Source organism: Typopeltis vanoorti, chromosome 15 (genome assembly GCF_054136105.1).
Source record: "Typopeltis vanoorti isolate ZY-2024b chromosome 15, IOZ_Tvanoo_1.0, whole genome shotgun sequence".
In the NCBI taxonomy this organism is placed as follows: domain Eukaryota; kingdom Metazoa; phylum Arthropoda; class Arachnida; order Uropygi; family Thelyphonidae; genus Typopeltis; species Typopeltis vanoorti.
In genome coordinates this window covers 83,441,443-83,666,213 of record NC_143563.1, presented here as the reverse complement: position 1 = coordinate 83,666,213, position 224,771 = coordinate 83,441,443, and the positions used below count along the sequence as shown (strand labels likewise).

At 37.0% G+C, this 224,771-nt stretch overlaps 1 protein-coding gene across 1 annotated transcript; it reads right to left on the bottom strand.

Annotated features, from left to right (window-relative positions):
• Positions 1-4,987: 4,987 nt before the first annotated feature.
• LOC150098938 (uncharacterized) lies at positions 4,988-210,442 on the bottom strand. The gene is made up of 15 exons (XM_090405465.1): positions 210,312-210,442; positions 205,392-205,486; positions 187,407-187,616; positions 177,956-178,240; positions 156,550-156,746; positions 144,043-144,192; positions 103,656-103,770; positions 101,571-101,719; positions 94,961-95,062; positions 68,272-68,349; positions 54,797-54,935; positions 46,547-46,662; positions 25,162-25,338; positions 9,362-9,476; positions 4,988-5,303 (listed from the first exon to the last, which is right to left on the bottom strand). Exons 1-15 carry the CDS (start codon positions 210,323-210,325, stop codon positions 5,176-5,178), a joined length of 2,070 nt encoding a protein of 689 aa, XP_090261591.1. The 5' UTR covers positions 210,326-210,442; the 3' UTR covers positions 4,988-5,175.
• Between the last annotated feature and the right edge of the window lie 14,329 nt (positions 210,443-224,771).

The following is a 224,771-nucleotide window of genomic DNA, read 5'->3' as shown; positions in this document are numbered from 1 at the left end:
GTGAGTGTATTCCCATAAGCTCTCTGGTCAACTTATTTTTATGAAACTTTCATAGTTTCTACATTCAGCTTTGAAATAATGCTGGATCTAATATCCACTTTACTTATATAACAATGCTAATGTATGCTTGATATGCTGCAAATTACTTGGGCAATATCTACTGATGTATGAATACAAACATGTGAATTCTCATCCACATGAGCTATGAGATGAAATCATTTTCATTGTAATATTTTGAAATAAAACTATTGCTTGGTATGTGAATTTTTCAAAAGTAATGACTAGGAGAAATTATTTTAATACAGCAGTTAATACAAATGATATTTATACTTTAAACTAATATTTTAAAAAAAAAAACTTATGGAAGTAAAACTTGAACATTTTATTGTGCAAGAAGCTTCTGGGAGATTTGCATGACTCCAGTTATAGCTGTTGGTTATAGATGTGATGTCAGTATGGCGATTCAGCAGCAAAAAGCATATTTTGTTTCAGGGTATCATGAATCCATATATCATCATTCTTTGGAGAGGTTTTGAAATGAGTATTGTCATTACTGCTAGACCTATTTATTCATGGTACAAACAGTTTTCAGAATAACATTGCTTATGCAAAGATATGAAAGTTTTGGATGGTCTTTAGTAAGAGAACAGAATGTGGACAGTTTATCGTACATTTCTCAGAATGTTCTGAAGAGACAAGCACAGGTTATATGGTGTGGTTGAGGGGAAGAGAGTTTGAGATCAAGGTGTCACTGTGAAAGTTGTACAAATGTGTGGTGAAGATGGGATAAGGAGTAGATTCTTTTTCATGGAAAAATATTTTTTCAGTCATCTCTAGAGAATTGAACTCATTGTAGGAGGCCTATTCTAATTCTAGCTTCCATAAATGAGTTGCCCCAGTCCTGAAAATACTTCAGGTCCAAACTTTGTTTGCTTACACTTGGATAAAGGATTAAACCAAGTATATAATTTCTTGGTATCCTAAATTTACAGCATAACCAAGTGGAAAAACTTCCAACTAGTCATTCTCCATTCTAAGCAAAAGAATCTAGTCTGCACACACCCTTCTAATCACATTCTTACACAACTTTCAGGCATGATCCCTAATTCTCCCTTTAATCATGTATTGAAAAATTTCTTTTGTGTTAGTCTTATAGAATCCATTTGATGACTTAAATTTTTGTCAATCTGTTCTTAGGAAGCATTTCACAGACCTGACAACATCTTGGGCACTTGAGAGGTATTTAGCTTAGTAATATAATGCTCTTGCTCAGATGTTACCTTGTAAAATGTAACTAGATTACTAAGATCTCCCTGTAATAAATCTATACTCTCTCTCCAAGTTCTTACATTGTTTGCTGTCTGTCACATCCTGAATTCTTGCTAAAACTGTTGGAAGTTTTTTTCTACTTGGTTAGACTATAATAAATTTAGTTTAATCCTTTATCCAAGTGTAAGCAAACAAAGTTTGCACCTGAAGTATCTACAGGACTGAGGCAACTCATGGTAAAGGTAGACCAAGCTCTCATCACTCTGAGCATACAATGCATCTGAAGGCTTTCCCAAAGCATACAAAATTCTTCACAATGAACAGCTTTGCAACCTTCAGTTTTGCCATTTTGAAGAAAATCTGGTTGAATGATGAACACTGACAAAGAAAAGCCTGTTGTTCATCACTATACAGAGCTTGAAATGGATATTGTTATGAATCTTGAAAATGAAATAGATGTATATGAAACTTGCCATTGACAAGATAATTGAGTTGAAGGGTGATTTTATAAAAAGACTAGAGCAATGCACTTTTGAGATGTAGAGTGCTGCTGATGACAGCACGGGAATTAAGTCCACATAAGGTAGACATGAAAGGGGGGATAGGGTGGCAATGATTATGAGGTAGTGTGGTGTAATGTGGAGGTTGACAGAAAGACATATTTAGTTGGATGTTGCTATAGGCCTGGGAATGTGGAAGGTGGTGATGAAGAAATGTATAAACAACTTGGATTAGTGAACAAAGGAAGGGTAATTATTATGGGTGATTTTAATTATGGTGGTATAGACTGGAATGAAGAGATATTATTTGGGAATAAGCAAAATGAATTTCTCGAGTTCTCGAGAGATAACTATATCAGACAGCACGTAAAGAAGGGCATGCGAGGATCAGGAGTTCTAGATCTCATCGTTTCATCAGAGGATGTAATTGTTGGGGGAGGGTTCACACTTTCCTCCAGTTGGTGAAAGTGATCATGAAGTAATCAACTGTGTGTGGCTAGTTATATGCAGACTTTTGTGAGGAAAGGATATATGTGGAAAATTAAGGCTGGTGATTATGACAAGCTTAGGAGACAGTTTGGAACTATAACATGGAACAAGGAGTTGAGCAGTAAAGAAATAAATGCTCCATAGGAACTCGCAAAGAAATACATAACAGCATCAATGTGCAAATGTATTCCGAAGGCCAAAATGCCGAATAAGATAGGTGTAAAATGGATAAATGTGGATAAAAGCTTAAGCATGAAATCTGGAAAAACGAAGTACTTTGGAGGAAGTACAAGATAAATAATGGTAATAATCAGTCACATGAAGAGTATAAAGAACAAGCCAGGAGAGTGACTCAGTAAGGAAAACATAAGTGGAATAATGAGGAAACTAAGTGTAGAGGACAAAGGAGGGGTTGGCTTAATTGCGAGTAAGCAGAACCTTGATGTCAATAAGGCAACATGATTTAATGACATATCACCTTGCATCTTAAGGGGATGTTCCAGGGAATTGGCATGCCTGTTTAATAAGAGTCTTACAACAGCACAGGATCCAAGGGAGTGGAAGGAGGGTAAATTATTTTCACTGCATAAAGGTGGTGTTAAGACTGCAGCTTCAAATTATAGGCCGATCTGTATATTTAGAGTTGTGGTGATGGTACTGGAGAGATTGGTGAGAAGTAGGGTACAGAAATGGGTTGATAACAGTAGTATTTTCTGCAGTTATCAGCATGGGTTTGTTAATAGGAGATCATGTTGCTCTAACTGACTTATGTACTATAACAAGGTGATAAATGCCTTAGACAGAGGAGATGCATATACAGTTGTGTACTTAGATTTTGCAAAGGCTTTTGATAGATTGCCACACATCAAGCTCTTAAATAAATTGAAACAGATGGGATTGGATAACAGACTTCTGAGTTGGAGCAGTGACTGGCTGTCAGATAGATATCAGAAAGTTGTGTATGGGGGTGTGGTATCCTGAAAGAGAAAGGTCACTAGCAGTGTACCGCTAGGGTCAGTTTTGGGTTCATTGTCGTTCAATTTGTATGCTAATGATACTTTGTTGGGTTTAACTAGTGATATCCAGCTGTTTGCAGATGATGCAAAGTTGGGTCGAGCAATGCAGAGTGAAGCAGATGTTATGGCCTTACAAGCAGATGTAAGGCCATAACATCCAGTGCGAGGAGAATGATAGAGTGCATGAATAGGCAGGTAAGTGAAACTGTCAATTCAATGCTGCAAAGTGTAAGGTTTTGATATTTGGTAAGCAACAATGGGATGCAAAGTATACACTTTGTGGGGAAACTAATGAAGTAGAGGAGATGAGAGATCTAGGAGTGATGGTGGACAAGGACCTAAAATTCACAGGCCACATTGTACAAGTTGTGAAGACATCACATTGGATAATGGCAATGATGCAAAGGACCCTGGCATGCAGAAATAGAGAGGTTATGATGTCATTGTATAAGGCCTTGATCAGGCCTCATATTGATTATTGTCAATAGATATGGTCACCAGGATATGCTGGAAAGGGACCAAAGAAGATTTACAACGCTGGTCAGTGGTCTTTGGAATGTGGAGTATGTGGAAAAAATTGAGAGAATGTAAGTTGCAGAGCCTTGTGAATATGATTGAGACATATAAGCTAGTCAGGGGTTGTTATTAGTCGACATGGAAGAGATTTTTTCATAAAATGGGAGAGGGGAGTAGAACAAGAGGCTATTGCTGGAAACTGTATAAGGAGGGTGTGAACAGAGGAGTGCGGAGTAGGTTCTTTGCATGGAGAGTGATTGGTGAGTGGGCATTGCTTGAGTGTTGTGTAGACATATTGAATCAGTTTAAAGCACAGTTGAATGAGCATTGTGTGCAGTAGTGTGTATTTACTGTACTCCCATGATGAGTCTCTGACTCCATGGAGATCAAATGTTAATAATGAATTTTCATTTGATGTACAGGGAGTGATCAAAACACATCAAACAATTTCACTTGGATGAAGTGTTTAAAAATATAACCAAGAAAAATGTATGTCAAAGAGCAGTAGGCCAATAACGGATTATTTTGTGTCTTCGACTTCAAATACTGTGGATGGTTTTGCCTGCAACATTGCAGATATCCATGATAAAGACAGTAATTCTGACTGTCCCCAATTTCTAGGTCTTTCTGATTAGCTGTACAATCTAAGTAAAATTCAAAATTTTCACCATTTTTGGGAATAGTACTATTGCAACATTAAGTACAGCAATTAATAAACTTGTTTTCACCAGGATTATTTATAAAAACAGGTATTAAATTTGCATTTAATACCTGTTTTTATAAATAATCCTGTTCCATCAATATTAATAAACTTTTATATAACATTTATACTAATGTATTTCATTTAATTCACATTTGATATTTGGTTAATTTAAGTTGTTAGCAGTGAATGGCACTTAAAAGACATGAGAAATGTTTAATTAGTGAATCAGAGGTATACTGATTAATTATTTTGTGACCTTTGTCAGATTAGCTGTTTTGCCACACCAACAAAGCTCTGGAACCAAGGGTGCCAGAAAATTTGGTAGTGTACCTGATGTATGCTAACATTATTCATCAATTCCATTTTGTGATAGCAGTGTGGAGTATCTTTACTTCATATTAAAAAAAAAAAAAAGCCCATGGTGTTTATTGGTTATGATGCAGTTAGGATACTGTAGCAAAAGGAAATATCTGCCTTTCAGACTATTAAAAACCAAGGTATTAAAATATAATTTATTGAAAATGTATTACATGGTAAAATATAATGATATATTTTACCATGAAATATAATGAAATAATAGGTTGTTCAAGCACTTTTTGATATAAAATACAAAAAAAATGTAACAACTTATAATTTAGAAACAAACTAGATTTATAATAACATTTCATTAGCGTAGGTCCTATCATTTTAGGGGAAAACTGTTTGATGAATCTTTTCCAGCTTGAAAACGACGTATATAAAAATACATCAATCCAATTCCAATACCAATACCAACAAACAACATGATAATGGCTACGAGTGCCATAATGCCTGTTTAAGAAAAAAAAAACAAATTAAACACAAATATTTAAAATTTATCCAAAAAATGAATATTTACATCGTATTACATTTAATCATAAAATTTCTAAATTGTGTAATTTTCAAACCTTCTTATTTAAAGAAAATTAAAAAAAGGAGTGAGATTTCCCCCAGTAGTCGTTCTGGAAATTTCTCATGGAATACCTTGGAAAGATTTCCACCTTACCCAGCATGTTTTTGTCGCTTTAGAGATATGATGCTTTCTCTTGGTACACACTTTTTTTTTCTTTTTTTTTTTCTTTTTTTTAATTAAGATAACAGATATTTTTTGACTATTCCAAAACACATTCTAAACTGTTTGCTAAACATTGTTGTGGTGCAATAGCCAGGTGCCTGATGTCAAAAACTAGTGGAAAGAATTGCCTAGATATGTCAACCTGCTTTTCATATTTTCAGTTGGATCTTTCAAGGATTTGATTTTGAGTATTTTCCAATTGTTTTATAAAAACTAAATAATATAGTTTATTAAATCTTTTTAAACTCTAATAATAATTCAACAAGAAATTAATTTAGCCCATATGCACATAATAGTTTCTTCATGAAGTCATTTAATTATTTATGCTTTTTCATATAATAAAAACAGCTGACTTAATCTTAAGTTGCCCTGAATGTCTATTACAATGAAATGCATGCTATGGTAAGCATATTTTGCCTTCCATTATGAAATATCAAAGAGAATTACTAGTTGCTCATTTTTAGTTTTTTATCAGGCCCATCATCAACAGAAAGTTAAAGTTATCTGATGGTTCTGAAGGTTGTTCTCCCATAGATGAATCCTGTTGTATTTCACCTTTTCTGATATGTTGGAAACTGGAAGAAAAGCTTAGGATTTTATTTATTATTTTTTAATGACTCCAATTCACAAAAAATTGGAAGGTTTCAATGGTTACAGTAACTGCAGTAGGCTAAGATTTTTGTTTATTTTTTTACATAATTCGGAAACTCTGCTCTAGAGACCAAACATGAATCCTTAATCCACTTCATGCCTCCATTAAGTGCGGCAATGGTTTCACACCAGCTGATAAAATTAAGTTCTCACCTGCAGTCATTCAAACATTCTTACCTATGGTTGGATTTGAACCCACAATGTGGTGGTTGGAAAATAAATATGCTGACAGTTTGTATTTGATTAGCCCATATTCAAATTACTTTTCAATTTCTCTCTCGCTCTCATTCTTTCTAAAATAATAGAAAAAAAGGTGCTAACAGTCAACTTCTATGCTACCTTGCAACCGCAATTCATAAATGATTGCAGTATGATTTTTTCCATGCAAACTGCTATCCATAGGAAAATAGCAGGAAAAAAGTAAGAAATATCAGGTGGTTGCTCTTAATCTGCTCTGTCTTCTAACTTCTCCACTAGGTTGCCAGCTTCTTCTCTAGTCACAAATTATATGATTGTGAATGAATTTTTATCCTGAAGTTTTGCATCTTATGTCAGATTAACATAAAGTTCCAATCTTTATATATAGGTGTGTGTGTGTGTGTGTGTGTGTGTGTGTGTGTGATATATTTTATATTCATATACAATTAAATATTGAATAGATAAAGTGAATGGGCACATAGTAAGGATGACAGTTCAATGTTGCAAAATGTAAGGTTTTAAAATTTGGGAAACAAACATGGAATGCAGAATTTACGCTTGGTGGGGATATATTGTTGGAGGTGGAGGAAATAAGAGATCTTGGAGTGATAATAAATAAAGAACTAAAATTTAGAGGGCAACACAACGAATTCTGAGAATAATGCAGAGGAAACTGACTTGTAGAAGTAAGGAGATTCTTGTCTGATTAGGCTGCACATGGACTACTGTGCACAGATTTGGTCACCTAGTTTTCAAAAGGAGGAAGAGATGTTGGAAAGGGTCCAGAGGCAACTGACTAATGTAGTTTCTGATCTCTGGAATGTCAAATATGAGGAAAGGTTGAGAAGAGGCAATCTACAGAGTCTAGTGGATAGGAGGAAGCAGGGTGATATGATAGCCCTACAAGTTAATAAGGGATTGTTATAGGACCAATTGTTATTAATCTCTCCAACACCTTGACTGCAACACCTATGGAATGCTTCTTATGAGAATAGATTAAAGGTCTGCAGCCTTTAAAAACTGAAAGGTGAATAAGAGGAGACATGATAGAATGTTATTTAAAAGGGTTTTTATAGGATTGACAGGGAAGACTATTTTCAGTACGTGGCAGGATGAGAATAGATTAAAGGTCTGCTGCAGTCTTTAAAAACTAGCTAATAGATGAATAAGAGGAGACATGAGAGAAGAATATGTTATTAAAGGAGTTTTATAGGATTGATAGTGATGACTATTTTCATTGCATTGCAGGAAGAAAGAGGAGAAATGTTGGAGAGGAGGATCTAGGAGCAATTAACCAAAATCATTTCTGATCTCAGAAATGCTGAATATGAAGAAAGGTTGAGACAATGCAATTTTCAGAGTTTAGTGAATACGAGGAAGAGGAGTTGATATGATAGACTTACAAGTTGGTAAGGAGACTGTTATAGGATTAACATTGAAGAGGTTGTTCATAAAATGGTGGGAGACTGGGGAGAATATGTGGTCTTCCCTGGAAGCTGTATAAGGAGGATGTGAGCAGGGGAGTGAGAAGCAGGTTTTTTTTTTTTTGCATGGAGAGTTGTGAATAACTGGAATGCATTGCCTGAGAGAGTGGTGTCTGCAAAGAATCTGAATGTGTTTAAGGCATAGTGTGATGAGCTGTGTGTATGACAAAAGGGGCCTTCTAGATGATTCTGTGATTCATGGGATCTTAGGATAATAATAATAAATTTTTTTTTTTTAAGTATGGAAACTTGCATTTATTAATATATTAATCTCTAACATAGTTTGCTTATTTCAAGTGCATACTTCCTGCACATTCTTCCTTTAAACATATTCAATAATAAAACTTTTCTTCTTGGCTTTCAAATATACCTTAACAACATCTTCTCACTCTCTCTCAATTCCCTGACACACAAAGGTCTTCAGCAAATACTGCGATCATCTCCTTATCATTAATGATAAGAGATGAAAAGTTTACATGATTACTAATTTCTTATCAACAATTTTTATCCAAGACTTAAATCTTATAGTTTGGTTTTCTAAAACACTTCTAACTTCATCAGCCCCCCCCCCCCCCTAGATCTTATACTTGTCTTCCTCTAGGTCTTTTTTTGCTACCATTATTATTATTATTACGTTACACCTTCAGGGGGTCCAAGGACTCATTGTGGGAGGGCACACTACTCTACTTCACTAACTACATCTCATCCTCTCCACTACTATTTAATTCTCCAACTGTGACAATCGATGCCACCTATCACCCATCATCACCAATATTTTTTTGCCTGTAAATTGCATGTGTTCTGAAGGCCGATTTGTCTGTATGCAGGATGAAAAACCTGCTACCACCATATGAGATCGGCTAACTCGCCTTCAATTGAAAAAGCTCATAAGGATTCCGCTCATCACGATGAGAATCAAACCCGGGTCTTTTCCAATTGAAGGGTGCAATGTTCCGCTGTTCTTTCAATTGCGCTACGGCGGCTTGCTGCCTTTTGCAACCTTACTTTTTGCTACCATCCTAGTATTAGACGCCTGTTTTTCTAATTTTTCCTCTTCCATTCTGTTTAAATAACCAAACTAACTGAGATCAGCTCTACTCACATGTTCCTGAATAGTAACAGTGTCAAGTTCCTCCCTGCTATTTGCATTTTTTATATGTTTGGCTAATGATGCTATCTGTTCACTCCCAATTTTCTCAGAACTTTCATATCTGTGGTATCTAGTTATGTTTTATTTCTAATCAAATTCACTGATTCATAAATTAAAAATTATTTAGCACTGTTGTGTATACAGCTACTTTAACATTTTAATGAATTTTTCTCTTAGTCCATTTAAATTTATTCAATAATCTCCCTTATTATGCAACCTCTCAAGTGTTATAATGGCCTTATTAATATGCTCTGAATTTCAAGTAAATACAGTTGAAGTCTGATTGTCTTACCTGGTGAATGGCGAAGAGGTTCTGACTTTTGTGTATCTGCAAAATAGGAAGGGGCGTCTTTAACTATTTTCCTTAAACTAACGAAACTGTATGGTACTGCAGTAATCTGAAAGGGCTGGGGAGAAAAATGCACATTATTGTTATCACACTAACCAAGTTACAAAATCATAACAGACAAACATAAAATGTTGAGTTTCTTAGTAACATTCTTGTATAGTAACACCATTCATTATCAAAATAATCATCCTCTAGACATAACTGTTTATCTTAACTTTATAATTAGTAGTTCAACAGAAACTCTTTTATACCAAACTTCATTATGTTTCATCCATTGAGAATGGAATTAGGATTATCATTTCAAGTTGTTTGCCAATAAGAATGGTTGGAGTAACATCTGGTGAGTAGTATGGAAGAGAAAATGCAAAAGCAAAAATGGAACATATGTGAGAAAAGACTGAATTAGTGAAAGATTGTTAATTAGGCTAATTGGTAATTAGCCTAATTGATCTCTTCTGATTGAGTTGTGTATTTCTAGGAAACTCTTAGGAGCTTACTCCAAATGTGAGAACAGTATTGTGGTTATACAGATCATCATCATCAAATTCCTGATATATACCCTCAAAGGGTGTACAGGATATGATAGTACTACATGAAAAATTTACATCATTACTAACTTCCTATCTACAATTTTCCTCCAAATCAGTCTGTTAAATGTCAAGACTCCACTATTATCAGGTCTTATATTTCTGTCTTCTAAGGCACTTTTTACTGATTTAATCCACCTATATCTTGGTCTAACTCTGGGTCTTTTTCCTGCCAACCTGCTAGAAAACACTTCATTTGCTAATCTTTTCTCTCCCATTCTGTTGTAAAATCATGTATTCAAGGAACTTTATTCAAAAACCTCTTGTATACAGATTTTACTAGTAATCAAAATTCAATAAAAATACTTGTGGGTAAATAGAGAAATTTTCATTTTTTTATTTAGAAATAATATTTTCTGTATATTACTGAATATTGTCACCTCAAAAGGTTTTGTAAAAGAACAAAGGAAAATAAGTATAAGATAAATTGTCTAAAGAATCCTCTTAGTCACCAGTAATTTCAGACAGATTAAGGTATTAACAAATGACCTAGGGAAACTGCAACCTCGAGAGGCAACAGTGCACGGGGGTTTCCCGTCTGAACGCAACAACCGAGGGTGGCGGGTGCAGACCACCGAAGTACCAAGGGGCGATGACATAAGCGAACCACAAGGTCATCGGAGCCAGATAAATAGAGGATTGCGATGGCAAGAAGGGGGTTCAGTGCGCCGATTCAGTTTGGTTCCTGGCAGAGCAGTTCGTGGAGTTTGAGTTCATCTCGTCCCGTTCCCGGGTCAGCGAGAAGTTTCGAGGTCACATGGGGTTCCGACCTAAACTTACGGGTTACAGAAGTTGACGAGGTCCTGGAGTCGAGAGGTACGATGATACAACATATGTTACGGCAGCAGAGCTTTGATAACATCTTGGGAAATGATTTGTAATCCAGACAGCAGATGCCAGAAGAGAGACATAACTAAGTTAAGTTGTCTTAGAAGAAATTAGATAGTATTTTCATGCCACCAAATTCCTGATGTTCAGAGGAGATCTCACAAATCCCAGTGAAGGTACCTGAGTGCAGTGCTAAAGTCAGATGGTAATGGAAGGAAGTGATTTCGGGGATCATTCAGAAGAGACCAGACATCTGTTCAAAGTAAGATCTTTCCTTTGTTTAGCTAGAAATAAGAAGATCGTGACGGTGATTTAATTAAGGGACTTGTTTTATAGTGATACTTGAGGACTTTAGGCCTTATGCTGATATTTGAAGTATTTTGTTATATGTGAGAGAAGGTCTGGCTAAAATTGAAGGTGAAACATGTATTTAATGTTATAGCTATTGCCTGAACCTGCAGAATTCTATGTAAAAATTGATCTGAGTAACCAAGTTTAATGAGAGAAAATTAGACATGTGGTCTTACTAGAATTGATTATGATAAGCAACTAAATTGTAAACGTAGTCATTAGTTGTGATTTGAAGCATAGAAGCTAATTTACTTAGTACTTAAAATTGACAATTTATTTAACATGCTAAATAAATTGTTTTCTTGTTTAAATAACTTGCCTGATTTCTATTTCCAATGCACTACTCATTAATTCGAATCTGTGAGCCTTAAGGTAGATGTTGTCATGACTGCATAACAGAAAATTTAAGTTGCTAGATTTACTTAGAATTAAGAGAGAAACGTTCCGTGTGGTTTACTGTGTGTTATTTTTCGGAGGGAGATTCAACTCCCACCCACGAATTTGGTGTCACAGCTAGAAACTAAATAAATTTTCCAAATTCAGTTAAGAATAAACACCAGTGGGTCAGACAAAGAGATTGTCTCTAGTCTGAGGTGATTTCTTTGTTCTGTAAGTTTTACACACGAGCTTTATATTATTTGCGGCCATAAGTCAGAAATATAGTAAAGGTCAAGAAGAAAGGTTTAAACAAGATAACTATAGTTTTTACAAAGGCACAGAAGATGAGATATATTTGAAGATTTGATAAAATATTTAAAATAACTACAATTTAACACTGTTTAAGTGACCATACCACCTGAGATAAGCTCTACTAATGCATTCCTGTATGCTGACAATATCAAGTTCTTTCCTAATATCTTTGTTTTTAATATGATATTGCCATTGATGCCATCTATTCATGCCCCTAATCTTTCTCAGGACTCTCATATCTGCAGTCTCTAGTCAAGTGTATTACTTCTAACCCAGCTCTCAGATCCATAAGTTAAAATTGGTTTAAACACTGTCTTGTATACAGCTAATTTAGTGTTTTGGCTAATTTCTCTCTTATTCCATATAAATTAATTCAGTTGACTTCCTACCATACCAGCTTTGTTGATTCTGTTGTCTATTTCCATATTTAACTTGCCATCTTAACTAAAAATCGTATCTAAGTAGCTGAAATTTTTACTTGTTCCATAAATTCTCCATTCACAATGCAGTTGATATTTTCATTGTCTTTTTAATGCTGACATTCATGCCATATCTATTACAGCAGTTATTCAATTTAGTCATAGAAACTTGCAGACATGAGCGGATTTATTTAGAAGTATAACATCATTAGCAAAAGCAAAGAGCTGAGATTAACATCTCCAATTTTGATATCAGGTTAATACCACTTTCCTTCATAATGTGATCCATATAGATAATAAATAACAGAGGGGATAATGTACATCCTTGTCTCACACGAGATGTAACATTAAACCATCTTCCTGCTTCCTTCAATTCTAACTGCTGACTTACAACTCAAATAAAAACTAAGTATTGCTTGATATAATGCCCCATTAACACCATATAATTGTTTAAATTAAGGGGATAAAAATCCCTTATTTTTTTTTTTTTTTTTTACAGCCAGTATGTGAAACTCTGAGATCGAAAACTACGATCTCAGAGTTTCATGCCAAAGAACTATCGGCGAATCCAAGTGTAAGTGAACACCTGGTAGTACAACACCAAGGCAACTCGAAGCAAAGGTGGAGCAAGATCCTTCACTATCCTTGATATAAGGGATTTTTATCCCCTTAATTTAATCAACTTCACCAGAAAAAATAGCCGTTTGGCTTTTTACCATATAAATGTAGCGTTTGGAATAGCTTCTCTCTTGGCACCTTGTCATATGCCTTTTTCAGATCTACAAAACATAAATACAGATCTTTTGTTATATTCCCATGATTTCTCAACTATCTGTTGTAAAGTGAAAATCTGATCCCTCTATTTTGCCTGAATCCAGCTTGTTATTCACCAAGCCTCCTCAACTGTTTTTCAAGTATACTTGCATATATCTTACCAGGAACACTCAGTAATGAAATGCCTCTGTAATTCTCACATTCAGTTTTATTTCTCTTTGTAAATATGGATACTATGAGAGCACTGCTCCAATCATCTGGAATTCGTCCCTCTGTCCAGGCCTTCTGGACTATGCAGCGCTGTACAACTTTTATACCTCCATACTTGAGCATTTCTGGTTGAATATCATCTACTCGTGCTGCCTTTCTGCATTTCAGGCTTTTGATGGCTTTTTCTACCTCAAGTATGGATATGTATTCCTGACTGCATGCCTGGACAATGTTTTTTACCACTGTGCTGTTATCACTGCTTGTTTCATTCAGCAGTTTTTCGAAGTAGTTACTCCATACTTCAAGGATATCTTTTTCTCTGTTTTTATGTCACCTTTATCATCTCTAATTCCTTTTAGAGAACTCTTTCCTCCATTTCTGAGCTTCTTCAACAACCTCCAGAATATCTTGCTACCTTCTTGATATTTATTTTCTATGTTCTTGCCAAAGTCCTCCCATGACTTTTATTTAGCCAGTTTTACAGTGTTTAGCTTTCTTACATTTGTCTCTGTATTCTCTAAGAGCACAAGCTGACTTATTTGCCAGGAACTTTTGATATGCTTTCTTCTTTTCATTCACTGCCTCTTTAACTTCCTGTGTCCACCATGGAATTCTGATTTTTCTATGCATGTGGTGAGGTTGCACACAACCTCACCACATGCCTCTCTGGCTGAAACAGTGAGTGTTTTCTTAAGGGCTTGCCACTGAATCTCCAAAGTCTGTTGGAAGTTTATTTTTCACTTAGTTAGATTATAATAAATTTAGTTTAATCCTTTATCCAAGTGTAAACAAATAAAGTTTGCTCCTGAAAATATCTTCAGGACTGAGGTAAGTTAGTGCAACTCCGAGCAAAGGTGGACCAAGATCTCATCACTCCTTGTCTCAGTATCTCCCATAATGCAAAGCACATCTCCCTGCGGACATGTATACTGCTATGTATTAAGGGAAGGTCCACTACCCAGACCGGTTTCAACCTTTATTGAGGTCTCGTCAGTTGGAGGCAGACCCAAACTTGGAGTTACTAAGGGAGAAGCAATAGGAGAGGTCATATTTACCTATAGGAGTTGCCAACAGGTGTACCACCTTATTATTGAATTACTCTGGATTTAGAGAAAGATGTTGTATGTTTCACTTGGTTAGACTATAATAAATTTAGTTTAATCCTTTATCCAAGTGTAAGCAAACAAAGTTTGCGCCTGAAAATATCTTCAGGACGGAGGTAATGTAGTTCAACTCCACTACATTACCTCAGTGCAACACCAGGCAACTCTGAGCAAAGGTGGACCAAGCTCTCATTTTGGGAAACAGGTGTTTGGGAGATACTGAGACAAGGAGTGATGAGAGCTCGGTCCACCTTTGCTCGGAGTTTCCTGGTGTTGTACTACCTTACCTCAGTCCTGAAGATATTTTCAGGTTCAAACTTTGTTTGCTTACACTTGGATAAAGGATTAAACTAAATTTATTATAGTCTAACCAAATGAAAAATAAACTTTCCACATCTTCTGCGATGTCTGCCAGAGTGTTGAAACGGTGGGACATTTTTTTTACTTGTGCTCCCCCGTCCGACGTATCCAGCAGCGACTAAGCACAGTACTGGGAATCCAGCTGCTTACGCTAGAGGAGGTCTTGTACCTGTAATTTCCCCCACCAGTCAAGAAAATTCAGAAATTTACAATTTTCCTCATCAATGTAATCAAGTATCACATCTGGAAATTGCAGAAAAAGTCCCAAATCAGCGATGAAAACGGAATACAAGCCAGAATCTTCAGCGGGATCTATTTCTACCTTCCTAGGTTTTTCATACAAGAAAGGCATATACTAGGGAATGGGAGGTTTGTTAAATAAATGGCGCAAATCTCCTATCCTCTGTGTCCTGAGACAGGGCCTAATCAAACCGTGTCTCTTCCTTTAAAAAGTAACATTTGCTTTTCTTCTTCTTTCTTCACGGGTTCTTACAGTTCATATAGGAGGGGACAGATCTGAGAACCCGGGCTGCGAAGGCTTACAGTGAGGCGGTGCTGCTCCTTGGGAGCGGCATCTCTCGGGCCAGATTCTTTCCCCAAATCTTGTTTTTCCCCGTAGTGTAAGGTTGGCCAATTCTTTACTCCTTCTTTAAAAAAAAAAACTGCTCATAACTTTCATGCTCTAATTCACACAGTAATACTTTCATTCCTGCAGTAATTTTACCTTTTGACTCCTGTAGTAAAGTGTTCTTTTTTTTCTTTTTTCTGGAGGAAAAAAAAAAAAAAAGCTCGAGTTTTATACTAAAACAGGTGTTAGGAGATGACCTCCACAGACACCTGGTTAGTTAAATTGTTAATTTAAAATTATTTTACGAGCGCAAATAAGATAAGTTTATTTTTTAGTTTTTTTTTTTAAAGAACAAGTGCAAGGAGATGGTCACGGACTTTTTAGCCACAACCTCTGGGTTATACAGCTAAACAGATTGACTTAGGCCTCTTTACTACCTCCTACAATCATACTCTACCTTTCATTCTCTTCCCCTCTTACTGTTTGCCGACTCTCGGCAATCTTTATAATCCAAAGGCCGATGATGAAAGACATGAACTTCCATTCTACCTCAATAAAGGTTGAAGCCGGTCTGGATAGTGGCCCTTCCTTTAATACATAGCAGTATACATGTCTGCAAGGAGATATGCTTTTCATTATGGGAGATACTGAGACAAGGAGTGATGAGAGCTCGCTCCACCTTTGCTCGGAGTTGCCTGGTGTTGCACTACCTTACCTCAGTCCTGAAGATATTTTCAGGTGCAAACTTTGTTTGCTTACACTTGGATAAAGGATTAAACTAAATTTATTATAGTCTAACCAAGTGAAAAATAAACTTCCAACATATTTCTCTAAATCCAGAGTAATTCAATAATAAGGTGGTACACCTGTTGGCAACTCCTATAGGTAAATATGACCTCACCTATTGCTTCTGCCTTAGTATCTCCACGTTTGGGTCTGCTCCCACTGACAAGACCTCAATAAAGGTTGAAACCGGTCTGGGTAATGGCCCTTCCCTTAATACATGTATACTGCAAGGAGATGTGCTTTGCATTATGGGAGATACTGAGACAAGGAGTGATGAGAGCTTGGTCTACATTTGCTCAGGGTTGCCTGGTGTTGCACTACCTTACCTCAGTCCTGAAGATATTTTCAGGTGCAAACTTTGTTTACTTATACTTGGATAAAGAATTAAACTAAATTTATTATACTTCAAAGTTTGGTTCCTGGTCTCAAACTCATTCATTTTTTCTTGAATAATATTTGTGTATTTAAGTCTACAGTTTACATCTGAGAGCTGCTCAACTTTTATTCTCTTTAAAACTTTCTTGCATGTTCTTCTTTTCAATATGAAATTCAATTTTATCCTGCTCAAGACTAAATGGTGATCATTTCCAATTTGAAATCCTCTGTGCATGCTGGTGTCCTGCACCAGAGGGAAAACATCATTGGCAAAACCATTCACTGGTTCCCTGGCAAAAACAATGGGGGCCTTGTTTATCTGAGCGATACCCCAGCCAGCATGAAATTCTGTCGTGTTGTACCATCATTTGAAATTTTGGTTTAAGCCAATAAGAATATAATTTGGTTGGCTAAATCCCAAATTGCCAGCCCATCCTCGTCCGTTCAGTATCCAGATAGGTGCATCACGTGAAGGTGAGGATTCGACATTAGGTCAGAAGCCCTGGTCGGTTCTCCGCATTCCTTTGAAGGCTATGCTGAGGTCTCCTCTCAGTTATACAGCTTTGACCCTTAAGAACCCCGGTTATTATACAGATTTATGATTTCTATTTTGTTGATATTGATCCTACAAGAGAAATCACAAGAGACCTCTCATTGTAGGATCAATAGTGCCATGTAGGAACAACCTGTTAATGAAGAAATCTATTAACAGCTTTCTTGAAAAAAAAAAGCTGGATTATATTCATAAAAAAAAACAGCATGGGAAGGCTGTTCTAAAGAACAGAATTGGATAAATGAAGATATGTTGATTTCATATACTTTAAGTTGAACTATACTTATACATGGATGATGACTAACTGCTATGTGTGTGCTCTTACACAATTAGAGAAAAGCAGGGGAATAGTAATGGCCATATTGGGTGAGCAGCATCATGAAAATGATAATGCAACAAAAGCCCCTGTGAGAAAGTGGCTGGAGGGAGCATGTAGAAAGAGATGTCAACTTATTAGGCAGCTTCACCTTTTTTTTTGTGTAAAATTCCAACTTACCTTATTATTCTAAGTATTCTAAAGTAACTTGGATTTGAGATTTATAAAGTGTTATGAGTTGAGCAAAGACATGATGTGTTTTGAGTAAAAAAGAATAAGTTTTTTGGAGGCTATGGATGTAATATTTATGCCCAGATATGGATGCTACATGTGAAAGTAAGTCCAAGGAGGGAAAACAGATCTTGACTGGAAATCAGAACATTATCAAAGTGAGAGGAAGTGAAGTAGGATCTTGATTCTGGGAAATAAGAGAGCAGCTGTGTTGATAACTTGAAATAAAGTGGATTATCTAGAGCCCAGTGTTTAAGATACTAATTACGAAATATGTTGAAGCTTGAATTATTTGAATACCACAAGGTTTTTTGAATGATGAAGTGATGAAGATGGATATAGAGTACTGTCATAAGCAAAATTATGAATAGGATTTGAAATTAGAGAAAACATTATTGATGTTTAAGAGGATGAATGTAGTCTTGAGTACAGAACAATGGCATACTCCACTCTGTGTGCCCTGAGGTACCATCCCTGTGACACACAGTGAATGACCAGAAAGGTGTGTGTGTGGGGGGGACTCAATCCTATCACTAAGGGCAGGAGGGATGACATAGGATGATGGTAGCTTTTTGAAAGGACCTTGAAGACAGACATGATAAAATGCCTTGGGTCCAAAGGTGGGTTAGGTTAGTGAAAATGTCTGCTGTTGAAAGACAAATTGGCAATGCATGTGATGTTGGTTTGGGTACTGTTAATGTGATTTTAAATAGGTTTGGGGAGACAGGTACCTTTTTTTTTCTCCTGGCAAAAAAAGAAAAATACACTTACTCAAGATCATTTACTAGTTAAGAAAAGCAAAATGAATACAAGATTGTCTGCTGTAGACTAAAATAGAGACTTGGAAGCTAGTGGAATTAATGTTTCAACATGACAGCCCATCAAAGATTGTTGGAAACAAAGAGTACTTCCCATGGACCAAAAAAGAAACATTTGATGAAGACTATGCAGAAAAAGATGCTCCAGTGGGCAAAAGTGTACAAAGATTGGATTAATGAGAAGTGGAAGGTCCTATTCTTAGATGAAGCCATTTCTTTGTCCAAGGAGAGTGGAAAAGTCTTCTCAGTGGATGAGAAGACCTCCTGCCCACAATTTCAACAAGCTCATAAACACTGAGCTAAAAAGGTGTTCTGGGGTCGATACATATGATGATCCGGGATCATTTGTGAATGTTGACAGTATGATGAAAAGTGACCAATACATAAAAATAATTGGAGAAAAGAGTGGTCCCATAGATCCAGAAAGACAAAGAACTCATCTTCCAATGGGATCTCATTCCATGCCACACTTCAAAAAAAGTGAAAGAGTTCCTCAAAAATCACAACATCCAATTGCTTCAGTGGACAGGTAACTCTATTGACATTAACCCAATAGAAAATTTGTGGGCCATAATGAAAAGAGACTTGAAAAATTAAATTGAGATACAATGGATAATATAATTCATTATAAAAGTGTGGTTTTGAGATGCAGAAATAAGAAAAGTGTGTTCTATGTTGGTAGAATCCATGCCTAAGAATTAATGAACTTATTAGGAACAGAGAAGCACCAATAATTTATTAGGTAGAGTTTGAGTTTAATTTTTGTACTTATTGTATTGCAAAATTTGCTGGTCTGGTTGGCCGAGCGGTTAGAGTATCTGCTCTCCAGCCAAAAGGCTGCAGGTTCGAATCCCGATGTGGGCATGGATGTTTGTGATTGTCTATGGAAATACTAGTAATGGTGGCAGGTGATAGATGGCATTGGTATAGTTGTGATTCATTATAGTTTGGTGGATTGAGTGGTGAAGACAGATGAGTCTTTGGACTCCCTGGAGGTGCCACATAATAATAATAATTAAAATTTTTCTTTAAAATGTGAGTGTTTGGATTAATTCATTTGCTACTGTATGTGAAAAGTGTATTATAGGTTAGAGCAATTAGAAATGGGTGCTAGAGTAAGGACTGTAGTAGAAGAGCTTAGGCAAGAGTTAATGAAAAGTGAAATGAAACATCAAGCAGATGAGACTTAAACACCTAAAGAGATTGACTCTTTCCTGATCATTCACATCAGCAAAGGTTAATTGTATATCATTAAATGGGAACTTGATCATTAGAGGTGTTGTGAATAATGAAGTACACAAAACATATTTTCCTGGTGGAACAATGAAACAAACAACTGATGCTTTGCAAAGAAGGAAAGAATGGGCATCATAATTAGTGGTAGTTGTGGGCACAAATGATTTAGTTGGTGAAAAAAAATGTTGATAGAGACTTGAAGTTATTGCAGAAGATAAAGGATAACATACTGTTGTTGGAAAAGTTGTTAACGTGTTCCCCATATATGACAATAGTGAATTTAGAAGGAGAGCAGAGATAATGAATAGCAAGATGGGAAAGTTGTGTGAAGCAAAAGGGGGGGGGGGGGGTTCAGTTTGTGAATCTGTGGAGTGAATTTGAAGGAAAGTTGGAATGGTTTAAAGTTGATGGATTGCATTTGAATGGGTTTGGTGTTGGGCATTTAGAAAGGCTATTGTTTGCTTGAGAAGGTACAGAATCAAGAGGTTAATGTAGATAATGATCTATGGGGTACACGTAAAACAAGATAGCACATATAAACGGATTGTATGACAGGAGAAAGATGGATACAAGGTTCAAGATGTGGCTGTAGCAGCACAAGGTGATGAAATGGGTATGAATGATAATCAGAGTCAGAATCAGGGAAATGGGTTGGTCAGACCAAACAAAGAGAGTTGTGGTATAGTATCGAATAGAGAATGTTGGTGCAGTAGAATAGCCTCAAAGACAAAGGGATTGTTACGTTTGTATGCAAATTATTATTATCTGAGCCCTCCATGGAGTCAAGGACTCATCAAGGGAGGCTATAAATCATCCAACCCAGCTATCATACCTTCCCTTAAATTCATTCACACTAGATGCACTCACTACCCCTAAGGGCAAATTATTCCACTCATTCACTGCTCTCTGGGAGAGAAACAATGCTATTACCCCTTTCTGGACTGTGAACAAACTTAACTTCATGTATGTCCCTGTGTTCTCTCACCACCTTCCATGTAACAAAAATTTTCATCAGTTGATATCCTATAACACCCATTCAAAAGTTTATAGACTATCATATCATCCCTCTATCTCCTGTTAACCAGACTCTGCAATCCACATAATCAGTCCGTCCTCATAATCTGGATATAATTGTAACTGTTCTTTGCACCCTTTCCACAGCTTCTTTATCCCCTTGGAACCCAGGAGACCAAATCTGTGCACAATAATCCAGGTGTGGTCTTAGCAAAGCCTTATAAAGAAGCAAAATGACTTCCTTATCCTTACGTGTCAGGGTTCGCTTCAACATCACAATTATCCTCTGAGTTGTATTTGCAAGTTTTGCTATGTGACCTTTGTACTTTAAATTCCTATCCACCATTAAGCCAAGATCCCTTGCCTCTTCAGTTTCTCGTAGCAACCCCCTAATATAATATGCTGCTGGAGCTCTACTTATGCCAAAGTGCATAATTTTATACTTACTAACATTAAACTGACAGCCATTTTCGTTTGCCTAAATTTCCAGTCTATTCAAATTATTTTGTAATTGCTGAATATCAGTAGCATCCATGATTGCCCTGCCTATCTTTGCATCATTGGCAAGCAATTGCACATCTGATGTTAGATCCTGCTTGATGTCAATGTATTGATTGAACAATAATGGCCCAAGGACTGAACCACCGATCACCTTAAATCTGGCAGATTCATACCCACTATATACTACTTTTTGATATCTGCCTGTCAACTATCCCCTGATCCAAGTCAAGAGTTCATATTCCAATCCCATATTCTCCAGTTTATGCAACAGCCTTTCGTATTGTACCCTATCAAATACCTTAGAAAAATCCAACATTATCATAGTGTATCCATTCCTTTTATCCAACTTGACCATAACATTGTTATAAAATATGATCAAATTGCTAAAACATGATCTTCTTTTAGTAAACCCATGCTGTTCCTTGCAGAGTATAACATGTTTGTTTACCCATTTCTGTATGCGAGTTCTTACCAACTTCTCTAAAATCTTCATTACCACACCAGAGATGCTGATAGGTTGGTAGTTAGACACATCAGTTTTCACACCACCCTTATACAATGGAACTACATACATTCCTGTGGTATTATTTCTAAGCTGACTCAAGTTATACAAACATATGAAAGGCATAGCCCATTCAGCTGAACATTCCTTTAGCAAACAGGCTGATATTCCATCTGTCCCTATAGACAAATTCTTATCCAGGTTATGCAATGGCTCTTCAACCTCATTTTCATGAAACTCTTAACTCTTCATTCACTGTAGCAGTAGCACTGTGCACCATGTTATATACACCTGGTTGATATATCTTGGCAAAGTGAGCATTCATTAACTGAACAATCGCATTAGCTTCAGACACTTGAGTACTATCTGCATTCAATAGTTATTCTTCCACATTCATTTTTTCTGTTGCTTGCGACATAATGATAAAATTCTTTTGAATTGCCTTTAGCTTGCATGGCCAACTTCTTTTCATACTCCAATTTAACTTTCCTCACTATACTTGTTACTTTTCTGGCCTGAGCTTATATATATATATCATAACTCCTCATACTCTTATTCTCATGATATTCTTTCCACATCATCTTCTTCTTGTAGATCTATTGCTTAATAAGGTTGTAGTTTATTTTCACTCCCAACCTATTTATTCTTCAAACACTAAGGATACTGCTTTATTTGAGCACTTTTTCAAAGATTCCCATGCATTGCTGACATTTTTCCCTTTCAGAAACTGATACCATGGGACCAAAGATAGTATTCAGTATTCTCCCAAGTTGATCATAATTTCCAGCTTTGTAGTTCAGCATGTAACCTGTTTTAGTCGGAGCATCAATGTAGTTAGATACTGCCCAAGAAAATACAACATGATCACTGTCACCAATTAGTAGTAAAATAGCCATATTCTTGACAGAGACGCCTTCTGATGCGATGAGCAAATCCAACACTCTTTGACCTAAAGTTCTGTCTTTCACATGCTGCTTGAGAAAGCTGTCTTGAAACAATTCAATAAATCCCTCTTCTTTCTTATCATGAGATTTATCTTCTACCCAATCAATATTTGGAAAATTAAAGTCATGATGATCATTCATTTGGTACCCATAAGGCTAAATTGGCAATTCATTTCTTTGTCCCCTGCAACTGAGCCGCCCAGGTCTGTAGCAACGTCCCCACCACATATTTCATTCTGTTAACCTCCACTTCATACCAGAGAGACTCAAACTCACTGTTACATGGACATTGTGACCATCATTGTTTTCTTGTGTTTCTATCCTAATTGGACTTAAGTTATCTGATATCATTAGTAGCACTCCTCCTCTCCTATCATCTCTTCTGTCATATCCCCATTACACTTGATCCGACTTAATCAGATATGGTAAGATAGCCAGGTTTCACTAATGCCAACAATCTTAAGCCATGTCGTATTCAATAAAGCAATGAACTCAACCTCTTTGTTTCTAATGCTTCTGGCATGTGTAGAGAAATAATAAATTATCACCTATTCTATTCTTATAATTAGATATGCAATCTATTTGGTCTTGTTCTAGAATTTTCTCCTTTCCCTCCCCTGACATACTTGAAAGGTCCGAATCCAAAGCATATTTTTTCATCCCTTTGCCACATATGTAACAATGTTCAAAGACATTCATATCTTTATCACGTTTACATACCGTAGCTAAATTTTCACACACATTTTTACTATCCTCCCTTGATGATCTAGTTTCCTTGACTCTTCTGCAGAAGGGGTACAGTAAGTTGAACTTCCTTACACTTTTGTGGGAGAGACTCCTTCCGAACACTAATCCTTCTCTCCTCACCATCACCTCAAGCTTGCCATGTAAAAGATCAAGATACATGTTTAATGCATGTTAATTATATGCATATAAACATTTCTAAACCTTTTAGTGATGCTAAACAAGGGTCAAATGTAATTTGCTACTATTAGCAGCAAATGGAAAATTGTATATCTTCACTGCAAAAGGTGTTTCAACAGGAATTGCAGATGATAGAGGTCATGAAAAAAAGTATAGAGAGAGAGATAGAGAGAGAAAAAAAAAATTAGAATGCTAAGAAACTAGCATTCTAATTTAGTGTGGGGCTTTTTGCACCTAACTATTTTATATGCAACTTTGTAAGAATCTAGTAAAGCTTTTTTAAAACATTTCAGTTTGGCAGCGAACACTTCTTGAGGTTTGTTAATATACTACTTATAAAGTTTCCAAATGTCTTTTAAGCTTATTCAGTTTGATGCTACCAGCTGCCAGATTTCCAAACAAATTTTTAAAAATAAAAAATTTAAAAAAAAAATAAATAAAAATGTCTTCATTTACTGCACAAATTGTTGAATCTTATCGGCCTATCAAAAACATTCAAGATTTCATTACAAGAAGTCTCGAAAAAAATAATGCCACCAATCGACTTCTCACTGTTGTCTTGCTGTTTCAAGCCCTATTTATACTCACAGAAACATTTCCAGAAAATTCGAGACTTCTTGTGATGAAATCATTAATGTTTTTGAAAGGCCGATAAGATTCAACTGTTTGTGTAGTCATGCCAGATCTATATAATTTTCGGAAGATTTGATGATGTATTTAAATTTATATGAATATTTAAAAATTTTAATTAATTCCTAGTTTTTTTTGTTTTGCTAACTTTTATGGGTTTTGTCAGTATCACAACACAAGAATTGCAAGGGGAGAAGGTGGGGGGGGGCACCACAAAAACTAATATTAAAAAATGGGGCACACATGAAAGGAGGTTGAGAAACACTGCTGTAGCTAAATGGAAATGGATAGGGTAGCCAACCAATACAGATAACAAACCAAAGCTGTGTCATCTGTGAAAATACCCTAACTTCATTAGGGTATTTCATCCTTGGAAAGCAAGTTTTATTTTTAGAGGGATAAGGAGGATTGGGTCTGCGCGGTTAGCCTAGTGGCTGTGCGCTTCGATTCCCATCGGAGATGTGAGGAGCTTAAGGATCTTCATCAGCCATAGCCAAGTTAGCCGGCCTTGGGTGTGGACAGTAGGGTTTTTTCCCCCAGTTTATCCTGGGTTTTTTTTTTCATCCTGCAAACAGGCAAACCAGACATGTGAACACACAGGATACAGACATAGCATGGCAAGGAAGGCAACAGGAAACCACCTTATTCATAGTCACTTCCCTAGTATGGTAGCATAGCTGCCCCTGGATGAAAGGAAATCATTCCATTCCAAGGAGGATTGAAGAATTAGAACTGAATGAAGAAGATGTAACATCTGCAATTTAATATTCGAGGTGTTGCCAATAAGGCAGTGGGAGATTTTTTTTTTACATCTTTTAAAAAAGACAAAAACACTTCTCACTTTCACAAGAAAGTGAGAAGTGTTTTTGTATGGGGAGTGGTAGACCCATAGAATGTGTATTGTCTGAGAGTGTGGTAAAAGAGTAGACACTTTCTAACTAAACCTTCTGTAATGAGTCTCATGACTATATGAAACTTTTGAACAATAATAATATATTTAAATTTTTCATAGTACTATCTTACCTCGGATGATTTTGTAGATACAGAAACATAAAAGTTGCCAGCATTTACTGATGTTGCAATTTTTTTTACAGCTTCACTCAGCTTATCCCCTATTTCAGGTGTTGGAAGTGAACTGTCGATATGCATACGCTCCAATAAGACAAAGTGCAAGATTAAATAGCCATTGATTGGATTAACCTAAAATTTAATGAATAGTTAAATATTATTGAATTATTATTTTTAGCATAAACATATTTTTATTTATTTTAATCCTGAACATAAAATGTTATAACTGTTGATAAAAAAAAAATATTAGTTATTTATTCTCATTTTTATGAAGAAATTATATAGTATACAGAAATAATTCACACTTTATAATAGAATGACAGCAGAATTAGATAATTCTGCTGTCATGATACAATGGACTTTTCAAAGAGGAATTTTAAGGGGAATATTCAATTGTTTGTTAATGATGTAAAATGAGAGAGGGCAATAGTTGATAAAGGTGATATAGACATCCTGCAGAGTGATTTAAATAAATTGGTTGCATTGACAAAATATAATGGTTACCAATTTAATGTTACAGATGGTAAGGTTATGTACTTGGGGTTGTAAAGATTACATACTTTGTATCATATCGATGGTATTAGATTGCAGAAAGATGACGAGGCTAAGGCCTTCGGTAAAGTGGTGGACAGAATCGAAAATGGTGGAAGAGTTAAAATTCAGAGATCAATCATGTTGCAAAGGTTGGCAAAATGGCTCACAGGATTATTTGAATGAATGTTGAAGAACATACAAGAGATTAGGGATGTTATTATCCCTGGATTTCTTGGGAATGAGGAGGTGGTGGAGAGGATTCAGAGATGAGTAGCCAAACTAGTGCCAGTTCCTGTGGAATGCTTCTTATGAGGATATGTGTGTGTGGAATTGCAAAGTTTAGTTAACATGAAGAAAAGAGAGGACACGACAAGTTGAGAGAACTAGGGGTTCATCCCTGAAAGCCTTGTAAGAATGGTTAGTGTAACGTGTGGACTAGATTTTTTTTTCCCTTGGAGAGTGATGAATGACTTGAATGGATTGCCAGAGGTAGTTGCAAGTGCCTTGACAGTCAATAAGGAGAGGTATGATAGATACTGTATGAATAATGGTTAGTGTGGGTCTTTCACGATGAGTCTTCTGACTTCATGGAAATACCCGTATAATAATGATTATGAAAAGCTGCACTTTTGATGGAGACAGTGATCCCAACATTTTATTTTATGTGGTAGTTATTTAATGAGCCTTTTTTGTGAGAGTATTACATATGGTTAAAGTGATTTTGTGCAAATCCCAGAGGAAGGAGGAATACCACAGAGAAGGGAATGAAATGGAAGTGCAGGTGTTATGTTAATAACATTAAGGATAGATGATATACTGATGTATATTATTAAGGAAGATGCAAAGGCGTATACTGTATTATTTAACTGTAGTACTGGTGGCTCCAGGATGAAGCTTCTTAATCAACTAGCATATACTACTGAAATAGTGCCACCTGATTATCATTTGTTTCAAATGATATTGCATTTTTTTTGTAGAAAGTACTCACTAATGTCAAGAACCAGGTGTAATATCACAGAAAGATTAAACTCTAGGACATAACTTTTATATTTTGTTGAAAAAAGTTTTTGAATTGTGAAAATACATGAAAAAATCTACATGTACATGCAAAGACAAGTGACACCCTTGAAAAGAAAAAAACATCTTGGAATTTCCTAGCAAGTGAATCAACATGTATCAAAAAAAAAAAATAGTGAAACATGTATGTAAGATGTGTAGAAGTGGGTAAACAAGTCATAAAAGACCGTGGGAAAAATATATAAGAAAAATATCAAGAATGTGGTAAAGTGTTCCGGAGTCTATTCAGAAAGCTCAGAAATGGAGGGAAGAGTACAGTAAATGGAACCATACGATAAAGACGACATAAGAATTGAAGACAGATATTTTTGATGTCTGGAGTAATTATTTTGAGATTTAAATGAAACCAGCAATGACAGAACATTGGTAAAAATATGCAATAGAAATGCAATCAGGAGTACATGTTAATACTTGAAGTAGAAAAAGCCATCAGAAACATGGAAGGGAACCTAGAATTATATACATTGTACAGTAGACACACCATAAAAATCAGAAAGCCTTGTTCAGAAGGTTGAATTCCAGATGATTACAGTAACGATTATAGTATTTCTAATTACTATTAACATTTGATCTCCAGAGAGTCAAGGGAGAGTCATCGTGGGAGGTACACACTATTGCACACAATGCTCATCCAATGTGTTTACACTCACAACACACCTTAAGCAATGCATTCCACTCACCAACCACTCTCCATGCAAAGAACCTGCTCCACACTCCTGCTCACACCCTCCTTATACAGTTTCAAGCAATGGCCTCTTGTTCTACCCCCATCTCCGATTCTATGAAAAATCTCTTCCACGTCGACCAGATAACAACCGCTGACTAGCTTATATGTCTCAATCATATCCTCCCTCTTCCTCCTATTCATGAGGCACTGCAACTTACGTTCTCTCAATTTGTCCACATTCCAAAGACCACCTTTGTAAATCTTCTTTGGACCCTTTCCAACATATCCTGGTCACCATTGAAACCCAGTGACCATATCTGTGCACAATAATCCATATGAGGCCTGATCAAGGCCTTATACAATGACATCATAACCTCTCTATTTCTGCATGCCAGGATCCTTTGCATCATTGTCATTATCCAATCTGACGTCATCACAACTTGTGCAATGTGGCCCCTGAATTTCAGGTCCTTGTCGACCATCACTCCTAGATCTTTCATCTCCAAGAATACACTTGGTAGATTTCCCCACCAAGTGTATTCTTTGCATCCCATGGTTGCTTACCAAATCTGAAACCCTACACTTTGCAACATTGAACTAAACCACTTATCTGCCCATTCATGCAATCTATTCAAGTCCTCCTGTAAAGCCACAATATCTGCTTGACTCTGCATTGCTCTTCCCAGTTTTGCATCATCTGCAAAGAGCTGCAAATCACTAGTTAAACCCATCCCACCAATATCATTAACATAAAAATTGAACAATAATGGTCCCAAAACTGACCTCTGCAGTACATCACTAATGACACCCCCCATATACAATTTCTGATACTTATCTGACAGCCAATCACTGCTCCAACTCAGAAGTCTGTTATCCAATCCCATCTGTTCCAATTTAAGAGCTTATTGTGTGGCAGTCTATCAAAAACCTTTGCAAAATCTAAGTACACCACTGTATATGCATCTCTCCCTATCCAAGGTATTTGTCATCTTGTTATAGTACATCAGTTAGTGAAACATGATCTTGCCTTAACACAGCCATGCTGATAACCACAGAGGAAACTGCTGTTATCAACCCATTTCTGTATCCTACTTCTCGCCAATCTCTCAAGTACCTTCAAATTATAGGCCAGTTTGTATATCACCTAGACAGACCATCCTATAATTTGATGCCTCAGCCTTATCACTACTTTTATGCAATTGAACAATTTTACCCTTCTTCCACTCTCTTGGAACCTTTTAGTAAAAGTCTTACTGTTGTAAGACTTTTAAACAGGCATTCCAATGGTACTGCCAATTGCCTGGAACATTCCATTAAGATGCACGGTGATATGTCATCAAATCCTGTTGCCTTATTGACATCAATGTTATTTATTTCCTCAAATACCTCCTGCTCACTCACAATTAAGCCTTGTTCTATTATGTCCTCTACACTTAATTTCCTCATTATTCCACTCCGATCAGGATGAAACATCCTTATAAATTGATCACTGATATACCTCAACAATTTCTTCTGCAGCAGTTACCATTCTACCAGTTTCATCCATTAACATCATCTTACCATGATTATTCTTCCTTCTACTTGCCACATATCTAAAACAAACTGTCTAGGTTACTTAAATATAAAGAGCCAATAGGCTTCATTTCGGTGATATAAACATTATTCAAATTAAGGGGATATTGAATCCCACATTGTTTTAAAACCGAATAAGAAACTCAAAGATTGGAATCAGAGAGTTTCATGCCAATGCAAGTAGTTGCCTGAGATTGTACTACGTACTAGGACTACTTGCATTAGCTCACGCTAGTAACCGCCGATACTTTTATAGTTTACTATATTCAGCATGAAACTCTCTGAATTCCAATCTTTGAGTTTCTTATTTGGTTTTAAAACAATGTGGGATTTAATATCCCCTTAATTTGAATAATGTTTATATCACTGAAATGAAGCCTATTGGCTCTTTATATTTAAGTAACTTAATGGTTGCACCTGTTTGACAACTCGTATAGCAGAGTATATAAGTTCTTTTCACTATACTATTTGGTCTAGCTACTCACTGATAAAGCCTCAAAAAAGGCTGAAACCGGTCTGGGTAGTGACCTCCCACCATAATGTAATAACAGCATACATTTCCTATGAAATGTGTTTTTACATTATGGAAAATACCAAGATTAGTGATCAGAACTTTCCCCACCTTTGCAACGAGTTGCCTGAGATTGTACTATGTACTAGAACTACTTGCATTAGCTCACACTAGTAACCGCCAGTACTTTTATAGTTTACTGTATTCGGCATGAAACTCTGATTCAAATCTTTGAGTTTCTTATTCGGTTTTAAAACAATGTGGGATTTAATATCCCCTTAATTTGAAACTGTCTAGGATTTTTTCTTTGCCTGATTTGTCAATTTCTGCTCATAGTCTACTTTTGTTTTCCTTACTGAGGAAAACAAAAGTAGATTAAGTCTTGTTCTTTATAATCTTCATGTACTTCCTCGTACTTTCTTTTTCCAGATTTCATGCTTAAGCTCCACATTCATCCTTTTTAACCTACCTTATTCAGCATTTTGGCCTTCAGAATACATTCACACAATGTGGGATTTATGCTGTTATGTATTTTTTTTGTCAGCTACCATGCAGCATTTATTTCCTTACTCCTTAGCTTCTGATAATCACAATTATGAGATTTTGTATACCGGAAAAGGCATATGACAAGGTGCTTAAATTCTAAAACTACAATTATATGGTGTAAATTGAACATTATGCAAATATATAGCCTATACTTAAGTTTCAGTTAGAATTGCATTACAAATCAGTTTCACTTTAGCCACATCATCAAGATATTATAATTATTGTTAGAATCCGACCTCGATGGTCAGACTCATCGTGGGAGGAACACACTATTGCACACAATGCTCATCCAACCATACCTTAAAATGATTCAATGTGTCTACATTCACAACACACTCAAACAATGCATTACACTCACCAACTACTCTCCGTGCAAAGAACCTGCTCCTCACACCCTCTTTACGGTGTTTTTAACAATGGCTTCTTGTTCTGCCCGGCCCTCCCATTTTATCTTTTCCATGTCAACCTGATAATAATCCCTGACTAGCTTATATGTCTCAACCTTCTCTCCTCTTCCTCCTTTGCAATTGACATTATCTCAATCTATCCTCATACTCCACATTCCAAAGAAGACCACTGCCAATAACCTTTGTTAATCCTCTCTGGATCCTTTCAAACATATCCTCATCACTATGAAAACCCGGCAACTAGATCTGTGCACAATAATCCATGAGGCCTGATCAAGGCCTTATACAATGGCATCATAACCTCTTTATTTCTGCACATCAGGGTCCTGCATATCATTGCCATTATCCTATGTGACATCTTTGTCAGTTGTGCAATGTGGCCCGTGAATTTCAGGTACTTGTCCACCATCACTCCTAGATTTCGCATCTTCTCTACTTCCATTAAAGTTTCCCAACCAAGTGTATACTTTGCATCCCATCATTGCTTACCAAATTACAAAACCTTACATTTTGCAACATTGAATTGACAGTTCCACTTACCTGCCCATTGATGCAATCTATTCAAGTCCTCCTGCAATGAAATAACATCTACTTGAATTTCTCTCCCCAGTTTTGCATCATCTGTTGCATATCGCTAGTTAAATCCATCCCAATATCAGTAACATACAAATTGAACAACAATGGTCTGAAAACTGACTTCTGCAGTACATCACTAGTAACCTTCCTCTTTTAGAATATTGCAACCCCATATACAATTTCTGATACCTATCTGATAGCCAGTCACTGCTCCAACTCAGAAGTCTGTTATCCAATCCCATCTTTTTCAATTCATTTAAGAGCTTGTTGTGTGGCAGTCTATCAAAAGCTTTTGCAAAATCCAGGTACACCATTGCATATGTATCTCCCCTGTCCAAGATATTATTTTTACCCCAAGACTTCATGGAGTCAAAGACTCATCTGGGAGGTCCTTTTATCTCACACACACACAGCTCATCATACTGTGCCTTGAACACATTCAAACTCCTTGCAGACGCCACACTCTCAGGCAAGGCATTCCAATCATTTACAACTCTGCACGAAAAAAACCTGCCTCTCACTCCCCTACTCACACCCTCTTTATACTGTTTCCAGGGATGACTTCTGGTTCTCCCCCGATCTCCCATCGTTTTCTGTAGAACTTCTTCAGCATTGATCCTATAACAACTCCTTACACTTGTAGGTTGGTAAGGTGTTGTTATATCTCTGACATATCTCCCCTCTTCCGCCTGTTCACCAGACTCTGCAAATTACATCTTCTCAATCTTTCCTCATACTCGACATTCAATAGGTCAGAAACATCTCTTCATCCTACTGAAAACCAAGTGAACAAATCTGGGCACAATATTCCATGTGTGGCTTAATCAAAGTATACAATGGAATAAGAATCTCCCTACTTCTACACGTCAGTGTCCTTCACATTATTCTCAGAAGCCTTTGTGTTGTGTTCACAGTTTTGGCTGTGTGTCCCCTAAATTTCAGATCCTTGTCCTCACCTCAGATCTGTTATTTCTTCCACCTCCAACAATATATCCTCACCAAGCTTATATTCTGCATCCCATCTTTGTTTTCCAAATTTTAAAACCTTACATTTTGCAACATTGAACTCGCATCCCCATTTCCATGCCCAATCACTCAATTTATTCAAGTCTTCTTGTTAGGCCACAACATCTTCACTACTCTTCATGGTTCGTCCCAACTTTGCATCATCTGCAAACAATTGACTATCTCCATCCAAATCTTCGCCTATATCATTATTATACAAGTTAAACAGTAATGGACCCAAAACAGACCCCTGAGACACTCTACTAGTGACATTCCTTTTTCTGGATATCGCTCCTCCCCCCATACACAACTTGTTGATACCTATCAGATAGCCAGTCTCCAATCTAATGCACTAATGTAATATCCAACCCATCTGCTCTAGTTTGACTATCAATTTATCATCAGGTACTCTATCAAAAGCCGTTGTGAAATCTAAGTATATTACTGTGTATCCTTCTTCTCTATCCAAGGAAACAGTCACTTTATTGTAATAAGTAAGTAGATTACTAAAACATGACCTCCCTTTAGCAAATCCATGCTGTCCATCAAAGATAATACCATTGTTGTCAACCCAACTCTGGATCCTAGTTCTCATAAGCTTCTCCAACAACTTAACCACAACACCTGACACACAGATAGCCCTATAGTTTGATGCTCGAGTTCGATCACCTCCTTTATGAAGTGTCACAGTCTTAACCTCCTTCCACTCCTTAGGGACTTTACCGAGTGCAAGACTCATATTAAAAAAATATGTCAAGACAGGTGTCGACTCCATGGCACATTCCTTCAGAATACGTGGTGATATATTATCAAGTCCCACAGCCTTATTAACATCTAGTTTTCTCAACTGCCCATACACCTCTTGCTCACTTACAGTCAGTCTCTCCTCCCCATCATCTACTGCTCTCAATCTCTCCATGTAGTCACATTCACAAGATTGAAAGACCTTTATGAACTGCTCATTAAGTATCTCCACCACACATTCTACAGCTGCTGTCTTTATACCATTTTCTCCGATCATTGTCATCCTTCCATAATCATTCTTTCTTTTGCTGGCTACATATCAAAAGAACTCCTAAGGATTCTTTTTGGCTTCATTAGCTAACTGCTGTTCACACCTCTCTCTAGCTACCCTCACCAACCAAGTCACCCTCCTTGGCTGGTCTTTGTAGACATCATGGAATTGGTTATTTCCACTTCTCTTATGCTTCCTCCACAATGCCCTCTTTCTCTGTATAGCATGCTTAATCTCTTTATTCATCCATCTCACACCTACCTTATTTAACCTTCTCACTCTTGGAATACACTTAGACATTGCATCTACTAGATAGTTTTTGAAAATTCCCCAAGCTGTATTGATCTCTTTTCCAGCTAACTCCTCATTCCATGCTACACCTGCAAGCTGTTTCCTGAGCTCTTCATAATCACTCTCCTTGTAGTTCCACATATACTCTTTTCTCACAGAGGTCCTCAACTGCTGGCAACCACCCAGGTAATCACTTTATGATCACTCTCACCAATTGGTGGTGATTTGACACCTCATTTATAATTACATCCTCTGATGAGATGACCAAATCCAAGACCCTCAATCCTTGCATGCCCTCTGTTACATACTGTTTGAGGTAGTTATCCCTCAAAAACTCAAACTCATTTTCTTTACTTCCAGTTGCTATCTCATGATTGTAGTCTATATTGCCATAATTAAAATCGGCCATAATGATCACCCTTTTCTTATTTGCCTGGCTAATTTAATTACACATTTCATTATTACCACCATCCACATTACCTGGTCTATAACAACATCCAACCAATTATTTGATTCCATTCACCTCTATCTCACACCATACTGCCTCAAAACCACTGGAACTCCTTCACTATCATCAATAGCACTTCCCCTGTCTTTTTGCCCCTTCTATCCTCACAAAAGACATCATACCCTCCCATCTCTTCCTGTCAGGATGTCGTCCTCTTCCAACCATGTCTCACTTATTCCAACAATCTTTGGGTGAACAGATGCAATTAATGCAACCATTTAATCTGCCTTGTTTTTTATGCTTCTAGTATTTGTATACAAACACAACAGCTCATTTCTGGATCTACAGCTAGTTCCACTGATACCACTCACTCGATGTGATCTCTCCATGCTCGACTGGGGCCATTTCCCTTTCTTCTTATTCATTTTAAAACCCTTTTCAATTCCAACCGTTTCCTCTTGATCTCAGGTCATCCCATTTCTTTCCTGTCTACAAATTCTCTCACCTCCTCTCAGAGCATCCACCTTTCTCATGCTGTGTACCCCTGTCCACTCTGAGCCTCCCTGTTTCCCTGCTCCTCTTGAACACCCATTCTCTCATTTTATATACTCATACCACTCACTTCCTCATTCATAACCACCTCTTCAATCTCTCCTGCTCTTCCACATCACTTCCTGCTTGATCTGATTCATTCTCTCTCACTCTACTCATGTCTCTGACACCATAACCACTCAAATGCAGTCCATTGCTCCCATACAGTTCACTTCTTCCTTCAAATTCATTCCACACATTAACAAACTGTACTCCTGTCTCCTCACACATTTCATCCAGCATATCATTCATAATCCTTGCTCTCTGCTTCATCTCACCATATTTGTCACCTTCTTATAGTACATAATTTTGTAAAACATGATCTCCCTTTAAGAAATCCATGCTGATAACCACAGAGAATATCACTGTTATTAACCCATTTCTGTATCTTACTTCTCTCCAGTACCTTCACCACAACTCCAGATATAGAGATGGGCCTATAATTCGAAGTTGCAGCCTTATCACCACTTTTATGCAGTGTAACCTGTTTACTCTTCTTCCAATCCCTTGGAAATATAGATTGACTATAATGGAGTCATGATAAATAAGATTGATTTAGAAGAAAATTATTGAAAGAAAGCGAGTAATAATGCTAACGTGAATCATGTAGTACTGTTGTATCCCTTGAGTAAATATCAGGAATTTGATGATGACAATGGCTTCTGCGGTTTAGTTTACCATCATTTTTTTTCCTTATTGATATTTACATATTCAAGTTATTGTACATATGCTGTAATATAAATAAATGCCTTTGGAAGTAATTTTCATTATGTGCAATTAACACTGAATCAAATGTTTTAAACATATTTATTCCATTTAATGTTTTTTTTTGAAAATTCTGTTATATTTGGTCCAATCCTACTTCTTTTACCTCACCTCTTTTGCACTCAAATGGTTTGTTACATCAATATTTGCAGAAAAAGCCATTTTTCTAGGCCTCTTCCTTTAATTCTTGCATTGATGATCTTAGTAAATTTCTTACTGCCATTCAAAACATGCAACCTTTAGTGCAGACTGATCTTCTTTTCTTGGAAAGACATCAGATGCATTTTGTCCAAAATTTTGGATGTGAAAAGTGTATCCTGGTCCTGAAAGCATTTCGTTCATTTGTTAAAAAAAAAAAATCTACACTTCATGTTGATGCCTGATTTATATTGTATTTTCTCTCATATTCACTGTTATCTATTCTGTAGAATAGAGTTAACCTGAAAATGAGGTCATATTCACATTCTTAAGAAAGGCAATAAATCCTTAACCATTGCATTGTCATCCAGTTTCTCTCACTTCAAGTTTTTTCAGAAGTAATAGAGGAAACTATTCTACTACTTGCAAAACCTTCAACTAATAGACATTTGCCAGAATGGATTTTGCCACTGTTGAATGATGGAATCTTCTTGCTTATGTCTCCACCTTTTGCCAGAATGGTATAGAATAGTTTGGGGAATCTCAAGTAGTTTGCTCTTGGTATCACTAAGGCATTTACAGAAGGTTGACAGAAGGGGATATAACAACAGAAATAGAAGTCGCTGGGTATAGCATTTTTCGTCAGGATAGGAGGGGAAAGCGTGGTACTGCTTATGATAAGTGATGACCTATGTCCTCTAAGAGTGGAGAATTTGGAAGGAAGTGAGACAAATGAATTAGAGAGTGTATGGTGTGAGGTAGAGGTAGGCAAGACAGGATATTTAGTGGGGTGTTGCTACAGACCCAGGAGCACAGAGGATGGTGACCAGGAGATGATTAGACAGCTAAGTTTGGCAAGTACAAGAAGAATGATTGTTATGGGAGATTTTAACTACAGTAGTATAGATTGGAGAGAGGAAGATGCGTGTAGCAATAGGGGAATGGAATTTCTAGAATTCTTGAGGGACAAATGTCTTAGGCAACATGTAACAGAGGGAACAAGAGGTTCAAAAGTTTTGGATTTGGTTATAGCATCAGAACAGTTGATAATAACTGAGTTGACATCTCTCCCACCAGTTGGAGAGAGTGACCATATGGTTTTGACTTGGAAAATGAATAGACATGCAGGAGTATCAAAGAGACGGGAACTTATGTGGAATTATAAGGCAGGTGATTATAATAGTCTTAGACGTCAACTTCGTGAAGTTTCATGGAGGGAGGAATTGGAAGGCCAGGATATCATTAGTGTGTGGGAAATTGTGAAAGAATATTTGTTATCAGCAATGGTAAGTTGTATACCACGAGTGAAGAAGAGGATGCAATTTGGAGTAAAGTGGATGACAAACAATATTAAACAGGAATTGCATGCGAAAAAGAGGCTATGAAAAAGATATAAAGAGACAGGTGAAGAGAAGATGCATGAGGAATATAAGACACAGGTCAGAAGAGTGACTAGTGTGGTAAAGAAAGCGAAACTGGAATATGAGAGGTGATTGGCCCTAAGATCCAAAGAAAATCCTAGGGAATTTTTTAGCTATGTGGCCAGTAGGAGGAGAAATGACTGTGGAAGAATGATATTGTGGGATAAAAATGGGAATAGAGTGCAGAGGACATAGTGGAATTGTTCAATGAATGCTTTATTGGAGTATTTCATCCTAGAGGAGTCAGTTTTAATGCTAGAGGGATAAGGCTGGTTCGAGGTCTGGAGGTACAGGAGGCGAGTGTGTTTCAGATACTGAGTACTCTGGATGCCAGTAAAGCTGTGGGACCGGATGGTATTTCACCACGAGTTTTGAGAGAATGTGCTAGGGAATTGACAGTGCCTTTAACGTGGCTTTTCAGTGAAAGTCTGGCTTCGGCAAAGGTGCCCAGGGAATGGAAGGAAGGTAAGATAGTGCCATTGCATAAGGGTGGTAACAGACTGGAAGTGTCTAATTATAGGCCAGTCTGTGTGTAATCAGTAGTTGTTAAGATCTTGGAGAAAGTAGTGAAGAACCATATAAAGCATTGGGCAGATGAGGGTAATGTTATCTGTGAGAGTCAACATGGATTTGTGAAAGGATGCTCTTGTTTTAGCAATATGCTAGCCTTTTATAATAAAGTTACAAGAACATTAGATGAGGGAAAGGCATATACTGCAATTTTCTTAGACTTGGCGAAGGCATTTGACAGGGTGCCACATGATAAGCTGATATTTAAGTTGCAGCACATGGGTCTGGATGTCAGATTGGTCAACTGGATTCAGGATTGGCTGTCTGATAGGTATCAAAGAGTTGTGTATGGTGGAGCAGTTTCCAGGAGGCAGAGGGTTACAAGTGGAGTCCCACAGGGGTCAGTACTAGGACCTATATTGTTTAACCTTTATATCAATGACATAGCCAGTGGATTTCAGGGGGATATTCAGTTGTTTGCAGATGATGCGAAGCTGGGAAGGATTATTAGTAATAGTGCAGATGCGGTAGCCCTGCAAGTGGATTTAAATAAGCTAGATAGATGGGCAAATGAATGGGGGCATCAGTTTAATGCAGCAAAATGTAAGGTCTTGAGGTTTGGGAAACATCGATGGGATGCTGCATACTCTATGGGAGGAGTTATACTGGAGGAAGTAGGGGAGACAAGAGATCTGGGGTTGATGATTGATAGAAACCTGAAGTTTAAGGACATATTGCAAAGGTGGTGAAGGTAACACAGAGGATTGCTGCTATTATGAGAAGGACACTGACCTGCAGAGATAAGAGGGTTATCATGCCGTTGTATAAGTCTCTGATCAGACCACACTTGGACTATTGTTCTCAGATTTGGTCCCCAGGATTTGAAGGGGATAAATCGACTGTGGAAAGGATACAAAGACGGATGACAAAGACAGTTTCAGGACTGTACAAGGATAGTTATGAGGATCGGCTGAGAGAATGTGGACTGCAGAGTTTGGTGGATAGAAGGAGAGGTGATATGATTGAGACTTTTAAACTGTTGAGAGGTGGTTACAGGGTTGACACTGGGGAGTTCTTTCGCTTGGTTGAACAGCAGGAAGGAGTGATGACAAGAGGCCATCCCTGGAAGTTACGAAAGGAAACTGTGAGCAAGAGGGTAAGGAGTGGTTTCTTTGTGTGGCGGGTGGTTGAGCCGTGGAATGCATTGCCTGATGGAGTGGTGGGAGCGAGAACGGTCAATGAGTTTAAAGAGTGGTATGATAGACTGTGCTTCTCAGTGGGGGACCTCCCCTCGATGAGTCTTGACAGACTTTGTCTTAGGAAGGACCTCCCTCGATGAGTCTTTTGACTCCATGGAGGCCTGAATAATAATAATAATAATAATAAAATCCCATATAATGGGATTTTATATAAGAGAACCAATTTATTTAACCAAGAAATTATATTCTTCGTTTCATTCTTTATCCAAGTGTAAGCAAATAAAATTTGCACACGAAGTAACTTCATGACAGGGCAACTCATATATAGAGGCTAGTGATTTCACATCAGTTGCCTTTAGTATTTTTTCATCTTGTCATCTTTAATTCATAATATAACCAAGTAGAAAAACTTTCAACAATCCAGAGTATCTTTGTAATAAGGCATGACACCTTTTGGGTACTTGTATATGAAAATATGACTTCTGCATTACTTCAACATTGGTATCACTCCTGGGTCTGGGTCCCACTGATGAAACCACAAACTTTGAAAGTGCCCTTCCATTATGCATGTCTTTAAGGATATGTGCATTACATTATGGAATACTAAGGCAACTGATGAGAAGTCATTAGCCTCTATATACAAGTTGCCCTGTCATGAAGTTTACTTCCTATGAAAACTTTGTTTGCTTACACTTGGGCAATGGATGAAACCAAGAATATAATTTCTTGGCATCTTTAATTTATAATATAACCAAGTGGAAAAACTTTGAACAAAATCAGTATCTCAGGAGTGGTGGTGCTGGAAAATTTTGTCAAAAAGAGAATTCAGGAATGGATGAATAAGAATATGATGCTCTTTGAGGGGCAACATGGCTTTTTATAATAGGGCAAAGCTGAGTTGGATAAAGGAAATAGCTACACAATGATTCTGCTGGATGTAGATAAGAGAGTGGCTGCTGGACAGATATCAAAAAGTGATATATGGAGGAGCAGAATCCAGGAGAAAGCAGATGACTAGTATTGTGCCACAAGGCTCTGTGCTAGGACCAAAACTGTTTAATTTGTACATAAATGATATAGGAAATAATCTGAAAGGAAATACTGAGTTGTTTGTTAATTATTATTATTATTATTACGGGCAACTCCAGGGAGTCATTAGACTCATCGAGGGAGGCCCCAAATCATTTTCATCACAACTATTCGACATTCATACAGTATCTATCATACCTTGCCTTAAACTCATTCACTGTCACAGCATCCACCACAGACTCAGGGAGCGCATTCCACTCATTCACTACTCTAAAAGTAAAGAACCCAGCTCTAACACCTTTACTAACCACACTTTTGCCCAGTTTCCATGGATGTCCCCTAGTCCTCCCACAACCAGCCCTGTTCTCAAAAATATCTTCTGAATTAATTTTATAGAAACCCTTCAGTAATTTGAATGGCTCAATCATATCTCCCCTCCTCCGCCTATCAACCAATTTTTGCAACCCACAAATCCTCAACCTGTTCTCATAAGGTTCATTCCACAGACCTGCTATCATCTTGGTCACTCGCCTCTGGATCCTCTCCACCTCCTCCCCATCAAGAAGAAACCTAGGTGACCAAATCTGAGCACAGTAGTCGAGATGAGGTCTTATCAAGGCTCGATACAGAGGAACAATAACCTGCTTGTCTCTGCTTGTCAACGTATTCTTCAGCAACCAAGTGATTTGATGAGCTGATTTGGCCACTTTTGCAATGTGTCCCCTAAATTTTAATTCCTTATCCACCAACACTCCTAAATCTCGTGCCTCATCAATTTCCTGGAGCACGGTTCCACCAATGCAGTAAACTGCCTCCAATCTTTTCACCCCAAAATGCATAACCTTACATTTTGCCACATTAAATTGACATCCATTCTCCCTAGCCCAGACCTCCAATCTATCCAAATCATCCTGCAAAATTTTGACGTCATCTGCATTCACTATTGCCCTACCCAACTTTGCATCATCCGCAAACAAATGAACTGTTCCTCTCAGATCCTTTCCTATATCATTTATGAACAAATTAAACAGCAGTGGTCCAAGAACAGATCCTTGTGGTACACCACTAGTCACAGGCCGTCTTGTGGACTCTACTCCTGAGTAAACCACTCTCTGATATCTCTCCGTCAACCACCCTCCTATCCATCTCACCAACCCTATGTCCATTCCCATATGCTGCAATTTACTGATTAGAATTCCATGTGGTATCCTGTCAAAGGCCTTAGCAAGGTCCAGCAGAATCACTGTAAACCCATTACCCTTATTCAGTTCAGCCGTCACTGTGTTATAATACGTGAGCAAGTTACTGAGGCATGACCTACCCTTCACAAAACCATGCTGTCCCCGATACAGTATCCCATTTTCTTCTATCCAATCTTGTATTTTCCTCTTGACTATTTTCTCTAAGACCTTGATAATGATTCCTGTTACGCTGACAATTCTTTGGCCGCTTCACGTACGACACGAGCTGGTATACCATCCAATCCCACAGATGTATTGACATTGAGGTTCTGTAATAGACTAGTTACCTCTACCTCATTCATCACAATTCCAGTATAAGCTGTTGGTTCTTCCATTTCCGCAAAGTCACCACCTGGATGATATACTCTTGCAAAGTGCTCGCTCAGTAATTCCACAACATCGACTGATTCAGTTACCTCCCTACCCTCAGCATTTTTTAAGATCATTCTACCATGAGCATTTTTCCTTTTACTTGCAACATATTGAAAAAACTGTTTGGGGTTCTCTTTAGCCTGCATGGCCAATTTCCTTTCGTAATCTGCTTTTGCTTTTCTTACCACCCTTGTTACCATCCTGGCCTGAGCTTTATACTGTTCATGCACCTGATGGTCACCCTTCTCCTTAAATTCCCTCCACAATTGTTTCTTTTTTTGCAGCTCAAGCTTAATAGTGTTATTCATCCATTTAATCCCTACCTGATTTATTATTCGGACTCTTGGTATACAGTCAACCATTGCCTCCTGCAAACAGTTCTTAACCACCTCCCATGCACTATCAACATCCAGCCCTTGCAGTTTTACATGCCATGGCATTGAGCCAAGCACACACCTAAGCTTGTCATACTTACCAGCCTGGTAATTCCACATGTACCCTGTCTTAATTGTAAATTCGACTCCTTTAGCCACCTCCCAAGTCATGACCTTATGGTCACTCTCACCAATTGGTGGCAACATGGTCATGTTCGTTACAGCTACATTCTCAGTTGCAATTACTAGGTCCAGCACTCTCTGCCCCCTGGTATTTTCCAATACATGTTGCCGTAGATAGTTGTCTCTTAATAACTGCATAAAATCCAATTCCTTCCTCCCATGTGCCCTCTCCTCTTTCCAGTCAATGTTACCATAATTGAAATCACCCATAATAATTACCCTCCTTCCACTCATTTCTTCTATTTGCTTATGCATACTATTCCCACCATCCACTTCATCACCCGGTCTATAGCAGCACCCAATTGTATATTTTGTTCTGCTAGATTGTATCTCACACCAAACAGCCTCAAATGTGCTTTTTTCCCCATCCTGCAGTTCAACTTCTATACTCCTTGGCTGAAGCTCATCAGCTATCATCAATAACACTCCTCCCCCCTTTTTATTAACCCTGTCACTCCTGAACACGCTATACCCATCGCATTCAATCCCACTAGCTTTATCATCTTCTGTCAGCCATGTTTCACTAATACCGACAACCTGTGGCCTGGAAGTGCCAACCATAGCCAAAAACTCTTCCTTCTTGTTCCTAATACTCCTGGCATTAGTGTACATGAATCGCAGAAGCCCATTTGTCCCATCCCTACTTTGATTCCTTATACTAACTATCCCATTCTGATTTGTTGTCTGTCGTACTCGCCCGGGCATAATATACTCATTCATACACTTAACTGCCCCCCCCTAAAGTCTGCATATCTACCCCCCCCCCCCCTCTTAATAAATCTAGTTTCCCTGAGTCTGTACATCCACTTCCACATCATTCATCAACACTCTTTCAAGTCTCCGTACACCAACTCCATTCAAATGTAACTCATCCATCTTATATAAGTCCTTTCGCCCATCGAACTCATTCCACACATCCACAAATTCCACACCACTCTCCATGCATAACCCACGCATAAAGTCATTGGCAATTATGGCCCTCCTAAACACTTCGCTGTCATACCGCGGTAAGATACTCACCATCCTAACTCTCTCACTCTTCTCTTTTGCTACCTCAAACAACTCCCTCACATCCTCTATCATTTCCATTTTGTCCTCTTTCAAATCATTCGTTCCTGCCACTATTATCATCTCTTTCACCCTCTGTTTTTGCAGTCGAATAGATTCGCTGACGTCCTTTATGTTCGCACCCGGCTGGTACGACTTCGTTAAACTCTCAATTATTACGCCTCTTAATAGCGAATCCCCATACAGCACTCGCTCCTTCATTTTATTGACGTTTACGAACATTCTATTATTTGCCATCACAGACTTCCGCCGGTTATTTGTCGGTACGTTCAACACACATTTTTGCATACGCTCCAGTTGTCTTTTGGCTCTGTGTATCGCGCCATTTAAACGGGCAATTTCGCTACTCGCATTTATCTCACCATTTTCATTATCGATCAAATCATCCATTCTTTCGGTGTTTCTACCTTCATTTACACTTTCAGCGACACTCTCACACATATCTGGCACTACCACGCAATTCTCTAGTACACCGCCATTTTCTACATTCTGACTACCGTTAACGATATCAGTCTCGATACACGAAACACGCTTGAAGTCCTCATTCTCTTTACACTTTCTACACATATTAACTCCACTATCACTTTCTAACCAGACTCCTACCGCTCTTCGCAGGGCATACATCTTGTTAATGATGCAAAATTAGGTAGAGTAATAGTTAATCAGGACAATGTGGAGAATTTGCAGGATGATTTAAATAGACACAGTATTGGCAGAAGATAATGGGTGTCAGTTTAATGTAGCAAAATGTAAAGTTATGAAATTTGAGATAAATAGGTTACAAGTTGTGTACCACATTGATGGAACTGTACTCAGGAAAATAGACAAAGCTAGGGATTTAGGGGTAGTGGTAGACAGACAGTTGAGGTTTAAAGAGCATATTGCTAAGGTTGCTCATAAGATTACTTGAGCTATTGAAGAACACACTAACAAATGGAGATAAGGAAGTTGACATCTCTCTAAGGCCTTGATATGTCCACATATCTGTGCTCAAGTCTGGTCTCCTGGATTTCTTGGGGATAAGGATGTAATGTATAGGATCCAGAGGCAAGTGATGAAGATGGTGAGTGGACTGTGGAATGCTCCTTATGAGGATAGATTGAGTGTTTGTGGGTTTCAGAAATTGACTGATAGGTGAAAAAGAGAGTGATATTACAAAAAGATTTAAGTTACTTAAATGATTTTATAGCATTGATGTGGGGAGGCGAGTGTTTCATCACTTGACTGGAGGGGGCATAACAAGAGGTCAAACATGGAAGTTGAGTGGGAGTGTGGTTAGTAGAAGTATGAGTACTAGATTTTTGCTTGGAGAATGAATGGAATAGATTACTAGAATCAACTGTAAGCACTCTCTCTGTTAATAGGTTCAAAAAGAGGTGGGAGAGATATTGTGCAGATAGTTTGGGTGTTCTGCAATGATTCTTTGGACTCCATGGAGGTACTTGTACAAGAATAACAATCAAAGCCTTCTGGGTGACAACTTGAAAGGTGGGAAAAGTTATGCTGAAAGGGATTTGATGTTTCAGCAGGTAAAGGTTAATAGTACTGTTGTGAAAGTAGTTGGTCTTATCCAAATATAAAAATAATGAGTTCGTGTATTAAGGCTGAAATGCTGGGAGAAACTCATTAAAAGTTTTTAATGGAGTGAAACAGCACTAGGAAAGGATTAAAAATAATATTTAATTCTTCCAATTTTTCAATAATATTTCAAGATCCTAGTTTACACGTTTGTTCACATGCATCACTTAAGTTTTGTGCTGTCTTTGTGTGTGTGTTACAAGTCTCATATTGTATTGATGATATATCTATAACTGATACAATATTGGAAGAATTAAATACTATTTTTAATCCTTTCTACTTTTAAAGATGAAAAGTCAGTTCAGAGATGAACTCTATAAAGTGACTGAGATGTGCTAAGCAAAAGATGTGCAGTTTTTGGAGGGAATATAAAGGGAAGTTGGAATGGCTTTAAAGAGTTGGACTGCATGTGAATGGATTTCATGTTGGACATTTAGTGATTAATGTTGTGTGAGAGAGGAATTCACAGAGCAGAATAAAGTGATATATAACTGTTTTTTGAAATTGTTATTTTAGCCTTTTTTTAGTACAGTATTCTTATACTCTCTTCTTGTAATAATTCCACTTTATATTTATTCCTTATTTTTCACTTTATTTATATATTGTTAAACCAAAAATTTCTTGTCAAGTATGTGATTGCTTCCTGTTTCTGTGGATGTCAGATCTCTAATAACCACTACTTCATCTGGTTTTATTATTCTACATGTAACTGTATAATTTATTATTACCATCAGACTTCTATTAAGTCAAGACTCATTGTTGGAGGACCCACTGCCAAGTGCCTTAAATTCATTCACTATCTATGTATTTTCCACTCTTAGTTAATAACACACCCTAATCATCCATTCCATGGGGGAAAAAACCTCTTTGCTCACACCCTTCTTATCCAGCTGTCACAGATGCTCTCTTGTTCTTCCCATCTCCTCCCATTCTTAAAAACCCTTATTTTCGTTAATTTGGTAATAATCCCTTATCAACTTATATTTCTCATTCATATTCTCCCTTATCTTCTCCTATCCACTAGACTCTGCAAATTGCATTTTGTTCTCATACTCGGTTGTCTCTTGCGGTTTCTTCTCATCCTTCTGAAAAATCAGAAACCAAGTCTGTATATCGTTATCCATATTTAGCCTGATCAAGGTCTTACTTCTACACATCGATATCTATCTTCTGCATTATTGCCATAATCTGTTGTGCTGTCTTCACAATTTTAGCATTGTCTTCTTTCCTGTAAATTTTAGGCCCTTATCTCTAAGGTATTCCCACCAACTGTATACTCTGCATCCTTGCTTCCAAATTTTAAAATTCACACTTTGCAACAGTGAACTGATAATCCTACTTACTTGTGTGTGCTTACCCACTCTGTTTGCCTTCTTGTAAAGCCACATCTGCTCAACTTTGCATAATCTTTAAACAACTGCATGATCCCTTTCAATTCTCTTCCAATATCACTGATATACAAGTTAAACAGCACCAGTCCTTAACCAGACACCCAGAGCACACCACCACTACTGACTTTCCACTTTTGGGATATTTCTCCCCCTTCCCATACCCAATGTGCTGATACTTATTATTATTCAGGCCTCCATGGAGTCGAGAGACTCATCGCAGGAGGTCCTTCCTAAGAAACACAAAGTCTATCATACCACTCCTTGAACTCATTGACCATTCTTGCTCTCACCACTCTATCAGGCAATGCATTCCATGGTTCAACCAAAGAAACCGCCAAGTGAAAGAACTCCCCAGTGTCCACCCTGTAACTGCCTCTCAACAGTTTAAAAGTCTCGATCATATCACCTCTCCTTCTTCTATCCGCCAAACTCTGCGGTCCACATTCCCTCAGCTGATCCTCATAATTAACATTGTACAGTCCTGAAACCATCTTTGTTATTCGCCTCTGCACCCTCTCCAAAGTTAATTTATCCCCTTCAAATCCTGGAGACCAAATTTGAGAACAATAGTCTAAGTGTGGTCTGATCAGGTATCAGGCAGCTAATCCTGCCCTATCCATTCCAGTTTCATTACCAACTTGGAGGAGAATGTTTTCTCCATGAATCTTTCATTTTCTAATTATAGATGGCAGCAGACAGTTAAACTGATTTAGTAAATGATACACAGTATAATTTTGTAAGAAAAAACATCACAGTTCATGTATATTTTGCATCACAACAACATAAGTTTCATCTAAAAGAATGATTTATAATAATGGATATTGTGCTTACTGTCACTTTATGAACTCTAAGAGGTGATATCAAATTTCCTGTTGCGGTAAGAGTTTTTTGTACAGAATCAAGAAATGCTTGCCTGTTGTTCATAACTGTTCTTATTCCTCCAGAAGCTGTAATAAAACATAAAGGGTGGAACATAATTCATAACCATTAGCACCACAATGCATATTCTGAAGAGCTTCACAAAATTTATTATACTTTGCATCATCAAATAATATTAATCTAAGGTTACTTAAACTGTTAAAATGGAACATTATCTTTTAATAAGGTATATAGCACACACCAATGAAATACTGACTTTATAAAAATGGTCATTTTCCTTTAGGAAAATAAGTTTAAGCTACATCTTAATTTACTGTAAAATAAACCAAAATCATGAATCATCATAAAAAAACTTTATTTGGCAATAATGTCTGATGTGATATCAATATTGTGAAAAGTGGATACAATGTCAAGTATGGTGTTCAAATTAGACAAATAACTTTGTTAACTTTGCTGAGATTTAGTTTTCAGTAGTATATCAGAAATGCTTTCAACTTTTTCAGGATTTATTTTTTCCTTCCCCTTTCCTATCACAAGGTATGAGAACTTTATACGCATTCTTCATACACTTGATATGAAGGTCGAAACGTCAAGTGTTGATTTTGGTTTATATTAAACTAAAGTTTTATTCAAACACGATAGTTGTCTCAATAATTTTCCAAAATGTATTCTGATCACCATGTAAGTCTAAAAGAAAAGATTCATACACTCTCACTCATTATATGAGTCTTTTTTGAAAAAAAAATTGTGATATTCAAATTGTACATAAATACATCATTTTAATTCATAAATTAATATTTCTGGCCTGGTTGACTAAATGCATGGCATACCTGCTGTCTAATGTTTGTAAAGCCTGCTTTGGATGAGCTTGCATAGCTCCTTGAGTTTATAAGACTTTACTTTTATAAAAAAAAAAATTATTGCGAGTTGGATTTCACACTTTCCTCCAGTTGATGAGAGTGATCATGAAGTGATCACCTGGGTTGTGGCTAGCCATATGTGGACTTCTGTGAGGAAAGAATATATATGGAATTATAAGGCTGGTGATTATGACAGGATTAGGAGAGAGCTTAGAGCTATAACATGGAACAAGGAGTTGAGATGTAAGGAAATAAATGCTGCATGGGAACTAACAAAGAAATGCATAACAGCATCAATGTGCAAATGTATTCTGAAGGCCAAAAGGCTGAATAAGGTAGGTGTAAAATGGATAAATGTGGAGCTTAAGCATGGAGTCTGGTAAAAGAAAGTACTTTGGAGGAAGTACAAGATGAATAATGGTAATAATCAGTCACATGAAAAGTACACGTAACAAGCCAGGAGAGTGACTCAGTAAGGAAAACAAAAGTAGACTATGAGCAGAAATTGACAAATCAGACAAAGAAAAACCTAGAGTTTTTTTTAGATATGTGGCAAGTAGAAAGAAGAATGATCATAGTGAGATGATGTTAATGGATGAAAATGGTAGAATGGTAACTGCTACAGAAGACATTGTTGAGATATTTCAGTGATCAAATTTATAAGGGTGTGTCATCCTGATCAGAGTGGAATAATGAGGAAATTAAGTGTGGAGGACATAGGAGAGGATGGCTTAATTGTGAGTGAGCAGGAGATATTTGATGAAATAAATAACCTTGATGTCAATAAGGCAATAGGATTTGATGACATATCACCATGCATCTTAAGGAAATGTTCCAGGGAATTGGCAGTAGCATTGGCATGCTTGTTTAAGAAAAGTCTTACAACAGTACAGGTTCCAAGGGAGTGGAACGAAGGTAAAAACTGTTCCACTGCATAAAGGTGGTGATAAGGCTGCAGCTTCAAATTATAGGCAAATCTGTATATATGGAGTTGTGAAGATACTAGAGAGATTGGTGAGAAGTAGTATACAGAAATGAGTTGATAATAGCAGTATTTTCTGTTGTTATCAGCATGGGTTTGATAAAGGGAGATTACATTTTGCTAACTTGTGTACTATAACAAGGTGACAAATACCTTGGACAGGGGAAGATGCATATACAGTGGTCTACTTAGATTTTGCGAAAGCTTTTGACAAGCTCCCACATAACAGTAGGAGCCTGTCAAAATGTCAAATGTGGGATTCGATAACAGACCAGTCACTGAGTTGGATCAGTGACTGGTGGTGTACCACAGGGGTCAGTTTTGGGACCATTGTTGTTCAATTTCTATATTAATGATCTTGGGATGGGTTTAACTAGTGATATGCGGCTGTTTACAGAGGATGCAAAATTGGGGGGAGCAATGCAGTGTCAAGTGGATGTTATGGCCTTACAAGCAGATGTAAGGCCATAACATCAGTGTGAAGAGATGAGAGACTGATAGATTGCATGAATGGGCAGGTAAGTGGAACTATCAGTTCAATATTGCAAAGTGTAAGGTTTGAGATTTGGTAAGCAATGATGGGATGCAAAATGCACACTTGGTGGGGAAACTTTAAAGGAAGCAGAGGAGATGAGTAATAATAATATTAATTCCCAATTTCATATACTGTTTTGTACCCTTCTTTTGAAGAGTTTAAATATAACTTATTATTTTTAATATCTGACCTCCATGGAGCCAAAGAACCCATTGTGGAAGGTCTATACTTTCATGCCAAAAAATCACCGAGCCACGCCCTTGAACCCATTCACAGTTTCCACACCCACAACATTTTCAGGTAATGCATTCTACTCACCAACCGCTTTCCTGATCACACCCTTCTTATACAGCTTTAATCGATGCCTCTGGTTCTACCCTCACCTCCCTCTACGAAATATCTTCTCCACATTAATCTGGCAACAACCCCTTACCATCTTATGTCAATCATATCATCTCTTCTTCTTTCGCAAAGCTTTGTTAGTCACATTTTCTCATAAGAAATATTTGCCGTATACAAGCTACCAGGAATGAAATCAGTAGTTGTGTAACGACGGATGTGTGTGATGGCATGTTATTATTGTCATATGGGCACCTCCATGGAGTCCGAAGACTCATTGCAGGAGACCCAATAATAATCTATCATACCTCTTCTAGAACTCATTAACAGACAAAGTACTAACAACCGACTCTGGCAACTCATTCACAACTCTCCCAGCAAAAAATCTAGTCCTCACACCCCTATTAATCACACCTTTAGTCAACTTCCAGGGATGACCTCTTGTTCTGGTCCCACTAGCTAAGTACTGAAACATTTCCTCTGCATCAATCCTATAAAACCCTTTAAGCAACTTAAAACTTTATATCATATCCCTTCTTTTTCTTCTATCAACTAACTTCTGAAATCCACACACCCTCAATCTATCTCCAGAGGGAACATTCCATAGGCCATCTTGGTCACTCAGCGCTAAATCCTCTCCACTGCTTCCTCATCCCCAAGAAACCCAGAGGATCAAACTTGAGCATAGTAATCCAGATGTGGGCATATCAAGGCCTTATAAAGAAGAATAACAACTTCCTTACCTCTACTTATTAATGTGTTCTTCAATAAAATATGCTTGTGTATATATACTTGGAAAGAATTATTACTGACAATTACTGGAAATGATGTGCATGATATCCAAAGTCTAGATGTGTGAGAGTTTTGATGAATGATGACCAAACTTGATGACAGATGATACCGTGGTTTTTATTATGGTGGGTTGGCATGTATAGCAATTCTGAAGCTTCCATGAATCTTCTACCAAAGCAGCTCTATATGGCATTTCTAATTTTTGCTATACACATTTAAGAGATGGAAAAGAACAGAAAACGTAAATCTGTCATAGTATAGGATAATAATCCAAAGACAGATTTATGTTTTCTGTTCTTTTCTATCTCTTGAATGTGTTCTAACATGGATCTCTCTCTTACTCGTTTATCTTACTTAGCATATGTTTACAAACAAGGTTATGAAACCCTCTCTTCATTTTTTTTTTAAGGGATGGATGAGGTGATTAAGGTGAAGGCCAAAATCTTGATTTTTGCATTGGGGAGATATGAAGACTACTTTTATGTTATGTTTAAGCATTTTAAAGACTTATTGTGGGAGATCAACACTAGTGAACACAAAGTCTATCATACCACTCCTTAAAATTATCTACAGTCTGCACATTCACCATCTTCTCAGGCAATGCATTTCATGCAAAATATACATAACACATATACATACATACACAGAAATACAAAGTTTATCTTTTTGCTGTCGAAAGTTCTGGTTCTTCTGAAATTCTTGATTTTTTAGTAATGATGTCGTCTAGTGTCATTTGTCATTTTCTCTCATTAAGCAATTGTCGGTAGCAAGAGATCACATCCAAAACACCTAGTCTTGTTTTGTACTTCGCTACAAATTGATCAATGATTTTGGTTATCGTCACCATACTTTTACTGAGGAAATCTGTAGCAAGTCCTTTGGGTTCTTCGTTTTCAGAATCACTATTTTCAGGTTCTGCATGAATTCCTTGTTGAATTGTGCCTCTGAATCTTAACACTCGCTTTTGTTCATGTGATATAAATGTGTGCTTTGGCATTCTCTTCCAGAAAAGTCTCATTCCATCAACATTGAAAACTAGTTCGGGAGGATAATTTCCTCTTTCAATTATGGCTCATAAAGTTGATGGAAAGGCTGAAGGAGCTTCAGTATCTGCACTTGTCACTTCTCCAGTGATTCGAATATTGTAGAGGGTGCTTCTTTTTTTAAATCTGTTGAACCAACCTCTGCTAGCTGCAAAGTTTTTGCTTGTATCCTCCCTTTGTTTTTGAATATGATTAAAAATATTTCTGGCCTTTGCCATGGTTATTGCCTGACTTAATGGCATGGTGCATTCAGTTTCATGATTCAATTCAAATAGAAAGACGTTTCTCTTCTTCTAAAACATTGCTTCTGGATCAGATTAATTTGTTGCAGAAGATGTGATTGCTGAATACTTAATTTTGTCCTTGTTTTTTGAAATTGTTCATATAGTAGAAGTAGACAAATTTAAAGCAGCTCCAATGTCAACGTGACATTCACCTTTTTCTAATCACCTCAGCACCTGCTTGTTCATATCAATTTTGTTTTTTTATCATCTCTACATCCACTAATTTTGAATAATTTAAAAAATGAAAGTAATGATTAATTTTTAATGAACAAATAGAATTTTTGTTGATTTCAGTGCATAAATAATGTTTTACGCAGCACTCCAAATCATATTGATAGCATGGACACTGTTTCACTGCCAATGAACAGGGGAAAACAAATACACAAGACAAGCAGAGGTTTAGGGGAATTGCAGTGCTATGACGAATCATCACCTTTTGCTGACTGCCAATGAACAGGGAAAACAAATGCACAGGACAAGCAGAGGTTTAGGGGAATTACCATGCTATGACGAATCGTCACCCTTTGCTGATTGGTTTGAGAATAATTGTATTATATACGAATCAAGGGAAATACAGCAATAAATCGAATCAGTGTACATTTAGCACTTTTTTTAAGGCTTCGAGTAGAACTGCATTGTATTGAATCGTGGAATATTTAGCGCTTTTTTAGGGTTTGGAAAAAAAAAAACGCATTATATTGAATCAGGGCATTAAACGGGATCTTACTTATATAAATATGTGTAAATGTAATGTAAAAAAACAACATAAGTAGAACAGAAATTGGGAAACAGTAATATTACATTAGAATTTATCAAAATTTCATTGTACTTGTACATACAATATAGTGAAACGAAAGCATGTAACCTCTATATATGTACTTGTGCTCTCATCAGTACTCATGTAGAGTCTCCATAGATCATTTGGTATAGACAAAAGCCCTTTGGTCGGAAAGACCTAGGTTCAATTCCCATCCAAGACGTGAAGAACCTTTATCTGGCTTCTTTTGACTAAAGGAGAGGGATATGATTGAGACTAAGTTGGTAAGGGTTTTTATCGGTTTAATATGAAAGATTCTTCATAGATGGAGAGAGGCAGAACAAGAGGCTATCCTTTGAAACCGTATAAGCATGGTGAGGAGCAGGTTATTTGCATATAGTGTGGCTGGTGCATAGAATGCATTGCCTAAGAGAGTACAGTGATTGTGGAAATGTTGAATGATTTTAATTGATTTGATGAACTTTGTAAGAGTGGAAACAAAGTTTTTTGCCTCTATCGAGGTCTGATGCTAAGAATAAAAAATAATGTTTTGTTCAAGTCAGTTTGGCCTTTTTTATATAAATAATAATCACTGTCCAGCCAAATGTGAGCACAGTAGTCCAAATGAAAGCATATCAAGGCCCAATTTCAACATGTCTTTCACAGTATCAAAGTATCTTTTCCACCTTTGCAGTCCCCTGAACTTTGTATCCAACTATTACTTTTAGATCCCTAACTTCAGCACTTTCTTGCAGTACTATTACTACTACTAATAATATCATCGGAGACTCCAAGGGGAGGTCATCCTGTCATGTGTTTCCCAAGCATCGAGAGGAAAATCTAGCTCTCACCTCTTAACTACACATAAACTTAAGTTCCATAGATGTACCCGATTTCATCTACTGATTTCCTAGACTGCAGACCAGTGTTTGCAGTCTACATTCCATAACCATCTTTGTAGCACTCCTTTGCACCATTTCTACAGCTTTGTTATTATTATTAACACCAGATCTCCATGGAGTCAAAAGATTCATTGTGGGAGGTACACACTGTTACACACAAAGCCCATCAAACTGTGCTTAACTCATTCAATGTATCTGCATTGACCACAATGTCAAGTAATGCATTTTACTCACCAACCACTCTCCATGCAAAGCCTCCTCCTTATGTATCTACTTACTCCCTCCTTATACAACTTCTGCTGATGTCACTATGTTCTACCCCTTCTCCCATTCTATACAAAAATTTTTCCACATCAACTCAGCAACAACCCATTACTAACTTAAATGTCTCAATCATATTCCCTCTTATTCTATTCACAAAGCTTTGCAAACTGCATTCCCTAATCTGTCTTCATACCCCACATCCCGAAGACCAGTTACCACCTTAGACAGTCTTTTCTGAACCCTCTCCAACATATTCTCATCACATGAAAACCAGGGGACCAAATCTGTGCTCAATAATCTATGTGAGGCCTGATGAAGACTTTATACAACAGAACCAAAATATCTTTATTTGTGCATGTTAAGGTAATCTGTATCATTGCCATAATTTGATGTGATGACAACTTCATAACTTGTGCAATGTGACCTCTGACCTTCAGATCCTTGTCCACCACCACCACCACCACTCCAAGGTCTCTTGTCTCCTCAACTTCATCCAAAATTTCCCCATAAACTGTATGCTTCGAATACCATTGTTGCCTATCAAATTTCAGAATGTTACACTTTGCAACATTGAACTGACAGTTCTACACTGTTACTCACTCATACAATCTGTTCAAGTCCTCCTGAAAGGCCATATCTGCTTGATATGGTTTTACAGGAGGACTTGAGGAGAGTTATTCCTCATCACTCTCCTCAGTTTTGTGTAATCTGCAAACAGTTTTATACCACCAGTTGAACCCATCCCAATATCGTTAATATACAAATTAAATAGCAATGATCCCAAAACAAACTACTAGTGTATACCACTAGTGACTTTCCTTTCTGGGAAAACTGTGTCTGGAAAGTTCTGATAAACACCTGGAACAAAAATTAATTAATTTTGTGTCTTCTTATATACCCTAAAAGAAAAAGAACGAATTATTACAATTTGATGAAACATGACGACTAAATGGTTTTAAGATATAGTGGTTATATCAGTTGCTTTAATATAATTTTTGTTCTAGGTGTTTATCAGAACTTTCCAGATGACCCTTGTAAATAAACAAGTAAAACATGACCTCCATTTAACAAATCCATACTGTTATCAACTGAATTCTGTATTCTAGCTCTTGTCAATCTCTTCAGCACCTTGATCACAACTCCAAACACACTGATAGGCTTATAAATTAAAGCCCTAGTCTTATGCATACAGTTTTTTCAAGAAAAGAACAGTATGAACTGCTAATGTTTTGTGTTTGCATTTTATCACAATTTTCATGAGATGTTAATGGAGATAGATTAATTTAAAACTTCTTATAAGAATAAAAACAATTTTAGACAATTTGAGCAGTTCATCATTTAAGCAGTTATAACTACAAAAACAATGTTGTAGTTATAACTGCTTAAATGATGAACTGAGTCATTACTGTATAACAATAATGCTGAGATTTAAATTTATTCTTACCATCCAGCTGCATTGTAAAATATTCATGAGTGTATTTGTCTAAACAAGCAGATAAGTCATAAGATGATAAAGAAGGCTGACGAGCTTTGAATTTGAAGAAATCCATTTGTGTTACAGTTTCATTGAGTACATTGCCTTCCTGTTGGGGAAAGGAGAAAAAATAAAGTAAGTAGGTCTTCAAGTAAAAAAAAAAAAAAATTAAGAATTTCCAATATGCTAAATATTTCTATTTTTATAAGCTACCCAAAGACTTCCATGTAAACATTACACTCATCATGGAATATCCATCTTTTAAGTATTGACATGCTCTATCATACAACATCTTATACTCACTTGCTGTCTTTTAATTCACCCACTAATTTCCATGTAAAAATTCTTCTCCTCGCTCCATTGTTCATTTCCTTGTTCTCTTCTACCTTTCATAAATAATTTTTTTCCTATGCTTTATTAATATAAGATCCACATACCAATTTAAATGTCTCCATCATATTGCCTTTTCTCCTCTCTCCAGACATTCCATCTGTTCATACTAATTTCTAACATTATCTTAGCCAAAACTTGGAAACGGATGGCCAAATCTGCACTGATTTATGGATGTGATCTGAAGGGGGGGGGGTCAATATACTAGAATACAGTAAAACAGTATTGCACTTCTGCACTCCAAGTAGAAAACCTTGTACTAATGGTTAATTGCTATCTTCTATCAAATTGATCTTGTTATCATTAACAAATAAGTTACGCAAGACGAGAATCCTGTTGCATACCACTTATTTTTCTTGACCGAAAAACTGTTCTATTATGCATACACGCCTTGTCGATATTCATCAACTCTAATTTCCTCTTGAACAGTGCCATGAATTTCCCACAAACATTTTAGAATTTATTTAAATTTGTCCATCACCCCCATGGTTTTGAGAGCATATGGCACGGGGTGGAGGTGGACAGGATAGGATATTTAGTAGAGTGTGGCTACATTGTAAAATATTCATGAGTGTATTTGTCTAAACAAGCAGATAAATCATAAGATGATAAAGAAGGCTGACAAGCTTTGAATTTGAAGAAACCCATTTGTGTTACAGTTTCATTGAGCACATTGTCTTCCTGTGGGGGGAAAGGAGAAAAAATAAAGTGGGTCTTCGAAGTAAAAAAAAAAAAATTAAGAATTTCCAATATGCTGAGTATTTCTATTTTTATATGCTACCAATAGCCTTCCATGTAAACATTAGACTCATCATGGGATATCAATGATGAGTCAGAATATGCCAGAGAGCACAGAGGGCAAAGAGCAGAAGATGATTAGACAGTTTAATTTACGGCTGTAAAAAGAATGATCGTAATAGAAGATTTCAACTATAACAGTATAAATCGAGAAGATGAAACTGTATGTCATAGTAAAGGAATGGAATTTCTGGAAATTCCATTCTCTGGATGTCAATGGAAATTCTTGAGGAACAAATCTCTTTATAATAAATTTAGTTTAATCCTTTATCCCAGTGTGAGCAAACAAAGTTTGCGCCTGAAAGTATCTTCAGGACTGGGGTAAGGTGGTACAACACCAGGCGACTCCTTGCAAAGGTGGAGCAAGCTACCAACACTCCTATCTCAGTATCTCCCATAATGCAAAACACATCTCCTTGCAGATATGTCTAATGTTATGCATTAAGGGAAGGGCCACTACCCAGACTAGTTTTGACCTTTATTGAGGTCTCTCTGCCACCTTACCCCAGTCCTAATTTATTTTTCACTTGGTTAGAATATAATAAATTTAGTTTAATCCTTTATCCAAGTGTGAGCAAACAAAGTTTGTGCCTAAAAGTATCTTCAGGACTTGGGTAAGGTAATACAACACCTTTCAGGCACAAACTTTGTTTGCTCACACTTGGATAAAGAATTAAACTAAATTTATTATATTCTAACCAAGTGAAAAATAAACTTTCAACATCTTCCTCTAAATCCAGAGTAATTTATTAAAAAAGGTGGCACACCAATTGGCAACTCCTATAGGTAGAGATGACTTGCTAATGTTTCTGACTGGTATCTCCACTTGGGCCTGGCTCCCACTGAAGAGACATCAATAAAGGTTGAAACTAGTCTGGGTAGTGGCCCTTCCCTTAATGCATAACATTAGACATATCTGCAAGGAGATGTGTTTTGCATTATGGGAGATACTGAGATAGGAGTGTTGGTAGCTTGCTTCACCTTTGCAAGGAGTCGCCCTGGTGTTGTACCACCTTACCCCAGTCCTGAAGATACTTTCAGGTGCAAACTTTGTTTGCTCACACTTGAATAAAGGATTAAACTAAATTTATTATATTCTAACCAAGTGAAAAATAAACTTTCAACGAACAAATCTCTTAGGCAACATATAGTAGGAGCACGAGGTTCAAGAGTCTGGATTTGGTCATAGCATAAGAGGTTCTGATTGTAACTGAGATAGCATCCCTGCCCTCTGGTTGGAGAGAGAGAGAGTGACCATGTAAGTTTGAATTGGAGAATAAATAGATATGCAGGAGTATTCAAAGAGAAAGTAATTTATGTGGAATTATAAGGCAAGTGATTACAATAATCTTAGAAATCAGCTGTGCATGGGAATGAGTGAAGAAATGTTTATTAGTAGCAATGGCAAGTTGTATACCTCAAGTCAAAAAGAGAACACAATTTGGTGTAAAGTGGATGACAAACAATATCAAATGGGCACTGTAAGTGAAAAAGAAGTTACAGAAGTGATGTAAGGAGAGAGGTAGAGAGCAGATGACACAGGCAGGGAAAGCGACTACTATGGTAAGCAAGACAAAACTTGAATATGAGAAGAGGAATGATTGTGGAAGAATGATGTTGTTAGACAAAGATGGGAGTAGAATGACCAATGCAGTGGACATACTGAAGAATGTTTAATGATCACTTTATCAAGTTATTTTGTGTTGGAGAAGTGAGTTTTAATATTAAAGAGATGGGGAGGGGTATCGATGTGTAGAAGTGCAAAAGAAGCATGTGTTTTATTGAGTGCTCTGGATGTCAATAAAGCAATGGGACTAGATGATATTTGCCATGGCTTTTGAGGAAAAGAGCAAAAGAACTGATAGCTCCAATGACTTGACTTTTCACTGAAAGTGTAGCTACAGGAAAGGTGGCCAAAGAATGGAAGGAAGGTAAGATAATCCACTGCATAAGAGTTGTAGTAGAATGGAAGTGTCAGTATAGACCAACATAGACTATACACAGTTTGTATTTCATCAGTAGTACTGGGCAGATGAGGATAATGTTATCTGTGAGTCAGCATGGCTTTATTAAGGGGCCTTGTGTTTTAATAATCTGATTGCCTTTTATAATCAAGTAGCAAGAGTAGTTAATGAGGGTAAAGGCCTGTAGTATCATTTTTATTTATTTATTATTATTTTTTTTACGAAGGCATTTGATAGAGTGCTGCTTGATAAGCTGATATTTAAGTTACAGCACTTAGGTTTAGATGTCAGGTCAGGAAAAATGGATTGTGGATTGGCTGTCTGATAGATATCAAAGAATTGTATATGAGGGAATAGTATCAAGGAAGCTGAGGGTTACAAATGGGGGTCTCACAGGGACCTGTGTTATTTAACTTTTATATCAATGACATTATCACTGGATTTCAATGGGATATTGAGTTGTTTGCAGATGGTGTGAAATTGGGAAGGGTTATTAGTAATAGTGCCAATGTGGTAGCCCTTCATGAGGATTTGTATAAGCCAGACAGATCAGCAAATGAATTGGGGTAACAGTTTAATTCAACTAAATGTAAAGTCTTGAAGTTTGGGATACATCAATGGGAGACTGCATACTCTGTTAGAGAAGTGGGGGAGGAAAGGAACCTTGGGATGATAATTGATAGAAAATTGAAGTTCAGGGGACATATTGCAGAAGTGTTGAAGGTGAATACTGAGGATGCTGACCAACAGAGAGAGAGAAGAATTCATTCCATTTTATAAAGCCCTAATCAGACCACACCTGGTCTGATTAGGGCTTTATTACCCCAGGATTTGAATGGGTTAAATTAACCTTGCCAAGAGTATAGAGGCAGATAACACAAATGATATCAGGATTGTACAATTTTAGTTATGAGAACAGAATGAGAGAATGTCAACTGCAAAGTTTGGTAAATACGAAAGGTGATATGATTGAGACATTTAAACTGTTGAGAATTAGTTACAGAATTGACACTGGGTAGTTTTGCATAATACAACTAGGGGTGGGAGCAAGAACAAGAGGCCATCCTCTTGTAAAGGAAGTCATGAACAAGAGAGTGAGAAGTGGTTTCTTTTTGTGGAGGGTAGTCGAACTATGAAATGCTTTGCCTGATAGCACGGTGAAAGCCTGAACAATGAATGAGTTTAAGTAGTGGTATGATAGACTGTGTTGTGTAGAATGGGCCTCCCACCATGAGTCTTGCAACTCCATGGAGTTCCTGAATAATAATAATAAGAAGAAGAAGAGGCATCTTCTTTCATCTTACACCTCATCATCTTATTCCCGATATATATTCCCTCAGGGTGTCATTTATTTATAATAAGTGTGATTCAACCTTGGTATCACTCCTGGGTCTGGCTCCCACTGATGAGAATTTAATAAAGGTTGAAACCAACCTGGATAGTGGGCCTTCCCAAAATATTATACAACCAAATGGATGTGTGCTTTGCATTATGGGATACTAAGGCAATTATTGTAAAGTTACTGGTATTTATATACAAGTAGCCCAGTTGTGAAGATATTTCATGTGCATTGTTTGCTTATACTTGGATCAAAGATTAAATCAAAAATATAATTTCTTGGAATCTTTAATTTATAATTTAACCAAGTGAAAAAAACTTTTAGCATCTCTACTATTATACCTGTCTGCAGTTTTTTATGCTGTCAGTGCTAGTTCCTCGAACTATTGTTGCTTTTATCTTTTTTAGCACTTCTTGTAACTTTTTTTCTTTAAAATATATTTTTCACTTTATTTTTGGAAAGTATTTGTTGCACATAACTTAACTTTATTTTTTTCCTTTCATCCACTAGTTTCCAAGTTTCCAATGATAACCATTCTTCTTTCTTTTATCATTATTATTATGTGATACCTCCAAGGAGTCCAATGACTCATTGTTGCAGGAGGGTACTCTGCTACACATGTCGCAGTCTTTCCTACTACTTAATTCTCTGAATATACACAATGACACTACTACTACCACAATCAATACCATCACAAGTATTTTTTGTCTGTAACTTGTATGCGTTCTCATTTCTGATGTGTCTATACAATGGATAAAAAACCCAAATTTCCAGGAGAAAAAAACCATGCTACCTCTGTGGGAGAATGGCAAACTTGTCTTCAATTGAAAATTCCCATATAAAGATTGCTCTTATCACAACGAGAATCAAAGTCAGGTTCTTTTCCAATCAATGGGTGCAATGTTAGGTTGTTCTTCCAGTTGCATTATGGAGGTGTTTTTCTTTTAGCATATACTAAAACACATGCAGCTGTACCATTAAGGACTTTTACTTTTTTTTCCATTTCTCTTCCTATTCTCTTCTCCATTAAAATTACTATCTATATCTCTCCTTAACTTTATTTTAAACTCCTTACAAACTTCAGCATTTTGTAATTAGCAATATCAAATTTCTATCTTTTAACTGTTTTTTTTTTTTTTTTTTTTTTCCTGGGGATTATTTTAAATAAATATATTATATATATATATAACTGCATAGATCCAATTATCAGGTGATGATCTGAACCAGTATCAGCACTTCTTTTGTTTTGGACATCTGATATTTTCCTGCACTTTTGGCTGATGGCTATATGATCGATTTGATTCTGTGTTTTGCCATCTGGTGACACCCAAGTTACTTGATATATTTTCTTATACTAGAAGACTGTGCTATCTATTATTAAATTGTATTTGCTATACAGCTGCACCAATAATTCACCATTTACATTTTTCTCTCTCTCAAACCATGCTTAGCCATTACATTCTCTAGCCTCTCATTATTTGTACCAACTTTAGCATTGAATCACCCACAAGAAGTATGCTACCCCTTACCAGGTATCATCATGAGGTCTTATCAAGTCGACTATAAAGCTTTTCTTTTCTTTTTCTTCAAAGGATGCATTCTCATTCATTCTGTAATATAGCTTAAATAAAAACGGTCCATTTAATCTTGTAGGTCGAAAACTTTGTTTTTAAGGTATTTTGTAATCTTATAACTTATTTCTCCACTAGTTTAATCTTTAATATTCCAATCTTTAAATTTTGTTAAAGCAGTATTGGTCCATTTAGAGGAAATTAACTTTTTTTTTTTTTTTTTTTTAATCTTTACAAACAGTGTGGGCCTTGATTTTGTAAGTCCTTGTATATAATCTTTTATCTGATTCTTTTGAGCTTGGCAAGTGCTAGGATAATGATGTTATGGGAGATTTTAACTACAGCTGTATAAGCTGGGAAGAGGAAAATGCAAGTAGTAAGAAGGGGATAGAATTTCTGGAATTTTTGAGGGACAAATGTCTTTGGCAGCATGTAATAGAGGGAACAAAAGGTTCAAGAGTTTTGGATTTGATCATAACATCAGAAGAGCTGATAATAAGTGAGATGACATCTCTCCCACCAGTTGGAGAAAGTAACCATGTGGTTTTGACTTGGAAGAGGAACAGACATGCAGGTGTATCAAAGAAAAGGGAACGTATGTGGAATTATAAGGCAGGTGATTATAATAGTCTTAGGTATCAACTAGGGGCAGAATTGGAAGGCCACGATAACATTAGTGCTTGGGAAATTGTGAAAGGTTATTTGTTAACAGCAATAGTATACTGTATTCCACGGGAATACAGTATACTATTTCCGTATACTGTATTCCCGTGGTGTCCGCTTCTTATGTATACCGTATACGTAAGAAGCGGACACAATTTGGTCTAAAGTGGATGACAAACGATATCAAACAGGAACTGCAGTAGTTGAAAAAGGGATTATGGAAGAGATATAAGGAGAAGAGTGGAGGATAGATACACAAAGAATATAAGACACAGGTGAGGAGAGTGACCAGAATAGTGAGGAAGGCAAAACTGGAATATGAGAAGAAATTGGCACTAAGATCCAAAGAAAATCCTAGGGAATTTTTTAGCTATGTGGTCAGTAGGAGGAGAAACAATTGTGGAAGAATGACATTGCAGGATAAAAATGGGAATAGAGTGACTGATACAGAGGACATAGTGGAGTTGTTCAATGAGCACTTTATTGAAGTATTTCATCCTGGAGGAGGTTTTCATACTAGAGGGATAGGGCAGGTTCAGGATTTAGAGGTGCAAAAGGATAGTGTGTTCCAAATATTGAGTACTCTGGAAACCAGTAAAGCTGTTGAACTGGATGGTATTTCACCACTGGTTTTGAGAGAATGTGCTAAAGAACTGACAGCTCCGTTGACCTGGATTTTCAATAAAAGTTCAGCTGAGGAAAAGGACTTCTTTTTAAAAAACCCAGGGAATGGAAGAAGATAAGATAGTGCTATTGCATAAGGGTGGTAGCAGACTGGAAGTGTCTAATTATAGGCCTGTTTGTGTGTCATCAGTAGTTAAGGTCTTGGAGAAATTAGTGAGGGACTATATACAGCGTTGGGCAGATGAAGGTAATGTTATCTGTGAGAATCAAACATGGATTTGTTAATGGGCACTCTTGCTTTAGTAATATGGTTGCCTTTTATAATAAAGTGATAAGAACAGTTGATGAGGGAAAGGCATATACTGCCATTTTTTGGATTTTGCAAAAATGTTTGACAGGGTGCCATATGATAAGCTGATATTTAAGTTGCAGCATATCGGTTTAAATGTCAGGTTAGTCAAATGGATTCAGGATTGGCTGACTGATAGGTATCAGAGAGTTGTGTATGGTGGGGCAATATCAAGGAAGCAGAAGGTTACAAGTAGGGATTCCACAGGGCTCAGTACTGGGACCTGTATTGTTCAACCTTTATATCAATGATATTGTCAATGGATTGCAAGGGGACATTCAGTTGTTTGCAGATGATGTGAAGCTGGGAAGGGTTATCAGTAATAGTGCAGATGTGGCAGCCCTGCAAGAGGATTTGAATAAAGTAGACAGATGGGCAAATGAATGGCGGTGTCAGTTTATTGCAGCAGAATGTAAGGTCTTGAGGTTTGGGAAACATCAATGGGATGCTGCATACTCTATGGGACGAGTTATATTGGAGGAAGTAGGGGAGACAAGAGATCTGGGGGTGATGATTGATAGAAAACTGAAATTCAGGGAGCATATTGCAAAGGTGGTGAGGGTAACTCAGAGCATTGCTGCAATACTGAGAAAGATGTTGACCTGCACAGAGTAAAAGAGTTATGATTCTATTGTATAAGACCCTGTTCAGACCACACTTAGACTACTGTTCTCAGATTTGATCTGGTGTGAAAGTGGTACTGCTTACCATCGTGAGAATGTTCTCAAAAGAGATAGATCCAGCAGTGCTGGGTTATGGTATGGGAAGACAGTATGCTTAATGGATGCACCAAGCTACAAGTGCTGGAAAAAGGGACTATGAATGGTAAACGATACTGCAAGAAAATTCTTCAATGTCATGCTTGATTGTTCGGTGGTGCTATAGGCAAAGAATTCATTTTTATGGATGACAGTGCCACACTGCATTGTACATGAGTAGTACAGATACTTCTGGAGACTGAGGATATTAATTGAATCAAGTGGCCAGCATTCTCCCAAGATCTCAACCCCATAAAACGTTCGGGATGCATTGCTGCTCAGATTTCCTCTGCTGAAAACAAACAAGGCCTTATATTTTCTCTGAAAGAGGAGTGGACCAATTTGTTTCAAGAACTCCTGTATCACTTGGTGTTAAGCATGGTACAATGTTGTGAAAGCTGCATTGTAGTTCATGATGGACATATTCCATACTGATATCTCTCCACACAGTTTTCTGTAAGTACTATATGTTAATTTCTTAACTATGTCCTTAGGAAATTTATAACTTTTGCCAAAAACATATTGCAATTTAATTGTCTGAAATTTATAGCAGATTTTTTGTGTAATGTCCTTTATTCGTATGCTGGCAATAAATAAAAATGTAGTTTTGGACACTAGTGTACGTTCCAATTGATATGTAGTTGGGAAGAAAACTATTATTAATAGTTATTCAGTTATTATGACTTGCTCATATTTTCAGTAAAGAAATGGCCATTCTAGATTCCAGTTCAAGCAACATAAGTTCTATTAAGAATTTCAGTACTTTGAATAAGTGCTCAAGTTTAAAACAGTATCATTGACCAGATGATTAGCAGACGGTCAAAAAACTTTGTCATTGACTGTGTCTACTCTGTTCTAAGTAGGACTAGACTTGTGGCATTTCTTACTATGAGAGTACTGTAAGAATGAAGTTTTTGAAGTCTCTTCTCAACAGAACATCCTGCTTATCCAAAGTGTTAAGAGATGGCAATCCTAAGGAGCTTGACAAAGTCATGTGAGATCTGTCCTTGGTTTCATAGTTGATTGACTGGAAAGAGGGTTACATAAGAGGTTCTGAGATGCCAGTAATAATGTAAGAAATTGGAACTCTAATTTCACTTTTCCTAGAAATAGGCTTGTGTATGTATGTGTTGTTGGTAAGTTGGATCCTATTTGGAGTGAAACCATTTTGCTGTATAATTATTTTGATGGCATCAGTTCCAGTTTTAGGTTATCAGAAATGGAATAGATAATGTGTGTTCTATTGAATAGTTTTGATAATGCCAGTTTCTTGAGATGAATGCTGAATTCTATTATACATAATGTCCTATGAAGATAGGTTTGCAATATTCTAAACTTGTTAGGATCTAGTTTTGGACACAAGATACCAATGGGTTAATGTACTCTCTATAAAGAGTACATTAACCCATTGGTATCTTCCAGCTTTTATGGATACAACACCACTGAAAACATGCTCTATGATGAGCTTTGAATAAAAGAATGCACTGTTACATCTCTGTATTTCTGTTTCCTTATTAGAGTACATATTTAAGTATGATTCAAATTGATCCAGTCTTCTCTATATCCTTCTACCTTAATATATAACCCGGTTTGGCTCCTAGGGATATTTCCTCTTCAGAAACTGGAAAATTTATATTTTAACTGCACCAGCTTCCTATAACAAGAATATAATTCAGGCTCAGGGAAATATTCCTAGGTTTTAGGCATGTACGTTAATCTAGAATTCACATGCAAGTATATAGATCTCGATACCTTGCAGTCGTGTCCTAAGATCTAATCTCAACTGTATAATTATCTAAACTCCTTCCTGCTATTTGGTTCTATTTTCACAAGTAGTAGTTTGATACCTCGAATTCAGGCAAGACTCAGGTTCAAGTAACAGAACATGTTTATTAATGCTAAAAGACAGGTATTAATTCTTGTGTTAAGTGTTATCAAAACTCTGAATTGCTAGCTAAGTGAATGTCTTATGCTAAGCTATACAAACTGTTCAATACTAATCTAACCTTCTTACATAAACTGACATGCAAAATCATGTAATACAAATGGATAATTAAACAATGTCACACTCAAGTCGAGTTCCTTCATTCAAATTTATTTTAAATAGATATTTCACAACTCATTTCTCTCAATTAAATTTACTCAATTAACAGAGGGTTTCACTACTTCAATCATATACAAGTTAGAGATTTATCCTATACCATTCTTTGTCTAATAGAATTGGCTGTATTAATTACTCTATCCTGTCAAAGTTCTCTAAAATGTCCTCAGTCTTGCTTTATCAAGACACAAATTCTACCTTCAAACAATCTCAAGATATAAAACAAAAGAATCTTTACTTTACCAAGCCCCTCCGAAGGTCTATTAGCTGCCACGTGTTGCTCGGTTCATCCTTCGTCTTGGCTGGTTCTGGGTCAGGTCTCGTGACTGAGTTGTTCTGTTCTTTGCTACTGGACACAAATCTGGAAATCGCTGGAACTACGAGCCTTCTCTGCTTGCTTGGGTGGTCATTCAGTGTTTGGCACCATTCTGCATGAGCTGTTGATTCTCGTATAGGTCTCCACAGAATACCTCTCAGTGCAAGTCATGAATATGGCCGGCTGTCTGTCGACATAGTACCCTGGCTTGTCCTATCTCCAATCACTCGTCAAGAGTCCTCAATCTCCAAAATCCCAGAAGAAACAGAAAAAAGCCTAGAGCTTGGCACGTATTGCTTTAAATATTCTTTCTCAGCACCCTCTTTTTCTGTATTGTTTTTTTTTTTTTTTTGCATGATCCATAACTTACATTGCCCTTAGGTTGATCCCTTGCTTTCCCTCCTTGCCATTAGGTGTTGTTTTTGAGGAAAGGTGCTTACGTCAGCCTTCCCCGTAAGCTGCAGCCTTCGGCATTACGACAGGCACTTGCGGCTTAGATGTGACCGTTGATCCTATTAGTCATTTCTTACCTGGTGACTTAAGATTTTTTTGATAGCTTAATAATACATAAATTAAGCCATTATTCCTTTACATGAATTGCTAATTCTGACACAATTATTGATTTTAGCTTTTCGTGTGACAATAAATAATTCCAATACATTTACTGATATACACTTTCACATACAACAACTTAGGTGTTTCTCACCTTCCGCTGGTAAGCAGGTATTATGCAAATTTCTTTGTTATTTTGTAAAGCGTACATGTTAGATCCTGAATGAATAACTTGTCAAGAAGTTCTCCATTCAATATCTAACAGCACACCACAGGCCTTTGGCATATATGCCTACTGGTCATAGATGTCTTGCCACAGTTTGTTGAGATATCTGTGCACCTGTGATTAAATGGAGCCGACTTGCAAGGTGATGTGCCATGGCGTGTGTGTTCATTATGTTTTGATGTTATAACCAAATATCTGTCTTCATGCTCCATGGTAGAGTGAGAGCAATCTCTTATCAAACATCTGGACACATTCCATTAGTTTGAAACACTGTCCAGAGACTAGATACAATGCTACGTGAGATTCCAAACTCTCTGGAAATGTCAGTAATTCTACAATCTTCAAGCTTTCCAATAATTCTTCCCTGTGTGAAATCATCTAGATGATGTCTTTGAGACATTATGAGACATCTAAGTTTGCAACTTTATTCTTTGATGAAAAGAGCTTCCTTCACACACAATTTGCTCAGCACAGACTTTTGCCTTTTATCCTGTTGAATGCTACCATGTGATCCCTTTTGCATGCGATTTGGAAATTTGAATATGTACCTGCTTTATAGTCGAAATAGTCAGTTTTACAAATTGCCACAAGCTGATTCATCTGAATTTGCACTTGTAATCTTCAGAAATAGCATTCATCCTTAGGTTTTGGACACCAGTGTAAAATCTTTAGCATCTCTACTACTTCACTTATGAAATCCTCAGTGAATGTTGAACATGAACTGTAAATTTCAGATTGAAATATTTGTATATTATACATTATTAATAAACCTTTTTGTACTTACATTTCTAAGTGTGTTGAATGTCATTCTTTACATGAAAGTATCTCAGAATATACTGTCAATATGTTGCTGGGATCCTCGAAGAAGATCCCAACAACATACTCTGACATTAAAAGTGGCATTCTAACTGTTGCTTTTAACCCAGTTTCTGGTTTATGGTATGACTTTGTTCCAACCATGTGGTCTGGGAAGTGTTTGCATTAAGTTTCAATTCAAACCACTAGGCTGGAACTGCTAAATTTCATTCATGTCATTCAACTAGATGATGTCCAATTTTGAAAATTTAAATTTCATAATTTTTATTTCTATCATATACATATTGGATTCATATATAAAAATGTATTTAATAATTAAAAAATGAAATATTATTATAACTTCTGACAAATTGCCTTTGCATGAACAGGGGGGGTATGTACCAGTGTTTCTAAAATTTTCAAAGGGTACATGGGTACTGAAAGTTTGGAAAATACTGCATTAATGTGTATAAAATCATATATATATATTTCTTAACCTTAGGGCCCCTAATGCACTCAGATATATTTATAATTCACGACATCATAGCAGTATTTTGTTCCAAATGTCAGTATGCATTCGTAGGTATAAAATGATAGCTACTCTGAATTAATTTTTTTTTAGTCATATACAAATGATGCTATAAGGATACCATAAATTTCGCTAAATTATATACTGTCCAAAACAATTGGGGGATATTCTTGTTGCTATTCCTGTTAAAATTATTTCACTCTAAAATGTATAATAGATATCAATTATTTAAACAATATCTCATCAATTACACCCTATCCATAAGTAAGAAATATTTATTCATGTATAAAGTACCCAATAGTTATAATTATTTGCAGAAATTTATAATTATCCAACAGAATTAGATTTATTTTTTACTGTGATATTCGTTAATTTAATAACAGACATGATTAGATACAATGAATCTCTCTCTCTCACTCATTCTAGAATTTCTGAATTAAATAGTGTTGATAAAAGAAGAAATAACTTACACTAAAAGACTCAGTAGTAGTTACTCTTATAGGCACACGATATTCTTCATCTTCATCAGCATCTGAATGCCAACTTTCCTATAAGAAATAATTGTGAAGCATTAGAAGTTATTATTATCCTAAGACCCCATGGAGTCAAAAACTCATCTGGTCCTTTTTGTCATACATACAGCTCATTATACCATACCTTAAACACATTCAAATTCTCTGCAGACACCACATTCCAATCATTCATAACTCTCAATGCAAAAAAAACTTGCTTCTCACTCCCTTGCTCACACCCTCCTTATAGAGTTTCCAGGGATGACCTCTTCTTGTTCCCCAATCTCTCAGCACTTTATGAAAAACCTCTTCAACATTAATCCTATAACTAACAACCCTCTCACTAATTTGTATGTCTCTATCATATTACCCTCTTTCTCCTATCCACTAGACTCTACAAATTGCATCGTCTCAACCTTGCTTCATATTTAACATTCCAGAAATCAGAAACTATTTTGATCAATTGCTTATGGGCTGTTTTGAACATCTCTTTATCCTTTTGAAAACCAGTTGACCAAAGCTGTGCACAATAGTCCATATGTGGCCTAATCAGAGTCTTATACAATGTAACGAGAATCTCATTACTTCTACAAGTCAGTTTCCTTGAAATCATTGCCAGAATTCGTTGTGTTGTCCTTACAATTTTGACAATATATCCTCTAAATTTCAGATCCTTACCACTATCACTCCAAGAGCTCTTATTTCCTCCACTTCCAAACAAGAGGAAGATGTATTAAGATGGATGTTGCTATAGGCCTGGGAATGTGGAGGGTGGTGATGAAGAAATATAAACAATCTTGGATCAGTGAACGAAGAAAGGGTAATTATTATGGATGATTTTAATTATGGTGGTATACATTGGAATGAAGAGATAGCATTTGGGAATAAGGAAAATGAATTTCTTCAGTTCTTGAGAGAACTATCTCAGGCAGCATATAAAGGAGGGTTCAGGATCTCATCATTTCATCAGTGAATGTAATTGTGAGAGGGGTTTAACACTTTCCTCCAGTTGGTGAAAGTGATCACCTGTATTGTGGCTACTCATATACAGATTTTTGTGAGGAAAGGATATATATGGAATTATAAGGCTAGTGATTATGACAAGCTTAAGAGATAGCTTGGAGCTATAACATTATTATTATTATTTGACCTCCATGGAGTCAGACTCATCATGAGAGATACACGCTATTGCACACAATGCTCATCCAACAGTGCTATAAACTGATTCAATGTGTCTTCATCCACTACACACTCAGGCAATGCATTTCACTCACTAACCACTCTCCATGCAAAAGAACCTACTCCACACTCCTCTGCTCACATCCTCCTTATGCAGTTTCCAGCGATGGCCTAGTTCTACCCCCCCCTCCCATTCTACGAAAAATCTCTTCCATGTTGACCCAATAACAATCCCTGACTAGCTTATGTCTCAATCATATCCCCCTGCTCTTCCTCCTATTCACGAGGCTCTGCAACTTGCATACTCTCAATCTGTCCTCGTACTCCACATTCCAAAGACCACTGACCAACTTTGTGAATCTTCCATTGGACCCTTTTCCAAAATATCCTCATCACCATGAAAACCTGGTGACCAAATTTGTGCACAATAATCCATATGAGGCCTGATCAAGGCCTTATACAATGACATCGTAACTGTTTTATTTCTGCACGTCAGGGTTCTGCATATCATTGCCATTATCCGATGTGACACGTCCACAATTTATGCAAGGCCATCCCTGAATTTCAGGTCGTTGTTCAGCATCACTCCTAGATCTCTCATCTCTTCTATTTCCTTTAAAGTTTCCCCACCAAGTGTATTTATTTTTTCTTTGCATCTCATCATTGCTTACCAAATCTCAAAACTGTATGCGTTGCAATATTGAACTGATAGTTCCACTTACCTGCCCATTCATGCAATCTATTCAAGTCCTCTTATAAGGCCATAACATCTGCTTGACTCTGAATTGCTTTACCCAGTTTTGCATCATCTGCAAACAGCTGCATATCACTAGTTAAATCCATCCCAATATCATTAACATACAAATTGAAAAACAATGGCCCCAAAATTGACCCCTGCAGTACACCACTAGTGACCTTTTTCTTTTGGGATATCATACCCCCATATACAACTTTCAGATACTTTTCTGACAGTCAGTCACTGATCCAACTCAAAAGACTGTTATCCAATTCCATCTATTTCAATTTATTTAACAGCTTGTCATGTGGCAATCTGTCAAAAGCCTTTGCAAAATCTAAGTACACCACTGTATATGCATCTCCCCTGTCCAAGGTATTTGTCAGTTTGTTACAGTACATAAGTAATTTAGTGAAGCATGATCTCCCCTTAACACACCTATGCTGATAACCACAGAGAATGCTACTGTAATCAGCCCATTTCTGTATCCTACTTCTCACTAATCTCTCCAGTAACTTCATCACAACTCCAGATATACAGACCAGCCTATAATTTGAAGCTACAGTCTTATCACCACCTTTATGCAGTCAAAATAATTTACCCTCCTTCCACTCCCGTGGATCCTGTGCTGTTGTAAGACTTTTATTAAACAGGCATGCCAATTGTACTGCCACTTCCCATGAACATTCACTTAATGTGTGGTGATAAGTTATTGAATCCTATCACGTTATTGACATCAAGTTTATTTATTTCCTCAAATACCTCCTGCTCACTCACAATTAAGCCATGTTCTATTATGTCCTCTATACTTATGTTGCTTATGATTCCACCCTGATCAGGATGAAACACCCTTATAAATTGATCACTGAATACGTGAACAATGTCATCTGTACCAGTCACCATTCTACCACTTTCATCCATTAACTTCATCGTACCATGCTCATTCTTCCTTCTACTTTGCACATATCTAAAAAAAAACTCATTCTCTAGGGTTTTTCTTTGCCTGATTTTCCAATTTCTGCCCAATTTTCCAATGTCATACTTTACTCTTGTTTTCCTAAATGAGTCACTCTCCTGGCTTATTCTTTATACTCTTCATGTGACTGATTATTACCATTATTCATGTTGTACTTCTTCCAAAGTACTTTCTTTTTTCTAGATTTCATGCTTAAGCTCCACATTCATCCATTTTACACCTACCTTAATCAGCATTTCAGCCTTCAGAATACATTCACACATTGATGCTATATATTTCTTTGTCAATTGCCATGCAGCATTTATTTCCTTACCGTTCAACTTCTCGTTCCACATGTTATAGCTCCAAGCTCTCTCCAAAGCTTGTTGTACTCACCAGCCTTATATATATATATATATATATATATATATATATATATATATATATATATATATATAGATGATACTTCATGATCACTTTCACCAACTGTGGAAAATCTCACAATTACATCCTCTGATAAAATGATCAGATCTAAAACTCTCAAACTTCACAGCATGTAAAGGAGAACTGAGTGTTCTCCTTTACATGCTGCCTGAAATAGTTAATTTTCAAGCACTTGAAAAATTCATTTTCCTTATTCCCAAAGGCTAACTCTTCATTCCAATCTGTACCACCATAATTAAAATCACCTATAATAATTACTCTTTTTTTTGCTCACTAATCCAAGTTGTTTATGCATTTCTTCATCACCCACCATCCACATTCCCAGTCCTAGAGCAACATCCAACTAAATGTGTTTTCCCTCCCAACCTCCACGTTACACCAGGCCGCTCCATAACCATTGCCACTATTTAACTCTTTCATGTCTACCTTGTGTGGACTTAATTACCTTGCTATCATCAGCAGCACTCCCTTCCCTCTTGCCCTTTCTATCTTCACAAAAAATATTGTATACTTCCATTTCTATTCTCATTACAATGTCATCTTCATTCAACCATATTTCACTTATTCCAATGATTTTGGGATAAACAAACACAATCACTGAAACTATTTCATCCCTCTTATTTCTGATAAGTCAGGGATTTGTAAACGAACACAACAGTTCATTTTTAGGTCTATAACCAGCCCTATCCACTTACCACATATATATCTGCTCAGTCTCAAATTCCCCACCCACATCGCAATATACTCCGAGAACTTCATACACACATTTGCTGCCACTTTCAACATCCTCTCTCCCTATGCCATGTCTCCCTGTCCATCCGAGGCCCCTCCCTTCCCTGTTCCTCTTGTATTCCCGTTCTCTCTCCTTCTCTCACTACTACTACTGTTTCTACTGCCAGGCACTTCTGTATCTTCAGTACCACTCTTCTGATTTTTCCCTTCATCTCTTTCTTCTGATCTCTTGCACACATCACACTGTACTTCCACAGACTGCATTTTCATCCAGCAACACTTTCTGCAGCACACCCATTCCAAAGCCATTCAAATGCAACCCATCATGCCTATATAATTTCATTCTTCACTCAAACACAAGCCATACATCCACAAATTGCACTCCCTTCTCCTCACACAGCTCCACTAGCATACCATATGATTTTGGCACTCCGTCGCAGCTCATCATCGTCATACCTTGGCAACACACTGACAACCTTTCCCACTATACTGTTATCTTTCACACTTCTCAATAGTCTCCTGATATTTGTCCTCACATTCTTCCTATGTCCACTTAGATCATTCTTCCCCACAATCGACTAACACTCTTGCTCGTTTCTTCTTCATGTCCAATACCTTAATTATCCTACTCATTCTCCCAACTGGATAGCAGACCTTATGGACTCTCTCAGTAATTAGTCCTCTAATTATGGAGTCTCCATATACTGCTATCCTTGAATCACTCATCACCTCTTTTACTCTTTTATTTCTTTCATTCTGTTCTCTTGCACACGTTCATTAGTTAGTTTCCACTACACAACATCACTTCACATATTCATCATTTCATTTTTAATAACTGTTTCATTAAATTTTGCATTCCTACAATTCCATTCTCTATCACTCCCACAATCTCACTACCTCTCATTCTGCCACACCTTACTTCTGTTTCCTCAGTCATACTTTCTTTCATTCCCTTATCAGTAACTTTTGCTTCATCTTTGCATTCTTTTGCTTCCTCAGTTTCTCTTCGGTTTTTTGTAACTTTCGTAACTTTTTCAATAACTTTCACTTCTACGTCCTTGCATTCTTTCAATCCCTCAGTGTCTTTAGCTTTCGTTCAATTTCCATTTCTTTCAGGTACACCATCTTCTATCTTTTCAGTCAGTTTCGCATTCTTCACATCATGGTCCAACAATATATTGCACTTCCGACAAATCCATACTTTCTCTTGTCTCTCATTCATTCTCTCTCTCTCTCCACAAACGTGGAATGAGGAATTGAGCAGTAAGGAAATAAATGCTGCTTGGGAACTGACAAAGAAATACATAACATGAATGTATTCTGAAGACCAAAAAGCTGAATAAGGTAGATGTAAAATGAATGAGTGTGGAGCTTAAGCATGAAATCTGGAAAAAGAAATATAATCGTATTCCCCTCTCTTCCTCCTTTTCACAAAGCTTTTCAAATGGCATCCCCTCAATCTGTGCTGATATCCCAAAGACTACTCAGTCTTTTTTGGACCCTTCCCAATATATCCTCATCACTGTGAAAACCAGGGGACCAAATCTGTGCACAATAATCTGTATGAAGCCCTGATCAAGGCCTTATACAATGGAAGCAGAACCCGTTTATTTCTACAAGTTAAAGTCCTCTGCATCATTGCCATAATCTGATGTGATGTCTTCACAAGTTGTGTAATGTGACCTCTGAACTTCACATCCTTGTTGACCACCATTCAAAGGTCTTTTATCTACTGAACATCCTCCAAAATTTCCCCATCAAGTGTATACTTTTGCATCTCATTGTTGCCTACCAAATTTCAGGACTTTCAACTTTGCAGCACTGGACAGTTCCTTACTGTTGCCCACTCATACAATATATTTAAGTTCGCCTGTAAGGAAACAATATCTGCTTGATTTTGCATCATCTGAAAACAGTTATATATCACCAGTTAAACTTATCCCAATATCATTAATATACAAATTAAATAAGAATGGTTCCCAAAACTGAACTCTGCATACACCACTAATGACTTTCCTCTTCTGGGATATTGCAGCCCCATACACAACTTACTGACATCTCTCCAGGTCAGTAATCTATCATCCAATCCCATCTACTTCAGTTAAGTGGCCAACTTGTGGAGTAGCAATCTATCAAAAGGCTTTGCAAAATCTTAAGTATACCACTGTATACACATCTCCCTTGTCCAATACATTTGTCACCTTATTACAGTAAATAAGCAAGTTTGTAAAACACTACCTCCCTTTAACACACCCATGCTGACAAGCACAAAGAATATCACTGTTATTAACCCACTTTTGTATCTCATATCTCACCAACCACTCTTATAATACCTTCACTATAACTTGTGATATACAGATCAGCATATAATTTGTTGTCTTAGCCTTATCACCACCTTTGTGAAGTGGAACAGTATAGTGGGTAAGTGGAGAAGGGAATTCCAAGTATAATGAGGAGGTTCTCTCTCTTAGGGATTAGTCCAAAAGGAATGCCTCCAAGATCTCACTTTCCAAAAGCTTTTAATTTTATCTCTTCTGCATTAGTAGAGTTAATCCACTGATCTTGCTAAATTTTTCCAAAATACCGAAAAAAGATATATATATATATATATATATATATATATGGAATCATTTTCCTTCAAAGTGCCCACTACATGATTGGCATATGCTAATACCTTATTTTCCTTTTTGTGGTTGAAGGAACTGTTATTCTTTGCACAGAATGCGTGTTGTCGACTTCCTGTAGGAAAGGTTCAAGAACCAATGCAAACAGCAGTGGACTGAGAGGGCAACCTTGCTTGACTCCTTTTCAAATTTTGATCAGGTCTGACAGGAACCCATTAACTAGGTGATGGATAGTTGAATTGGTATATGTTCCTTTGATAATAGCTATCAGCTTTTTACCTACACCAATTTGCTGGAGGATGTGGAACAGAAAGTGATGCTGAACATTAACAAATGCTTGAGTAAGGTCTACCGAACACTGCCATCCACTGATTTTTCGTATTAACTAAACATATTAGATTACGTAGCAGAAACAGATGCTTAGCGTGGAATTCCATTTTCATTCCCCATACAACTATGCACTTTTAATTATGTATCTCATTCCCACTTTGAGCTGGTTATTGATAATGTTGAAAAATATCTTATTATGAGTATTAGATATAAAACCTCTCTTTCATCTGTGGTTCCTATTTCACATCATTTGCCATCCACTTTATGCCAAACTATATTCTCTTTCAACTTACCATTTCTGCTAATAAATATTTCTTCACTAGTTACCATGCACTGCTTATATCTCTATTTCTCTCTTCCAATTCTTCCATCCACGAATTGCTTGAGCTGATTTCCAAGGTTATTATAATCATCTGCCATATAATTCCACATAAATGCCTTTCTCAAAGATACTTCTGCATGTCTTTTCATTCCCCAAATCAAGACTACATGGTCCCTATCTCTAACTTGGCACAGGCTTGACATCTCAGTTACAATCAGATCTATTGATGCTATAACATTGTTTCGCATTGTTAACGTTGTTGATGCTAAAACAATTTTTGTTTTAGCATCAATTAATTTGAGCCTCAGGACTGGGTCAGTCCCAAGGGGGTGGAAAGAGGGGAAAATAGTTCCACTGCACAAAGGTGGTTCCAAGGCTGCTGTTGAACATTACCAGCCAATCAGCATAACAGGAATCATTATCAAGGTCTTAGAGAAAATAGTCAAGAGGAAAATACAAGATTGGATAGAAGAAAATGGGATACTGTATCGGGGACAGCATGGTTTTGTGAAGGGTAGGTTATGCCTCAGTAACTTGCTCACGTATTATAACACAGTGACAGCTGAACTGGATAAGGGTAATGGGTTTACAGTGATTCTACTGGACCTTGCTAAGGCCTTTGACAGGATACCACATGGAATTCTAATCAGTAAATTGCAGCATATGGGAATTGACATAGGGTTGGTGAGATGGATAGAAGGGTGGTTGATGGAGAGATATCAGAGAGGGGTTTACTCAGGAGTAGAGTCCACAAGACGGCCTGTGACTAGTGGTGTGCCACAAGGATCTGTTCTTGGAACACTGCTGTTTAATTTGTTCATAAATGATATAGGAAAGGATCTGAGAGGAACAGTTCATTTGTTTGTGGATGATGCGAAGTTGGGTAGGGCAATAGTGAATGCAGATGACGTCAAAATTTTGCAGGATGATTTGGATAGATTGCAGGTCTGGGGTAGGGAGAATGGATGTCAATTTAATGTGGCAAAATGTAAGGTTATGCATTTTGGGGTGAAAAGATTGGAGGCAGTTTACTGCATTGGTGGAACCGTGCTCCAGGAAATTGATGAGGCACGAGATTTAGGAGTGTTGGTGGATAAGGAATTGAAATTTAGGGGACACATTGCAAAAGTGGTCAAATCAGCTCATCAAATCACTTGGTTGCTGAAGAATACGTTGACAAGCAGAGACAAGCAGGTTATTGTTCCTCTGTATCGAGCCTTGATAAGACCCCATCTAGACTACTGTGCTCAGATTTGGTCACCTAGGTTTCTTCTTGATGGGGAGGAGGTGGAGAGGATCCAGAGGCGAGTGACCAAGATGATAGCAGGTCTGTGGAATGAATCGTATGAGAACAGGTTGAGGATTTGTGGGTTGCAAAAATTGGTTGATAGGCAGAGGAGGGGAGATATGATTGAGCCATTCAAATTACTGAAGGGTTTCTATAAAATTAATTCAGAAGATATTTTTGAGAACAGGGCTGGTTGTGGGAGGACTAGGGGACATCCATGGAAACTGGGCAAAAGTGTGGTTAGTAAAGGTGTTAGAGCTTGGTTCTTTACTTTTAGAGTAGTGAATGAGTGGAATGCGCTCCCTGAGTCTGTGGTGGATGCTGTGACAGTGAATGAGTTTAAGGCAAGGTATGATAGATACTGTATGAATGTCGAATAGTTGGGATGAATATGATTTAGGGCCTCTCTCGATGAGTCTAATGACTCCCTGGAGTTGCCCGTAATAATAGTAATAAACATAATCCAAAACTCTTCACCTCATGTTGCTTCTAGTACATATTACCAAGACATCTGTCCCTCAAGAATTCCAGAAATTGAACTCTCTTACTAATAGATGATGTTTCCCCTTCCCAATTTATACTGTTGTTGTTAAAATCTTTCATAACAATCATTCTTTTTGCACTTGCCAAGCTCAACTGCCTAAACATCTCTTGCTCTTCACTCTCTGTGCTACCTGGCTTTAGCAACATCCCACTAAATATCCTATCCTGCCTACCTTCACACCACATCACATGCTCTAAAAACCAGTAGCTAGATTTCCCTCCAAATCTCCCACTCTGCATTTGTCTTTCCTACCAAAATATGCTGCATCCTGATATTTCTATTGCTGTCAGTATATCGTTTTTCATAGACCATATTTCACTGATTTCAGTAATCTTTAGGCAGGCTGAGGCTATCAAAGCCATCATCCGAGGCTACCAATTCATCTCCTTTATTCATGATGTCCCTGGCCTTTATATAAAGAAGCATTAGTATATTGCCAGTGTTTCTAAACCTATTATTATTACTCCCTCAGACTCCACTGGAGTTTGTATTACATCTTACATCCCCCCTTCTTCTAAGAGGTCATATCCTTGCTACCATCCACCCTGAGAACTAATTTTCCTGTACCAACATTCTTGCTTCCCAGCGAACAACATTCTCTCTGGATGTCTATGTCCTTTCTTATTCAAATGCAGTGAATCTCTCACAAACAGCATTTCTTCTATCTTGAAATGCACTCAAGGCATGCATAATCCAAACCTCTCATACTGCTATCATGCTCTTGTCTTCAGCTCTGCATTATTATATCTGAGCAACATGCTCACTATCTTCCTTCTCACAGTTTTCTACTCTACAGCCTCGAGCATAAACCTCGGATCTCTCACCATCTGATCCATGCTACAATAGTTCTGACAACAGTTTTTCAGAAAATTGTCAAATTCTGACAATAGTTATTGACAACAGACAATAGTTTCTTGCTAACTTTCCTATTATGGTCAAATTGGGTGATCTGCCAACATCCATCTTGAAGAACATAAGCATATATCTGCCACCAGAATTATGGTTACTCAGGTACAACTGACCACACCTTTTGGCACCTTACACAGAACCAAACTGGGGGAGGGGGTATTTGCTGTAACAATGATTTGTTGCAGCAAATACTAACCAAATTTTCCAAAACATTTGGAAATTTTTTGGAAAACAGTAATGCTTAGGTCTTCTGCCCACATGTGAAGGTCCTCAGTGCCCGTGGAACACATCCCAGTAGGATTTTACGTTTACAGTTGTTTGTGTGTAATGTTGCAGTTCTTATATTGTATTCCTTATTGTCTCCATTACTTCATGCATTGCAATGGGAAATACATGCATACATACATATTACGAACAAATGGAACTCAGTCTCTTGTCATGTGTGGCCTCAACAGTTTCTCCTGAGAATCTCAATACTCAGGCTTTATCCAGGCATAATACTGTCGGATAATTGATAGCAAGATTAAGTTAGCAGGACAGGAGGCCTTCTGATTCATTATCATCATTATTCAGGTCTCCATGAAGTCAAGAGACTCATCATGGGAGGTCCTTCATAGGAAACACAAAGTTTATTGTCAGTTTTTTCCCACATGGTTAGACTATAATAAATTTAGTTTAATCCTCTACCCGAGTGTAAGCAACTGAAGTATCTTCAGGACTGAGGCAACTCGTGGTAAAGGTGGACTAAGCTCTCATCACTTGTCTTAGTATCTCCCATAATGCAAAGTACATCTCCTTATGGACATGTATAACACTATGCATTAAGGGAAGAACTACCTGGGAACTACCCAGACTAGTTTCGACCTTTATTGAGGTCTCGTCAGTGGCAGCCAGACCCAGAGGTTGTGATACTAAGGTTGAAGTCATATATATAGTAATGGAGAAGTCATATTTACCTATACGAGTTGCCAAAAAATGTCTCACCTTATTATCAAATTACTCTGGATTAGAGAAAGATGTTGGAATTCCCTCCCCCCCACCTGGTTAGACTATAATGAATTTAGTTTAATCCTTTATCCAAGTGTAAGCAAACAAAGTTTGCAGCTGAAGTATCTTCAGGACAAGGTAAATATGACTTCTTCCACCTTAGTATCACCACCTATGGATCTGGCTCCCACTGACGAAGACTCAATAAAGGTTGAAACGGGTCTGGTTAGTGGCCCTTCCCTTAATGCATAGCATTATACATGTCTGCAAGGAGATGTGCTTTGCATTATGGGAGATACTAAGACAAGTGATGAGAGCTTAGTAGACCTTTACCATGAGTTGCCTCAATCCTAAAGATACTTCAGGTGCAAACTTTGTTTGCTTACGCTTGGATAAAGCATTAAACTAAATTTATTATAGTCTAACCAAGTGTGTGTGTGGGGGGGGGACTTCCAACATCTTTCTCTAATCCAGAGTAATTTAATAACAAGGTGAGACAACTGTTGGCAACTCATATAGGTGAATATGACTTCTCCATTACTTTGCCCCTTAGTATCACCACCTCTGTGTCTGGCTCCCGCTGACAAGACCTCAATAAAGGTTGAAACCGGTCTGGGTAGTGGCCCTTCCCTTATGCATAGCATTATACATGTCTACAAGGAGATGTGTTTTGCATTATGGAAGATACTAAGACAGGTGATGATTAAACTAAAGGATTTAACAAAGGATTAAACTAAATTTATAACACAAAGTTTATCATACAATAAATACAAAATGTTATATTCAGGCAATGACATTCAAGGAAAAGAAGGCGTAGCCATAGTATTCAACACAAAATACGAGGCTAATCTTCTTGAATGGCAGTCAGTCTCAAGTAGAGTAATGTAGGCAAATATGAGAATGGGGAACTGGACAATGAGACTTATTTGTGCCTATGGTCCCACAGAAGGTTCTACTAAGGTAGAAGTGGAGGAATATTTTGAGGCTTTAGAAAAAGCAACTGACACAATGAAAAAGGAAAAGTTGATCCTTGTTGGCAATATAAATAGCAGATTAGGAAATGATTGTGAGACATACAAAAATATTTTGGGAAAATTTGGAGAAAAGAGCAAAGCTAATAATAATGGCAAATATCTGTTGGATTTCTGCTCAGGACATGGACTGGTTATTACTAACACCATGTTCCAACATAAAAATGTGCACAAATTCACATGGAGAGAAGAGGCTAGGAATAAGAAAAGTCTCATTGACTATGTTATTGTTGACAGTGATGTTTTCTCCCTGGTGCAGGACACCAGAGTGTACAGAGGATTTGAAATTGGAAGTGATCACTATTTAGTCTTGAGCAGGATAAAATTGAATTTCATATTGAAAAGAATAACATGTAAGAAAGTTTTAAAGCGAATAAAAGTTGAGAAGCTCACAGATGTGAACTGTAGACTAAAATACAGAAAGATTATTGAAAAGAAAATGAAAGAGTTTGAGAACAGGAATCAAACTTTGGAGATTCAGTGGCAAACTCTGAAGAAAACATTGATTCTGCCAGAGAGGCATGTGGTGAGGTTGTGTGCAAGGATAAAAAAATCAGAACTCCCTGGTGGACACAGGAAGTTAAAGAGGCAGTGAAGAAAAAGAGGAAAGCATATCAAAAGTTCCTGGCAAATAAGTCAGCTTTTACTCTTACAGAATACAGAGACAAATGTAAGAAAGCTAAACAGTGTGTAAAACTAGCTAAACAAAAATCATGGGAGGACTTTGGCAAGAATATAGAAAATAAATATCAAGAAGGTGGCAAAATATTCTGGAGGTTGTTGAAGAAGCTTAGGAATGGAGGAAAGAGTGCTGTAAAAGGAGTTAGAGATGATAAAGGTGACATGAAAACAGGAGAAAAAGATATCCTTGAAGTATGGAGTAATTATTTCGAAAAATTGCTAAATGAAACAAGCAGTGATAGCACAGTGGTAAAAAAAAACACTCAACAGGCATACAGTCAGGAATATATATTTATACCTGAAGTATAAAAAGCCATCAAAGGCTTAAAATGTGGAAAGGCAGCAAGAGTAGATGATATTCGACCAGAAATGCTGAAGTATGGTGGTATAAAAGTCTTACAGTGACTGCACTGCATAGTTCAGAAGGCCTGGACAGAGGGACAAATTCCCGATGATTGGAGTAGAGCTCTCATAGCACCCATATATAAAAAGGGAAATAAAATTGAATGTGAGAATTACAGAGGTATTTCCCTACTGAGTGTTCCTGGTAAGATTTATGCAAGTATACTTGAGAAACGGTTGAGAAGAATTGTGGAAGAAAAGCTTGGTGAAGAACAAGCTGGATTCAGGCCAAATAGGCTGTCAGGATCAGATCTTCACATTACGACAAATAGTTGAGAAAACATGGGAATATAACAAAGATCTGTATTTAAGTTTTGTTGATTTGGAAAAGGCATATGACAAGGTGCCAAGAGAGAAGCTATTCAATACGCTGCAGTTATATGGTGTCAATGGGGGCATTATATCAAGCAATACTTAGTCTTTATTTGAGTTGTAAGTCAGCAGTTAGAATTGAAGGAAGTACAGGAAGATGGTTTAATGTTAAATCTGGTGTGAGACAAGGATGTATATTATCCCCTCTGTTATTCATTATCTATATGGATCACATTATGAAGGAATGTGGTATTAAACCTGATATCAAAATTGGAGATGTTAATGTCAGCTCTTGGCTTTATGCGGATGATGTTATACTTCTAAATAAATCCACTACAAGTTTGCAAGATTGTCTGACTAAATTGAATAGCTGTTGTAATAGATATTATATGAAGGTCAGCAATAAAAAGACAAAGACAATGAAAATAGGCAGAATCATTGAAAATGTCAACTGTGTTGTGAATGGAGAACCTGTGTAACAAGTAAAACATTTCAGCTACTTAGGCACGATTTTTACTGATGATGGTAAATTAAATATAGAAATAGACAACAGAATCAGCAAAGCTGGTATGGTGGGAAGTCAATTGAATAAATTCATATGGAATAAGAAAGAAATTAGTCGGAACACTAAATTAGCTGTATACAAGACAGTGTTCAAACCAGTTTTAACTTATGGATCTGAGAACTGGGTAAGAAGTAAAACACTTGACCAATGACTAGAGACCGCAGATATGAGATTCCTGAGAAAGATTAGAGGCGTGAACAGATGGCATCAATGGCAATATCATATTAAAAACGAGGATATTAGGAAAGAACTTGACATTGTCAGCATCCAGGAATGCATTAGCAGAGCTAATCTCAGGTGGTATGGTCACTTAAATAGAATGGGAGAGGAAAGATTAGCAAAACAAGTGTTCTCTGCCAGGTTGGCAGGTAAACGACCCAGAGGAAGACCAAGATATCGGTGGATTGATACGGTACAAAGTGCCTTAGAAGATAAAAATATAAGATCTGATAATGTTGGAGTCTTGACAAGTAACAGAGTGATTTGGATGACAATTGTAGATAGGAAGTTAGTAATGATGTAATTTTTTCATGTAGTACTGTCATATCCTGTACACCCCTTGAGGGTACATGGCAGGAATTGGAAGATGATGATGATGAAGTTTATCATACCACTCCTTGAACTCATTGACGATTTTTGCTCTCTCCACTCTATCACACGATGCATTTCATGGTTTAACCATCCTCCATGCAAAGAAACCACTACTCATCCTCTTGCTTACAGCTTCCTTTTATAACTTCCAGGTATGGCCCCTTGTCATCGCTATTTCCCACTGTTCCATCAAGTGAAAAAACTCCCCATTGTCTATCCTGTAATAGCCTCTCAACAGTTCAAAAGTTTCGATCATATCACCTCTCCTTCTATTCACCAAACTCTGCAGTCCACATTCCCTCAGCCAACCCTCATAATTAACATTTGTACAGTCCTGAAGCCACCTTTGTTATCCACCTCTGTATCCATTCCACAGTTAATTTATCCCCTTCAAATCCTGGGGACCAAATTTCAGAACAATAGTCTAAGTGTGGTCTAATCAGGGTCTTATACAACGAAATGATAACTCTTATCTCTGCAGGTCAGCATCCTTTTCAGTATTGCTGCAATCCTCTGGGTTACCTTCACCATCTTTGCAATATGCTCCCTGAATTTCAGTTACCTATTAATCACCACACTCAGATCTCTTGTTTCCCCCTATTTCCTCCAGTACAGCTCCTCCAATTGAGTATGCAGCCTCTCATCGATGTATCCCAAACTTCAAGACTATTTTTTGCTGCATTAAACTGACATCCCTCTTCATTTGCCCATCTGTCTACTTTATTCAAATCCTCTTGCAGAGCTTCCACATCTACACTATTACTAATTACCCTTCCCAGCTTCACATCATCTGCAAACAACTGACTATCCCCTTACAATCCATTGACAATGTCATTAATATAAAGGTTAAACAATACAGGTGCCAGCACTAAGCCCTGTGGGATCCTACTTGTAATCTTCTGCCTTCTTGATATTGTCCCACCATTGGCTGTCTGATAGGTATCAGAGAGTTAATCCTAAATCCAGGTGACTAACCTGAAATCTAGCTGCAACTTAAATATCAGCTTATCATGTGGCACTCTGTCAAATGCCTTTGCAAAATCCAAAAAAATCTCAGTATATGCCTTTCCCTCATCAACTGCTCTTATCACTTTATTATAAAAGGTAATCATATTACTAAAGCAAGAGTGCCCCTTAACAAATCCATGTTGATTATCACAGATAACATTGCCCTCATCTGCCCAACACTCTATATGGTCCCCCACTAATTTTTCCAAGACCTTAACAACTACTAATGAAACACAAACTGGCCTATAATTAGACACTTCCAGTCTGCTACTGCACTTATGTAATGGCACATCTTACCTTCTATCCATTCCTTGGGTACCCTTCCTGTAGCTAGATTTTCATTGAAAAACCAGGTGCTAAAGAATTGACAGTTCAATGGAGCTGTCAGTTCTTTAGCACATTCTCTCAAAATCCATGGTGAAATACCATCTAGTCCCACAGCTTTACTGACATCCAGAGAACTCGGTATTTGGAACACACTCTCCTCTTGCACCTCTAAAACCTCGAACCTGCCCTATCCCTCTAGTATAAAAACCTACCTCTCCAGGATGAAATACTCCAATAAAGTGTTCATTGAAGAATTCCACTATGTCCTCTGCATCAGTCATTCTATTCCCATTTTTATCCCACAATATCATTCTTCCACAACTCCTTCATTTCTCCTCCTACTGGTACAATTGCTAAAAAATTCCCTAGGATTATCTTTGGATCTTAGTGTCAGTCTCTTCTCATATTCCAGTAAACAGCAATCTTTTGCCTTCCTCGCCATACTAGTCACTCTCCTGGCCTGAGTCTTATGTTCTTTATGCATCTGCTCTCCACCTCTCTAATTATATCTCTTCCATAATCTCTCTTTCTCCTGCAGTTCCTGTTTGATATTGTTTGTCATCCACTTTACACCAAATTGTGTCTGTTTCTTCACTCGTGGAATACAGGTTAGTATTGCTGCTAACAAATATTCCTTCATCCTTTATTTTAAGCTTACACAGTGATCTGAATGAATTTTTTAAAATTATGGAGACAACTACCGTGTCTGAATAAAAACTTTAATTTAATATAACTAAAATCTACATTCGACGTTTCGACCTTTATGTCAAGGTCATCTTCTGGAGTATACAACTATACACAGAAAACAAGCTAATGCTTCAATCAAACCGGTTTGTTACAGACACTGACCAACCGCTGCAACAATTGTTGGCCTGACCTCTGGTGAAAAAAAAAAAAAAAAAAGTTATACAACAACGCTAGAGTCCTATTATTAGTGTTATTTGTTGGTTGTAGAAATACGTTGGGCACAACAACAAGTATCTATCTATATATATATATATATATATATTAACATCATGTACATTCCAGCCAGTTGGTATGGAATGGTTTCTAATACTAGCTGAAGATTGGCTAGAGTCCTAACTTATGCTGGATCTTATATATTAAGTAGGCTGAATGTGTGCCATCCCGATCCTTGGAATTCTCAGGTCATCTTTGTTGTTGATATTTGGGTGGTTTATCAGGATTTTGCAGGCTTCTTTAAATTTCCTTTTGTACCAGGTTTTTGTGCGGTGTAAAGAGCGGGTGCTTTTCCAGTTGATTTGGTGTAAGGTGCTGAGTGCGTGGTCTGAGAGGCCTGCTTCACCATAATGGTTATATTTAATGTGTCTAATGTGTTCTTTCTTGCGTATAGGGATTGTCCATCCTGTTTCACCATTTCACCTTGTTTCACATTCTACAAGTACTTGAAAGAATTACTGACAATTCGGCCAAATATACCCTGGAAAAGAATAAAGAAAAACTCAAGACCAAATTCCACGGTTTGAAACAACGGTAAAATATGGCGGCCAATCAGAAGATTTCCTCCCTGATAAACACCAACAATGAACAACAAACAAGGGAGACAAGGAGCAACCAACCACCAGCAAGCAGGAACCATGTGATCAACCTATCAAGCCACACCCTGAACAATGGTGAACTTACGCTACTGAATAAAGGACTTAACTATGCAATAGCACCTAAAAAGGTAAACAAAATTGGATTTTATCTACCACATTGAAAGAGGCATCAGGTCCCTACCTAACAATATAGCAGATAAAATACGACTGGAAACTAGTAATGTCCTGAACACTAAGAAAACCATACAGAACAATCTCACAAAAACAGAATTGGCAGCAATTAAGTCATTAAAAGCCAAAACATAATAACGAAAGCGGATAAAGGCAATGCCACTGTTGTCCTTGACAGGTCAACCTACGTACTTCAAATGAATCAACTAGTAGCCAATAACAACACATATAAAATGGTAAATTATAATAACCCAACAAAAAGGATATGGTAGGTCATTCCCCTTCCTACATAAAAAAACACACAACACTTTATAAAAAAAAATTAAAAACATAACATTCGACAAAGACTACTTATGAGTCAGTTTCGACGTTTCTGCCCTTTTCACTAATGTCCCCATCAATGACACAATTCTCCTACTACAGAATAAATTTCCACCTGACATTACGGCCCTCTTTGCCCACGTACTACAGTCCAGTTACTTCGTGTGGCAAAACAAATTTTACCTACAAAAAGAAAATACAGCCATGGTCTCACTACTATACCCCCCCAAATCACTAACTTCTACATGGAAACCTTTGAGCAAAGGGCTCTCGATTCCGGCATGCTAAGACCGACAGTCTGGCTTAGATATGTTGACGATGTGTCGCGATCTGGTCGCACGGGCAACAAATGCTAAACGCATTCCTTAGCCACCTGAACAAACAACACGAACACATACAATGTACCATCAAAATTCGCTCCTGTCCTAGACACACTAGTCACATGTCTTCCTTCAGGCAGTCTATCCTTCACAGTCTACCGAAAACTGACACACACTGGCCAATACATACATACCACCACCCATCACAAAAATATGGAGTCATTAACACCCTTAAAAACAGAGCTACAACAATTTGCTCTAACCAGCAAGCCCTGAAACAAGAACTAAAAATCATCAGCAACACATTCATAAATAATGGCTACAACAAAAATACTATTAATAAAATACTCCATAAAACAACAACAAAAACGAATCTAGATTACAGTAAAATCATAGCCATCCCATACATTAAAGGGTTATTGGAAAAAATCAACAGAATCCTACAACATTATAACCTCAATGCCACCTTTAAACCACTCACTAAACTTAAAACCATATTCAACTCTCCTCTAAGGATCCTCTCCTCCCATTAGCACATCCTGGAGTCTATTGCATCCGCTGCACCTGTAACTTACCGTACATTAGTGAAACAGGACAGACAATCCCTATACCCAAGAAAGAACACATTAGACACATTAAATATAACCATTATGGTGAAGCAGGCCTCTCAGACCACGCACTCAACACCTTACACCAAATCAACTGGAAAAGCACCTGCTCTTTACACCGCACAAAAACCTGGTACGCCTGCGAAATCCTGATAAACCACCCAAATATCAACAACAAAGATGGCATGAAAATTCCAAGGATCTGGATGGCACACATTCAGCCTACCTAATATATAAGATCCAGCATAAGTCAGAACTCTAGCCAATCTTCAGCTAATATTAGAAACCATTCCATACCAACTGGCTGGAATGTACATGATGTTAATATATGTATATAGATAGATACTTGTTGTTGTGCCCCATGTATTTCTACAACCAACCGATAACACTAATAATAGGACTCTAGCGTTGATGTATAACTTTTTTTTTTTTTTTTTTTTTACCAGAGGTCAGGCCAACAATTGTTGTACCGGTTGGTCAGTGTCTGTAACAAACCAGTTTGATTGAAGTGTAGCTTGTTTTCTGTGTATAGTTGTATGCTCCAGAAAATGACCTTGACATAAAGGTCGAAACGTCGAATGTAGATTTTAGTTATATTAAACTAAAGTTTTTATTCAGACACGATAGTTGTCTCCATAATTTTCAAAAATGCAAATATTCCTTCACAATTTCCCAAGCACTAATGATATCCTAGCATTCCAATTCTGCTGTACATGGAACTGCCCCAAGTTGATATTTAAGACTATTATAATCACATACCTTATAATTCCACATGTTCCCTTCTTTGAGACTGACTCCTGCATGTCTATTCATCTTCCAAGTCCAAACCACATGGTCTCTCTCCAACTGGGAGGAGAGATGTCATCTCACTTATTATTAACTCTTCTGATGCTATGACTAAATCCTTTATTCTGGATACTTCTGGCATTGGTATAAAGAATAAAAACATCACTGCTTCTATACCTATCATTATCCCCTCCAAACCCCACTGGACTTAGTATTACCAGATGTCGTCCCCTTCCCACAAGAGGCCACCCTTGCAACCATCAACCCTGGGAATTCTAGTTTCCCTGCATTGACACACCGACTCATTCCGAAAACAGCATTCTCTCCAGATGACTATGTCCTTCCTCATTCAAATGCAAGTGGTCTCTCACATACAGTTCCTTTCTGTCCTCAAATGCCACCAAGCATACACGTTCCAATCCTCTCTTCTGACACATTTTGGCTATTATGCTATTCATTATTAATGCTGTTCTTCTACTCAGCTCATCACTATCATACCTGGGCAACACACACAATCTTTCCTCTGTGTTTTCTTTTGTACACCCTCAAGCAAGAATGTCAGATCTCTTGCCACCCGATTTACCTTGCCTCTCAAGTCATTCATGCCCACCATCACAATCATCTCATCCAACCTTAATTGCAAAACTCTCTATCATTCCTCAAGGCAAACACTTCTCTGGCATTCTCTCTTGCACACCATGGATCATCAAGTCTCCATACATCACAGCAGCTCTTACCACTTTGTTCCTTGGTTGCTCACCTGCATCCCCTCACTCTCTCTCTTTCCCTCCGCTCTAACTCTTTTACTCTGTGTTCCCCTATTTACTTGCTGTCCTGGCATCACTTTATCCCTGGTTCCAGCACTCCCTTGCATTCTTCTCATTCCATCTCTCTGAGTGTTTCCATTCTCTCCTCTTCTGTCATTCCCATAACTCTCTCTCATTCCTTCTGTTCTACTGCTTTTATTCTCTCCTCTTCTATCATTCCCATACCTCTCTCTCTCTCTCCCTCTCTCTCTCTCATTCCCTCTCTTCTACTGCTCCTTTTCTCTACTCTTCTATCATTCCTATACCTTTCGCTCATGCCTACTCTGATTTGCCTTGCATTCATCTCTTCCATTCACATAATCTCATCTTTCATACTTCTAATCTGATTCCCGAGACATTCCACCTCCTCTTTCAGCTCATCTCTCTCTCTCTCTCTCTCTGCAAGTTAGCCACTCTTACTCGCCATTCATCCTCCCAATCAAGACCGACTTCGAAAACTTATACTCTGATTACTATCAGTTGGTTCATGAACTGTATAGTGGCTGATCTATGGAACCATTTCACTGCTGTGTCCAGACATAGCCTTGAATGAAGGGTATCACCACATTGCATGATGAATGCCACAGAACTCTGTACTTGGATAAGCTGCTGTTTGTTTTGTGTATTTAAATATTAGAGATGATTTGAGGAGGGATATTCGGTTTTTGATGATGATGCTTAACTGCACTATAAATCCTAATCAGCTATATTTAACAATATATGAAAATTGAACCAAACAATGTAACAATAGCATGAGAATTGTAGGCGAAAGTTAATAGTTTCCATTTCAGTATTGCAAAGTGTAAGGCTATGTATTCTTGAGTGAAGATATAAGCTATGCATTATGTTGATAGGCTAGTATTGGAAAAATTGATGAGGCTAGGGAATTTGTAACCAGATAGTTGGAGTGCATAGGATATATTGCAAAAGCATAAAAATAGCATGAAGGTTCTGTTTTTAAGGTTGACAAATACATTGACAAGTAGAGATAAAGAAGTTATTGTTATTCTTTGTAAGGCTTTCATACGACTGATACTATTTGATACTATTGTTACTGTGCTCAACTTTGGTCTCCTGGAATTTGTGAGGATGAGAAAATGGTGAGGGATTCACAGGTAGGTGACCAAGGTGGTTTGACAGGTCTCCTGTGGAATGATTCATATACGTACAGATTGCAGGTTGGTTGGTTGCCAAATTTAGCTGCTGTACAGAAAAGAGGAAATATGATTGAAATACAGTTACTGAGAAATTTATTGGATGAATGTAAAATAAATGAATAAATGGAATAAGAATAAGTGAGAAAATAATAGTTGATAGTGTGGAAGGCATGAGTGACTGTGAAAGTTTAGGAGATGGTTTTGTTTGGAAGAGTGAATTTAGATTAAGAGTGACTGATCTGCAGAGGGAGATAGATGAGTTAAAAGAGGAGGTGGAATGTCTTGTGAATGAGAGCAGAAGTATGAAAGATAAGATTAGGAGAATGGAAGAGCTAAATGCAAGCCGAATCAGAGTAGGGGAGAGAGAGAATTTTGGGAGTGTTAGAAAAGGAGAGAAAGGAAACAGTAGAAGAGAGGGAAGGAATGAGAGGTATGGAGGTGCTAGAAGGAGAGAATGGAAACAGTAAGAAAGATGGAATGAGAGAGAGGTATGGGAATGCTAGAAGAGGAGAGAATGGAAACAGTTGGAGAGAGGGGAATGAGAGAGAGGTATGGGAATGCTAGAAGAGGAGAGAATGGAAACAGTTGGAGAGAGGGGAATGAGAGAGAGGTATGGGAATGCTAGAAGAGGAGAGAATGGAAACAGTTGGCGAGAGGGGAATGAGAGAGAGGTATGGGAATGCTAGAAGAGGAGAGAATGGAAACAGTAGGAAAGAGAGGTATGGGAATGCTAGAAGAGAGAATAGCAGTAGAGGAGAGGGAATGAGAGAGACCTATGGGAATGAAAGAAGCGGAGAGAATGGAAACAACAGGAGAGAGGGAATGGTAAGAGGTGTAATGTATGGCGACTCAATGATTCGTGGAATATAGAATGCGTGACGAATGTTTGCCAGGAGGAATAGAAAGGGTGGCTATGGCAATTAAGAGAGGTGAAAGGGTGGATGATATGATTGTGATGGTAGGAATAAATGACTTGAGTGGTAATGTAAGTCGGGCAGCAAGAAATATGAGATTTTTGCTTGAGGCTGTATGGAAGAAGACAGAAAGAGGAAAAATAGTGTGCATGTTGCCTAGGTATGATAATGATGAGCTGAGCAGAAGAGCGGTGATATTGAATGGCATAAGAGCAAGAATGTGTGACAAGAGAGGACTGGCATATGTGGATGCTTGGAGTGCATTTGAGGAAAGAGAAGAATTGTATGTGAGAGACCGCTTACATTTGAATGAGGAAGGACGTAGGCATCTGGAGCGATTGCTGTTCTGAACGAGTCAGTGTGTCCCAGGGAGGATGATAGCAGGGGTGGCCTCTTGTGGGAATAGATACTTGGGAGAAGGGAAACGACATCAGGTAACACTGAGCCCAGTGGAGTCTAGAAGGAATAATGCTGGGTATAGAAACAATGGCATTTATATGCTTTATACTAATGTCAGGCGTATCCGGAATAAGGGAGAGGAATTGGTGGTGCAGATAGCATCAGCCTAGCCAAACGTTATTGGGATCACTGAGACATGGTTGACAGAAGGGGATATAATAACAGGAATAGAAGTCGCTGGGTACAGCATTTTTCGTCAGGATAGGAGGGGAAAGCATGGTGGTGGGGTACTGCTTATGATAAGTGATGACCTATGTCCTCTAAGAGTGGAGGCTTTGGAAGGAAGTGAGACAAATGATTTTGAGAGCATATGGTGTGAGGTAGAGGTAGGCAAGAGAGAATATTTAGTGGGGTGTTGCTACAGGCCCAGGAGCAGAGAGGATAGGGACCAGGAGATGTTTAGACAGTTAAGTTTGGCAAGTGCAAGAAGAATGATTGTTATGGGAGATTTTAACTACAGTAGTATAAATTGGAGAGAGGAAGATGCATGTAGCAATAGGGGAATGGAATTTCTAGAATTCTTGTGGGACAAATGTCTTAGGCAACATGTAACAGAGGGAACAAGAGGTTCAAGAGTTTTGGATTTGGTTATAGCATCAGAAGAGTTGATAATAACTGAGATGACATCTCTCCCACCAGTTGGAGAGAGTGATGTTAAAAGTTTATTTTTCACTTGGTTAGAATATAATAAATTTAGTTTAATCCTTTATCCAAGTGTGAGCAAACAAAGTTTGCGCTTGAAAGTATCTTCAAGACTGGGATAAGGTGGTACAACACCAGGCGACTCCTTGCAAAGGTGGAGCAAACTACTATCACTCCTATCTCAGTATCTCCCATAATGAAAAACACATCTCCTTGCGGATATGTCTAATGTTATGCATTATGGCTCTTCCCTTGATGAATAACATTAGACATATCTGCAAGGAGATGTGTTTTGCATTATGGAGATACTGAGATAGGAGTGATAGTAGTTTGCTCCACCTTTGCAAGGAGTCGCCCTGGTGTTGTACCACCTTACCCCAGTCCTGAGGATACTTTCAGGTGCAAACTTTGTTTGCTCACACTTGGATAAAGGATTAAACTAAATTTATTATATGGAGAGAGTGACCATATGGTTTTGACTTGGAAAATGAATAGACATGCAGGAGTATCAAAGAGACGGGAACTTATGTGGAATTATAAAGCAGGTGATTATAATAGTCTTAGATGTCAACTTCGGGAAGTTTCACGGAGGGAGGAATTGGAAGGCAGGGATATCATTAGTACATGAGAAATTGTGAAAGAATATTTGTTAGTAGCAATGGTAAGTTGTATACCACGAGTCAAGAAGAGAACACAATTTGGAGTAAAGTGGATGACAAACAATATTAAACAGGAATTGCATGCGAAAAAGAGGCTATGGAAGAGATATAAGGAGACAGGAGAAGAGAAGATGCATGAAAAATATAAGACACAGGCCAGAAGAGAGACTAGTGTGGTAAGGAAAGCGAAACTGGAATATGAGAGGAGATTGGCCCTAAGATCCAAAGAAAATCCTAGGGAATTTTTTAGCTATGTGGCCAGTAAGAGGAGAAATGACTGTGGAAGAATGATATTGTGGGATAAAAATGGGAATAGAGTGACTGATGCAGAGGACATAGTGGAATTGTTAAATGAACACTTGAACTTGGAGTATTTCATCCTAGAGGAGTCAGTTTTAATGCTAGAGGGATAGAGCTGGTTTGAAGTTTAGATGTACAGGAGAAGGGTGTGTTTCAGATACTGAGTACTCTGGATGCAGTAAAGCTTTGGGACTGGATGGTATTTCACCGCGAGTTTTGAGAGAATGTGCTAGGGAACTGACAGTGCCTTTAACCTGGCTCTTCAATGAAAGTCTGGTTGTGGGAAAGGTGCCCAGGGAATTGAAGGAAGGTAAGATAGTGCCATTGCATAAGGGTGGTAACAGACTGGAAGTGTCTAATTATAGGCCAGTTTGTGTGTCATCAGTAATTGTTGAGATCTTGGAGAAAGTAGTGAAGGACTATATACAGCATTGGGCAGATGAAGGTAATGTTATCTCTGAGAGTCAACATTGATTTTTGAAAGGGTGCTTTTGTTTTAGCAATATGCTAGCCGTTTATAATAAAGTTACATGAACATTAGATGAGGGAAAGTAATATACTGCAATTTTCTTAGACTTAGCAAAGGCATTTGACAGGGTGCCACACGATAAGCTGATATTTAAGTTGCAGAACATGGGTCTGGATGTCAGATTGATCAACTGGATTCAGAATTGACTGTCTGATAGGTATCAGAGGGTTGTAACAGTTTCAGGTTTGGTTGGAGCAGTTTCAAGGAGGCAGAGGGTTACAAGTGGGGTCACACAGGGCTCAGTACTAGGACCTATATTGTTTAACCTTTATATCAATGACATTGCCAGTGGACTGCAAGGAGATATTCAGTTGTTTGCAGATGATGCAAAGCTGGGAAGGATTATTAGTAATAGTGCAGATGTGGTAGCCCTGCAAGAGGATTTGAATAAGCTAGATAGACGGGAAAATGAATGGGGATGTCAGTTTATTGCAGCAGAATTTAAGATCTTGAAGTTTGGGAAATATCTATGGGATGCTGCATACTCTATGGGATGAGTTATATTGGAGGAAGTAAGGGAGACAGGAGATGTGGGGGTGATGATTGATAGAAACCTGAAATTTAGGGGACATATTGCAAAGGTGGTGAAGGTAACGTAGAGGATTGTGCAATTATGAGAAGGACACTGACCTACAGAGATAAAACAATTATCATTCTGTTGTATAAGTCTCTGATCAGACCACACATAGACCATTGTTCTCAGATTTGGTCCCCAGGATTTGAAGGGGATAAATCGACTGTGGAAAGGATACAAAGAATGATGACAAAGATGGTTTCAGGACTCTACAAGCATAGTTATGAGGATCGGCTGAGGGAATGTAGACTGCAGAGTTTGGTGGATAGAAGAAGGAGAATGATATGATTGAGACTTTTAAACTGTTGAGAGGTGGTAACAGGGCTGACGCTGGGGAGTTCTTTCTCTTGGTTGAATAGCGGGAAAGAATGATGACAAGAGGCCATCCCTGGAAGTTATGAAAGGAAACTGTGAGCAAGAGGGTGAGGAGTGGTTTCTTTGCGTAGAGGGTGGTTGAACCGTGGAATGCATTGCCGGATGAAGTGGTGAGAGCGAGAATGGTTAATGAGTTTAAGGAGTGGTATGATAGACTTTTATGTTTCTTAAGGGGGATCTCCCCCTGGATGAATCTTGACAGACTATGTTCTTTGGAAGCGACCTCCCACGATGAGTCTTTTGACTCCATGGAGGCCTGAATAATAATAATAATAATAAAGTTGTTGTAGTTAGTTGTGAGTGCAATGTCAGTGAATAGTTTTAAAAAGCATGACTGGCATTGTATAAAAGAAAGCAGTGGTTAGTTTTTTATTTATTTATTTTTTTTTATGATAAATCTTATGACTCCATTTGACATGCCTGAATTAGAGAATTACAAATAGTCATAACTTAAAAATAAATAACACACTACAAACATACTTAGAACAGTGATTACTTACAGTGGTAAAATATACTTCTTTGAGCTGATTAACTGTTTTATTACGTATGATGAAACTTCTCTGTTCACTCCATACATCACATAAAATGTCTCGGGCATAATACTGCAATTAGAAAAGGAAAGTACTGCACTTTTTTTTTTTTCATTTATTTAAATAGCTAATTACAATATGAGTAATTTGAAAGCTTCTTATTTATTGTAAAAATACATAAAAATTGCTGCTTATTAATTATATGTTAAGCTAGTCAAGCACAACCTGACTGGTCATTCAATTTTCGAGCAACAAACAAACCATGTCTGTTGTGACAAAAAGGAAGTTAAAATGTAAAACAGACATTTGCATTGGCCATAGCTCACCATAATAAATAGTACGTATATCAACCCCCATACATGACTGCTTGCAAAACCTATACACACCAAATGATTAAGATCATGTGTGGATAGTCAGAATGAATAGATTTTGACAAAAGTGAATGCTATTATCATTTATATAACATTTCTGTTACCGCTAAAGTGCGAAAACCGTTAATGTGCACATTACCTAGCTAATCTGCAGATTAACTGATTTGCTCCGTTAACGTGTGGAATCAAGAGTTTCCACATTTTACCTAGGTAATGTGCACATTAATGGCTTCCGTATCGTTAAAGTTCAAAAGTTTGTTTCTCTCATTTCCTTTCCCTACTCCTTCCCCCCTCTCCCTCCACTTTTAGTTTGGTTTTTTAATAAGTAAACATAATTTTATCATATGTTTTTTTTCTTAATTGTAATAATATTTTAAACCGTTTGATTCCTTGTATTATATTAATTGATTGATGATTGATTCTATCAACTAATTTGTTGATTGTTTGATTGTATTAACTTGATTCTGTAGATATCGAAAAATAAATAAATAACATTATGTTAATTTAAGCGTACAGAAACGTTGCTGTTGTTCCAGCAAAGATCTTATTTTCACTTTAACGAGTGCCTAGCAGGTAATGTGCAGATTACCTAGGTAATTTGAGAAATGAAACAATTTTCCGCACATTAACGGATCACCGTAGTTAATCTGCACTTTAGTGGTAACATATCAACTAAATTCAATTTTTGTACATATTGAGAATACTAGCTATCATTTCTATACTATCTCATCTTGAAAACACCTTTTATGGTACTTAGAAATTGCAATTTCATTCTTGTTTTCTAATATTCATTATGGAATCTAACAGATTGAAATTCTATTCTTAAGAGACACTTGTGACATTAAATTAGGAATCATAAACATGTTAACACAAGAATATTTTAATGTTTGCCAAATATTTCAGTCTGAAACTAACAGACTATCTTCAGTGGCTTGATAGGAACAGTTTTTACAAGGTGGAATACAAACAATTGATCATTCAAAAGTAGAACGAGCCACGTGATGTTACATTGCTAAGCATTAAAGAGAGGTAAATTTCATCATAGTAAGGAATAAATTATAGGTATTAATTCGCAAGGATATAAGTATTTATATCCTTGTGAATATAGTCATACCCCGACTTACGTGAATCCAGAGTTATGCGGCTTCATATATGTACGTATTCCCATCCCGCTTCATGCCTCACCACTAGTCGTATCTTTCCGGCACTGACCTCATTCGCCAGTGTTGCACATGCTGTGAACAAGCACTGACGTATTTTGTTCAATCTTCATTCATACATGATTTTTACAGTTTACAAACCTTGTGATTGTTTAATGTTATGTTCGTGATAAAAATTTTATCACAGTTCATTTATCCCCTTCAAATCCTGGGGACCAAATTTGAGAACAATACTCCAAGTGTGGTCTGATAAGGGCTTTATACAATGGAATGACAACTCTTATCTGTGCAGGTCAGCATCCTTCTTAGTATTGCAGCAATCCTCTGGGTTACCTACACCACCTCTGCAATATGTTCGCTGAATTTCAGGTTTCTATCAATCATCACTCCCAGATCTCTTGCCTCCCCTACTTCCTCCAGCAGCTCCTCCAACAGAATATGCAGTCTCCCATCACGAACTTCAAGACTTTACATTTTGCTGCATTAAACCAACATCCCCATTCATTTGCCCATCTGTCTAGTTTATTCAAATCCTCTTGCAGGGCTGCTGCATCTGCACTATTACTAATAATCCTTAATAACTTCACATCATCTGCAAACAACTGAAAATCCCCCTGCACTCCAATGACAATGTCATTGATATAAAGGTTAAATAATATAGATCCCAGTACTGGTTCCTGTGGGACCCCACTTGTAACCTTCTGCCTCTTTGATATTGCTCCACCATACACAACTCTCCAATACCTATCAGAAAGCCAATCCTGAATCCAGTTCACCAACCTAACATCCAAACCCATGTGTTGCAACTTAAATATCACCGTATCATGTGGCACCCTGTCAAATTCCTTTGCAAAATCTAAAAAAATGGCAGAATTTGCCTTTCCCTCATCAACTGCTCTTGTCATGTTGTTATAAAAAGCAATCATATTACTAAAGTAAGAGTGCCCCTTAACAAATCCATGTTGACTCTCACATATAACATTACTCTCATCTGCCCGTCACTGTATGTGGTGCCTCATTAAATTCTCTAAGATCTTAACTACTGATGAAACACAAACTGCTCTATAATTTGATACTTCCAATCTTCCCCTGCCCTGGCACTCCTTTGGTACCATTCCCATGGCTAGACTTTCATTGAAAATGTAGGTCGATGGAAATGTCAGTTCTTTAGCCCATTCTCTCAAAACTCATGGTGAAATTCCATTCAATGTTACTGCTTTATTGACATCCAGAGTACTCAGTATTTGAAACACACTCTCCTCTTACACTTATAAACCTCGAACCTGCCCTATCCCTCTAGTATTAAAACCTATTTCTCCAGGATAAAATACTCCAATAAAGTGTTCATTGAAAAACTCCATTATGTCCTTTACATCAGTCACTCTATTCTCTTTTTTATCCCACAATGTCATTCTTACACAGTCATTTCTCCTTCTAGTGGCCACATAGCTAAAAAAATTCCCTAGGATTTTCTTTGGATCTTGGTGCCAATCTCTTCTCGTATTCCAGTTTTGCCTTTCTTACCATACTAGTCTATAATAAATTTAGTTTAATCTTTTATTCAAGTGTAAGCAAACAGTTTGCGCCTGAAAATATCTTCAGGACTGGGGTAAGGTAGTGCAACACCAGGCAACTCTGAGCAAAGGTGGACCAAGCTCTCATCACTCCAACTTCCAACATCCAATATCATACTAGTCAATCTCCTGATCAGAGTCTTATATTCTTCATCTGTCTACTCTCCACCCCCCTTCTCTTTATATCTCTCTCTTCCATAACTGCTTTATTGCCCGCAGCTCCTGTTTGATATTGTTTGTCATCCACTTTACACCAAATTGTGTCCTCTTCTTCACTCATGGAATACAGCTTACTATTACTATTGCTGCTAACAAATATTCCTTCACAATTTCTCAAGTACTAATGATATCTTGTGCTTCTAATTTCTCCCTCCATGGAACTGCTCCAAGTTGATATCTAAGACTATTGTAATCACCCACCTTATAATTACACATACATTCCCTTCTTTTTGATATTCCGGCATGTCTATTCATCTTCCATGTGAAAATCACATGGTCACTCTCTCTCCAACTGGGGAACAGAGATGCCATCTCAGTTATAATCAGCTCTTCTGATGCTATGACCAAATCCAGATCTCTTGAACCTTGTGTTTCTTTTACTACACGTTGCCTAAGACATCTGTGCCTCAAGAATTCTAGAAATTCCATTCCCTTATTACTACATGCAGTTTCCTCTTCCCAATTCATACTGCTGTAGTTAATATCTCCCATAACAAACATTCTTCTTGCACTTGTCTAGCTTAACTGCCTAAACATCTCTAGCTACTCACCCTATGTATTCCTCGGCTTGTAGCAACACCCCACTAAATATCCTGTCTTGCCCACCTCTACCACCTCACACCATATGCTTTCAAAACCATTAGTGTAATTACCCTTCAAAGCCTCCACTCTGAAAGGACATAAGTCATCACTTATCATAAGCAGTACTCCACCACCATGTTTTCTCTTCCTATCTTGTCTAAAAATGCTATATCCTGCTACTTGTATTCCTGTTATTGTATCGTCTTTCATTAACCACATCACAAGAGATCCCAATAATCTTCAGACATGCTGATGCTATAAGTGCCACTAATTCATCTCCTTTATTCTGGATACTCCTGGCATTAGTATAAAGAATAAAAATATCACTGTTTCTATACCTCTCATTATCCTCTGCAGACTTCATTGGACTCAGCATTACCTGATATATTCTCCCAAGCACCTATTCCCACGAGGCCACCACTGCTACCATCCACCCTGATAATTCTGGTTTCCTTGCACTGACACACTGCCTCGTTCAGAGACCAGCAATCTCTTCAGATGCCTACATCTTTCCTTATTCAAATGCAAGTGGTCTCTCATATACAGTTCCTTTCTGTCCTCAAATTCCATCCAAGCCTCTCTTTTGACACATTCTGGCTATCATGTTATTCATTATTAATGCTCTTCTACTCAGCTCATCACTATCATACCTGGGCAACACACACTATCTTCTTTCTCAAAGTTTTCTTCTGTACAACCTCAAGCATCAATCTCAGATTTCTTCCCACCCGATTCACACTGCCTCTCAAGTCATTTGTGCTCACCATTACAATCATCTCTTCCACCCTTTCACTTCACTTAATTACCATAATCACACTTTCTATTGTCCCTCCAGGCATCCTATCTTACACATCATAGATCATCAAGTCTCCATACATTCCTTGATTGCTCACCTGCATCCTTCACTCTCTTTCCTCTAACACTTCATCTCTGTGTTCCCCTACTTACCTGCTGTCTTGGCATCTTTCTCTCCCTGGTTCCAGCACTTATTTTTTTCATTCCTTCTCTTGTACTATTTCTATTCTCTCCTCTTCTATCATTTCCATAACTCTCTCTCGCTCCTACTCTGATTTGCCTTGCATTCATCTTTTCCATGCACTTAATCTCACCTTTCACATTTCTCAATTCATTCCCAAGACATTCCTCTCCTATTTCAGCACCTCTATCTCTCTCTCCACAAGCTACCCACTCTTGCTCACCATTCATCCTTCCAACTAATAAGGCCATCTCTGAAAACTTCATAATGATTCAAAATTTCCACACTCCCCACTTTTATTCTTTCATTTATATTTTGCTCATTATCCTCACCCTCTATCACACTACTTGTCTCTCTAGTTTGATATTTTCCCACCTTCGACACAGTGCTGCCAAGGTGTGTTATGCTAATCTCCAACTCACAAAGTTCTTCCTATTTCTTACATTTTTCACATATATGTACTCTCCCATCTCTCACCTGCCACATATCCAACTGCCTGGATGCAAAAATACAAGCACTGCATACCACAAAATCCTGTAGTATGCTGTGCAAAATGTAGTCCTTAAATGGAGGAGAACTTGGTGACACATCATTTGTAATTTGACCTGTGGCTGCCATTATCATTCAAATAGTGTCGTACTAGGAACTACTAAAACTACACTAAATGCTCAACTATATTATACACTCTACTGAGCTATACTTACACGACACTATAAGTATAAACTATACTATACTACAGCGATATTAAATAATGAAACATCTTTTTCTTCTCTGCTACCACTGAACAAGTCTGACTCTGACCTTTCCCTCTTGGTAAGAATAAACTAAAAATAAATATAAATAACAACTAGACTCCAATAGCAACCCTAACAAAGGACACTTGTATCACTGAAAAAATGTAGCATAATTTGTGACAAAATCCCCACTATATATACTGATGAAAGACACTTTTTTTTTTTTTTTTTAGCACAGCTCAAATCTACTGCCCCTAAAATTATATTTAATATAATTTTTTGTATTTTTTATTTTATATAATTTGGAATTCTTAGTCTAGAGATCGAACATGGAACTTTTCAGGTATTCAAGGACTCTAATAAACCTTGAGCAACAAAATTATCTCCTACCTGAAGAATCAGAACCCACAAACCATTGATTGCAGAGCAAATATGTTAGCCACTCAGCCAACCAGGGTTGGTAATTCTGTCATTCTATAACCTATCCTCACACCTTAATTGTTTTCTCTCTATAAGTTTTCTTTTTTTCACTTTATTTACACCTTTGTGTTTGTCCATTCTCTTTCTTATTTTAACAGTTACTCCAAATATGCAACACTAAACCCATTTAAATGTAGCACATTATGCATATTAAGACATTCCAGTTTCCCTTCAAATTCACTTTGATCTGTTCTCAGCCATCATGATATCCTTTGTGCTTATCTCTTCAGTTCCTTATGGTCATTTCTAGTTGATATATTAATAATTTCCTATCTGCACCAGTATCCTTCACTTGTTGCAACAAGTTTCTGATATCCCCATTTGGGAATAAAGATCCAGTTTCCATTTTGATCTCATGCACCTTTTATTCTATGCCTTATGGTTTTTTCAGACAGTGGAATCTCCACAGAAAGCAATTTTTAATAAATGTTGATTCATTACTAGATTTTTTTTTTTTTTTTTAATTAAAAGAGTAACTACTTACTTTGCCTTTATATGATGCATTCCTACTAACAAAATCTAAGAGGTGTATTGGTTCAACCATTCTATCAGTACCAGGTATTACCATATCACTGTCACTCATGATAGTCTCTTGACTGCACTGTCCATTTGGCTTTATAACAAATTGAATACCTGTTTCAAATAAAGCCAATATCATAATTAAGATCTGCATATTTCATAAACTGTCTAAAACATTAAAACATAAAATAATAATTATAAACCATACAAAAAGGCCTCTAAAAATTATTATTATTATTGTACAGGCACCTTCACCAAAGACTCATTGCAGGAGAATCAAACATCCACACAATCTATCCTACCTCTCCTTGAACCTAGACACTTATTCTACTTATTCACAACTCTCCAAGCAAAATTCTAGTACTCACACCCATACTAACCACACTTTTATTCAACTTTCAGGGATGACCCTTTGTTCTGGTCCCTCTAGCCAAGTGCTGAAACATTTCCCCTACATCTATCCTATAAAACCCTTTAAGAAACTTAAATGTTTGTTTCTATCATATTCTTTCTCTTTCTCCTATCAACCAACTTCTGCAATTCAAACACATTCAATCTATCCTCATAGGGAACATTCCACAGACCACTCACCATCTTGGTTGCTCACCTCTGAATCTTCACCACCACTGCCTTGTCCGCAAGAAACCCAGGAGATGAGAACTGAACACGGTAATTTAGATGTGGATGTATCAAGGCCTTTTTGAGAGGAATAAGAGCTTCCTTATCTCTACATGTTAACGTGTTCTTCACTAGCCAAGTAATCTTGTGGGCTACCTTAGCAATATGTCCTCTTAATTTTAACTACCTCTCTCTCTCTCTACCATTACCCCTAAATCTTTCTTGGAGTAAGTTTCCATTAATGTGGTATACAGCTTGTAATCTTTTTATCCCAAAATGCATAACCTTACATTTCTTCACACTGAACTGTACCCATTATCTTTTGCCCATACTGACAGCCTATTTAAATCATCCTGCAAGTTCTCCACATTGCCTTGATTAACTATTACTCTACCTAATAATTAATCTACCTAATTTTGGATCATCAGCAAACAACTGAATATTTCCTTTCAGGTTATTTCCTATATCATTTATGTACAAATTAAACAGTAATGGTCCCAGCACTGAACCTTATGGCACACCACTAGTCACTTGTTTTTGCCTTGATTCTGCTTCTCCATATACCACTTGTTGATATCTGTCCAGCAGCCGCCCTCTTAACCAGTGTCCATCCAATTTCTTTTTAATTTGGGTAACAGATATTCTGTCAAATTGCTTTGCAAAATCCAGAAAAATCATCATGCAGCCATTTCCTTATCCAACTCAACTGTTACTCTATTATAAAAAGTTAGTAAATTACAAAAGCATGACCTGCCCTTCACAAAACCATGTTGCCCCTCATAGAGTATCATATTTTTTTTTTCATCCATTCTTGAATTCTCATTTTGACCAATTTTTCCAGTATTTTTACCACCCCATCTGAGATACTGATTGGTCTATAATTTGCTACTGCAGTCTTAGAACGTCTATTATGTAAGGGTATTATTTTGCCATCTTTCCACTGCCTTGGAACTGTACCAGAGCTGAGCCTTAAATTAAAGAGCCTAGGCAGAGGCATTGCCTCTGACTAGGCTCTTTAATTTGAAGAATAAATAATTCTTCAAATTATTTATTCCATTTTTGATTCACTCTGAAAACAAAATGAATAATTTAAAACTTACCTGAAGCTCTTACTAGGGAGATTTCTGTTCACTGTATAGAGTATTTAATACATTTTTAAAAATTAACCTGAGGATAACTGTAAAGAAATTTTAACTTATGATCTGTTTCATCAGAGTTTGTATTTGTGTTCTGCTATTCCGTTAACACATTTTATAGGGAGTAGGGAAGGCCAATTAGCCTCTTCTAACTTTTGGAAGCTGAAGAGCAGTCAAACTCCACTACAGTCAATCAGAGATAGTTGGCCCAAGGCTCTCATGTGTAACATTTTATATTTAGTCATAACTGCTATTTCACATATGAATATACTAGAAATTATATAGCTGTTATTTACCTGTATTAAAATCATAAACTGTTGATACTATCTGATCATCAGTGAGTTCAAAATCAAGTGCCACTTCAAGCGTCTCATCAGTACGGATAAGTTTTGTATCCTGATCATACCATATCTAGAAAACAATTATAATTCAAACTTAATTATGGCTTTTTATTAGTCATTAAACAACAATTAGAAAATGTTCATAATACATTATGGATCACCTAAATATCTAATAAAAAATAATTCATAAAGGGTTTGATGTTTATGATTTTATGTACTCTATTATAATCCTTTAATGCCATTTCATTTCCAAAAAATAGGATGGAATTCTTTACTCCTAACTTTTGGAAATAGGCAATCAGCTAGCTTTCACCCTTAGCCATCATGAGTGTTTACCTCTGCTGATAACTGGTAGACTTACGAGTGATGAGAAAATGAAAGAAGTGCAGTCACATTACTCTACTCTTTAATAGTAAAGTTTCCCCTATATATGGTATGTTACATGTGCAATAAATCATGTAACATACCATATATAGGGGAAACAGGATGCACAATTCCTATCAGACAAAAAGAACATAAACGACACATTAAATATAATAATTATTGTGAAGCTTGCCTTTCGGATCATGCCCTTGAATAACCTTACATAGAATTGACTGGTAAAGCACTAGTTGTCTACATCACACCAAAACATGGTATGAATGCAAATTTAAATTTAAACCTATGAGATTATTATCAACCACCCCAATCTGAACAATAATGATGGTCTAAAAATCCTAAACATATGGAAGGCACATATTCGACCAACAGAACCTTACTCTTTAAGAGTAACTATAAACAGGACTGTAGTTAATCCAGGATCCTAAATCAAAAATAACAATTATAATGCTAAAAATAGGACATCATTGTTATGAAAGAAACTATCTATAAGAAAGAATGCTTATTCATGTTATCATAAATAGAATTTAGCTTGATGTAGTTTCTAAATAATTTTTTTTTTTTCACTAGAGGTCATGTCAGTAGAATAACCTATGATCAAATCATTGTTTCTCTAACTTACTGTATGTAACGTAACTCAGCTTGTCCTGTATATTTGTATATGCTCCAGATGATGATCTTAATATGAAGATCGAAACGTCGGGAAATTAAAAGAGTTATTTATAACAGGGTTGTAAAGTCCATAATTTCTAATATGAATGATTTGTAAAATGTGGAATAATTTTATTTTTTTTTATTAATTTGACATTAATTTCTGTGGAGAGCCATAAACAAGAATGAAGATATATTATTGATATAAACCTGTTCTTCATGAAACAGTATTTTTCAAGCTAAAACGATATGATTGATATGATGATAGACCAAAAAAAAAAAATGCTTTTACATATGCATCAGGAATGTATTTCTAAACCTTAGTGAATATTTTAGATATGCATTAGAGCTGGCTGTTGTTATTATTATAATCTTAGGAATCTCCAAAGACTCATTATGGAAGGGAAGTAGTAGTCATTATATTCATGCCTGTCATACTTCCTCTTGAACTCATTCACTGATGAAGCACTTGCAACTGCCTCTAGCAACCCTTTCACCATCTCTGCAAACAATAATTCTAGTCCTGACAAATCCCTAACCACACGCTTACATAATTTCCAGGGGTTGACCCCTTATTCTCTCACTTCCTGCCATATGGTGGGAAAAAAAAAAATTTCTTCAGCATCAATCCCATAAAATCCTTTTAATAATTTATATGCTTCTATCATATCTTCTCTTTTATGCCTATGAAACCCTCTACAGAGCATTTCATAGACCTATCATAAGATCGGTCGTCGCTTAATTCTGGACCTCTTTATTGCTTTCTCATCCCCCAAGGAATCCAGTTGACCAGATATGACCAGCTCTACCGACAGTGCAAAACATGCATTTGCACGGGGCAGAAAATTGGCATAAACTATAACAAAAATAAGGGGGAAGGGGTGGCAAAATATGCTACTGCACAGGGTGGAAAAATTCCTAGGGGCAGCCCTGCATGCAGTAGTCCAGATGTGGCCATATTAAAGAGAACAATAACTTCCCTATACCTGCTTACCAATGTGTTCTTTGACATCCAAGCAACCTGATGCACTGTTTTGGCAACCTTTGCAATATGCCCTTCTAAACTTCAATACCCTTTTCACACTCACTCAGTCCCCAAATGGATGGACAATTTTTTGTAGTCCAGTTCCATCAATATAGTAAACAGCTTGTGATCTCTTCCCAAACTGCATTACCTTATACTTTGCCATATTAAACTAGTAGCTATTTTCCTTTGCCCATACTGCCAACTTATTTGTCATTCCTGCTGTACCTCTTCATCATCTTCGACTATTGCCCTTCCCATTTTTGCATTATCAGCAAACAACTAGATATTTCCCCTTCGTTCATTTCCTGTATCACTAATGTATATATTAAATAACAATGATCAAAATGCAGATCCCTATGGTACTAATCACTAGTCATCTCCTGGATTCAATTCCTCATTATACTACTTTTTTATCTGTCTGTCAGCATTTTTTTATCCATATCTCCAACTTCATATCTGACAGATTTCAATGTATCCTGTTGAATGCCTTTGCAAAGTCCACTATTATCACTATGTAACCATTTCTTTTATCCAATTAATCTGTCACTTTATTATAAAAAGTGATTACATATTTAAGTAAGACCCACCATTCCCAAAACCTTGCTACCTCCCATTGAGTATCATTTTCCTGTCCATCCATTCCTAAATTCTTCAATACCTTGATAGTCAATTCAAAATACTAATTTTACCTCTGTCTTGGATATATCCTTTATGCAGTAGAACTATTCTGTTCTCGTTGGAATTTTTTTCGCTTGGTTAGACTATAAATGATATATTTAGTTTAATCCTTTATCCAAGTGTAAGCAAACAAAGTTTGCACCTGAACTATCTTCAGGTGCAAAGGTGGTATAAGTTCTCATCACTTTCCTTAGTATCTCCCATAATGCAAAGCACATCTCCTTGCAGACATGTATAATGCTATGCATTAAGGGAAGGGCCACTACCCAGACCGGTTTTGACCTTTATTGAGGTCTCATCAGTGGGAGCCAGACCCAGTGGTGGTGATACCAAGGTGGAAGTAATGGAGAAGTCATATTTACCTATATGAGTTGCCAAAAGGTGTCACACCTTATTATTAAATTACTCTGGATAAAGAATTAAACTAAATATATACAATAATGTATATACTATTCTGTTCTCCTTCCTAATTAAATTACATATGACTTAAAACAGCTTGGTCAAGGAGCTACCAAATTCCCTGGGACATTCTTGTAATACATGGTGTGATATTTCATCTAATTCTATGGCTATATTTGCATTAAGATTCTGCAGTATCTTAAGCACCTCCAATTATTCTATTTCTATTCACACATCATTTGTATCTCTACATGGATGTATTCCATCCTTGCAAAATGATCGCTCAATAACTCTAGTATTTTTGTCTGCATCTGTTACTTTCATACCATTCGGCACTCCTTACACATAACAGTGCTTCATGGTATAAATAACACCAGATGAAAAAACAGTAATTAATTTATTGTTTTTTGGTACCATTGCTGTTTAATTTGTACATAAAAACGACACAGGAAATAACCTGAAACGAAATATTAGAGTAATTAGAATAATTAGAGCCATAACTACTACCGACTTCGCACACTCAATCAATGATCTGTATATCGTTCATAATATTCTACCATTTCAGAAACTATATCTCTATGGTTGTCTGTTATACGTAAAAAGAAACACGGAAAGTTTCTTAGTATATATATAATGTAGACTATGGATTGCGCTGAGGTCGAAACATGCTGGAAGTACCCAAGGCTAACAAAGAAATTTTTCATAAATCTTTCGAGTACATAGCAATGAGTAGCTATAATAAACTTCCAAATGAAATTAAATCTGTAACCTCAGAATATGTATTCAGAAAAAGAGTGAGAGACTACCTTATGGGATTAAACAATGTTGACAATTACTTTAAACGTATAGTATAAGGGATCATTATAACTTATGTATCATAACCAATTAAGGCATTGATTTACAAATTGGTTCATTTGTAAGTTTATTAATATATAATGAACATGTTGGTATTAAAATATCAACATGTACATTATTATAACTGGCAAGGGAGCTCTCTTAGATGAGGTCCCCAGACTCCCAGTGTCTGTTTTGAGCTAATTACTTTTATAGTAACCAGTATGGCTACGGCCCTTGGTTACACATATTTGCATTAACTAACTTACATTACTCTAAACCAGTTACTTATCATAACTCTGAAATCATTCAAAATATATTATATTCTACTTGCATATATGAGAAAACTTTTTATTAACCATAAGCAATTTGCAGAAATTGGTGGATAGAAGGAGGAGGAGGGGATATGATTGAGACATATAAGCTGTTGAGTGGTTATTACCAGATTAACGTCGGGGAGGTTTTGCACGGAATGGGTGAGGATAGCAGCAGAACAAGAGGTCATTCCTGGAAGCTGTATAAGGAGGGTGTGAGCAAGGGAGTGAGGAGCAGGTTTTTTGCATGGAGAGTGGTGAGTGATTGGAATGCTTTGCCCGAGAGTGTGGTGTGTGCAGAGACAGTGAATATATTTAAGGCACAGTATGATAAACTGTGTGTATAACAGTGGACCTCCCACGATGAGTCTTTGACTCCATGGAGGTTTTGTAATAATAATAATAATAAAATAATTGCCAAAATAAGTATTAGTAACAACAGAATATGATAGTAATACTTGAATTTTATTTTGTAGTATTGTACTGTGCATTGATTTGTAATGTGAAATATTGTCATAGTTATACAAGTTGAATAGTATAATATGTATAATTTGTATACATGATGTGAATAATCAGGTGTTAATAATAATATCAAAAAAAAAAAAAAAATATATATATATATTCAGTTGTTTGCTGATGATGCAAAATTAGGTAATAGTGAATCGAGGCAATGTGCAGAGCTTGCAGGACAATTAAAATAGGCTGCCAGGTGGGAAAAAGATAATGGGTATCAGTTTGATATGTAAAGTTATGTAAATGTAAAGTAATGTAAAGTAATGCATTTTGGGAAAAATATATTACAAGCCATGTATCATATTGATGGCAATGTACTCCAAGAAACAGATGAAGCTAGAGATTTAGAGGTGGTGGTAGACAGAGAGTTAAAGTTAGAGGACATATTTCTAAGGTATCCCATAAGATTACTTGGCTATTGAAGAACACATTAGCAAGTAGAGATAAGGAAGTTGTTATTCCTCTTTATAAGGCCTTGATACAATCACATCTGGATTACTATGCTCAAGTTGGTTTCTTGGGGATGAAGAAGCAGTGGAAAGGATTCAGAGGCAAGTGACCAAGATGGTAAGTAGCCCGTGGAATATTCTCTGAGGACAGAATTGAGAGTGTGTGGATTGCATTAGTTGGTTGATAGGAGAAAAAGAGGTGATATGATAGAAACATTTAAGTTGCTTAAAGGGTTTTATAGGGTTGATGTAGGGAAATGTTTCAGCACTTGGCTAGCAAGGGGTCATCCCTGGAAGTTGAATAAAGGTGTGGTATGGGTGTGAGGACTAAATTTTTTGCTTGGAGAGTTGTTAATGAGCGGAATGGGTTGCCAGAGTTAGTTGCGAGTGCTTTGTCTTTTAATGGGTTCAAGGAGAGGTATGATCAGTACCATCGACAGGGTGTAGCATAGAGGCAGCCTGCCTCACGCCTGCACCTCTTAAGGGTGCTCGTTCAGTCACATTGTGGTAGGTGTTGTATTAATGCAAACAGATATTTTACATCTGATGTAGATGCAATAGATTTATTTAAAGAATTAAAAATTCTCTCAAAAATAATACAAGAGAAAAGTGGTCCTCACCAAATTTTATCATATATACCAGGTGATTATAAAATAACATCAAGTGTTCAGAGCCCTCCGGCGAGTAATGTAGTGGACGAAGCACACCAATATTCGGTAGACGTACACAGTAGAACATGGGGATTTGATTTAATGAAAAAAAAAAAGGTACCAAAAGTTGCCAACAGGGGAAATTTTGGCGCTGCCAAATTAATTTTAGTAGATGTGACTAATGAATGACTAAATGGCAAATGAGAGACAGCACACATCAATTTCATGACGTTTATTGTTAATTACAAATGAGGTTCAATATGACCACCATTCTGATGTTCCAGGAACTGCATATGGCATTTTCCACAGTGGCTCACAGCATATTGGAATTGATTTGTCTCACGTGTAACGTTATTCAATCTTTCAAAGTTGGAATATCAGGTACATGTCCTTGATACACAATGCTTTTAAGAAAGTGCCACAGTCACAGGGATTGAGATTAGGCGATCTTGGTGGCCATGTCTTGGGAAATGCACGACTAATGATTCTTCTGTCAGAGAAATGTTGTCGCAAAACATGCTGTACCTGAAATCCGATGTGGGGCGGTGCACCATCCTTAATGAAGATGGTCAAATCGAGACATCCTCTTTGCTGCGGTTGTGGAACCATGAAGCTGTAGCATATTGGCATACCTGTTAGCATTGACGGAACATGTCACTGGTCCATTTTGGCGATTTTCCTTGTAAAAGTATGGACCGATCATAAAAGATGCCGTAAATCCGCACCACACTGTGACTTTGGGCAAGTGGATAGGCATCTGCAGACATGTGCGGATCAGTTGCAGCCCAAATGCGACAGTTGCGTGTGTTAATTTCGCCATTCAAATAAAAGTGCGCTTCGTCACTCCATAAAATCTGCCATGGCCATGCATCATCCATTTCCATGTGCACTAAGAATCTCAAAATAAGTCGATTCGTGTGGTCACATCACCAGGGCGCAATTCATGAACATGACTAATTTTATAGGGGTAATACTTGAGCATCTGATGTAGGATTTTTCACACCGCTATGCATGCAATATCCGTTTGCCTGGATATTGCTCATGCACTGCTGGTACCCTGCACATTCATCATCTCCTGTTCCATAATAGCAGTTGCAACTTGTTCAACTTGTTGGTGATTGATTGGTTTGCATCCCCTGCCTACCTGCACTGCTAGAGTTCCAGTAGTTTCAAATCGCCAAATCAGTTTTCGTAAGTTTGTTACAGTAATCAGTCCTTTTCGTAAATTTTTTATATGGCAAAAATCACAAAGATGAGCACTGGCATTATTGTTCTGCTAATAATAGAGTTGGACTAACAAAGCACACTCACGTAAGGTAAGAGGCATCGAAAAGCAGTTCATCTACGAATAATAAGAAATCGCACAGGCTTTCCTTTTATTGCATGATCGCTAACAAGAAACGCGATAATGCAAATTAATGCAGCTTATGCAGTAAACAGCGCCAAAATTTCCCCTGCTGGCGACTCTTGGTACTTTTTTCCCGTTAAATCGAATCCCCATGTTCCACTGTGTACGTCTACCGAATATTGGTGTTTCGTCCAATACATTACTCGCTAGAGGGCTCTGAACACTTGACGTTATTTTTATAATCACCCAGTGTGTGTGTGTGTGTGTGTGTATATTTATAACCAAAATTACTTACTATTATAATAATGGAATTAACTCATATAAATTATTTATTCGTAAAATTTTCACCTGAGTATCACAGGCATCATCAGTACAGGTACAAAGGCTAATTAAACGATAACTGTTATATTCACAAAACGTCACCTAAGTAGCTAAGGTTAAATTTCCTAAATTTTTTTTTTCTTTTCAATATATATAAATATGTATATGTGTTTGCAAGTTAAGAAAGATTATCTGATTTATAGAGTACTATCTCCCACAAGGGGGGAAAGACGTAGACAATCGGATCTGTTTAGGTTAGGGGAGTGAAGTAATGCTTCACATGTTTCTTTGTAAAGCCATTACATTAGGAACCAACTTTTGTGAATGACTTTTGTCTTGTTCCACTGAACTCTATGTCTGGTGTTCATGGCATGCTCTGCAAGTCCACACTGTTCAGGTTCGAGTTACTGGATATATGACTTGTGCTCTTCTAACTGGATCAGAGCAGATCTTCCTCTTTTTCCGAAATATGATAACACACAAGGGCAGGGAATCTGTTTAACACCTGGATAGCTGAGATATGGGAGCTTGTCATTTGGAGACATGAGGAATGTGGAGATTTTTCTGATGGGTCGAAAGGCCACACAAATATTTATTTGTTTTAACACTTTAGCTATGTGTTCGCTAATGCCTTGTACATAGGGGATAGGTATATGCATAGGTTCTTCTGTATTTGAAGAGGATGCTGGAGCACGACTACTTAAAGCTCTTTTTATGAAGGAATTCTTATAACCATTGGATATGAAGGAGGAATTAATATATTGTAATTCTTTTTGTAATAGTTCTGAAGAACAAAAGGAGTGGGTTCTATGAACGAATGTTTTTATGTTACCTGCCTTTTGACTGGGATGGTGATGTGATTCAACATGGATGTACTGGCCTGTATGAGTCTCCTTCCTATAGACTGTGAATTGTAGGTTACCATCTGGTTGGTGAAGAATTAAGAGGTCTAGAAAGGCTAACCTCTTATTTACTTCTACTTCTAGGGTGAACTGAATCCTTGGATGAAGTGTATTTATTTTCGAGCGAAACTGTTGTAATTCTTCCGAAGTGCCCTTCCATATGGCAAAATGTCGCCCACATATCTGAACCAAAGGTTAGGTCTGGGATGTTGTCAAAGATATGTTGTTCGAAGTACTCCATGAAGTAGTTGGCAATAGCAGGAGATATTGGATTACCCATTGCTGTTCCTTTGATTTATTGGTATAACTGGTTTTTGAAGGTAAAATAACCGGACTTTATTACAAATTCACATAATTTGACTATGTCTGGAGGAAATTCTTGGTGTAGTAATTCAATGCTGTCCACCAACGGAACATTCGTAAATAGCAAAACAACATCTAGACTAATCATAATCTCCGAATCGTCTAGATGCAGATTGGAAATTTTATTTCTGAAATCCATAGAATTTTTTTATATATGTAGCAGATCTTCTATTTGAAGAAGTGAGTAAATTTGACAGAAATTTTGTAAGTGGGACAACCTGTACAGCCTACAACAGGTCTTAATGGAATTCCTGGTTTATGTACTGTTGGAAGACCATATAATCTCGGTGGGCGCCCGAAGGAGGTCTTTAGTGTTCTCTTTTTATCTTCATCCCATATCGATATTTTTTCTATAAGAGCATTAAACCTTTTTATTTGAATACTAGTAGGATATGAAGTGAGGGGCATATATAAATCGAATTGTCACAGAATAACAGTGGCATTTTTCTCTCGTATTCTCTTCTGTCTTGAATGACTACTGCCTTCACTTTGTCAGCTTTTGTAATAATTAGGTTCTTGTTATTTTTTAGCAATTTCAGTGCTTTTTGTTCAGCATACAATAGGTTTGACCAAGGAGGCTTGGTGCTAAAAAGAATTTTTGCACACTCATATCTTGTCCTGTTGGCTGTTTTTTTGGGTAAGGATTGAATACCTCTGTCTATGCTATGGAAAAAATCTATTATCGGTACCTTATTTGGAGCAATGGCAAAATTATGACCTTTTGACAGAACAAAACGTTCGCTGTGTGTTAGCTGGCGGCCAGACACATAGATCACTACTCTGTCTGTATCACTGACAATATTGTTAGATTTGGGGTGGCTCACAGTGAATCAAACTTACATTTTAATCTATCACAGGAAGCATTAAAAACCTTTTGGTATGATGTCGATGAAATGCGTAAAATGGTGTTATAATTTTCCGTCTCTAATACTGGTTCTATAGCGTTCTTGATATCTACTATTTCTTTGTTCAAAAGGGCAAGAGATTTCTTTGCTTCTTGTAGCTGATAATTTAACAGTGACCTACTGGCCTTTAAATATGTGGACGACATTTTTACCATATGGAAGGGCATATCAGAAGAATTGCAACAGTTTCTCTCAAAAATAAATACACTTCATCCAAGGATTCAGTTCACCCTAGAAGTAGAAGTAAATAAGTAGTTAGCCTTTCTGACCTCTCAATTCTTCGCCAACCAGATGGTAACCTACAATTCACAGTCTATAGGAAGGAGACTCATACAGGCCAGTACATCCATGCTGAATCACATTACCATCCCATTCAAAAGGCAGGTACCATAAAAACACTAGTTCATAGAGCCCACTCCTTTTGTTCTTCAGAAAAACTATTACAAAAAGAATTATAATATATTAATTCCTCCTTCATATCCAATGGTTATAAGAATTCCTTCCTAAAAAGAGCTTTAAGTAGTCATGCTCCAGCATCTTCTTCAAATAGAGAAGAACCTATGCGTATACCTATCCCCTATGTACAAGGCATTAGTGAACACATAGCTAAAGTGTTAAAACAACTAAATATTTGTGTGGCCTTTTGCCCCATCGGAAAAATCTCCACATTCCTCATGTCTCCAAAGGACAAGCTCCTACATCAGTTAGGTTGCAGAAGCAATTCAAATTGCCAATGTAACGGAACTAATGTCAGTGGCATCCTTTTGATAGTGGAAAACAAGTAAGTTAATGGGGAGAAGTCAGGCTGAATGTGGTCATATAATGATGGCCTTTGGCAAAATGTACCATACTGATGAGAGCAGATGTAGTTTTTGGGTTCCCTTAAGGCAGATGTTAAAGATCCACCACTATGTAAGTAAGCTAGTTGCAGACATGAGGAATGTTATGCACTCTAAAATGTGTAGGAGGATGAAGCTAATTAAACTTTGGATTATTATTATTACATGGGTTACTCCATGGAGTCAAAACTCATGCTGCACTAATTTTATTCACACAATAAACGATACCTTAAACTGTCAGGGCACTCACAACTACCTGTAGCAATCAATTCCAGTCATTCAGCACTCTACAAACAGCAAATTTAGTCTGCTGTTTGCAGAGTGCTGAATGACTGGAATGTGTTCCCTAGGTTTTTCTCTACTTGTCATGATATTGAAAAATTTCTTTTGTATCATTCTTAAAGAACCCAATTAGTAACAAGTTTATCATGTTTCCTCTTTTTTGCCCATCAACTTGAACTTGATGGGACAACTCAAATACCTTCACTCAATCTACAGATTGAAGGTGTATGGGTTTCAGGTATAAGGATCCAGAGATGAATGACTGATCTGTCACCAGCTTGGCCACTAATCTCTGGATCCTCTCCACCTCCTCATCACCAAGAAAATCAGGTGACCAAATTCGTTGCAGTCATACCATAGCTTTATAATCTGCATAACTCTACTTGTCAGTGTGGTTATTTAACGTCTAAGTAATTCTTTGAGCTAATTTATGAACTTTTGCAATATGCCCTCCAAACTTCAACTTTCTGCTACAGTCACCCCCCCCCCAGTCCTTAGCCTCATTGATTTCCTACAATCCAGTACCATCAATGTAGTACATATGTAATGTTTTCATCCCAAAATGCATAACCTTAAAATATCCAACATTACATTGACAATTATTATCCTCTGCACACACCAATATATACAAATTATCCTGCAGGATGTATATATCATCTTGATCATCTCTCCAGTTTTGCATGTAAAATCGTACATATGTCTTAGATAAATATCTTCATTTTACAAATTTTTTGTTTGGTGAGAATTCTTTGTTTATATAAGAGTTACTTTTCTGTAATGTAAATTTTATTAAATATGATAATTTTACATTATCCAAAGTGTCATGTGATGTGGAAGTAATATGGTAGATCTGTGTAGTATTCTCAATATAAATCTTGAAAAATGAGTAAGCTTTAAAACTTGTAGTATAAGAGGGAGTTTTGCTTGTCAAAGGAGAGGGGAGATGAGAATGGGAGGACATGAAAAGAAAGGAAGGGACATTTGGAAAGACAGAAGTTTAGTCCTTACCGGAAAAAGATGGCAGTCAACGTGTTGGGGTGGGGGGAGACAGAGGTTCATCAGCAGTGATATTTGTTGATAGAATAGTTTTCAATAGAAGTGATCGTTGATAAGAAAAAGATGAGGAAAGAAGGTCCTTGTCAGAAAATATGAGTCGGCAAGAAAATAAAGCAGTCGGCAGTTAGTTACTCTCATGGCATTAAATTAAATGTCTGAGAACTTTCTTGAATCACCTTCCAAGAATAATTAACTGTGTCGTAAAGATATGCTAAAGTGATAAAGAGCATCCGTCATGAAGACTCAGGAAAGTGGAACTGCACTTGGACCAAAGTAATATGTTCTCATTTTTTCCCCAATAATATATTCTTATCAACTATGAGAAAGGTTACACTTATTGAGCTGAGTGTTAAACTTTATTGGTAGGATTATTTTGTATTTGTTGAATAGGATATGAGAAAGTATTGTTTGAATCCAATATTGTTAATTTAAATTTGATTATAAAAGGTTCTTTGTAATTAATAATCTCTTGTACATAGATTAATGGATAAAGTAAATATATTTTATTGAGCTTCATTAATTTGTGCAATGACATAGCTAAATTGGAATCAATGTACTATCCCAGGACACAAACCTGAATATTTTTTTCCAACAAAGGATAGAATTTAAATCAAATGTTATTTCAAGCTATGACTATATCTTTAATTATCAGTTAGAGATAAAAGGAGGTGAATAACACAAATATTTATTATAGTATAAAATTCTCACACTTGTAGTATAATTGGGCATTTTAAACATTAAAAAAATTTAAGGGGTGCTTAAGGGTCAAAGCTGTATAACTGAGAGGAGACCTCCACATAGCCTTTAAAGGAATGCGGAGAACCGACCAGGGCTTCTGACCTAATGTCCAATCCTCACCTTCTCGTGGTGCACCCTGTTGGGTATCTACTTTGATACTGAACGAACGAGGATGGGCTGGCAATTTGGGATTTAGCCGACCAAATTGTATTCTTATTGGTTAAACCAAAATAAAAAATGATGGTACAACATGACAAAATTTCATGCCGGCTGGGGCGTCGCCCGGTTAAACAAGGCCCCCGTTGTTTTTGCCAGGGAACCAGGGCGAACAGCGAAAAGTCAGCTACTGGAACAAATCTGAAAACAAACCCCAACTCAACATCACCAGAGTTAAAGATCGGTACTATCAACGTAAGAAGCCTGAATGGCAAAGAAATGGAGTTAGCTGAGGAATTAGATAAGTACCAGATCGACATAATAGGGGTGACTGAAACAAAAAAGACCAAAACTGGTGAGATCTTTCTGAGCAATAAATACAAAATGTTATATTCAGGCAATAACAATCAAGGAAAAGAAGGAGTAGCCATAGTATTCAACACAAAATACAAGGCTAATCTTCTTGAATGGCAGTCAGTCTCAAGTAGAGTAATGTGGGCAAATATCCGAATGGGGAACTGGACAATGAGACTTATTTGTGCCTATGGTCCCACAGAAGGCTCTACTAAGGTAGAAGTGGAGGAATTTTTTGAGGCTTTAGAAAAAGCAACTGACACAATGAAAAAGGAAAAGTTGGTCCTTGTTGGGGATCTAAATAGTAGAGTAGGAAATGATTGTGAGACATACAAAAATATTTTGGGAAAATTTGGAGAAAAGAGCAAAGCTAATAATAATGGCAAATATCTGTTGGATTTCTGCTCAGGACATGGACTGGTTATTACTAACACCATGTTCCAACATAAAAATGTGCACAAATTCACATGGAGAGAAGAGGCTAGGAATAAGAAAAGTCTCATTGACTATGTTATTGTTGATAGTGATGTTTTCTCCCTGGTGCAGGACACCAGAGTGTACAGAGGATTTGAAATTGGAAGTGATCACTATTTAGTCTTGAGCAGGATAAAATTGAATTTCATATTGAAAAGAATAACATGTAAGAAAGTTTTAAAGCGAATAAAAGTTGAGCAGCTCTCAGATGTGAACTGTAGAATAAAATACAGAAATATTATTGAAAAGAAAATGAAAGAGTTTGAGAACAGGAATCAAACCTTGGAGATTCAGTGGCAAACTCTGAAGGAAACATTGATTGATTCTGCCAGAGAGGCATGTGGTGAGGTTGTGTGCAAAGATAAAAAAATCAGAACTCCCTGGTGGACACAGGAAGTTAAAGAGGCAGTGAAGGAAAAGAAGAAAGCATATCAAAAGTTCCTGGCAAATAAGTCAGCTTTTACTCTTACAGAATACAGAGACAAATGTAAGAAAGCTAAACAGTGTGTAAAACTAGCTAAACAAAAGTCATGGGAGGACTTTGGCAAGAATATAGAAAATAAATATCAAGAAGGTGGCAAAATATTCTGGAGGTTGTTGAAGAAGCTTAGGAATGGAGGAAAGAGTGCTGTAAAAGGAATTAGAGATGATAAAGGTGAAATGAAAACAGGAGAAAAAGATATCCTTGAAGTATGGAGTAATTATTTTGAAAAACTGCTAAATGAAACAAGCAGTGATGACAGCACAGTGATAAAAAAACACTGACCAGGCATGCAGTCAGGAATACATATCCATACTTGAAGTAGAAAAAGCCATCAAAGGCTTGAAATGTGGAAAGGCAGCAGGAGTAGATGATATTCGACCAGAAATGCTGAAGTATGGTGGTATAAGAGTCTTACAGTGGCTGCACTGCATAGTTCAGAAAGCCTGGACAGAGGGACGAATTCCTGATGATTGGAGTAGAGCTCTCATAGTACCCATATATAAAAAGGGAAATAAAACTGAATGTGAGAATTACAGAGGTATTTCCCTACTGAGTGTTCCTGGCAAGATCTATGCAAGTATACTTGAGAAATGGTTGAGAAGAATTGTGGAAGAAAAGCTTGGTGAAGAACAAGCTGGATTCAGGCCAAATAGAGGCTGTCAGGATCAGATCTTCACTTTACGACAAATAGTCGAGAAAGCATGGGAATATAACAAAGATCTGTATTTAAGTTTTGTTGATTTGGAAAAGGCATATGACAAGGTGCCAAGAGAGAAGCTATTCAATACGCTGCAGTTATATGGTGTCAATGGGGCATTATATCAAGCAATACTTAGTCTGTATTTGAGTTGTGAGTCAGCAGTTAGAATTGAAGGAAGTACAGGAAGATGGTTTAATGTTAAATCTGGTGTGAGACAAGGATGTACATTATCCCCTCTGTTATTTATTATCTATATGGATCACATTATGAAGGAATGTGGTATTAAACCTGATATCAAAATTGGAGATGTTAATGTCAGCTCTTTGCTTTATGCGGATGATGTTATACTTCTAAATAAATCCGCTACAAGTCTGCAAGATTCTCTGACTAAATTGAATAGCTGTTGTAATAGATATGGTATGAAGGTTAGCAATAAAAAGACAAAGACAATGAAAATAGGCAGAATCATTGAAAATGTCAACTGTGTTGTGAATGGAGAACCTGTGGAACAAGTAAAACATTTTAGCTACTTGGGCACAATTTTTACTGAAGATGGTAAACTAAATATAGAAATAGACAACAGAATCAACAAAGCTGGTATCGTGGGAAGTCAACTGAATAAATTCATATGGAATAAGAAAGAAATTAGTCGGAACACTAAATTAGCTGTATACAAAACTGTGTTCAAACCAATTTTAACTTATGGATCTGAGAGCTGGGTCAGAAGTAAAACACTTGACCAAAGACTAGAGACCGCAGATATGAGAGTCCTGAGAAAGATTAGAGGCGTGAACAGATGGCATCAGTGGCAATATCATATTAAAAATGAGGATATTAGGAAAGAACTTGACATTGTCAGCATCCAGGAATGCGTTAGCAGAGCTAATCTCAGATGGTATGGTCACTTAAATAGAATGGGAGAGGAAAGATTAGCAAAACAAGTGTTCTCTGCCAGGTTGGCAGGAAAACGACCCAGAGGAAGACCAAGATATAGGTGGATTGATACGGTACAAAGTGCCTTAGACGATAGAAATATAAGATCTGATAATGTTGGAGTCTTGACAAGTAACAGACTGATTTGGAGGAAAATTGTAGATAGGAAGTTAGTAATGATGTAATTTTTTCATGTAGTACTGTCATATCCTGTACACCCCTTGAGGGTACATGGCAGGAATTTGATGATGATGATGATGAAAAAATTTAACAAAATGGCACAATTGAAATGATAAGATCTGATAGGATAGGTTTGGATTAGTTTCAGATAAAGTACTATAATAATATTATAACACTAAGCAAACAACTGAACATCCCCCTTAAATCATTCCATAATATTATTATTACTGCATGCACCTCCATAGAGTCCTAAAACTCATTGGAGTAGACCCAAACTATTCGTACATTATATATTGTATCTCTCCTTGAGAGGTGCAATAGATAATGTACACATCCTATAACCACTTCCCAAGCAAAACATCTAGTCCTTGCACTATTGTTAACCACTCTTACCCAATTTGCAGGGATAACTTCTTGTCCAAGTGCTGAAATATTTCTTCTGTATTAATCCTATAAAATTGTTTAAGTAATTTAAATGTTTCTATCAAATCCCTTTTTTTGTTGCCTATCAACCAAATTTTGCAACCCACAAAACTTCAATCTATCTTCCTAGGGAACATTCCACAGGCCACTCACCTCTGGATCCTCTCCGCCACTTCCTCATCCCCAAAAAACCCAGGGGATCAGACCAGAGCACAGTACTCCAGATGTTGATTGTCATCATCGTGTGTCATCTCCATCCAGGAGGTTGACTACGGGTGTAAGGATAATGCAGTGAGGACCCTATCTTTTCCACATTGCTCTAAGTATTCATGGCTGTAAATCCATGTGTGTTCAAAGGACCAGCTTTTCATCATCCTATAAAATTATAGACCAATCAGCTCAGGAGTAGTAGTAAAAGTATTAGAAAAGCTGGTCAAAAGGAATATTCAGGAATGGGCAGATAAGAATAGATACCAAAATATGGACAGATACCAAAAGGCTCTGTACTTAGACCACTACTATTTAATTTGTATGCAAATGATCATCATCATCAACTTTTCATCATCAGCAAACAACTGAATATCTATTTCAAATTACTTCCTATATCATTTGTATACAAATTAAATAGTAATGGTGCAAGTACAGAGCCTTTTGGTATCTGTCCATCAGCTATCCTTGTATGCATATCACCATTTTCATATCCATTACCATTCATTCCAGTTTGCATGTGGTATCCTTTTAAATGCCTTTGAATTCTGCAGTATCATCATATAGCCATTTTCTTGATCCAACTCAGCTGTCACTCTATTATAAAAGGTTAGTAAATTACTAAACCATAACTGACTCTTTACAAAACCACACTACCCTACATAGAGTCACATTCTTATCCACCCATTCCTGAATATTCCTTTTGACCAGCTTTTCTAATACTTTTACTTCCTGAGATACTGATTGGTCCATAATTTGCTACAGATCCTTCTTTATGTAAAGGAATTATTTTGCTATCCTTCCATCTTCTTGTGACTTTGCCAGAGCTGAGACTTAAATTAAAATCCTACTCTAAGGCATCACCAGTTTCCTTGCACATTCTCATAAAATGTGAGTTGGTGTCCCATATAATCCTGCATTTCGCATTGAGATTCTGCAATATTCCAAGTCCTTCCAATTCATCAACATCTGTCCCTGTCCCCTCTGACATAACAATATCCTCACTTGGATGGTATACACTTGAAAAGTCATCACTCAATACCTCAACTACTTTGTCTGCCCTGTCACTTTTCTACCATCAGCACTCATTAAAGTTATCCTTTCATAGTCATTCATCTTCCTACCCAGCCCATAATGAAAGAAATTGGGATTTCCTTTGGCCAGCATGTACAAATTACAAAGATACAAATTGAACAGTAGTAACTCTAGTACAGTGGCCTGAAGCACTGCATTAATCACTCTCATTCTCCTAGATTCTGCTCCACAATTCTACTCTATCCATGCCACTAGCTTCATCTCTATTCTCATTTGCTCAAAGTTATGCACTAGTTTTCATGTGTTGCCAGCAGTATCATGGCTGCACCTTGATACTTCTGAATTTTGCAAAGTCATTGACAGCATAAGTAAATAAAGAAAATGTAGCAATTTCCTAATCTAATTCTGCTATTACTCTATTATAAAATGTGAGTAAATTACTAAGGTAGCACCTATGTTTTATAAAGCTGTGCTATCCACCATGGAGAACCATAATCCTATTCACTCATTCCAACTTTAATTCTAACTTTAACCAACTACCAATACCTTAACCACTACTACTGAGATACTAATCTGTGTGTAATTTGATACTTTTGTTTTGGAGCCATCTTTATTTGATAGAACTATCTTACAATCTTTCAATTCCCTTGGAATTTTTCCAGAGCTGACTTGGATTAAACAGCTTGGCCAGGGGCACTCCCAGCTCTCATGGATATACGTGAAACACATGGGATGACATCATCCAATCCTAGTGCCATATTCACACTGATATTTGTCAGCATGCTGAGCCCTTTTTAATTTTCAACATCTGTCTGTCACATTGGCAATTTCAAAATATTCACTTGGATGATACACCCTCAAAGTGAACACTTAGTAACCCAACTATTTAAATCTTTAGAGGTACCCGTGGCATAATTAAAATTAATAACTTAACACGTATAAAACCAACAGTAATAACTTTAATGAATTAAAGGTACAAATATTTCATACTGAAAGTAACAGTGCATCATCAGTGTAGAACAAACAGTTAAAGGAATGGAATACAAAGTACAGAACAGTCAGTGGATTACCAATGAAAATTGTTTCCACATGCCAGAAAATTATTATTAAATAATTCTTAAAAACTATTTCACTGATGGTTGCATAAGATAAGAATCTCCCAAACTTTTGAGTGAGAGAGAGAGAGAGAGAAAGAGTCATTTCGATTCAAATTCGGCCAACGTAAAAGGACTTCGCAACTTTCTTTGAAAAGGCATTCATATTTAAACTTGCATCTGTGGAGAAGACAAGCTTTATCCCACTGGATATTATGTTTAGTGTCAATGCTATGTTGTGCTAGACCAGACTTATGAGGTTTCATGTATTCGATATAATACTGATGTTGCTTTATTCTTTTTTCCACAGAATGGCCTGTTTGTTCAATTGCATTCACACTGTCTGGTAAACACCAGCTAATGAAAGAGGTGCCAATTTGGCTTTTGTAGATGGCAACGAGTGAGAAATTTTGTTGATAGGAAAATATGTGGGAATAAGATGATACTTCTTCAAAATTCTGCCAATAGGTTCTGAGATGCCTGAAATATAAGGGATTGGAACTCTGCTGTCTGTTGAGGAATCCTGAGATGTTGGAACATGGAGGTCAGTTATCTGTTGGATTCGATTAGGGTTGTAATCATTAGATTCTATTAACTTTTTTATAGTGAAAAGTTCTTGTTGTAAGCTTAAGGGGGAGGATTACACTTTATGTGCTCTATTAATTAAAGATTTGATAACACCGATTTTTTGAGAGGTGTGATGAGCAGACTTTTGATGAATGTATCTGCCGGTGAAGGTAGATTTTCGATAGGCACTTGTTGACAAAATACCAGAGGATGTGCGTGTAAGGAAGATGTCCAAGACTGGTAGACTACCAGCCTTTTCTTTTTCCATGGTGAACTTGAATACATGGGTGAAGGCTATTTATCTGTTATAGGAATGTGGTAAGTTCATCTTCAGCATGTGGCCAAAGACATCATCGACATAATGAAGCCAAAGAGAGGGTTGGGGATGAATGGATGAGAACAAGATGTCATCCAGATGTTTCAAAAATTAGTTTGCCAAAGGTGGAGACAGAGAACTACCCATGGCAGTACCTTCAACTTGTTTGTAGATCTTATTTTTCCAGCTGAAATATCCTGAATGTATAACAAATTCAAAAATCTTTACAATATCCGGAGGGTAATCATCATATAGTAAGTTAATAGTGTCAGCTAATGGAATATTGGTAAAAAGGGAAACAATATCAAACTGATTAACAAGTCAGACTCTTTGATTTGAACATCCTTGATTTGTTGAAGAAAATGTATAGAATTTTTCATGAATGATCTAGAATGTCCAGTAAGAGCAGTTAATGAACATGACAAAAATTTAGCAATTCGATACGTGGGAGAGTCAATACAATTCATGATGGATCTTACTGGATAACCTTCTTTATGAATTTTTGGGAGGCCATATAAATGAGTTCTTCCAAAATCAGTGTGCAGTTTATCAATGGTGTTTTGATTCCAACTGATAACATCATCAAGCAACTTACTTAGTTGTTTAATTTGTGAATTTGTAGGATTATGATTGATTTCTTGATAGGTGGAGGTATCTTGCGAAAGGCAGGTTACTGTACTCTCATAATCAACTTTATCTATGACCACTACAGCTTTTCCTTTATCAGTTTTTGAAATAGATATTTCACTATTTTTTCTTAATGAAGCTAGAGCATGGATTTCAGCACTCGATACATTACATGGCGGTAATTTGCTTTTAAAAAGAGGGGGCTACAACTTCAAATTGTAGTTTATTAGCATCTTGGCAGAATTTTGAAGAAGTATCATCTTATTCCCACATATTTTCCTATCAACAAAATTTCTCACTCGTTGCCATCTACAAAAGCCAAATTGGCACCTCTTTCATTAGCTGGTGTTTACCAGACCGTGTGAATGCAATTGGACAAACAGGCCATTCTGTGGAAAAAAGAATGAAGGAACATCAGTATTACATTGAATACATGAAACCTCATAAGTCTGGTGTAGCACAACATAGCATTGACAATAAACATAATATCCAGTGGGATAAAGCCTGTCTTCTCCACAGATGCAAGTTTAAATATGAATGTCTTTTCAAAGAAAGTTGCGAAGCCCTTTTACATCAGCTGAATTTGAATCGAAATGATTCTCTTTCTCCCAAAAGTTTGGGAGATTCTTATCTTATGCAATCATCAATGAAATAGTTTTTAAGAATTATTTAATAATAATTTATTAATATTAATTTTCTGGCAAGGAACAGCAATTTTCATTGGTAATCCACTGACTGTTTTGTACTTTGTATTCCATTCCTTTAACTGTTTGTTCTACACTGATGATGTACTGTTGCTTTCACTATGAAATATTTGTACCTTTAATTCATTAAAGTTATTACTGTTGATTTTATACGTGTTAAATTATTAATATTAACCCAACTATTTCTTCTGCTTGTATCACTTTCCTGCAATAGGTGTCGATTAAAGATATTCTTAAATAATCATTTTTCCTCTTACTCAATCCATAAATCCAAACTAAAAAAAAATCTTTGATTTCCTTTTGCCTGTTAGCTAATTGCATCTTATAATCTGATTTAGGGGTGCTTAAGGGTCAAAGCTGTATAACTGAGAGGAGACCTCAACAGCCTTTAAAGGAATGCGGAGAACCGACCAGGGCTTCTGACCTAATATCCAATCCTCACCTTCTCGTGGTGCACCCTGTTGGGTATCTGCTTTGATACTGAACGAATGAGGATGGGCTGGCAATTTGGGATTTAGCTGACCAAATTGTATTCTTATTGTTTAAACCAAAATAAAAAATGATGGTACAACATGACAAAATTTCATGCTGGCTTGGGCATCGTCCGGTTAAACAAGGCCCCCGATGTTTTCGCCAGGGAACCAGGGCAAACAGCGAAAAGTCAGCTACTGGAACAAATCTGAAAACAAACCCCAACTCAACATCACTAGAGTTAAAGATCGGTACTATCAACGTAAGAAGCCTGAATGGCAAAGAAATGGAGCTAGCTGAGGAATTAGATAAGTACCAGATCGACATAATAGGGGTGACTGAAACAAAAAAGACCAAAACTGGTGAGATCTTTCTGAGCAATAAATACAAAATGTTATATTCAGGCAATGACAATCAAGGAAAAGAAGGGGTAGCCATAGGATTCAACACAAAATCCGAGGCTAATCTTCTTGATTGGCAGTCAGTCTCAAGTAGAGTAATGTGGGCAAATATGAGAATAGGAAACTGGACAATGAGACTTATTTGTGCCTATTGTCCCACAGAAGGTTCTACTAAGGTAGAAGTGGAGGAATTTTTTGATGCTTTAGAAAAAGCAACTGACACAATGAAAAAGGAAAAGTTGATTTTTGTTGGCGATATAAATAGCATATTAGGAAATGATTGTGAGACATACAAAAATATTTTGAGAAAATTTGGAGAAAAGAGCAAAGCTAATAATAATGGCAAATATCTGTTAGATTTCTGCTCAGGACATGGACTGGTTATTACTAACACCATGTTCCAACATAAAAATGTGCACAAATTCACATGGAGAGAAGAGGCTAGGAATAAGAAAAGTCTCATTGACTATGTTATTGTTGATAGTGATGTTTTCTCCCTGGTGCAGGACACCAGAGTGTACAGAGGATTTGAAATTGGAAGTGATCACTATTTAGTCTTGAGCAGGATAAAATTGAATTTCATATTGAAAAGAATAACATGTAAGAAAGTTTTAAAGTGAATAAAAGTTGAGCAGCTCTCAGATGTGAACTGTAGAGTAAAATACACAAAGATTATTGAAAAGAAAATGAAAGAGTTTGAGAACAGGAATCAAACCTTGGAGATTCAGTGGCAAACTCTGAAGAAAACATTGATTGATTCTGCCAAAGAGGCATGTGGTGAGGTTGTTTGCAAGAATAAAAAAATCAGAACTCCCTGGTGGACACAGGAAGTTAAAGAGGCAGTGAAGGAAAAGAAGAAAGCATATCAAAAGTTCCTGGCAAATAAGTCAGCTTTTACTCTTACAGAATACAGAGACAAATGTAAGAAAGCTAAACAGTGTGTAAAACTAGCTAAACAAAAGTCATGGGAGGACTTTGGCAAGAATATAGAAATTAAATATCAAGAAGGTGGCAAAATATTCTGGCGGTTGTTGAAGAAGCTTAGGAATGGAGGAAAGCGTGCTGTAAAAGGAGTTAGAGATGATAAAGGTGACATGAAAACAGGAGAAAAAGATATCCTTGAAGTATGGAGTAATTACTTTGAAAAACTGCTAAATGAAACAAGGCGTAAGGACAGCACAGTGGTAAAAAACACTGAAAAAACCAGGCATGCAGTCAGGAATACATATCCATACTTGAAGTAGAAAAAGCCATCAAAGGCTTGAAATGTGGAAAGGCAGCAGGAGTAGATGATATTCGACCAGAAATGCTGAAGTATGGTGGTATAAAAGTCTTACAGTGGCTGCACTGCATAGTTCAGAAAGCCTGGACAGAGGAACAAATTCCCGATGATTGGAGTAGAGTTCTCGTAGTACCCATATATAAAAAGGGAAATAAAACTGAATGTGAGAATTACAGAGGTATTTCCCTACTGAGTGTTCCTGGCAAGATCTATGCAAGTATACTTGAGAAACGGTTGAGAAGAATTGTGGAAGAAAAGCTTGGTGAAGAACAAGCTGGATTCAGGCCAAATAGAGGCTGTCAGGATCAGATCTTCACTTTACGACAAATAGTCGAGAAAGCATGGGAATATAATAAAGATCTGTATTTAAGTTTTGTCGATTTGGAAAAGGCATATGACAAGGTGCCATGAGAGAAGCCATTCATACGCTGCAGTTATATGGTGTCAATGGGGCATTATATCAAGCAATACTTAGTCTTTATTTGAGTTGCAAGTCAGCATTTAGAATTGACGGAAGTACAGGAAGATGGTTTAATGTTAAATCTGGTGTGAGACAAGAATTTACATTATCCCCTCTGTTATTCATTATCTATATGGATCACATTATGAAGGAAAGTGGTATTAATCCTGATATCAAAATTGGAGATGTTAATGTCTGCTCTTTGCTTTATGCGGATGATGTTATATTTCTAAATAAATCCACTACAAGTCTGCAAGATTCTCTGACTAAAATGAATAGCTGTTGTAATCGATATGGTATGAAGGTCAGCAATAAAAAGACAAAAGACAATGAAAATAGGCAGAATCATTGAAAATGTCAACTGTGTTGTGAATGGAGAACCTGTGTAACAAGTAAAACATTTCAGCTACTTAGGCACGATTTTTACTGAAGATGGTAAATTAAATATAGAAATAGACAACAGAATCAGCAAAGCTGGTATGGTGGGAAGTCAATTGAATAAATTGATATGGAATAAGAGAGAAATTAGTCGGAACACTAAATTAGCTGTATACAAGACAGTGTTCAAACCAGTTTTAACTTATGGATCTGAGAGCTGGGTCAGAAGTAAAACACTGGACCAAAGACTAAAGACTGCAGATATGAGAGTCCTGAGAAAGATTAGAGGCATGAACAGATGGCCTCAATGGCAATATCATATTAAAAACGAGGATATTAGGAAAGAACTTGACATTGTCAGCATCCAGGAATGCGTTTGCAGAGCTAATCTCAGGTTGTATGGTCACTTAAATAGAATGGGAGAGGAAAGATTAGCAAAACAAGTGTTCTCTGCCAGGTTGGCAGGAAAACGACCCAGAGGAAGACCAAGATATAGGTGGATTGATACGGTACAAAGTGTCTTAGACGATAGAAATATAAGATCTGATAATGTTGGAGTCTTGACAAGTAACAGACTGATTTGGAGGAAAATTGTAGTTAGGAAGTTAGTAATGATGTAATTTTTTCATGTAGTACTGTCATATTCTGTACACCCCTTGAGGGTACATGGCAGGAATTTGATGATGATGATAATCTGATTTAATCCTTATTATGCTAGTCACCTTTCTTGCCTGCACTTTATGTTGCTCCATGCTGATCACTTTTTTTTAAATATTTTGTCCACGGTATTCTCTTAATTTTGTAGTTACCTGTATACTGCTATTCATTCATTTTGTTGTTATTATTATTGCCACCTCCTCCATGGAATCAGAAGATTCCATGGAGGAGGTGGCGATACACAACATACATACTCTAGCAACATGCTGCATCACTCACTATTCTCCATTTAAAAAATCAACTCCACATCCTTCTTCATCACTCTTTTTATAATTCCTCTATATTAATCCAATAAAATCTCATCCCTAACTAAAACATTTCTATCATATCATTTCTTTTCCTCCTAACCACTAAACTCTTGTAATTTACATTCCTTTAACCTCTCTTCATGTCCAACTTTCCAGAGTCTGACACTTGTCTCTGGATCTTCTCCAATGTTCCCACATAATGATGAAAACTACATGACTAAATCTGACCAGTGCTTTATACAGGCACAACTAGCCCTACATGTCAGTGTAATTCTTATCATAACAGCAATATGATGTGCAGTCTTTGCAATGCTTTCAGTGTGTCCTCTAAACTCAGCCTTTATCAATCATTATCTGCAGATCTCAAATTTCATCCTTCCTGCAATATAGTTCCATCAATATAGTACATAGTCTTATGTATGTCTGCACTCTAAAATGCAACATCCTGGCACTTATTAATATTAAAAGTACAATCCTTCTCATTTTTCCAAGCTAAAATCTATTAAAATCTTCATCTATCTGTTCAATGGACATCAACAGATGCCATATGGTCACTAAGATTCTTATTGATGTGCCACTCCACTCCTTGCCATGTGGTCCTGTTGCATGCTCTTTTGGATGCTTCAACTCTCTGAAGAACAGTCACTCCACACACACACACACACACACACACACACACACACACACCATCCATCCATCCATCCATCCATCCATCCATCCATCCATATCATTGGCACTCTCTACCCCTTCCTCTTCTTTTTCCAGGAACTTTATCTTCTATTACTGTTCTGAGACATGCTCCTTCCATCCATTCAGTGTGTCCAAAATATTTCAACTTTCTTCTGTCAATATCCTTAAGCAGCCTTAAAGTTCTTCTGATCCTTTCTAGTACTCATCCATTTGTCAGTCTTTCAGTACATGATATTTTCAATAGCCTTCTGTAAGTCACTGTTGGAGACAACAACAGCTGCATCCAAAATCCTCAACTTTGTTTGCTGACTTCCTCAATTTTTTCTCCATTACGGCACACTTGTTTCTAAGAAGCTTCCATTTCAGTATTTCCTTTGAGAACCATAATCTTTGTCTTGCTAGGATTTATATCGATACCACCTATCCTAATTCCTGTCTTGAGCTCATCCAATGCTAATGCTACACAAATGATGTCTTCAGCACAGATACTAAATAAGTGAGGAGAAAATAGATATCTTTGTCTAACTCTTTCCAACCTGAATCCAATCAGTTAATCCAACACCTTCTTACCGTGGCTTTTTACTCCTTGTACAAGTTAGCTATTTGCCTGATAGTGTGTTGAGGGAAAACTCATTCTTTTCATTACTTCCCACAGTTTCACATGTACTGAACACAGCCAAAAGCTTTGTGTAGTCTATGAAACACATTACCATAGGGAATCTAAATTATTTATACTTTTCAATGATCTGTCTAATGCAAAGTATCTGATCTCTAGTGCCCTTACCTTTCCTAAAATCTGCTTGTTCTTCAGGCATCGCTGCCTCAACTTTGGACTCAGTCCTATTTAGAATGATCTTTAATAAAATCTTGCATGCATAAGATATTAAAGTAATAGTTTTATAGTTCTTGCAATCCTTAAAATCTCCCTTCTTATGTAGTGATACAAAAACCAACTTTTCCAGTCTTTAGGCCATGATCCAGTCTCCCATATCCTTGTAATCAATCTATGAAACATTATTGTCCCTCCATCTCCTATAGCAGTGGTTCTTAAACTTTTCCAAGTCATGGAACACTTTTGATCATCATCATCAAATTCCTGCCATGTACCCTCAAGGGGTGTACAGGATATGATAGTACTACATGAAAAAATTACATCATTACTAACTTCCTATCTACAATTTTCTTCCAAATCAGTCTGTTACTTGTCAAGACTCCAACATTACCAGATCTTATATTTCTATCATCTAAGACACTTTGTACCATATCAATCCACCTATATCTTGGTCTTCTCTGGGTCGTTTTCCTGCCAACCTGACAGAGAACACTTGTTTTGCTAATCTTTTCTCTCCCATTCTATTTAAGTGACCATACCACCTGAGATTAGCTCTGCTAACACATTCCTGGATGCTGACAATGTCAAGTTCTTTCCTAATATCCTCGTTTTTAATATGAAATTTCCATTGATGCCATCTGTTCACATCTCTAATCTTTCTCAGGACTCTCATATCTGCAGTTTCTATTCTTTGATCAAGTGTTTTACTTCTGACCCAGCTCTCAGATCCGTAAGTTAAAACTGGTTTGAACACTGTCTTGTATACAGCTAACTTAATGTTCCGACTAATTTCTCTCTTATTCCATATGAATTTATTCAATTGACTTCCCACCATACCAGCTTTGCTGATTCTGTTGTCTATTTCTATATTTAATTTACCATCTTCAGTAAAAATCGTGCCTAAGTAGCTGAAATGTTTTACTTGTTACACAGGTTCTCCATTCACAACACAGTTGACATTTTCAATGATTCTGCCTATTTTCATTGTCTTTGTCTTTTTATTGCTGACCTTCATACCATATCTATTACAACAGCTATTCAATTTAGTCAGAGAATCTTGCAGACTTGTAGTGGATTTATTCAGAAGTATAAAATCATCCGCACAAAGCAAAGAGCTGACATTAACATCTCCAATTCTGATATCAGGTTTAATACCACTTTCCTTCATAATGTGATCCATATAGATAATGAATAACAGAGGGGATAATGTAAATTCTTGTCTCACACCAGATTTAACATTAAACCATCTTCCTGTACTTCCGTCAATTCTAAATGCTGACTTGCAACTCAAATAAAGACTAAGTATTGCTTGATATAATGCCCCATTGACACCATATAACTGCAGCGTATGAATGGCTTCTCTCATGGCACCTTGTCATATGCCTTTTCCAAATTGACAAAACTTAAATACAGATCTTTGTTATATTCCCATGTTTTCTCGACTATTTGTCATAAAGTGAATATCTGGTCTTGACAGCCTCTTTTTGGCCTGAATCCAGCTTGTTCTTCACCAAGCTTTTCTTTCACAATTCTTCTCAACCGTTTCTCAAGTATACTTGCATAAATCTTGCCAGGAACACCCAGTAGGGAAATACCTCTGTAATTCTCACATTCAGTTTTATTTCCCTTTTTATATATGAGTACTATGAGAGCTCTACTCCAATCATCGGGAATTTGTTCCTCTGTCCAGGCTTTCTGAACTATGCAGTGCAGCCACTGTAAGACTTTTATACCACCATACTTCAGCATTTCTGGTCGAATATCATCTACTCCTGCTGCCTTTCCACATTTAAGCCTTTGATGGCTTTTTCTATTTCAAGTATGGATATGTATTCCTGACTACATGCCTGGTCAGTGTTTTTTACCACTGTGCTGTCCTCACGCCTTGTTTCATTTAGCAGTTTTTCAAAGTACAGGGTGTTCGGGATAAATTTGACAGTTTCGTAAGGAAAAAGAAAATCTTCTTTGTATCTATTAAATTTAATGAATTGACAAAAAAACATTACAGGCAGAGTTAATTACAATACTATCAACAAGATTTACTCAAAATAACCACCATTAGCATCGATCACAGCTTCAATTCTGCTTCGGAACCTCGAACAAGCTGATGCTACAGTCTCCCTGGGAAGGGCTGCAAAAACTGTTTTAATTTTATCCATTAACTGGGATTTTGTATTACTGGAAGTGCGATTGGTGTCTTTTTCAACTGTGCCCCATACAAAATAATCCATGGGGTTAAGGTCTGGGGAGTTTGGAGGCCAAACATTTGGACTGGTGAAGTCGTAGAAATTTTCAGACAACCATTTTTGACTTTTCCCAGAGGTGTGGCAAGGGGCCGAATCCTGCTGCCATACATACGGCCTACCATTGGCTACCCTTGTTATCCAGGGCTTGACTACAGTTAGCAATTCCACGAACAAAGCCCGAATTCCAATGCCAGGGTTCTTCAACACCTGTTCCTGCAGATTTGCGAGGAATTCTGCTGTACGAACGCAATCAGATCGTCTGCTAGGGATCTTTCTTCTTGCTACATCCTCGTAGTCACCATTGCAAGTCTCTAGTTCATGCCTGATTGTTTTTACTGTATTCAGGGAGCATTGGGCAGCAGTCGTAATATCCTTATTTTGATGGCGGGCACGAATCATCATGATACAAGTTATTCTCTTCCATGATTCAGGTGGGTTCCAGCTATCCATCCTTTCTGACATCTTGTATATGAATGAAGAAGGGTCCAAACTTTTAAATGAAGAGTAGTGTGTGTTAATACATGTAACTTACGGAAAAATATAATTAATTATAAATATGTCAAATTTATCCCGAACACCCTGTAATTACTCCATACTTCAAGGATATCTTTTTCTCCTGTTTTCATGTCACCTTTATCATCTCTAGCTCCTTTTACTGCCCTCTTTCCTCCATTCCTAAGCTTCTTCAACAACCTCCAGAATATTTTGCCACCTTCTTGATATTTATTTTCTATATTCTTGCCAAAGTCCTCCTATGACTTTTGTTTAGCTAGTTTTACACACTGTTTAGCTTTCTTACATTTGTCTCTGTATTCTGTAAGAGTAAAAGCTGACTTATTTGCCAGGAACGTTTGATATGCTTTCTTCTTTTCCTTCACTGCCTCTTTAACTTCCTGTGTCCACCAGGGAGTTCTGATTTTTTTATGCTTGCAAACAACCTCACCACATGCCTCTCTGGTAGAATCAATCAATGTTTTCTTCAGAGTTTGCCACTGAATCTCCAAGGTTTGATTCCTGTTCTCAAACTCTTTCATTTTCTTTTCAATAATCTTTGTGTATTTTAGTCTACAGTTCACATCTGAGAGCTGCTCAACTTTTATTCGCTTTAAAACTTTCTTACATGTTATTCTTTTCAATATGAAATTCAATTTTATCCTGCTCAAGACTAAATAGTGATCACTTCCAATTTCAAATCCTCTGTACACTCTGGTGTCCTGCACCAGGGAGAAAACATCACTATCAACAATAACATAGTCAATGAGACTTTTCTTATTCCTAGCCTCTTCTCTCCATGTGAATTTGTGCACATTTTTATGTTGGAACATGGTGTTAGTAATAACCAGTCCATGTCCTGAGCAGAAATCCAACAGATATTTGCCATTATTATTAGCTTTGCTCTTTTCTCCAAATTTTCCCAAAATATTTTTGTATGTCTCACAATCATTTCCTAATCTGCTATTTATATTGCCAACAAGGATCAACTTTTCCTTTTTCATTGTGTCTGTTGCTTTTTCTAAAGCATCAAAAAATTCCTCCACTTCTACCTTAGTAGAACCTTCTGTGGGACCATAGGCACAAATAAGTCTCATTGTCCAGTTACCCCATTCTCATATTTGCCCACATTACTCTACTTGAGACTGACTGCCATTCAAGAAGATTAGCCTCGTATTTTGTGTTGAATCCTATGGCTACGCCTTCTTTTCCTTGATTGTCATTGCCTGAATATAACATTTTGTATTTATTGCTCAGAAAGATCTCACCAGTTTTGGTCTTTTTTGTTTCAGTCACCCCTATTATGTCGATCTCGTACTTATCTAATTCCTCAGCTAGCTCCATTTCTTTGCCATTCAGGCTTCTTACGTTGATAGTACCGATCTTTAACTCTAGTGATGTTGAGTTGGGGTTTGTTTTCAGATTTGTTCCAGTAGCTGACTTTTCGCTGTTCGCCCTGGTTCCCTGGCAAAAACAACGGGGGCCTTGTTTAACCGGGCGACGCCCCAGCCGGCATGAAATTTTGTCATGTTGTACCATCATTTTTTATTTTGGTTTAAACAATAAGAATACAATTTGGTCGGCTAAATTCCAAATTGCCAGCCCATCCTCATTCGTTCAGTATCAAAGTAGATACCTAACAGGGTGCACCACGAGAAGTTGAGGATTGGACATTAGGTCAGAAGCCCTGGTCGGTTCTCCGCATTCCTTTAAAGGCTATGTTGAAGTCTCCTCTGTTATACAGCTTTGACCCTTAAGCACCCCGGAACACTTTTGATTATAAGAAAAATTTGGGGAACATCGAAAGCATTAGGGTCATAAAACTAACAATAAAAATATGCATCGAACTTGCCTTTTATAAAAATTGAACTTATTTTAATGCGATACTTTTTGAGCTTTGTCGGCTTTTGCAGATTTCGGCAATATCAGGTCTAATATGTGATATAGCTACCCTCATCTCTTTGTCTATATTAGTAAGTCTTTCATGCTATTTAGTTTTTATATTGGTTAATATTGAGAAATCGAACTCTCACAAATATGATGTTGAAAACTGTAACAAAATTTTCAGTGCCGTTGTGGAGAGAACTGGGTATTCGGTTTGGACAAAAATCCAAAATTCCTAGAGTTATTTCAGAGAATTTCATTTTTAGAGTACAATCCGTTGACCAGGTAACTAATTGTTCTTCTTCTTGTAATGAAAATTCACAACTCAATGTATTAACTGTGCCAAATGGATTTTGTATCCAGTCATAATTGTGTGTATTTAAGGAAGGAAAGTAACTTGAAATCTTTTCTTCCAATATATTCTATTATAACGGAAATAATTCCCTAGACATTTTTATTATGGAGTGAAGGAAACATATCTACTGTATTTTTTTCTGATATACAGTTTTTCCAAAGAGATGCTTTTTTCTGAAAAGCTGACAATTTGTCAGTGGATGTCAAAATATTTTAATTATTTCCTAGGATACTTGTATTAATGCTTTTTACGTAATTAAAAATATTGGCTAAATATACCATTTTAGCACACCAAATATCATTTTGAAGATATTTTACAAAAGCATCTGTACCTTCATTTTGAAAAAAAAGCCAATAATTCATTCTTAAGTTCTAAAATTCGGAATAGCACTTTACCCCTGTATAACCATCTTATTGCAGTGTGCAAAAGCAAAGATTCGTACTTGGCTTCCATTCAAAGTTTTTTTAAAAAGCGTGCTTTTAAAGGTCTTGACTTGATGTAATTTACCGTATTTACAACTTCTTGGTCTAGTACAGGTCTTAATATTGCTGGTTATGTTTATGAAATTAGAGATTCTCGATTTTCTGTGCAAAAAAAAAACAGTGCGTAGATATAATATTTGGGTTCATTTTCTTTGCAAGGGTAACAAATCCTTTAATAGAGCCCATCATTGATGGAGCACTGTCCGTACAAATTCCTACACACAGTCCCATGAAATTTTAAAATTTTTTAAATATGACATAATAGAGTCAAAAATATCTTGTCCTGTTGTATGTTCGGTAAGTTCTCTGCAGCATAGAAATTGATTCACTATTTCGTTTTCGTTAATGAAACAAACGAATCTTAGTATATGAGCTTTACCACTAATGTCAGTGGACTAGTCAATCTGTAAAGCAAAATGTTGTTTGGAAATTTTATTGGTAACTGTTTTCTCAATACCATCTGCCATATCTTTAATTTTAGTTTTTATTGTCATCCGAATGAGGAATTTTCATAATTTCCTTTTTTTCTTTGTCGCCAAACATAATGTTTACTAAGAAAGATTCCGATAATTGGACCACATGTTTATTAAGATAACTAACAATAAAAAAAAAAAATTCGTAAAGTTTCCTAAGTCGTTTGACTTACATCTTCAGGGGTCAAAGGTAACTAAAAGTTTAAACACGAGAAATTACTGAAAATAGTTCATTCTATGCAGTTGTGGCCATCTAACTGTTCATTAAAAAAATGTTTACTATTTCACAACATGCTGGTAAAATAAGAGACTCTACTGTAGTATGTGGTTTAAATTTTACAGCAATTAATTCAGCTACCTTATTTGATGCAAGTTGTGCCTTATCAGAAATTTTAACAGTCTTTTCAAAATATTTTACTTCTTTAACTTACATGTCTGACAATCTCTTGAAATAATCTTTAGTTTTTGAAGCAAGATTGGCGTGCGTCATAGTAAAATGGTGTTTCAACTTAGCAGGAACCATTGCATTACTGGATAGTTTTTCCCCACATACAAGACACTGGGGAATAGGACATTCTATTCCCCAGTGGTCCATGTAAGATCGCAACTTAAATATTCGTCCGAATATTGTCTATTAATTTTTTTTTAAATTTTACTATGTATAATGCTGTCTTCTGTATGGGTCGTATTTGCAGCAACATCATTACTATCACTTCTTCCACTTGTACTTACCCCATCATTAATATTTGCCCCAGAATCACGTTTTCGTTTAATAATAATTATCCACTGTGTACTACTATGATGTTAGACAACCCACAAACCAAATACATATTAAAAATGGACCGAGTGCTATTATGATGTTACATAACAAATAAACCAAACACAACACTGAATGACTGCAAAAGAGATGCTCCTCCTGCCCTTCCTGCAAACACATGACCTATAAGCGATATTCTATTGGTTTAGAAATCAATGTGCATAGCAGTCTTCAGTTGTTAGGATTAGAGTAGCCAATTACACTCAGAATTGTGTCATGTGACATCTTTCACCGGCGGAACACTTGTAACAAGTTTGCAGAACGCCAGTGTTCCGGGGAACACCAGTTAAGAATGACTGTCCTATAGTCTTAATTAACTCCGCTGTGATTCCATCTGCACCCAGGGCCTTATTGCTGTTAAGCTGTTTAACTGCTCTTTCAACTTCATGTCTAAGTGGAAGAGGTTCCAAATTTAAATTTTGCTAGTGAGAGGGTTCCTCCAAATTTTCTTTATCCTTTTTGTTGTACAGTTTTCTTTCCATCTGTTTTTAATTTCCAGTTCTTCTGTTAGTACTGCTCCATTCCTGTCTTTCATGACATTTAATTTGGGATTGAATCTACTAGGAATTACTCTAACATCCGGTGTGCCTGCCTTGGAAGGTTTCAGAGTCTTAGTCTTACTAGCTGTTGGTCTGTACCACAGCCTACTCCAGGACAAGTATGCACATCAGTGATGCTTGTCATCCACCTTTGGAGAGCCAGGTTATAATCAATCTGGTGCTTTGACTTATCAGTGGTAGATGTCCAAGTATTGGCCTGTTGTAGATGTTCCTGGAAGCAGGTATTGGTAATAACTAATGTGTTAGCATGGGCTCTTAAGGATAAAAAAGAATCTCAGGAAGTTTTTTTTAGATACATAGCCAGTTGAAGGCAAAGATTATAGAAAGATAATATTGATTAGTAAAAATGATAAAATGATAACTATTGTAGAAGATATAGTTGAGGTATTTGATGAGCATTTCATTCTTGTGAATGCAACATCATGCAGATGAATACAGTGGGAAAGAAGGAAGAAGAGACACTGATGGTGAGTGAGCAGAAGATATACGAAGAATTGAGTAAACGTGATGTTAATAAGGCTGTGGCTTGATAACACATCACAATGTGTTTGAAGGAATATTACAGGGAGTTAACACCTTTGGCATACCTTTTTAACATAGCTCCTGAATTGGGCTGAATTCCAAAGGAATGGAAAGACAGTAAAGTATTTTTGCATCATAAGAGAAGAGAGACTAAAGCTTTGAATTATAAGCAAATCTGTGTTTTGGAGATGTGGTTAAAGTCTTAGAGAAGTTAGCACCAAGATTTAGAATTGGATTAGAATGGTCCGCATTAGCTTACTACAGGAGGACTATGTTTTAGTAATCTGCTTACTTATTATAACAAGGTAATGAGTGCAGTGGATAAGGTGATGCATACACAGTGATATATTTAGATTTTGCAAAGGCCTTTGGTAGATTGGCACATGACAAGATGGTAATTAAACTGGAAAAGACTGGATAGTAGATTAGTGTGTCAGATAAGAGATTGCTATCTGATAGGTATTAGCAAGTTGTGCATGGAGGAGCAATATCCTAGAAAAGTAAAGTTACTAGTGGTGTGCCCAAGATTCTGTTTTGGGGACTTTGCTGTTTAACTTGTATGTTAATGATATTGGGAGGGGCTTGAATGGTGATATGCAGTAGTTTGCAGATGATGCAAAGTTGGAGAGAAATAAGAGAAGCAGAACAGGCCAATACTGCTGTGGCTTTGCAAGAAGATTCGAATGCTCTGACTAAATGGGCAAGTGAGCGGAGTTATCAGTTCAGTGTTGCAAAGAATAAATTTAAAAATTTTGAAAGCACAGATGCAATACAGAGTATATAATTTGGTGAGAATATCTTGTAGGAAGTGGTGGAGATGAGGGATCTGGAAATGATTGTGGACAAGGACCTAAAATAATCCACAATGTGGATTATTTTAGGTCCTTGGAACACATTAGAACACATCCTTGGAACAATTAGGAACACATTTCCACAATGTGTTCCTAATTTTGGGAACACATTGTGGAAATCATGAGGACCGCACAGAGGATTAGGGCAGTGATATGGGGACACTGATATATAGAAGGCAGCATGTTGCAGTTCCATTGTCCACATATTTGTCACTTCATTTTCAAAAGGATGAAGAGATACTGGAAAAGATCCACAGATGACTAAGGTGGTTTCTTGTCTCTGAAATATTGAATATGAAAACAGATTGAGGAAGTGCAAATTGCAGAGACTGATGGATAGGACTAGGAAGTGGGGATATGATTGAGACATATAAGTTACTAAGTGGTTATTAATATATTCACATGGATGAGGTTTTACATAGAATGGAGGGTGGGAAGTTATCCTTGGAAGTTGTACAAGGAGAGTGTGAGCAAGTTTTTGATTGAAGAGTGATGGGTCATTGGAATGCATTGTGGTGACAGTAGATATGGGAGTATAATTAATGCATGGTATGATGAACTGGGACTACCTGCAACAAGTCTTTTGACTCCATGGAGATCTAATAATATTTTAAAAAAAGAGATAAAAAAGAATGGTTGCTAATCACAGAGAAATTAATTAATTCAATACATTCTACAAAATATATAGTAGAATAATTAAAAACAGAAAATATATAATGAAAAATTGCAAAGTTGGTATTTAGTTACAACTTGTGACTTTGGATATCAGGTTCGTGGATCGGATTGGTAACTAGTCAGATGGACAACAGAGTTGTATGTGGGGGAAGGTACAATATCAAGGAATAGGAACATTAGAAGTGAAGTTGAACAGGGTTATTCAATCCAGTACTATTCAATCTTTACTGACAAGGATTGAATAGTAGTGATCCTGGTACAATTCAATTTTTATGTCAATAATACTGTCAGATGACTACATGGGAATATTCTGTTGCTTGTGGATGATGTGAAGCTTGGGAGTACTATTAGTAATCATGCAGATGTTTTGCTTCTTCAACAGGATATGAATAAACTAGGAAAGTGGGAAAATAAATGGAGGTGCCAGTTTAATGCAACTAAATGTAGAATGGGATCGGTTGCTGGATGTTGAATATTGACAGTGCATGGGAAGCATTTAAACAAAACTTAAATGATGCAATATCAGAATGTGTCCCAGGCGTTCAAAGAATAAATAGGGTAGAAGTCAAATGGATGTGTAATCTTATTAAGCAAGAGATTCATAAGAAAAGGACTATGTGGAAGGAATAAGTTATTTTTAAGGATGACGTCGTTATGAACGTTATAAGCAGCAGGCTAGAATAGTCACAACTGTTGTATGGAAAGCAAAGTCTAAGTATGAAAAGAAACTGGCTCTGCATGCTAAAGATAACCCACAAGAATTCTATCGATATGCTGCAAGTAAAAGAAAGAATGAATATGAAAGAATAACTCTTCTAAATCCAGATGGCATGAGGGTTACAGATGCAGAAGAGGTTGTTCAGTTAATGAGTACTCATTTTGCTAAAAGCTATCTACCTGGTGTATGCAACAATGAGCTCACTGTTACCTTTTTACTTGATGAAGAAGAAATGAGGTGTATGAGGATGAGGTATTAGGGCTGTTTCACAAATTGAATAAGAATTCAGCAATAGGGACTGATGGGATATCAGCATGTGTGCTAAAAGAGTGTTCAGCTGAACTGACCATTCTTTTGACTAGGCTGTTTAATATGAGTCTCACAACAGGGAGGCTTCTACAGGAATGTATGGTAATTCCATTGCACAAGGGTGGTGCAAAGACCGATGTATCCAACTATTAACCAATTAATATCTCAGAAGGGTGGTGAAGATTTTGGAAAAATTGGTTAGGGCTCACATTCAGAAATGGGTTGACAGTAATCTCTACTTTTCAATGGACAACATGGATTTACTAAGGGAAGGTCATGTTTTAGCAACTTGCTTACATTCTATAACAATGTTACTTTTGGAATAGTGAGACAGTCATTTTGATTAAGATTAGATCTATGAAATAAAGCTTCAGCACTTTCTTTATATAACTGTTCTTGTTTATATATAGATCTATGTAGTAACTTAGTATTTTGTCACTGGATCCTATGGTTAGCATTTTTGATTTCATGTTGTGTAAGGCCAGATTTATTGAGGTTTGATAAGGTGGATATTGTCTTGATATTCAGAGATATGTTTATTTATAGATCTTCCTGTTTTTCCATAGTAAGACAAGTTACTGGAACATGGTACTTGGTATAAGACAGGTAGCATCGTTAGTGAGAGTTTGTCTTTTGGAGATGGTAGTGTTATATATACCATTTACTTTCTATTTATTATTTATATATATTTGTATGTTCCACTACTCACTCATACACAGTTATTTCTCTTCTATCCTTTTGTAATAAGTTTTCAATAAGTGTAGCAAATCAGCTATCACCCTTCTGTCTTTAAACAAAATAAAATTTAGGCTGCTCTTAAGTTTAGTCACGAGTAATTCTTTCACTCATAAGGGCTTTGTCTAAGTATGGGACAAGGCCTTAAAATCTACCCTCTGAGACAGTCCACCTGTTAAATATTGACAAATTTATATTTTGCTGTGCCAGCCAATATATAGGATAGATGAGACTCTTATCCAAGGTGGCTCTCTCAGAGTAATAGACAGTAATAAACTTTCTAACACTAATTCAACTAATTTCAATTCGCTTAGTCTTTGCATGCAGTCATGGTCTAAAAAATCAACTTATATTCATATATCTCTCCCGCTAGGTTCGATAATAATTTTATGAGTGGCTATTTGAATTCATAAGACAGGCTAGATTCAGGCAAATGCTATAAAACATATTTATTTAGGTTTAAAAGATATGCATGAGAAAATTAAAGTACATGGTTAATTAACTTAATCACTTTCCTAGTAAAATTCTGATATCATTACTAACACAAGAATACATGCATAATAACTAGATTCACAGAGTTTTTCTATAAACATACAAACTTCTGGCTTAATTTAACATTATCTTCAATCACTCTCTGATCACTACTCATATCTCACAATATATCTCAGTTATCTCACATACAGATTCCTTCTAGGGAGACATTCTTCAAAACAGGGACAGGTCACTGCCAAATTGGGATAACCTCTAAAGTTCTCTACAGCATGTCCATACACAAATTAGCCTATAGCGTTCACACAAATCTTTAATAGGAATTCAGATACTTTAACATTTTTACGTTACCGTCCCATGGAATGACTTTCTGTTCTATCATCAGCCTTGTCTGGACATCAAGGCACCTTTGTTCTGCGATTCTCCAGGTCACTTACGATAACAGTACAGCCTGGTTCCCTGAGTCGATAAGGCGATGTGCTGCTCTGGACTTTTTCTGGTACTGCGGGCACACATCTGGATTACCGGTCACTCGATATGGCATAGCTACTCTGTTATGAAGAGATAGCTAACCTTTCCTCACAAACATCGATAGGCCTCACACCACTTCTACGGCCGACTCGGAATCTTCACGTTGGCGGAGAGTGCTGGCCAACGTCCATGAGCGCAGGAAACAGGAACCTCGTGTGGAGGGAGCTTGACCCTTATATTCTTCCCTTTTTTTCTCAGAGATTCTCGCACTTAGTTATGTTTTTTACCGCATGGCACTCACCTGCATGCGCTGGCGCTCTTCCGAGAAATGCGTTCTCGCTTTGTTTTCCTTATAATTTCTCTTTCCTTTAGGCCATACACTATTCTAGATGGCTAAAGTGTGACCCTTGGACTTTGGCTTACATTCAACTTGCATTCATACAATACGTAAAATGGGATACTCTGATTAAATTATAATCTTATATAAATTTCTCTATTTGACTCTGTACAAACAGGTTAAATCCCACATTTCTTATGCTAATATTTCTTCAGTTTTGCCTTTAATGTACAATTTTATTTCCTTGCCAAAGCACAACATTCTCTGCCTACAATCAAAGATAGTTGTTCCTGAATAGAATTAATCATTTGTCCGAATTTTTGATTATTCAGGACATAACAGTAGCAAGTTGTGAATTTGGTTGATGGGTTTGTAGGGAGCAATAATTTCATGGAGTCAAAGAGTCATCATGGGAGCTTCCCACAGTCACAGACAGAGCTCATCAAAATGGCCAGTTTTGTGAGGTCAAATCTTGGATGTAAAAACCATACTACCTCCAATTCATCCATTCCTTGATTGAAAAAGCTCAGTAAATTCCCTATTGTTAAGTAGTGTTTGAGCTCAGATTCTCTTTTTATGTATGATTATTATTATTACATGGACAACTCATTGCAGTTTAAAGGTTTTTCTCAAGAAGAACATACTATCCCTTATTCATACAATACCAGTCACAACTTTATTGATTTTATTCACTTCCAGAGGTAATTGTGAGTGCTTTATCAGTGAATGAATTCAAGAAAAGATATGATTGGTATTGGAATAATAGTCAGGGTGTCCCTCTGACAAATAGTCTTCAGACTGCAATGAGTTGCTCATGTGATAATAATAATCACACACATCATCTGCTCTGCTTGTGATGAATTTTCTGGGCCTTTTCCAATCAGGAGTGAGATGAGAGGAGTGAAGTCAGCTAGTAACACATGGTAATAGTGTAGTTTATATTCATCTATCCCCCATTTGGTTCAATTTACTTAATAGAATTCTGTATGGTATCTTGTGACATGTTTTTACAAATTACAGTGGTATGTGGTGTTAGTGTACCTATTTCCTTTATTGAACTCAACCATTATTATAGATAGATAGTAAATTACTAAGGCAGACTTTCCCTTCAGTAACGTAACTGTCCCACACATATTATCATATTCCATCTACACATCCCTGAATTCTGCAATTAACTCACTTTTCAAATAACGAGTACTGAAATACTGATTAGTCTGTAATTTGCTATTAGTGTCTTGGAGTCTTCTTTATGCAAAGGAACTATAATGTCTTCTTCCACTCCCTTGGGACCTTGCCAGTGCTGAGACTTCAAAACAGTCTGGTCAGGGGTACTGCCATTTTTCTTGTACTTTCTTGTAACACAAACAGGTTAATCCATCTCATCCCAACACTGATATGTGACTACTCATTAATTCCACTTTTTCTTTTGTCACCTATCTGCCATATGCATTTAGTAGTTATCCTTCCATAACCACTTCTCCTTTTACTTGCTCAGATAAAATCACTGGGCAGTGAAAACACCTATAAACATACTTAGAAAACTTACCTCCCTATACATACTGATATAAGAATCCCTGATTCCCATTTCATTTTGGCTGAATAATATAATTTCATTACGAGTATTGAAGTACTTGGGTAACTGTGGCATTTCTTTAATTTTTTTTTTTATATCCTTACAGTTTACTCGAATAGGAACCTAGAAGAAGAAGAAGAATAAACAAATAAAATAATTATTATACTACTTCATTTAAAGTTAATGTAACATGAAAAGGTGATATCAAGCATTTTCAATAAGGTGTTATATTCTTTCATTTATAGTTAAAAGTGATCAACATTCATTATGTAGAATTACAGAACCACTTTACAAGAAATTATATTCTTGTTTAATCCTTTACCGAAATGTAATACGAAATATCTTCATAACTAAACTATTGTATATAGAGGCCGTTGACTTCAAAATCAATTACCTTAGTATTCCATAATGCAAAGCACATTTCCTTTTTGGATGTGCATATTGTCATTCATTATGGGAAAAGTCAATTCCCACAGTGACCATGAGATAATCACCCAGGTTGTAGCCAGCTATATGAAGACTTCTGTGAAGAAAGGTTATAGGTGTGTGTGGAACTACAAGGCTAATGCTTATGAAAAGCTTAGGAAATAGATTGGAGTTATAGTATGGAATAAAGAGTTAGGCAGGAAGGAGAGAAATGCTGCTTGAGCACTAACTGAGATAATTTGCAGTACCAATATGTGAATGTATTCTGAAAGTCAAACAGATGAATAAAGGGATTAAGCATGAAATCTGGAAGAAAAGAAAGATACTGTGGAGTAGATGAATAAGAATGGAGAGATATGTCATCTTTTGTGAAGACAGACAAGGCAAAAAGGGAGGAGGAGTGTCATTGATGATGGCAGATGAGTTGCACCCATCTAGGGTGAAGATGCAAGGAGCAAATAATGACAGTGATTTTGCAGCAGTATTGTGTGAAATAGAGGTGGATAGGAAGAAATGTTTAGTAGGGTGTTGCTACTAAAAAACTACCTGAAGCAGTATTTAATAAAGGCCACACGTGGATCTTGAGGGTCTTTTATCTGATTATCTCACCAACAGATGCTGTTGTAAACGAAGTGTCACATCTTCCTTCAGTTGGTGAAAGTGATCATTTGGATGGTGGCCACTCATATCAGGACTTACGTGAGAAAGGGTTATATATGGAATTATAAGACAAGGAATTATGATAAACTCAGGAGGCAGCTTGCAGAGTTATCACAGAATAAGGAACTGCATGGGAAGGAAATCAATGCTGCTTGGCTCTTACTCACAAAGTATCTAGCAGAGGCAATAAGTGTATTCCAAAGGTCAGAAGATTAAATAAGGTAGGTGTCAAATGGATGACTGAGGAATTGAAGTATGCAATCTGGAAGAAAAATGCATTGTGGAAGCAGCACAAGATGAGTGGAGATAATCAGTTACATGAGGAGTACAAAGAGCAAGCTAGGAAGGTGACTCAGTAAAGATAGCAGAAGTGTGGTATGCACAGTAGTTGGCAAATGACTAAATGAAATCCTAGGGAGTTTTTTCGATGTGGTCAGAAAGAAGAATGATTGTGGGAAGATGATTTTGGTCAGTGATAATGGGAGAGTGATAAACACTGAGGACATAGTAGAGGTATTTAATGAGCAGTTCATTAAAGTAATTCCATCCTTGTGATTGTAACATAATTCAGAACTTGAGAGCAGTGGAAATGGGGAAGGAACCAATGATGGTGAGTGAGCAGAAGGTATATGAGGAATTGACACATCACCACGTTTTGAGGAAATGTTCCAGGGAGTTAAGAACAGCTTTAACGTCCATTTTAATATGAGTCTTAGATTCTCCCAAATTCCAAAGGAGTGGAAAGATGGCAAAATTATTCCTCTTTATAAAAGGGGGGGGGGTGATAAGACTAAGGCTTCAAATTATAGGCCAATCTGCTTGTCTGGAGTGCATTGGTGTGCTAAAGGAAGATCATGTTTTAGCAATGTGCTTACTTATTATAACAAGGTGATGAATATGTTGGACAAGGGGAATGCATATACAGTAGTATATTTAGATTTTGCAAAGGCTTTCGATAGATTGCCAAATGACAACTAGTTAAATTGAAACAGATGAAGTTGGATAGTATATTAGTGTGTTGGAATGGAGATTGGTTGTCTGATAGGTATCAGCAAGTTGTGTATGGAGGAGTGATATACCAAAAGAGGAAAGTCACTACTGGTGTGCCACAGGGGTCTGCTTTGAGGTTATTGTTGTTTATTTTTTATGAAAATGACATTGAAAAGAGCTTAAATGGTGATATACATTTGTTTGCAGGTGGTGCAAAGTTGAGGAGAGTTATGAGAAGTAAACAAATGTTAGAGTTCTGCAAGACTACCTAATTAGGCTATCTGAATGGGAGAGTGTGTGTGTGTGTGTGGGGGTGTCAGTTTAATGTTGAAAAGTGTAAGGTTTTAACATTTGGGAAGCAAAGATGGAATGCAGAGTATAGGATTGGTGGGAGATATTTTAGAGGAGGTGGAGGAGATGAAAGATCTTGGGTGATGGTGGATAGGGTGATGGTGTGGAAGTAAGGATGTTTTTGATTCCATTGTACAAGGCTTTAATCTGGCTGCGTATGGATTACTGTGTACAGATTTAGTTGCCAGGCTTTCAAAAGGATGATGAGATGTTTGAGAGGGTTCAGAGACAATTGACTGGAATATAAGGGCAGATTGAGAGAATGCAAATTACAGAGCCTAGTGGATAGAAGGAAGAGGGTAGACATGATCAAGATGTATAAATCTGTAAGGAGTAATGACCAGATTAATATGGATGAAATTTTTGATAGAATTTGTGGAGACAGGGTGAGAACTAGAAGTCATCCCTGGAAGCTGTATAAGGTGGGTTTGAACAAGGGGTGAGGAGTAGTTTTTGCATGGAGAGTGGTGGGTGATTGGAATACAATTTCTGATCATCATACCAGTGAGGCATGATGAACTGTGCATGTGAGAGTTGGACTTCCCACGATGAGTCTCTGGACTCCACGGAGGTCTGTTGAAAATAATCAGTTGTACAAAGTTTATGAATCGCAGGCCAGGAAGATGACTCAGTTCATAAGGACAGCAAAAGTACAGCACAAGCAGAAATTAGCAAATCAGGCTAAGAATCTTAGCGAGCAGAAGCAAGAATGATCAACATGATGTTAGTGGATAAAAATGATAGATTGGTAGCTGCTTCAGAGGATATAGTTGAGGTATTCAATGAACATTTCACCAGGGTATTTGTCAGTTGATCAAGTCAACAAAAGTGTAGTACAAGCAGAAATTAGCAAATCAGGCAAAGAAAAATCCTAGAGAGTTTTTTGATATGTTTAAAGCAGATGCAAGAATGATCATGATGTCAATGAATGAAAATGTGCAGAGGACATAGTTAAGGTATTCAGTGAACAATGCATCAGGGTGTTTCATGCTCATCAGTGTGAAATCATTAGATGCTCAAGTGTAGAGACAATGAGAGAGGGCTTACCTGTGATTAAGCAAGAGGTATTTGAAGAATTATATAAGCTTAATGCCTGAGTTCGATCCCGTCGTGATGGGAGGAATCTTTATATGGACTTTTTCAATTGAAGGTGAGTTAGCCAATCTCATACTGAGGTAGCAGGGTTATTTTCTCCCAGAAACTCTGGATTTTAATCCCACATACAGACAAATTGGCCCTTCAGAACACACAATTTTTAGACAAAAAATACTTGTGGCGGTTGTGGGCGGTAGATGGTGCTGATGTAGATGACTCGGTAGTGGTGGAGACGTTGTACATCCTCCCATGATGAGTCTTTGGACTCCTTGGAGGTGTCGCAAATAGTAATAATAATATCAACTGAGGATATGTTATGAGGATATATTAGAAAGGGTTCAAAGAAGATTCATTAAGATGGTAACTGGTCTTTGAAATGTGGGGAATATGATTGAGACATAAGTTGGTCAGGGGTTGTTACCAGGTTAATGTGGAAGAAATTTTTCATAAAATGGAAGTGGAGGTAGAACAAGAGGCCATGCCTAGAAACTGAATAAGGAGGGTATGAACAAAGGAATGAGGAGAAGATTCTTTGTATGAAGAGTGATGGATGAGTGGAATGCATTGTCTGAGTGTGTACTGAATACAGATAACTTGAATAGGTTTAAAGAACAGTTTGATGATGTTTGTGTGTGTGTGAGAGACATGTACTTCTTGCAATGACTCATTTGACTCTGTAGGAGTTTGGCATTAATAATAAGATATCTACAATACAGCACTCCATCTTCTATCACAATTGCAAAAGGCCTAATTATCTGAAAAAGGGGCAATCTAAATAACCCAGAAAATTAAACTGGAATTATATTATTTCCTACTACACTGAAATTCTATAACAGAATACATTCAACCAAACTGAACCATATGTAACACACACACACACACACACACACACACACCTCTTCTGCTAAAATATCAAGCAGGGTTTCTTGCAAAACAAAAGCATTATCGACCACATCCACTGCCTTAGCAGTAGCAAGAGATTAAAAAAAAAAAACTTACTTTACTCTTTAACTTCATAGATTTCTCAAAAGTTTTTGAATCAGTCAATGGACAAAGAAAGGATATTCAAGATTCTCAGTTATTATGGCATACCATTGAAAATAATCAAAGCAATACCATAATCACTATACAAGAGAAATTGTTAATGAGGAGGTGGCTGAGGGTTTTCCTATTTCCACTACAGTTTTTCAGATAGACTTTTTGGCACTATATCTTTTTTTATTATTACCCTCGACTGTGTTTTGAGACTCACAGGAAATACGTATGGAATAACTTGAAGATTTGCAAGACAAACCTGCACAAGCAGGTGATGGTGTGGTAATTAATTCTAACATTCAGACAATTTATGGAAAAATTGCAGTATTTGTTGCATTGGCAGTCTACAGTAGTAAAACTAAAGTTCTAAAAAAACAGAACAGAAGGGAACAGTAAGCTAAAAGACCACACTCTTAAAGTAAAAGATTTTACACCATAGGTCTTATATTGATACTCTGACGTAGTGAAAAAAAAAAAAAAAAAGCATACAACTCTTCAGTTCCATAAAAGTCTAATATCTGTAAATCTGAACTCATCACCACAAATACCAAAATTCATCTGTACAAAACCACCACTCAAGCTATATTTACATATGGTTCCTAGACATGGAACATGGTGAGGGAAATGCATTGCCTGAATGTGTTGTGAATGTAGACACATGAATCAGTTTAAAACATGGTTGGATGACCGTTGGGTGCAATAGTACCTTGTGTACCTCCCAAGATGAGTCTCTGACTCCAAAGAGGTCAGATGTTAATAATAACTGTGAGGTTTCTATGGTGTAAATTATCGATTATGACTTTCCTGGAATGAAACACAAATAATAAACATCAAGAAAGAAAGAAAGAAGCTGAAATGTCTTGTCTGTTATTTCTGACATATCCTATGTGTTCTTTCTTTCTCGTTTCAAAGCTTCTAGATGCCTGACCTACGTAACTAATACCACATGAGCAAGGTATATTATATACTCCAGAGTACTTGTAGAAAGGGTGAGGATCTTTTGGTGATCTTAAAAATTTCCGAATAGCATTGATTGGCTTGAATGCCACTCTGGTCTTATGTGGTTTTAAAAGGTTAGCTAACTTTTTGGGGAGGTTGCTGACAAAAGGAATCGTAATTGTACTGATGTATTGGACATCATCACGTTGTCTATGTGGTATATCAGTAAAGAGAATCTTGTTATAGAGTCTTTTTGGGTAACCATTTAAAGAAAGTTCTCTGGATATTGTAGCTAATTCTGTTAGTAGGTCAGCCTTGTCTGTCGTATACTGTATAGCTCTTTTCTTGAGACTATGGATAATGCTAAGTTTCTGAGCTATGTGATGAGCTGAGTTGAAATGGAGGTAACGTCCAGTATTTGTAGGTTTTCTGTATACAGATAGGTTGATACTATTATTGGTTTGTTTCTTTATTAAAATGTCAAGGAATGGCAGTTTTTCATTTTTTTCCATTTCTAATGTGAATTTGATGGTATTGTGGAAACTAGTGATTTGGTTGAGGTAATTCATTAGTTCTTCTTTCGTATGATATCCCAAATGATAAAGATATCATCTATATATCTGTACCAAATTTTCGGTTTTGGAATGATCTGGGATAAGATTTTTTTTCTAGATCTTCCATGCATAAGTGAGCACAAGGAGGTGAGAGGGGGCTTCCCATGGCTAATTCGATGAGTTGTTTGTAGATCGTTTTTTGCCAAATAAAATTTTGGCAAAAAACAACCTACAAATACTGGACGTTACCTCCATTTCAACTCAGCTCATCACATAGCTCAGAAACTTAGCATTATCCATAGTCTCAAGAAAAGAGCTCTACAGTATACAACAGACAAGGATGACCTACTAACGGAATTAGCTACAATATCCAGAGAACTTTCTTTAAACGGTTATCCAAAAAGACTCTATAACAAGATTCTCTTTACTGATATACCACATAGACAACGTGACGACGTCCAATAGATCAGTACAATTACGATTCCTTTTGTCAGCAACCTTTCCAAAAAGTTAGCTAACCTTTTAAAACCACATAAAATCAGAGTGGCATTCAAGCCAATCAACACTATTCGGAAATTTTTAAGATCACCGAAAGATCCTCACCCTTTCTACAAGTAGTCTGGAGTATATAATATACCTTGTTCATGTGGTATTAGTTACGTAGGTCAGACATCTAGAAGCTTTGAAACGAGAAAGAAAGAACACAAAGAAAGAAGCTGTTTAATCAAGCAGTTGCCTACAAATTACCATGTACATCTTCAGAATAAATTATAAATTTGACAAAAAAAAAAACTTAATACAAGATTTTTTTTCCTAAAATTTATAATTTATTATTATTACTTCAGGGTCAGTTATTATTAGACTGCCCATCTTCTCACAGAGAAGATGGGCAGCCTTCTGAGGTGATGGAGCAGAACATCAGTAGAGTGGATGTGAAGGAGTCTATGAAGAGGACGAAGAATGGAAAATCGGTGGGCCCAGACAGGATTCCAGTGGAGGCATGGACTGGGGGAAGAGGGAATTGACCTGCTGTGGGAACTGTTTATGAAAGTTTTCCAACAGGAATGGAGGGAAAGTACTCTTGTCCCCATCTACAAGGGTAAAAGGGATGCACAAGGCTGTAAGAATTACAGAGGAATAAAGTTGATGTCCCACACAACGAAAATCCTAGAAAGGGTTTTTGATGGAAGATTGAGGAAGGAGGTGGAGATTGCAAAGGAACAATTTGGCTTCCTAGTAGATCAACGACAGATGCTATCTCTGGATTACGGCAGATGATGGAAAAGTTTCAAGAGCTACATCTGGTGTTTATTGATCTGGCGAAAGCATATGATAGAGTGCCAAGGCAAGAAGTCTGGAGGTCTCTGAGGGAGAAGAAGGTACCAGAGAAATATGTCAGGTTGGTGCAGGAGATGTACAGAAATGTGAAGACAAGAGTTCAGACCTGTCTGGGACAGACAGCAAGTTTTCAAGTAACAGTTGGCTTGCATCAAGGGTCAGCATTAAGTCCATTTCTGTTTAATATTGTGATGGAGATGGTGACGGAGGAAGTGAGAGAAGACGCACCTTGGACAATGTTGTATGCAGATGACATCTTGCTGTGTGCAGATTCAAGAGAATAAGAGAATAAAAATTAAATTATTTCTTTCTTTCTTAATGTTTATTCTTCATGGTTCATACTGAATAATGGAACATCACTAGTTAGTGAGCAGTTAATATAATCTGTAGCTTTGGGACAACATGCTTTATTCAATAGCAGAATATACATGGCAAAATCATATTCCTAATGCTGTTATTCTTGAAGAAAGCCAGCAAAGCCCTCTAATAGGGAGAATTCAGAAAAGTCAATCAAATGAGGTGGTTAGGATGCCAACTCAGACATCAACCATTCTCAGTGCTCTTGCTCTCTACAGAACAAATAATGGATGCAGAGGAAGAGGAAGGCCAAGAAAATTTTGGCAATATATAAGTAAAATTCTTTTTGAAGATAAGACTCGTAAATCATTGTTATTATCCAGGCCTCTATGGAGTCAAAAGACTCATCGTGGGAGGTCGTTTATCATACCACTCCTTGAACCCATTGATTGTTCCCACTACAACCACTCTCTCAGGTAATGCATTCCAAGGTTCAACCACACTCTACGCAAAGAAACCACTCCTCACCCTCCTGGCACAGCCTCCTTTCGTAACTTCCAGGGATGGCCCCTTGTCATCGCTCCTATCTTCCGTTCCACCAAGTGAAAGAACTCTCCAATGTCTACCCTGTAACTGCCTCTAAACAGTTTAAAAGTCTCGATCATATCACCTCTCCTTCTATCCACCAAACTCTGCAGTTCACATTCCCTCAGTCGATTCTCATAACTCATATTGTACTGTCCTGAAACCATCTTTGTTATCTGCCTCTGTACCATTTCCAGTCAATTATCCCCTTCAAATCCTGGGGACCAAATCTGAGAACAATAGTCTAAGTGTGGTCTGATCAGGGCCTTATACAAAGGAATGATAACTCTTTTATCTCTGCAGATCAGCATCTTTCTCAGTATATCCTCTGAGTTACCCACCTTTGCAATATGCTCCCTGAATTTCAGTTTTCTATCAATCATCACCCCCAGATCTCTCGTTTCCCCTACCTCCTCCAATTGAGTATGCATCCTCCCATCGATGGATCCAAAACCTCAAGACTTTATATTTTGCTGAATTGAACCGATACCCTCATTCATTTGCCCATATGTCTAGTTTATTCAAATCCTCTTACAGGGCTGCCACATCTGCACTATTACTGATAACCCTTCCCAGTTTCACATCATCTGCTAACAACTGAATGTCCCCTTGCAATCCATTGACAATATCATTGATATAAAGGTTGAACAATACAGGTCCCAGTACTGAGCCCTGTGGAACCCCACTTGTAAGCTTCTGCTTCCTTGATTATTGCCCCACCATACACAACTCTCTGATACCTACCAGTCAGCCAATCCTGAATCCATTTGACTAACCCGACATTTAAACCCATGTGCTGCAACTTAAATATCAGCTTATCATGTGGCACCCTGTCAAATGCCTTTGCAAAATCCAAAAAATGGCAGTATATGCCTTTCCCTCATCAACTGCTCTTGTCACTTTATTATAAAAGGCAATCATAAATCACGTGACAATTACCACATAATAAAGCAACTTGGCTAACCTTCATTTAATAGATTTATTTATGTGAGTTCTTGTTATATGCCTTTTTCTATATATATTTCAATATTCATACTTGAATAAACTATGATGATGACCACCTTAGATTGGCTATACTCACACATTCACGAATGCTAACAATGTCAAGCACCTTTCGCATATCTTTAGCAGTAATATGATTTTACTATTGATGCTATCTGTTCACTCACCTAATTTTTATTTCAGAAATTGTATGTGTGATCAATAGTCTCTGATCAACTGTTTTATTTCTAAGCCAATGTCAATTCTCAGATCCATAAGTGAACACTGTCTTGTACTGTATATTGCATGTTTATTGTTTTGACTGATTTCTCTCTAACTTATTCCATACAAATTTATTCAGTTGTATCTGCAGCATAATAGCTTTATTTACAATTTAATTCCCATCATCACTAAAACATTCCTTAACAACAGAACTATTTTACTTATGTCTTCATTGCAGGCAGTCAATGTTTCACATGCTTGAAAATACTTTTGTAATTTTGTTATTGTCTGTTTTATCAACAGTTTACATAATGAATTTGTTTAAGCATTTATTCAATTTAATAAAAAGGTCCTAAAGACTTGAATGAACTAATTTAATAGTGCAACATCATCTGCATAAAGTAAAGAGCTAAGTTGAATGCCTCCAAGACAAAACTAATATCAAGTTTAATATAACTTTTTCATAACTTGAACCATGTAGATGACAAATAAATATGGAGACATGCATCCTTGACTTTAAACTCCTTACCTGATTTTACACCAAATGATCTTATTTTATATTAACAGATAACTTGTAAAAAAAGAGTGGGATATGTATTTGTCTGTATAATGTCCCATTTAACACTATATAATTGTAGGGTTCTGAACAACTCTTTTTTATTGGCCACTAATCATATTGTTTTTCCAGATCTACAGAACTTAAATACAGATTCCTGTTAGTAATTCCATGAGTTATCAACCATTTGTCTTAATAAAAATCAGGTCCTTACAATCCCTATTTGGCCAAAACCCAGTTTTCCAAAAGTTTCATTTTGACACTTTTTTTCTTAGCCTCTTCTGAAATACACTTTCCTAAATGTTATCATCATCATCGTCCTCTAACTTCCATGGAATCATGCATCATCATAGGTAGTCTCTCTGTCACACACACACACACACACACATACCGCTCATCATACTATACCTTAAATACATTCACATTCTTGCAGTTGTAGTAACCACACTCAGACATTGCATTCCAATTATTCACCACTCTCTGTGCAAAAAAAAAAAAAAAATGTACTTCTCAGTCTCTTGCTCATGCCCTCCTTATACAGTTTCCAGAGATATGACCTCTTGTTCTACTGCCATCTCCCACCATTCTATGAAATCCTTCCTCTTCCATATTAATCTGATCAAAACTCCTTACCAACTTACATGTCTTTATCATGTAAGGAGTGGCAAATTTTCATTTTTGCTTAATGTTAGTTAAAGGGCTAATAAAAATGAACTGAAATAATATTAGATGACTTTCTCAATAACATATAGGTAGTTTGCACAGGTTTATATATAATTATTATTATTGCCCAGGACCTCTATGGAGTCACAGAATGCATTGTAGGAGGTCCATGTCAGAAAGCACAAATTCTATCATATCAGTCCTTAAACCCATTCATGATTCATGCTCTTACCAGGCAATGCATTCCATAGTCCAACCACTCTCCATGCAAAAAAGCCACTTCTTACCCTCATCACCACTTCACTCACCAATTTCCAGTTCTATCATACTAAAGATCTCCCCCAGTATTAAGTGTATAACTACTTCTCAACAGTTTAAATGTCTCAATTACATCACCTCTTCATCTTCTATTCATCAAATTCTTCAATCTCCACACGTTCTCCATCTCTCCTCATGACACTGTATATTCCTAATATAATTTTTTTTGTCTCTCTCTCTCTCTGCACAATCTCCAAGGTTAATTTATTACCTTCAAATACTGGTGACCAGATCTGAGCACATAATCCAGATATAGTGTAATCCTGCTTTATACAATGGAATCACTACTCTTACTCTTCTCTCTCTGCTGGTCTATGTCCTTCTCGATATTGCAGTAATCCTTCAAATTTCTATCAGTCATCACTCCAAGATTCTTTGCCTCCTCCATTTTTTCTAATATAGTTATGCCAACACAGTATGCAGCCTCTCATCTGTAGATCCCGAATTTCAAGACCTTATATTTAGTTGCCATCAACATTCCTTTATCCATCTGTCTAGATTATTCAAATCCTTCTCAAGGGCCATCACATTGGCACTACTCCTAATAATCTTTCCTAGCTTCAAATCATCTGCAAACAACTGAACATGCCCTGCAATCTGCTGAAATGTCATCGACATAAAGGTTAAACAGTAGAGTTCCTACTGAGCTATGTGGTATCCATCTTTTTATCCTCTGCTTACTTGATGCTGCTCCCTCTGGTATCTTTCAGACAGCCAGTTTCAAACCAGTTTGCTAACCTAATTTCTAAACCTATATGTTTTAACTTAAATATCAGCTTATCATGTGGTGCCCTGTCAGATGCGTTTGTAATTTTTTTTTTTTTTTTTTTTTAAAGGCAGTATATGCCTTTCATCAGCAGCTCTTGTTGCTTTATTATAAACAGCAAGTACACTACTGAATCAAGAACATCCCTCCCTTAATAAATCCATGCTGATCCTCATAGATAGCATTACCCTCATCTGCCCAATGCTGTACATGATTTCTCACTGATTTCTCCAAAATCTTAACAACTGTGGAAGAAATACCAACAGATCTATAGTTTGGCATCTTCATTCTACTACTACCACCCTTATATTCAATCGAACTATCTTACCCTCCTTCCACTCCTCTGGCATCTTTCCCATAGCCAGACTTTCACTGAAAATCAAGGTGAATAGAACTGTCATTTCCTTAGCATATTCTCCTAAAACATAGTGAAATCCCATGCTGTCCCTATTGATACCCAGAGTACTTGGTATTCAAACACATTCTTTTTGTGCACTTGTTCTAAGTCTTGAATACAATAATAATAAAATGAACACATAGTCATTAAGAATGACTTAAACATAATATTGATAAAATCAAACCATAATGATCTTCAAAATTTTAAATATTCATTACTTGTGTTGTGTGCTGTTTGAGGAATACACTAAACTAGAGAATTGAAAGCTTGTGGAGGTGGAGGAGAGAATAAAAACTTTGATACATACCTGAAAATCTTGATCAGAAAATACTGGATTTCCTGTGAACCATGGGAGATTGCGAGATTGACTTATTGGAATAACACTTTGTTTTTCATCATTATTATGTTTCTTCCCTGTATAAAGCACTTTCACAGGAACTGACTTAAACTCAGTATTTTCATTAATAACTTCTAAATCCCCAGCAGATGTTATCACGTCTTTTGCTGAAAAATATTTAAACACAGTTTAATAGACACACACATATTTACAAGAATATAATTTTTTTAAAATTTTTTACTGCAAATATTTTTACCAGAAACTAACTGGCCATTATCGATGCATCAGCATAAACACAAGGTAAAGCTAGAACAAAGAATGTTAATCCTGTTTACAGAGCTGAACTTTCCACAATGAAAATTCCACAATGACGGAATGCCACCTAGTGGTTGGTTATAATAAAATAAGATTACAATTAAGGCCCAAATTTAAAGTTAAGTGATTTTAAATAAAATTAAAATTAGATAATGAAATGAATGTCATTCATTTCATTATCTAATTCAAAGATAATGAATTAGATAATGAAATGAATTATCTAATTCATTTCATTATCTAATGAAATGAATTAGATAATTCAAAGCTAGGGACTTGCTAAAGATAGCCCCTGTGGTGCATCTTCCTTGTCCAAAGCACCTGTCACCTTATTGTAATAAATAAGTAAATTGTGAAAACAGGATCATCCTTTCGCAACCCCATGTTGTCCTTTAAAGAGAAAGCTGCTGTTCTCAACCCAATTCTGAATCTTGTTTCTCACTAACCTCTCTGACATTTTAACTTAAGACACACAGATAAAAGTCTATAATTAGAAACCTTAGTCTTATCACACTTCCTTACTAAGCAGAACTATTTTGCCTTCTTTCCATTCTTTGGAAACTGTCCCTATATAAGACTCATGTTGAAATGATGTTTCAAAACTGTGGTTAACTCCTTGAAACATTCTCTCAAAACAAACGGTGATATATCATCAAGCTCTACAGCCTTATTAATATCAAGCTTACTATATTCATCATATACTTTCTACTCAATCACCATCAGTGTCTCTCCCCTACCCCTGCATTCAATTTCTACATAATATCACATCTCAATTGCTCATTTATTATCTCAACTATATTCGCAACATTGTGATTATCATTCTACCTTTTCAGCAACCAATATCATTCTTTCATAATTATTCTTTTTTCTATTGAAGACATAGTGAAAATCTCAGAAAGAACTTAGGGTTTTTCTCATCATTTGGCCTCATCAACTGCTGTGCATACTTTATTTGTTCTACAATTACCAAGTGAGTCATCTTCCTTGCCAGCTATTTGTACACCTCATGCAAATGATTATTACTATGGATCTTGTACTGCCTCCACTATACCTTCTTCCATGCTTAACTTCATTGTTCATCCACTTCACTTCCACCTGATTTAACCTCCTGATTCTTGGAATGCTTTCAAAGAGTTTGTCTGAAAGCATTCCAAGTGAGTCATCTTCTTTGTCTGCTACTTATTTATTCATTCTCCAATTCTGTTTATCATTTTCTGTTTAACAGCTTATTTATTCATTCCAACCTATATTACCATAATTAAAATCATTCATAATGATCACAAATTTTTCCAATTGCTCATACTCTATGGGAGGAGTTATACTAGAGGAAGTAGGGGAGACAAGAGATCTGGGATTGATGATTGATAGAAACCTGAAATTTAGGGGACATATTGAAAAGGTGGTGAAGGTAACACAGAGGATTGCTGCAATAATGAGAGACACTGACCTGCAGAGATAAAACAGTTATCATTCCATTGTAGAAGACCCTGATCAGACCACACTTGGACTATTGTTCTCAGATTTGGTCCCCAGGATTTGAAGGGGATAAATTAACTGTGGAAAGGGTACAAAGATGGATAACAAAGATGGTTTCAGGACTGTACAATGATAGTTATGAAGATCGGCTGAGGGAATGTGGACTGCAGAGTTTGGTGGATAGAAGGAGAGGTGATATGATTGAGACTTTTAAACTGTTAAGAGATGGTTACAGGGTTGACACTCTGGAGTTCTTTCACTTGGTTGAACAGCTGGAAGGAGTGATGACAAGAGGCCATCCCTGGAAGTTACGAAAGGAAACTGTGAGCAAGAGGGTGAGGAGTGGTTTCTTTGCATGGAGGTTGGTTGAACCATGGAATGCATTGCCTGATGGAGTGGTGAGAGCGAGAATAGTCAATGAGTTCAAGGAGTGGTATGATAGACTTTGTGTTTCTTAGGGGAAGGGGAACCTCCCCTCGATGAGTCTTGATAGACTTTGTGTTTCTTAGGAAGGACCTCCCACAATGAGACTTTTGACTCCATGGAGAACTGAATAATAATAATAATACTCTTTTACATGGCTATCTTTCATTCCATTCTTCCTCACTCTTCCATGCATATCTATTATTCTCATTTCACTCTGTATATGCTTCCTCTTGCCTCATCTTCACCAATAATACTTTCATATCTTGAATCACTTTTTCATTCACACTTGCTATCTTGCCATCACTTGCATTGTCTTCTTATTCATGCTCCCTTTCTTGCTTCAGCAGTGATTTTCTTGCCATCAGTAACACATGTTGCCTCTATCACTTGTATTCTATTTCTTGCTGTCAATCTTGCATAGTAGGTAGTGGACAAACTCTTGGTTCATGTCACACATCCTGCATTTCCATACTCGATCAGTTCTCTTATTCAACCTCTCTTGAGGAGGAATTACCACTTTCTAAGAAAGCAAATCACCTTGGTTTTATTTCATCAGTATGAAATGAACAAAACTTATGGGTTTATAAAAACTTATACATCCTGACAGGAATAGAGATGGAAGGATATAATGTCTTTGTGACGATAGAAGTGGTAAAAAGGGAGGGAGAGTGCTATTGATGATAGAGAAAGAGTAATGTCCATACAAAGTAGAGATGCAAGAGGGAAATACTGCCAGTGGTTTTGAGGCAGTATGATGTGAGATAGAGGTGAATGGAATGAAATACTTGGTTGGATATTGTTATAGACTAGGAAATGCAGATGGTAGTGATTATGAAATGTATAATCAAATTAGCTATGCAAATAAGAAAAGGGTGATCATTATGGGTGACTTTAATTATAGTAATATAGACTGGAATGATGAGACAACTACTGGAAGTAAAGAAAATGAGTTTCTTGAGTTTTTGAGGGATAACTACCTCAGACAGTATGTAACAGAGGGCATACAAGGATTTGAAGGTCTTGGATTTGGTCATCTCATCAGTGGATGTATTATAAATGAAGTGTCAAATCACCCACCAATTGGCGAGAGTGACTATGAGGTGATTACCTGGGTGGTTGCCAGCAGTGTGAGGGAGGACCTCTGTAATAAAAAGGTATATGAGTGGAACTACAAGGGGAGTGATTATGAAGATCTCAGGAGACAGCTTGCAGGTGTAGCATGGAATGAGGAGTTAGCTGGAAAACAGATCAATGCAGCTTGGGGGATTTTCAAAAACCATCTAGTAGATGCAATGTTTAAATGTATTCCAAGGGTGAGAAGGTTAAATAAGGTAGGTGTGAAATGGATGAATAAAGAGATAAAGCATGCAATACAGAGAAAAGGGGCATTATGGAGGCAGCATAAGAGAGATGGAAATAATTAATTCCATGAGGACTACAAAGACCAAGCAAGGTGGGTGACTTGGTTGGTGAGGGTAGCTAAAGAGAGGTATGAACAGAAGTTAGCTAATGAAGCCAAAAAGAATCCTAAGAAGTTCTTTTGATATGTAGCCAGCAAAAGAAAAATGATTATGGAAGGATGTCATTGATTGGAGAAAATGGTATAAAGACAGCTGTTGCAGAAGGTTTGGTGGAGATACTTAATGAGCAGTTCATAAAGGTCTTTCAATCTTGTGAATGTGACTTCACGGAGAGATTGAGATCAGTTGATGATGGGGAAGAGAGACTGACTGTAAGTGAGCAAGAGGTGTATAGGGAGTTGAGAAAACTAGATGTAAATAAGGCTGTGGAATTTGATTATATATATCACCATGTATTCTGAAGGAATGTGCCAGGAAGTTGATGTTGGCCTTGACAATATTTCTAAATACAAATCTTGCACTCAGTCAAGTTATTAAGGAAGGCACGATTGTGCCACTTCATAAAGGAAGTCATAGAACTCAAGCATCCAACTATAGGCCTATCTGTGTGTCAGGTGTTTAGTTAAGTTGTTGGAGAAGCTTGTGAGAACTAGGATCCAGAATTGGGTTGACAATAATGGTATTATCTTTGATGAACAGCATGGTTCTGCTAAAGGGAGGTCATGTTTTAGTAATCTACTTACTTATTACAATAAGGTGACTGCTTCCATGGACAGAGGAGAAGGATACACAGTAATATACTTAGTTTTGCAAAGGCATTTCATAGATTACTGCATGATAAGTTGATAGTCAAACTGGAGTGGATGGCATTGGATATTAGATTTGTGCATTGGATTGCAGACTGGCTATCTGATAGGTATCAACAAGTTGTGTATGGGAGGGGGGGATATCCAGGAAAAGGAAGGTCACTAGCGGAGTGCCTCAGGGGTCTGTTTTGGGGCCATTACTGTTTAACTTGTATATTAACGATATAGGTGAAGATTTGGATGGAGATATTCAATTCTTTGCAGATAATGCAAAGTTGATAGGAACCATGAGGACTAGAGAAGATATTGTGGCCTTACAAGAAGACTTGAATAAATTGAGTGATTGGGCACAGAAATGGGGATGTGAGTTCGATGTTGCAAAATGTAAGGTGTTAAACAAAAATGGGATGTAGAATTTATGCTTGATGAGGATAGATTTTTGGAGATGGAGGAAATAAGAGATCTGGGAGTGATAGTGGATAAGGATCTGAAATTTAGGGGACACAGCCAAAATTGTGAAGATAACACGAAGGCTTCTGGGAATGATGTGGAGGATACTGACCGGTAGAAGTAGGGAGGCTCTGATTAGGCCACACATGGACTATTGTACCCAGATTTAGTCACCTGGTTTTCAGAAGGATGAAGAGATGTTGGAGAGGGTCCAGAGGCGACTGACTAAGGTAGTTTCTAACCTCTGTAATGTCGAGTATGAGGATAGATTGAGAAGATGCAACTTGCAGAGTCTGGTGGACAGAAGGAAGAGGGGAGATATGATAGAGACCTACAAGTTATTAAGGGGTTGTTATAGAATCAATGCTGGAGAGGTTTTACAGAAAACAGTGGGAGATCAGGAGAGAACCAGAGATCATTTCTGGAAGCTGTACTGTATAAGGAAGGTGTGAGTAGGGGAGTAAGAAGCAGGTTTTTTTTATGCAGAGTTGGGAATAATTGGAATGCCTTGCCTGAGAGTGTAGTGTCTGCAGAGAATTTCAGTGTCTTTAAAGTGCAGTATGATGAGCTGTGTGTTTGATAAAAGGACCTCCTAGATGAGTCTTTGACTCCATGGGGTCTTGAGTAATAATAATAATAACTTTTCTAAACTTAAAAGGATAAACTTTTATATGATTTGCTAAAGAAACAGACTCACAAACTTAGCTCAGCCCTTATAGTAAAACAGGTTGTAAGAATCATGAGAATAGAATGGAAACTTTATAACTGCATAAAATGTATGTGTGAAATACATAGGTGCACATGTGATAAATGCTGAGAGCAAAATATCATTCTCTTCTCCCACAGGAGAAGAGGAATGATATTTTGCTCTCAGCAAAATAATGGAAAAGAAGGAAAAAAGAAATATTTACATGGCAAAAGAAGATAACATTTTATCTTAAGTTTTAGAAGAATGTTACAGACTTTGGCCTCTTGCTAGTCTATACATTTCTGGTACTAGCTGCTCTTACGGCTAACTGTAATACATAGTTCTAGTAGCAAGGCTTATACGTTGGTCAGACATAACTGGTGATTAGTTTATGGAATTAACAACGCATATAAAATATATTAATTAAAGATAACTTTAATAAATAACTTCTATATTTCAGCAACGTCATGCTGCCATCTTCAGGAACATAAAGATATGGTATGTGCATGCAGGCACTCACAAAGCAAATGAGGAAGAAAGCAAGAAACTAATATTGTTCCTAAAGTCCTAATGGTGCCCTCTGGCAGGCTAATTTGGTAGTCTTGGCAGTTGGGCTGAAGTTCTCATAATGTAAGTCTCCCAAATTTGGAGTAGTTTCATGCACCCGAATTTGTTGAGGTTAGGAACGTTTTTTAGAGCTGCTGAAGATTCTTTGAATAATCTTTCGTATTTAAACTTGCTGCGATGTATTTTGAGAACTTCAGCCCAACTGCCAAGACTACCAAATTAGCCCGCCAGAGGGCACCATTAGGACTTTAGGAACAATATTAGTTTCTTGCTTTCTTCCTCATTTGCTTTGTGAGTGCCTGCGTGCACATACCATATCTTTATGTTCCTGAAGATGGCAGCGTGACGTTGCCAAAATATAGAAGTTATTCATTAAAGTTACCTTTAATTAATATACTTTATATGCGTTGTTAATTCCGTAAACTAATTACCAGTTATGTCTAACCAACGTATAAGCCTTGCTACTAGAAGCATGTAATACATTCATCCTAAAATGCATAACTTTACATTTTTCCACATTAAAATGAAATCCATTATCTTTTGCCCACACTAACAGCCTATTTAAATCATCCTACAAGCTTTTCACATTGCCTTGATTAACTATTATCTACCTAATTTTACATCATCGCAAACAACTGAATATTTCCTTTCAGGTTATTTCCTCTATCATTTATGTATAAATTAAATAGAAATGGTCCCAGCACTAAACCTTTTAGCACACCACTAGTCAAATGTTTTTGCCTTGATTCTGCACTTCCACATACCACCTTTTGATATCTGTCCAGCAGCCACCCTCTTATCTATTTAACCAGTGTCATAACCATCCTCATTTGTTCTAATTTGTGTAACAGAGTTCCATGTGGTATTCTGTCAAATGCCTTTGCAAAATCATTGTGTAGCCATTTCTTTTATCCAACTCAGTTGTTACTCTATTATAAAAAAATTAGTAAATTACTAAGACATGACTGACCCTTCACAAATTCATGTTGACCCTAATATAGAATGATATTTTATCTGCCCATTCTTGAATTTTCTTTTTTACCAATTTTTTTAGTACTTTAACCACCATTCCAGAGATACTGATTAGTCTATAATTTGCTACTGCAGTCTTAAAACTTCCTTATGCAATGCCTTAGTCACAGGCATTGCCAGTTTCCTTACACATTCTTGCAAAACCCTAGCTGATATCCCATCTAATTCCACAGCTGTATTTACATTGAGATTCTGCAATATCCTTAGAACCTTCAATTCATTTCCCTCTGTTCACACATTATTGTCTGTCACATAGGTTAAAGCAGTCAACTCACTAGGATGATATACCCTTGCAAAGTAGTTCAACTATTTTATCCGCTTCTGTCTTCTTGTGACCATCATCACATTAAGGTTAATCTTCCATATTCATTCTTCCTCTTACTTATCACATAATAAAAGAGCTCTTTGGGATTTCCTTTGGTCTGCTTGGCTAGATTCTTCTCATAATCTGATTTTGCCTTTCTTGCCATGCTGGTTACCTTTCTTGCCTGAGCCTTGTACTGTTCATGAGTTTGATGGTCACCATTTTCTTTATATATCCTTTTCAAGATTTTCTTCTTCTGCAGTTCATGCTTAATGATATTACTCATTCATCTAACTCCTATCTGATTAACCCTCTTTCCCTTAGATATACAATTTAATATTGGTTCCTCTAGATAACCCATAACTATATCCCATGCAATACTATCATCCTTACTCTGTAGTGTTTTATGCCATGGCACAGATTTTAGCTTCTTCCTAAGCTTGCCATAGTCACCTGCCTTGTAGTTCAACATATACCTTCTTGACAGAATATTCCTCATGTTTTACAATCTCCCAAAGATCCAATACTCTCCCACCCCTAGTCCTCTCCATCACATGCTGCCTGAAGAAATTATCTCTTAGTAGGTGTATAAATTCTATTTCTTTCCTGCCATGTGATTGTTCTTTCTTCTGCTCTATATCTCCATAGCTGAAGTCCCCCTAATAATCACTTGACCTACACTCACTGTGCTAAATTGGCAATGCATATCTACCAGATCATCTGTGGAACTCCCTGGCCTATAGCATCAACCAATTGTATATTTCGTCTTACTGGCCTTAATCTCACACCAGATTGCTTCAACACCAGATTTTATGATAGTTGCGAGTAGCATTGTTTTTGTTTTATGACCTTGAGAATGAGTATGTTTGTTTTACAAGTTGGAAATGGCAGAAATTTTGGAGTTGCAAGTGCTTCATGAGCAAGTAGCCAGAAATGCAAGACATAGGAGGGCGCTCGTGAGTCAAGTGTGGCACATGTGGTAAGAAGAGCTCCAGATTGAGATAAGTATTCTTGGAATAATTAAGTATATATGAGTGTTTGTTTGAGTAAGAGCTGCTGTAAAAGTTGTGTGCTACCATTATTATTAGTGTGGGGGATTTTGTTTTGCTTAAACTTAATTATGAATTCGTTATTATTGTTAAACTTTAATAACCAGCAGATTAAACATGGCAGCGGCTTTGTCATTCCATGACTTTAATTTAGATTTCAGTTGTTTTGTTAAGTGTGAGGTGTGTTATATGTATTCTTTCGATTAAATAAATGATTTGTGATGTTTAGGGTGGATGGAAGGAGGGGGGTGTGTGTGTGTGTGCGAAGTGTGACCTGAACGAGGAATTGATGAATGCAAATATGAAATTGATGACAGAAAGTGTTGGTAGCAAGAATGTTGCGGGGGAAAATGAGTGCATGTTCGAAAGAGAAGGGTGGTGTGAAAGAGAGGTGAAAGAATGTTAAAAAATCAGTAAAAAAGAAAACGAGTGATTTGAAAACCATAACGGATGTTAATAAGGATGAAAGTGAGGTGAGAGTAGCAGAAGGAAACAAAATTGAGAGAACAAATGAAACTAGAAATGGCATGATCCAGGAATCGAAAGTGGAAAAAATCGAAAGAATGAATGATAGCGAAAGTCAGACGTGTGTTGGGCCGAAAGTACGGAAGCACAGAAGGATCAATGAGAGTGAAAGTGAGAAGAGGGTGTCAAGAGTTAGAAAATTAGAAAGAATGAATGATAGAGAGAATGTGACGCGAGATTTGGAAGTTGAATTGGATTGGATGAGGAAAGAGATGAAATGGATGAGGAATGAAATTAAGAAAATTTGGGTAAAAACTATTAAAACAAATCATGATGGCACGAAAGAGCTAACAAAAGATGAGTGAGTGGCGTTATATGGCGACTCCATTATTAAAGGTGTGCTGGATGATAGGATGCACAAGGTATGTTTTCCATATGTGGTAAACATATGGAAAACATACCTTGAATATCTACCATAAAATGAGTAGAGTGATTGAGGCATTGGATATGAGGAGGGAGCGAGCAAAGGATTGATGGTTTTAATCGGCACAGATGATTTGATAGAGGACAAAGAGCAAGTCAGAATGGATGTCAGGAGGCTGCTTAGAAGGATAAAAGAGAATAGTGTGACAGGAAGGGTAGTCAGTGTGTTGTCTAGGTATGACTGTGGTGAGATGAGGTGGAGAGCAAGGATTATGAATGATATGCTGGCTGAAATGTGCAAGGAGATGGAAGTACAGTTCGTTAATGTGTGGAATGAGTTTGAAGGAGGAAGTGAACTGTATGGGAGCGATGGACTGCATTTGAGTGGTTATGGTGTGAGCTGCTTGGAGAGACTGCTGCTGGAAGGTAGAGAAGTGAGTAGAGTGAGAGAGAATGAATCAGATCAAGCAGGAAGTAATGTGGAAGAGCAGGAGAGTAAGACAGGAGAGTTTGAAGAGGGGATTATGAATGAAGAAGTGAGCGGTATGAGTATTGAAAATGAGAGAATGGGTGTGCAAGAGGAGTAGAGAAACGGGGAGGCTCAGGGTGGACAGGGGTACACAGCGTGAGAAAGGTGGATGCTCCTAGAGGAGGTGAAAGCATATGTAGACAGGAAAGAAATGGGATGACCTGGGATCAAGAGGAAACAGTTGGAATTGAAAAGGGTTTTAAAATGAATAAGCAGAAAGGGAAATGGCTCCAGTCGAGCATGGAGAGATCACATCGAGTGAGTGGCATCGGTGGAACTAGCTGTAGATCCAGATGTGAGCTGTTGTGTTTGTATACAAATGCTAGACATATCAGAAACAAGGCAGATGAAACGGTTGCATTAATTGCATCTGTTCACCCAAAGATTGTCGGAATAAGTGAGACATGGGTGGAAGAGGACAACATCCTGACAGGAAAAGAAATGGAAGGGTATGATGTGTTTCGTGAGGATAGAAGGAACAAAAAGGGAGGGTGAGAGTGTTATTGATGATAGAGAAAGAGTTATGTCCATACAAAGTAAAGATGCAAGAGGGAAATACTGCCAGTGGTTTTGAGGCAGTATGGTGTGAAATCGAGGTGAATGGAATCAAATACTTGGTTGGATGCTGTTATACACCAGGTAATGTGGATGGTGGCAATAATGAAATGTATAATCAAATTAGTTAAGCAAATAAGAAAAGGGTGATCATTATGTGCGATTTTAATTATGGCAATATAGACTGGAATGATGAGATAGCAACTGGAAGTAAAGAAAATGAGTTTCTTGAGTTTTTGAGCGATAACTACCTCAGACAGTATGTAACAGAGGGCACATGAGGATTGAGGGTCTTGGATTTGGTCATCTCATCAGAGGATGTAATTATAAATGAGGTGTCAAATCATCCACCAATTGCTGAGAGTGACCATGAGGTGATTACCTGGGTGGTTGCAAGCAGTGAGAGGACCTCTGTGAGAAAAGGGTATATGTGGAACTACAAGGGGATGATTATGAAGGATTCAGGAGACAACTTGCGGGTGTAGCATGGAATGAGGAGTTAGCTGGAAAAGAGATCAATGCAGCTTGGGGGATTTTCAAAAACTATCTAGTAGATGCAATGTCTAAGTGTATTCCAAGGGTGAGAAATGTAAATAAGGTAGGTGTGAGATGGATGAATAAAGAGATTAAGCATGCAATACAGAAAGGCATTGGAGGCAGCATAAGAGAAGTGGAAATAACTAGTTCCATGAGATCTACAAAGACCAAGCAAGGAGGGTGACTTGGTTGGTGAGGATAGCTAAAGAGAGGTATGAACAGCAGTTAGCTAATGAAACCAAAAAGAATCCTAAGGAGTTCTTTCGATATGTAGCCAGCAAAAGAAAGAATGAATAAATGAACAAGCACATAAACATAAGAAAGAAAGAATGATTATGGAAGGATGACGCTGATAGGAGAAAATGGTATAAAGACAGCTGTTGAATAATGTGTGGTGGAGATAGTTAATGAGCAATTCATAAAGGTCTTTCAATCTTGTGAATGTGACTACATGGAGAGATTGAGAGCAGTAGATGATGGGGAGGAGAGACTGACTGTAAGTGAGCAAGAGGTGTATGGGCAGTTGAGTAAACTAGATGTCAATAAGGCTGTGGGACTTTATAATATATTGCCACGTATTCTGAATGAATGTGCTAGGGAGTTGACACCCGTCTTGACATTTTTTTAATAGGAGTCTTGCACCTTGGTCAAGTCCCTAAGGAGTGGAAGGAGGGCAAGATTGTGTCACTTCATAAAGGAGGTGATTGAACTCAAGCATCAAATTATAGGCCTATCTGTGTGTGTCAGGTGTTGTGGTTAAATTGTTGGAGAAGCTTGTGAGAACTAGGATCCAGAGTTGGGTTGACAACAATGGTATAATCTTTGATGAACAGCATGGATTTGCTAAAGGGAGGTCATGTTTTAGTAATCTACCTACTTATTACAATAAAGTGACTGCTTCCTTGGACAGAGGAGAAGGATACACAGTAATATACTTAGATTTCGCAAAGGCTTTTGATAGAGTACCTCATGATAAATTGAGAGTCAAACTAGAGCAGATGGGGTTGAATATTAGATTAGTGTTGGATTGGAGAATAGCTATCTGATAGGTATTATTTGATAAATATTGCCATTACTGTTTAACTTGTATATTAACGATATAGGTGAAGATTTGGATGGAGATATTCACTTTTTTGCAGATGATGCAAAGTTGGGACAAACCATGAAGAGTAGTAAAGATGTTGTGGCTTTTCAAGAATTCTTGAATAAATTGAGTGATTGTGCACGGAAATGGAGATGTGAGTTCAATGTTGCAAAATGTAAAGTTTTAAAATTTGGAAAACAAAAATGGGATGCAGAATTTATGCTTAGTGAGGATATATTGTTAGAGGTGGAAGAAGTAAGAGATCTGGGGGTGATAGTGGATAAGGATCTGAAATTTAGGGGACACATAGCCAAAATTGTGTAGACAACACAAAGGCTTTTGGGAATGATGTGGAGGACATTGATGTGTAGAAATAGGGAGATTCTTGTTCCGTTGTATAAGTCTTTGATTAGACCACACATGGACTATTGTGCCCAGATTTGGTCACTGGTTTTCAGAAGGATGAAGAGATGTTGGAAAGGGTCCAAAGGTGATTGACTAAGGTAGTTTTTGACCTCTGAAATGTTGAGTATGAGGAAAGAGTGAGAAGATGCAACTTGCAGAGTCTGGTGGACAGAAGGAAGAGGGGAGATATGATAGACCTACAAGTTATTAAGGGGTTGTTATAGGATCAATGCTGGAGAGGTTCTACCGAAAATAGTGGGAGATCAGGGGGAGAACCAGAGGTCATCCCTGGAAACTGTATAAAGAGGGTGTGAGTAGGGGAGTGAGAGGCAGGTTTTTTCATGCAGAGTTGTGAACGATTGGAATGCCTTGCCTGGGAGTGTGGTGTCTGCAAGGAGTTTGAATGTGTTCAAGGCACGGTATGATGAGCTGTGTGTGTGTGTGTGATAAAAAGACCTCCCAGATGAGTCTTTGACTCCATGAGGTCTTGAGGTAATAATAATATTAATGTCTGATGATGAAAGGCATGAAACTGAGAATGATGTAGTGGAAGGAGTGAGTGAAAGTGGAATGAATATGGACTGAATAAGGAAGAAATACAAATAGGATTATGAAAGGAGTGGTTGAAGGTAATATGAATGATAAGGTGGCAGTGAGGACATAAATAATGCACTTATATTGAGTTCTTCATAGGACAAAACCGTTACAACAAAATGGTGTTAGGGTGATTTTAGAAGTGACTGGCATGTGTTAGAGTAGGAAAGAGAATGAAGAAAAAGTGAATGGAGTGTGAAAGAGCAATAAACTGGGAATAAGGAGAGAGTATTATATGGAGATTCAATGATAAGAGGTGTGCTTAATGAGGACATGATGAAATTGTTTTCTGGGTGCAAAGGATGTTAGTGAAACTGTCAGAATGTAGAGAGGAGAAATAAGAGTTGACTGTTTTGGCAAGCATAAATGATTTGAAAGATGAGAAATATGCAATGAGAGAAGATATGAAAGAGTCACTAGAAGAAGCAAAAAAGAAGGCTCAAAGATTGTGTGAGTCAGATGACACACAGTATGAATGAATTGAGAAGAATCATGATTGTGGATGAGTCAATGAGAAGATTGTGTAGGAAGAATGATGCACAGTTTATAGTTGTCTAGAATGATGATAGATGAAAGGATTATACACAGGGCTTTTTTTCAGCCGGAACGGTCCGAAACGCATTCCGGTAAACTTTTCCGGACTGTTCTGGCTGAAAGAAAGCACTGTGTGTGTGTGTGTCTGTGTGTGAGTGGGGGGGGGGGGGGCTTTCTTTCAGCCAGAACACATTCTGGTAAATTTTTGTGGACTTTTCCAGCTGAAAAAAGCCCTGATTATACATATCTGATATGTTGTATTTGAATTATTTTTAAGCTAGATTTGGAAAAGTGTTATTCAGTGAGGGGTTAGAAGTACAAAATCAGAAAAACTAGAGAAGTTGGAGTGGGGGGGGGGGAGTTCATAAACTTAACTACTTCCCAAGTGAGTAATGCATGATCACTGGAGGCAGAATAGTTATGTCTTGAACTGAAATCCCCTCTGACACTATAATCAAACCAAACAATCTTTGAGCTTGAGTTCCTTCTGTCACATGCTGCTTGAGGAAGTCTTCTCACAACAGCTCAATAAATTTAAATTCATTCTTCTTGTGAGATTTTGCTGCTACCTAATTAATGTGTAAATAATTAAAATTCCCTGTTATGATTAATCTGTTTGCAGCCATCGTCTTTATTTGGTGATGCATTTCTTTGTTACTAGCAACTAGGTTTGTAACAACATCCCACCATGGATTTGATCTTGTTAGAATCCACTTCACACTAAGTGGTGTCAAACTCTTTGCCATGTAAAAACTGTTACTAGTATTACAGTCATAGATCTCAATGTTAACCTTCCTAAATATACTGTACCATTCACACTTGATACTAGTATGTGTCTGCCTCTGATAGCCTGGTCTCACTAATTCCTACTATCTAGTTCAGAATACTGAGGTGTGAGGTACTCTACTAGTCATCCTCATTCTCCTAGATTCCACTCCACCTGTCTATCAACCATTCCCCATCCATTTGCTCCAACTTTTGCAATAGTTTTCCACAGGGGCATGCCAGTAGTGTCTGCCGACTGTGTGGAAAACTTTATTTGGCACTCCTATACCCAGTACCACGCCAGTAGTGTCTGGCGCCTGTGTGCAGAACTTTAGTTGGTGCCCCTATCCCCCCCAATAAAAAATCACTTTAAAAAAACGTTTTTTTAAGTATTTCCTCCTCTTTGGTGCCTTTACTATCCTGGCGCCTGTGTGCATCGCACACATTGCACATATGGCTGGCGTGCTCCTGGTTTTCCATGTGGTATTCTGTCAAATGCAAAGTCTAACAACACAAAGTGTAGCCATTTCCTTCATCCCATACCACTGTCACTTTATTCTAAAATGTGAGTAAATTGCTAAGACCGAACCTGCTTTTTGCAAAGCTCTGCTGCCAAAACTAGAGAGTATCGTATCCCTATCCACCCACTGTTAGATTTTACCTTTAACTATCTTTTTCAATACTTTAACCACCACTCCAGAGATATTAACTGGTCTGTGATATTCTTGTTCTTTCTTGGGGCAACATTTAAATAATAGTACTGTCTTATCCTCTTTCCACTCCACTGGAATCTTGCCAGAACTGAGACTTAGGTTAAACAACTTCATCAGCGGCAATGCCATTTCACTTGCACGTTCATGTAGTATATGGCTGACATACTATTTCCAGCTCCACATCTGTATTCATATTGATAATTTTCAATATACTGAGCACCTCTTATTCATCTACCTCAATTTTGACATAAGTCTCTGTCACATTACCAACTGCAAAATCTCCACCTGAAATGAATGACACCTTGGGAAAGTGATCAATCAGCAGCTCAACTATTTCTTTTGTCTCTGATTAAAGTCCTTCCATAGTCATTTTTCCTCCTATTTGTTATATAATGAAAAAAGTCTTTTGGATTTACTTTTGCCTGCTTAGCTAAATTTTCTCTCATAATCTGATTTGACCTTTCTTCCATATTACTCACCCTTCATACCTGCACTTTGTACTACCCATGAGCATGCTGATCCCATTTTTCTTTATGTTTCCTCCACCATGTTTTCTTTTTTTGCAGCTTCTGTTTTGTGTTTCTAAACCATCCACTTAACTTCCACTCAGATTATCCTCCTGACTGTTGGTATACATCAGATACTAGTTCTTTCAACAATCCCTGACCACTTCATGCACTACTGACCTTTCCTTGTGGCTTTTCAAGCCATGGCACTGTTCAAATATGCTTCCTAAATCTCAGAATTACCAGCTTTATAGTTCAACATAAGCCCTTTTTTGACAGACAATTCCACATGTTTATCAACATTTCATATACACCTGTATATCAAAAAATTGCATAACTACAGATGTGGACAAAGTTATTGCCAGGATACAAATAAATTATATTACACAAAAAATGTGTTATATTTTTTGTACAAATTAAATTGCAGTACATTTTTGGCAAAAGTTAACAATTACCTAAGGACATAGTTAAGGAATTAATGTACAGTGCTTACAGAAAATTATGCAGAGAGACATTTCAGTATGAAATATGTCTACAAAAAGGTTTTGTTTGTTTTCTGGAGGGGAATTTTGAGCAGCAACACCTATCTATTGCATCCGAAACATGTTCTATGAGATTGAAATCTGGGGAGCATGCTGGCCACTCACTTCGATTAATATCCTCTGTCTCCAGAAGTATTTCTATTACTCGTGTATGATGTGGTGTGGCATTCTCATTCACAAAAATGAATTCTTTGCCTGCAGCACCATGGAACAATCAAACATGACATGGAAGAATTTCACTGCAATATTGCTTACCAGTCATAGTCCCTTTTTTCAGCACTTGTAGCTTGGTGCATCCATTAAGCATAATACCTCCCCATGCTATGACCCCACCCCCAACACTGCTGTATCTATCCCTTTAAAGAACATTCTCGCAACGGTAAGTAGTATCACTTTCACACCAGATCAAGTTTTGTCTAGAATCAGAGGAAATACTAAAACAACTCTCAGCTGTAAAGAGTACATTAACCCATTAGGTTCAATTTTTATCAATACAACACCACTGAAAAGTTCTCTATGATGAGTTGTGGATAAAGGGATGCAGACTACAAGCTTTTGGACATATAGACATCTTGTCACAGTTTGTCGAGATACCTGTGCTTGAATGAAGCTGACCTGCCATGTTGCCACCAATTACATTCTGCTGTTATAACAAAAATATATCTTTATGCTTCGGTAGATGGCACTGGTATAGATAATGATAGTAGTTGCAGTTCCCTGTAGTTGGTGAGTTGTACAGTAGATGCCCTCCATCAATGTCTTTGGATTCCTTGGAGGTGTCATGTTGTTGTCTTGTCCTTTGAAGAGTCTTAGATGTTTCCATGTGCTCCTTGAACTGCTTTGGCTATGTCGATGATTTTATTTGAATAGAGCTGTTGTTCAGGATTAGGATCTATTTCTTGCCAGGCAGCTGCTGTAATTGCTGGACAGGTAAAGATGCGAGTGGGTGTCAGTTCAGTATTGGGGCAGTTGTTGCAGTTTCTATATGTTCTCGTATAATCTGTATTGATCTTCATTCCTCTACAATGTCCTGTTCTTAGTTTTGCTATTGTGGTGGAGGTCTTTCTGTCAGCATTGATTTCGGGAATTTGATGTTGTATCACTGATTTCAATGGAATTAGTTTAGCTTTTGCTGGCGTTAGCATCAGCAAGAGTTATCATGTGAGTTTCTTAGTTGAGTTCTCTGGCCTCTTTTGCTAATTTATCAGCTGCTTCATTGTAATCAATGCCTATATGAGCAGGAATCCATTGTAAAATGCAACTTTTTCCTAAACACTGTAGTTGATTTAAGAGTTTATGGGTGTCTTGTGTGAGCTTGGTGTTGCCATTTTTGATTGCCTCCATAGCTGATCATGAGTCACTGTAAATTATAATTCCATCAGACTGTTGAGATGATGATAATTTTAAGTGGGTTTTGAGTGCTTTATTTATTGCGTAAAGTCCACTGGTAAAATTGGAAGCAATTCTCCAAGATCCAACTTTCATTGAAAGTTTTTCACCTTTCTGGAGTAGAAGGAGAACACCAGCCAGCGCCTCCATTAATCATATTGGTGTCTGACAATCCATTGGTATAAAAATAACCTGTTTGGAGGATGAAAGAAGGTTCATAGTATTTAGGTCTTTTTCTTTGAGCATTTCTTTCGATTCTTTTTTTTTTTTTTTTGTACAAGGTTTGGTAAGGTTTGATTTATGGAGGTAAAGGACTGGAAAATAGAGGTTCTTTGTTTATGTGGGCATTTAGCTGATCAAGACCTATTTCCTTCCTGATAGTGTCATCATATTGTAAAGTTCATGATCTGTGAAGTCTGCATTTTTGATTCCAATGTTCATAAGTTTTTAGGGAGATATGATCGCTTTGGTAGCTTCTGATATTATTAATGAAGTTTATGGTTGTAAATTTTCGTCTATCCTCCAGCAGGTCGAGCCCACATTCCTGTTGGGCTTTGATATTGTTACTGGATGAGACTGCACCAATGATAATCTTGGATACTTTTTCCTTTACCGATGAGGCCAAAGGTGACCAGATAGGTGCTGCATATTCCATTATTGGCCTTATTAGTGTAGTGTAAGTAGTTTTGAGGATTTTTGGTTTGTGCCCCAATTTGTTCCACAAAGCCTTTTCAGTATATTTAATTTTTTTAGAGCTCTGTTGGAAGTGTTAGAGATGTGTTGCAAAACGTAATTCCTGATCAAGCATAATACCAAGGTATTTTGGATTTGACTTTTTCAATTAGCATGTTGATCATGACTTTGGGATTGTAGGAATGTCTATTTTTTCCTGTCTGTACTAAAGGTGCTTAGTTTTGTTTTGTCTGAGTTGATTTTGAGTTTAAGTTCATCTGACCATTTTTTTAATCCTCTCATAGATTTGTTTAGAATCTCCTCTGATATTCTGATTTTAGCACTAGTGTGCCAGATGACTATATCATCTGCGTAGCAAGCTACTTTTGTGTCTTCTGTAAGGAGGGATGAATGTTATTGACATATAAAAGGAATTGAAAGGGACTGAGTACTGAGCCCTGGGGAATACCAGCCCAGGTTCTCTGCTCTCGATATTGCTGCATTAACCAGTATAGTTAAAAAAAGTAGTATAAATGTTGTTTTTAAATAAATTGGAGGTGTCATGTAATAATAATAATGCTCCATGGCAGAGCAAGGGAGACCTCTTAGCAAACGTCTGGAACACTGCCCAGAACCTAGATACAATGTTATGCAAAATCCCAAACTCTCTGGCAATATCAGTATTCTGCAGTCTCCTTCAAGCTTTCCAATAATTCTTCTCCATGAGAAATCATCTAGATGATGTCTTTGAGGCATTACAAGACATCCAAGTTTGCAACTTTATTCCTTTGCAAAACGAGCTTCTTTTAAACAAAATTTGCTTACCACAGCATATTGCCTTTTATCCTATTGAGTGCTACCACTTAATCCTTTTGTGTGTGATTCAAAAATCTGAACGTGTACCTACTTTCTACTTGAAATCATCTGTTATACAAATTGCCACAAGCTGATTCATCTGAATTTATGGTTGTAATCTTCAGAAATGGTATTTATTTTTAGGTTTTGGACACCAGTATAGTTAATAAAAGTAGTGTAAATGTTTTTTAAATAAATTGGCAGTGTGAGAAAGGATAATGGTTATCAGGGTACTGTGATAAAGAGTAACATTATGCACTTGGGAAGAAAGGATTACATACTGTGTATTACAATGATGGTACTGGATTGTAGAAAACTGATGAGGCTAGGGGCAGGGGTGATGGTGGACAGAAAGTTCAGAGGCATATTACAAAGACTGGAAAAATAGCTTAAAGGATTAATTGAATGTTGAGGAATACACTAACAAGTAGAGATAATGAGATTATTATCCTTCTTTATTGATATTGTCACATTTTTACTAATTTCATCACCTGCATTGCTTGGGATAAGGAGAAATGGAGAGGATTCTGTCTGACACGTCCAAGATACTGGTTTAATTTTTTTTTTTGCTTAAGAGTTGTGAATGACAGGAAGAATTGATTATCAGAGGTAGTTATGTGTGTGGTCTGCAGTGAATGAAGTTGAGGTATGATAGAAAGTGTGTAAATATTGGTTAGTGTGGAACTCCTGCAATGAGTATTCTTACTATTGTTAGTAATAACCAGTTCATGTCCTGAGCAGAAATCCAACAAGTATTTGTCGTTATTATTATTAGATTTGCACTTTTCTCCAAATTTTCCCAAAATATTTATGTATGTCTGACAATCATTTCCTACTTTGCTATTTAGATCCCCAACAAGGACTAACTTTTCATTTTTCACTGTGTCAGCTGCTTTCTCTAAAGCCTCAAAAAATTACTCCACTTCTACCTTAGTAGAACCTTCTGTGGGACCATAGGCACAAATAAGTCTCATTGTCCAGTTCCAAATTCTGATATCTGCCCACATCACTCTATTTGAAATTGCCTATTCAAGAAGATTAGTCTCATATTTAGTGTTAAATACTATGGCTACTCCTTGTTTTCCTTGATTGTCATTGCCTGAATATAACATTTTGTATTTATTGCTCAGGAAGATCTCACCAGTTTTTGTCTTTTTTGCTTCAGATACCCCTATTATGTCGATTCGATACTTATCCAATTCCTCAGCTAGCTCCATTTCTTTGCCATTCAGACTTTTTATGTTGATAGTACTGATCTTGAACTCTGGTGATGTTGAGTTGGAGTGTTTTAGGATTTGCTCCAGTAACTAACGTTTTGCTGTTTGCTCTAGTTCTTTGGTGAAAACAACAGAGACCTTGTTTAACCAGACAATGCCCCAGCCTGCATGAAATTCTGTCATGTTGTACCATCATTTCATATTGTGGTTTAAGCTAATAAGAATACAATTTGGTCAGCTAAATTCCAAATTGCCAGCCCATCCTCGTTCACTCATTATCCAGGTAGATGCCTAACATGATGCACCATGTGAGAAGGTGATTGTCATTGATTGTCATTGCCTGAATATAACATTTTGTATTTATTGCTCAGGAAGATCTCACCAGTTTTTGTCTTTTTTGCTTCAGATACCCCTATTATGTCGATTCGATACTTATCCAATTCCTCAGCTAGCTCCATTTCTTTGCCATTCAGACTTTGTATGTTGATAGTACTGATCTTGAACTCTGGTGATGTTGAGTTGGGGTGTTTTAGGATTTGCTCCAGTAACTAACTTTTTGCTAGTTCTTTGGTGAAAACAACAGAGACCTTGTTTAACCAGACAATGCCCCAGCCTGCATGAAATTCTGTCATGTTGTACCATCATTTCATATTGTGGTTTAAGCTAATAAGAATACAATTTGGTCAGCTAAATTCCAAATTGCCAGCCCATCCTCGTTCACTCATTATCCAGGTAGATGCCTAACATGATGCACCATGTGGGAAGGTGAGGATTGGACATTAGGTCAGAAGTCTTGGTCAGTTCTCGTCATCCTTTAAAGGCTATTTGGAGGTCTCTTCTCAGTTATACAGCTTTGACCCTTAAGCACCCTGGTATCTGATGGCTACTAACTTAAATGTTCAGCTAACTGAAAAAATGCATGTTATTAGCATAACTACTGGATTAAAAATTCAGCTCTTTCATAAATATTGAATCACACCAACATAAAATTTAGGACTAAGAAACAATTGTTGTTCCAAAGCCATGTTTTTTATATATATATATATATATATTTTTTTTTTGCAAAACTTTGTTTATAATAACAAAAATACAAAATACAATGTTTACATATGTCACTCACCTGTCCAGTAGTAGTGCATCTTCAAAGTAGTATTTGTCCATTTATCATAGACACAGCCATTGAATAAATTTATTTTTAATGCACGGTCTTTCAGAAAATAGTTAGTTTCATTAGCACCATATCTATACGAGCCACCAAATCGAAGGTATTCATTTGAGGTAAACATCTGTGAGCGTTTATTTCCTGAATTTTGATTACGATATCCAAATATAGATGAAAGTGATGATTCCTTCATGGGAGTAGCAAAACAACTAGAGTGTGCTTTAATGTCATATTCAATGGGCACTAAAAGAAAAAAAAAAAAACATTATTAGACACTGCCTTACAATAATTAATGATCCATTAATTGGCTGGTAATGCTTGGTCAAAAACATTACCAGCCAATGGTAATGCTTGACTTAAAACCTATTGAAAACAAGAAGGATGGTGAAGAAAAACTCAATCAAAAACTAGACCAACCAACGAATTCAAAAGCAACAAATAAACAACAATCTGCATAAACTTTTGGAGGAAACCTTACAACTACTAAAAAAGAGACGAAATATGAAACAAGACAAAAACTTAACTTCTAAAATAGAATATGCAGAACTATGCAAAACAATAATGAAATGATCAGAAACAAAATAAGATCTTATAACACTACAAAAATAAAAGAAAAATTGAAAACAATAAAAAGATGAAAATACTAAGAACACATTTATCAGTTGGTAAAAGTCAAATAACTGCAATAAAAGTTAAGAATAGAACTACAATAAGGAACTAAGAACAAATCCTAATCAGACCAGAATAATATTATAAAGAACTCAATAGTAATCCCTCAATAGATAAAACAAATATAAATAACTCTTCCCTATCACATATGGAATTAATTCCCCCATTCACTTCAGATGAAGTAAAACAAGCATTACAACAAATGAAAAATGGAAAATGTCCTGGTGAAGACCTAATTCACATAGAATTAATTAAATGAGGAAGAAACAACATAATTCACGATGTCACAAACTTACTAAATCTATGCCTAGAAGAGGGGAAGATAGCAGAAAACTGGAAAAATGCTACTCTAATACTGTTATTTAAAAAAAAAAGGGGACAAAGAAGAAGTAAAGAACTATAAACTAATTAGTGTTTTCTCTAATATGTACAAAATTCTCAAAAAAAGTAACAACAAACAGGCTAACCCCTCTTCTAAACTCAAATCAACCTGAAGAACAAGCAAGATTCCATAAAGGCTTGAACATAATTGAGCATATTCATGCATTAAAACAAATAATAGAAAAACCAGAAGAAAACCAATTGCCTCTCTGTTTAGCCTTTATTGATTATGAAAAAGCATTTAATTCCATCAGAATTAATGCAATAATCAAAACACTCCATAACCTGGTTCTATATGGATCTCCTCCAGGAAATATACCACACTGCAACAGCAACAATCCAACTTCACATGAGTAGCAATAAAATATCAATTGAAAAAGGTGTCTGACAACAAAGGAGACTCTCTATCACCCAAAATATTTACAGCAGTCCTTCAAGAAATATTTCCGTTTAGTAATAAAAATTAATAAGAAAAAATAATAAAAATCAATAACAGATAACACACCTAAGATATGCAGATGATATCATGATTTTTGCAAATACACTAGAAGAACTTAATATAATGGTAGAAGATCTATATCATGAAAGCAGAAAAGTTGGTCTAAAAATAAACAGAGAAAAAACTAAAATCATGTTTAATCATTTTTTAACACCAAAATACATAATAATAGAAAACAATTTCTTGGAAAGAGTGTCTTCATATACATACTTAGGTCATCTCATTGATCTAAACTGTGGACTACAAAAGGAAATAAATAGAAGAGTTCAACTTGCCTGGAGTGCATTCAGAAAATTGAAAAGCTTTTTTTAAAACAATGATATCCCACTCTGTTTAAAAAGAAGACATTTAACTAGCATATAAATCCAGTCATCACATGTGGCTGTGAAACTTGGTCTCAAACAAATGCACTGGCAAATAAACTAGCAACAACTCAAAAAAAAAAAAAAAATGGAGAGGTTGATGCTTGACATCACATTAAAAGATAAGTGAAAAACTTGGATAAGAAGCCAGACTCATACCACTGACATCATTCTTCACACCACAAGCAAATAAAATAGAAATGAGCTGAATATCCAGAAGAGAAGATGAGCGATGGACCACCATACTAATGAACTGGATTCCAAAAGAAGGGAAACGAGGCCATCATAAAAGAAGGTGGAGTGATGAATTGTCAAATTTTGTTGGGAAAAGTTGGTCAACCTTTGCCAAGAACAGAGAGAGGTGGAAGGAACTGGGGAGGCCTTCATCCAGCAGGGGACAGAAAATGGCTGAAAAGAAGAAGGAGAATGCTTAGTCTTCTAGAACTACACTTTACTTTAACTATCATAGTTCTATGTGATTCCTTCAATAAAAAGGGCAGAACATTTACATTTGTCAGATCTGACATTCCATGCGAGAGATGATTAAACCTTTAATTCCCTCTATACCATCTGCCCAAGAGTTCACTGTCTCACTTTACTTTCATTTGTTTTATACTTTCCCAATTCCAATGACTGCATTAATCTTCTTCTTTAACTACGCGTTATTCCCGCTTCCTATGCAGGGTCCGCGTGTTACTTAGATGTGACTTCTTGTTAGTATCACTCCCAACCGATCTGCTGCTGGGGGAGTTTAGTTTTGACTGTAGAAGTGTATGTTCACGGGGCCAGTTTGCCTGCTTGTGGGATGAAAAACGGCAGATAAACTGGCGGAAAAAACCTACTGCCCACACCCAAGACTGGGTAACTTGGCTATGCCTGAGGAAGATCCTCAAATTCCTCACGTCTTTAACGGGAATCAAACCTGGGACACTCCTTCCCCAGGCATATGATTGCAAAGCGCAAAGCCACTAGACTAACCGTGCAGACCCAACGACTGCATTAATATCTTTGATAATTTATCTCTGAAGGTTAATTTCCTATAATCTAATTCCCTAAATGGTGAGACTATCTTCCTTGGTAACTTCAGTGTTCATAATAAAAGTAGTTCCTATTCTCTAACTTCACAGATCAGGCTGAAAGAAAGGGAAGCCGAATTCTTGGCTGTTAATAATTACTGAGCACAAATTTCATTTACTGACCAGATTCTAGATAAGTGTCATTATTCTACCAATGCTCTGATCCAGAATCAGCTTTCCCTCCAAATACACTGTAAATATTACCTCTCTTCTTGGCAATATCGACCATAACCTTGACCATATGTCATTTTCTATACATTAACCTTCTTCCAGTCACTCTCAGCCTTGTGTCATATAGTATTATATTGTGCCAATCAGAATAACTTCCAGAATTTTTGGAAATCTCTCAGTTTTTACTGTTTTAATCTGGCTTCCCACCACTACAGGTATTACTGTTTCTACCTTAGAATGTATAACCCTGTGATAGTTTATCCCTTGTTTCCAAATCTTTAACTGCCATTAAATATTTCTCTCTCTCTCTCTCTCTCTCTCTGCTGTATAGCATGAAAGAATAAATCTAATTAGCCCTATCTTTTTTAACACCTTAGTCGCCTGTCTCGCTTCTTCACATCCTGAAATTTCAATTACTAGAGTTCGCACCATTGGAAGAATTGGTACCATTATGCCAGGGGAAAAGACTAAAGCATTTCTATTTGATTATAAGAGAAACCTTTCAGTCATAAGACTGAAAATTAAATAATCCTGTAATAAAGAAATAATTCTACACAATCAGCAAATGTGTATTTGAGCTACTATAAAATGGTGGCCATGATACAGCCAAAAGTAATCCTGTAATGCAGATATTACCTGCACTATCACCAATCTTAATATTTATTGAAAAAATCCAGTGCTAGTGGATGGGAAGTGAAGCTACTAGCAGCAGTAAAATAAAATTCAAATATCAAAGCGAAAAACAAAGGAAAGAAAACCAAAGTACGTGTCTTGCCAAAATCCGAGGTGCCACCAGTGTGAACCCAAGACCCAGAGACAAGGTTGAAGTAATTCAGAAGTCATATATTTCCAGTATATAAGTAGTCAAAAGCACTTGATTATACAATAAATTAAAGATACTAAGAAATTATATTCTTGCTTTTGTCCTGGATTCAAGTGTAAGCAAACAAAGTTTTCGTGTGAAGTATCTTCATGACTGGGTTACTTGTATATAAGGACTAATGACTTCACGTTAATTGCCTTAGTAGTAGTGCCTTATAGTATAACCAAGTGTTGTACCACCTTACCCCAGTCCTGAAGATACTTTCAGGTGCAAACTTTGTTTGCTCACACTTGGATAAAGGATTAAACTAAATTTATTATATTCTAACCAAGTGAAAATTAAACTTTCAACTCCATACTTTCCTTGAGCCATTTCTTTTTCTTCTTACTCATCCCAGAACCCTCTTCAAATCTAACTGTTTTCTCAACATCCCAAGTCATCTCCTTCCCTTTTTGTCTACACACACATTCATATCCTCTTGGTGCATCAGCCTTTCTCCCACTGTGTTCCCCTGTTCACGCTGAGTCTCCCCATTTGCCAGCAAAGGTTGGTTGATTGGTAGAGCCTTTGCTACTAATGGCTCATGCAAAAAGTTAAGCAAGTTTGAGCATGGTTAGTAGTTGGAAGGATCTACTGTTCGATGCTGTTGGCACACTCTCCCTCGATGAGTCTTTGGACTCCCTGGAGGTGTCACATAATCACAGCATTTGGCTAGAGAGCAGACTTGGATCATTATTTCTTCTGCACGAATTTTTTTTAGATGCTAGTGCACAGTCATGGCCACATGTGAGTGTGTTAATTGCTTCCTGCCTTCAGGATGAAGGATGATAAGTTTACTACCATGTTAGGAGGAAGTTGAGGCTTGAAAGTAGAGTTTTTTTAGTAGATTTTCATATTTCCTGATATGCAGATGTATTATTTTTCAAAATTCTTTGTCTGCTGAAGCATTCAAGATTCCAGAAAGGATCATCCAAAGGTCAACGTTCAGTATTGTGGCAAGATACACGAATAGTTTTGCTAGTGTTGACCAGGAGAATGCAAGTTGAGGCAATTTCTTCCCTTAAAGGGTAAAGCTGGTGTGACTGTAAATGCAGAGAGGCTTCGGTGAAGGCTCCATACATGGCCTGGAGACGCTCCACATTTTCTTAACACATCTAAATAATCAACATCCCAGGATCCAGTTTACCTAAGAAAAGGAAAACAACAATTCGAGATAATAATTATCCCTGCAGCATTTTTTTAATTAACAAATCAGCCAAAGTGCTCACACAGTACACTGGCAAAACACCTTGGCTGATTTGTTAATTAAAATTAAAAACACACTTTAAAGCCAGTATAGAAAACCTCACACTCCAACATGCTGACATAATGGTCAGTTTTTATGTCTCTTTTATTCACTAATGTCCCACTCAAAGACACCTTAGACCCCATCCAAGCCATATTTTCTCCTGATATCTCAGCCCTATTTCAGTTCACCATGAACTCAGGCTATTTCATTTTGAAAGGAAAATTCTACAAACAGAGAGGAGGGAGAGAGAAAGAGGACAACCATAGGTTCTTTACTTTCTTAACCCCTGGCCAACTTCTTCATGGAGAACTTCAAAGAAAAAGCTTTAAACTCTGTCCCACATAAACACACTGTCTGGCTATGCTACACAGATGATGTGTTTTCCATTTGGCCTACATGGCCTGGATACACTCCATATTTTCTTAACACAGGAGAATGCCAGTTTACCTTAGAAAAGGAAAACAACAACAGTCTCTCATTTCTAGACACTCTGATTACATTCAGCCTGATGGATCTCTGGCATTCTCTGTTTACTGGAAATCACACATCCAGGTAGACACATTCACCAGCATCATCTCCCCTACCAACAACAATATGGGATTATAAAAATCCTAGATAACAGGGCAAAATTAATCAGCTTTGATAACAGCACCCTAACTACTGAACTTGACCATATTCTCAACACCCTCTTAGCCAATAGCTACAATCCCCAAAAAATCCAAAAAAAATATTAAAACCCTGTAACCTCAATGCCCCTCCCTCCCTTAAGAGCAGGGATTACTCAAGATCTATCACCATTCCATATATTCGGGTCACATCAGAAAAATTAACAAAAATCCAAAGAATCTGCAACCTCACAACCACTAACAGCCCACATAGAAACCTGGCATCCCTTATCTGCTCCACAGAAGACCAGCCACATTCCCTAGACCTACTAGGTGTCTACAGGTCCCTTGCAGTTGCAAATTGTTCTTCTTTGACCAAACATGTGGGAAAGCCAATATCAGAATTTCTGATAACAAGAACTATATCTGGTTCCACTATTACAGCCACTCAAGACTTGCTGACCATGCCGTGGACACCCACCACAGGATATGCTGGAAGAAGGCCACTCTATTACACTGCAGCAAATACAAATGAGCTATTCCTCAAATCTGCCTCAGACTTGAGAAACTTTCTAAACCTGAACAAATTTCAGTGCATGAGACTGCTCCAAATTTGGAAAGCACTCGTCCTCAAATCTTCAGCCCAACAGCCAAAACCACACAATCTAGCCTACTAGGGCTGATTGTGTGGTACTAGGGGGTGCTATCTAGAACTCTAGGGCCAACTTTGGTTGCTTTCCTTCAGCCTCATTTGTCCGGTGTTCATGCCTGCATTCACATATTGTTTTTGTGATTCCTGATGATGGTAATGTAACATTGCTGAAATATAGGAAAGTATTAATTAAAGTTATTATAATTAATATTTTAGTATCCATTGTTATTTCCTGAAAAATAATAGTTATCAGACTATGGTGGAAGAGTGAATATATTGGATTCACCTGCTCTATTATTATTTTTTCTTTAAATCTTCGAGTAGCGAATAGTTAACTGGCATCAAGCTGGGTTTCTCTGCTTCTAGATATTCTAGTCCCCACTGCTGCAAACTCATTTTTGTAGTGATATGTTTACATTACTGCAAAGTAGGAATTTGGCATTAAGTAGCATTCCTACCACTGTCATCAAAGATAGAATAATGCTAATAGAATAGTACTAGGGGGTGCTATCTAGAACTCTAGGGCCAACTTTGGTTGCTTTCCTTCAGCCTCATTTGCCCGGTGTTCATGCCTGCATTCACATATTGTTTTTGTGATTCCTGATGATGGTAATGTAACATTGCTGAAATATAGGAAAGTATTAATTAAAGTTATTATAATTAATATTTTAGTATCCATTGTTATTTCCTGAAAAATAATAGTTATCAGACTATGGTGGAAGAGTGAATATATTGGATTCACCTGCTCTATTATTATTTTTTCTTTAAATCTTCGAGTAGCGAATAGTTAACTGGCATCAAGCTGGGTTTCTCTGCTTCTAGATATTCTAGTCCCCACTGCTGCAAACTCATTTTTGTAGTGATATGTTTACATTACTGCAAAGTAGGAATTTGGCATTAAGTAGCATTCCTACCACTGTCATCAAAGATAGAATAATGCTAATAGAATAGTACTAGGGGGTGCTATCTAGAACTCTAGGGCCAACTTTGGTTGCTTTCCTTCAGCCTCATTTGCCCGGTGTTCATGCCTGCATTCACATATTGTTTTTGTGATTCCTGATGATGGTAATGTAACATTGCTGAAATATAGGAAAGTATTAATTAAAGTTATTATAATTAATATTTTAGTATCCATTGTTATTTCCTGAAAAATAATAGTTATCAGACTATGGTGGAAGAGTGGATATATTGGATTCACCTGCTCTATTATTATTTTTTCTTTAAATCTTTGAGTAGCGAATAGTTAACTGGCATCAAGCTGGGTTTGGGTTTCTCTGCTTCTAGATATTCTAGTCCCCACTGCTGCAAACTCATTTTTGTAGTGATATGTTTACATTACTGCAAAGTAGGAATTTGGCATTAAGTAGCATTCCTACCACTGTCATCAAAGATAGAATAATGATTTATGGTAAAAGGCAGAAAATAATTCATAATAATAAATATTTTTATTAATGAACTAGATAACAAAAATAATCTGTGTGCTTATCTGTGTTGTAGTTAAGTTGTTGGCAAAGCTGGTGAGAACTAGGATCCAGAATTGGGTTGATAACAATGGTATTATATATGATGGACAGCATGGATTTGCTAAAGGGAGGTCATGTTTTAGTAATACACTTACTTATTACAGTAAAGTGATGGCTTCCTTGGACAGAGGAGAGGGATACACAGTAGTATACTTAGATTTTGCAAAGGCTTTTGATAGATGCATGATCAGTTGATAGTCAAACTAGAGCAGATGGAGTTGGATATTAGATTAATGCATTGAATCGGAGACTGTCTATTTGGTAGGTATCAGCAAGTTGTGTATGGGGGAGCAATATCCTGGAAAAGAAAAGTCACTAGTGGTGTACCTAAGAGGTCTGTTTTAGGGCCATTACTCTTTAACTTGTATGTTAATGTATTGGCGAAGATTTAGATAGGGATACAGTTATTTGCAGATGATGCAAATTGGGACGAACTATGAACAGTAGAGAAGATGTTGTGGCCTTAAAAGAAGACTTGAATAAATTGAGTGATTGGGCACGCGAATGGGGATGAGAGTTCAATGTTGCAAAATGTAAGGTTTAAAATTTGGGAAACAAAGATGGGATGTAGAATTTGTGCTTGGTGGGAATATATTGCTGGAGGTGGAAGAAATAAGAGATCTTGGGGATGACAGCAGATAAGGATCTGAAATTTAGGGGACACAATGTGCCAAAATTGTGAAGACAACACAGAGACTTCTGGGAATGATCTGGAGGACACTAACTTGTAGAAATAGTGAGATTCTTGTTCCATTGTATAAGGCTTTGATTAGGTCACACATGGACCTGTGCCCAGATTTAGTCACCTGGGTTTTCAAAAGGACAAAGAGATGTTGGAAAGGGTCAAGCGGCGACTGACTAAGGTAGTTTCTGATCTCTGGAATGTCGAATATGAGAAAAGGTTGAGAAGATACCAATTTATAAAGTCTAGTGGATAAGAAGAAGAGGGGGTGATATAATAGACTTACAAGTTGGTAAGGGGTTGTAATAGGATCCATGTTGGAGAGATTTTACAGAAAACGGTGGGAGATCAGGAGAGAACCGGAGGACATCCCTGGAAGCTTTATAAGGATGGTGTGAGCAGGGGAGTGAGAAGCAGGTTTTTTGCATACAGAGTTGCAAATGATTGGAATGCCTTGCCTGAGAGTGTGGCGTCTGGAGAGAATTTGAGTGTGTTTGAGGCATGGTATGATGAGCTGTGTGTGTATGATAAAAGGACCTACTAGATTAGTCTTTGACTCCATGGGATCTTGGGATAATAATAACTGAAATTTAGAAGAATCATCACACACACAAAAATACGAATATGGCAAAATTTAAGATAATTTAAAACAATACTGAGAAATTGTAAAACACTTACAGCCTGGAACTGTAATGGAGTACTGAATTATTTCTTCTGTCTCATAATCAAAAATATAATGGGTCTCAATACCATTTGCTACCTGTACAAGCTTTGCTCGTATAAAATCACTATCAAAATAATGTTCTTCCCAAGCTGTCGACTTCTTTTCTAAATCAACTAATTCTGCTTTGGAGATAATAGAGTCTGGTACTATTGGTAATGTAGGACCTAAAAACAATAATGTGATTTTAATTAATTTAATTTACACACCTCATTATATATGATCTGGGTTAGCATTAAGACAAAGGATCATCTCAATGAATTAACAAATGTTTCCAACAGTTTCCAAAGAAACTGTTATCTATTAGAGATTTTCTATTATTTCAATACAATAATAAAATCTATCTTTTGCATTAAAACATTCATTAAACACAGTTGATTAAAATACAGGGTGTTCGGGATAAATTTGACAGTTTCGTAAGGAAAAAGAAAATCTTCTTTGTATCTATTAAATTTAATGAATTGACAAAAAAACATTACAGGCAGAGTTAATTACAATACTATCAACAAGATTTACTCAAAATAACCACCATTAGCATCGATCACAGCTTCAATTCAGCTTCGGAACCTCGAACAAGCTGATGCTACAGTCTCCCTGGGAAGGGCCGCAAAAACTGTTTTAATTTTATCCATTAACTGGGCTTTTGTATTACTGGAAGTGCGATTGGTGTCTTTTTCAACTGCGCCCCATACAAAATAATCCATGGGGTTAAGGTCTGGGGAGTTTGGAGGCCAAACATTTGGACTGGTGAAGTCGTAGAAATTTTCAGACAACCATTTTTGACTTTTCCCAGAGGTGTGGCAAGGGGCCGAATCCTGCTGCCATACATACGGCCTACCATTGGCTACCCTTGTTATCCAGGGCTTGACTACAGTTAGCAACTCCACGAACAAAGCCCGAATTCCAATGCCAGGGTTCTTCAACACCTGTTCCTGCAGATTTGCGAGGAATTCTGCTGTACGAACGCAATCAGATCGTCTGCTAGGGATCTTTCTTCTTGCTACATCCTCGTAGTCACCATTGCAAGTCTCTAGTTCATGCCTGATTGTTTTTACTGTATTCAGGGAGCATTGGGCAGCAGTCGTAATATCCTTATTTTGATGGCGGGCACGAATCATCATGATACAAGTTATTCTCTTCCATGATTCAGGTGGGTTCCAGCTATCCATCCTTTCTGACATCTTGTATATGAATGAAGAAGGGTCCAAACTTTTAAATGAAGAGAAGTGTGTGTTAATACATGTAACTTACGGAAAAATATAATTAATTATAAATATGTCAAATTTATCCCGAACACCCTGTAAATATAAATAAAAATAGATTTTTTTAAATAATATTTCTATCTAGATAGGATTAAATGGTATCATTACATTAATTAGGTTTCTATGAAGCTAACTTGGTAGCTCATCTTGGTCTGGCTCCCACTTATGAGACCTCAATAAAAGTCAAAGCTGAACTGGGTAGCGTTCCCTTCTCATAATGCACAGTATTATACATCTGTAAGGCAATAGATCTGAATTCGTTAGCCTCTATATGCAAGTAGCCTGGTTGTGAAGTTACTTATTACTCAAATTTTGTTTGCTTACACTTGGATAAAGGATGAAACCAAGAATATATAATTTCTTGGCATCTCTAACTTATAGCAGGCATGGGCAACCTTTCCTAGTTCGGGGGCCAAATTATCATTCTGTCTCCGAGTCAAGGGCCGGACCAAATTATTAAATAAAATAAATTAATATTAAATGAATTAAAAGAAGTTGCTACTTCATATTTCATTTATTTATAATATAGTGCTTTGGTATAAAGCTCTACATAAATTTTATAATATAATGAACGACATAACAATTTAATGTGAAGATTGGCCTTGTACTTCAACTACGAGACTATCAATATTGATGTTAACATTACTTAAGGATAATCACATAGAATTTTCAAGGTTTTCATTCGTTATTCTTGTCTGAATTTTTGATTTATTGTATTTCATCCTCGAAAAAAACTGCTGACACATGTGCTGCCAAAAAGACAAATGATTTTTCTTGGAAAGGCGCATAAATTTACATATTTTTCTTCCACCAAATAAAATTTATAAAAATCCATCAAAGCAATGTTGTTAAATTCTGATTTTAGCACTAAATCCGCCTGAAGCTCAATAAGTTCCGTCTGTAAGTTTTCTGGCACATTATTTACATCAGCATCCATTGGACGAGCAAATATAGCGAATGTGGAGTCTTTGTTTTTGAAGTCGGCAAACCTTGTATCAAATTGCTTAGTGCCTTCAGTTCATCTCCATAACAATTATAAGGGATATTTTTATGAGTTGCTAGAGTAGGAAAATGATATCAAGCTCTTATCTGACTTTCTAACAATCTTAGTTTATTACAAAAAGCTTTGACATGTCCATGCAGTTCATGGACCAATTGTCCTTGTTTTTGCAATTTAAGATTCAGTTCGTTTAGGTATCTGGTGGCATCTACAAGGAATGCTAAATCAAACACCCACTCATCATCTTTTACTTGGTTAATTGTGTTTCCTTTTATGTCCATAAAATCTGCAGTGTCTTGTCTCAGATCATAAAATCGTTTTAACATTTTACCTTTACTCAACCACCTCACTTCACAATAATAAGCATCTTCATAATCCGAAAATAGGCCTGCCAAATCCTTAAATTAGCGGTGATTAATTGCACGTGACTTAATAAAGTTAATACTGGTTACTACAACTTCCATAACATTTGTGAATTTAATCGATTTTTCACACAGATTTTGTTGGTGGATAATGCAGTGAAAATTTGTTAAATTTTCCAGATGGATCTGTAGTTCTATTGCTCTTTCATGAACTATTCCAATAAATCCCTTCTGTGCACCAACCATTGCAGGGGCTCCATCAATGCATATGCCAGATAGTGAACTCCATTTAAGCCCAAATCTCTCGAAGACTGTGTTGACTGTTTCAAATATACCTTCACTGGTAGTTGTTCCTTTTAATGGCCAAAGCACCAATAATTCTTCTGTGATGTTGAAATCCGCATCAACTCCTCGAATAAATATTGCTAGTTGTGCTGTATCGGAGGCATTGGTGCTGTCATCCAAAGATTGAAAATGCTTCCAATCTAGCAATCTTCTCTTTTAAATTTTTTTGATATCATCAGCCATAATTTCTCTCCGTTGGTCAATAGTATGTCTCAACAAACAAATATTCTCGAAGTCTTTTCAGGACATATTATACTTGCAACATTCAGCAGACATTCTTTGATAAATTCTCCTTCACCAAATGACTTAGAATGCTTAGCGATTTTTTTGCTTAGCACAAAGCTGGCTTTGGCAATGCTGTGGTGCTGCATTCCTTGCTTGTTGAACATTTGCTGCTGGGTATCCAAGTTCTTCAACTTCTGTATTTCATCTTTTCTTAGTTGTCCATCAATTTTTGGGCGATTCGCATGTCTCAAAGTAAAGTGTCTCTTCAAGTTGTATTCTTTGTTGATGGATATGGATTCGTTGAACAGCAAACATACAGGCAAACCTTTATTCAGAATAAAATAATAATCCTCCGTCCAGTTGTCTTGAAATTGACGATTCTCTGCATCTACTTTTCTTTTTTTTGCAATAATCCCTGACATTGTCCCAGATTTATAAGCGATATTCAGAACTGTCAAACAAAACTGTCTTCTATACCACAGGCACTGAACAGAACACAACATCAATGCAAGCACTGAACAAAGCACAACATCAACGCAAGTACTGAACTGACACGTTGTAACACATTCACACACGCCACTAGTCAAAGTGAGAAAGAGACCTTGGTTGAAGAAAACATAGTGCAAATCATATGACATCAGCTTAATGTGAGTTAGAAGAACACACCATGTTTTCTCCCACCATGAATCAGACAAACTTCGCTGAAATAGATTAGGGCCGGTTCTGGCCTGTGGGCCAGGGGTTGCCCATATGTGACTTATAGTATAACCAAGCGAAAAAACTTTCAACAACTCACTCTAATTCAGAGTATTTTAGTAATAAGGTGTGATACCATTTTGACTAACTTGTATATGTGAAATATATGATTTCTGCATTACTTAAACCTTAGTGTCTTCTGGATCTGGCTCCCCTGATAACATTTATTAATGTTTGTCTATATGTTTGCTTGCTCCCTGGGGAGTAGAAAGGCTCTGGGTTTTTGCTTCTCAGTGAATGGAGTCACTAGCAAGTTTCTGTCTTGGAGTGATTCAGATCATTTTTTGGAGAGGTATCCTCCCCCATGCACTTTAAAATACATCAATAATGGTCGAAACTGGTCTGGGTAGTGGCCCTTTCCAGAATGCATAGCATTATAATGTCTGTAAGGATATGTGCCTTGCATTATGGGATATTAAGGCTATCGGTGTGAAGTCATTAGCCTCTATATACAAGTAGTCCAGTCGTGAATTTACTTCACATGCAAACTTTGATTAAAGTTTTAATACAAAAGAAAGATAAGATTTATCTAATTTCCTTTTCACATGCTAGGTTCATTAATTGGCCTCAGAGCCAACTAACTTGGTTTCAAGATGTCAAGAATTATCCAAGCGTAAGCAAACAAAATTTGTGCATGAAGTCACTTCACGACTGGACTAATAGTATATAGAAGCTGATAACTTCACATCAATTGCCTTAGTATCCCATAATGCAAAACATTTATCCTTACAGACAAATGCTATGCATTATGGGAAGGGTCACTATCCAGACCAGTTACGACCTTTATTGAGGTATGTTTAAGTGCAGGAATATCTCTCCAAAAACTCATGCAATCCTTCAGATTACCCAACAATGAGTGACTCGAAGGATCACTTAACTCAGCAGAAGTTTCACTCAGTGACAGGCTCACCCTCTGAGAAGAAACCTCAGCAGTGGCTCTGCCCAATGGCAGGCTCACCCTGCCACTGAGCAGAGCCACTCATATCTCAGGGAAAGCAACCACTTCAGCACAAAAACACATTGGTGGGAACCAGACTCTACTGAGGTCTCATCAGTAGGAGCCAGATCCAGAAACAATACGAAGGTTGAAATAATGTTGAAGTCATATTTCCATATACATGTAGACAAAAGGCGTCATACCTTATTGCTAAATTACTCTGGATTAGAGATAGATGTTGAAAGTATTTTCACTTCGTTATATTATAAATTAATGATGCCAAGAAATAACATTCTTGTTTTCATCCTTTATCCAAGTGTAAGCAAACCAAGTTTGCATGTGAAGTACCTTCATGACTGGGCTACTTGCACATAGACCATTGGGCTATTTATATATGAAAATATGACTTCTGCATTACTTGACCTTGATATCACTTCTGGGTCTTGCTCCTACTGATGAGACCTCAATAAAGGTCAAAACAGGTGTGGTTAGCAGCCCTTCCCATAATGAATTGCATTATACATGTCCATAGGCAATTGATGTGAAGTCATTAGCCTCTATATGCAAGAGGCCCAGTCATCAAGTGACTTCATGGTCAAACTTTGTTTGCTTACACTTGGATAAAGGATGAAACCAAGAAAATAATTTCTTGGCATCTTTAATTTATTGTATAACCAAATGAAAAAAAAACTTTCAACAGGTACCTTTTTTGCTTCTATCAATTATGGATTATGGTAGCTGCAATACCTCTGTTCACTGATTCACTAACCCAGCCTACCACTATTCAAAGATTACATTTAGAGAAGTATTATACGAGATTTTGTAGTATGCTGCATCTGTAGCATGTACACTTTCTGTCATTTAAAAATATGGCACGTAAGAGATAGGAGGAGTGCATATTTGTATGAAATATGGTCAATGAGAAGAGCTGGGAAATTTCAACATCAGTATAACAGGTTTGACGTCAGGTTGCTTTTTTGCTGGTTTGTGCAAAGAAGGCTCCTGGTTCAGATAAGTTTTTTTTTTATTTTTACTAATTAATTCTAAGTGTGTGCTTATGTGTAAAAGTTGTGGTAAAAATTGTGCACTTACAACAATCATAGTGTGTGGGCTTGTTTGTTTTCAAAATCGTTAAACTTAGCACACCGGTACAACATAGCAGTGAAAGGCATATCATTGTGTAGGTCTGCATGAAAAACAAAAGTAGATGGTGGAGATTTCTCAAAAATTGTATCATGCCATCAATGAAATATGTATGTATGGGAGGATGTTGCAGATATTTAGTAGAAAGGCTGAATAACAGAAAAGAAAACCAGATTACCAAATAAATTGATGGTCAAACTAAAGCAGAGAGTTGGATATTTGACTAGTGCATTAGATTGGCTGTCTGATAGGTATCAACAAGTTCTGTGCAGAGGAGCAATATCCCAGAAGAGGAAAGTTACTAGTGGTGTGCCTCAGGGCTCTGTTTTAGGGCCATTGCTATTTAATCTGCATGTAAATGATATTGCAGAAGATTTGAACAGAGATATACAGCTACATGCACATGATGTAAAATTGTTACAAATATGGAATAGATTGAGTGATAGGATGGGAGTGGGGATACCAGTTCAATGTTGCAAAATGTAACACTGAACTGGTAAAAATTTGGTTTTAAAATTTGGAAAACAAAGATGGGACGTGCAAACTTATGGTGGTGATATATTGTGAGGTGGAGGAAATAAGAGATCTTGGGGTGATGGTGGATAAGGATCTGAAATTAGAGGACATATTGCCAAAATTGTGAGGACAACACAATGAATTCTAGCAATGATGTGGAGGACATGGACAGGTAGAAAGATGATTTCTTAAGTATAGTTTCTGGAAAATTCCCATGTTACTCCTCTTAAACACTATTATTATAATTACAGCTATTATAGCCTGTTTTTGTTTAGGAGTGTCCCTTATTTAAATACATTGGCTATTAATACTCAAAAAAGGGGTGTGTGTGTGTGTTTTTTTTTTTTAGGGCATTATGGGGGAGTATAGAAGGCAATTATGGCAGAATAAAAGAGGTGGAAAAATTATGTACATACCTTGTTTTGAGTCTACGATACCTTCCAATTTCATGATCCCACTGAAGGCTGTTTATAAACGGGGGGGGGGGGGAACATGGGGGTGTGTTTTGACGTGGGAAATAAGTTTGGAAACCTGGGTTACTATTAATAATATATATATATAATTTTGTTTAGATGCATTTTTGTAAGGGGGAGGGGGGAAAGTGAAGGGGAAGGGTATACTTATGATGTGGAAACTGGGGCAGGAGTTAATGGGGTGTAGACCGTTTCGGTCAACTGACCATCATCGGAACTTTGTCGGAATGATTTCTTATTTCTACACCATCATCAAAATCGAATTCCTGCCATGTACTCTCAAGGGATGTACAGGATATGATAGTACTACATGAAAAATTGATATCATTACTAACTTCCTATCTACAATATTTATCCACATCAGCCTGTTACTTGTCAAAACTCCAACATTATCAGATCTTATATTTCTATCGTCTAAGGCACTTTGTAGAATATCAATCCACCTATATCTTGGTCTTCCTCTGGGTTGTTTTCCTACCAACCTGGCAGAGAACACTTGTTTTGCTGGTCTTTCCTCATCCATTCTGTTTAAGTGACCATACCACCTGAGATTAGCTCTGCTAATGCATTCCTGGATACTGACAATGTCAGGTTCTTTCCTAATATCCTCGTTTTTAATATGATATTGCCATTGATGCCATCTGTTCACACCTCCAATCTTTCTCAGGACTCTCATATCTGCGTTCTATAGTCTTTGGTCAAATGTTTTACTTCGGACCCAGCTCTCAGATCCATAAGTTAAAATTGGCTTGAATACTGTCTTGTATATAGCTAATTTAGTGTTCAGAGTAATTTCTCTCTTATCCCATATGAATTTATTCAGTTGGCTTCCTACCATACCAGCTTTGTTGATTCTATTCTCTATTTCCATATTTAATTTACCATCTTAACTAAAAATCATGCCTAGGTAAATGAAATGTTTTACTTGTCGGACAGGTTCTCCATTCACAACACAGTTGACATTTTCAATGATTCTGCCTATTTTCATTGTCGTTGTCTTTTTATTGCTGACCTTCATACCATATCTATTACAACAGTTATTCAATTTAGTCAGGGAGTCTTGCAGACTTGTAGCAGATTTATTTAGAAGTATAAAATCATCTGCATAAAGCAAAGAGCTGACATTAACATTTCCAATTTTGATATCAGGTTTAATACCACTTTCCTTCATAATGTGATCCATATAGATAATAAATAACAGAGAGGAGAATGTACATCCTTGTCTCACACCAGATTTAACATTAAACCATCTTCCTGTACTTCATTTAATTCTAACTGCAGACTTACAACTCAAATAAAGACTAAGTATTGCTTGATATAATGTCCCATTGACACCATATAACTGTAGTGTATTGAATAGCTTCTCCCTTGGCACCTTGTCACATGCCTTTTCTAGATCAAGAAAACTTAAATACAATCTTTGTTATATTCCCATGATTTTTCAACTATTTGTCGCAAAGTGAAGATCTCATCCTGACAGTCTCTATTTGGCCTGAATCCAGCTTGTTCTTCAAGCTTTTCTTCCACAGTTATTCTCAACCTTTTCTCAAGTATTGCATAAATCTTACCAGGCATACTCATTAGGGAAATACCTCTGTAATTCTCATATTCATTTTTATTTCCCTTTTTATATATGGACAGTATGAGAGCTCTACCCAATCATCGGGAATTCGTCCCTCTGTCAGCCCCTTTTGAATTATGCAGTTTAGCCACTGTATGACTTTTATACCACCATACTTCAGCATTTATGGTCGAATATCATCTACTCCTGCTGCTTTTCCACATTTAAAGCCTTTGATAGCTTTTTTCTACTTCAAGTATGGATATGTATTCCTGACTGTATGCCTGTTGAGTATTTTTTACCACTGCGCTATCACTGCTTGTTTCATTTAGCAGTGTTTCAAAGTAATTACTCCATACTTCAAGGAGATCTTTTTCTCCTGTTTTCATGTCACCTTTATCATCTCTAACTCCTTTTACAGAAATCTTTCCTCCATTTCCAAGCTTCTTCAACAACCTCCAGAATATTTTGCCACCTTCTTTATATTTATTTTCTATGTTCTTGCCAAAGTCCTCCTATGACTTTGGCAAGAACATAGAAAGTATTGGAACACAAAAACATAGTGGATTGGAAGAAGAGGGTGATATGATAGAGCTGTATAAATTAGTAAGGTGTTGTTATAGGATTAACGCTAAAGAGATTAGCGTTTATCCTACTAATGTTAAACACCCTTCTTATATAGCTTTTTTGTCATTCCTGGAAGTTAATCAAGAAGGGTGTGAGCAAGGGAGTGAGAAGCAGGTTTTTTGTTTGTAGAGTTGTGAATGATTTAAATGCACTGCCTGAGAGTGTGGCGTCTGCAGAGAAATTGGATGTGTTTAAGGTATGGTATGGTGAGCTATGTGTATGACAAAAGGGACCTACTAGAAGTCTGTTACTACGTGGGATCTTAGGATGATAATAATAATAACAACAGATTTCAGCAGTAGTGATAGTGGTACTATTGAAATGAGTTTGGTGGGAGAGAATTAAGAGAGCAGGAGAGGAAGCATGAAGTGTGTGTTTCTTCTGGAAATGCATTTGACATTAGGTAAAGTGACAGGAGATATGAAAGATCCCAAGGATGGTGTCGACTGTGTCAGTGAATCTTGAGGAAAGTAGGATGTTTGCAGAGAAAGAAAGAAAGAGAGAGAGAGAGAGAGAGGTAATGAGAGAGGAGGCTTAAGGTATGAAAAATGAGTAAATTTGTGTAAAGTGAGAGATTAAAATACTTGAAATGCTGACTGATGCAAGATGAACAAGAAGTGTGAGAGAAAGTTATGGGAATGAGAGAGAATGGGCATATCAGGGACAATAGAATACAGGAGCTAGGGATAGAGATGACAAGAAGGCAGGTGATAAGTGAGAGAGAGAATGTGAGTTTTGTCTCAATAATGGAATAATGTGAGTTGGAATAATAATATTATGCCAACTCAATAATATTATGCACCCATTCCACAAATCTCCGTCTCCACCAACTACAACAAACAAACTACAACTACCATCATCATCTACACCAATGCCATCTACTGCCCACCACCACTAGTATTTTCACAGACAATCACAAACATCCATGCCCATGGCAGGATTCGAACCCACAGCCTTTTGGTTGGAGAGCAGATACATTAACCACTCGGTCAAATGGAGGAAAAGTCATATTAAAACTTATTTATTATAGAATTTTAGCCTAACTGTCATGTAGAATTTTAGCTGAATTGTCTGTTAGGTGAAAATTATATAATAAATTCAGGATACATGCAATTTGCTGACAAAAAAAAGTACTAGCAGAGGTGGTGAGCAGTAGTTGGAGAGAGAGCACCTTCTCTACAACTCTTCATCTCCGAGTCTTTGAACTCCTTAGAGGTGTCACAAAATAATAACAATAATAAGAAGAAATAAGTTTTAACAGGAGTTTCCACCCTTTTTATAGTTATATTAGAGAATTTGGGAGGAGAGAGAGAGACAGTGAGGGATGCAGGTGAGCATGGAATGAATGGATCTGTGAGAGGAATAATGTATGGAGATTCAAAGATTAATGGTGGGCAGAACAGAATATCAGAGGAGTGCCTGCCTGGAGGAATGATAGAGTTTGCTTACATTTCGATAAAGGATTAAATCAAGTATATAATTTCTTGGTATCTCTAATTTAGAGTATTACCAAGTGAAAAAACTTCCAGCAAGTATCTCTAATCCAGAGTATTTTAATAATAAGGTGTTACACCTTTTGGCTACTTGTATATGAAAATATGACTTCTGCATTACTTCATCCTTGGTATCATCACTGGGTCTGGCTCCAACTGATGAGACCTCAATAAAGAATAGGGCTGCTCTCCTTTTCTTCTAAAGCCATAGTACTTAAAACTATAATATTTCCGGCTCAGTTGTATGTAATAAATATTACAGACATCACAGAAGCTGAAGAAAAGCAATTATATAGTAAACCTCTGCAATTTTTTGGTCTAGCCGATACCAAGAAGTTAAAAAGGAATTTTTTCAACTATCAACAAAGCATGGAGGATTTGGACTTCCAGTTTTAAAATTCTGCTATTTAAGCAATACAGCTTCAAAAATCCATAAAATATTGCAAACTAATCACACATGTGCAGACCTTCTCTGGTACTACTTGGGTTTTCATCTACCCCTGTTTGAAGTTAATGATTATAAAGGTCCAAAAGCTGAGATTGTTCCTGAATACTATAACGCTCTGTGCTTAACTCTAAGACCGCTAAAACACTGTCATTCAAAAAAAAGTAAAATTTGGTATAAATAAATCTCTTTTGCTGCGAAGTCCCACAGTTGGGTACTGACAACAATATTTTGTTTCATAACTTGATGAAGTTCCAAAGGTACCCTAACGGGAAGGATCTTGCTTGGAGAATTGCATATGGTCACCTTCCAGTCAATGCCATCAAATGGAGGTACATTAACATCAGAGATCCAATCAGCTACCAATTGGAAACAGTAGAACATGCATTCTACAGCTGCCCTCTTGCTCCGTGTATTTGGAACAGATTATGTAATGTGTTGGGCATTCCATTATTTACAACAGAACAGGGTTTTTTTTTTACAATACCCACCACCTTTCATCAATGGGAAGAGAATTTTGATTTTTATAATTAATTAAAATACCATTTATGGAAGGTTAGAGAAAAACATGGATTTGAAAACCAGCAATATGACATCCAAATGCTTTATAATATTGTATTGTGGAAATTTTATTGTTCAGTCAGACGTTTTTTGTATTTAGAAAGAAGTATTCTAGGAAATATCAAATTTATCACAAGATGGTGTTAGACCACCCACATTATGCAATATTCACCAGGAGAAGATAAAATTCTGTCTATTCTTACTATGAGAGGTTTTTTAAATAGTTCCATCCTCTTAATTCAATGTAGTCTTATAGTCAATTGCAGGGATGATTGGAGAGCAATCCCAGGCAGAGAAGGCCAACTCAAGGTGGTTAAACCCAGATGGGGCTAACCACCTGGGTATCAGTCATCTTTGCGCTTTAGTTTCAATTGTTTTTTTTTTTGGTTGTTCATCTATATGAGATTGGTGAAAAAGGAAAACTGATAGCCTTTGGGCTATATGATGATATAACAGAGCTGAGGCCTTTTCTCTCTAATGCTATCTATCTGTCTTTTTTTCTCCTAATACTATCAGGCTCTCTTGCACCCATGTACTAACTACTCTAGGCCTATGATGAGCAACCTTTTACTTTTTCACCTCAGTAAAGAGGTGGGTGGTTGAATTGGCACAGACTCCTTTGATAACTGGTAACTGTTTTTTACTTACACCAATTTGCTGGAGGATGCGGAAATGGATGCCAGACATTATCAAACACTTGAGTAAGGTATACTGATAGCATTGCCATTGACAGCTTTTTCATATTAACTAAGCGGATTTGATCACATAGCAGAAATAGGTTAAATTCTACTGCTTGACCTGGTACTCCATACACCTGTGTGCTTTTAATTATGTATCTCATTCCCACTTTGAGCCTGTTATTGATAATGCAGAAAAATAACTTTTAGTCAGTATTAGATAGAGAAATAGGTCTCAAGCTGCTGATTAAGGTTCTGTTAGGTTTAGGAATGAGGACAGTACGGTTTGCTACAAATTCACTTGGTATGTGTCCTGATGAGAGAAAGGAATTAAATAGTGTAACTAGAATGGGAAGAATAAAATCCCAGGCCTCGCAATAAAGTTCTATCCCTAGACCATCAGATCCTGGTGATTTTCTTGTCTGGCATTCTTTATAGGCTATGGTACCTTCAGACGCTGTGCCAGACATTATCAAATGCATGTTCTCCCGATTAGAAACAGTAGAACATGCTGAATTGGATTTAAACAGTAGAACACGCATTCTACAGCTGTCCTCTTGCCCTGTGTATTTGGAACAGATTATGTAATGTGTTGGGCATTCCATTACTTACAACAGAACATGTTATTTTTTTACAATACCCACCACCTGTCAGCAATGGGAAGAGAATTTTGATTTTTATAATTAATGAATTAAAATGCCATTCATGGAAGGTTAGAAAGAAACATGGATTTGAAAACCAGCAATATGACATCCAAATGCTTTATGATATTGTAATGTCAAAATGTTATTGTTCAGTCACGATTTGTATGTAGAAAGAAGCATTCTAGGAGATGTCAAATTTATCACTAGCTGGTGGTGGTGTAGACCACCCACATTATGCATATTCACCAGAGTGAGATAAAATTCTGTCTATTCTTGCTATGAGAATTTTTTTTAAATAGTTCCATTCTCTTAATTCAATGTGGTCTTATAGTCAATTGCAGGGATGACTGGAGAGCCATCCCAGGCAGAGAAGGCCAACTCAAGGCAGTTAAACAGATGGGGCTAACCACCTGGGTATCAATCATCTTTGTGCTTTAGTGTCAATTGGTCTTTTGGTTGTTCATCTATATGAGATTGGTGAAAAAGGAAAACTTGATAGCCTTTGGCTATATGATGATATAAAAGAGCTGAGGCCTTTTCTCTCTGTCTCATGCTATCTATCTGTCTTTCTTTTTCCTAATACTATCAGGCTCTCTTGCACCCCTATACTAACTACTCTAGGCCTAGGATGAGCAACCCTTTACTTTTTCACCTTAATAAAGGTTGAAACCAGTCTGGGTAGTGACCCTTCCCATAATGCATAGCATTATTCATGTCCATAAGGATATGTGCTTTGCATTATGAGATACTAAGGCAAGTGATGTGAATTCATTAGCTTCTATATATGAGTTGCCTCAGTCCTGAAAATACTTCAGGCACAAACTTTGTTTGCTTACACTCAGATAACAGATTAAACCAAGTATATAATTTCACCTGGTTCTTGGTATCGTATCTTTAATTTATAGTATATAACCAAGTGGGAAAACTTCCAACAAAAAGACTGAGATGTGATTGTGAGTATGGAATATTGGTTGGTTTTTTGGTTTATTTGTTTATGGTTTATTGGTGCAAGAACAACAAAGATCATACTGTGCCATAAGAAAGTTACAGCAAGACAAACTGGTAAACAATATGCATATTCAAAAGCTAAGCCAAACAATACAGTCTACATATAAATAAAATGACAGCAAAGTTACATCATTGCTGTAATTTTATATGTAGATAAATATCAATAAATAGTCAAGAGAGAAATTAGGAAACAATATGCATGAATAGAAATTAGGTTTAGCAATGTAGTATCTAAATATAAACAAAATTACAGGCAGTACATAAATAATCAAAAATAAACTAGTAAATAATATGTATGAACAAAAATGAAGTTAAACAATGCAGTAACTAAATATAAACAAAATTACAGTCAAATGTGTTTGTGCAAACAAATTCTTCATAGAAGGTTAAAAACATCATGCAATCTGTCTGAGTGTATATGGCTTGGCTAGATAGGTAAAAATTTCATTCCTCTCTTGTGCAAAGTGCTGGCACTCCACTGGAATATGAAAAATAGTAAGATGCATACTGCATTTTTCACACATGGTAGGGTCATCAGCTTCAGTAAATAATGTGTAAGATGACTGTGACCTATGCAGAGTCTAGTAAGAACAACTTCCTCTTTTCTCTATCTATGTTGACTAGAATGCCAATGCTTAATAGGCTTAATGTCATATAATTTGTCTGTCAATGCTTCCTGCCATGACTGCCACTGAGCAATTAGCCTCGATTTTATAAAATGTCTGTACTCTGTAAACGACACTGTCAAATAGTACATTGAGAAAGTATGAGCCTATCAGCCGATTTTATAAAATGTCTGTACTCTGTAAACGACACTGTCAAATAGTACATTGAGAAAGTATGAGCCTATCAAGCAGTTGCATCTGCAGTCTCTTCCTTAATTCCATTGTGGCTAAGAATCCAGCACAACCGAATATCAAAATTAAGGGTTTTCGTTTTGTACAATAGGTATAAAAGCTGTATAAATTACACACTTTTGGTAGTGGTTTTCTTTTATATGCACAAGTGCAAGTTAAACACAACAGCACAGCCAACACAGGTATCAGTTCCTGAGCATTCAGTATAGATGGGCAAGAAATCAGAGTAGGCTGCTCTGTGTGCATTAAACAATTGCAAGTAGACAGATGGAGTATGAGACTTCTGTAGGTTGACAAAGTAAGAGGTTGCAGGATGAAGTACAAATCTACCATGGAAGGATGCTATTATGTTTGGTCTAGGCAATGCTGTCAACATTCATGCCAACAGTTTGCAGTCTCTTTAATACACATACCAAAAGGATATATGGCAGTTTGATGTGTGTGATATTGAACTTCCCAATGCAGAGGAAAGAGACTTTACCTTTAGGGTATAATTAAGAGGCAACAATGGAGGGATGCTATTATGTTTGATGTAGGCAATGTTGTCAACGTTCATGCCAACAGTATGCAGTCTCTAAGACGCATACCAAAAGGATATATGGCAGTTTGATGTGTGTGATATTGAACTTCCCAATGCAGAGAAAAGAGACTAGTCCATGTAGGATAATCTGAAAGAGACTTTATCTTTAGGGAATAATTAAGAGAGAACTGTTTCTGTCGAAGTGATAGAACTTATTCATTTGCTTCAACATAAAGTGAGTGGGTGATGTGCAAAAGGCACCAGTAGCTATCCATATACCCTGATGATGGGTGGGATCCAACTATTGAAAAGGTTATTCTGCCTTGCAGAACCACAGACTTTAGACCCATAATCCAGCTTTGAATGTATAAGTGCATGATAAAGATGAAGTAATGAAGATCAATTGGTACCCCATTCAGTGATAAAATGTGAAAGAGATGCCATGCTCTTTTACACTTTTCTCTTAGTTGAAAAATGTGTGTAAGGAATATAAGTGTTCTGTCAAAGATAAGCCCCAAGAACTTGACTTCTGCTGCTACTGGAATAGCACATCCTATTCTTAAATCAGGATCTGGGTGAAGAGTGCATTTTAGACTGAAGTGTACACAGATTTTTTCAGGTGTTCAGCAGAATTTTTTCTGCTGAACACCTGAACCCATTACTAAGAGCCCATAAAGAAACACAATCAGTTGCTTGCTGAAGTTGTCTTTCAATTAGTCTCATGTTATTACCCTTGCAGTATGCCACTAGTGACCTTGCTCTTTTGATGTGCTGCAAGGGTCAGTTTTGAGACCACTTATTTAATTTGTGTATTAAATATGCAAATTAAATATACCTATCCTAATATACAGATTGCATATTGGAATAAGTTTAACTGGTGATATACAACTTTTTGCAGATGATGCAAAGCTGTGGAGAGAGATGAAGAATCAAGCAGATGTGTCCTTACAGAAGCACTTGAATAGATTGTATGAGCAGGCAACATTATGGAACTGTCAATTTGATGTTGCCAAGTGTAAGGTTCTGAAATTTGGCAGGCAAGAATGGAATGAAAAGTATATACTTAGCAGGTAAATCTTGGAGGAAGTTGAGGAGATAAGAGACCTTAGAGTTGTGATGCACAAGGATCTGAAGTTCATAGGTCATATTGCACAAGTTGTGAAAACATCACATCATGATGAGCTTAACTTTTAGAAATAAAGACTTCCATGGTTATAAGGCCTTGATCAGGCTAGGCATCATATGGATTATTGTGCACATATTTGGTCCCTTGGTTTTCGTGGTGATGAAGATATGTCAGAAAGGGTCCAGAGAAGACTAAGGTCATAACTGGTCTTTTGGAATGTGAGGTCAGATTGAGGAATGTAGTTTGTCAAGTATTGTGATAAGAAGGAAGAGAGGGGATATGACTGAGGCATTTCACTTGATAAAAGTTTGTTATTAGGTTAATGTGGAAGAATTTTTTTGTAGAATGGGGAAGGGAGTTGAACAAGGAGGCATAGCTGGAAGTTGTATAAGGAGAGTGTGAGTAGGGCATGAAGAGTAGGTTCTTTGCATAGAGAATGGGTGGTCAGTGGAATTCTTTGTCTGACATTGTGGTGAATGCCAGATACATTGAATGACTTTAAAGCACAGTGTGATATGCTTTTGTGTAATAGTGTTTGCCTCCTAAGATGAGTCCTGACTACATGGAGTTCTGATGTTAATAATTATAAGAACTAACTGCTGCTGAAATTTACTGAGTAGAACAAAGCCAGCCGTGCTGTTGAAAGCCAGCATACCCTTAATTTCTATGCAAATTTCATAGTGTACATGTACCTGCCTGTCTGTGTGGTGCTTGAGAGGACAGAAGGAACAGGATGGGATAGGGATTTTTCTAATTATAGCAGATGATTTGAAGCCAAAAGGAGTAAAAGTACATCAGAGGCAGAAGGATTCAGAGAACTGTTCATTATATCTAGTGTGAGAATGTAAATGACATGCATTGGTCAGTAGATATTATGATCAAATTAGCACGATGAGTGCAGGCCAAGTAATTATGGGGACATAGATTGGAAGGAGGAATGATCACAGGCAAGGAAGCAAAGAATTTATACAGCTGCTGAAAATTATTATCTGAGATAGAATGTAATGGAGGGACACAAGGTTCAAGAGTGCTGATTCTGATCATAACATCAGAGAACTTAACAGAAACCAATTTAGCTATGCAGCCTCTGTTTTGAGAAAGTGATCATTTAATCTTGAACTGGGAGATTGCCAAACATGTAGAATTTTGCACATCCACTTTCACTTCATTCAACAACACTTTTTCCAGACTCTGAACATAGTTTTGTATTTATAGAGTTTTAAGTACAAATATTCTTTGCAAAGGAGGCAACAAAAAGCATAGATGGCTGCAACAGCTAATATAAATAACTTCTGCTTGGCAAACTATGTTATAATTCATATAATACTGTTCATTCACCCAAAATCTGAATCACAAATTTCAGCAATTGGATGATTTTTTCCATTCAAAGAACAATAGACTTACCAATACTGGTAGTAACATCTTTACATACACTCCAGTCTTTTTGTGCTTGATTAATGTGAAAGATTAAGGAAATGTAGATAAAAAATACAGGAACCCTGAATTTATCAAAAAAAAAAAGAAAAAAAAAGCATTATCTGCAACATTATCTTTATATAAAGAAATTTATTTTGTAACATAATTAAAACAAAAATCTGATGTTAATCTGCAGCACAAAAAAATCAGTTATATTTGCTACAGTTTTAAATCAGTATTTCCAAATTACCAGACTGAGAACAATTATATGAAAGTTCTTAATGGCTTAAATCTAGAATAGTTCTGTTTATGAATATCTATATTATTAGCTGATTAATAATTAATAACCATAATAACCACAAAATTTTAATAACCAAGCTGATTAAGAAAAAAAGTTGGGAATTTTTAGTGGTCTGTGACAGGTTTTAGGCTGAGAAAGACTATTTTAGATAATGTTATTAATTCTATTTAGAGCTTGTCAATAATAAGCAAAATATCTTAACAGAAAATGGTAAATAATTCAATGAATTTTCTGTAATGATGATAAAAGTTAGCAGAGCTAATCTCAGGTGGTATGGCCAGGATGAGTGAGGAAAGTTTAGCAAAAAACTGTTCATTGCTAGGATGGCAGGAAAAATGCCCAGAGGAATACCAAGATCCAGTTGGATCGATATAATAAAAAGTGTCTTGGAAGATAGAAATATAAGATCTAATAATATTGGAGTCTTGACAGACAAAATGAATTTGGAGGAAAATTTTGAGGAATATTATCAGGATACTATCCTAATAATATCCTGTTCACCTTATGCCAGCCTGGCTGGCAGAGTGGTTAGCATACCCACTCTCCAGCCAACAGACTGCAGGTTCCAAACCCATTAGGCATAGAATTTCATCACCAAGTGCAGAGACCTGAAGTGGTTTGAAAAACTGCATTTTTGATCTCTAGAGCAGAGTTTCCAGAACATGAAAAAATGAAATTACAAAATATGAAATATGAAGTAATAAAATTAATAAAAAATTAGGGGATAAAATTCTTAGCTCACCCATGGTACAGATGTATCATGGGTGAGCTAAGAATTTTAGCTCACCCACTGGCCAAGTGGTTAGTTTATCTGCTCTCCAACCAAAAGGCTGGGAGTTCGAATCCTGCCACATGGGCATGGATGTTTGTGATTGTCTGTAGAAATACTAGTGGTGGTGGTCGGCGGTAGATGCCGTTGGTGTAGTTGCGATTAGTTGGTGGATTGAGTGGTGGAGACAGAGTTGTAGAGCAGGTTCCCTCCCTCGATGAGTCTTTGGACTCCCTGGAGGTGTCAAATAATAACTTTTTGTGGGTGGGAAACACATTTAAAAACACCCTGTAAGGTTACTCATCAGGAATTTGATGATGAACTATGCTCATCAACTTCAATGTCATATCAACTCTTTTTGATATAATTTTACAAATTATATTCAATCAGTTTCCTAATTATCTCAAAAACAAGTGACCAAATAGTTTAGAAACCACAAAAGTATAATCTGTATTTAAGTTTTATAGATCTGGAAAGAGTTTGCTTTAACGGTCAAAGCCAAATAACTGGGAGGAAACCTCCACATCACCTTTAAGGAATGCAGAGAACTAACTGGGATTTCTGACCTTATGTCCAATCTTCACTTTCACGTGATACACACTGTTAGTAGGTAACCACTGGGTACTGCATGAGTGAGGATGGGATGGCAATTTGGACTTAGCTGACCATACTGTAGTCTCTACTGGCTTAAACCACAAATAATACAATGGTGCACACGATGAGATTTCATGCCGGATTGGGCTTCACCCAGTTAAACAAGGCCCCTGCTGTTTTCTTAAGGGAACCAGGATGAACAGTGAAAATTCAGTTACTGGAACAGACTCAAGCTCAACTTCTAGAAGAAGAACAAACCCAACATCAGATGAACTGAAGATAGCAATTACCAATATAAGGAATATTAATGGAAAGAAAATCAAGCTTGAAGAACTGGAAAAATACCATATGGAAGTAATTGGCATCACTAATGAGATCTTAGTAAATAATAAGTATAGGATGTTATATTCAAACAATAATAATCAAGGAAAGGAAGGAATAGCAATTGCACTGAACATCAGATATGAAGATAAAAAAACTTCTTGACTGGAAGGCAGTTTCAAGTAGGGTTATGTGGACAAAATGGGAAATGGACAATGAAATTTATCTGTACCTAGAGTCCCACAGAAGAATCTCCTAAAGAAGTAGAGGAATTTTTCAAGTCACCTTAGCAGGCAGCTGACAAAGAAAATAAGGAAAAAGTGGTATACTTAGAGATTTAAATAGCAAAGTAGAAAGTGAATCCCACCAGACACCAAATTTTCCCAAATTTGGAGAAAAGGGCAAGGCTAATAATAATGGTAAGCATCTGCCAGATTTCTGCACAGCACATGGACTAGTAATTACTAACACCATGTTCCAAAATAAATATTGCACAAGTTCACATGGAGAGAAGACACAGGAAATAAGAAAAGATTCATTGACTATGTTATTCTTGATAGTGATATCTTCATGCTGATTCAGGATACAAGAGTGCACAGAGGACCTGAAATTGAAAGTGACCATCACTCAGTTTTAAGTAGGATAAAACTGAATAGCACATTGAAAAGATGTAAAAAAGTTTTAAAAAGAATTAAAGTTGAGCAGCTTTTACAGGTAAACTGTAGCCTCAACTATACAAATATTTTTGAAACAGTTTGAAAACAAGAACCAAACCTTGGATTCTCAGTGGCAAATTCTGAAGAAAACATTGATTCAGCTAAGGAGTCATGTGGTGAAGTTGTCTGGAAGGATAAAAAAATTAAGAACATCAAGGTGGACACATGAAGTTAAAGAAGCAGTCATGAAAAAGAAAAAGCATACCAAAAGTTCCTAGCAAATAAGTTGGCAGATGCCCTAAAATAATACAAAGAAAATAATAAGAGAGCTGAGCTATATAATGCAAGTACCTAAAAAAAAAGTTGTGGGAAAACTTTGATAAGAATATAGAAGGTTGCAAAATGTTCTGGAAGCTACTGAAAAAGTTTAGAAAGAAGGAAAGACTACTGTGAAAGGAATCAAGGATGATAAAGGTAACATGAAAACTGAAGATAAGGATATCCTAAATATCTGGAGTAATTACTTTCAAAGGCTTAAATGAAACAGACAGTGACAGAACTGTAGAAATTCACATTAATTACCGTATAAAGTTTTCAAGAGAAATGCAAAGAAGAGTACATATCGATACTCTTCTTGACTTGTGGAAGTAATTCTTGTAGATAGGCTTATATGCTGGTTAGACACTTCTAATTTTTTTTAGGAAATGACAACGTAAACTACCTATAACTAAGCAATGTTACATTGAGATTTTTATTTAATAAGGTCAAAACACATTATGGTAACTTGTTCTGGTAAAATACTTATAGGCTCTGTATTATTACTAAAATCTTGGTATTTCTAGCCTGGCTCCCACTGATGAGACCTCAATAAAGGTCGAAACCGGTCTGGGTAGTGGCCCCTTGCCTTTAATACATAGCATCACACATCCCCTCCAGGAGATGTGCTTTGCATTAAGAGTAAATATTAAGAATAGTGATCAGAGCTTATCCACCTTTACCACGAGTTGCCTTGACTTGTACTACGTGTGAGGTCACCCAGACTTGCAATACTTGCAGGCGCAAACTCGACTTACTTGTCTTTAATAATAATTCAATTGACTTACTTGTCTGTTTGCTTACTTGGGAAATGGAGTAAAACCAGGTTTAAAATAGCTTGGTATCTTTAACATAGTTTGTGTTGTCACTTCGTAAAACTTTAGAAGTAATATGTCCAAAAATCGTAATGTGGAAAGGCAACTGAAGTAGATGATATTTGCCAAATATGCTCAAATATGCTGCTATGATAGGAGCACACTGCCAATGAGTGGTTATGCCACTGTATAAAACATTCATTGTATATACTACTGTATAAAGTCAAACCACATACACATGGATTATTGTGCTCAAATTTGATGACAAACAACATTTGTGGTACACTAAGAAGAATCATTAGCAAGGAAGACATCAAAAGTTTGGCTAGGATTATTTGGTATTCTGGTAGGTATGTGAACAATTTGTTTGAAACCACTAGTTTCTTTGCTTCCAAAGTGGAAGCAAAGGATTGACTTGTGGATATCTGTGAAGACTATAGTAATAATTTATTATGCACTACAGGAAGAAGATGACAAAGTGAATTTCAGAGTGTACATCAGATGTTGAGTTCTGGGAATGACAACTCAGGTCAACAAAAATACATTTTAAATAACACCACTTTATGAGTGGATGAGGAAGTTTCCATATTTGTAACTTTCATTCATCTCTGAACATACTGCTAAGGGATAATTACAATAATCCCATAGTATTATTTCTATGTACTGTGTGTGTGTGTGCATAAAATACTAAAATTAAATAAATGTACTGGTAAAACATTACCAACAGTACTAATTGTATCCAAGCTTCGAAATAATACCCAAATTTATCCAGAGTATATCTTTTTGTTTGTACATATAGAGATTTCCAATTTTATATAATGTCATAAATTTACATAAATTTACTTTATGTTCCATTTGATAATTTTATTCATAGTTATTCTTTCCAAAATGATCAGAAGAAATAAATTCTTGAAGAAAACGAAAGAGAAAAGAAATAAACATATTTCTTATAAATAACGAAATATTACAAGTGTTACACTATATATATATATATATATATATATATATATGTGTGTGTGTGTGTGTCTTAACTAATTTATATTTCACATATGCTATGAAAGAAAGTTAATTAGAAGACAAAAGATTTTATGCATTTCTACATCTGAACATTTCTCAAAATATAAAAGCGGCAATTACCTGTGATAGCCCATGTTTGTGATATTCCTTAGTAGCCAAAGAGAAATTCACATTAATCAGAGGAGAAGAGAAAACTAGAAACAATTCATTATCACAGTAGGGAAGGAACAGATTCTTTATCTTGCATGAACTATGGCCTATTAATACAATGATAAAACAGACATCACTCTTATATGATGAAAGTTTAGTATTTATCTCTTCAGATAACATGAAGAAACTAATCTTAATCACAATTCTGAAAACAGAAAACAATGGAAAATGACAATGCATCCACCCTCCCAGAAGATAAGATATGGCACATTTAACATAAACTGTCAGAAAGGAAACCCAATTCCTTTCTCATTTTTAAAGAGATATGGTCATACAGTTGAAAAAAAAAAAAAATCAAGGTTTTACTTTATACATTTTTTCATTATGCTCAACTATGGAGACATTGAACTGTTAATACTGTCTTAGTTATTTCTTCATCATCATCCTCATCATCCTGACATGTACCCACAAGGGGTTTACATGAAAGACATCATTACTAACTTCCTATCAACAATTTTCCTCCAAATCAATCTGTTATCTGCCGAGACTCCAACATTATCAGATCTTGTATTTCTCTCTTCGAAGGCACTTTTTACTGTATCAACCCACCTATATCTTGGTCTTCCTCTGAAAGACCAAGATATAGGTGGTCTCTTTTCCCTGCCAACTTGCAGAGAACACTTGTTTTGATAATCTTTCCTCTCCCATTCTGTTAATGTGACCATACCACCTGAATTAACTTGCTAACACATTCCTGGATGCTAAGTTCTTTTCTAATATCCTTGTTTTTAATATGATATTGCCATTGATGCCATCTATTCACACTCCTAATCTTTTTCAGTTGTCTCTTATATTTGGTCAAGTGCTTTTTTCCTAATCCAGCTCTCAGATCCATAAGTTAAAATTGGATTAAACACTGCTTTGCATACAGTTAATTTAGGGTGACTCATTTCCCTCCTATTCCATATAAATTTATTCAATTGACTTCCTACCATACTGGCTTTGATGATTCTGTTGTCTATTTCTATATTTAATTTACCATCCCTACAAAAAATTGTGCCTAAGCAGTTGAAATGATCTATAGGTTCTCCATTCACGATTCAATTAATATTTTCATTGTCTTTGTCTTGTTATTGCTGATTTTCATACCAAATTTATTACATTAGGAATTCAATTTAGTCAGGGAATCGTGCAGGCTTGTACTGGGTTTATTTAAAAGTATAACATCTGCATAAAGTAAAGAACTGAGATTAACATCTCCAATTTTGATGTCAGGTTTAATACCACTTTCCTTCATAATGAGATCCATATATTAAAGAATAACAGTGGGGATAAGGTACATCTTTGTCTGACACCAAATTTAACATTGAACCATCTTCCTGTACTTCCTTCAATTCTAACTGCTGACTTACAGCTTAAATAGAGACTATGTATTGCTTGATATAATACCCCATTGACACCACACAACTGCAGCATTTTGAATAGCTTTTCTCTTTGCCAGTGGTGCAGCCTGGTGGGGCCCTGTCCCCTTTGCTCTTTTCTCCAAATTTTACTGAAATATTTCTGTAACTGACAATCATTTCCTACTCTGCTATTTAGATCTCCAACAAGGACCAAATTTTCCTTTTCATTGAGTCAGTTGCTTTCTCTAAAGCTTCAAAAAATTTCCCCATTTCTATCTTAGTAGAACCTTCCATGGGACCACAGGCAGAAATAAGTGTCATTGTCTAGTTCCACATTCTGATATTTACCCACATCACTCTACTTGATATTGCCTGCTATTCAAGAAGATTAGCTGTGTATTTAGTGTGTTCAATACTATAGCTAATCCTCTTCCCTGAGTGCTATTGCCTGAATATAACATTTTGTATTTATTGCTTTTTTTTAAATGTTGGGCCCATATACGAGAGGTTGGCTGGTCAACCTATAGTACTTTAGTACTGTATATGGGTAGTGAGATGGGAAAGGAGGAACTTGTTGACATTTGATTTGAAAGCCTCTATATTGTATTCCTTGGGAAATACCTCAGGGGGAAGACTGTTCCACAGTACAGCAGTAGCAGGGATGAAGGAGGAGGAAAGGAAACTTGTTCTGTGGGTTTCAAGGTGTACTGTGAAGGGATGTTGGGAAGTGGCTGCATGTGTTTCAGTGGGTTTGGTACAGAGGGGGAATTATTGATGTCATTTCAGATGAGCATTTTCCATGAAAATATCTGTAGAATATACAAATTGCAGAGACTAAATGTCTATGTGAAAGTGAGGGGAGAGCGAGTCGGTAAGAGATGGATCATTTATCAGTCTAATTGCTCTCCTCTGTATTGAGTCAAGCATTTTGAGGGAGCTTTTAGGAGCCCCACTCGAAATGTGAGAACAGTATTCGATAGCTAGGCAGATTTGCGATTTGTATAAGGTTAACAGCTGTTTTGTAATGTCTTGAGCGAAAGTGGAAGCTGAGCATGCAATGGTTGTGATGTTTTTATGCCAGGAGAGGCCTGATGTTATGGTAATTCCGAGAAGAGAAATTTCATCTCGTCTGGGGATTTGAGTGTTATCAAAAATAATACTGCGGGAAAATGATTCTTTTTTGTGGGAAATAAGACAGAACTGGGTTTTTACTAGCGTTGAAGTTGACGAGGTTATCTGAGCCCCATCAGAGGATGTTTTGGAGGTCTGCGTTAAGAGAAGTTGTGGTTGATGTTTCTGTGGGTTGAAGCGAGTTGTATAGGGTAAGGTTTAGTTCAACTGAAGTAGGTCATTGATGAATAGAAGGAAGAGGGTCGGTGAGAGAAAACTGAACCTTGTGGGACCCCAGCATTAGTTGGATAGTGGGAGGATAGGGAGCCATCTACCATTACACATAGTGTGCATCCAGACAGGAAGCTGGTAATACATCTGCAGGTCCTGAGATAGTCCAAATGATGGAAGTTTGCTTAGTAAGCCTTTGTGCCAGACCCGGTCAAAGGCTTTAGAGATATCGAGTGCAACTACTTGGGATTTGTGAAATTTTTCCATGGTATATGTCCAGAGATGGGTAATATATGAGAGCAGGTCACCTGTTGATCGGCGGAATCCGTACACTGGTGGTCACTTAATAGCTGGGTACCTTCAAGGTAGAGTAGTAGTTGAAAATTCATGGTTTTCTCCATCACTTTAGATAGGATTGAGGTGAGTGAGATAGGGTGGTAGTTAGATGGCTGCCATTTGTCTTCCTTTTTGGGAATGGGATGAATATAGGCCAATTTCCAGACTTTGGGATATATATATTCAAGGTAGAGTAGTAGTTGAAAATTCATGGTTTTCTCCATCACTTTAGATAGGATTGAGGTGAGTGAGATAGGGTGGTAGTTAGATGGCTGCCATTTGTCTTCCTTTTTGGGAATGGGATGAATATAGGCCAATTTCCAGACTTTGGGATATATATATATACACACCAGTGGAGTAAGATAGTGTGTACAAGCAGCATAGGAGTCAGTTCTGCTGCACAGACCTTCAGGACAATTGGAGGAATGCTATCAGGGCCAGGGGCTTTTTTTGTGTCTAATTTTGACAATAGGTTTATCTCTTTCTGGAAAAAGGATACAGGGGACACTGTATGTTGGGCAGTTGGAATGACTGCAATGCATGCATAACCGACATTTGCCATTGTCAGTTATGCATGCATTGCAGGCAAAGTGTGAAGCCAGGAGATTAGCTTTTTCTGTGGGTGATATTGCGATTGAGCCATCTGGGTATGATAGGAGTGGGAGTAGTGTAGGGCAAAAGTTGTGACCAATTGCTTTGGCAAGAGACCCAAAAGGCATGGCTGCTGCTAGGGCAAGTTTCCTGCTTTTTGCCTGTTCAAATTCTGTTTTGAATCATTGATAATTTTTTTGCATCCGTTTCAGGCTTCGGTATTGGCACTGAAGGAGGATGGAGTTCTTCATTTGAGCCAGTTGTGGTATACCTGGTTTTTCATTAGTATTGCTTAGAAAGATTTCTATTTTTCTGTTGCTTAGAAAGATCTCGCTAGTGTCTTTTTTGTTTCAGTCACCCTTATTATGTCAATCTGGTACTTGTCCATTTCCTCAGCCAGCTCCGTTTCTTTGTCATTCAGGCTTCTTATGTTGATAGTACCGATCTTGAACTCTGGTGATGTTGAGTTGGGATGTGTTTCACGATTTGTTCCAGTAGCTGACTTTTTGCTGTTTGCCCTTGTTCTCTAGTGAAAACAATGGTGGGCCTTGTTTAAGTGAGTGACATCCCAGCCAGCAGAAATTCTGTCATGTTGTACTATCATTCTACATTGTGGTTTAAGCCAATAAGAATACAATTTGGTTGGCTAAATCCCAAATTGCCAGTTGTTCATTCAGTATCCAAGTGGATACTTAACAGGGTGCACCATGAGAAGGCGAGGATTGGACATTAGGTCAGAAGGATTGGACATTAGGTTGGTTCTCTGCATTCCTTTTAAGGCTATGTGGAAGTCTCCTCTCAGTTATACAGCTTTGACCATTAATCATCCCCATAATTAAGATATGAAAATAACATAGTTATTTTCATATCTTAATTTAGTATCTGAATTAGTAAAACTTAATTATTAATGTTTTCAAGGAGGAGTGACATGCAAGGCCATCATATTTCTATCAGAAATTAGGAGAAGTCTCCCGTAGTACACTGAAGTAGATATTAGCAAAAAGAGAAACATAAGCACCATATCAAAGGAAATGCTGTGACTGTGATGCTAATGAACACAGCAGAATACACACACACACACCATACTGGAACATTGAGTAAGGAAATATGTCATTCTTACATAAAACCATCTATGACAGTTACTACTAAGGAAGTTCCTTGCTGTGTGCGTGTTTCAGGTAAGATTTACGCAAGCATATTTGATTTGAGAACAAGCTAAGAAAACTTGTTGACAGGAAATGCAAAGAATAAGCTGGATTCAAGACACACAGGCATTGTCAGGATTAGGTTTTAATTTTAAGACAATCACGGGAATTTAAGCACATTTGTTAGTATTTAAGTTTTGTAGATGTGGAAAAGAGATGACAAACAGCCAAGTGAAATGCTATTCAAAATACTATAATTATATGGTATAAATGAATAAGAGAATATATCACGCAATTCCATCTATAATTAAGTTGCAAGTTTAACATTCTTCTTCTGTATTTCTAGTGACAGACAACAGGAGTCATGCAGTCATTTATGCATAAATGGAGAAGAATAGCTTTATTTCTAGATTTTATCACATGCTTTAGTAAAAGTTACTGCATCCAGTGAGTTAAAGAATGAAGCTGATTCCACCTGAAATATGCAATTCCCCCCCCCCCTTTATCTTGACACATATATTAAAACAACTTTTGGATGAAGTGTTGAAATTTTGAAGTAGGGAATTAAGATCTTCATTAGTTAGAATTACTATAACTTGCCTGGAGCAGATCTTTGTATATCAGGAGAGTGAAAACAGTAGTTTAACCACAGAAAAAACAAAAGAATAGAAATCTCAGAGATCCTTCCTGTCAGCAATGTACTGCCACAGAACATAAAAAGAACATTTCATAGGAGATGAAACTTGCACAAGATTATGGTTTTCTTGATCTAAAAAAAGTGACACTTACAGTGTACCTTTTATCCAAAAGATAAAGATTGTTGGAAGAGGGTTTAATATATCATCCCCACTCCCCTTACTGGCCCCACAAAAAAGTCTAAAGACCTATAACATAACAGCCACATGTTATTAGAAAGCATGTGGTTAGAAAGGAGAAAGTAATTTGTTTATCTATTTCTTGAAGAGCTGGCGGGAAGAGTTGTTTAATAGAAGAAAATGGTATGGGGAAGACTATTCCCAATAACAGGGGTAGATGGAATGAAAGAACATGAGAAGCTGGTTTGATATGTCTAGAGTTACTGCATGATAGCTGTTTGTGTTCTTGCATGCTTAGAGGTAAAAAGCAGAGGAAATAATGACTAGTTCAATTCAGTGGAGCAGTACCAAGTGAATGAATAAGCTATAATATAAAAATGATATGAGAGTAATAGAGCAGAATGGAGAATGTCCTCCTTCTATACATAATGAAGAATTCTCAGAAAGATTTTGGTGAACCACCTCAAATGTGAGACCAATATTCTACGGTCAGATGAATTTGGGTTTTATAGTGTTAAAAGTTGAGGAGAAGAAATGTATTGTTCCAAAAAAAAAAAAAATATATATATATATATATGTGGTCATCCCTCGACTTATGTCCTTTCAAAGATACCTCCATGATTCCTTAAGGGAATAAATAACATTTTCGGCTATATATAGATATAGAGGACTTGAACCAAAAGCACATGGCATGCTCCTTAGCACTGTGACTATAACCACTAAGGCACTAGGCTTCTTCAACATGTGGAAGGAGAAAGCAGAACCTGATTATGACTATGAATTCAATGCTTCTTCCGGTTGGTTCATGAGATTCAAGCAGAGTTTTGCTCGGCATAAAATCTATGGGAATCTGCAAGTGCTAAGAAGGCTGCCAAGGAGTTTGTGGAAAAATTGGATAAACTTATTACGGAGGAAAATTATTTGTCACAGCAAATATTTAATATGGATGAGACGTACTTGTTTTGGGAAAAAATGTCCGAGCGGACATTCATCCACAAAAAGCTGAAACCTATACTTAGTTTCAAAGCTTTTAATGCCCGTATTACGATTCTGTTATGGGTAATATGGCTGGATATAAGCTGAAACCATTTGTGATATGGCACAGTGAGAATCCATGAATCTTCAAAAACATTAGGAAGCATACTCCCAGTTCACTATCGGAGCAATAGGAAGTCGTGGATGACTCAAAAATTGTTTGAGGATGCCTTAATCAACTGTTATGCGAGTGAAATAAAATGCAGAATTTAAAATTTTATTAATTCTAGATAACGCTCCAGGTCATCCATCTTGTAAGTCTTATAGCAGTCATCTTCACCAAGTTCAAGGTCATGTTTCTCTTTCCAAAACACTACTTCATTGATCAAACTGATGGATCAGGTAGTTCTTGTAGTGTTTAAGGCTTATTATCTACAGACGACTTTTTCACAAGCCATTTGTACCACCGAAGGAAATGACCAGACTCGCATGCAATTCTGGAAAGCATTCAATATTTATCATGCTATTAAAAATATTGCTGCGGCTTGGGACGAAGTGACCTCCCAATGCATGAGTGGCATATGGAAAGACATTGAAAAGGTTCGCGCGTGATTTTGGAAGTTTGTAATATTGGGCATAGCAAACAATCTGAATCTCTAAGTTGAATGATGACGACATAATTCAACTCATAGAAAGATCCCCTGAGAGTTGACCAACAAAGAATTGGTCAAGAACTGGAGGAAAAAATGAGAAAAGGAAGAGGGAAAAGATAAACAAGGAGAGGTAGTTAAACAATTCACAGTGAAGGGTCTTGCAGAAATGTTCTCTGCAGTTAGCAATGTTCTCAAAATGATTGAAGACATGGACCCCAATGTTGAATGCTACTTATTAGTAGAAACTAAAGTACATGATGCAAAGAGGAAGAGGAATAAACAAAGCACATTGGAATAGTGGCAGTAACACACATTACAATTTTATAATAAGGTTTAAAAATTAAAATGACAGCATACTTATTACAGTTAAGTCCCTAATCCCTATAACCGTGTTTATTTAATGCATTGACTCATGTCCTGATGGATGGAACGGAATCCGGATGCAAGTCGAGAGATGACTGTATATATATTCTACGGTCAGATGAATTTGGGTTTTATAGTGTTAAAAGTTGAAGAGAAGAAATGTGTTGTTCCAAAAAAAAATAAAAAATAATATATATATATATATTTTTTTTTTGATGGATGGATGGATGCCTTGTTTGTGCAAGGAGAGGCTAGACATGAAGTCAAACTAAGAAAAGAAAACTGATCTCTTGGTGATCAAAATATACCAAAAGTGAGGATAAGTGAAGAATGATTTTTCTTCCAAGAGGTAAGACAAGATTATGTTCTGTTAGCTATTAAAATTCACTGGATTATATTCTCCTGATTGAAAATGGCAAGGGGATTGGCATTTAAGGCATTAATTCCAGAAGATCATGAAGTTTGATTCATTAGAGCTGTACAAAGTTTTGTGAATATAGAAGAAATAGTGTCATCATCAAAACTTCTTCCTATCCATCACTTATGTATAGAAGGAAAAATGTAGGTAAAAGCACATAGCTCTGAGCTATTACTATATTGATGGAAAAATGTGACAACACGAAACCAATCTGCATCACATTCAATGGAAAACTAGAGGGAAAGCTAGCAATTCATTCACAAAGTTTTATTTATCCCACATATGATACAAAGAAGAATCTATATCACATCAGTATCATGTAGTGTACAGGTAAGGATTGAGAAAGAAGAAATCTATTGACAAACATTTTTCTTGAAGAGTTGTTGGGAAACATTTTGTAATGCGGACTGTTTTCCAGACCCAACAGAAAATAGAGGAATGATGGTTGCCAGTTTAGTGGAGCAGCGACATGAAAGAATCTGCAGAAGAGACACCAAGCTGAAACATGTCTGCAAGATAGAGGTTGAAGCAAGTGAGGGGAGGGATCATTTATGAGACAGATTCTTTCCTCTGGACAGCAAGAATTTTTTGGGAGGTTTTAGGCACCAAGTATTTGAACAGGATGGATGGATTCGTATAGTTAACAGCAGAGTGGGTAAAAAAAACAGCATCCAATTAGAGAACAATGCCTAGTTTTTTAGAAGCTGAATAAACCATGTAATGTTGTAATTCCAGGAGAGGCTGGAAATAAATGTCAGTTGAGAGAGATGTAATCCTGTGTGGCGATATGTGTATTACTGAGGATAAGAAAAGGTTAAATTGAGATCCCTTTTGTGAGAGAAAAGGTAGGACTGTTTTGGTGATATTGAAGGTGACCAAGTTATCCTCATTCCATCAAAGGATGGTATGGAAATCCATGTTTAAAGCATTCATTACAGATGATCTTGAAGTTTGGGATATCTGAGCACTACATGGTTTATTGAAGGAGTAGGATGAATGGAGCTATCATCAGCAAAGGTGTGAATAGGATTATTCAGGATTAAAAGTAAATAATTTAGGTGTGTGTGTGTATATATATGTGAGTGATAGAACAGAGACCTCAGGAATTCCTACAGTAGGTGCCAAAGCTTGAAGAGGTCATTCAGTAAATGACGAGAGAAAAAGTTGACTACCCAATCACAGGCGCTGCCATAGCTCATTGGTTTGATGATGCTCTTTGGCTGAAAAGATCTGAGTTTGAATCCCATCTAGGATACACAGAACTTTTATTAGGGCTTTTCAACTGCAGGTGAGTTAGCCAGTCTCATAGAGGGATGGCAGGATATTCCTTACAGAAAGTAGCGTTTTTCATCCCACAAAGCAGAAAAACCAGCTATGAGAGCACTGGTAATAACAGACATAACTCGTAACCTGAGTTACTCTGATAACTATACACCCAAGAAACCAAATCAGCCCAATTACAAGAGTGTGGGGGAGGGGGGGCACAAGTGGATCAAAGGATTGCAATTTACTGAGAATGCCTTGATGCCAGACATGATCAAAAGCTTTCAAAATATTAAGAGTGACAATACACTTTTCAGAAATTTTCCATGACAATTCTGGGTGATGTAGGCTAACAGATCGGAAGTGGATTTTGTAGACAGAATCCAAGCTGATGAGTCTCTAATTAACTCATAGGCCTCTAAGTAGATGTCGACTGTTGATAATTGGTAACTTTCTCTATTATTCTGGAGAGGAGTGAGGTGATAGCAATTAGTAATTGGATCAGACTTTTATATCATTTTTGGAATATGTTGGATATATGCTTGCTTCCATGCACTGAGATAAGTGCAGATGAACAGAGGATGATCAAGGAAAGCTATTAAGTTCCCAGAGCATGATGTTTGTGAATAACTGGAGAAATGCATTGGAACCAGATGACTTTTTAGTATCTAAGTTGTTTGGTATTCTTCTGATGTCTTTTTTTTGCCAAAAACCTAGTATTATTATTAGTGACACCTCCAAGGAGTCCAAAGACTCATCGCAGGAGGACACTTACTATACAACTGTCTCCACCACTACACCAAACCTCTACTACCAATCATCTCCATCAATACCATCTATCAATACCATCTACCACAACAACTAGTACTTTTTTGTTTGTAAATTGTGTGTGTTCTGAAGGGCTGATTTGTTTGTATGAGGGAATGAAAAACCCGAGTTTCTGGGAGAAGAAACCCTGCTACCTCCGTATGAGATCGGCTAACTCACCTTCGATTGAAAACGTCCATAAAGATTCCTCCCGTCGTGACGAGAATGGAACTTAGGCCAATTCCAATGGTATAGTACAAGGTGATTTGCCTTGGTTATCTATGCAAGAGTTGGAGAAAAGAGTGATGCCAGGAAGTCTAGGTGCAATAACAGTGGTGTCATCTGGATGAGAGTGGAAACACAGGTTGTGTCTTATGGCCTTTGGATAGGATCAGAAGGCATAACTTCTATTTTGACAGGAAGCAAATTTTTGGCGATTGGGCTTTAAACTCAGATTTGAACTTACTGATGGTTGTTTTGTATTTCAGGTTATCTAGGAGAAATGATGTAAGCAGAAGTCACACCACAAGGTAGCTTGGTAAGGCCATGATGCCACACTCGATCAAGTACCCTGGAAATATTAAGAGACTATCAATTTATTCAAACTTTTCCATGGCCTGTAGCCAAATGTGTGTAAAGCCAGATCAACTGTGGAGTAAGAGTGGCATGATCCATATTGTAATAATAGTTAGTCTTTCTTTGGACAGCCTAGCACACAATGGATACAAATGCCATTTTCACAAGGCTATAACAGTGAGGGAGGGGGTGATAAGAGAGCTCTAACTGTTTTGTTAATTTATAGAATGGGGAATCAGTGGCATCTACTATAAGTCTTGGGATGGGTCAGGGAGGGTATTGGAGAGAATCATTTTATCTCAGCTTAGATAAATAACACAGATATATATTCGATTAGCTTTGACATCACCTCACTGTTCACCAATGTTCCCTTAAATGATGCATGAACACTTATGAAAAAAGTTGTCCTCTTGATATCACATATCTCTTTTGGATAGCAAAGAAATGGATTTTCTCCTCTCATCTCTTGCCAATTTTTTCATGGAATATATTGAAAAGCAAGCTCTAACTCAGCCCTTCTCCAACCTTCTATCTGGTTAAGATATGTAGATGATGTATTTTTTATTGGTCTCATAGCCCCCTACACACATTACACACTTTTCTGTTGCTTCAGTAGCATTCAGCCTACAATTCAATTTACAATGGGAAGGAAACTAATAGTAGTCTAGCCTTTCTAAACACTTTGGTAATAACATGCCTACCTAATGGTAACCTGTCCTTTTCAATATATAGGAAACTCACTTACACAGGCAGATGTATTCACAAACTCAACCATCAATCCCCTCTCCCCCCAAACAATATGGTATCATTAAAACTAACCAACAGAGCCTATAACCTGTGTTCCGCTGAGGCCTCTCTTGCAGCAGAACTTAATTTTATAGACACAACACCTTCTAATGGCTATAGTTCCCACTGATAATCAATGTTTCCCCCAATCCTTGACTTTCCCTTCTGAAGGATATCAGTGGAATCTGATACCTATACTTATAACGTGCCTTGGCACCTATGTCCAAGTCATGTCAGAAAAAATAACCACAATCAAAGAAATATAATCTCTGCACAGTTTCAGTGGGGCCACTTTCAACTAGCTTCCCTTATCCCCCTCCACTAAGGACCAAGATCCTCCTCTACCAGTTCCTGGTATATATATATATATATATATATATATATATATACAGGGTGTTCGGGATAAATTTGACATATTTATAATTAATTATATTTTTCCGTAAGTTACATGTATTAACACACACTTCTCTTCATTTAAAAGTTTGGACCCTTCTTCATTCATATACAAGATGTCAGAAAGGATGGATAGCTGGAACCCACCTGAATCATGGAAGAGAATAACTTGTATCATGATGATTCGTGCCCGCCCTCAAAATAAGGATATTACGACTGCTGCCCAATGCTCCCTGAATACAGTAAAAACAATCAGGCATGAACTAGAGACTTGCAATGGTGACTACGAGGATGTAGCAAGAAGAAAGATCCCTAGCAGACGATCTGATTGCGTTCGTACAGCAGAATTCCTCGCAAATCTGCAGGAACAGGTGTTGAAGAACCCTGGCATTGGAATTCGGGCTTTGTTCGTGGAGTTGCTAACTGTAGTCAAGCCCTGGATAACAAGGGTAGCCAATGGTAGGCCGTATGTATGGCAGCAGGATTCGGCCCCTTGCCACACCTCTGGGAAAAGTCAAAAATGGTTGTCTGAAAATTTCTACGACTTCACCAGTCCAAATGTTTGGCCTCCAAACTCCCCAGACCTTAACCCCATGGATTATTTTGTATGGGGCGCAGTTGAAAAAGACACCAATCGCACTTCCAGTAATACAAAAGCCCAGTTAATGGATAAAATTAAAAGTTTTTGCGGCCCTTCCCAGGGAGACTGTAGCATCAGCTTGTTCGAGGTTCCGAAGCAGAATTGAAGCTGTGATCGATGCTAATGGTGGTTATTTTGAGTAAATCTTGTTGATAGTATTGTAATTAACTCTGCCTGTAATGTTTTTTTGTCAATTCATTAAATTTAATAGATACAAAGAAGATTTTCTTTTTCCTTACGAAACTGTCAAATTTATCCCGAACACCCTGTATATAGTTCCTTGTTCCTCCAAGCTTGCAGGAAACAAGGACAGACAGGAAGATCAGAACATAAAAAATGCATCTGCAGTCATGACCATGGTCAATTGGGCCTTGAATAGAATCAACTGGAGAAAGACCACCATGAGGGTGCTCTCAAAAATCAGTCCAATTTGAATAAATACAGTTGTACAAAAATTCACAAAATATGGGAAACACTAATGAGATTCCAGTTTATATCCTAGGCCAGAAACAGTGCCCACAGAGGGTGCCTCACCTAGATAACACTGTTCTTTTGTCCCCAAGAATAGTGTAAATGTTTCACTTACGTTGTGCTGCGTGTGTGTTACATCTCATGTTGTACTCCATTGAAGATGTCTCAATGCTTAATCCTCTCTTAGTACCGTTTCACTCCATTAATCCTCAAACATGAATTTCTCCCAGCACTAAAGCCTCGACACAAGGATAACGAACTTCAATATTTCTATAAATATTTGGTTTGCCGAGTGGATAGGATACCTGTCCTCTAACCCACAGGTTGTGGGTTCGTATCCCACTGTGGGCATGGATGCTTGTAATAGTCTACCTCTTGATGAGCTTATATAGTTGAGTTTATAAGGCTAGTCTTTTTTTTTAAAAAAAATTAAATTATTATACTGACATCTCTCTTCTGAGTGGAAAGCTACTGTAATGAAGGCATTCTCTAAACATCCTTGTATATCCATGTTTAAATTTCTGTAGATGTTTGTGTTATTCATGTCAAAGTTCCTGGAAGATAAAACGATGTAGACATGGAATGCAAACAACTAATTTACTGTCTCAAATTAATTATTTGCAAGCTGAATGTTTTGCTAGCATTATCAAAGGCAATTTAACATTGCACACTCATTGAAGACAACAAACCAAAATGACCTGGATAACAAGGACAGTTACATGCAGGAGGGTGAGAGTGGCACTTTTTGTGGCGATTCTTGTTATTAATCCTGATAGGTAGATAGGACAGTGTGCCAAAATCAATATAAAATCATGCCATCCATTCTGTCACAATTAAACAGGTTCTATAGAACTTATGCCACTTTCAGAAACAGTCTCTGATTTAAACTGAGATTTGTGAAGTAGTCTGACTTTCTTCCATCTTATGAAGCAGTCTTTCTTTAACGCATGTTGAGTTAATCTGCTTTTTGGTTCTCCATTCTGGATATATTTTTTATGTTCTATTTTTTTTCTTAAGTAGTTCATCCTGTCTGTCAGAATATTGGATTCCACACTGACAAAGGTTGCTGTAGACACCTGGGAGAGAGAGAGGATCCAGGCAATTCTTGATTTGTCTTAGACAGGGTAGATACTTTGTTTAGAGGTTTGTATACTGTTCTTATTCTGTGTTGTTTCAGGAGGGAGTTCAGTTTATCTGTTGTGCCTTTGATGTAAGGTAAAGATATAGTGTATGTATAGTTTGGTTTAGGGGGTGGGGCTTGTTCTTTTTAACGAGTATGCCAAGTCCCCCCCCCAACCCCGTTGTTGTATCCATTTTATTGATACAACAACTTATGATGCAAGTAGAGCCTTTTGTTCAGGTGCAGTGATGGTCCTGAGGATAAAATTTACCCTGCCCTGAAGACTAAACTCTTAAAATTCCAAGTTTCTGGGTGGGATGGTGATGTGAAATGG

Coding starts and splice junctions, on each gene's coding strand:
- LOC150098938 (XM_090405465.1), bottom strand. Junction 54,936..68,271: donor CTACTACTGAGTCTTTTAGT/GTAAGTTATTTC, acceptor TTTCCCCAACAG/GAAGGCAATGTACTCAATGA. Junction 46,663..54,796: donor TTTTACAATGCAGCTGGATG/GTAAGAATAAAT, acceptor GTTTTATTACAG/CTTCTGGAGGAATAAGAACA.